This window comes from Mustela lutreola, chromosome 4 (assembly GCF_030435805.1).
Source record: "Mustela lutreola isolate mMusLut2 chromosome 4, mMusLut2.pri, whole genome shotgun sequence".
NCBI classification, from domain to species: domain Eukaryota; kingdom Metazoa; phylum Chordata; class Mammalia; order Carnivora; family Mustelidae; genus Mustela; species Mustela lutreola.
This window is the reverse complement of record NC_081293.1, coordinates 200,433,565-200,718,500: the sequence shown is the minus strand read 5'-3', so window position 1 is coordinate 200,718,500 and position 284,936 is coordinate 200,433,565. Positions and strand designations below refer to the sequence as shown.

The window sequence follows — 284,936 nt, the reverse complement described above, 5'->3', positions numbered from 1 at the left end:
AGTTCCATGTGCAGTCGAGAAGAATGAGTATTCTATTGTTTTAGGATGGAATGTTGTATATATCTACAAAGTCCATCTGGCCCAATTATCATTCAGAGCTCTTGTTTCTTTGCTGATCTTCTCCTTAGATGATCTGTCCATTGCTGTGAACGGACTGTTGAAGTCTCCTACTATTAATGTACTATTTTCACTATGTTTCTTTATTTTAGTTATTAATTGGTTTATATAATTGAACCCATGTTGGGGACATAAATGTTTACAACTGTTAGATTTTTCTTGTTGGATAAGTATGCTATTAAGTATGCTATATTGTTACTCTACATCTCTTACTACAGTCTTTGGTTTAAAATCTAATTTGTCTGATATGCGGATTGCTACTCCAGCTTTCTTTTGAGGTCCATTAGTTTGATAAATGGTTTTCCATCTCCTGACTTTCAATCTGGAGTTGTCTTTGGGTTCAAAATGAGTCTCTTATAAACAATATATGGATGGGTCCTGCTTTTTTATCCAACCTGAAACCCTGGGCCTTTTGATGGAAGCATTCAGCCCATTTAAATTCAGAGTAACTATTGAAAAACATGAATTTAGTGCCATTGTATTGCCTGCAGAGCCCCCATTTCTGTAGATTTTCTGTTTCTTTCTGGTCTGCATGACTTTCAGGTTTCTCTTTGCTTACAGAATTCCGCTTAATATTTCTTGCAGGACTGGCTTGGTGGTCACATGTTCTTTTAGTTTCTGCCTGTCTTAGAAGCTCTTTATCTCTGCATCCATTCTGAATGACAGCCGTTCCAGATAAAGTGTTCCTGGCTGCATGTTCTTCCCATTTAGTACCCTAGATATGTTTTGCCAGTCCTTTCTGGCTTGCCACGTCTCTGTGGACAGGTCTGATGTTATTCTGATGTTCCTCCCTCCATATGTAAAGAACATCCTCCCCCTGGCTACTCTCAGGATAGTTTCTTTGCTTGCAAAATTTGTAAGCTTCACTATTAACATATGAGGGTGTTGGTCTATTTTTATTGATTTTGGTAGGGGTCTTCTCTGCCTCTTGGACTTGAATGCTTGTTTCCTTCCCCAGATTAGGGAAGTTGTCAGTTATGATTTGCTCAAATATACCTCGTAGCCTTCTCTTTCTCTCCACCCACTCACGGATTCCAGGAGTTCTGACATTAGAATGTTTCATGGCATCATTAATCTTTCCAACATGTGCTACTAGCTGCCTATCTCTGTTCCTCAATTTCCTTCCTTTCCATCAGCTTATCTTCTAGAACACTGATTCTCTCTTCTGCCTCGTTTACCTTGGCTATAAGAGTATTCTCATTCATAGCATTTTTAAAATTTCACCTGGTTAGATCTCATTTCTGCCCTTAGAAATTCTATGTTGTCACTAATGCTTTTTTCAAGCCTAGCTATTGAATTTATGATTTCTATCCTGAATTCTATCTCTGACATCTTGTTTATATCTATATCCATTAGTTCTGTGGCAGGGGGCATTGTTTCTGGTTCTTTTCTTTGTTGAGAGTTCCTCCTCCTAGTCATTCTGTTGAGGGATGGTTGAGCAAGTGAGCAGAGTCCAAAATATCAATCATGACCCAAGAAAGATACACCTAGCAAAATCTGGAGTGGTCAGAAGCCACCACCAAAAAACAAGGCCAAAATGAAACACAAGCATAAAATCAAAAAATTAAAAAAAAAAAAAAAGAAAGAAAAAAATGGGGATGGGGACCTATGATCTCTGTGAGGGCAAATCAGGATGTTCCAGTTGTTCCTGGGTGTATTTTGGTCCGTGTGTTAGGGGACAGACACTACATCCCCAAATTCCAAGGAATGTAAAACTTACATATATATACATGTGACGATAAAATTGAAGAGAGTGAGGACTAAAATGAGGCATGTATCTATGAAACATATAGGTGTGAAAAAATACAAGTTAAAAAGCAACCAGGAAATAAAAGTTGATACAATAAACATCTAGTTGAAATGAGGTTAAGGTAAAAGGAGAAAAACAGAGAAAAAGAAAAGGAGAATTATATCTGAAAAAAATAAAAAATATCTGAATTATATCTGGCTTCAGTCAACACCTGGAGCTCAATGTACTATTTTCTTTTGGCCTTGAGATCTTACAGTTTTGTGAGAGCCATAGGACTGTTGTCCAGCTGTTCTTCCAGCCCGTCTTCTGAGGGAGGGGCCTGCCATGCTATTTCTCAGGTAACCCTGCCTGGACAGTGTTGCTCTGCCCCCTCTTGGGGGAATGGGCTCAGTGGGGACTGATTCTGTGTGCTTTTGTTTCCTGGAGGCTTTCCATTCCTCTTCCAAGGATCAGAGCGAAAATGGCCCACACCCCAAACCTATGGCCCAGAGCAGAAAAAAATGCAGTCTTCTCTCTTTGATAAGCCCTCAAGAACAGTCTCCACTTCTGTATGCTCCCACAGTCTCCCACAGTGCATGCCCACAGCATCTCTTTCAGAGGTAGTCCCAGGGGCCTGGGAGTGCCATTGCCCTTTTTTATTTCAAAACCTCAAGTGGCTACAGGCTCGTGTGCACACCAGCAGCTCTTGGATCATGTCTGGGTGCTGCCTTAAAGCCCCTTCTGGGCGGCTATCACTCTGCAAGTTTTTGCCCGGTTGTGGGTGTGAGTTCCAGACTTTTTCAGGCTGCTCAGGAAAAGAGGAAAAGAGCAATTATCCACAGGCCTGGCTCAGAGTTTATAGTGATCTGAGCCGAGAGTCCCCTCCTGGCTTGCTGACCATAACCTGCTACCTGGCTCCTCTGCTAGGGCACTTTACCAGATCAGGCAACCCCTTTTGCTCTGTGGTTCCTTGTATCCTGAGACCACAATGCCCTACCTAGAATTCTGCCTTTTCATTTCCTGAGGCCCTTTCAGAGAGGGATGTCTCTCACTAGAGCAGATTTCTAGGGCTCTGATTTTGCACTCCAGTGTTACACCACTTTCCAGGAGTCAGTTTAGGGAGGCTCCCTCCCCCTTTTGTTTATCTTCTGATATCTCCCCAACAGATCCATGACTCCACATGTCCTGCCTTGCAAAAACAGTCACTTTTCTGCTTGTAGATATCCAGATATACAGTCTTTTATCTCAGGATGATTTTGTGGGTGTTCAAAATGTTTTGTTAGATATCCAGCTAAATTCAGGGAACGAGTTGAAATGGGTTCCCTACTTCTCCACCATCTTGCCTCTCCTGGAATTATTTTCTTAATTTCCTTATCAGATGTTTCATTGCTAGTGTCTCTTTCACTTAAAAAAAAAAAAAAGATTTATTTATTTTAGAGAGAAAGAAAGTGTAGAATGAATGGGGGAAGGGGCAGAGGGGGAAAATATCCAAGGAGACTCCTAGTAAGTGTGGAGCCCAACGTGGGGCTTGATCCCATGAGCTATGGGGTCAGGACCTGAGCTGAAACCAAGAATCAGTTGCTTAATCAACTGAGCCACTCAGGTACCCCTATCCTTCACTTCTGAAGTGTAATTTCATTAGATACAGAATTCTAGGTTACTGGAGTTTTTTTCTTTCAACACTTAAATAATTACTCGACTTTCTTCTTGTTTGCATGATTTCTGAAGTACAGTCTGGTGTCATTCTTAATCTTCTGTAAGGAAGGTGATTTTCTTCAGCTTCCTTCAAGATATTCTCTTTTTCTTTGTTTCTGCAGTTGGTATATGACATGCCTTGGCACACAGTTTTTGATACTTATCTTGCTTGATGTTCTCTGAGACTCTTGGATCTGTGGTTTGATATCTTTCATTAATTTTAGAAAATTCTTAGCCATTACTACTCCATATATTTCTTATACACCTCTCTTTCTTCCTGTATTCTCATTATAAGTATGTTAAATCTTTTGTAATTGCCACAGATTTCTTGGATATTCTCTTCCATTTTTTTTTTTTTCATTACTTTTTCTGTTTGAGCACAAGGTTTGGAAGCTTTTATTGACACATCTTCAGGATCACTGATTTCCTTGCCCATCAAGGCACTCTTTATTTATGCCACAGTGTTGTTGATTTCTAGCATTTCCTTGTGGATCTTTCTTAGAGTTTCCATCTCTCTGTGTACATTGCCCATCTGTTTTTGAATGTCGTTCACTTTTCCTCCTGGACCATCTTAGCCATAGTTTTAAAAAATTTTTTTCATTTGATAATTCCAGAGGTCTCTGTCATATTTGAGTCTGACTTTGATGCTTGCTTTGTCTCTTCAGACAGTGTTCTTGCTTTTGTTTTTGCCCTCCCCCTCCCTTTTTGCATCTCTTTTTTGTTGTTGAAAGCCAGACATATGTATTGTAATAAGAACTGAGGTAAATAGGCCTCTAATGAGAGCTGTACTTTTATCTGGAAAGTAGTTGTGCTGTGTTTAATCTTCACTGTACTTATAGGTGTCAAAGCTTGCATTTCCTCCAGTGTTCTTACTGGGAGCACCTCCACTGTTCTTGGGTATCCCTTGAGACTCCTTTTTAAATAGATGCTGTGCCTCCATTATCAGCTCACTGAGTTGTGACCCACTTTGATGATACTGGAGCTCTGTGGATGGGGGCAAGGTGTTGGGGAGGAGAAGCATTCTATAATATTATGATTGAATCCTTATTCCTTTAATGGACTAATATCCTTGGGTTGTGACCTTTACAGAGTCCCTCAGTCCTTTTCCCCTCCCATTATGTGAGACAGGAAAACAAGCAGGGTCTCAGTCTAGGTCACACAGATTCCAACAAGAAGGCGTCGCCTGAGGGCAGGTCCCTAGAGCAGAGTGACCAGAAGAGAATGCTCTGGCTTTATTTCAGAATGCCTACTTACCTCTCTCACTGCCACAAACACTAGGGGGACTTTTGTGAAATATTCACTGAGAGAACCTGGTCAGGCCTCCTATAGGTAAAACTCATGAAAGTGTGGTGGCCCCATAAGATGGTATCTGCTGTGTGTTGTTTTTTAAAAAATTTTTATTTATTTATTTATTTATTTATAATAAACATATAATGTATTTTTATCCCCAGGGTACAGGTCTGTGAATCACTATGTTTTACACACTTCACAGCACTCACCATAGCACATACCCTCCCCAATGCCCATAACCCCACCCCCCTCTCCCAACCCCCTCCCCCCAGCAACTGTCAGTTTGTTTTGTGAGATTAAGAGTCACTTATGGTTTGTCTCCCTCCTAATCCCATCTTGTTTCATTTATTCTCCTACCCCCTTAACCCCCCCCCCCCATGTTGCATCTCCACTTCCTCATATCAGGGAGATCTTATGATAGTTGTCTTTCTCCGATTGACTTATTTCACTAAGCATGATACCCTCTAGTTCCATCCACGTCATCGCAAATGGCAAGATTTCATTTCTTTTGATGGCTGCATAGTATTCCATTGTGTATATATACCACATCTTCTTTATTCATTCATCTGTTGATGGACATCTAGGTTCTTTCCACAGTTTGGCTATTGTAGACATTGCTGCTATAAACATTCGGGTGCACATGCCCCTTCGGATCACTACGTTTGTATCTTTAGGGTAAATACCCAGTAGTGCAATTGCTGGGTCATAGGGTAGTTCTATTTTCAACTTTTTGAGGAACCTCCATGCTGTTTTCCAGAGTGGCTGAACCAGCTTGCATTCCTACCAACAGTGTAGGAGGGTTCCTCTTTCTCCACATCCTTGCCAGCATCTATCATTTCCTGACTTGTTAATTTTAGCCATTCTGACTGGTGTGAGGTGATATCTCATTGTGGTTTTGATTTGTATTTCCCTGATGCCGAGTGATGTGGAACACTTTTTCATGTGTCTGTTGGCCATCTGGATGTCTCCTTAGCAGAAATGTCTGTTCATGTCTTCTGCCCATTTCTTGATTGGATTATTTGTTCTTTGGTTGTTGAGTTTGCTAAGTTCTTTATAGATTTTGGACACTAGCCCTTTATCTGATGCGTTGTTTGCAAATATCTTCTCCCATTCTGTCAGTTGTCTTTTGGTTTTGTTAACTGTTTCCTTTGCTGTGCAAAAGCTTTTGATCTTGATGAAATCCCAATAGTTCATTTTTGCCCTTGCTTCCCTTGCCTTTGGCAGTGTTCCTAGGAAGATGTTGCTGCGGCTGAGGTCGAAGAGGTTGCTGCCTGTGTTCTCCTCAAGGATTTTGATGGATTCCTTTCGCACATTGAGGTCCTTCATCCCTTTTGAGTCTATTTTCATGTGTGGTGTAAGGAAATGTTCCTATTTCATTTTTCTGCATGTGGCTGTCCAATTTTCCCAACACCATTTATTGAAGAGGCTGTCTTTTTTCCATTGGACATTCTTTCCTGCTTTGTCGAGTTGATCATAGAGTTGAGGGTCTATTTCTGGGCTCTCTATTCTGTTCCATTGATCTATGTGTCTGTTTTTGTGCCAGTACCATGCTGTCTTGATGATGACAGCTTTGTAATAGAGTTTGAAGTCCAGAATTGTGATGCCACCAACTTTGGCTTTCTTTTTCAATATTCCTTTGGCTATTCAAGATCTTTTCTGGTTCCATATAAATTTTAGGATTATTTGTTCCATTTCTTTGAAAAAAAAAAAGGATGGTATTTTGATAGGGATTGCATTAAATGTGTAGATTGCTTTAGGTAGCATAGACATTTTCACAATATTTGTTCTTCCAATCCAGGAGCATGGAACATTTTCCCATTTCTTTGTGTTTTCCTCAATTTCTTTCATGAGTACTTTATAGTTTTCTGAGTATAGATTCTGTGCCTCTTTGGTTAGGTTTATTCCTAGGTATCTTATAGTTTTGGGTGCAATTGTAAATGGGATTGACTCCTTAATTTCTCTTTCTTCTGTCTTGTTGTTGGTGTAAAGAAATGCAACCGATTTCTGTGCATTGATTTTATATCCTCACACTTTACTGAATTCCTGTACAAGTTCTAGCAGTTTTGGAGTGGAGTCTTTTGGGTTTTCCACATATAGTATCATGTCATCTGCAAAGAGTGATAGTTTGACTTCTTCTTTGCTGATTTGGATGCCTTTAATTTCCTTTTGTTGTCTGATTGCTGAGGCTAGGACTTCTAGTACTATGTTGAATAGCAGTGGTGATAATGGACATCCCTGCCGTGTTCCTGACCTTAGCGGAAAAGCTTTCAGTTTTTCTCCATTGAGAATGATATTTGTGGTGGGTTTTTCATAGATGGCTTTATAATATTGAGGTATGTGATCTCTCTCCCTACACTTTGAAGAGTTTTGATCAGGAAAGGATGCTGTACTTTGTCAACTGCTTTTTCAGCATCTATTGAGAGTATCATATGGCTCTTGTTCTTTCTTTTATTAATGTGTTGTATCACATTGACTGATTTGCAGATGTTGAACCAACCTTGCAGCCTTGGAATAAATCCCACTTGGTCGTGGTGAATAATCCTTTTAATGTACTGTTGAATCCTATTGACTAGTATTTTGGGGAGAATTTTTGCATCTGTGTTCATCAAGGATATTGGTCTGTAGTTCTTTTATTTGATGGGATCCTTGTCTGGTTTTGGGATCAAGGTGATGCTGGCCTCATAAAATGAGTTTGGAAGTTTTCCTTCCATTTCTATTTTTTGGAACAGTTAGGAGAATAGGAATTAGTTCTTCTTTAAATGTTTGGTAGAATTCCCCTGGGAAGCCGTCTGGCTTCGATCTCCTTACTGGTTATGGGTCTGTTTAGGTTTTCTATTTCTTCCTGGTTCAGTTTTGGTAGTTTGTATGTCTCTAGGGATGCATCCATTTCTTCCAGATTGTCAAATTTGTTGGCATAGAGTTGCTCCTAGTATGTTCTTATAATTGTCTGTATTTCTTTGGTGTTAGTTGTAATCTCTCCTCTTTCATTCATGATTTTATTTATTTGGGTCCTTTCTCTTTTCTTTTTGATAAGTCTGGCCAGGGGTTTATCAATCCTATTAATTCTTTCAAAGAACCAGCTCCTAGTTTCGTTGATTTGTTCTATTTTTTTTTTTCTATTTCATTGATTTCTGCTCTGATCTTTATGATTTCTCTTCTCCTGCTGGGTTTAGGGTTTCTTTTTTGTTCTTTCTCCAGCTCCTTCAGGTGTGGGGTTAGGTTGTGTATTTGAGACCTTTCTTGTTTCTTGAGAAAGACTTGTACTGCTATATATTTTCCTCTCAGGACTGCCTTTGTTGTGCCCCACAGATTTTGAACCATTGTGTTTTCATTATCATTTGTTTCCACGAACTTTTTTCAATTCTTCTTTAATTTCCCGGTTGACCCATTCATTCTTTAGAAGGATGCTGTTTAGTCTCCATGTATTTGGGTTCTTTCCAAACTTCCTCTTGTGGTTGAGTTCTAGCTTCAGAGCATTGTGGTCTGAAAATATGCAGGGAATGATCCCAATCTTATGATACCAGTTGAGACCTGATTTAGGACCGAGGATGTGATCTATTCTGGAGAATGTTCCATGTGCACTAGAGAAGAATGTGGATTTTGTTGCTTTGGGATGAAACGTTCTGAATATAGCTGTGATGTCCATCTGGTCCAGTGTGTCATTTAAGGCCTTTATTTCCTTGTTGATCTTTTGCTTGGGTGATCTGTCCATTTCAGTGAGGGGAGTGTTAAAGTCCCCTACTATTATTGTATTATTGTTGATGTGTTTCTTTGATTTTTGTTATTAATTGGTTTATATAGTTGGCTACTCCCACGTTAGGGGCATAGATATTTAAAATCGTTAGATTTTCTTGTTGAACAGACCCTTTGAGTATGATATAGTGTCCTTCCTCATCTCTTATTATAGTCTTTGGCTTAAAATCTATTTGCTCTGATATAAGGATTGCCTCCCCTGCTTTCTTCTGATGTCCATTAGCGTGGTAAATTGTTTTCCACCCCCGCATTTTAAATCTGGAGGTGTCTTCTGGTCTAAAATGAGTTTCTTGTAGGCAGCATATAGATGGGTTTTATTTTTTTTTAATCCATTTTGATACCCTGTGTCTTTTGATTGGGGCATTTAGCCCATTAACATTCAGGGTAACTATTGAGAGATATGAATTTAGTGTCATTGTATTGCCTGTAGGGTGACTATTACTGTATATTGTCTCTGTTTCTTTCTGATCTACTACTTTTAGGCTCTCTCTTTGCTTAGAGGACCCCTTTTATTATTTCCTGTAGAGCTGGTTTGGTGTTTGCAAATTCTTTCAGTTTTTGTTTGTCCTGGAAGCTTTTTATCTCTCCTTCTATTTTCAATGATAGCCTAGCTGGATATAGTATTCTTGGCTGCACGTTTTTCTCATTTAGTGCTCTGAATATATCATGCTAGGTCTTTATGGCCTGCCAGGTCTCTGTGGATATGTCTGCTGCCAGTCTAATATTTTTACCATTGTATGTTACAGACTTCTTTTCCCAGACTGCTTTCAGGATTTTCTCTTTGTCACTAAGACTTGTAAATTTTACTATTAGGTGATGGGGTGTGGACCTATTCATGTTCATTTTGAGGGGGGTTCTCTGTACCTCCTGGATTTTGATGCTTGTTCCCTTTGTCATATTAGGGAAATTCTCTCCAATAATTCTCTCCAGTATACCTTCTGCTCTCCTCTCTCTTTCTTCTTCTTCTGGAATCCCAATTATTTTAATGTTGTTTCATCTTATGGTGTCACTTATCTCTCGAATTCTCCCCTCATGGTCCAGTAGCTGTTTGTCCCTCTTTTGCTCAACTTCTTTATTCTCTGTCATTTGGTCTTCTTTATGACTATTTCTTTCTTCTGCTTCATTTATCCTAGCAGTGAGAGCCTCCATTTTTTATTGCACCTCATTAATAGTTTTTTTTTTTTTTTATTTCAACTTGGTTAGATTTTAGTTCTTTTATTTCTCCAGAAAGGGCTTTTATATCTCCCGAGAGGGTTTCTCTAATATCTTCCGTGCCTTTTTCGAGCCCGGCTAGAACCTTGAGAATCATCATTCTGAACTCTAGATCTGACATATTACCAATGTCTGTATTGATTAGGTCCCTAGTCTTTGGTACTGCCTCTTGTTCTTTTTCTTGTAGTGAATTTTTCTGCCTTGTCATTTTGTCCAGATAAGAGTATACGAAGGAGCAAGTAAAATTCTAAAAGGGTGACAAAGACCCCAGGAAAATACGCTTTAACCAAATCAGAAGAGACCCCAAATCATGGCGGGGGGGGGAGAAAGGGGATAAAAAGAGGTTCAGAGAAAAAAAAAAAAAAAGAAACAATTAAAAAAAGAAAACAAATAAAGAAAAAATATAAAAAAGAAAAAATATATTAGATAAACTAGTTAAAAAACGTTAAAAAAGAGGGGCACCTGGGTAGCTCAGTGGGTTAAAGCCTCTGCCTTCGGCTCAGGTCATGATCTCAGGGTCCTGGGATCGAGCCCCACATCGGGCTCTCTGCTCAGCAGTGAGCCTGCTTCCCCCCTCTCTCTTTCTGTTTGTCTCTCTGCCTACTTGTGATCTCTGTCTGTCAAATAAATGAATAAAATCTTAAAAAAAAAAGTTAAAAAAGAAAAGGGTAAAAGTTAAAAAAAATTCAGCAGCAGCAGAAAAAAAAAATTGAAAAAAAAATTAAATTAACTGCAAGACTAAAGAATCATGGGGAGAAAGCCAGGAGTTCGTGCTTTGCTTTCTCCTCCTCTGGAATTCTGTTGCTCTCCTTGGTATTGAAACCGCACTCCTTGGTAGGTGAACTTGGTCTCGGCTGGATTTCTTGTTGATCTTCTGGGGGAGGGGCCTGTTGTAGTGATTCTCAAGTGTCTTTGCCCCAGGCGGAATTGCACCGCCCTTACCCGGGGCCGGGGTGAGTAATCCGCTGGGGTTTGCTTTCAGGAGCTTTTGTTCCCTGAGCGCTTTCCGTCGAGTTCCGGAGGACGGGAATATGAATGGCGGCCTCCTGGTCTCCGGCCCGGAGGAGCCGAGAGCCCGGGGCCCCACTCCTCAGTGCGCCCTCAGAGAACAGCGCCCAGTCACTCCCGTCTGCCTGACCTCCGGCCGCGCTCGGAGCTCACCGAGCCTGCGACCGGTTCAAGGTCACCCCGAGCTGCGAGCTCACTGTCGGCTCCGTCTCTGCAGCCGGCTTTCCCGTTCCAATACCCGCAAGCTCTGCGACACTCAGACACCCCCGATCCTTCTGTGACCCTGCGGGACCTGAGGCCACGCTGACCCCTAGGCTTCGCCCCGGTTTAGCCTCTGGAGCGATGTCCCTCCGCGGAACAGACTTTTAAAAGTCCCGATTTTGTGCGCCGTTGCTCCGCCGCTTGCCGGGAGCCGGCCCCTCCCCCCGGGGTCTGTCTTCCCGTCGCTTCGGATTCACTTCTCCGCCGGTCCTACCTTTCAGAGAGTGGTTGATTTTCTGTTTCTAGAATTGCTGTTCTTCTTTTCGATCTCCCTTCTCCCGTTGGATTTGCAGGTGTTTGCAATCTTTAGGTAAGCTATCTGGCTGATCTCCTGCTGCCTGATGTAGCCTCAGCTGGTACTTCTCTGCCATCTGGACTCCTCCTCCTCTGCTGTGATTTTTAACCCCAAAGCTTGTCCACACTCAGCACACAGCCGTTCCCAGTTACCGTGTAGCATGTCTGCCAGTGGCAGCCCCACCCAGTAAGCTTAGGTGTCTTGCGTTCCTGTGTATCTCTGGTGTTTTTTTTTGGGGGGGGGGGTTTGCCCTGCGACCCCAGTCCTCGGGTTGCTCTAAGAAGAGTTGTTGACTTTCAGTTTACTCAGCTTTTTTCTTGGCACAAGGGTGGGAGTGATAGGTGCAGGCTCTGTGTGTGTGGGAGTGAAAAGCAGAATGGGGAGTCTGGATAAGCTTTTGTTTATTTGACTGTTTTGTTTTTCCTTTAACTGTGTTTTTAGCTCGTTTCATTCTCTTTCCTTAGATAGTTTTTTTCCCTTTTTCCCTCATTATGTGTCCTTTTAGTCTCTCTACCCTTATTTTCTATGACCCCGGGATGTTTTTCCATGTTCACATTGTCCTCTAGTGCCTACTGTTTACTTGGTATTGCATGTTTCTAAAATTTCTCTCATTTTCTCACCTTCATAAATTGTCAGGAGATTGTTGAATAAATGAATTCAGATCTTCATTTGTATATTTTCAAGTTTTGGACTTTCTAAAAGACTACCCTTACCTTTTCATCAAATGATAGAACTTTGGGATAACATTTCTACCAATATGTAACTGTGCAAAGAAGAAAGTAAACATACGCATGCACACACGTGTACACATACTTAACATCTCACCTCCCAGAATTATCGTGAACATTTGGTGAACATCATTTAGCTGTATTTCCAGTGCACATATACAGATAGATGGTGAAAATTAGTTTGATATAAAGGGAATCACACTGTATTTACTATTTTAAAATAAAAATTATTGAGTTTTATTATTCGATAAAAGTTCTTTCGTACTGAATTTTTGTTTCTAAAATACTTTTCTAAAGTATAGGGAAAATTATAAAAACATTGAAGTACTGATATCCTACTTTCATCATCAAATTTCTTTACTGAAACATTTATAAGATTAGCGAATGTCCCTTCCCTGTCCCACTGTCATCTGTGCTATCAGGATCCTTGGGAGTGTCTTGCAGAACGGATACTGCAAACCTGTAAAAATATGAGGCAAAGAGATTGCAAAGCTCGAATTACAAATCTTGTGTAAGATTTGGGATTCAATGTACTTGATAAGAATCACATAAAGCCATTACTGATTGAAAATCTGGAAGAATTAGACCAAGTAATATTTATTTATTTATTTATTTATTTATTTATTTAAAGATTTTATTTATTTATTTCATGGAGAGAGAGAGATATCACAAGCAGGGGCAGAGGAGAGGGAGAAACAGACTCCCTGGTCAGCAGGGAGCCCAATGTGGGACTTGATCCCAGGACCCCAGGATCATGACCTGAGCCAAAGGCAGTCACTTAACCCACTGAGCCACCCAGGCGCCCCGATTTATTTGTTTTTAAGTAAACTCCACCCATAACATAGGGCTTGAACTCACAACCCTGAGGTCAAGAGTCACATGCTCTACCTACTTTCTCAGCCGTTCAGGTGCCCCAGACCAGACAACGATTTTAGAAGAGAGAATGTAAAAGGACTGTGGCAAGAGGGGGCTTCAAGAGAGAAAAGTCTGCAGGCCACAGGCTGGGAGAGGCTCTTGGGAACATGGAGAAGTCTCCGGAATCATCTGTGACAAAAGAGGACGCTTTTGTTGCAGTCTAAGTGGAAGTGAACACACGTGATGGTGCAGCGTTTTGATCTGGCATTAGTTACTCAGATTAATTACTGTCGCAGTTTGTGACGCATCCATGTGGCTCCTGGTTAGGTATCTGTTACGACTCGTCATCGTAGTCACAATTCTGTATGCCCTTTGTGTTGTGGAAATGAAGAAAGACCTGCCAGGTGGGGACACATAGGTCTTTATCCAGAGCGTGCTCTGCCAGGGGTTCAGCACACTCACTCGAGTTCAGTGACACTCGGTGGCATGGGGGGGGGTGTGTTGCAGGAGCTTCCCAGGGAGAAGCAGAAGGTTCTAGAGGGCCCTGAGGGAGGCTGTCGGCACAGGGAAGCTGGAGGAGGCTAGACAGAAGTGGGGCATCTTGCATGGCCGGTATGGGGGAGATTTGGCTTCGTCTAGCTTGTCCTGAGTGGGGATGAGGGGCTGCTTCGCTGGCCTGGTCCTGACCACGTGGGGCCAGTTGCTGTGACTGTGGTTGGCTTTGCGGGCTGGTCGCCGCAGGTTATGGCAGTGTTCTTGTCCCGTACGTTCTGGCGAGAGTCCGTTTGTAGATTCGGTGTCGCTCTTGCGTCCTTCCAGCAACGCTGGCTTCCAGCCCCTCTCCAGCCCAGGGTCAGTCACAAACAGTTGGGTTCACTTGACTTACAGGAAAGCCTGCAGGTTGGCACTTTGGGCTGGGCTTAGTTTGGAGGTGATTTTGGTCTCAACTGGGATCACTTACTGTATGAACGGGCAACTTACTGAAGAGGAAACCCCCAAAAGAGCTGTTATTCCAATGGAACTGGCAGGCCCTTGGCTCATCTCGGTTGGCTGGGGCGACCGGAGCCACTCAGCCGCACTCCAGAGGCTTCCCATCCTCTAGCCGGCGAGCCCAGGCGTGTTCTTCCTGTGATGGCGAAACGCGAGGGGCCCAGCCCCAGTGCGCAAGCCTGTTCCAAGCCTTTGCTCCGGTGTCTGCGAATGTGCTACCGGGCAAACAAGTCACACGGTGGGGCCCAGAGTCAGAATGCGCGGTCCTGCAGAGTCGCCTGGCACCACGGGCAGGTGTGGGAGAAGTGCAGGCCTGGAGCCGGCTTTGCAGTCCCTCTGTCTGGTGTCTCTGCCGTTGTGCGCGCCCAGCCCTGTGCTTGGCTGCTTTGTCCAGGCAAGTGAAATAGTTGCATGTAAGAAAACAACTTCACTGATGGCTGTGCATTAGTTTTCACATATGAAATGTGTCATTACTACTTTGAAAATGAGATCTTAATCCATGAACCTAGAATTTGTTAATACATAGATCAAATGTTTAAAATGAGGCCGTTAAGCTACTTTTCTGCTCCCAGATCTCTGTATTTTTTCACAGACAAAGGTAATTTGGAAGTAAATGTTTTTGTGAACGTCTGCGTTCTCTGTCACTCCAATTTATTTTCATCATCGCTGAAACCCTCTGGGAGTTTCCACAGCAAAGTTTCCATTCATTTCTTCTTGATTGTGCTCGGTTTCTTAGTTGTGAGCCTGTAGGTAGCAACAGTCTTGCAGACTCGTTATACTTTTTACTCACATTAAATCCTATTATAATAACTGTCACTATCCCTTTATTACCCTTTAATGGATGCGAATGAAAGTGGAGTATGTTTAAGTCCGGCAGGTGTGCGGTTTTCTAAGATATCATCACGCTTTGTGTGCAAAGCGATGCGTACAGTTGAGGCCTGAAAAGTCCAGCTGCCCCAGCTGTGAGTGCCCTATTGTGAATGCTTCGAGATGCTCTCTAACTCTTCAAATGCTCGTTCATGGAGGGGATAAACACTGCACCAGGACAAGTGTCGTGTTGAGAACTGTTACCGAGCTTAAACTTCTTTAACAGAAAAAGATGTAGTTTTATGCTAGTATAAATACAAAAAGGAACCATTAAATAAAAGAATAGTACGTAAAATATTAGTTCTCTCTTTCTCTGAAATTGTTCTATTTTATTGTAATCCTCTCAGTAGTTTGGTTTGGGTGTATTTTCATGTTTATTTTCATTAGTGTCTGCTTCTGTGTTACTCTCAACATAACCGACTTAGGAAAGCTGATGGCCATGTCTTTAAATTCATATTTGACTTGCTTGTTCATTAAACTAGTGTTGCTTAGATGGTTATTTTATGAAAGAATGGCCTGGAGAATTGCAGAGGTAACGGGGAGGCCAGGGGAGAGTCGTGCCCTCAAGGAGATGTGCGTCTGGGAGGACAAAGACGTGCGCCTGCTGAGCTCGGATCCAGGTGGACTGCGCCCGGGAGGAACGCTGGGTCAGTCTGGCATGGGTTTGGAGCAGAGATAACACTTGGCTTTGGAGGTGTGGGCGTGGGGTCAGAGTGGGCTTGGAGGGCAGAGCTGGACTGTGAGGACAGGGAGGGCGTAGGCCTGCCGAGTGTGGGAGGAAGTGCCCGGAAGCATGGGAATGTGCAGGTGCAGGAGACCTGTCCTGGGCCTGGGAAGGGCAGGTCTGGCCGGGGAAGGGCGTTAGATGGGGAGGAGGGGGCCGGGCTTATACAGAGCCACTGAGGACCTTGGGGGCGAGAACTGCTCTCCTGCAGGTCGCTCACGGAGGGCTGGGAGCAAGCCGGGGGTCAGCGAGAGCAGGGAACACCCAGCCAGGTCGGTGCTGAAACAGTAGGGTCCCTGCGAGGAGGGGAGCCAGGATCTCCGGAGAGCCGCCTGTGGCCACAGAGCAGGGCTAAGGAAGGGGCAGCAGGAGGGGTGGAGAGAGGGGAAAGTGCTCTGCTGCCTGGAAACGCATTGGACAGTAATTTGTAGTGGAGAGAAGAAAGGTTTAGATTCTGAACTGAAAGGGTTTCTTTTTCCTATAGGAAAAAACCTATAATAACCCTCGCAAAAGATGTCTATAGCCATGAAACATAGGCATCCCTAAGCAAATCTGGTCAAGAATATTTGGTTTTTGCTCAAGAGGAAAGATGAATTATTTGCTCTAACGACACGGGCTTTCGCTAGCACAGTGCGTTCTCGCGTCCTGTGTCCTGGCGGACGGAAGAAGCGCCGGGAGCTTCCATTCAGCGGTTTACAATGGCCCTGTTTTTGTTCTGTGATTATCAATTGCTGTCCCAATGGCACAAATCACGTTCCCTAATTATTCTGGGTCATTGTAGGGGACAGAAGGATTAGTGACAGTTTGGAATGTGGAATGTTTTGCTCAGATGTTCTGGACTTGCTGATTTTTTTTTTGCTGGCAGGACATCTGAATCCAAAAAATATTTTAAAAATAAATCAAAATCCTAATTCTTAGAGAACCAATAATAATTTTGTTTGTTTTCTTATTTATGATGGTCCCACCACACAGTCCAGCACCCTGTCGCAGGAGGCACCCGATGAGTATTTGTGGAATTCACCGTCTCCGCGCTGGGGTGCACATAATGGAAGTGCTCAGGAGGACAAGCTAGGATGACCTTTTTTCTCTTTGATTCAGGAAGGATTTGAAACAAAAGACCAGTGTGTCCTTTCTTTCACCATCAGGGCCACTCACACGCTTGTTAGAAGACCGTGTTCTCCCCTGTGAGTCCAGTGCAACTTGGGTTTTAGAAAAGACTGGTTTACGTCCGGGCTCTCTCACTTTCCAGAGGTGTGTGACCTCGTGCAGGTTACTTGAAGGCTTTGCGACTTAGTTTCCTCATCTGGAAGATGGGAGCAGAAATTTCTGCCTCCTAGGATTTTTGGAGGGACTAAGGTCATCTACGTAAAGCATCTCCCCAGGGCCCAGCAGACAGCAGACGCTCGGTGAGCCGCCGTCTCTGCTGATAGTGGTCCCCACGGGCACCGGAGAGCGCGGCCCTGACAAAGCGGGCATCTCTTGTCCGATGTCATTTGTCACTTGTGGGCCCTTTACACAGGTCCATGCGGGAAAGGAATGGTCGGTTGTACTGTTGTTGAATAATATCAAAGACATTTTTATATAGTCTCGTGGGCACAGACACGCTGCAAATTATTTCTCAACTCAAAAATATGCAGTCCAATGAACATGTTTTGGTTAAACTGATGCTACTTAGTTTAAACTTCACAATGGCTTCAGAGGAGGGCAAATTGAAACCACAGTCCTTTGAACAATGAGAATTTCAGTGGTTGAGCACGTGAGTTTCACTTACGGCTTTTCCTTGTTATTTAAAGCTCTTCGTTCTTTGAGAATGTGGTAAAGTTCTATCATTTCAGACCTCAGAATTAGAATTGAAAACATGGGATTCTTTACCTGGGCTGATGAAAGTAATTTATTGTTTGCCGGGTCAGACGCGGCATGCTATTTGTCACACTGTGGTTTGTGTATCTTTCTGGAAGCTTTCAACTTTGATCTGAGTCAAAGTACACTCAGTAGCACAGATGACAGAGTTAAAAAAAAAAAGCCAGTGATGTGCATTGTCACTCAGAGAAGCTCTAAATCAACAAGTAGAGAGATTCAGAGTGAAAAACCCTGTTCCTTTAAAGAGGCTTGTACGTTCTTGTGAGAGCAGACCTCTGCCTTTCTTGGGCGAGACAAAGGTGTGGGACAATTTATTAGTTAAAGATTGAGTTCACTGTGTGCAATCAAAAGGCGCCTCTTCAAGGCCAGATTCTGGCCCTTGCCTGTATTTTTAGGTAAACACTCGCATTTAAAAGACCTTGCAGAGCAGGGCTCTGCGCACATAAAAGCGGCTTTCTTAAACTGTCATCAGAGTGGATTTTAGAATGTGCTTTTAATACTTACAAGGTTGATGTTTGCCTTTTAAAAAAATGCTATTTGAGATAGCTTTTTATTTAACTTTCCCCTCGGCATGCCTTTTACCTGATCTGCAGCAGCATTAAGGGAACTCACCTTGTTGAGAGAGCAGACGAAGTTTTAGGGAAATGTTGCACATGTGACCTTCTGAAAGTCAAGGCTTTAAAAAATCCTTGTTTAAACACCATAAAAACTGGATGGAAAACAAAGGCATATACTCTTCATTTGAACATTTGGTTTCAGATTCTTTTTGTTGAGGCTGAGTTGATTATACTGTGAGATAAATTAGTTGTTTTCCAGGATCGCTGTGTGCTTCCATTTCCTCTGGTTTTAATGAACAATGGCTCAGATCCATGAAAAGGTAAAAGAAAGAGGTTTGGAATGTAGGACAGACATACATATGGTTCTCTTACAAGATGTTTAGCTCTGTTGTTCCATCCGTTTTATAGATTTAATTATTGGAGATTCGAGCTTATAAAAATGTTATTCGAAGCTACAAACGACTGCCTGGTCTGGGTGCGACACGGTCTGTTCCGCTCTCCCCTATTTTGGATGCGACACGGTCTGTTCGGCTCTCCCCAGCACACTGCACTTTGTCTCCTCTTCCGAAGCAGCTGGTTTCCCATGGGCTTCTATTTCTATACCTGATACGTGTTTAAAGTCAAGTCTGTGGAGGTAAGTGATGCACATACTGTTTAAATTGTGTAGTTTCATGTGTTTTCACAAGACCCAAAGTCGTGTGATCACCAACGTCAAGATTGGCAACATGACCACCAGCAGGAGAAGGTTCCTTGGGGCCTTCTGTCAGCAGTCCCTTCTCTTCACCCCCAGCCCCTGCAATCACTCCTCTGTTTTCTGGGCCGGTAGTGTTGTCTGGTTCCAGAATGTTCATATACACAAAATCATATAATACGTGACCTTCCGAATCTGGCTTCTCCCCTGAGCGGCACGCATTGGAGATTCGTTCATGCCGTGATGTGTGTGTCTGTCCTTCCTCTTCATGGCTGAGATATATCCCGTCCGCCTCACTTCGATGACCATTCACGGGTTGCTGGACATCTGGGTTGTTTCCAGTTTTTGGTAACGATAAATAAAGCCACTGTAAACAATCATGTGCGGGTTTTGTTTAAGGTTATGTTTCAGAGTGGGGCTGCTGGGTCCTGTGGTGGGGGGTTTCACTGCTTTCCCCAGTGTGCTGTGGCTGTGGCCCAGCTGCCCCCCATCCTCACTGGCACCAGGTGAGGGCAGACTTTCTTCCTCCGCCCTCTGCTCTCCGTCTCCCTCTGTGTAGCCGTCCCAGTGCGGTTCTGTCTCAGCATGGGTTAAGTTTCCCTAAACGGAGAATGATGTTCAGAATCTTTTCAGGTGCTTATTTTCCACCCATGTATCTTGGCGAAGCATTTGTTCAGTCTTTGCCCCCCTCTTTTTTAATTGGGTTGTTTGAATTTACTGTGTTTTCTGGCTACAAGTCCTTTGTTAGATAAGTGATTTGCAAATATTTTTCTCCAGTCTATAGCTTTTTTTTTTTTTTTTTTTTTTTTAAAACAGTATCTTTGCAGAGCAAACATTTCTAATTTTGATGAAGGCCTTTATCAATTTCTGTTTTCAAGGATTCTGCTTTTGGTGTCATATGTAAGAAATCTTTACCTAACTCCAGGTCACAAAAATCACTCCCATGATTTCTTCCAAGAGGTACATAGATCAACAGTTTGCATTTAAATCTATGGTGCATGGTGGGCTCCTTTTTATATAAGGTGTTTGTTTATCTATTTATTTATATATTTGCGCAAGAGCATGAGGAGAGGCAGTGGGGGGGATGCAGAGGCAGAGGGAGAGAGAGAATCTTAAGCAGGCTTCTTGCCCGGTGTGGAGTCCAGGACCCGGGGCTTGATCTCGCAAACCTGAGATCATGACCTGAGCCAAAATGGAGAATTGGATGCTTAACCAACTGAGCCACCAAGATGCCCCAAGGTGTGAGGTTTATACCAACATTAATCTTTTCTGAGTATGGATATCCAATTATTTCAGCAGCATTTGTTGTAAACACTATCATTTTTCTTCTAATTGTCTTTGTATTTTTGTCAAAGATCAAATGGCCATTTATGTGGGCTCATTTCTCAACTATTCTGTTGCATTAATAGGTTTTTTTTTTTTTTTTTTTTGCTTCCTTTGCCAAAACTATACTGTCTCGATTTCTGTAGCTTTATAATAATTCTTAAAATTGGATAGTGGGGGCACCTGGCTGGCTCAGTGGGTTAAAGCCTCTGCCTTTGGTTCAGATCGTGATCCTGGGGTCCTGGGATCAGGCTCCACATCAGGCTCTCTGCTCAGCGGGGAGCCTGCTTCCTCCTCTCTCTCTCTCTCTGCCTGCTTCTCTGCCTACTTGTGATCTCTGTCAAATAAATAAATAAAATCTTTTAAAAAAATTAAAAAAAAATTGGATAGTGGGAGTCTTCCAACTTTGCTCTCTTTTTCACTGTTGTTTGATGATTTTGGATTCCTTGCCTTTCCATGTCAATTTTGGAATCAGCTTGACTATATACACAAACGTCCTGGTGGGATTTTGGTTGGAATTGCACTAAGTTGGTTGGTTGGAGAGAATACTCCAATCCATGAACACAGTACGCTTCTCCATCTAATAAGCTCTTTCTTCCTTTATTTTCATCAGGGTTTTACAGTTTTCAAAAAATGTTTTGTATTTATACCTAGATATATCATTTTTGGAGCTATTATAAATGGTATAGTTTTAATTATTTTCTTTCTCATGATTCATTGCTTGTTTATAGAACTAATTTCTGTGAGTTGACCTTATATCTTACGAACTTGATAAACTCATTTATTAGTTTTAGAAGTTTGTTTTGTAGATTCTTTGAGATTTTCTAAAGTCATGACATCTGAAAAGACAGCAAATTTTCTATTGCCTTTTCTTTTCCTTTTTTTTTTTTTTTTTAAGGTCTACTTATTTGAGAGAGAGAAAGAGAGAGAGAGAGAGTGAGCACTCAGGGAGATGGGGAGAGGAAGAAGGAGAGAGAATCTCAAGCAAACTCCCCACTGAGTGTGGAGCCTGATGCAGGGCTCAATCTCATGACCCTGAGATCATGACCTGAGCTGAAACCAAGAGCTGGATGCTCAGTCGACTGAGCCACCCAGGCACCCCTCTTTTTCTTTTTTTGCCATACTGAACTGGCTAGGACTTAGAGTGTGATGTTGAATAGGTGTAGTGATTGGTTCTCTTGTTTAAAGCAGAAAATAGTGAGTTTTTCCACCATTAAATGTAATGTTAGCTCTAGATTGTTCTGTAGATGCCCCTTATCAGATTAAGAGATTTCTTTCTTATCAGTTTGCTGTATATTTATAATGAATTAATGTTCAATTTTGTTACATGCTTTTCTGTACCAGTTCATGTGATCATGTGGTTTTTCTTCTTTTGTCTATTATATAATGGATTTGATTGATTTTTGAATGTTGAACAAGCTTTGTATTCCTGGGATAAGCTCCAAATGATAATGGAATATTACTCTTTTTTTTTAATTTTAATTTTTTTTTTGGTTTTAAGGCTTCATTTATTAAAAAAAAAAAAAGACCAGTGATATGGTAAAAAAGGTTAACAATATTTGTGTTAGAGCAATTGTAAAAATGTTGTCTCTTTTTATGTATCGCTAGATTCAATCGGCTAGTATTTCCTGCTAGAATTTTATGTCTGTGTTCATGAGGGTTATTGGTATGTGGATTTCTTTCCTTATAATGAGTTTGCCTGGTTTTGGTGTCAGGGTAAGGTGGAGTAGAGTTCCTTGCTCTTACATGTTATATATTATATATAAATATATGTGTGAAAGTTTAATCCAATAATGTCTGAATCCACCACCCCGGTGTGGGGACTAGAGATCTACCACTGCATGTACCTCGTTCCTTTCTCATTCTGCGTCAGGATTCTCCTGCATTCCACCATGTTGAATTTGGTGTTTATCATCTCCTTGGTTTTGTTTCTATATTTATTCTGTGTTTCTAATTCTCAGCAACTTGTAAACATTTTCCTCTTCATTTTTCAGCTTTATACAAATGACACCACACTGATTATCATCTTCTAGGACTTTGTTCAAGTAATGTTGTTTTTGAGATTCATCCGTGCTGTTGCCTGTAGTTGTAGGTCATTTATTTTTTTACTGCTATACAGTGTTCTGCTGTGTGATGCTTACACCTTAATTTGTCTTAATTTGTCTACCCATTCTCCAGTGAATGGCCATTCAGGTTTTTCTTAGCTTATTTTATTTTTATTAGGCTCAGGGTTGCTATGGGAGTGTCTCTGTGTAGAGGTATGAGAACTTTGCTAGGTTATATACCTAATAACAAAACTGCTAGGTGAGGTAAGCAAACGCCCAACTGTGGAAAACAATGTCAAGGTGCTTTTTTGGGGGGGGGGGAAGGGGCAGAGAGAGAAGGAGAGCCAGAATTGCAAGCAGACCCCCTGCTGAACAGAGCCCAGTGTGGGATCCCAAGACCCTGAGGTCATGACCTGAGCTCAGCCAACTGACTGAGCCCCCCAGGTGCCCCTAAGATGCTTTGTGTAGTGGTTGCATCGTGGTTGTAGCAACATATATTCCCAAGAGGGTAGGTAAAGTTCTCACTAACCTGCCGTGTCTCCAACATTTGGCATTGTTCAGCTTCTTAAATCTAGTTAAATGTAACATGTAATCTCATTGCAGTCTTAATTTTAATTTTCTTGATTATTAAGGCAGAAAAACTTTTCATATGATCATTCTCTGCTTCTATTTTGTCTTCTGTGAAATCCCCATTCATATCTTTTTTCTACTTATCAATGTCATTTACCTTTTCCTAGTATCGTCATATGTAGTCATCTGTAGGTCCTTCCTCAGTTAGATCTGTTGCTAATATCCCAGGTCGTGACTGACTTTTTCATTTTATTTATATCATTTTTTGGTAAAGAGAAGCCCTTAATTGTAATGTAGCCCACTTTATCAAACTTTCTCTTTATGGTTAGTGCTTTCTGTGTTCTACGAGATCTCTCTTTGCCTTTAGGTCATGAAGACGGTACCTGAAGTATCTTTTTTTTTTTAAGTACTATATATATATTTTTAAATTTTTTCAGTTTATTTATTTAAAAAAAAACAGTATTTATTTTTTTTCACCACACCCAGTGCTCCATGCAATCGTGCCCTCTATAATACCCACCACCTGGTTCCCCCAACCTCCCAACCCCCACCCCTTCAAAACCCTCAGATTGTTTTTCAGAGTCCATAGTCTCTCGTGATTCACCTCCCCTTCCAGTTTCCTCCAACTCCCTTCTCCTCTCTAACACCCCTTGTCCTCCATGCTATTTGTTATGCTCCACAAGTAAGTGAAACCATATGATAATTGACTCTCTCTGCTTGACTTATTTCACTCAGCGTAATCTCTTCCAGTCCCGTTCATGTTGCTACAAAAGTTGGGTATTCATCCTTTCTGATGTAGGCATCATACTCCATAGTGTATATGGACCACATCTTCCTTATCCATTCGTCCGTTGAAGGGCATCTTGGTTCTTTCCACAGTTTGGCGACCGTGGCCATTGCTGCTATAAACATTGGGGTACAGATGGCCCTTCTTTTCACGACATCTGTATTTTTGGGGTAAATTCCTAGGAGTGCAATTGCAGGGTCATAGGGAAGCTCTATTTTTAATTTCTTGAGGAATCTCCACACTGTTCTCCAAAGAGGCTGCACCAACTTGCATTCCCACCAACAGTGGAAGAGGGTTCCCCTTTCTCCACATCCTCTCCAACACATGTTTCCTGTTTTGTTAATTTTGGCTATTCTGACTAGTGTAAGGTGGTATCTCAATGTGGTTTTAATTTGAATCTCCCTGAGGGCTAATGATGATGAACATTTTTTCACGTGTCTGATAGCCATTTGTATGTCTTGATTGGAGAAGTGTCTGTTCATATCTTCTGCCCATTTTTTGATATGTTTGCCTGTTTCATGTGCGTTGAGTTTGAGGAGTTCATTATAGATCCTGGATATCAACCTTTTGTCTGTACTGTCATTTGCAAATATCTTCTCCCATTCTGTGGGTTGCCTCTTTGTTTTTTTTTGACTGTTTCCTTTGCTGTGCAGAAGCTTTTGATTTTGATGAAGTCCCAAAAGTTTTATTTTCGCTTGAAGTGTCTTTGAATTACCTAGAATAGATGGTTTATGAAAGAATGTAGGGGTTCAGTCTTATTTTTTTCCAGGGAAGATACTTATTTTTTCCCAGGACCATTTAATAAATAGCTGTCCTTCCCTCAGTGGAATCAACCTGTCTCTGTTTTATATAAACTTCCCAACTTTCCTCCTGGGTCTGACTGTGGGATTCCCATTCTTCTGCAATGATTGGTTGTAAACGCTGCAGCCCTGTCTTATGTACTCTGGAGTTATGATGCTTCTTTCTGTCTGGCGGGCTCCGTGTCCCCCCGTGACCTTCCTCAAGAGTTATCTTGGCTATTCCTGGCCCTTGACTGCTTCATCTGAATTTTAAAATCAGCCCGTCACCGTCGATAGAAAGCCTCACGGGGAGTAGCACTCTGATTCTGCTGTGTCTGCATGCGCTCTGGGATAGCACATCGGGGCACTGAGTCTCTGCACAGAAACATCGTCTTTCCACGTGTTGCCTTTCAGCAACACGTCAGGAAATGTCCGCGTGCCGGCGTGGCCCGTCGGTGTCAGGTGCACCCCTCATTGCTGTTCGAATGCTATTAGTTTTCTTCTCTGTCTCTGCTTAAGAAATGGTACTGAGTGTTGTATGTGGATTGTCTGGTGAGCGGTTTTGATAAACTCTGATCGTTTCTAATAATTTGTCTAAATATGCTTTTTGGGTTTTCCGGAAGCCACATCATCTGTAAATAATGAAATTCCTTCTTTCCCAGTTGTGAGGTCCCTAGTCTCGTTCTCTGCTGTGCCTGCCGCCCTGCCTGCCTGGTGTCGTGGAAGAGGGATGGTGGCGGTCATTGCTGCGTTTCTGGTGGTAAAGCCGTGCTTCTGGTGTGTTGCCGCTGAAGCGACATTGCTTCAGGTGTTGGCGGATATTCCTTATCTGGTTAAGGATTTCCCTCCTGTTCCTTCACTTTTGTTCAGGGATTAGTGATCTTTTCCTTGAAAGTTTGATGAAGTCACTTATAAAACCGTCTGAATATTTTCTCAGTAGGAAAATCATTGATTCAATTTCATTAATTGTTATAGAACCATTTAAGTTTTATTACTTGATTCAGTTTGATGAGTTGTATTTTTCTGGGAATTTTTCAATTTGCTCTAAATGTTTGTATTTGTGTATAAAGCTTTTTATGACATTATCTTTATAATTTCTGAAGTGTTTGTAGTGATCTTCCTGTTTTCATTCCTGATAGTGGTGGTTTGTTCCCTCTTCTGTAAACCCTTGCTCAGTGTCAGAAACTTGTCAACTTCACTCATCTCTTCAAGGAGCAAGATTTTGTCTTTTGGCTCTGTTTATCGAATGTTGTTACTTCATTAATTTCAGCTCTTTATTATTTCATTTTTCTATTTTCTTTGGTTTATTTTACATTTTTTTCCTTTTCTTTCTTTTTTTGAGAAGGACTGTTAGCTCATTTATTGTCAGCTTTCTTCTTTTCTAACACACACATTTAAGACCACAAATTTTCCATTAATTCTTGCTTTAGCTAAAGTCTACAAATTTGTTAGGTGATATTTTCTTTATGCTTCTTTTCCTAGTTCCTTTACTTCTAATCTAAAACCTCTATAAATGATTATTTTATATCTCACCTGTGATCAGCATGGGATACAGGGGAAAAGTAGACCCTGTAGTCTGTGTGTGTGTGATGACTTTGAGGGGAGTAGATGGCTCTGCTGCAGAGAGACGTGGTTAGAAATACATCGTGTCGGGCCACCTGGGTGGCTCGGTCGGGTAAGCTGCTGTCTTCAGCTCAGGTTGTGAACCCAGGGTCCTGGGATCAAGTCCTGCATCGGGCTCCCTGCTAAGCAGGGAGCCTGCTTCCTCCATTCTCTCTGCCCGCCACTCCGCCTGCCTATGTGTACATGCTCTCTCTCTGACAAAAAAAAAAAAAAAAAAAAAAAAAGAAAAGAAAAGAACTACATCTGGTTAAATACCCTGCATGGGGTTGAATGAAATAAGGGGAAGTATTGAAGCAATGTGGTCACTTGGTGTTTGTACTTTTTGGGGGACTGCTGCAGAGCTGCCTGTATGTGTGTCAAAGCACAACCATTGTAACGTTTGATGGGTTAGACACAACAAGTATTTATAACCTGCTGTATACGGGCAGGGACCATGCTAGCTTCCCGGAGTAGAGATGAGTAAGGTGCATTTCCTGCCCTTGAGCATTTTAGATTTAGGACAGAGGGAGAATAACATGTAGGCAGATGGTTTTAGTCAAGTGCAGTAATGATTATGCTAGGAGAACCCAGCTCGGTCTACGTGTCGGTGCTTCGGGAAACGGGAGTCAGGAAGGATTTCCTGGGATACACACCCAAGGGGAACTTTGCACCCCATCTTGGTCACTGATTCACAGCCTACACTGGCCCTGCATGGTGTTGCCGCACACCTGGGCCCACAACTGAGTTGTGGACAGGCCGTTCTACCATTCGGCCAGTTGCTTCGGTAACGGAGAACACAGGCAGACCAGTGGGTGTCGTGGACAGGACCGGATTCCCATCCATAGTCTGCTGTGAACTCCCCGGTCCGCAGCCGTGCTGCGTGGAATGTCTGCTGAGGATAAAGCCGTTCCGTCATTTGCGGGATGGTGATTTTGGCAAAAGTAGGTGGGTAGGGAAAACAAGCCTCCGCTCAGAGTAGCTGTCTATTCCAGAAGAAGGATGCGACGGCAGGGCAGGCAGCAGGCTGTCACGGGCGCCCTCCACGGGGCGGGGCTGGGGTGCTGAGGACTCCGAGCTGGTCTCTGGGGTTGGCGATCTGGGCGGCGGCCATCGCCGCATCAGATTTAGGTAGCGGGAGTCCGAGTGGCAAAGCCCACCCAGCCCCGCTCTGGTAGCCTCTGCCCTGCTCTTCAGGAGCCCCTGGGGCGAGGCCGCGTGGCTGGGAGCAGAGGCCGGCCGGTCACCAGTCTGGTTCTGCAGTCCTTCTCAGGTGAAGTGGCCCTTGGGTGAGTGTCCCAGGTAGCTGACATAGAGGCACACGGGGTGCCTGCTGCAGAGTCTGTCCACGCGCCGCCTCCCCGCGCTCCCGATCATTTCCCAAGTTTCCTTCCAAACCTCTGTCCACCAGAGTGATCGCTACTGTCCACCATATCTCTGGCCATATTTCCTTTTGGGCAAAATGAGCAGTTGGGGGCTTTGCTTGAGCGGTGGCGAGGACGTCCCTCCACTGCCATCCTTCCGAGTCTCGCGTGGGGCTGCAGTGCCCCATCTGCCCAGTTTGGGGTGGTACCAGCGCGTGGTGCGCAGCCAGCCGTGCGCGCCAGCCTGAGCGCTCCGTTTCGAAGTCAGCTGCTCAGAGGATGCTCTTCTGAGGCCGCAGCTGTCGGTTAGGAGAGGCTGAGCGTGGGAGGAGCTGGGGGCTAAGCTCCTTGCTCGTGCGGCTTACTTGTGATTGCAGAATCTGTTCGGCTCTGGTCCAATATTTGCCACTTTGCCGTGATGGTGGAGAACTGCCCTGAAGGCCAAATTCTGATGCTGTGTGTCACTGAGCGTCGAGGTCTGACAAAGCGTAAGACAAGAGGAGAGATGGGGCCGGCGTAGAATTGAGAAGTCTGGTACTTCTTAATTACATAAGTGAGGAGTCTGTTGATAAATTAAAACCCACAGGTGCTCTCCAAAGTAAGCAATGTTTCTTGTCTTTGAGTTTTACAGATTTTGCCTGAAAAAAATGTTAAACCTTTTCTATTTCTTGCATTCCAGTATTCTCTTTACCTTTTTCAGGATTGTTGCAATACAAGAAAAGGTCTCTCTGTTTTTGTCTTTAAATCCTGTATACAGGGTTCGGTTGGAGACCCATGTGACACGCAGATTTGGCCGTGACTCTTCCCTACGTGAAAGGCTCTAACAGCCCCCGTGTATTCATTCAGCAAACACCGCTGGGTGCCCCCTGGGCCTGGCACCGGGTGCCGCAGCGGACGGGAGGGCCGAGGTCCCCGCTCGCGCTCATGACTCAGGATGAGCACAGAGATGCAGACAGACCGCAGCGCCCAGGGCTGGTGCCAGACCTGTGACACTGCTCATGTCGGTTGGGAGAAAATCTCCGGAGCCGTCCGTGGCTTCGTTGGTGACTTAAGAATCCCCAGGTCTGTGAGTGATACGAAGCCGAGGAAGTCGCTCGCGCCTGGGTAACTTGGGCGCACGTTATAGTCACTCGGGGAGCTTTAAAGCTGCCCTCACAAGGCCGGCAGCCCCTGGTCATCCCGTCTTTTCTCCGCGTTGCTTCTCGGGGTGGTCCCAGGCCAGCAGGGTCGGGCTTGCGTCGGAGCTTGTTACGCAGGTAGATCCCTATCGCCCCCGGCCCCCCGTTCTCCCCGAATCAGGACCATCTGTCCCTTAACAAGCTCTCCAGGTGACTCCAGAGGAGCTAATTTGAGGAGCGGCTGCCCCAGAGTCGTCCTCGTCGTCCTCGTCGTCGGGTCGGGGCTCGCTCCAGCCCCCCGTGTGGGCTGCTCGGATGCTGCGCCCCGGCCTGCGGTCCGGGTGGCTCCGGCCAGATGCGGACTTTGTCAGACGCATGTGAAATAAAAACCTAAATTCTCTGTCTTGCTATGTTATCGCCGAGGAGTCTTTCGGAAGCAACGTCAATAAATTGCTGTCAGTGATGTTTAGGAATAAAAGCAATGTGACAAGTGTGCGTTTAGTCCAGTTTTGTTTTATACCGAGCTGCAAGGGGTCCCCAGGTTCTTTTTTTTTTTTTTAAAGATTTTTTAAAAAATTTATTTGACACACACACAGATCACAAGTAGGCAGAGCCGCAGGCAGACGGTGGGAGGGAAGCGGGCTCCCCGCGGAGCAGAGCGCCCAATGCGGGCTCGATCCCAGGACCCTGGGATCATGACCTGAGCCGAAGGCCGAGGCTTAACCCACTGAGCCACCCAGGCGCCCCAGGTCCTTGGGTTCTAAACGAAATGTTTATGCCAAGAAAAAAATTCCTTAATGTTCTGTTCATTTCAGACTGAAATGAAAACAGAATTTGCCAGATATATTTTATTTGTTTTCTTTCAGTAGTGGAAAAAAGTTATCCACCAAAACCACATTCTCAGACTCTGACCACAACAATCGAGTCTTAGACACGGTCCTGCCCCGGTGCAGAGGTCGGTCTCGGACAGCGTGGAGCGCCCGACTAGGTACGCAAGAACACTCTCCACCTTCCGTGTTTGCCTGCTTGCGAAGATGCCTCTGGAGTCAGGCAGGTGGTCTCTGCTGGGCTGGGAGCGTGTGGCAGTGCCCCCCGTAAGGACTGGCCTTGTCCCGGCCTGGCGCGTGCCCGCAGAGTCCGCTCCTAGAAGAGAGAGGAGGCCACCGGTGTAGGTCTCACCGTCCTCACTGAGGGGAAGAATGCAGCCGAGTCGCTGAGAGCCGAGGCAGGAGACGACAGTGTTTGGCCCGTGACCCTTGTTCTGTAGAAGAGGAAACAGAGGCAAAATTGAGTAGCTCGTACAAGGTGATAAGATAATTTATCATCGGAACGCAGAAGTCTCATCTTCTGGTCTCGTTTCGTTCCACAACACCTCCAAGGGGACTTGAAGTTTTGATTGAGAAGACCCGGGTCACAAACACAAAACAGGTGAACATAGCTGTGTCCGCACATTCCGCAGGCAGCAGGAGCCCGAGGCGTGCTCCTGGGACAGCCTCGCCCAGGTGGCTGTGGGCAAGGGGGGGAGCGAGCCGGGTCAAGAAGGGGGGGCACACCGTGGCGGCGGTGGCTGGAACCCCATGTGCTCGGGGAAAGGGGTGAGGCGAGTCGGCCCGCGGCGAGCAGAAGGAGCTAGAGCTCTGGAACGCAGGGGGGTGACGGGCGCCACGTCGCCGGGAGCCTGGGCCTTCGGGGAGCAGGGGTGGACTTGCTGTCCTCACTTCCTGTGCACAGGGGACGGGGACGTTGACGGAGCATTTGATTTTCCCGCCTGCCTTCGTACTTCTGTCATAATTTCGCACGTATATGTATTTTATGACACATCTGATTTTCCGGCTTGTTGTTTTCAATGTGTTGGTCTTTCCAGGAGGCTTGGGGCTTCTCGAGGACGCGGAACAAGTCTGTGTTCCATGTGCTTGTCCGGAGTCTGGCACAGACTTCCAGCGGCCGCGCAGTCAGTGAGCGGCCGTGGCTGCTGCGGTGTGGACGGAGGGGCCGCCGGACGGAGGGCGCGTCGGTGTCTGCGGCGTGCGACGGGGCTGGCGCAGGAGCCCAGGCCAGCGACAGGAGAAGCCCGAGCCGAGAGGAGAGGCAGCTGTGCCGACCAGGCGCGCGGCCCGGAGGGCGGCGGGGAAGGGTGCAGGGTCATGGTGCGCGGTAGGGGTGCGTGTTGGTGCTGTGGCTGCGGCTGCCCGCGTGGGACGTGGCACTGCGTCTGTCGTTGCTCACGGTGCTGTGTCAGTCAGTCGCACCCTGGAGCCCTTGTGCTGGGCGCGTGCTGCCTCCCCTCCGGCCCTGAAGCTCTGTCTCTGGCCCATGTTTTTGTGCCCCGGTGTAGGCAATCTCCGTAGCTCTGCCCTGCAGGACAGTCACTTCCTTTTTCTTGTGGCTTTGAGGACACCTGGTTTTTTATTTTAGTGATTATATTTTTTAGTTTAATAATTTTCATTTTGTTCTCTACTAAATGTATTCTTTAAAAATTTTTTAATTTTCTTAAAACTTTTTTAAAAACGATTTTATTTATCATAGAGAGATGAAGAGGGGGGAGCACAAGCAGGGTAAGGGTCAGAGGGGAAGCAGACTCCCTGCTGAGTAGGGAGCCCAATGCGGGACTCGGTCCCAGGACCCCAGGATCATGACGGGAGCCGAGGTGGACGCCCGACCGCCGAGTCAGCCCGGTGCCACGTACCGGCTTCTGTTTGCAGAGTGCCCTTTGCTACCTCTCTGGAAGACTCCGCGCCGGCCTCCTGCTGTCATTCTGGGTGGCCGTGGCGGGTTCTTCCTGCCCTCTTCAGGGTCTGGTCCACCTCAGCACGGGCTGCGCTGCCCGCACCCAGGCCTTGCCGTTGCCCAGCCAGTGCGCTCTTCTCCGGCCCTGCCCGCCACCCCGACCCCAGGCTGCCCCCCAGTTTCTGCGGGCCGTGTGCACAACCACCTCCATTCACCCAGCCCTGTTCTCCCGCTGCCCGCACCCCCATTCTCACCGCTCTCCGGCCCAGCTCGGGAGCGAACGGGTTGTTATCATCCGAGACACACACGTAGCAGTGATGACTCTGCCCTGAGCTCCTTTCCCCCTTCCGTCTGCTGTGCTCACGTGGGAACAGTTCAGCCTCTGCTCCACCCACAGGAGCAACCGGTGTTACCTTGAAGATTCAAATGAGTCGGAGCCTTTCCTAGAAATAAAGTGCTTTGTAACGTCAAATTTTCTTACTGGCTTCCTTTGTGATACTTGAAAAAACTGGAGATCATACTTATAAATCCTATAATCCACAAATTAGCAATAGTAGTGTATCACACGGGAAAACATGATTTCTGGTGTGCAGTGAAACAACATCGAATTCACTTTCATCTGACGGGTATGAACTTGGCATGGGTTTTTCTTGTTGTTTTTAACATCTCCAGCTCTGGAGCTGCCGCTTCACTCTGCAGTGGTCCGCCCGGCGCCTCCCGCTCAGGTGGGTGGAAATCTGCCCCGGCGGGGTGCGGTTTGAGTCTGTTTCTGAACTTCGTCTCTAGATCACGGAGATGTTGGAGAAGCAGGAACTCAGATGGCAAAGACTGGCTCTGCGTCTTCTATTTCATGGGGCTGTTGACTCAGAGACCATGACTTCAGTGCGGACTTTTATTGTTTCAATTAAAGACTGATTTGATTTTATGCGATCATGCATTTTAATTTTATGAAAGTCTATAGTTAAATCCAGTTTAAAGATTTCTCTGTATTAAAGTAAAGTACAAGCATGCACAGTGTCAGAATTATATTGTGCTTCTCTGAAAACTCGGACATTGCAGCTTCTGTGTGGCCGAGCCCTTGGTGGAAACGGGTGTCTCCGGACGCAGCTGCGTGACAGCTGCAGGAAAGTGACTCGGTTCACTCTGCTGTGAACTTACAAGCGTCTCTCTACTTGTTGACTATACCAAGTCCAACGAAGCCTCTGGTCGGTTTTCTGCGGAACAGAAAAGTGCTTTTCTTTGAGCTGATTCTTGGAGGAAGGCATTTTTGGGGTCAAAGTGAGCTTCTTTGCTGTTGTACTGTTTGTGCAGTGCAAGAGTGTGGGGCTGTGACAATGCAGGACGGCCACTCAAACGCCAGCTCTGGCCCCCGCGTTTCACAAAGGGCGGACATGAAGGAGCCGAGTGCGGGACATTTGGGCCAGAGTGTGCACAAAGCCATGGTGTGACTGCAAAGGCCAGCTATGACTTTGGAAGTTTCCTTGCGGGTTTTGAAGCCTTTTTTGTTTTGTTTCGATGGAGGAAAAGAATGTAAAGGACTATTTGCACTAAATAGATTAAGCTGTTAGTAAACATGTCCCCTTTCAATGAACTGACGTGGGGACAAAGGACTGCTTTGCCGTGGTCAGCTGGATTTGTCTTAAGTCACAGGGACAAACAGGTGACGTGGCAGACCCTCTTTCAGGCCTCACTTGGAGAGGGTCCGTGAGATGAGTAGAAATTGAATTGGCTTCTTCTTCCCATTTATTTTGGCTAAAAGCCTGCTCTTGTCCGCCTTGTCTTTCTTGGGAGGGAAACCTGGTTTTTCCAAAATCAAATTAGCCTGGGAACAAATATGACTCAGGAATGTGAGTCCTTTTCAAGGTCCCAGCACTTGTGATGAACAGCTCCTGCTCGCTGAGTGGCTGGCGCACAGCTCTGTGGCGGTCCCTGCGGCCCGGCCGGCGACAATGAGCCTCGCTGTCACAGCCGCGAGACAGAGGGAGCTTGTTCCTGGTGGCGGCGGGGCTGGGGGTGCGCTGAGCCCCCGAGAGAGCCCTGCCGCCCATCAGACCCTCGCTTCCTGCGGGCACGCTGCGTCCGTTCGTCAGGCCCCCGCTCAGTGGCAGAAAGAACAGCGAAGAAAGGAAGGACTGGAGGTTCGCGGCGCACCGTGTTGGGAGTCCTTTGGTCCTGGGCGGGCATTGTAAAGCCTGGAGGAATTCTCCAGAAGGAGGCACGGTGTGGGGGCCCCAGGGACAAAGAGAGGCCCCAGCGTGGTGGAAGTTGGTCCAGCTGTTTCCCCAACTGTGTCGTTCTCAAACGTGGTGTTTTGGTGAAAGTGGCTGGTGTCCGTCGGCGACGGGCAGGAGAGCCAGCGAGGGGAGGCGCCATCACGACGCCGACTTTCTCTCCCACTCAGTAGCTTGGCTTTTTATAGGAAAGTTTACCTCCAGAAGTTCAGGTTGTACGAGCATCCAAAGCTAGGGGTTCAGCAAGGAAAGCTGAACGTCGCGACGCGGGGGTGTCCTGGGCCCAGTTTTCAAGCATGGCGTGAACATGGCTTGTGAGGGGCCTCCGGGAAGGTGCCAGTCTGGGTCCCTTAAATACAGTTAGAACAGGGCTGCCCCCACCTTGAGGCCGCCACTTCGCTGCGGGCACATTGTTGTGTCACAGCTCTTGCCCAGCCCTCGGGCCACGTGTCACGGGTGGGAAGACGTGGACTTTGAGGCCTTGGCGCTCTGGAGGCGACCCGAGGGGTCATCCACTCGTGTCTGCGGGAGCCATGAGAGGGAGGCCCTGGGGAGCAGGGGTGTGTACTTCTGTGCGCCTGTGGCTCCTCTGGCCCCGAGATGGGCCTGTCAGCCCTGCGTCCTCAGGAGGAGGGGAGCGGCCAGGCAGGCACCACTATGTCACGCACATGGACAGAGATCTGGCCCGAGAGCTAGGCCCTTCCTGTCTCAGGACTGTATTAATTTAAGGTGATTTCAAACTTAATCATAGAATGATCAACACTGAGAAAAACACCTAAGAAATTAACATTGGCACGATATGGCTTTAGTTCTCGGTGTGACGTTCGTTTTAGGTGTACAACGGAGCGGCTCGGCACTTCTCCGCGCCACCCCACGCTCCTCAGGACAGGCCCGTCCTCCGCCACCCTGCCGGGCCTCCCCTCCGCACCCCTGTAGGTCTGTTTCTCGGCTGCTCGTCTCTCCTCTTCCCTCTTTGCTCATTGTTCAGTTCATTGAAGTCCGCATATGAGGGAAATCACGTGGTGCTGTCTTTCTCTGACTGACCTGGTTCATTCAGCTAATGCTCCCTATTTCCAAGCACAGGTTTGCAAATGGCGAGATTGCCTGCTTTCTAACGGCTGCGCGATATTCCACGGCACACACACCACATCTTCTTTCTCCATTCATTGCTCAGTGGATGCTGGAGCTACTTCCGTACCTTGGCTATTGTTGATGATGCCGCCTTAGACATAGGGGGCATGTATTTTTTCGAATTAGTGTTTTTGTGTCCATTGGGTAAATTACCAATGGCAGCACAGTGCTACTAATTGGGCTACAGACGTTATTGGATTTCACCAGCCCAAGGACCTGGTGGGACATAGCAGGAACAAAGTGTGCGGCTGTTGCTTGCTTTGCATTATAGAAGCAAAATGTGGTCCACATGTCGCGGGAAGACCAGTCATCAGAGAACAACACACGGCAGCACAGAGCCACAAACACGTTCCCCTGTTTCTCTGATACACTGGTAGGAGTAACTAGAAATGTGAGCCTCGTTTGACCCCAGTGGGGCACCACGTGACTGGTCCAGAGGCGGTCATAGGTGGAACATCGGCAAAGTCACGAGAAGAAGCAAAGGAATAAGAATTTTTTATAAGAGTTTAAGTATTTAGGGCGCCTGGGTGGCTCAGTGGGTTAAGCCTCTGCTTTCGGCTCAGGTCATGATCCCAGGGTCCTGGGATCGAGCCCCGCATCGGGCTCTCTGCTCAGCGGGGAGCCTGCTTCCCCCTCTCTCTCTGCCTGCCTCTCTGCCTGCTTGTGATCTCTCTCTGTCAAATAAATAAATAAAATCTTTAAAAATAAAAGAATTTAAGTATTTCAAAAAATCAGAGTTGAAACAAATATATTGTTGCAAGGTTGGTGCATGCAAACTGTTTGTCCAGTGAGCGGTTTCTGACCAGTGACTGATCGAAGAACCTACCGGTAACAATTTTTCTTTTTTCTTGGTTGATCTGTTGCCCTTGCTGTGCTGAACAACCCAGGATGTGGGGACGGAGTTGGCTCCGGAACAAGCTGAGTTGGAACGAGCTGAGAACCGTTGCTCGGCTGCGGCCGCTCCTCTTCCCTTTGTTCAGGGGCGAGGTGTCCCCAGGAGACGGGGTCGCTGACGCGGACGGCCATGTTCTCCGAATGTGGGGGGGGCTGTGTTCCGCCGACGGGGCCTCCCTGGCAGCAGGGCACCTCCCCCTCCTCTCCTTTGGTTCCTCTATGTCCACGTATAAAGCACAGAGCGGATGGGAGAGTTTTGGGAATGCAGGAGACAGGGACCAAGGTAGGGCACCAGTGCAGAAGACCCTGGTGAGTGGAAGAGCCATTGTTTTGAGTTTCGTGGCTACAGAAGTGAGGGGGGTGTCATGAAGGAGGAGAGGCATGAAGCCAGCGGGATAGAGACCCGGGAGAGAGGACCTGGGTCCGAGAGTTTTGCTCAGTGCTCCTGTCTTTGTCAGCGGAGGGCAACTGTAACAGATTCCTGCAGGGCGGGGGCTAAAGAGCTCACATTTCCTGTCCCAGTTCTAGAGGCTGGCAGGCCAAGATCAGGCATCAGCAGGTGGGTTTGTCCTGAGGCCCGTCCTCGGCCTGCAGACGCCCCTCTGTGTCCTCACAGGTGGCTTTTCTCTGGGCCCGGCCCTGTGCCTCCTCCTCCCCGGCTGAGGACATCGGTCGTATAGGATCAGGGCCCTGCCCTTATGGCTTCATTTAACCTCGGCTGCCTCTTTAAAAGCCCTTCCTCCAAATGCAGTCACATGTGGGGTTAGGGCTTTAACTCACAAATTTTCCCAAGTCACCCCTCAGTGGATAACAGCCTATCTTGACAGTAGACTTGAGCCATGTAGCCTAGTTATGGTCAGTTTTAGAGAAGACCAGGAGGTTGTCTTGCTTTCTACAGTGGCTCACAGTAGGCCACAACAGCCCTTTGAGTCCTAAAGCCTCAGATGCTAAGAATAGATACACTTGTCAATAATGAACCAGAGCAATTCTTTCCCTGTGCATACCACTCAAAAATCTGACCTGGAGTCACATTCTCAGCATTTCCATTTTTGTACGCAAACAGAGGGAAAGTACGCGTGTCCCAGGCTCTGGGCCTGCCCTAGGCCAGGCTTGTAATTGTCAACAACCCCTACTTAATTATTATTTTGACCCAGAGCTTCCTGTCACCTGGTTATTCATTATATGTGCTTTTCCTACCTCCCGGGTTTTTATGCAGATTCGGTAAGACTGTGTGAGGTCATGGCGTGAAGACCTTGGCCACCACTGGGCTCGGTGACTTAGTCTGGCTCTTTGGTCCCACGGATACTTATTGAGAGCTTGTTGTCTTGCAGCAGGTGTTGGGGATATAAAATCGAAGAATAAAGTTGTTTTCAGGACAAAGGAAAGACAGGGGGACATGATCTCATATACAGATCATTTCACAAAGAGACAGTATGGTATGCTGTCCCTGTGCGCAGCCCGGGCAGAAGACGGACGGACAGAGAAGGTGCTGGTTCCTCTAATGTCCTGTAGTCTGACTGAAAGAAAACAGAGGCTTAATTCCTATTACTTTAAACAACAATAGAGTCAGGAACACAGCTGAGGAAATCACTCAGCAAATAGAAGGTTGTTCAGGTATTGGAGTCTGGGATGTGTACACAGAAAATCTGAAAGAACCTGCGGGTGAACTCTTAGAATTCATTGGTGAAGTTTTTTTTTTTTTTTTTTTTTAAAGATTTTATTTATTTATTTGACAGACAGAGATCACAAGTAGACAGAGAGGCAGGCAGAGAGAGAGGAGGAAGCAGGCTCCCTGCTGAGCAGAGAGCCCGATGCGGGACTCGATCCCAGGACCCTGAGATCATGACCTGAGCCAAAGGCAGCGGCTTAACCCACTGAGCCACCCAGGCGCCCCATTGGTGAACTTTTTAAGGTTGTAAGGTAAAAGGTAAATGATAGTTGCATTTTTATACATGGTCATTGAGCAATTAGAAATAGAATTTTAATAACTTACTCTAGTATCCCAAACATGAAACACCTAGTCATAAACTGAGTGAAAGATATGTAAGATCTCCATACTGGAAATGATAAAGACCCTCCTCCTTTATGGAGAGACCTGCTATATCCTGATCTGGAAGACATACTATGGTAAAAATGTCATTATTTCTAAGTACATCTGTAGATACAGTGCAATTCCAATAAAAATACTGCAAAACTTTATGGAAATTGATGGGCTGATTCTAAAAGTGATGAGAATAAAAAGAACCAAAAACAGCAAAGGCAGTTTTGAAGAAGAAAAATGGAAGGTGACCTAGCTTGTGAACGCCCGAAGTTACTGTAGATTAAAATGGCCCCAGAAGTCCATGAAGTCAAACATGTGCGTGGTTTCCTCCTGTTCCGCCCTTTCTGCTCTTACTTTTATTTCCTTCTGTCTTAGTCAGCTCAGGCTCCCAAAACAAAATGCCTTTGATGGGGGCTCCCCCAGCAGACGTTCCTGTCCCGGCTCTGGAGGTGGAGAGGCCGAGATCAGGGTGTCCCATGGTCGGACTCTGGAGAGAGCCTGTTCCCTGGGCTGCATCCTCCCTGGGCGGAGCTCTCTGGAGTTCCCTCTTCTCCCAGAACACGAGTCCTGCTGGGTCGGGCTCCCAGCTTTGTGACCCCATTTAACCTTGATGACTTCCCCAAGGGCCCCGTCTCCAAACACAGCCCTCTGGGACTCAGTGCCGCAGCAGACACGTTTGGGGGACCCAAACCTTTAGTCCACTCCGCCCTCCCTCTCCTTTCTTAGGGGGGACAAGCTGAAGCTGTTCTCCTCACTCATCCATTTCTAAGTTTGTTCTCATACCTGCGCGGAAGGCTAACTATTTCCCTTCAGGTACCGCGAGCTCTTAACGTTTGGAGAGTACTGGGTTCATCTCCTCTGACTCACAGTTTGTAGCCTCCATTCAGAGGGACCTCTGCTGGCAGGGACACAGATTCTCCTGTCTCATCCGGCTGCGCGAGTGCACTGGTGGCGAGGTTCAGAGTTGGAGTCAACACTGGGTTTCAGGTGCTGTGGTCTAGCCAGATGGCCTTGTTCAGGTATCAGCTGCACTCCTTAGCAGCGCCTTGACCGTGGGGAAAATGACAATTCTCGCGTGGTTCGGTTTCCACAGCTCAGCAGTGGAAAAACTAAGGTGTGTATTGTGGTGTGCGCGTGGGCGTGCACGTGCGTGTGTGTGACTTCATCTGTCCTGGTCCGCAGCTCCGCGCGTGGCGTGCTCACTGCGGCGGTCTCAGCGCACGTGGGCTGCCGCGGTTCCGGACGCAGCTGACGCCGGTCTCTGTGCTCCGTGCCCCTCCCGGCCCTCTGGGTTTGCACATCCAGACTCGGTCCCCTTCTTGGACATCTTGTGGAGAGATGGCAGGCGTCCTGCTGTGCCGCAGGTGCTGACCGACGGCCTTTGGGGGTTCCGGGCTGACCCCGGGCTGGGCCGGAGTTTGCTGCCGCAGGTGCTGGTCATGCTCAGAAGCTGTGGCCCCACAGTCCAGTCCCGGCCCCTGGAGTCTTGGGTCGCCAGAGCATCGTCTGGCGCATTTCCTCCTCTGCCTTCTCTTTTTGCCCTTGGCCTCTGGGGTTTTCTGCTCTTCCTGTTAGGCTCAGCTGTGTGTTGTTTTTTTTATCGTTCTATGTGGAACTAGTTCTGACATGACAGAGTGGGAGAAATCTCGTTTGCATGAGTCCTGGCCCCGAATTCCTAGAAGTGGGCCACGGTAGCCCTGCTCATCGGGCACTATGTCTTCGCACAACTTCCGTTTTATTCAGTGAATGGCACCGCTTCCATTGATCTGGGGCAAGTGAGTCCGGATTTAAAAGAAATTAGTTCATACAGTTGACTGAATCTGTACTTTTCTGCATGACAAGGTGAACTGTAGCATGACCATTGGTGTGAACATTTCCCCCAGGTCACTCAAGCTTAGGTTGCTGCTTAGGGACAAGCCATTTCTGCGCATGGTCCAAGGAGAAGGCTCGAGGTCTACACTGCTGGAGACCCTCCTCCTCACTGGGTGAGTCAGGTGTGCTGTTGACGGGCTTTGCCCACTGTGCCGCACGCACCGTTGCCCAATGGTTTAATAATTCCACTGCCTGTGTCCATCTGGATATTTCATGCAGCCCCTCTGCTTCCTTCCGTATGTTGGTTACGCTGAAAGCCCACCAAGGACCAGCTATTTTTTGCAGCATAATGAATTTCTAATGACATCTTGGGAATTCTTTGGAAAGAAACGGATGACTGCGTAAATCTACATCTCTGAGTCTATCGAACAATCTCAAGAACGATCTCAAGAAAAGTGTTATTTGGGCACCTAAAACTTTTCAAATTCTCCTCCTTTTCTGTTTTGTTGAATTTCATAGGAAGCTTAAGTTATAAAAATGAAACAACTATCTTGCACCTTTTTTGGCTGACGGCCTGGAACTCTTTTAAATTGGATCTTATAAATATTCCATAAAGTCCTGCTTTTCTCCTGGCAGTTAGCTTGTGTGGATGGCATCTTAAATGTTTATGCCCTTTTTGTAAAACTTGATAAAAACCTATCTGGTACTAATAATTTGGTTAATCAATTACTCAGTACCCAAACTTATTATTTAAGAAAATTCTTGAAGCCAGTCACTCTGCTGTTTTACATTTTGACACTTGGCAAGCCGTTGCTAGCCTACAAAGTATCGATTTCATGCTGATTCTCAAAAGGGAGCATTTAAAAAATACTCAAGGCAGTATTTCTATGATATCTTCCCCTTGAGGAGAGGCAGCCAAGAAAGCAAGCTTATTGGCCTCATTTAAAGAACGGTGAGGTAGGCATTATCCCCACTTAATCCATAAAGAAACCAAGTTGAGAGGTTAAGTCACTCGGCCCATGTGATAAGTCTAGTAGGTTTCAGAGCCAAAATTCACACTCAGGTCTGAGTCCACACTGTGCTCTCACTGCTCTATCAGAGTTTTCAAATATCTGTAGTACAAAACCTTTTTCTGAAAAAAAAAAATGAGCCTGGAACCTCAAGAGACAAAGTAAACACCCAAATAATGGTGGTATTTTGGATGTATATAATACATAACAAATATGTGACTGTCTCACTACGAAATAAATCAGTGAAAACAATAGTGAATTCGGATCATCGGAAATTGGTGATTGTGGGTTACATTAGCGATTTTCTAGGTGCTGCATCCCACTTACTTTTGTCTTTTGGTTACACAGCACCCTGCATAGCTGAACGTAGCTAGGTGTTTTTAACATTTTACCTGTTAGATAGATATCAGTTACGTAATGATAGGCCAACTGGTGAAGCCACCGGCCTGTGTCCTTTATTCATTTCCTGTTCTCCAGCTGGAAAGTGTACAAAGCCAGAAAAAACAGGGAGACATTCCTGAGCAGTGTTCGTGAGTGGCGAGGCAGGGAAAGATGAAAAGTTCACTGACTAAATTGAGATAATTGTTTCATGGGGATCTTAGGGTTGGGTTAAAAATCTTCCCTCCCTTTGTAGTTCTGATAAACCCAGGTCTGAGAAGACCTCCTGAAAGAAAGCTGGGCATAGATGCAGATGAAGAGAAAACTCAGCTTGCTCGGAGCTTTCATTAATTCATTTATGCATCTGTTCACCAAATTGGCATTAAGGGTTTCTCATGCCTTGAGGTCACAGTGCCTCACATATAGTAGATGCACAATCCTAGGTGGGCATTCTGATCATTGCTAGTGTCCACCCCTTTGCTGAGACATGCTGAACAAATTAGGCTCCATCCTTGAAGAGCTCTAAGCCTGGGGAGAGTGCCGTGATTGGTCAGGGTCAAGTGCACTGGTTATTTGGAAGCCGCATTAATTTGAGTCTTGGCTTTTTATCCACTCTGATAAGACAGTCCCTGTCTTTTAATGAATGTCTTTAGGCCATTCACATTTAAAGTGATTGCCACCTGTCATGTGTGTAACTGTTTTCCGCTTGTTGCACTCTTTGTTTGTTGACCTCCCCTTCTTACTCTGCCTCCTCCGGTTTTATTTGATGTCATCTGGTCCCGTTTTCTCTCTCTCTTTAGCACATCATTTATACTTATTTCTAGATTTTCCTTCAGTGGTTGCCTGACAGTCTGGAACATACATTTACAATTCACCTAAATTCCCTTTCAGATGACACTACACTGCTTCATGAGGCCGGCAGGTGCGTTATACCAAAGCGTCACAAGCCTCATGCTCCTCCCTCGCACTGTTGCTGTCAATCGCGGCGCTTCCCCATATGCTGTAGCCACCCAGTGCCTTGTTACTGTGGTTACTGATGGGGAGAAAGGCAGTTATCTTTCGGATTAGGTCAGAATATGAAAAAAAATTGTATTTTTCTTCATTTATTCCTTCTCTGATGCTCTGCCTTTCTGCAAGTACACCCAACCTCCTGACTTCTGTCACTTTAGGGGAGAAAGGAAGGCTGGAGGGGGCTGGAGTGGGTAACTGTCCGCTCAGGTGGGAGGAGTCTTTCCCTGCAAAGGACTCTGTAATGGTGAATGCTCTGGGCATCTTTCAAACTGGGTCCTTGCCCCCTGCCTGCTAGAAACAGAGGAAGATTTAAAAATTTAATTTAATTTTTTTCAGTGTTCCAAAATTGATTGTTTATGCACCACACCCAGTGCCCCGTGCAACAGATGTTCTCCTTAATACTCACCACCAGGCTCACCCAACCTCCCATCCCCCCCCCCCCCCCAAAACCCTCAGGCTGTTTCTCAGAGTCCACAGTCTCTCATGGTTCATCATCCTTAGGACAGCCTCAGTATTGGTGAACATGGTCACCTACGCTGCAGTCTGTTACTATGTAGTGCCATAAGTACCATAGTTTGTTACCATGTAGCTACTATATCCTGTAGTTCATTCCTTTGTAGCCACTAAATATTGTAGTTCATTACTATGTAGCTACTAAATATCAGCCTGTTACTATGTAGCTACTAAACATTGTAGTTTGTTATCATGTAGCTACTAAATACTATAGTTTGTTATCATGTAACTACTAAATATCATAGTTCATTACCATGTAGCTACTTACTATTAGTTTGTTACTATGTAGCTACTAAATATTGTAGTTTGCTACTAAGTAGTTACAAAACGATATACTTTGTTACTATTAACTTTTGCTATTTGTGTTTCATTGCAAATCCTCTAGATTGAAGTAATATGATCTGGATGTTTTGAAAAATCAAAGAAAAACCATGATATATTACTTGGTTATATTTCACTTGATTATATTTCTGATTTTCAAACTTGTGCATGAGAATTAATGTGACCACCATGCATTTGGCTATTAAACTTTTAGGTTTCTCATGCCAATGACCAGACTTGCTAAACAAGAGAACTTTTAAATGGAACTTCTAATTTTCCTTCTTTTATGTGTGTATTCTGATTAACCCTACAGATATAGGTGGGGGCATTCACTTTTTGTGTATTGTCTATGTGTCTATGATTCTCAGATTGTTATTTCCAACTCACATCTCCATCCAAGGTTCCAGAGGGGGATATCCAGCTGCACCTTGTCACTTATATTCCGTTGTCTCAAAAGTGTTAAATTTAATGATTCAAACCTAAAGATTGATTTCTCTCCATTTTAACCTGTGATTCTATTAGTCTTTCATTTCAGAAAACATGATCAATGTCTACTGTTTTGGGAAAAGCAGAAACTGGAAAGACCTAGGTACAATAAACAGAAATACTTGATAAGAATCAAGAGTGGAGTACATAAGAAAAGGTGTATATTATTTTGAGTGTTACATGGGGATCTTCCAGAGATCATCTCAAGAAAAGAGCACGGAGGAAGTTCCTATGCCAACGAAGGCTGAAATGTACACGCTATTGAGGTTTTCTTTTCTTAGGTTATCTCTCTTAGATTATCGAGGGAATTAATATTATTAGAGCATTCAAGGAAAGAGAGAATATAACACACTCTTAGCAGAACAAGATCAGAGCATGAGGGGACAACAGTGTTACATGGGCAGGTGTAAAAGGAACTGAAGCTGGAGGAAGTTGCTTACAGTGACTATATTTATGGATGATGAGCTGTCTAAAGTTTAATCTTTTTGCAGAGGTAACATGTACTGACAATTTTTTTTAGGAAAAAAAGAATCCTTGTGAGATGGCTCTGGTGGTTCCACATAGTACGACATGTACATTATAAAATTCTGGATTTTCCTTGTCACATATAGCGATGGTCCATGGAAGACCAGGCTGTAGAGAAAGAAGAGCGCGAATGAGCTAGGGTTAAAGGCATCTCTGTGTGGGGATTTAGGTGAGGGAAGCAGATGGGTTTCTGGTCCAGAGATAGCAATAGGGTCCATTGGCCTATAGGATATTTAAATACGTCTGCATTGCACGGTCCCCAGATCCAAGGTTTTCCTCCCTGGTCGTCCATGGCTCCTGAACTCCCCTGTCAGAGCAGACTGAGACGTCTTCACGGTGGGAATCCTGTCTGTCTTGCACACCATTGTATCTCCGTGCCCAGCACAATACCAGTGACGGGGTAGTTCTCTGTAAGTAGTTGTTGAGTAAATAAAATAGTGTTTGATAGCTATTAAATACCAATTGTATGTTCAGCAATAATGAAAAATAAACTTTAGGTTTGGGGACAAAAAATTAAAATAAAGCAGTTCGGGAATAATACAGGCTTTTTTATATCTAAATACCAAATATGTGGTGACAAGTTCGAAAAGATTCCTGAGAAGAGGTGTAGGGTGCATTAGCACAGAGACAGTTTCTTGGGAGAGGCAAGAGTGCACGAGGAAGCTTGGAGGCTGCGTCGCCTCCCAGGTAACGGTAGTAAGATTCCGTAAAGCCGTGGGGACCTTGAACTTCAGATGAAGACGACTTTTGGGGGGACATCTTTTGAGGTGGAGTTACGTAAGAAGAGTCACGCCTTTAGGAAGATAAGTGTGTTATTTGTGCCTACGTTGGAAGACTCGCTGGAGTCGCACGTTGGTGTGCTATGATGACAGTGGCGCGGCATGAGGAGTAGAATCATGGGCTGGTGGAGGCGCCATGGAATACCAGGCAGGAAGGGTTGGAAAAACCTGGTTCAGGAACAAAGCAGGAGTCCCAGACTGATTGGAGATGTTTCTAGAAGAAGCCCCTGAGGATCTGTGGAAATGGGGAATCGGGCTGGAGTGCTGGCGGAGGGCACGGGGATGGGCATTTGGACAAGGTTGAGTTGGGCCAAGGAGTGGCCACAGGAAGCAGCAAGAGCAGGAAGGGTCAGTGTCCCTAACAGAGGGGGAGGTTTGGGGGGACCGGTGGGGAGAACGGAGTGTAGATTGGGTTAAATGCCCCAGAGAACCCAGGAAGAAGGAAGACCGAGTTGTGGTGAATTCCCAAGGGAAAGGTCCAGAGCGCTTCGGGAGGACCAGAGTGTCGGGTGGAAGGCAAAGTGACAAAAACATGTTTGACTGTGGCCGAGGCCCAGAGAGGGAGGAGGTGATGCCCTTCATTGCTGGTGTTTGAGAGACAGCTGGTAACAAGCTTGATCTTGAATGTCAGGAAATGCTCATGTAAGATGATGGGCGCAGAGGGTCACGGGGCTCCTCCCAGTCATGAGGTCGGGGGGGCACCAGGCGGCGTGCGGCAGCCCAGCTCTGTCCCTCTGGTTGAGGGCGGCGAGCGTCCCCCTGAGCTCGCTCTGCGCCAGTAGAGAGATGGCGGGAGGTGTTGGACGCTGGGGGCGCCTACAGGGCTTTGGCAGGTGGCGTGAATCCGGCTGGGAGGGGGGCGGGTAAGAAGCCCCGCTGGGGGTGGCCGCGCTGGCGTCTCCCTGTCCCGCCCGTGCTGCTGCCCCTCCCGCGGCCGTCCCGTGTCCTCACTTCGGCCGCCCCGCCTTGCCTCTCTCCTCCCCTCACTTCGTACTGCTTTCCCAGTGCTGGTGAACTTAAAACCCGAATGATTTTTCTGTGCACAGCAGTGCCTGTCGAGGAACGAAAGAGACAGTAAATGGAATCCCTCCAGCGTACGGCAAATACACAAAACCTGTGGGATCCGGAGCTGATGGAAACCAGAGCGGAAGGACGACAGGGCCCAGGACAATGAGTGCAAGACGGGAAGTGACGAAGAACGGGAAGACATTAGAACAAAATGCAGCCTGGGGCGGCGATCTGTCCGAACGGGTTCGTGGACTGTGGTTTTTTTTTAAAACTTGGCTAAATGGGCATGAATATCAATTGTCATAGATCTTTTTCTTTGTCTTTTTTTTTTGGTCCTGGTTTTCAAAAGAAGAAATAAATGACGAGAGAGGATTTCTGAGCCTGCTTGTCCCTCTGTGAATAAGTTTAACAAGGGGACGCTCGTGTGACCTGTGACCATTTGCTCCTGTTGAGGGAGGAATGGAAACGTCTTTCTCCTGTCCTCAAGTTCTCCAGAAATTAGCGACAGATCTTTAATGGAGCCCTGGTATTGTGTTCTTGGTTTCAGACTTCTTTTTTAAATCTAAGGTTTTGTTTGTTTCTGTTTCTTCATGTTTCTTTGTTTTTTTCCCCTACATTGTGCCTTTGTCGTTGTTGTTCTAAATTTCCATGAATTGAACCCTAATGAAAAGACTTAAGACACCATTTAGTAAACACAAACACCAGCAATTAGTAAACACAAACACCAGCAAATAAACCCGAAAGACAAAAAGCAAAACAAAAAAAGCTCTTCTGTTTTTAGCACGGTGAGTGATTTTAGAATCATTTCCTTTCATAAGACACGAGTAACCATGTGGAACTTTTGGCAGTAACAGGGCTGATCGTTATAACCCATTGGGTGGTGATTTTATATTCGGATGGATTACTTAATAATAATTACATTGAACTTACCGTTTAATTAAATGTTTATTTGCCATGTAAATTTTATATTTCGTCAAAATTATGTGATTTTTACAGCAAGGATAATTATCCTATGATTATGAGGCGGTGACCTTGAACAGTCCCTTAATAATTAGTTATAGTTTCTGATGTAATTAAATCATTGAACCAGATCTTGCTGGGTGAGAAGGTAACTAACCACATGCACAGAGGGACTCAAGTGCAGAGGAGCTAAAAATCACGCTGCCTCACTAACGAGAGAGGGCTGTGCTGTGACCTCCCCTCCTGAGGCTGCCAGACCTTGGCTGGGGACCACACTGGTGTGTGCTTTGAGTATTATTTGTAACAGCCCGCATTTGTGCCGATCTGAGACCGTGAGCCCACGGAGCACCAGCTCCCGGGACTGACCTCAGGAGAGGACCTGGTGGATCCAGGGGTCGTCCCGTGAGCCTGTCCGCCGACCGGTTTAGGGACGGGACCCTGACCCGGTTCTGGCCTATGAGACTGAGGAGAACTTCACTGGGGGCTGTGGGAGAAGCTCTTCCCCCGCTCAGAGAGAGAGTCGCGGAAAGCCGGTGCTGCTCTCACTGGTGTGCCTGTGCAGGTCTTGTAGCCAAGGTCGCTGCTGGGTGCCAGCCTGGAGGGAGGGAAGTCGTCGTGTTCACGGAGCTGTCCTTGAACCCTGCACTGACCTTCGAGGCCGTCCAGAGTTTCGTATTTGCCGCATGTGGATCTCCTGGTCTGATGTTGCCTCTGCTTACCCCCGCCCGAGCCCGCTGGTGATCACTCACGGTTAGTTCATGTTCCCACATGAATGAGAGCGCCGGGGCCCATCTATTTGATTAGGTACGTTCTTGTCGGTATAATATTGCTTCAAAGATTAATTTACAAGACATACAATTTGATGCCTTTTCCTGTTACTCGAGGGCCAAGGCCCGCCAGCTGATGGAGGTGACTTGCGAATGTCCCCGCGTGCAGCCCTTGTCCCCGGGCAACTTCTGCGGCCATACACGCGCTTCGAGTTTAGGGCTACTTACACGTTCTACCCACTGCTGTGTGGTTTGGCCGCTCGAGAAACTGAACTGTAAACGGGCAGAGACGCGGCACCACGGAAACTGGCGGACCAAGCGACCTTCTGAAAGCGGCGCGTCAAATAAACGTTCGCCAGCGGCCAGGGTGGAGCAAGCGTGTGGGTGTGTGGGTATGTGTGTGGGCTGACCCACGGGAGCAGTGTCGTTAACATGGGATTTTAAACCTCACTGTGCACCAGCATTTTCTGATTTAAAAAAAGTCACCACATAATTGGGCCAGAAAGTATTGCGAATACCAGAATTTCCCCCAGGAAATGTTTTCCTTATCTTTAAGCATCGCTCCCATTATCTGCTGTAGAAGCATCATCTACCGGTTTGATGTGGTGGTGAACTCTATTCTTTATTAGGAGTATTTGGCGTTGGGGCGCCTGGGTGGCTCAGTGGGTTAAAACCTCTGCCTTCGGCTCAGGTCATGATCTCAGGGTCCTGGGATCGAGTCCCACATCGGGCTCTCTGCTCCGTGGGGAGCCTGCTTCCCTTCCTCTCTCTCTGCCTGCCTCTCTGCCTACTTGTGATCTCTGTCTGTCAAATAAATAAAATCTTAAAAAAAAAAAGCGTATTTGGCCTTTTCCACATTTTTAATACATCTTCCTGTTACAAATTGATTCACCTGGCGGTTTCGTATTTGCCGCATGTGGATCTCCTGGTCTGATGTTGCCTCTGCTTACCCCCGCCCGAGCCCGCTGGTGATCACTCACGGTTAGTTCATGTTCCCACATGAATGAGAGCGCCGTGGCCCATCTATTTGATTAGGTACGTTCTTGTCGGTATAATATTACTTCAAAGATTAATTTACAAAACATACAATTTGATGCCTTTAATTAATAGCCTGCCGTGGTGCGCAGTTCAGTGGTGTGACCTAAGGGTCAAGACCCACAGTTTACGAACTGTTAATCACGCATCAGCCCATCTGCTCACGGGACCTGTTGATCCATCTGCTCAGCTGCGAGCAGGAAGCTAAGTGGCCCCAAAAGATAGACTATGTCACTTCCAAAAAGTTTCCAGGAGAAGTTGACACTTGGATGAGAAAGAGCAGAAGACATGATCCTTGATTTCCAAGGCACTTTGCTGCCTCGCGTGGAAGAGCAGGGGACCGTCACAGGGATGGCGCGCGCTGTCCCCGTCACACCCCTGATGACACGGGTCAAGTGACTCGATTCTTTTTCCCTTGTGATTCTTAAAAAAGGAGGGGGACCCAAACAAATTTCTGCCAGTCTTGGGAATGTGTGATATCAAGCCTCAGCTCTAAGCTTCATTTACTAAGTGCTGCATTACCTCACCCTTCAGTTGTAACTATGGATTTTCTATAAATCTCCATGCGGCCAAACGTGATAAGCTGCTTGACATACCACAGAGCACGGCAGGGCTTATTAGCACTTGGGAAGTTATCGATCGCTTGTCTTGATTAATCTTTTATGGGTCTCCGTGGGAGTAACGGCAGAGGAAGGACCAGGGGACCTGCCGCAGAGCTCATTCACAGTTTCTCCTCCGACTGCGAGGGTCTCGATGCTGCAGCTCTTGGTCTAATGATGACTTTTCTAGCACAGGTTGTTCTGGGTCTCTATCAGCAATGAGAATTTTTTTTTTTTTAAGATTTTATTTATTTATTTGTCAGAGAGAGAGCAAGCGAGAGCGAGCATAGGCAGACAGAGTGGAAGGCAGAGTCAGAGGGAGAAGCAGGCTCTCTGCAGAGCAAGGAGCCGGATGTGGGACTCGATCCCAGGACGCTGGGATCATGACCTGAGCCGAAGGCAGCTGCTTAACCAACTGAGCCACCCAGGCGTCCCAGCAATGAGAATTTTTAAGTTATATTTATTTTCAAGACCTGCCAATAAGATGAAAAGGGTTCCCCGTGTGTTTCATACTTAAGGGTAAACAAGGAATTTTTAATTTATGTTTTAAAATAAAATCTGCTTTTCTTGGTTATATAAGTTAAAAAATATATATATATATATATATGGTGATGAGGTTGTTTTTCACCTGACAACTCAGGAGTCGTATGAAGGAGCCATTTTCCTGACTTTGCTGCTGCTTTCACTACTGAGCGCTCTCTGAACGAGGAGCAGGTTATGCCGTGGAGCCGTACCCCGGCTGAGGCGGTTTTAGTATCTTTGCAAGTGGCCTTGAATGGAGCCGTGGAGGCTACGGAAGGCTTAGCACAGAAGGGGTGTGGGGCGCGGGGTGCAGGGCAGCTCTCTGGTTTGGGGCAGGGCGACGTGGGACCTGGTTGTCCACCTCCGTCTGCTCCTCCTTAAGCCCGGAGGAGGGGCAGGGCCGGCTGGGGCCCCCACATTTCTGCTTCACCTCTGCCTTTGGGACGGCTGGCTGACCGCACAGGAGGCGGGCATGGTGCTGGCCCGAAGACGTTAGCCGCCTCCCCGAGTCATTGCTCAGAGCGAAGCGTTCCTCCCGTTTCCGAACAAAGTGCTGAGGGTCCTGTGGGTGCGGCTACGTCCAGCTCCTGACGGGGCCCACCTGACGGGCGCCCACCTGACGGACGCCCCGCCCTGGGTCTGCGCGTCCTGGTGCCCCATCCAGGCTCAGTGAATTCAGCTGGAACAGCCCAGCGCTCGCTGGTTCATTAGGTGACAGCTCTGACAGGGATACCTTCGGGTGGAGGTTAGTACAGACTGGAAGGAACGGGAGGGACCGTTTACGAGGAAGTGCCCGTGGGTACCACGAATGGAACCTGAAATGTGCCAGGGTCGCCGTAGGTGGCTCTAACTACTGTCTTGGATTTAAGACACAAGAAGTGACATGATTTCATATCAACAAACTCTGGTGTAGCAGATGCTCAGAGTAAGTGTCAAAATGCTGCCTATTACTCTTGTTTCTGGCCTCCGTTAGACCACATGTGCTCAAGAAGGGTTATTTCTTTTTTTTAAAAGCAGGCTCCATGCCCAGCATGGATCCCAAGAGGTGGCTTGAACTCATGACCCTGAGATCAAGACCTGAGCTGAGATCAAGTTGGACACTTACCCTACTAAGCCACCCTGGCTCCCCAACAAGGGTCATTTATTTATTTTTAAAAATTTAAAATTATTGGGGCACCTGGGTGGCTTAGTGGGTTAAGCGTCCGCCTTCGCCTCAGGTCATGATCCCAGCGTCCTGGGATCGAGCCCCATATCGGGCTCCCTGCTCAGCTTGATCTGATGACCTTGAGATCATGGCCTGAGCTGAAGCTAAGACTTGAATGCTTAACCAACTGAGCCATCCAGGTGCCCCAGAAACGGTCATTTTTAAGGGAGGTTTTAGGTAATCATATTTCCCAGCTTGTGTAATGTCATGTGTCTCAAACACTGTCTCTATGTTGCTGTTTCGCCCATCAGGGCAAGATGAACACGTCAAAGCTCCCTTGAGGACCAGGGAGCAGATTCAATACATCGATCTCAAATCGGAAAGGCAATCCTCTGTGCGCCGGCCTCGTTTGTCTTAAAGATACGTGTTATGACGTCAGCTCGTAAGTTTCGTGGGTCTTCTGGAAGTTGCACATTTTGGGGGCCGGAGGGGTCATATTCAAACGAATGCTCTGATTCCTCACAGAGCTGGTCAGCAAAGATCGTTGGTTTTTAACTTTGATCTGAGGTCAGAAAGGTCTGGGTTTGAAAACCAGTTCCATCATTTACCAGCTTTCAAACTTGGACACTTTACTTAATCTCCTTGATTCGTTGTCCTAGTCCGTACCTCAGATCACTTTTGCAAGGGTTAAGTTAGGTGAGATGTTTCCCAACACAAGGAGATGCTCAGAAAGTGGCAGCTTTATTTAGTGACCTGAAGTCCTAGTGGAAGCTTCGGTGTGATGCGATGGAAATATTAGAATCCTTCAGTGATGACTGATGTTGGACGAGCTCACGTCTGGTGCCGGGAGCCGGGACCACAAAGATGAAGAAGGCTCCGCTCTGAGAGCCCGCGGTCTGCAGGCCGGTCTTCTGAGTGCTGATTCCCGGGCACGTTCTCTTGCTCCGGGGCTAGAAGGGCAGAATCTGAGTTGAGGGCTGGCTCCAGGATGGCCCACGAGAAGATCATAATTTTGAAATTGCTGTTCTCGATCAAATGCCGTGTCTTTTTCCGATAAAGGTGAAGGCTGGGGAGTTGGTGGGGGCTGACGTGTGGTGTCGAGGTATGGGACCACAAGGGAAGCCGAAACAGAGAAGGCACAGGGTGTGACATCCTAGAGTGTGTTTCTAGGACGATGAGTAGCTTTGGCAATTAAGTAAATCCAAGTTGGCCAAGTATTGGCTCAAATGATTAACCGGGACCATAAGCTGAAAGAGAAGAGTGTCAGCGTCTTAAGTTATATCCACAAGGCACCGGAGCCACTCGGAAGCAGTCAAGCAATATTGCTAGAATCACGGAGGATATAGTCTGTGGTCTGTGCCGACAGGTTGTCTTGTTTGGTCTGGGGATTCGGGTAGAGGGGAGCCCGTTCCCACTGCCCCACTCGCTCCTCCTTTCCTTCCTTCTGAAGGAGAGCAACACTTGATTCCTCACCCCCCCAAGGGTCTGGGGCTGGGTCCGACGGTTACACTGACAAAGACAGACGAGCAGGAGAACAGCACACAGATGTACAGGTTGCACTTGACGTGGAGCGTAAGGAAATGAAAACCCAAAGAAACCGTTAGACCCCAGTATTTTATGCTGGATTCGAAGCGCACTGCACCGTCACGGGGAGCACGGGTGCTTCAGGAGCGCGCGGTAAGGGCAGCCCGTGGGGAGACTGCGGGACTCTGCTCCGCTTTACTCCGTCTCGGAGCTACGGGCTCTCCCTTCCCTGCGTCCAGGGGGCCTGTCTCGTGAGGGTCTTGTGACCTGCCTCAGGGAGGGTGGGGTCGGGTCGTCAGAGAGAACTTCCTGCGCTTCTCTGCCTCCTTCAGCGGGAAACACTTGTGTCCCGGCACCATATTTGGGGGGAGTGTGCCCTGAACCCCATCATTTCCTTATTTCTGTAGGCCAGGCCGACTGCCCCCTGTGATTAGCCAAATCCTCATATAGCTCACACTGTAATGGAAGACAAACAGGTATTCTCAGTTGTCCCCTCCTATCCCTTGGGAATGCGTTCCAAGAGCCCCAGCGGATGCCCGAAAGTACAGATTGTACCAAACCCTGTATACGCTACATTTTTTCGTGTCTATATTGTTCCTGTTGGGGCTGTCCAAGGAGCCTTCTCTCTGTGGACTTCCCAACGAAATCCTGCCCGTAGGAACATGGGCGTAGGATTAACCCTAACAATCTCATCCTTATTTTTAAAAAATTTTATTTAATCTTACTTTATCATTTACTTACTATCACGTTCAGTTAGCCAGCACAGAGTGCATCGTTGGCTCTGGGTGGAGCGTTCAGTGACTCCTTAGTTGAAAATCCTCTTTAAAGGCTATATCCCAGCGGCTCTCAGTGGCCATTGTGACATGAATAGTATCGTTTTATCCCAGTCATTCCTAAATCGGCTTCTGTCTCCTCCTTCTCTTATCCCCTGCAGTAATGGGTTTCGTCAACAGGTTGCCCGTCAGGCTTCTGGGACCCAGCTGAAGGGCGGTGGTGCTCCGAGCGGGCCTGGCGGCCGGCCGGTGACAGGGGCGGGGGAGGCGGGGGGACATGAGGAACTCCGAACTCGGGGGGACGTGCGGGCTGTGCGCCTCCCTTCCCTGTAGCACCGGCCGGTGCGCGCTTCGAGTTTCTGCGACAGACAAGTGAGTTCTGATCAACCTCGCGCCTTCCCCTGCCCCAGTCCTGATCAGTCGTCATGAAAGCCTCTCGGAGTTCCTGAATTCCTGAGTGTGATTCCACGAGAGTGAGTGATGGAAATAAAATCATCACTATTCAGTTATTCGCTCCTCTGAACACGCAGGGCCGTGGGAGAGCTCGAGGGGGTGGCCGGGGTCCCCGCGCGTGACCTCACTGTGTAAGGATGGTTAAGATGCGCAGGAGCTTGTGATCCCCGTGAAAGCAGAAAGATCGATCTCTCCATCTTTTAATAGATACTAGCATCAGTCACTGCCGCAAAATGTGTTTTCTTAAATGCTTTAGGGAGAAATTTAGGGAAAGCTATTGAAATAGACACATTCCGGGGGTATTTGCTTGATTTTGAGCCAATCGTCTTTCCCTGAGATGCCGACCTGCTTTGCATAAAAGACGCGTCTGTTCAATGTGTCCTGGCCGCCCATGACCCCGAGCTGGGACCCGGGTGGACGCGGACCTGTGCTCAGCTTGTCAGATCCCGGAAGAGACTGGAAGTTGGAGCCAAACGTGGGCTCTTGTCTGCTTCAGTCTGGAGGTGCGGGAGGATCTTGAGCTCTGGAATCGCGAGAGAAGGGGTCAGAGGGAGGGTGGACAGGGAAGCCGGGAGGAGGGTCGTCCTGCGCGTCTGCCAGGGCCGCCGACTGTCGTTAGGAGGCTGCAAGGGCTTGTCCACGCACACGCGCTGCAGAGAAGCGTGTCGTTTGGACGGAGGTGTTCTTTTCTAAGAGGGAGCGCGGGCTGGAATCGAGGGGTACCTGCGGTGCATTCCGCTAATTTTCACCTGAAAGGCGGCTCGTAATTCCTACCTGCTTTGCTTGGGTTTAATGTTTTCCTGTCTTCTAATGGACAGTAATTGAAATGGATTTATTATCTAAATTATTCCTTAGTTCAGGATATCACTTAGAAAAATGGGGCCGTAAAATGAGGTCTTCATGGTGAAAAGCCATCTGCGGGAGCCTGGAGGGTCACAGCAGCAGTCCGCCTGCCCGAGTCTTCCCTGTGGAATACAGAGTAGTTTTTCAAATTTGGAAAATTTATTATATTATAAATTGGATTTAATATCTTTCTTTACCCAATTTAGAAAAAATTGTCGGGAGAAAATGTGTTTGATTTCACAGGCAATTTCAGTCTTAAGTACTTTTACAAGAGAACGGAGCCCAGGAGCCCCGGTCTGGACGAGGGGTCGGGGACTCTTTCCTGTCGGGTTGCACGCGGACCCCTCGTGGTTCGGGCCGCGGAGCCCCTGCACGCCACACCCCATTCCCTCCTCTATCCCACGCCCCTGGGGGGACACCCAGGACACCCAGGACACCCAGGACACGGCTTGCACTGAGTCTTCTCTGGCACATGAGTAGATCTTAGGCTAGTTGTTCACTTACTATCGTGTGTACGCGGCAGGCCACAATCCCAGGGTCCTAAACGTGCAATGATGGAATCACTCGTTTCTAGGAGCCTTCTGTGTAGATGACGGACCGGCGTCTTCGTGGAACAGTCGCTATAGAGGAGATAGGTCCCCAGTGCAGCAGGGACAGCAGGGACGGGGGCTCCCTGCTGCCCGGAGCTGGGGTTGGCCACGACAGACGGGAAGCAGCGTCACCAAACCCTGGGAGCTGGGGAGCTTATGAGGGGAGCCCAGGGTGTGGAAGTGTGCTTGTGAATTAGGCACACGCACGCACACAAACACACACACGCACGTGCCAGCGTGCACACGCACATGCGTACACACACATCTGTGCCCGCACACACGCACGCATGTGCTGCTCACACTGTGCTGGGCGGGGACACACATCCCGGAGAGCCGCTTGGAAGAGCCGTGTGAGATGCTGGGGCTCAAGGCCGGGGAGGTGGCCTGCACCAGGCAAGCCCCAGCCTTCATGCCCGTGCGGGCTGCAGGTTTCGCCCTGCATAGCCACGGAGGCTGTGAACCTTCGTCGCCAGTGGCAGTGTTGGGGGGACACCGAGGTAAGGGCAGCCGCAGGAGATGCCGTCATGATTTCCTGGAGTTTGGGGTTGAACCTTTGAGCTTGATCCCAGGATGATCTTACCCTAAGCAAATGGATGAGATCTGTGCCCAGAGCCAGAGCGCAGCTGCGGAGTCTGGCCATGAGAGCCACTGGAGGCCAGGGGCACCGGCGTGTGCGTGCGGCGAGCGTGTCTCCCGCGGTCGAGTCCGGGGTGCTGAGCGCAGCTGCCGGCGGGGCACGTGGCTGAGGTGCGTCTTCGGGGATCTCATGTCCCACGACACCATCGGGTCACTGGGGTGGGGACACCAGAAGTGCCTTTCCTAGAACCCAGCATCCACCGTTAGGGCCCCTTCCAGGACGCGTGGAGTTCTCCGGGCTTTCTCTGCCTTGGGCGGGGTTCACCCTAAATCTCACACGGATCTCGCAGTCACCCTAACTCGCAGCTCCTGTTTTTCCTTCAGAGGCCTGGTGTGTTCCGTGAAGTCAGAGTCCGATGCCTTTAGCAGGGCTGGCACCCGCGCGCCCGATGGCCGCCGTCTCTCGCCACCGCCCGGCTGCCGCAGCCTGCACGGTAGAGGGTGACGCAGCGCCCCTTTCCCCTATTCCAGGGGCAGCCTTCGCAGGAGGTCCGGAGGGAGACGGACCCTGGCGATGCCTGCTGCGGGGCCTTCATTTCAGTCGGTCACAGTTCTGCACGGGGAGGTCCGTCCGTTCGTGGTTGGGAGGGGTGCGGGGCCCGGCCGCATCCGTGCGACACGCCCGCTCCCCACTCGGACCCGGCCGCATCCGTGCGACACGCCCGGTCCCCACTCGGACCCGCCGCCCCGTCCCGTCAGGAGCCGGCCTGCTCTCGCCTCCCTCCCCGGCCGCAGCCTCGTGGTACTGGAGGTGGGGGCTTAGCTTTCACTGGCCCTTTGCCCTCAAGAGAGAATCTAATTAATTGACAATTCATCTCATTTAAAAACTATAAAAATGTTAAAATTCAACATACTACTCTACTCAAGTCATGCTGATTCTACAGTTGCCTGTTTATATCCTAACCCCAAACTTTCCGGATGCACCTGACGCATACATGGTATCACTTTTCTGTCTCTTTTTCAAGGAGGAAAGTCAGATTTTATGGGAAATGTCTGCTCTCCAGGCTGGTACCTTCTTAACTTTATCGTGAAGTTTAGAACGTCCTACACGGAGCCTGAATGATGGACGAAACCGTGGTCGTAGCCGCACTGAGGAATTCTGGAACGTGTTGTGAAAATCAGGACCCTCCATTCTTGGGCTTTCTCGTGGGAACTTCACAGAAACCTCTTGTCCTGGCATCGACGTTAGCCTCAGCTGATTCCTCACCGCGGTGATGTCACAGCTCACTCATCAGGTGCCAGGCCGCCTGCATGAGGTCAGAACGGGTGGGTCTTTGGTGTTTCTGTCACTGTGGTCACGCAGGAGCGAGTAGGAACAGTCCATGGTGATACCAGATTTAACAGGCTCTGCGGCTTCCGGGGGCGCCCAGTGGTATGTGCTCAGAGTTACCGTCACTCACTAGGGGCAGCTCGGGGTGGGGGAGGCGGCCTGGGATACCTGTGCACGGCCCTGGTGACAGCTGCTCACAGTCCCATGTGTCAGTGTTCACGCTGCCACGGTCAGTGTTCTCTAGAGAAAGAGCTGGCAGCGTGTGAGGGTCTGTACAGTCGCATACACACACTCACGCATGCGCGCGCACACACACACACACACACGTGCACACACACGACGGGGACTGGGGTGAGAGAAGCTGACTGGTTCTGTTCCAGGACCTTCCACCATATTTCCCGTCCTCTCTAACACCAGGGACGGAACCTTTAGTTGAGAACTAGGAAGGGCTCAGCAGTGAGGTCCAACTTCTTTGTTGGACAGGTGGGGAAACTGAGTCTAGCACGCTGAACGGAGTCAGGCACGTGAGCTGGAGGAGGAACCGGGTGTGCCTGGGTTAACACACAGCGATGGAACACTGGAGCCGGTCTCCATCACGAGCTGTGAGACCACTGCCTCCCGATTCCGTCCGCACAAAATAAGGACCAAGGAAGCTTCTAGAAGCATAAGGGCTGGACAGGAAACAACGGGGTTTTAAGTCTGTCCACTCTGCATCCTGGTACTTTTGGCTCTTTGGGATAGCGATAGGCAGAAAGAGAGAGAGCTACAGACATGCATGTAAGTTTTTCTACAATATGGAACAAACCCTGTTTCCCAAATCTTCGCTATCATAACTTGCAGCTCCTTGACTTAGCATTTCGGACACTGTTTTCTCTGATCTCCTCGTACGACTGAAGAATATTTAACTATTTTATATCACCCATACTTTCCCCTTTAATATAATTATATTACTGTTTTGACTTTAATTAATAAACAGCATTTTTTGGCATGAAGATATTTTACATTTTCATTTCAACTAGTATTTATGGTTTCTGCTTTGATGTCAGTCTTAGAAAGCCTTTCTTCCCTGTAGATTACAGAAATAGTCATCTAATTATTTCATTTATGCTCTTAGTTCCTCCCCTTTCATCTGTAGTCTACCTGTAATTTATTTTAACGGAAGATGTGAGATCTAGGTTGGACATCATCTTTTTCTTTTTCTTTTCTTTTTTTTTTTTTTTAAGATTTTATTTATTCATTTGACAGACAGAGATCACAAGTATGCAGAGAGAGAGGAGGAAGCAGGCTCCCTGCCCAGCAGAGAGCCCCATGCGGGGCTCGATCCCAGGACCCTGGGATCATGACCTGAGCCGAAAGCAGAGGCCTTAACCCACTGAGCCACCCAGGTGCCCCAAGACATCATCTTTTTCTAAATAACGATACGGTTGTTCTAAGAACCATTTCTTACTCGGTCATGACTACAGTAATCTAAAATGCCTCCTTTATTATATGTTTAATTTGCACATATGCTGGGATCTATTTTTGGATTCCGTTTTGTTCTGTTTATGCATATGATTATTGTTCCACCTGTTCTAGACCATTCTGATGACTCTTTTAATGTTTTATTATTTGGTAGTACAAGTCTTCCTCATTCTACCCACAGAGAGACTGGTACGTGAGTCCCCATCACTTGTGAAATAAAATGTTCAAATTCCTAAATTAATCTCATGAAGATTCAGATGGAAATTAAGTTACTAGTTTAGGGAGAACTGAGATTTTACAATGCTGAGTTTTTCCATTCGGGAACAAACAGCGTGTATTCTCTTAAGTCTGTCTTATGTCCCCGAGTGGCATTGATTATTTATTGTGTAATGGAATGCCTCAGTTGGGATGTGGGGGTTTCCCCAGGGCTTGTGTGTGTGTGTGTGTGTGTGTGTGTGTTTGGTGTGTATGTGTGTGTGTCTGTCTGGTGCAGGTGTGTCGTGTATGTGTGTGTCTATGTGTGTGTGTGTCTGTGGTGTGTGTGTCTGTGTGTGTGTGTATACATGTCGACAAAAGACACCGCTGCTTGCTTGTCTCTATGGGAACGCAGGAAACTACCTTAGAGGAAATTGTTTGTTCTGTGAATCGGTGTCTCCTCATTAGAGCCCTGCCTTGGCAGCGCTGGCTGTTGGGGTGAAGGAAGGACACAGTGTACTAGGTCTGGTGTACTAATGCAGCTCTTCTCTTGGGATGCAGGTTTGGGGGGCACACTGTTTATGGGGGGTCCAGGGTCTTCTGGGAGGGAGCCAACACTGTGACCTTTTCTTTCCTGGATCTGGACCTCAGGACACCGGCCAGGGCTCCGCAGGCTGGCACAGAAGTAGACGAAGGGCCGGGAGTAAAGGTCCTGAAGTCCCTTCGTCCTGCCGGCCGGAGGAGGCGCGAAGGGCAGGCAGCCTGGCGGTGGTCTGGGAGAGGATGGCGGGAGCCCGGTGGTGAGTCCGTGAGACTGTGTACACCACAACCTGGTTGGCCCGGCCCCACTCCCAGGCAGACCTGCCTCCCTGGGAAGGGCCAGGGTTGGTGGGATCATAGGCCCGGCCCGTGGTGCTCTGGGTTGCCTCTGTCAGCCTCTCCCTGTTCCGTGTTTGAGAGGTCAGAGCTCGAGGCACCTTGCCCGGACACTCACGCAGGGAGGCGTGGCGCGTGGCTAAGTGTGCACAAGCAGGAGGGCCCCGGCCCCGGCCCCGGCCCCTCCTTGCCTGCCTGCCGGTGGCCAGGGCAGACCCAGAGAGTGTCACACGTTGAGCACGGCCAGGATGACTGGCCAGCCTGGGTCCTTCTCTTCCAGCCACGCGTGACGTCTGGAGTGTGACACGAGAGAGGACAAAGCGCTCTCTTCCCAATGCCTCTGCGCTCCGGGTCTCGGTCTGCTTGCTTGTCCACAGTCCGAGCCTGCATGTTTGGGGGTTGGTGAGCACTGGCTCAGCGGCCGCATGGCCGCGGGGAGAGACAGATGTCATCAGCCGACCCATGGGGACCTTGGTGGGCCGTGACCAGACGTTTGGCTCAGGAACTACTGGTGAGAGGCTGGTGTGCAAGGCGGGCCGTGGGCTCGTGGGGCCTGCACCTTGCGGGGAAGCAGTCTTGGGAGGAACTGCAGTCCTGGTGCCGCAGGGCTGTCCTGCTGCCAGGCCGGCCTGGAGAGCGGAGGCCGACGGGCAGCGGGTCCAGAAGGGACTTTGGTGCGGCGCTACGAGGCTCTCCGGCGGAGCAATGGGCACGACTTCCCGGCTAGGAACTTGGTTGTCAACTTTTAAAGAATGTAATGTGGCTTTTTAATGTTTTGTTGGTGTTACGAATCGTAAGCAGCTCTGGGGCTGTGATGGCTTTCCTGCCGTCCTCTCGGGCTTCAGGCTTGCTGCCAGCGTGTGATGTTTGCTGAGCCTCCCTCCGCAACGGAGCCTGCTTGGAACTGGCAGAAATTCCCCACTCTGTGCCTCGATGACGTCTTCCACTAGTTTTAGGAAAGCGGGTCGTCATGTGCTGACACATGCGTTCTCCGTGCTGTCCGGCCCTTGTCCCTCTGGAGCCCCGTGTCCCGGGTCGCCTGCTCTTCCCTGCTCCCCGCTCCTTGGCGCAGGCTGGGTGCTCTCTGCACACCTGCCCTCACGCCACGAGCGTCTCCTTCCGCTGCGTATCGTCTGCGTGCGCTGCTCCGAGGAGGTCGTAACTCCAGTTACTGTGTGGTTCAGCTCTGACGTTTCCATCTGGTTCTTCTCGATGGATTTTCGCTCCTGACGGGAAAAGCCCTTCTGTCATCATCCCCCATCGTTTCCTTGTACACATTCATAACTGCTTCAAGTTGCTTACCTGGTGATTTTACTATGTGCTTCAGATATGGGTCTGTTTCTATCAGCTGGTTTGTCCTTGACTTTGGTGAAACGGCCCTGTCCCTGTCCTGCAAGGCCTTCTTCCCCTTAACGCTGCACATTGTGCGCGAACAACTGGAGGCCTCTGAGCTGCTCCTCTCCCAGACAGGGTCTGCCCGTTCTTCTCTGGGCCCACGTGGCTGTGATGGCCTCGGCAGCTGCAGGCTGGGCGCCCTCAGGGCCGGGCTGTGGAGCTCCTGTCTGCCCGTCTTCCCGCAGGCTTTGGCCCTCTCCCCTGCCTGGCCTTGCCCCTGGTCCCGGATTTCTTAGCAACCACCTGCAAATTCACTCCTGCATCACCGCGTCCTGCCCCTGCACGTGTGTGGGGGGAAGAGGTAACAGCCCACAGTGACCAGCAGTCTCTTCCCTTCTAGCTGGGGCCCTAGCCCCTCACACCTCTGGCTGACCCCCTGTCCTGGCCAGACTGCCAAAGCCCTAGAAGCTTCCTCTGCCCTTCAGGGTTGCCTGCGGACGGCCCTCTGTCTAGGTGCACAGCCTTGCCCTGCCCAGGGTCAGCAAATGCCCAGAAGGGAAAAGCTGCAGGATATGGGCTCACCTTCCTTGTGATTTCCTCTTGCCCACGCTCTTGTTCCCCGGGCCCCGATGGCCCCAGTGGCTCTCCAGGGCTTTCAAACAGAATTTCTTTCTGGCATCTCACTCTGCCCCCACCAGAATATTCTGTTTATTCTCGGCAGGAGCCTGTTTGTCCCCAGCTCCTTTATCATAGCTAGAGGGGAAGCCTGCAGTGGGTTCTGATGATCTTTTTTCGGGGGGGATGGGAATCAGGTTAGTGAAGTTTCTATTGTGTGAGTCACTTGGTCGGCAGGAGTGATGGCCAAGTTTATAAAATGATTTTTCTGAATCTGTTGAGATCACACTGCTTTCGCTCTTTAATGGGTCAATTCGATAGGGTTGCCTGACCGGGTAATCTCATGCTGAGCCATTTTCATTCTTACGTGAAATCCTACTCTGCCATGCTACCTTCTCTCTCTACACTGTTGATTTGCTGATATTTTATTTGGAATTTTTGCATTCGTGATCAAAAGGATGATCAGTGTGTGACGGCTCGTGAGGCCATTCTCTGGCTTCGTTCTGCATGTTTTGGTGGCTGCGTGAAGGGAGTCAAACACCCGCTTGGGTCTTGGCCTGTGGGTTTCTTCTCCCAGCCTGAGACACTGGATCGTTGGTGATGAGTCTGTTTCCAGACCTGACTTCCAGCAAGCCTGGGGTCTAGTCCTGCTGGCGCCATTACACCGGAGGGCTGCCTCTGGGTCCTTGGGCTGTTTGTATCGTTATGAGCTTGATTGTGTCTTTTCTGTTTTTTGTTTATTTTTGTCTGGTAGATTTTATCCGTCATGTTAAGTGCATGGGGCAGAGAAGGTTCGTCAAAAACTGACTCTGTTTTGATATCTTGACTAGAAGCCTCTGGAAGATATATATTGACTGTTGCATGTTTTCCCCTCTGTCTTTGGGAGATTTTCAAACACAGGTGGACGTTTTCAAACTTCTGTAAGGGACACTGATGTAGAGGAACACCTTCCTGAAATATCGGAGAGTACATTTCAGGCTCAATGTTCCATACATACGTCTAGGAGGACCTTCTAGAGCTTTGAAATAGCCCAGGTCGGAGGGATCACAGATAATGTACTGCACCTCCCCTTCTCCATGATCGCTATTACTGGTAACTGTCTTCTAACCGCTCACAGAAGGCAATCAGCAAAGGGGACAATCCTAGAATCAGCGAGGTCACTAGGCCTGTGATTCCAGCCACTGGACAGCTTGCTGACGACACCTGAGTGCCATGTTTCTGTTTCCTCCCCCAGAGACTTTGGATTTGATTTGTTTATTTCAAATTGTTGAGACGTTTTACTAAGGTTTGCATACTCTGACCTTACAGATCTTTCATGTCCGCTCATGTAATGTGTCGGATATAGCGTCACTCCAACGCGTAACTCACAGAAACACGCCTGAGTCAGAATGCTACAGTGTTGGGAAGGAAATTACTTTAGTACCAACAAATCAGAAACAATTTCACATTCGCATTGTTGACCGATGTATGTCAAGTTTCCCACATTTGGGTTTCTAACATTTAGATTATTCTGCAGTGATTTATAAAAGGAAAACTTTACATTTTTGATTCTGGTTACATATCTATCTGCTTTATTATTCATTTGCATTTTGAATATACTTGGAAGAGTAGTCGGGTGAAACTTGTATTTAGGTAGTGTGTCTTTTCTAGTGTTCTGTGTAATGAGAAGAAAGCATCTCCGACTTTTGCCTGTGCGGTGACCATCGGCAGACCTAGGTTCAAGGTGCCAGGAGCTTGCTGAACCAGATCAGCCACCCCAGTCCAACCCCAAGTCTCGTTCAGAGGCGGTCAGAACAAGTACTTATTAACTTAAATTACACAAGTGGGTTCCAGTAGCTGGGCTAGAGTGTCCACTGTGTCAGGGGAATGGGAATGTGGATTGAGATTACTCTTTTTCCAATTAATTTTCGTCTTGTGTGTTGGCACGAAAGACTGTGTACTTGCCCTAAGTCTTCACTCCTCACTCTAACACATGGTTCATTATGTGAATCTGTGCTTCCCCCAAGAAGGGCTGATGTACCTCCCCGCCCTTGACTTGGGTTCTTGTGACTTGCTTTGGCCAGTAGACAAGGTAGATATGGATATGATGGCGCTCAGGTATAAGCCTGCATCCAGAGAACTGTGTGTTTACTCACTCTCTTGCACCTGTCTTTGCTCTGGGAGCCCATGGCCTGCTAGTCCCAGGAGGAAGAGCTGAGTTGCTCTGGCTGGACCCAACCTGTATGAGCTGACCTTCTCGCTCACCATCCGATGCATGGGCCAAATACACACTTCTGAGTTCCTAAAGTTGGAGTTATTTGTTATGCAGCATTATTGTGCCTGTAGGTAACCATTACAGGTGTCAGTGGGCAAGAATGCTGTGAGTCACCCAAAGTGTGGTCCTTCACAATGACACTTCCTCCCTCTCTCCCTCCATTCCTTCCTCTCTCTCTCTTTCTGACAGTGTTCGTGTAAGAATAATCCAAGAACTGTAAGTACGGAAGTGTTTCTGTGGTTGGCCTCAGGCGTAAAGCTCTTCTTTTACAGATGAGGAAATAGCACGATGAGTTAATAATGGCCAGAGCCGTGGCTGGAAACCTGGCTTCTGGGCTGCTCATCCCGTGCCCTTTCTGTCCCCTCCAGACATAAATAATGAAAAAAGCTGTAGACCGGCATTTGCATACTGTATATGCTAACTGAAAAGTGAAAACAGACTCCCCTGCTGGGGCTGGTCCATGTACGAAGGCACTTGCAACATTTTGTAAGTTTTCGTGCTTAAATGCTGTCAACTTGGCTCTGTGCTGATGCGTCATCTCCAGATGCTCACTGGGAAAGGGAAGCTCTACAAGAACTCGTGTGCTTGTAGGCACAAGATGTCACTCTCGTGCTTACTGTGCAGATAACATTCTTGTTGAAATTTTAATGCCTTTAATGGTTTGCCATTTTAGCCCAGAGTGAACTAATCCGACAGCCCGTGCTGGGACGTAAATCATGGCATATTCCTGGGGGACTGCAGGTGACATGAATCAAGGAATTTCTTTTTCAATCGACTCTTCAATCATCCCTTTTAGTCACGTAGAAAATATGGTCCGTGCTGTATTTACAGTTTGATGGTAAGGAGATGCTTAACATCACTGCAGGAGATTAAAAATGACAAGTTATATGGTGAAGAGTGTGAAAAGGTGTTTACACTGACATGTAATATCTAGGCTGATCTACAACCCAGTAATAGATACCATAAATCTCATAGTGGGCCCACGGGATTGAGCACTGGGGAGTTAACATGGTGGGTCAGTGCGTTCACATGGCACATACCCCACGTGTGGGAAGATGACACTGTTGACCAACCATTGGTCGGACGCGTGCATGCGTAGGCTACTAGCGTGCGTGCTCTCTATTCCTCCCTCTGCATTTAGGATTGCAGAATTTTGTGTATATCGTGCCTGACATCTATTCACCCATCTGGTCTCTACTTTCAAAGAATTAAAACATGTTTTCCTGATTTATGTAAAAGATAAACAAACCAAAGAAAATACCATTTTTGTTTTGCCTCTGCTCCTAAACACAGTCCAGTTCTTCAAGAGAATTGTAGATAGCAAATGTCTTCAGTTTTTATTTAAAAAAATGAAATTTTTATATGTTATGTAAAACATTCAATGAAAAAACTTGACAGACACCAAGATTACTAAAATTATATATAAAGTAAAAAAGAGTTTATTCCGAGAAAAAGCTGGAGCGCTCTCTTATAAGCCTTGTGCTTTGGACTTCCAGGAGCTGTACTTGCCCCATTTCTCTTCCACAGAAAACAAAAAACCAATGAAGCAAAATCACCTTCACCCATCCCTGTGCACATCCACACGCACACCCATCACATCCTCCAGTTTTCCACCGTGTTACAGGGTGAAGGCTTCAGGCTGGGGTGGAAAGGGTTTCGTACCAGCCTATGCAAACTCTTTTGAACTCTAGTGCACCTAATACCAAAAAAATATTTATGAGATAATGACCCTGGTTAGTAGTGGGATTCCTGGCTATCAACAGCTTTTTGCAATTTTGTTTATATTCAGTAAGTATTTATTGAATGTACTTTCAGCAAAATGACAGCTGCTATGTAGAATATGAAAGAAGCATAAACCATGGCTACTGTTCTAAGAAGATTTTGAACTTTTTGGAAAGGCAGATAGATACATAATATGCTAACTAAAACATGTTACCTGATCAACATGACTGGCTTAACTCATGTAAAAAACAAAAATATTTTACCATAGTAAAATAATGACTATAAAAAAAACCAGAAAGGATTTTTGCTCATAGCATGTTGTAATATTTTTAAATTCAATTTTAGAGTACTACATAATGTAAGGGTTTCCGTGGCAGGGTAATTGCCCTCACAGCATATCATGTTTATTCTTCACAAGTTCTCCTCCACCCCAAAATATTATTTAAGATGACTAGAGTTGGTGAGATGACTCTCAGACCAGGAGCTGGGTTTGTGCAGTCCTCTCTCTGGCTTACCTCCATGTCGGGGGGTAGCAGGCTCTGCCCAACACACTTTCTGGCCTGGCACCACCACTGTAGGAGGGAGCCCCTTGGTGCTTCTGACTTTCTGCTTCTTAGAGCTCCTGGACTTCCGGGAAGGCGACTCTCAAATACTCAGTGGACAAAGGGCATTTCCTAATTCATTTCAGAATCTGCTCCCGGCTTTCTTCCTCCTCTTTCTCACCATGATTTCTCTCTCAGGTCTGGGAGTTGCAAGCTGGTCCTCCATGTCTCACATTGTTCCATATGTGTTATTATTCATCTACATTTCTGAAATATTTGTGATATAATTTCCTAATTTCCTGCATGATACTCAATAGTGAAGCATTGGAGGAAATACTGTTAAAAACATGAAAAACAATGAATGCTTAGTATTCTATTGTATAATGCTATTCTGATACAAAAATGACATGATAATAGGAACACATTTTTAAAATAGAGGGAAAAAATCAATCATTATTTTAAGTGTTAGGACAGAACTCTAAAAGGGAGCAAGTTAAAAACAATCAGATTCAGTGAGTACAGTTGCTGGATATATAATAAATATACAAATGGCAAGGTTATTACTATATATGGGAATAACTTGTGGATAATATAATGAAAGGCAACTTCTGCTGAGGATAACAAATTTGTGTACAGTGTTTCAGAATACCTTTGGATATGTGCATCATTTCCTGACCAACTTACTGTACTTCTAGAGACCTTGCCTGTCTCGTCCACTGTCATACATGCGGCTAGCCACCGTACTACACACCTCTTTCGCAGCTTTGCCCCTCACACTGTGCCACCTTCACACCCACATGGGACTGACTGGTCCAGGAGGGAAGTTGCTAATCCAAACCAGCCAGTGACTTGCCAACAATTCATTAGACTTTTCTTTCTCATGAATATGAGCTAAGAGACACAGACACTAATAGGGTTCACTGGTGAAGGGGGTGCAAAAGTTAAATTCATTCAAGGATAGAAATGGGCCATGGCAAACCACAGCTATGTGTCAACTAAAATTATGGAGAAAGCGAAACCATGAGTAAGTAGAGAAGTTGGTCTGAAGACAGAAGCAGAGGAATGGAGCAGATTCATGGAAAAAGCAATCAGGAAATCACGTGGCTCCAGGGAGAGGGGTGGAAGGAAGAGTCATGGCTCCTGATGACCCTATTTCAGTCCCTGTGACATTTGTCTATATTTTGATTTTTGGGTATTTTTTTGCCTTTGAATTCTATGGGTATATTCTAAAAGAATCTCCTTTTTTGTGTTAGTTTGGTATTTTGTTTTTTGAAGTCAATGATTCCTATCTAACATAATACTATTAAGATGGTAAGTATAGAACCTATTTGGGGGAAATTATTATTAATTTAATTGAGAGGTAGAAACAAAGAGATAGAATAAAAGGAGAGATATCTTCTGTTCATACAGACACTGAATATTGTGGAGATGTCAGTCTTTGAAGAAATGAATTGCTAGGGCCAAAAGAATCAATGAAAATCAGATCACAGTCCCTCTTTATTTTGTTGGATGGAGAAAATTATTTTAAAGCTCTGAATAAACCTAATAAGCAATTACATCATTATTAACATTTATTTAGAGATTACTATGTGCCAGATTATTTTTATCTATTTTTAACTAGTTTGCATGAACTCAGAATAGAATAACTATGAATAATTATGGAAGTTTTATTTTTTACTTTTCAAAAAAGCTTTATTTATTTGTCAGAGAGAGAGAGTGAGTACAAGCAGGGGGAGCAGGAGGCAGGGGCAGAGGAGAAGCAGGCTCCCTGCTGAGCAAGGACCCTGACGGGGGGCTTGATCCTAGGATCCTAAGATCATGACCCGAGCCAAATGCAGACGATTAACCAACTGAGTCCATAATTATGAAAGTTTTTAAAAAAATTATGTTTATTTTTGTGTTTAATTATGTTTATTTTTTAACTATGGAAGTTTTGAAAAGAGTGGTAAGGAGGTACTGGCCCCACAAAAATATTGAAGCAAGCTATAAAGTACTTAATGAACCAGTGTAATAATGTGTCCAAGAAAGTAAGTAAGATGAAAATGTATCATTATGAATTTATGTTCTTATTTTTATAGACATGATATTTCATATAGTCTATATGTGACAGGTACTAGTTTTGATATTGTTTTAAAATGTCACCTGAGAACTCAGTTTATACTCTCAGATAAGTCACATTTCGATGAAGTAAAAAGATTAGAGCCATAGAAACCTGACGGTGGTTATTGCAGCTTCCCCTCAAGTTTTGTAGACACAGGTTCCATTTCAGTTTCTTCAGCTGTTTTTCACGAGTTATATTTTCTGGACTCTCCATAATTCTGGCCACACCAAAAAGCCCTTTTTCCCATGTTAATGACGTTAGACATTATCTCTTGAGCTGTTTTAAGTAGGTAAATATCTTTGAATTATTACCCTATTTGCAAAACAGAAAATGGTTTGGAGTTGGAAAGGCGGAAGGACCTGCTAGGAAGCTGTTGTAGGTTAAGACAGACAACATAGGCTCTGATTAGGGCGAGGGTCATGAGCAAGCACAGGTGTGTGAGAACGAGTGAATGATAGGGTGCGGGTCCTGGACCGCGGCGCCGTCCTCACGATGGGATTCTGGAGGAGCAGACCGCGTGGAATTCATGGGTTCGTTCTTGGCTGAGTTTGAGATGCCTTGAAATACGGCAGTGGAGGTTCAGGTGGAAGACACGAGTGAGCGGATGGGACTCCTGAGTGGAAAGGTGGGTTTGGGGGTTGTTGGTGTAGAGACAGAGACTGAGGCCAGGAGTCAGACTGGTGGCTGAGTCCGTTAGAAGAGAAGCCCACAGAGCTGGAACGTCCTTGACAGGCCCTTGGCCTTGGAAGGTGAGGACTGTCATGGGGAACATGGTGGCAGAGGTGGAGGTGACCTGTGGCCTCAATGCAGAGGCCCCGGTTACCAGAGGTGGTTTAGCTACAGCTCCTCTGAATGTTCAGCCAACCGGCCGGCAACGAGGGTCTCCACTAAGCCCTGATATGCTCAAGCCCATATGGAGACTCTCCAGCCACCTGGTGGCAAATTGACTTGCTTCTGTCCAAAAGGGCCCGCAGTTGGTCCTCATGGTAATAATCCTGCCTTCTCCCGCTCTGGGCTCTGCAGGCAGGGGGGTCTTAGGCCCCCAAGAATGAGAACCGCCAGCTCTTAATTACACCATAGGCCCAACCACTCCAGGAGCTCTGGACTGCTTGTATCCGGGCTGCAGATGAGAGTCATGGTCTTGGCGGGGGTAGCTGACCTTGACCAGTGGAAGAGGCTGGGCTGCTGGTGCACAGAGGGGGAGGGGGAGTGTGTTTGCCTGTCAGGTGCTTCCCTTGGGACTGCCATGGTGTGACCTTGTCTACTTGCGGCCTGAGAAAAGATGAGGGTCCAGGTTGTACCACCAATAAGTTACCAAGACCTGAGGAAGCGACCGTTGAGAGGTGGAGATTTGGAATAAATACTGGAGGTTACTTTCTCGGGCTGTAACTTTTACTTCTAGCTCCTGCAGGAAGCTAAGCCCAGAGGAGCCATGGGAAGCTGCTTACAAAAGCACGTAGAGAAGTGGGTCTGCGGTGCCCAGAGAGTGGTCCTGATAGCTGTGGACGACAGTACTCCCCCCTCTGCACAGGATGCAGCAGCTGGCCTGCCCTGTGCTCCGCACCTCCAGATCTGTGCACCGGGATGCAGACGTGTCCTCCGGGGCAGCTCCCGGCCCGTGTGTGTGGCTGCTGTCGGTCCTCAGGCCTGGCCACTTCTTTCCGTCGTGAGGGTCCTCTACTCTGCGTGGGATGCGTGCGGGCCGGCAGGGACTTAGCCACATGGTGGTCTAGCAGCCTTCATCTTTCTTCCCCTTTTCTTCCATGGGCGTCAGGCCTGTGGCTTTGCGTGGGGACTGTCCTTGCCTGCTCCTGCTCCCTCTCCTCTTCTCTTCCGCGGACTGCCCCCCCCAGTCTCCTGTACATCCCATTCCCCTTCGGCATCTGCTTCATCGAGGACCTGCGCTAACCCAGGGGAGATTTGTGTCGGCTGGAATCAGGGAGACTGTCTGGGATCTCTGTGATGTCCTGCATTGGAGGACTTGGTTTGAGCGACACAGAGGTATTGGACTCACAAGTTTGATGTCACATTTTGGGAAGATTATGAATATTCCATTAAAAGAGGCAAATTTTATTTAGGAAGATACAGGGAACAGAGACCCTATAAAAAATCGCAGTAGAGGAAATCTCACTGAAGCAGATGACAGGCTGAAACTGGCGAGTGTCTTGAGGGATCAGAGTGGTACAGACACATGCTCTGCCACTGGGTTGGTGCAAACCACTGGTGGGGGCTGGGTTAGGTTGTGAAGCTGGTCATAAGTCTCACATAGAGACCACACCGATTCTACAGCCAGAGGGAACTTTGGGCATCTTTTAACTGTAACTATTTCCACTACAATGTTGCCTCTTGTTATGGTCTGAGCATTTGTGTTCCTTCCCCACACAGGTCCTTCTGCCCAAGTCCTCACCCAGGATGCTGGTGTTAGAAGGCAGGGTCTTTGGGGGGTGGTTAGTTCATGGGGGTGGGGCTTCATGAATGGGGCCGCTGCTCTTACAGAAGGAACCCCAGAGCACCCCCTGGCCCTGCCACCAACTGAGGCCTTGAGAAGACACCATCTGTGAACCAGGGAGTGACCCCCACCACCTGCCCCTGGTCTTGGACTTGAGCCTCCAGAACTGGGAGAAATGTGTCCATTGTTTATAAGCCACCAACAGGCCAAGACAGCCTGATGTTTGGTTTCTATTCCTGTAAGCTGCAAGCGTTCATCCACTTTTGACTTTGTCTAATTCCTGAGTTTTAAAGCTGTGGGTGGGGCCAGAATAGTGTCTTCAGAAAGGCTCTTACCCCAGAGGCAGAACACAGGGCATCTGTGTTGGGGGTAGACTGAGGAATGTCTTGGAAGACTCAGAGGCCTGCCAGACGTCCCTCCAGAGCCCTTGGAACTCTGGAGTTAGATAGAGTTGGAATTGTCCACAGTTTCCTGCCAAAAGGCAAAAACTGGAACCAAGCAGGCAGCATTTGAGAAACAACCCTGATGGCTGTTTACACATCTAGAGGGACCACTGCGGACAGAAGGGTGTGACTGGTGGGGAAGGACGCTGGAGCCCCCACACCCTGTTTCACACCCGGTCCCTCCAGCTGGAGTCCGGACGGAGCCTCTTGCTGCCGCTGACTGGCAGGACTGTTGCTCATGAGAACTTTCAAAGCAGAGACGTGACCAACTCCACATCTAACTCTCCTTTGCCGAGGTAGAAGTTCTTCCGGATTGATTGCCTTTGTCTCGGGGTACATCGGTGAGGTAGAAGGTGGTGGCACATTCGTCTGAGTTTATAGCAGAGAAAACCAAGACACCAGGAAACCAGGAGCCCTTGGCTGTCCTGGAGTCTACGCCAGCATTCTTTCCACTAGGTGATGCTGTCTTGTCATACGTGCAACATCCGAGGCCTCAAAGGAAACCCATTCCAGAGGGAAGAGAGTGCTGGGGCAAAGGACAGCCACTTGGGGGGGCAGAGTAGGGGAACTCGCTGATAACGAGGGGAACTCTGGCCGCTTCCGGGAAACGCCTTCCTGGCCCCGGTCTTACTTCTGTCTCCTGCGAAGTCATGTTCTGCTGTGGAGCGGTTTGGAGCCAGCTTGGGGGGAGCTGGCCCGCGGCCCCCACACACTAGGGCTGACGGACCTTTCTGATGGGAACACAGAGGCGGAGGAAGTCAGAGGATCCGCAGCACAAATGATGCATCCGTAACCCGTCGTTCCCAGATGCCTTTGGTGTTTTTGCAACGGAAAAGTCGTGGTGGGTCTTCAGTGGTTCAGAAAGAGTCCACAGGGAAACCAGGAACTGGAAACCCACTGCTGGGCACAGAACCTCTTCTACTAAACAAACTTCAGGAGAGGTTTTTTTTTTTTTTCTTTCTTTCCTTCTCCAGGAGACTACTGGTTGCCTAGAAGCAGGATTCTTTACCATGTCTGTCTGATTTTAAAAAGCACATTTCTCCTGTTTTCACGAATCACACCTGACTCCTTGTGGCAGAGTGGCTGTGGAGAAAGCCTTCTGGATGCTGGTGGTGCGGTCGCTGCGGGCAGGGTGCCGAGCTCCCGGGGCGGGCGGCGGCGGTGGCTGCTGGAGGCCGGACGGCCAGCTCCAGGCCGACGCCGGGCTTTCTGTCAGCTGCTGCCCATGGGACGCAGCCTCTTCCCAGAGGCGAGGTGATGGCGGAGGCAGGCTTCTGCGGGGCTCTGCCCTTGTCCCGGGTGGTGGGCGCGGAGCAGGGGGGCCTCGTGTGACCGTCAACCTGTGCACTTCTCTGTGTGGTGCTCCTGGGGGAGCGGAGGTCACTTGAGGGCTGTGGCGTCCGAGACGCGCCGTGTGAGGAGCTGAGCTGTAGCTTGGGCCTTTCCATGGCCCGTGTTCAAGCTGATGAGGCCTCTGGTGGTTTTTGCCAGATTTTTAAATGTTGAAACTGTCTTAGTAGCAGTTAACGAGAGTAGCAAGAGGTAACGAGAACATGGCATATTGATTGTTTTGCTGAAATCTCTTCTGATTTCTCTTTATTAACTTCTTGCCAGTGAGGGTTTTGGAGGAAGCCGTGCCAACCCAGGGCTCTGGGAACCATCTGGGAAGTTGCTGCCCCCGGAGCTGGTGCCTGCAGGATTGGGGGGCAGGAGGCCTTGGAGACATGGCTCCTTGGCCATCCGCCGCCCGCCCGAGTCACCCAGTGGACTCACCCGAAACCAGAAGTCATGGGATTGGGACTGTGCTTCTTCCAGGGTGGGCCCTGGCCCAGAGCAGTGCAGAGAAGGACGGCGAGTGGTGGCGAGGACGGGAGAGAATGTGTGTGGTCACGCCGGCCCGGCAGCCGGGCAAGGCAAGGAGGTGCAGCGGACATTTCTCTGGGCCTCCGTGCGCACATCCTCTGCGTATTTGCCTGGTAACTAAAGCGTGTGTATTTTAACTGCCTGGAGGGGCACCGCCCTCAGCTTCGAAGGCTTCTGCCTGAATGGCAGGGTAGCTCTGCTCTTCCTAATCCATGGTATTCTGAAAAAATCAAATCCCGAAGCACTTTTTTAAAAAAAGATTTTATTTATTTATTTATTTGACAGACAGAGATCACAAGCAGGCAGAGAGGCAGGCAGAGAGAGAGAGGAGGAAGCAGGCTCCCTGCTGAGCAGAGAGCCCGATGCGGGACTCGATCCCAGGACCCTGAGACCATGACCTGAGCCGAAGGCAGAGGCTTTAACCCACTGAGCCACCCAGGCTCACCCCAAAGCACTTTTAAAATGAGGGCTCTGCTGTCATTCTCTTGGTCCTGCCACCAAGATGGTAACAAAGGTCCTTGCAGAGGAGATTTTTCCCATTTAGAAAACTGCACGTGTTTTTAACCTCGAAGCTGAACGTGATGAGAAATGGAAAGGCAACGCGTCGTTCACGTGGGAAGCACTGAGCGATCTGTTCTCTTCGGACCTCCGCGTTGTCAAATAGGACAGAGTCTCTGCTCCTGCTGGTCGTGAGAGGAGACGAAGAGCGACGCGTCCGTGGAGAGAGCTCGTGGATGCCTGCGGGAATGGTCAGTCCCGGGCTCTGAGGCCCTCACACACGTGGGCCTTCAGGGGATGGGGTCATGACCGAGCACCCAGACGACGTATCACAGGCGCCCGCAATGAGCCGTAGTGCACGGAGAAGAATCAGTCGCAGATCATCGCTGTCCCCAGTTCAAATTACCACTTGACAAAGTAAGAGCGTGTAGAGGCGTGTGCGTGTGTCCCGCCCGGCATGCGGCCGCATCGTGCTGAATGACCGGGACTTGGAGTGAGTGGCGTGTGTGGATCGTGTCTCTTGGCATCACAGATGTCACCCGCCTTGAAGCTAATTTCCTGGGGCGTATGTGGCAAGTTCGGCCCACGTTGTGTGGAGTTTCCTGGCCGGTCCTGTCTGTGGGGTGGGAAGCGGGGTGGGCTGCGTGTGGAGGGAGAGGTCAGGGCCCGGATGAGCGCCTCGGCCCGGGGAAGCGGCATCCCTGCAGGAGACCTGCCGCGAGGGTCCGGAAGTGGGGCGGGAGCAAGCGGAGGCCACGGGCAGGTCGAAGGTCAGAATTACAAGTATCGAGCAGGAAGAGGAGCGAGCAGCAGCGGCCGGGGGCAAGGCTGGCCAGCGGCCACTCTCGTGAGCCGCACTGTTTGCCTTGGCCCGCCTTCTGAGGCTCTCTGAAATGTCACTGTCAAGGGCACAGCTCTGTCTGGCTCGAAGTCGTTGCTTCCCCAAGGCAGCAGCTGACACGGGCTAGCGCCTGTCCAAGCAGAGATTCTGTGTTTTTCTATCGGGCTCAAGCAGAACGGATCCTAATTTCTTGTGCAATGTCCTAATAATAGAGGAGTTCAGACGGTGCGTTCTCCTTCTTCTGTTCCAACAAACACGATCAATTGCCCTGGGTCTTGAGATCTGCTTCTGTAATTTGTACGTAATGATACCTGTAGGATACGTGTTAGGTATTATCAACGGCTTACTTTATTTTTTCTTCTGTTTGTTAGGAAGAGTTTTAAGCCTAAACATAATAGGATGTTGCAGACACAGAAGCAGACCTCACCTACTCCCTGCGCATCTCACCAGAACATTTTTGCTGAATCCTATCAAGTAAATCAAAGATGGTCTAGACATCAGCGTGCTTTATCCTGCAAAGCTTCAGCACATACCCTCCCAGAACAAGGGGATTTTCCTGTGTAAATACCATGCCTCCCTCACAACAAACAAAATGAACAATTACCACGGAGATCTCGGGCTGTGTCCGTAAGCCACTGCCCATGTCCATAAGCCACTGACCATGTCCGTAAGCCACTGCCCGTGCCCTCACTTGGGGGCTGCTTTATTTCTGTCTCTAGCAGTCAGGGCCTCAGACTTCCCTTTTACTGGCCCAGTGGTAGTCATGGTGTCCACATTTCCTGTTTTATGGGACTATTCTGAGACGAGGAAAGTCAGACTCAGAGTCCCCTTGGAAGCACAGTGTTCATTTCAGGGATCCCTTTTTTGTAGAAATGAGATTTCTCAGAGACGAAGTGTGGGGGGGACTTTCTACGTCATCACTCCAGCAGGCATGAGTGTCTAAGAGAAGCCTTTGCATTGGGGGGACTCCAGACAGGAGGCCCCCGTCACCTCAAGACAACGACCCCTGGCGTAGAAAGGGCAAGAACATGGAGGCCCACGAAGGACTCCTGCCTCACGGACAGCAGCTGGTGGACGGCTGCTCGGCCGTGACCCCTGGCAGCCCTCAGGCTCTCCAGGAGCTCCAGGCTTCCCAGAGCCCCATCTGGGTGCAGGAACGCTTCTAGCTTCTCCTCCCAGTTTCTCGGACCTGCTTCCCCTGCTCCAGCCACAGGGTCTCGCCAGCTCACCCCCACGCTCAGAAATGTGACATTTGCTGTAAAACACGAAATCTGGGATGTCTTAAATGCAGTATTTTTAAAATGTTCTGGGTGTCTGATCTCCGCAAGTGAATTGTTTGCCCCCGAAGTCCCGGCCTAGTCACAGGGACGCGCCTTACGGCCCGGGACGCTCCCAGGATGCTCCGACTCGGTGTTAGTCACAGATCAGAGTCCCCGCTCGGTAACCGAGAAGAAACTTTCTTCTTCATCTTTCAATTGTAAGTCAAGAATGGGGAGGAATGCCCGTTTTATAATTTTGACTAATTTAGCACTGAAGAGAAAAACAGAAGGGTTTTCATGGCAAGATTTATGGCATAAAGCCCCTGGCTTCTCTTGTCACCATTCTTCTGGGAAATACCTTGTAGCCTTTACTTCCTTGAAGAATTTGACCTTCGAGGCATTGAGGACAGCGGACAGCAGTCTTTGTGGAATGCCTCCCATTGGCATGATTTCAGAAGAAGAGAAGCCTGGCCAGGTAGAAATGCAGGATTCAGGACAAAACCAAGGTCTTTTAATGATTAGCTCAGCCCTCTAGTTCACCAACAATGGAGAGCGCACGCCCCGAACCAGGGTAATACCTTTTCCTGATGCTGTCACCCCGGGTCACTCATCAGCCATCGTCAGCAGCATTTCCTGAGTCTTTAGCCTGGAGACACCCTCCTCTGTGCATGGTGGCAAGGAGTTTGGGTGGGTTCCAATCCGCTGACTGCTTACTGACCACGAGCCGTCTTCAGGCTCAATTTCCTTATCTGGAGAAGGGGGTCATAGTAGTACACCTCTCCCGGAAGGGTTTAGTACGGCCCCTGAGACACAGGCAGTGCCCAGCGATGTCCGCTGTTTTCATTCCTCACACGTGCACATATGTAGCACCTTGGGTTTGCCAGGAGCTGGCGCTGGACAGAGCTGAACGAGGCCACGCTCAGAGCCTCCTTAGACAAGCACAATTCTGTGCACAGGACCAGCTAAAAATACTGGCGGGTTACATGGTGGCAGCCCTTCCAAGGACGACCGGAGGGGAAGCAGGAGCGTTCTTGTCCAGGGACCCATGCTGTCCCTGGCCGCAGTGTCTTCATCTCCATGGAGAGGTTCTCCATTTGATGAACAGCTCCCAGCCTTGTCTTGGGTGCACTGAACCTATAGAGTGCTCTGTGGGAAAGGAGTCTCGTCAAGTAAATTTGGGAAAAAAGTGAACATTTTCTCTCCCTTTTGAGAATCCCAGTGTCTTTAAATACTCTGAATTAAAGAAACCTGCTTAATTTGGTTAAACTCAGTTTCCTGAAATTGTTTGTCTGTTGACCCTCTGCCCCTTTTGAGTTTGTAGGACATACTTTAACTTTCCGTAAACCCAAGGTTTCAAAAAACGTACTTAGAAGATGTTGGACTAGGGACCTCACGTCCCTTTGAAAAGTCCATTATTAGGTCTGATACAAGGCTGACATTCTCCTTAGTCTCTGTGCTGATGCCTTTTCTGATGCCCCCCCCCCCCCCGAGTGTCCTCAGAACTTCTTCTCTGTGACCTCAGATGAGCTGTGTTTCTAGAAAGTCGAGTTACACCATCCTTCAGTTTATTGTTTGGATTTTGCAAAAGTGTGTGTACTGTCAGGCCCTCTACGTTAAACTTCATAAAATAAAATAGGATTTTGAAGCTTTTATGATAAATAAATGGGATTATTATATTATAATTATATATTCATAGACTATAAAATCATATTCATGGAATCTGAAAGAGATGACCCTGGGGCCACAGAATTCATACCAGTGAATTTTGCCTGTGAGTTAAAAATCCACTTGTAAATACCATATGATTTCACTCGTATGTTGAATTTAAGAAACAAAACAGGTGAACATAGGGGGAAAAACAGGGCCAAACCAGAAAACAGGCTTAATTCTAGAGAACAAACTGAGGACTCCTGGAGGGGAGGCGGGTGGGGGCTGGGGACCCGGCGGTGGGGGTTCTGGGCGAGTGATGAATGACTACACCGTCCTCTTGGAGCTAACATTACACCGTGTATTAACTAACTGGCATTTAGATAAAAACTTGGAAAAAAAAGAAAAAAAAAAGGAAAATCTACTTGTAAAGCTTGACACATGGCCATTGAGGGTCACAGTGGGTAATAACCACAATAACACTTATTTTGTTCTCAGGAGTCAGGATATCAAGGAGGGGAGAAAGCGATGAATTCTTCCCTTAGTTGGAGGCACAGTGTTTAGTGTTAAGATTTAACTAGTAACCTTACTTAATCGTCTTTAAAATTTATGGGCCACGAGAGCCTACTGAAGACGAAATTTATACAGATTTTCACCAAATGGAAGGAGAGAGCAGCCGGTGTAGGTTGTAAGGAAGCCTAACTTCGGAGTCCAGGGACGGGTAAGTGTGTTTATAGAACTTTGTTGATCTTGACATGGGGAGTGTTCCCTTCCAGCCACCTGCTGGAAATCTTCGGGAGTCCTTGTTGAAGGCATGAACTCTGCTGTTACTTCTGTTACGGGAGCAATGCCCAGTGAACACAATTTCGTCTTTTTGTGTGGCTGAGAATCTTGCAGTTTGTCTGCGTCATGATTCTGAAAGCAAATTTTGTTTTGTCTGTGAGGTTGCCGTAGAGGCTGGACGGTCTGGCCCGTGGGAGCCGAGTTCTCCCTCAGCCACCAAGTGCTTGCTTGAGTGAGCCAAACCTTTTGCCTGAACGGGAAGGGAGAGCGTACAGCGGCCTCTAACCGTGTTGCTGAGAGGCTCCGCCAGAGGCACAGGACGCTCCCGTCTGGGTTACGGTCCTTAGTAAATGTTAGTTCTTGCATGAACTTAGATGTTAAAATGTCCGCACCGCCCAAAGCAATCTACGGACTCGTGTGATCTCCATTGATAGTCCAGTGGTCTTCTTTACAGAACTAAAACAAACAGCCCTAAAATTGTCACGAAACCACAGAAGATGCTGAACAGCTGAAGCGATCTGGAGAAAGAACAAAGTAGGAGGCACGGTGCTCCCTGATTTCATGCTGTGTTTCAGAGCCGCCGTAATCGGCATAAAATGGGACGTATCGACCAATGGAACGGAGTAGAGCCCAGAAATAAAACTGTGTGTATATGATCAGTTGATTCTGATAAAGGAACCAAGAAAGTACAGTGAGGAAAGAGCGGCCTCTTTGAAAAATGCTGGGAAACCTGGACAGCCACGGGCAGAAGGACGCTGGACCGCTGTCTTACACCATCCACAGAAATAGCTCAAAATGGATTAAATACTTGAACAAAGTCCCTGAACCATAACACCCCCAGAAGAACATCTAGGGGGTAAGCTTGTCGACATTGGTCTTGTGATGATTTTTTTAATCTGTCACAAAAAAACAAAGATGACAAAAGGAAAAATGAACAAGTAGAACTACATCAAATAAAAATCTTCCGCAAAGCGAAGGGCACCGTCAACAGAATAAAAAGGTGGCCTATGGAATGGGAGATGATATTTGCAAATCCTACATCTGATAAAACAGTTAGTGTCCAAAATATAGAACAGATCCATAGGCTCAGCAGCAGAAAACCCCAAAACAAAACAAAAACCCAAACCCAAACAACAACAACAAAACCCAAACAAACAAACAAAAAACCCAAAAACCAAAACAAAACTCAGTTCAATTTAAAAATGGGCACAGGATCTGAGTGGATATTTCTGCAAAGACGACGCACAGATCGCCAACAGGCACACGAGAAGAGGCTGAACATCGTTCACCGTCCGGGGATGCGAGTCGAAAGTGCAATGGGATGTTCCCTCATACTGTTAGGATGCCTGTTTTCAGAAAGGTCAGAAACAGCAGCTGTTGGCAAGGACATAGAGAAGACCGACCCCCGTGCACCCGCTGATGGGAAGGCCAACGGGTGCAGCCACTGTGGGGAACAGCATGGAGGGTTCTCAGACTTTTCAGACTAGAACTAGCATATGATTCAGCAACCCCTCTTCTGGGTATTTATGCAAAGAAAACAATAACACTAACTTGAAAAGATGTTCACGCTGCATGCTCACTGCAGAATTACTCATGATAAGATACAGAAACAACGGAAGTGTCTACTGATGGCCAGCGCAAGAAGATGGTAGACACGCACACGCACACGCACACGCCCCACAGCAGACTAGTACTCAGCCGTAAGAGGGAATGAAATCTTGCCATTTGTGACGACATGGATGTCTCTGGAGGGCATTATGCTTGGTGAAACAAGTCTGACAGAGAAAGACAAGCATACGTCCTGTCGTCTCTCTTGTATGTGGAATCTAAAAACACACAGAACAGGCCGATGGTTGCCAGAGCCGGGCGGCGGGAGAAATGGGTGAAGGAATCAGAATGTAAGAAGGAAATAAAACAGCAATGCATGTTCACCTGGGAAACTTCGAACATTGCAGATGCACAAAAGGAAAAGAAACGCAGTATGGACCGTAAGTTTGCTAAGCAGAGGACCGCCTCTTTCTAGCTGGAATGGAGGCACCAAATAGTATATATATGCTTCACTCTTCATTGCAATTAGATTCAGTTGACATATGCTGTGTTATTAGTTTTAGGGGTAGACTTCCGTGATTCCTCACGTGGCCTCCTTAATGCTCATGCCCTAGGGACCCCATGCCCCTGCTCACCGCCCCCTATATTGACTGAGATGTTCACTTAAAGAAATTCTGCTGCCCTCGACAGGGAGACATCAGTGACATCCCAGCCTTAACAAAGATGACAAAAAATAACTTCGTATTTTAGGCAAGAAATAGGAGCCAAGGAGCACCCGGTGAAGAGTGATGTGTAGAACTCTTAAAATACTGCAGGATTCTGTCTTTCCTTGTCTGTAGGTCTCATTCTGGGACATCGTATCTGTGAAGGTTAGAGCACAGCTTACCACCACGGGTTGAATTGTCCCCCCCCATCCCCAAATTCACATGTTGAAGTCCTAACCCCATGGCCTTGTTCAGACATGGTCACTGCGCACGTAATCAAGTTAAGGTGAGGTCATGGTGGTGCTGGCCCAATGTGCCTGCTGTCCTTACAGAAAGGGGGATTCAGAGGCAGGGGGGTGCCACGGGACAGTGACGGGGTCAACCGCAGGCCGAGGGCAGTGCCCTGGAACGGCCCCTCCCCCTCACAGATTCAGGAGGAGCCGGCCTGGTCCGCCTCTTGAGCTTGGACTTCTGGTCTCCACCCTACAGTCTAGGCTGCAACGGTTGTGGTCTTGGTGATGGCAGCCTTAGCAAACTAATACACTTACCCAAATCCTTCGGATTTCCACCTTGAACTTTGGTGTCCATGGTCAGGGGCTCCTGCTGTGACTCACGATTCCTGTTGGCCCTGGTCTCTGCAGAAATCATTGCCCCCGTGATTTCCCCGGCGTTTCTTCTACGGGATCACTCACTGTGTGCTTCTCCACCAGCCCAGGCTCTTTTCAGTCTCTGCCTCAGCTCAAGAGCCAGTGTACTGGCGCAGCTTCTCTTCCAGGCCGCGGGCCACCCCGTCTACTCGCCCTGCCTCGGCTCCTGCACGGACCCCCGGCTCGCGCACTGCACGGCCACCGCCTCAGCGTGGCGCGCGGTATCGTTTACTGTCCTTCCAAGCGGAGCGGACCGTGGTCACGCCGGCCACGCGCCACGCGCTCAGCGAGGGCTTGGTGGCACGGGGGAGCTGGTCATGAACGGAAGCGAAGCGCGTTGTTTCCAGAAGAACATTCGTGTTCCTTAAGTTCCGGGTCTTGTGAGTGAGGATGTTTTCTCTTTCAAGTGTTGGGTTACCTTAAAGCCAACAAGGTCTCTAGGGCCACGTGGCCTCCATCTTCCTCACTTCCGTTCTGTGCCCCCAGCGACCTCCGTCACCGGCCTCAGGTGTGGAGTCGCAGGTGGTGGGACGGTGTTTCTGTCGTTTCCGTGCAGATTTGCCTGGAGACTGAGTTATGGAGAATTCCTGGGGTTTACGTCCCCAGGGTTTGGGGGTCCCTCATCAGCCCAACCATCGCTGTGGCTGCTTGTAGGAGCTGAGAAAAGTGGGTGGTTCTGCTCTGTTCTTCCCCCACGCTGGGGCAATGGTCACATCCCGGGGGCCCTCCTGCCCTCCAGCCCGCTGCCCAGCGAGCGGCACCCCCTCGCTTTCCTTCTGCTTCTGTTCAATTTCAGAAAACAGGTCAGTGGCTCTTTGTGCTTGAAGAGGTTCTGCTGGTGACACTGCCAGGGGTGGGCAGCGAGGTCCTGGGGCTCATGAACTGGTTGGGGGGCTGAGAATGGAATCTGGGGGTCCTGCCCTGCACCTGGCAGAGATTGCTCATATCTGGCGCTGGGTTTCTTTGGGGCCCTTCTTTGTTTCTCCGTGTTGAGGAGGAGCATGTTCCTTGTTTTCTCTTCCATCATATTTGCGTCCTCCTGATTTTTCTCTGCTTTTCAGATTTGCTTGAGCTAATTAAGCCCGAATATGTGCAGAGCCTGGTGCCAGGTCCTGTCTGAGGGTTTTACAAGGTTCCTCTGACTGCATGATTAAACCCGAGAAGGACAAATATAAATGAACGGGCTAATGAAAAGTGCACGAACTGTATAATTAGGTCCTAAAATTGCACCGTATTCTCTCCACGAAACCAGGAAAGTACAAGTGGCCAGAGTTCTCTGGGAATAGAAGAAATAAAAGTAAAAGTGCTTCAATTCCGTTCCACTCACTTTGTCATTGGGGGTTGGATTTGGGGGAGCATGGTCGGAGCTGTCATTCGACATTTGGATTTGCGGAGAGGACAGTCCGAGCTGTCATTCGACGTTCCAGGCTCAGAGGGGGTTCGGGAGAGGTTGCGCAGTGGCCCTGAGGCCGTCTCTGTGCGGGGCAGGGGCCTCATTTGCAGGGCTCTGGACGGCTGGCCTCTGGGGGTGTGCCCTGGCGACAGCCACCGCGGGGCTGCACCTGCTCTGCTCACCCCACCCCATAGCGACGTGGCCCCACAGACGTGGCCCCACAGACGGTGCAGGTGCATGAGCCACCCGGCTCGTGTGCACCGTTGTGCAAAGCCAGTTTGCTGATTGAACCTCATGTGTGCACCGCTTGCTCACAGATGGGCGCTGTCTCTGAAAAGAGCCTCCTGGACCCCCTCTTGTCCTCGCTTGGGAAAGTTTTGCTTGGCAGCTTTGGTGTCACTCTGGTCCTGATTTGTTCCCACGTCCATCTCTCCCCCCCAGGGTGTGAACTCCTCGGAGGCAAAGGACATGAGCGTGGAGCCCCGTGCGGCCCCGACCGCAGAGGGGACTCGGGGCCCAGAGGGGCACGTTGAGGTGTTTAGGGACCTCGCAGCTGTCCTCCGAAGGTCAGACGACATAACGTGTTTGAAACTGTCAAGGAAGAAGCCAGTCACCAAGGCCGCAGCAGCACGGGCTATGCGCGAGTACCACTGTGCGAGTACCAATGTGCGAGTACTACTGTGCGAGTACCACTGTGCGAGTACCAGCGCGCGAGTACCACTGTGCGAGTACCAGTGTGCGAGTACCACTGTGTGAGTACCAGTGCGTGAGTACCGGTGCGCGAGGACCAAGCACCATGTGCTTCCTTCACCTAAATTTTGACACAGTGACCACCTGCTTCACACAAGGAAACAATCAGAGAGGAAAAAGCCAAGAGATGCACAGACCAAGTCTTACCTTTTTTGGGGAATTCTTTCTACAAATATGATTGTAGGAAGTAAGCCGTCTTTGTTATTCAGATTCTATCAGAGTTTAAGAAATTCTTGAGATTTGGTGCAGTTTTCTTTATTAGATCACATCTGCGTATTTATTAATTTCTCTCAGTTTATGGTATCTTGTCCCTTGCAGCACTTACTCCTTCTAGAAAGGAGTTTTAGATTTTTATTTGAAAGTCTTTCCTGAAATAACGGGTTTGTTGTTGGACTTCCTTCCGCTTTTATTTCTAGAGTTCAAAAGCCGTAAAATTTCTTGGTGGCTGTTGATTTCTTTGCAGGTTGGTTCTGTGTACAGGGTCAGGTGTGTTGTTGGATGTCTAGAGGGGAGGCGCGAATCGGCAGATCCAGGGACAGGGAAAGGGACACCCCACGGAGGGAGAGGACGATGAACAGAGCAGAGGACGAGATGCTGTTTCCTGGCTTCGGGACTTACTGGTGTCGCTATACTTTACAAGGACACAGAATTGGTTTTATTTATAACCCTCTCATTTGGCAGATAATAAACACTGTGATGTATTTCTGCTATTAGACTGACATTTTTATTTTTGATGAGGATGGAAAAGAATATGTATTTAAAGATAGAATTGTATCAGCTGTCATATCTTCACATTTTCCTCCGTGTATATTATAATCTGTTTGATACTTAGTAGCTTCATATCTGACAGCTGGTTTTCTTCAGTGACACTATTTGACCAATAATCAAAGAAAACTCTGCTATGATTTCTTTTTTAGAGCGAGCGTAATGAAGACTTTAGTTTTGAACATAAGGTCAAGAAATGTCAAGTACAGATCATCAAATTAAAAGTAATTAAATTAATAGCATGAGGAGGCTAAAAATACTTCTGCCCAACACTGGAAAACTAATAGGGCCACGAAGTCATCAGATGAGAAAAGTGTTAATATAATGGGACACATTTCAAATAATTCAAAGCACAAATGAGAGTGGGAAGGAGAAGAAATAGGCAAGCCGCACATTTAAGATGGAACTGTACAAGAGAAAGGCCTAGAAACGCCCAGATCTTCTTTGTGACAGTCCTAGGACATTCATCCCTGGAAATCATCCCTGTGGATAGGGAACACGGAAGACTGTCCTGTATCATTAACATCCGGGTACTGACCAGCCTCTTTCCCCAAACTGAGTGGGACTAACAGGCCAACCTCCCGCCGTCTCTGAGCCTGCTGTGCGGCCCGAGTGGGATGCAGTCACTGTGCCCATATTTTGTTGAGGGACAGTCAACCCCTCCCGGCCCAAGCCCAGCCCGTTGCAGGCAGAAGTCTGGAGATGCTCTCAGTACAGAGGTTAGGAGCGGCCCCTAGACCCAAACCTAGTTTAGCCCTGAGTTCAGTCTTTCCCTGCTCATCTGCAGAATGGGGCGATTACTGCCCCGTACTGTATTTGTTCAGTTAGGTGAAACTCATACTGCAGGAAAGCACCGGTTTTGAAGAGTTAACACATTCACATTGGTGTGCACCCACCACCTGTTTCTGGACCTAAAGCATCTTCAACACCGGCCTTCTTCTGTCTCTGGACCTATGTGCTTAGGAGATTTCACGTAAGTGGGATCATTCAGAATGTGACCTTTCACTCAGCATCGTGTTTTCAGGATTGGGCCACGTTGTAGCAGGTATCTGTCCCTTTGTTCCTTTTCGTGGCCAAGTAACGTTCCAGGGATTGGATGGACCACGTTTTGCATACACGTTCCTCGTGGGTGGGCGCCTGGGTCATTTCCACCTTTGGCTGTCGTGGGCAGTGCTGCTGCGGTTATGAGTGTGCAGGGACTTTGTCGGAGCTCCTGTTTCAGTGCTTTTAGTCCTTACCTAAGGCTGGGGCTGCTGGGTCCTGTGGTTCTGTGTGGAGCTCTTTGAGAACCTGCTCACTTTCTCCCCACAGCAGCTGAACCATCTGTTTCTCCTCCAGAAATGTCTGCAGATGCTCGCCCAGAGTTTTGAGCCCAGAGTCCCAGAGTTGAGCTAATTACCTCCGTTTTGGGGGCAGAGTCAAAGGGAGAAAGGACACAGGGCATTGGAGGGTGATTTCTAGCTGGTGTTGTGCTTGGAGTTAGTTCCTTCTGGAGGCTTCCATCCCGGCCTGGGGAACAGGATGAGAAGACAAGCGAGAAGAATCTGAGCCATCAACCAGTTACTTCCTAGCGAGTATGCGTCGTGTGGTGTCCTGTCCACAGCTCCTGGACCCCCTTCTCTCCTGAGGCTCATGCCCCACCGTTTTCTGGGCGGCCGCTGTAGCTGGTGCGCCAGTGGCCCATTGGCTGCTGTTCCATGTTTGTCCCCCTCCTCTGGACTCTGTGTTTCTGCTTCTCCATCCTGGAGCCCCTGGGACCCAGAGCCTCAGCCATAATTGACCTGCTCTGGATTCTCCTCCGCATGTGTTCTGCAGTCCAGGGTGTGCCTGTGGGGACGGACCGCGGTGGGCTCTGCGGGAACCAGGAACTAGAGGCCCGCGTGTCCTTGACTGAGGCAATGGCAGTGGGGGAGGGGAAGAGGGGTGTTAGGTGCGGAGATCACAGAAGTCTGTGTTTGCCTCTCAGTGTCTCTAGGACATTAACTGTGTAATCCTGGGGCAACAGTCCCAGCCACACAGGCTCTCGTCCTGGCCCGTCACTTCGCGGCCTCAGAGACAGAGCGACGTCCCCCAGCCGCGAGGGCCGCCCAGGGAGTGGGATGGTGTGAGGCAGATGGCGCGTGTCCTCCCTATGACCCTGTTCTGGTGCGGAGGGAGAGCGCGACCCGCTGTGGGACCGGCTGTGGGGTCCTTCCTCATAAATACTCGGCCTCCAGCCACTGTAGTGGCCGAAGTTCTTGGTTGATAATAGTAGACATGATGCCATGTCAGATCAAAAAAAGAGGGGGGTTTATTGGGAGGCCCCAAGGTTGACTGAAGGTTGAAAACCAGGCTTGGAAGGGGGGCTGAGGCCCAGAGTGCCCGGGGGTCTGAGAAGCAGCCACAGAGCAGCCCCCACGCAGGGCCCGTCGTGGCGGCTGCCTGCAGGACCCCGGGGCTGGACGTGGCCCCGTCTCCCCCATACGCAGATCCGTCAGAAAGAGCTCCCAGCCGGCCAGCACGGCTCGCATGCCCCGTCTCTGCCGGACTGGGGTGGGGAAGGGTGTCCAGCCTCCTAAATGCTCGTCCAGACGCCACAGGAGGCAGGTGTGAGCAGAGTCGGGGCGCGCAGGGCCGGGGAAGAGTGTTCAGCATAGGCTCGCCGTTTTCTCTCGACGTGCCGTGCTTCGGGGGAGACGAGGCTTTCAGAACGTCTGGCGGCTTCCCTTCGTGAGAGACCACAGGCTTGGTTTGGGGACACCGCGGGTCAGCCCCTCTGCACGAATGAGCACCTTTCTTGCCCTCAGGCTCGTGCCTCGGGAGGTTGACGAAGACAAGCGCGTCTCCTGCCATGCGTCCCGCAGGCCGCTGTAGATTTGCAAGAAAAAGCCGCTTAGGAAGGAGGGATGTTTGCAAAGAAGGATGGTGTCCTGACATTGGTGGGGGGTTGGGGTGTACCCTCAGGTCAGGCTGAGCAGAATCACGAACAAAATGTGTTGATGGTAGAATAAGTCAGACCAGAACACGCCTTCCGAGCTCGGTTGTTCTGACTCCGCGGGGCTGCTGTTAGGTGCGGCGGATCAGCGGTGAGGAACGACACTGGTTGGCACAGAGTTCTCGGGGGGCTGCGCCCGTCTAGTTCTTCCTGGTCTGGGCACTGGAACCCGCATAGGAACAGTCTGGCTGGCTCTGGCCGGCTCGGGGGCTGGCGGCGGGGCACCGCGTGAGGGTAGCCGAGGCTAGGTGAGGGCGGGCGCCCCTGCGGGGAGGGATGGGGCCGCGGGCGGGGACGTCTGCGTAAACCGTCCCGACACTAGCATCCGCGGGTGGTGTTTACCGACTATGGCGAAGTGTGTATTCGAACTCACAGGTACTAGGACTGTGTCCGCTTCTTAGAAGGAAACTGAGGCCCAGACGGAGGAAGGAGCTCCCTGGGGTGGCGAGGAGGCGCCGGAGTGGGGTGCGGACCAGGCAGCGGACTCCCCCTCCCCGGGGCTGGGACCCTAGCCACCGGACTGCCTGCTCGCCGGCCACGAGGAGTAAACTCCTCCTCCAGAACGATCCAGGGGACAGTCTCTCAGAGGCACGAGGACACTCGGGTGCCCGCTGGACTCTCCCGGCATTCCTGAGTCTCTGTCGGTCGCCTCTGTTTCTGATGTGGCTGCTGGTCCTGCTGCTTCTGTTCTGGAAGGGCTCCTCGGGGGGGATACACGAGACCCCAGACTGACCCGCTGCTCATGCCCATTCTTTGCGTCATTCTTGGTGGCCTTTGTGGGGAGTATGGGCTTTCGCGGCTACAGGCTCTGGAATAGCAGGAGGCGGTTTGAAGGGATGAACTCCCGCCTCACACTTCAGTTTTCTGAACATCCCTGTCTCAAGCCTTGGTGCTTTCTCTACCTCTAAATGACAAAATACACAAAAATAATACCCTAGGAACTTTCTTGGGAAAACCGATGTCACCGAAACAAAAATGTTAATTCTGGGAAAATGGGGTCCCACCCTAAATGGAATTCTGTGGAAGAGGCCAAGAGGAGAGACTTGTGAGGTACGCGGCCTTCTCAAGCGCCCTCGTGATCCCGTTCTCTGATGCAGTAGGTCTCAGCCATCTTCCCCCGACGCCTGCTGGGAGTCATGAGGGCTGCAGATGAAGTTCCACCGGCCACGCCAAGGACTTGATAATCTTGTTAGAAGAAGAAAGTCCTTGCTTCTGAAATACATTTTAGCATTTCAGTACAAGGCGTGAGAACAGTAGAGACAAGAAACTCTCTGGACTTGGAGAGGATGGCGCAGCTTCCTAGTGGGGGCAGGTGCTGCTCTGGACCCCGAAGGATGGGCATGATTTGGAGACTAAGGGGACAAGGGGAGCGGCGCTGGAGATAACCCGGGAAAGCCCCTGGTCCACACCAGACAAGCAGGCCGCATCCTCCATGGTAGCAGAGGCTTTTCGGGCGCGGGAGATTGATGTGAAGTACAGCTCTCCAATTAACGGCTTAAAGGAGAGGCAGGTCTGAAGGAAACCAGCGCATGCGCGGTAGCGTGGCTGTAAGTCAGGGATGAGACACTCAGAGGGACGGCAGGGACAGACAGACAGGAAGCCACAGAAGAGGCTGCTCTGAGGGGCACGGCACAGTCACGGGCTGTGGAGATGAATGGAAAGCATTTTATTTTATTTCAAAATTTCATTTATTTATTTGTCAGAGAACAAGAGAACAGATGCATGGGAAGTGGCACGCAGAGGGAGAAGCGGGGTCCATGCTCATCAGGGAGCCCGACGTGGGGCTTGATCCCAGGGCCCCAGGATCACGACCTGTGCTGAAGGCAGACACTTAACTGACTGAGCCACCCAGGCGCCCCAAAGGTAAGGGATTTTAGTTCAAAAATATTGTTTGTTGCTTATGGCGTGTAAAGCACCGTCTTCATCACGTTGAGATGTGAAAAAACAAGGAAGCTTGACCTCACCTGTGTTTGCAGTCATAACTGGGGTCAGAGAAGACACCGTAGGAACATGATCTTGAGACTCGGTGAGTAACGGGAGGGCGGCGCTGGCCTGGGGTGGGGGCATGGCGTGCAGGGCTCTGGTCGTTCCAGGCCAGCTGTGGGAGAAGCCAGCTAGGGAGGGGGGCAGATGCGTGGCTGCAGGACGGGTTGGAAAGCCATCCTCGGGCCGGTGCTTGTGAAGTGGCTGAGTTTACTGGGAGACGGCGAGCAGGCTGAGCGTTGGGAAAGTCCACAGTGCTGGGCCGGGGGGCAGAGGGCCAGAGACAGACCAACGCCCAGAGGTGTCTCAGGAACGGCCATTAGCATTCTGATGGCCCGGAGGATGCGCTGCGGAAAGGCTTAGAACCGTTGTCCGGGAGGAGGTCAAGCCCAATAGCCGGCAGATCCAGGAGGACACGGACGACACACGTAGATCTGCTCGACCACGGGTCCCCAGGCGCGAACCTGTGATCAATGGCGCTTCCCCTCCGCATGGGAAAGCCCAGACACTCTGCCCGTGACTCGGTAGGTGGCATGCGGGGGAACGACGGGCAGAGGCAGCGGGCCTGGAGCTCGGGGAGGGAAGCGTTGCTCCCCGTGCGGGAGAGTCAAGGTCGGAAGGACGGCGAGCAGAGCCGGACCGGACCGTGCAGAAGGAAGAGTGGGTTGGGCGTCCACGCGTTCCCGGGATTTGAACGTCTGCAGGTAGTGGAATAGGGTTTCAAGAAACTGGGTTAGAAGGGGCAGATGATTTGGGGTTGAAACCAGTCAGCGTGTAGGCTTACCCAGGAGTGGCGTGCTTGACAGTATTGAGCGAGCCCGCTGCGGAGGTCAGGTGGGCCTTTGTCAGCAGTGTGGGGTGCCCGACAGAGTGAGCAGCGGGGTCTGTGCTCGCCAGCTCGCTGTCTCTGTCGCCCGCGTGTGCGCATGCGCGCACACACACACACACACACACACACACACACACACTATAGTCTTATTTACTGGTGTGTAATCATGTAAACGGCAACGCACCCGCTTACGGTATACGGTTCGCTGAGCTTTGATGAGTGTAAAATCATGCAACGATGGCCACAACGATGTTCTAGAACACTCGTGTCACCCCAAACCCCTTCTTGCCCCTTTGCGGTCAGCCCCTCCCCTGACCCCAGCCTCCAGCAGCGCCGAGCCGCCAGAGCTTCGCCTTCCCCGCAGCTTCGGGGAAACAGAATCACGCGCTGCAGAGCCCTCTGTGTCCGGCTCTTCCAGGAGCGGGAAGGGTTGAGATTCATGCGCTTTGCCGCATGTGGTAGTGGTTGCTTCCCTGCTGCGGCGGAGTGCTGCCTCGCGGGACAGACACACTGCGGCTGGTTTGTTTGTTTACCAGACGATGCGTGTTTGGGCTTTTTCCTCATTTCTAGATGTTATGAATGGAGCTGTTCGGGGCCTTCACATGCAGGTTCCTGCATGGACACATTCATTTTTCTGGGGTAGGTTCTTAGAAGTGGCATCCTGTTGCTGGGCCTGTTGGTTAAGCGTGTGTTCACTTAACTAAGAAATTGTCACTCTCTCTGGTCTCCATACGTAGCCCTGATGAATGTGTAGTATTTCATCAGGTTAGATAAAGGCTTATAAATCTTACTGATCTGGTCAAAGAGCCATTTCTTGGTTTTATTGATCCGTATCTGTTGCTTCCTTGTTTCTCACTGGAATTTCATGTCACTGACTACAGACTTCCTTCTCTCCCAGTGTAAGTTTCTGGGGATGAATTTCCCTCTGAGCGCTGCTTTAGCTGCACCTCTTGGATTCTGACACGTGGTGTTTCCATTTTCATTCTGCTCCTGCTGTGTTTTTGTTATGAGTTCTCCTCTGGTCATTTATAAGTATCTAGTATACTTTCCACATGTTTTTGGGATTTACCAGAATATTTTTTCTGTTACTAATTTAAAGTCTAATTCTTACTGTGGTCAGAAACCATGCTCCTTATGATTTTTTTTTATTATGTTCAGTTAGCCACTGTACAGCACATCATTAATTTTTGACATAGTGTTCAGTGATTCATATAAGACCCAGTACTCATCACAACACGGGCCTTCCTTAACACCCATCACTCTGTTACCCCATCCCCCCACCCTCCTCCCCTCTGAAACCCTCAGTTTGTTTCCTGGGGTCCATAATCTCTCATGGTTCGGCTCTCTTTCTGATTTCTCCCCCTTCAGATTTCCCTCCCTTCCCCCAGGATCCTCCGTGCTGTTGCTTATGTTCCACATATGAGTGAAACTGTATGATAATCATCTTTCTCTGCTTGACTCACTTCACTCAGCATGATCCCCTCTAGATCCATCCATGTCGATGTAAATGCTGGGTGTTCATCCTTTCTGATGACTGAGGAATAGTCCATTGTATATATGAACCACATCTTCTTGATCCATTTGTCTATTGAAGGCATCTCATCTCCTTCTACAGTTTGGCTATTGTGGACATTGCTGATATGAATGTTGGGATGCACATGCCCCTTCTTTTCACTACATCTGTGTCTCGGTGGTAAATACCCAGTAGTGTAATTGCTGGGTCCTAGGGTAGCTCTAGTTTGAACATCTTGAGGAACCTCCACACTGTTTTCCAGAGTGGTTGTACCAGCCTGCATTCCCACCAACAGTGTAAGAGGGTTCCCCTTTCTCTATGTCCTCACCAACATTTGTCATTTCCTGCCTTGTTAATTTTTGCCATTCCAACTGGTGTAAGGTGGTATCGCATTCTGGTTTTGATTTGTATTTCCCTGATGGCTAATGATGTTGGGCATTTTTCCACATGTTCGTTAGCCACTTGTAGGTCTTCTTTGGAGAAGTGTCTGTTCATGTCTTTTGCCCATTTTTTGACTGGGTTATTTGATTTTGGAGTGTTGAGTTTGAGAAGTTCTTTATAGATCTTGGATACTAGACTTTTATCTGTAATGTCATTTGCAAATATCTTCTCCCATTCCATGGGTTGCCTCTTAGTTTTGCTGACTGTTAACTTTGCTATGCAGAAGTTTTTATCTTGAAGTCCCCAAAATTCATTTTTTCTTTTGTTTCCCTTGCCTTTGGAGACATGTCTTAGAAGAAGTTACTGTGGCCAGTGTTGAAGAGTTTACTAACAATGCAACTGTAGAAAGAGAAATTAAGGAATCAATTCCATTTACAATAGCACCAAAAAATCACAAGATCCCTGGGAATAAACCTAACGAAAGAGGTAAGGGATCTATACTCTAGAAACTATAGAACACTCATGAAAGAAATCAAAGAAGACACAAAGAGATGGAAAAATGTTCCATGCTTATGAATCGAAAGAATAAACATTGTTAAAATGTCTATGCTGCCCAGAGTCATCTTTCAATGCTCCTTATGATTTTAAACTTTCTGAGACCTGCTCTGTGGTCAGTCCTGGTAAATGTTCCATGTGTGTTTGAAAAGAATGAGCATTTTGCTATTGTTGAGAGGAGAGTTTTATGGATATCAGTTGTTTGACTGTGTGGTTTAAGGTGTCTGTCCTTACCAGTTGTCTTTCTGCTGGATCTAAAATTTTGGAGAGAAGACTGGTGAAGTCTCCAGCTATTATCTTTTTTTTTCAATCCTGTCAGATTTTGCTTCATATATTTTGCAGTTCTGTAGGTAGGGGCATATATTCCTGAATTATTATGCCTTTTTACTACACTGAGCATTTTATCATTAATACCTCTTTGTCTTGAGTAATATTCCTTAGATTAAAAACTATTTGTTGGGTATCTTATAGCTGCTCCAGGTCTCTCATGCAACTATGCATATTTATTCATTTTTGCTGTCTTTATAATTTCAGATTTACAGTGTGTCTCAAGTAGATAGCGTGTAGTTAGATTTTGCCTTTACTTACAGTCTGGCAACTCTGCCTTTTTGTGGGAGCGATTAGTACATTTGTATTTCATGTAATTCTTGATATGGTTGGATTCATGTCTGCCATTTAGCTCGCTCATTCTTCCGTCTTTCGTGTTAAATATTTATGTAGAGCACTTTTCTCTCTCCATTGACTTCTTACTTACAGTTCTTTGTCTGATTTTCTATAAACATTATTTCGTGATGGCTCCAGAGGTTATGTAGGCATTGTGAACTCATTACAGTCTGCTTCATGGTAACGATGACTTTCTTTTGGCAAAATGTCGGCGATCTGCTGTGGTGTAGTGAGTAGAATTATCTACACATGTGCACGCCTGTGCGCACGCACACACACACACACAGACACCCGCGCACCCATATATTCTGTATGTTAGAGTCTGTCAACACGTACAGTGGTTGCTTTAAACACCCTTAAAGAAGGTAACGGATGAAAGAGAAGAGCGTGCGTTATCGCACCTTCTTACTTACCGCTACTTACCGTTCCCGGCGTGCTCCATCCTCTCCTCTGGTCCGAGTTACCTGCTGGCATCAGTTTCTTTCATTCCAGGGGACTTCCTTCGTCAGCACTCATGGTGCAGTTTCAGTAACGGTACGTTCTCTCCATTCCTGTGCATCTAGAAATATCTTGGCTTCACTACCAGTTTTCAAAGATCATTTCCCTGGACATAGAGCTGTTGGTTGAGAGTTTTTTCTGTGCACACTGACTGTGTCATTCCAGCATCTTCTGGCCTCAGCGAGAAATCAGTTTTCAGTTGTATCTTTGTTCCTTGCTGTGTGTGGGTCCTTTTCTCTGGTTGCTTTCAAGAGGTTGTTTTTTTTTGTTTTTTTCATCTTTGACTTTTGGTGGTCTGACGAAGCTGTTGTCCGGGTGTGGTTTTCTTACCCCACCTGGATTTGGTGACCTTCTTGGATTTCTATCATACTTTTATTTAAACCAAATTTGGGATTCTTTGTACAATATTTTGAATACATTTTCTTCCCTCACTGTGTCTCCTTCTGGACTTCTGTTGCATGTGTGTTGGGACACACAGTGCTGCTTCGGGCTCTGGAGCTCAGCTCGTCTCTGCTCAGCCCTCCTCCCTCCTGTTCTCCGGACGGAGGCATTTCTCTTGTCTTTGTCCCCCTTCCCTGGCTACGTTCTTCTCCTGCCTCTCTGTGCAGGTGAGTCCCTCAGGTGGCATTTCCATTCCCTTCTTTGTACTTGTCGGCCTGCGGTCTGGTTTCCACGTGTTTCCTGTTCCTGCTCTGCTCACTCATGCCTGACACATCTCCCTTCGGTTCTTTGAACCTATTTTCCTTTGAAGCTTTGAACACATTTACAAAAGTGAACTTTTTAAAAAGAATTGTTGGTAAATTCAACTTTTGGTCCACTTGGAGTCACTTCTATTGATCACACCCCCCACGGCCCAGGATGGCTCATACTTTTCTCTGTGTTTGTGTATCTGGGAACTTGCATTTGGAAACTGGCCGTTTGAGGTGATACTCTTGGGTGCTTGTGACTCTGGCCTGTGCCTCTAGGGGTGTCGGCAGGTGGCCCTGCTGGGCTCAGATCACAGTGTTCTCCCCTCCTCCTCCTCCCCCCCCCCCCCCCGCAGCACGCAGCAAGACCCTCTCTGTCCAGCTGTCACCAGCCTGCTCCCCAGAGGTCCCCTGGGCCTGGGTGGTGTGACAGTGACTTGACTAGAGGTTATTCTCTGACATTGGACACGGGAAGGGACTCCACCCTCTGCCCTCTGGGCCCTGTGTGGCTTGAGTTTACGTGCGAAGGGACAGCGGTCTCATGGATGTCTCTGCCTGTACGTTCACAGCCTGCTCAGAGTCCCCGCTCAAGACACGGTGTCTTCTCTGCCAGGGACCTGTGAGCATGTCTCAGCTGCCCGCTGGCTCTTTGTTCCCACAATACCCCTTGCTTCTCTGGCTGCTTTGCCCCCCAACCCTGAACCAAGCCACCTTGAGCCCCAAGCTGCAGCCCCTCCCCACCTACCTGGGGAGGAGGGCTGGGAAGGCCCCCAGCAGGAAGGTCGCTGTCCTGGCGTGCTTGCCTGCTGTGGCTGGTTTTCCTCTGGGGACCAGTCCTCTGGCCGTGGCCTGTGTTGGGCTGTCTTCCCGTGGGCCGGGGCTGGTGATGGGCAGTGAGGGCTGGAGGGAGACTGAGCAGGGGAGAGCAGGGGCGTGGGGCACCCATGCTCTGGTCTACAAGACGGTTGTTGGAACTCACCAAACTCCAGACCAAGTTGTTAGAAACTGAGAAGTAGGCACGAGAGAGAGTAACATTGCTGGGAAGGGAAACAGGCCAGCGTTGTCGGCAGAGAGCACAGCCTGGTGAAGAGTCTGAATACCGTGCGTGGAAACGCAGTGGGGTGGCCTGTCCTCCTCACCTGGGATTTCGAGCGGGGACACAGCCGCTTTCACTCTGGTCCAGACCGTGACCGTGGAGGAGCCGCTCCCCAAGCTGCCCCAGGGCTCCCCTTGCTTCTTCGGCTCAGGACGCAGGTGTCTCAATGCCTGTGCCAACTCTCTGCTTCTGCTGGAAGCTCACTTCTCTTTTCTGAGAAGGAAGAGGGGGGATACATGTTTTTCTAAACCTGTGACTGTCACTGTGTAGGAAGACCGTGTGTGGCCCGGGGACCAGTGACCAGTCAGTCCCCTCACAGACATAGAAAGGGACACTAGCACGGGGCTGACGTTGGTGATGACAGGTGCGCTTGGGAGCTGGTGTGTGGGCTGCTGCGGTGGGTCGGAGTGGAGACCTGGGTCTCTGTCACCAGCTGTGTGACTGGGGCGGAGTCATCTCTCGGCTCAGTCTTCTAGTCTCTTCTCTGTCCCCCCAGGGCACTGGCTTGGAAGGCATCTGAAGACCTGCATGGGTCCTTCCTTCATGATGATTCTACTGGTCTGGTTGGGGAGTATTTATTCTAACACATTTGTGGATTCTTGTACCAGTGGTTCCTTTGATATAGGAACAAAGGAAATATTGCCTTATAATAAATTGGCAAGATCATTTGATAATGAGATATTTTTGTTACATTCGTGATCAAAGCTTGAGATTTAGTTAAACCCTCTTGGCAATGTTCACGATGCCTTCTGTTCTGCTAGCTTCCTGTCTGCTGAGAGGGGCAATGGAGCAGCCCTGCAGTGCGGTCCCTGCCACACTCCCCTGTGGTCCCAGGATCACCTGGGGAGGGAGGGGGAGTGCCTAGATGGCGGCGCGTGAAAGCTCATCTGCTCAGAGTCATCTTCCAGACCCGCACTCGGGTGCCTGGAGTTCTGCCCTTTGGAACTGCTCCTGGAGCGTTAAGGTGCTGTGTTTCTAGGATTCATCTTCAGGAGCTCTAGCTCCTCTGGAAATGATGGGAACGACGCCGCTAGCCATGGGATGGGCATGAGCTGATTTCACACGGTGGAGCAGTGCTGCATCAGAGGCCCGGAAGGCCACTGAAAGGTCTTAACAGCTGGACTACCCACATCCTGGGTCCCTCCCCTCTAGTCTGCCAAGAGTCCACTCGCCACCTTAATCTTCTTGTCATGGTCAGAGTTCTGTTAGTTACAAACACCAGAAACCCATTCACGTTCGGGTAAAGGAAAGTGAGGAAGGGCATCGATCTAAGGCACTGGAGAAGTCAACGACAGGAAGTGAGCAGCTGGGTCTCTTGCAAGCCAGAAGGGGAGTCACATCAGCAGGGGTTGGAACGGTGCTTGGCTGTGCTGCTCTCGCTGGCCGGCAGCCCTCCTCTGCTCCAGCGTGAGCCTCCAATGGCCAGCTCAGCCCAGATGTGAAGCCCTCCCAGCCCCGGCTCCCCTCACTCACCACCTGATTCCTTCTGGATCTCTTGGCTCACATTTCTAGGAGGAAGACTGACTGACTCAGCTCCACTTGGCTTGGGACGTCTTTGCATTAGCCTTTGCCACCGCAGGGAGAGCGGGCCACAGGGTCTGCTGCTCTTCACCTGCCTCCGGATGCAGAGGGGATTTCTACGGTCTCCAAGGCACATCGAGGACTGCTCTGATTGTGTCATTCATTTGCACAAAAAACTTCAAAAACATCCTCATTTCTTACCAGACTGCCTGTGATCAGGCTCCTTTGTCTGTCCGGCCTCATTTAGTCCTGCTCTCCTGGGCACTGTGTCCGGTCACCCTGGTCTCCCTGCTGTTCCTGATATGTCCAGCCCATTCCTGCCTCGGGACATTTGCACACGCTATTTCCAAGGCTTACCTGCATGTTACACTCCCTCATCTCCTTCAGGTCTTTGCTCGAAGTCTGTCTTTTGTCTTAGTGAGGCTGCCCCGAGCATCTTGTCCCCTGACATGATAGGAGGTGAAGGGCGTGCAGCCTCTGGGCACAGCCCCAGCCTGGGAGCAGCGTCAGACAACTCCCACTGAGGGCATTTGGTACTTCTGAAACCTTCAAGGTCATGAAAACCCAGGAGCGCTGGGGAACTGAGGTGGCCCAGCGGAGGCTAAGGGGATGCGACCACGCCAGGCAGTGGATGTGCTGGGTGGGGTCCTGGAGCCCAGGCAGGACGTCCGCGGAACAGCCGGTGAGATGCGGGCAAGTCTGGAGTTCTGCCAGGACTACAGCAACACTGGCTTCTTCGTGGTGGCAGAGGCACCAGAGGGGAACATGAGGTGGGCTCTCTGCCCATTTGGGCATCATTTCTACAAATCCAAAAACGGTTCTGAAGTAAACATTAATGTCACCTGCGCATTCTTGTTGCCTCCTCCCTCCGTGTTTCCTCTGTAGCGTTTATCACTCTGAGTCTGACCCGGTCTGCTCATTTCTTCACTGCCGCCCACCCCGTGAGAACGGGAGTTCCAGACGGGGGCGGGGGAGCGGTCTGTCCCAGCTTCGCACGACGGTAACCGCGCTTGGTGTGTAATCGGAAGTAGGAGCTGAGTTACATTTCTTCACGTGGCGTGCAGGCTCCCGGCTCCTCGCCAGCCACCCCGGCACGCTGCGGACGGCGGACCGCGGGGAGCCCGCCGATGCTGGGACTGCCGGCCTCGCCTGGGCAAGCTGCTTCTCCGGCTGCAGTCCTCTCCCTCCTCCTGTCTGCACTCTCAGCTTCCGGGTCACATGTCACCCCTTTGAAGGAGCTGCCTCGGACCCACACCCACAGAAGCAACCACTGGCTCCGCGGGAGGCCCCCCTGCACCTGCCTCCACGCCCCACGGCGCCCCGGTGCATGCTCCTGCTCCGCGCCTTCCTCCACCAGGCCCTGCGCCTCTCCGGGTCAGCCGCGCCTTTCCCTCATTTTGTTTCCTGGGGTGCAGGCCTGTGACGGTTCTCGGTGACCATTGGTGGCCCGGGTAAAGCCGAAGATTGCCTGCGCATGCTGGAGGGGCTGGGGGGGGGGGTGGCAGGTCAGTCACTGTGTGGATTTTGGGGAGGAATGGCCAAGTTAAAAGTTAATGAGTAGCGGATACATCCTGAAGACCCAAGAATCTGGAAGAGGCCTGGAAAAGGAGAGCACGTGCAGTGGGTGCCTGGATGCCGGAGAGTTAGGGGATGAAGCGGGTGCCTGTGAGGGGGACCCTGGCCTTGGAGAGAGCCTGACGGTGCAGGCTTCCTCTGAGTGGCTGGAGAACGCATGAGGAGCAGCCCCGCAGCTGGCCGGGGGGCTGGGCCGAATCTGCAGGAGCCCGGCGGAGCACATTAATGTGTCACCACGGGCACAGGTCTGCTGTGGTCTCCGCCGAGGTCTCTGGTCTGCGCCCGCGCCCAGTGTGGCGGCCGCGCTTCCCTCCAGGATTAAGGCGCCTGCCAGGAGGCCTGAGGGCGAGCATGTGAGCGGAGTCGGGGAGGGCATTTCTCCGGCCCAGCCACGGGGAAAGGGACATTGTTGCACAGCCTGATGATCGTAAAGCAGATTCAGATGGAGTGAGTGGACCTGAGGCTACAGAAGAGACAGACGGACGGACAGCTTCCTGGGTCTTGTAATGAATCTGCAAACCTGGGCATGCACACATGCAGGATGGTCACTCCTGAGAGCCCAGGGCTGGCACGCTGGCTGCCGGAGACCCTTCCTTCGCCGCCGGGGTCCCCAGGAGTGCCTGCTGAATGGAGCGTGCCCCGAGCTCGGTGCCCACCTGAGCCCATGCCAGCCCTCACCTGCAGGGCATTCAGAGAAACATGGAGCTGTCGGAACAGCTCGGAATTACGGAAGAAATGAAAACTCTGGACCAGGGGGCCAGGCTGCTGTCAGCAGAGCCCCGGGGACCGGCAGGCCTGGCTCCTGTGTCTGGAACGCAAGCCCCGCCCTACCCCACTGCCTCGCTGGTGGTTGGACACACGAGCCTATGGGGACATCTCTTTGGATGCGTGACCTCGGAAGTGGGAAGGGGAGCCAAGCTGTTGAAGGGCCTGGTGATGCAGCCTCCATGAGTATTTCTTCCTTAAGATGCACCTGCGAGGGGCGGTCCCATGGCCTGGGGCAGCATGGAGCAGCCTGCCCTGTCTGTCCCAGCGTCCGGGAGGGGTGGAGGAGAGCGGGCTTGACGAGGCCAGAGGCTGAGTTGTCACTGCCACAGCCACACTGTGTCCGAGATGCCTAGCGAAGCCTGAATTCCAGAAAACAACAGATAGCTCCTTTGCTATAAGCGTGTTTATGAAATATTTGAAATATACTAAAAGTTATTCGTTGCCAGTAAATTGTGTATTTTGCCTCCTGGTGTCTCTGCTCAGTCTCGAGCCCCAGCGCGCCGTGGTTCCTGCGAGCTTCCCTGCGGAGGGACCCCGTTGGTACTGGCCAATCTGTGCGGTGGGTCCCTCTGCGCTGGCGATGGACCCACCACCTGGTCAGCCTTCGCGCGCTGCTGGGAGCTGGCCCGGGGCCCTGAGTGCCGCACATCTGCGAGTGCAGCTGCGTGTTCCATGGGGAGGCGGCTAGGTGCGGATCGCACAGTGGTGACCGAAGACGGAGCGTGTCGGGGACAGAAGTCGCACGCCTGTGCCGTCCTCTGCTGCCCACGGTGGACCCTGCAGCCGTGCTCACAGGGCACGTGGCTCTGCACGGTGAGAGCTCTCGAGGCAGCAGCCCCGTGCGTGTGTGGTCCGCGCTGAGCATGCAGGCGGGGGCCAGCGGACTCCCTTGGGTGCCGATGGACAGCAGGGCGTGGGGTTGGCCGGCTCTCCTTCTCCGCCCGCCCACATGGCTCCTGGGGCCGGAGGCCGGGCAGCAGGAAGCGGTGGTGCCCTGTGAGCATCCCCAGAGCCCACTGTCCCTGGGCTTGGAAGCCCCTTGCGGAAAGGTGCCCACTGCGGGGATTTCCCTCTCCCGAAAGACAGAGCGGCGTGAGCGCACGGGGGATGACCACATCTGCAAACAGGCGGTGGTTCTCAGGCGGTGCGTTGGTGTGGCCGCGTGGTGTGATGTGGGCCAGGAATGAAGAAAGAAAGGAAGCCCTGACCTTGATGCTTTCCCCAAATCCTGATGAGGGGCAGCTACGTGGGGGGCCTGTCAGATCCCAGTGGTTCCTGAAATCCCGTAGGAGGCAAGGCCCAGAGGTTTGGGCCCCTGGTCCAGCTCGTTTCCTCGACTCAAGTCCACCTTTGCCGGGGTGCGTGTCCACAGCCGTGGTCCCAGCGCTGCCGGTCTGTTCCCAGAGTCTGTTCCAGGCTCAGGGCACGTTTGCTGAAGCCCGTTCACTCGGAGCCGCCTGCTTCCTGGCGAGTCAGGGGAGGTGAGAGTGCTGTCCCCCGTACCTTCCTTGTCCACACTTCGTTCGAACTGACGGAGTCTATGGGTCACTTTCTGCTGAGGTAGAACGTTACTTCGTGCCTGCACAAAGCGCACCAGCATAGCGGGGACACAGTCCTTTGGCGTTGCCAGAAGACCCCTGGGCTGCCTTGCCTTCCAGGAGAGTTGTTCCGTATTTTCATGCTGTCCTGGAGGGCGCAGGAGAGGCGTGCCCTGTGCTGGGACGGTAAGACCTGGGCCTGGTCAGGTGGCAGCTGGTTGAAGAGCTCAAGCAGACGGGGAAGGGGGGCCAGGCTGTTCTGGGGACCTGGGATTTAGGTGTGCTGCTGTTCCGAGTTCCCTCCTCGACAGGGAAGCAGCGATTTCTTTGGACTCGCTGGTCATCAGCTTAGCAAGGTTGGAAATCCACAGGACCTGACCACGGATGCAGACCCAGCCCCAAGGTCTGATTCCGCTCCCCTCAGCAGGTTGATTTGAGCTGGGAAGGTCACCGTTCTGGGACACTCAGGAGGGTGAGTGGGAGCCATGACCTTGCGTCGGGCACCAGGTGGGCAGTACAGAGTGCATGCGAGACGCGGGAAGGAGCGGGGGTGTGGATGTCTGGCCGGCTTTGGGAGCAGGGCTGTGGGGCCAGCACAAGGTGAGGGTGACCCAGTGGATGTGGGGACCTGCTGTCTTCATTGATTGAGATAAAAAAAGTTACCTTGGAGAAGATACTTTCCAGAAGCTGAAAACAGCTCTTCTCTCTGCCCAACACATTATGTTCACCATTAGCTTCCGCAGGCCAGAAAGCTCGCATCGATCCTTGTTATCGATTTACAGAAACGCAAGTGGCCAGGGTGCACCTGGCATTTTAGAAGCCCGTGAAGAGCCGTGAGGAGGAGGCAGTGCGTTCCTGTCTGCCTCCCAGACAGTCGGTAGAAGGGAATCGTGATGTTGGGAGCTTCATGTCGTATGAGCAGTCAGCCTTATTAACGTCTCCCCTACTCATTTTGATGCAATGGGGTTTCTTTTTGAAATCCTGGTTTTAGTTTCCAGGGACGCCTGATTGGCCGCGCACAAACGCAAAGCGCGCAGTGTCAATGGTCTGTTTCCTTTTACAGTAAACACCTCGAAAGCCAGTGCGTCTGTCGGTGAAAACGGCTGCAGTCCTTTCGGCGGGTGTGTGGCCGGACTGAGCGTGCCGCCCGCGGAGTGCGCCCCGCTTCCGGGAAGGTGGCAGGGAGCGGGCGAAGGGGCAGGTGCCTGTGGTTCACGGCGGAAGATGGCTGGTCTGCGAAGTGAGCAGCAGGCACGTTCAAACTGGGCGACTTTTCTAAAATCCGTTAAAAATGCCAAGGGAGTGTTATACCGCAGCGCGGAGCCGTCCTCTGTTCCAAACTCACCGCGCTCTTTCAGGAGGAGGAGGGCTTGACGGCAACGGTCCTGTTACTGGGGAGCGGGTCAGGTCTGCCAACTCTCGGCAGACACTCCTCCACCTCTTGGAAAGACCCCAAGAATCACACTCGTGGGGAGACGAAGTGAAGCCTGGTCCTTCGGTTTGTTTGTTTACTCCGTGGATTGTTCCGGGATTTGATGTACGCGTGCCCGGTCTGTCTGGCAATCGTCACCTCACACAGTTACGCGGTTTTTCTCTCGTAATAGGACGTCTGAGATTTCCTTTCCTAGCACCTTCCAAGCACACGTGCCGGCATTGTGGGCCGGAGGCTCGGGGGACCTTGCGTCTGGAGCACAGGTAAGTTTCCCGTGTCGCTGTCCCGGTTGGGACAAGCCGGTAGAACCTGCATCCGAGAACAGCCGGGGAGACCTCGTGTGTTCGCGCCCGGCGTGGAGCTCGCCGCACGTTCCCGCGAGCAGTCTGGTCCGCGCAGGAGAGCCGGTGGCCGGGGTCGGGCGCGGGTTGGAGCCCCCAGCAGCGCGGTGAGCCCGCACCTGCTCCGCGTGTGTCGTCTGAAAGCTTCCTGCTTCCCTTCCTGGTTTCCCTTGGCTGCGTGGCAGGTGAGGATTCAAGCAGAGCTGGCCCTGCGCTCGGCTGCTTTCATCTCCGCAGACCAGCAGCGGGGCTTCGGCCTTGATCTGCCGCACTCCAGGTCCGCCTCTTAGAGGCCCTGGGTCACCCCCAGGCTTTTAAGGGTTTTGGGGGTTAAATTGATAATAAATTGAAGCTTTGTTGTTTGGCAGATTTTCCCCTTGTATTTGCTCTTCTTTCCTCAGTGGAGAGCCTGGGAGGCCCCATCCAGCTCCGTCCGCGTCTCAGATCTGCCGTGACAGCCCGTTGCCGGCTGGGACGGGCTTGGAGTCAGCGCTTTGGTGTGTTTCTCCTTCTCAGATAATGACCCCGAGTGCCAGCGTCTGCGTGTGGAGATGACCAGTGTGTAAAGTCTCGGGCACGTCCGTGCGGGGCCGGGCCTCCTCTGTGTCCCTCTGTGGGGACACCGGCCCGGCCCGGCCCGTCTGCTCGGCTCCCGTCTGGTGTGGACACACCCAGGAGGCTGTTGTTTTCTTCCGTGTGTTTGTGTCCCTGGAATTTCACTTTGTTCGAGGCAGAGCCGAGTGCATTCAGGGAGTGTCTGAGCGGCGGAGGCTGCCTGGTTCGGAAAGCACCGGCTCGGAGGGCGGAGCGGGCCCGATTGCAAAACCACTCAACCTGCGGACGGTCGGTTCCAGACACGCGCGTCTGGGCTGCAGGCCTACGAGGTCGGGTTTTGAGCTGCCTGTGGGAAGGGGCGGTTTACAGCCGCCGGCGATACAGCTCCCACACCGAGGACGAAATGACGTGGTGGGGACGGGCTGGCGGGGGCGGGGCCTCACCGGGCAGAGCCTCTCTTCTTCCTTTGATTCCAATCGGGCGCCAAGCTCGGGCGTGTGGAAGAGCCACGGAGGACGCGGGAAGGTTGTGTTGACTTTGTGCTCAGCCTTCACTCTGTTCCTTGGGCCAAGGTGACTGAGCTCTGCCTGTATGTGCCGAGACACCCCGCTCCCTCCGCTGGATTCTTTGTAAATAAGCCGCAGCTCCCGGTTCCCTGCCCCACTGCCTTGTCCTGGTTTCCTCCAGCACCGCAGTTCAGCCTGGTCGCAGCTCCTGGAAATAATATGAGAAAGTTATGCCGTTTCACTCCATCAGATTTAATAAGTTTGGATGCTTTCCAAATACGAGGCATTAATCACACTTAAGCCCAGGGCTTGAGAGTTCACCCACCCGGAGCACTCATGTCAGAGACATAAAACCATCTGCTTTAATGCCCGCAGATCTCTTTAAATTGAGCACTTGCCTTGTGTTAATAAAACTTGCTTTGCATTGAGGGGCTGGGGTGGCGACTGGGGGGGCGGATTTTTATATCATGTAAAGCATTTCGTGGCCAAATGTTCCCTTCCTGTTTTAAAGCCTTGCAGAATTACATGGGAAAAGAAAAGGAATTAGGTAAGCTCAGAATAAGGAAGCATTAGTCACACCTTGGCAGTGTGCAGAGCTTGGTTCCTGTCAGAGAGATGAAGAGGACCGTGGCCCTTCCAGTTGGACGGCTCTCCCGTTGTCATTCTTGTGCTCTGTTCCGGGCAGCGGTGCCGTCGGACGGTGGGGTCCGCCCGCGTGCCGGTCGCGGGTGCAGGGCTCCCCGCCCGCGCCGCCTGCCGCAGTGGGAGGGGCCGCAGGGAAGCTGGCGGACCAAACGCAGACGCGGGAACCCTGCTTTCCTCGCCGGTGTGGGTTTGCTGTGCTCCTTACCTTGGTTTTCCTCCGTCCTTGTAAACAGATCGCGTGCTGCCCCTTCTCCGCCCCTGGGAAGAGAATGCTTTCTGCTATGTCTGCCTTCGTTTAGGCATAGACGTCCTCCTGTGGTAGCAGAGTTACTCTGGTATGTAAGTGGGGGATGGAAGTCTCCGCTTGTTGGCATTTTACTAAGGAATCTGCCCCATCGCGGGAGAGATTTTCCCTGGGGGACCGAGGAAGCACAGGGCTCACCCTTTGCCCGGGCTGGCATGGGCGGTACTGGGGCTGAGTCTCAGGATGCTCTCCCTCTTCCATCCACAAAGCATGGTCGTGGCAGGTGGCCCGCCCGGCTTTTGGCCAAAGTACCTGTTGGCCCACACACATCCTGAAACCGCGTGCTTTGCACATAACCAGCCTAGGAAACCCCGAAATCAGGCACGCACAGACTCCGCTACAAGACAGTTGAAGCGCCAGGCGACGCAGGTGGGGTAAGTAATCGCAGAGCGCTGTGGCACCCGGGGACGTTGGAGCGGTTCTGAGAAGGGGCAGGCGAGGTTGCATGCGAGGTCGGCCCGCAGCGAGGAGCTGACGGTCCAGGGTGCTGCCCCTTCCTCTGGCCTCAGGCACCCTGCTCGGCCAGCTCCTGCCTGATTCTGCCACTAGAGGTTTTCTGGAAGCTTCATTTATTTCATTGGATGAAGACCACACGTCCGAGAAATTTTGATTTCTGTCGGCGAGCACAGTACACCACCCAGACTGAAACCCATCGAGAAGGAAGCAAGCCTCCAGGTTAAAGAGTTGTCGTGTGGGAGGGCCCATCCCTGACCCCCGGGAGGGCCCAGCCGCCGCAGAGCAGACAGCGTACCATCCATCTCCTGTCTCTCACCGACCGGGCTGAACAGCGTCTATCTTTATAAGATACGGCTAAGAAATGTAGGGGATTAATTTGCTTCCAACTATGCGGACATCTAAAATTCACACCAGCCTCGGTGTTCCCGTTCAGAGTTTAGAATATGTTTAACTGGGCTCATCTTTAGCTACGGGTCACGAATAGTCTACGTATGTTTGTTTGTACACAAATTCAGTATTTCTTCGGGGTACATATGCGATCAGCCTGCCGGCCTGGTTTCCGGGCTGATGGCGGTCAGTAGGGCTTATCTCTCACGAAGCTCGTAATCGGATGTGGCGGTCCTAACCCTTCCTGGAAACTATCCGAACCCTCATGATGTCCTACTGTGGAATATGCCACCCTGTACGACTCTCTGCTTTAGCGTTTACCAGGGAGCTCCCTGTCACGTGCCCGTTGTGGTCCAGGGGCTCCTGCAGGCGTCAGGGACGGAGCGGTGAGCAGACGCAGACCGGGTTCTTGCCCTCACAGGCCGTGCACTTGCCGGGAGGGAAGACGGACGCTGGGGATACAGGAGTCTGTGGATTTGCATTAATGGTGCGTGCAGAAGTGAAGGGCTGGGGGCAGGTGTGCAAGGATGTGGTCCGAGAAGCCCCCATGTGCAGCCCCTTGAGCAGAGACCTGAGTGAGTGAGCCGACATTGGCGGTGTCTAAGGGAAAGGTCGTTCTAGGACCAACCCCGGGGCAAAGACCTTGCAGTGAAAGTGTGCTGGAGTCTTCAGGGACTTGTTGCTCTCCCACAGCATACGTTGTCTGTTTAAGGATATTTTTAACTTCATCACAGTTTTCAAGTATAGCTAGATTGCTTTCCCAGCCAGATTTGTCATTGTTTGAGGACTGGAACCATATCTTAATGTGTCGTGTACTTCCATAATGGTCGGCCCATAACACATGCTCAACAAACACATTAAAGTTAATGGACTCGGGGAGGAAAATACTCACATTAACCGTTACGTGACAGACGTGTCGTCGGTACGGAATGTTTCTCAAGGAAAAGGAAAAGCTCCGTTGTCTCAACCGTTCTCGGTCAGTTTCCTGCTAAGATTTTAGAGGCTCGTTGGACCCCATGGAATAACTGAGCGCCGTCCCAGGAACTGGCCCAGTCCCGGGTGTTTGAGGAGACTTTTCCTTACTCTAGAATGTCTACCAGCACCAGCTTGTGTCCTCAGGTTGTGCAGGTTAGTGGAGTCGAGTGGGTGAGGACGGCTTCCCAGGGCAGCCTCGGGGCTCAGAGGAAGTGTTTGGGGGTTCGCTCTGAGTTCAGTCATCTGTAGAGGAGGCATAGTTCAGTTTGTACTGAGCTGGGCTCCGAAATTCATTCGCGTCATGGGTGAAGCAGAGTGAAGGCACTTCGTGGATATTTGGGGAGTTTGGCTTTAGAGGAGCCTGTGTGAAATCATTGGAAAGGCAAGAAATCCTCACATGACTATCCTAGCCCTGGTCTGTGTAGGAACAGACTGAGCATACCTGTGTGTTTCTCCATGTTACACACTTTTGATGGGTAGAGGGTGATTCTAGGAGGCAGTAAGTGCAAAGGTCCTGAGGCGCAAGGCTTCTCGGAATGATCCGTGAGCGAGGGTCAGAAGGTCATTGTACTGTGTGCGCGCCGCACATTGTCTGTACAAATCACAGCAGCTAGACCTCGATTGATGGGGGACCAGAACGGGCTTCATGTACCGGCTTCATGTTTCACGCTGGGTTGTGATGTCCCGAGACTGAAGGAGATAAGGAGGAGACAGATCGGAGGAGGAGTACGCAGAAAGGCAAGGAGCTCTGCTGACTCTGCAAGTTTCTCGAAGTGCAGCTCCCGAGATGAGGGCTTGGATGCAAGTGGGTTTTTTTTTTTTTTTTTTTTTTAAGATTTTATTTGACAGAGGAAGAGAGATCACAAGTAGACAGAGAGGTAGGCAGAGAGAGGAGGGGAAGCAGGCTCCCCCCGATGCGGGGCTTGATCTCAGGACCCTGGGATCATGACCTGAGCTGAAGGCAGAGGCCTAACCCACTGAGCCACCCAGGTGCCCCTGGATGCAAGTGGTTTATAGAGCCTCGCGAAGGAGGAGACCAGCAAGTTAGACAAACTCCATAATTTGCGGGCCCAGTGCTAAAGACAAACGCAGAATCCCTTGTTCAAAAGTGATGGAAAAATTCAAGACAACCACAGCGGAGCTTTAAGTCAAGCTTGATGGGGACCCACCGAGGGAAGGGCTCTGTGCGACCATGGGTGCCCTAGGAAGACCTGGGGCTTGCGTTTACCAGGAGGTGTTGGCTTGGGCTTCGTCCCCCCGGGGACCCCGGATGGGACCCAGCCCCGCCTGGTCCTCCCGAGGCCGGGGTGTTTATCCACGACTCCCCCATGGGGTGAGGCCCTTGCTGTGGCTTTGCCCCTCACCCTTCCGGCCTGTGCTGCACACAGGCGAGGTGCGCTCCGCAGAGGCGTGTCTCGAGACAGATGTGGGAGTGTGTCTGGTTTGTGGCTCATCTGCGATGATCTCCAGGGCAGGAGATCCCTGTGATCAGGCACCCAAAGCCTGCCTGCCGGGTTTTGCCCAGGACGCGCGATGGTGCAGAGACCATTCCTGCCTGTCTCCGGAGCGGTGCTCGTGCCCGGGTGTCGAGGGCACAGAAATGTGCTGCTGGAGGTGGAGCCTGACATGGGGGAGGGCGTGGTGCTGCTGAACGAAGCAAGGAAACCTCGGTCCGGTGCGGTGTGGCGAGAGCAAGCCCGCAAGCCTGAGAAGGACCCAGAGGGCTGCAGTGCGGGTCCCTCTGCGCAGCGCTCCGGGGAGAGCTAAAAATGCCCCCCACCTCACCCAGCACAGAGCCAGCGTGTGCCAGCGCTCCGCCAGCCTCTGCGAGATCCGGGCTCGGCTCTTCCTCGCGGGAGCGCCTCCCGCCTGCGCCTCTGTGCTTCCTCCCGTGGGGCTGTTCTCTCCAGCTGCCCCTGGGGCTGGGGACAGGCTCCACGCTTGCCTGCGCTCCGTCTCTGGGGCTCCCAGGCTCCCGTGTGCCGGGGCTGAGCTCTAGCCGTGGACCCGACCTACAGCTGCGAGCCCTTGTCCTTGAGGCGCGTCCGAGCGGCTGCGCCCCGGCCCTTGCGTTCTCCCTTCCACGCTTCCGGGCGCTCTTACAGAACCTCGTCTCCGGCCATCGGGTCCTTAAGGTCCCAACCCTATCGTGTGTTTTTCTCAGTATCACAATCCTTACACACACTTGCTACTCGCACACCCACTCGGTAGAGGCTTTCTGCGCACCTCTCGCGTGCAGGTGCGCTCTTGGCGCGGACGGACCCCCGCTCTCCTGGAGCTCACGCTCCGGCGGGGCCACAGAGCCAATGAACAGCAAACAGACAGTTGAAGGTGGGGAGCAGAGCTTGGAAGGAAGCGAGAGAGATGTTGCCGAGACAGAGTCAGGACTGGCTGAGGAGAGCCTCGGGGGGAGACAATATTTGGCAGCTGGGCAGAGTGATCGAGCTGCGGGGATGGAGCAGCATCTGCGGATCTGAAGGGATAAGACCAGCGTGTCTTGTGGTGTCAGGGAAGGAAAGGAAGCAGAATGACCCTGGTGTCTTGAGTCTGAGCCCCTGGGAGGGTTGTGGTTGTGGCTGGAGGTGGGGATATTGGGCGGCCATAAAGGGGTTGTGAGGGGCTCTCCTGGGGAGAAGGTGGGAACAGTTGATGGTGCCCTTGGTGGAATCCCTGGTAGGACTGAATAGTTCTGTAGGTTTAGTAAGTATTTTTAGGTCTGTCATCAATGACGCTCCAAATACAATTTTGGAAAAATGGAACATTTGCTTTGGGGAGAAATCATTCTCTGCCATCTCAGGCCAAATTCTATAGTAGGCAACAGTCAAGCTTTTCTGATGGCTAAAGGGTTAGGAAGAAGTCCCTGTTTTTCTTGGAGGCAACTGTGTGATTGGCATAGTGTGTGTTTGTGCGATTGATGGGAAAGTTACATATTGAAAGTTGCTCTGTTTTAAAATCTCATTTTATTATTTTTTATTTCATTTTTTCAAAGACTTTATTTATTTATTTGACAGAGATAGCACAAGTAGGCAGAGCAGCCGGTTGAGGGAGAGAGAGAAGCAGGTGGCCCGTGGAACAGGGAGCCCTACGTGGGACTTGAACCCAGGACCCTGGGGTCATGACCTGAGCTGAAGAGAGATGCTTAACTGATTGAGCCCCCCAGGCGCCCCTGAAAGTTGCTCTTTTAAAATGCAGCCCCAGCCATTGTGCAGAAGGGCCCACTGCTTTGCTTCCAGGGTAAAGTTAAACTGTTTTCACGAACCCAGTGAAATGGAGTGTTTCTTTGAAATAATTTACATACAAAGATACACTACAGCCTTAAAAAAGATACTCTTCTTTTTTTTCTTTAAGAGACAGTCTTCTTAGTCTTGGCCAGAATTTCCTAGTTAGCTGCTTAAATTCGGCAAGGATATGAAAACAGGACTGAGGAAAACAGGTGATAGCCCCCCCGCCCCCCCCCCCCCCCCCCCCCGCCAATAACCTAGAGCAAGGTCACCCTGACGGGACATGTGAGGAAATTGTGGAAGCCGTCTGAGACTTGCTCTTTGTCACATACAAAGACAGTTCTGGAAATTGTGCTGCCTCTGAAGAGTGGTTGGGCTTGGGAAGGCCAGGCGCACACTCAGGAGATGAGGCCTGCTCGGGCAGCTTGAAACGTGTCCCTTGAAGGTGGCACCATTGTGGCCCAGCGTCCCAAATACTGTTGGCCGCCTAGGCTCGTCTGTCCTTTAAAACCTGTCTTGGGTCATCTCTCTCTCTCTCTCAGACTGCTGTTCTGTTCTGATTCCTAGTGCTAATTATAAAACACCCATCCCTCCAACTAATAGGAAAAAAAAAAATAACCCGTCAAGAATCTTTTAAGACATTTCATAGAATTTATGTATCTACCATCAACCTTTGACTCCATAGACAGAAATTGTTAACTGGGCAATTTGAATGATCTTAATATTGATTTAAGCTTTGAAATGGTTTTTGAGACATTTTATCCTAATGCCATCCTGAGAACTGAGAGGGCAAAAATGATGTTCTAATTTATCAAATCTCCATTTTAAATGGTGTAAACTAATGTTGAGACCTAGCTCCTTAAATATTTGATGTGTACTCTAATATTTGTACACTTTTTTAGAGAGAAATTGAGTGTTTTTCCTGTATGCTAGTAATTAGCCTCTATATTCATGTTTCTCGAGTGGGATCAAGAAGCCTTTGATTTAGCAAATCAGGGTCAAGAATATCATCTAAATTGCAATTTTACCCAAACTCAAATAATCATTTTTGGTGGTTTTCCTTTGGCACTTAGATGGATATCTCAAATACCTCTATTAAAATCAGTAAAGGTGCTTATTCAGTGCGTTGATTCTGTGTGCAGTCTGTTGGCACATACAACACAAGAGGGACACTAAATGTTCGCACTTGAGTAGGTGGGGGTTTGGTAACAGCAGGAGAAAGAAATTAGATGTGGCTCATTGGACAGAACTCTATGGCCTCAGGAACCTCCTTATGCAGTCTCATAAGTCACGTAAGTCCAAGCAGCTCCTACTTGTCAGCTTCCTCCATTATGACCAAAGGAACAAGTTGGGTTCTTCTGCTTTTTCAGTAAGACAGTCTCTGCTCCCTGCATGGCCAAATAGTCCTCAGTCTCAGTAGCTTTCCCTGTGGAAGGCTTGGCTGGAATGATGATATGTAAAGCATGGTCATTCCTTTCCACTATTCCCCATTGCCAGCTCCATTTGTAAAGAGAGATAAGGCTATGAGACCTGTGCCATATCATCTGGACTTCTAGAGAAATAAAGATACATAGCCATGCTTCTATATTATGTCCATAAGGCCGATTAAGAAACAGTCATATGTAGCTCAAATGTGCTTTTAAAGAAAACTTCCGTTGATGGCGTAGTTCAGAATCACATTGCTCAGGACCAGGGAAAACTCTACGTTCACAAGAGCTGGTATATTTACTTCAGATAAGGGTGCTGTAAGCATTGCCTTGACTGCCAGGAAGTCTGTCTCTCTATCTGTCCATTGGTCCATCCATCCATCTAACCATCCAACCTTCGATCCATCCGTCCATCCATCCATCTGTCCGTCCATCCACCCAAGCCATCCATGCAGGTACATGGGTAGATGGTGACCACCCTTATACCTACTGCCAATCTTTACTTCCTGGCTTTCATCTTTTTCTCAGTGTTGATTGCTTTGGGTCTGTACCGTTGTCAGCCATGTGCAATCCCATTCGGACATGGCCTACGTGTGGAAGAGCCCACTAGTGCTAAGACTTTGTTTCCTGAAAACAAACTCTTAGACATGTGATTGCAGTGTTCGGGAATATGTTTATTAAATTAAACCGAAAAATTTCAAGTTTCCTTTACCAAATTTTCCACCAGAATTCTTTGCCTACTTATGCTCCTGTGTTCTACGAGCACTCCAATACTCTAAGCATTGTTTTCTTTTAAGTGTATGACTTCTTTCTGATTATAAGAACAATATATATTTATAAAAGAACCCATTTGCTCTCCCATCTTAATATCTCGAGGGGTCCGAGGCACAAAGCTGTTCAGCTCGTAGGACGGGGCAGATGGAAGCAGGTGGAGAAGGAGTGTCCTGCTCTGGGGGACTTGGGTCCATACACAGCTCTGAGGGCCGGTGGGCTTGCGGCTGTGCGTGAGCGCCCTGGATATGGAGGCTCCCGGATAAAGGGGCATTTTCATTTTCTGAATCTTTTTCTTCCCTCAGGCACAGCAGAGACCCTGAGTGTAAATAGCAGCCCAGATGGGTCCCACAACCACGGAACCGCTCTATCCAAGCCCCCGCGTGCATTCCTGCGCTCCCCTTGGCTTTCTCCAGATGCTGCCCAAGGGCGGTCCAGGTTCAAATGCAGCCCTGGGGACTGTGACTGTGGGCCCAGCGGCTGACCTGTGTGGACCCAGCAGCATCTTCATCGGGTCGGTGTGAAAAACACGCAGTCAGTAACGTGTTGCAGCGTCACGTCACTAAATGCCGAGGCCGAGGTTTTCGTCCGGCACGTAGCTGAGCTAGCCGCTGACGCTTGTGGGCTGAGGAGCGGGCGTGGTCCTGCCACGTCGATGGGGGTCTAGCATGACTCGCGGCACAAGTGCGTGGTTTTCAAGCACCTCGGTCACGTGCAAGCAAGTCGGAGGACCTATCGCACAGCGAGCCCCACACACTGGGGAGATTGGTGATGTGGGAGCTTCGTGTGGTTCGCGCAGTGGGGAAATCTGCTGGGAGGAAGTTCATGGAGATATAATTATGTGCATAAAAGAAGGGAGCCCCGTGTCCGTGCGATGGGGGCCTCTTCTGGCTTCGGTGGCGATTCTGCACGGCAAGACGAAGGTGATTCTGAATCCCCTCAGCCCGCGTGCCGTCCTTCACGTGGTGTTGTGCGTCTGTGTGTTTGTATGACAGAAGGTCACAGTATCCTGCTTGATCGGCCCGTGTCGTTTTACTCCTAAGGATGATTTACCGTGGCCTGGACATTTGCAGGTCTGGATCTGAGGCTCCGAGAAACACCTCGGTGCCTCAGCTCCGAGCCCACTGGCGGCTAAGGGTGAAGGCGCCCTCGCGGGCCGTCTGGCCTGTGGGATGGGGGCAAGGGGAGGTCCTGGGAGCACCGGGCGGGGGAGGGCCAGTGAGACTGTCTGGGCAGCCTCTCTGACTTGGTAATGGAGGACATAGAGGTCTTAGGCCATGAAACTTGTCCAACTTCATAAATCAACCAATTTTGTGACTTGAGCGTAGATATAATAACATATTGATGGCAGAAAGTTTTGAGATTGAACTGAAATGAGGTTTCTGGATTACCTGTGGACTTCAATTACCTGCTCCATCTCGCGCTCACCGTGGGACGGGCTCTCTGTGATTCTGGGTAATAACGATTCTTTTTGAGATAGGCTTGACCCAGAGAAAAATGACAGAATCGAGTGGCACAATAATGAATTTTATGTTTTTTATAGATCAAAATCTAATTTTAGATTTTGGTGTTACTATATAGCAACATGCTATTTCTAGCTCATTAGTATTGCATTTTTGCTCTAGTTTTAAACCTTAGTTTGGGGAAGAAATTTGATAAACTGGAAATTTTAGGCTTGAAAGGAAGAACGTGAGTGAGGCAGAGGAGTGGTTCATAGCTAGGAACTTCAGTTGCCTGAGGGGAGATCAGTGATGGAGAAGTAAATTCGCAAGTCCTTATTCATGTTACAACAGTAACTCTTGACTTTACTGAAGGGCGGTCTGTCTGTGCTTCCTAGACTGGGATCCCTTGTGTGTGGGTGCGCTTTAAGAAGACACAGGAGGTTGGAACCTACTAAGCCCCTCGAGTGCTTACTGTCGCCAGGCTGCCTCCCTCATCGCCCGTCGCCCAGCCTCCCAGGAGCTCTCAGTCTCCCTGATGGTCTTGAATGCACCGAATATATGCCTGCCTCGGGGCCTTTGCACTTGTCTCCTTATAGGCCTGGTCTTTTCTCATGTCCCTCGGGCATCTTCTTGTCCTAGAGCAGCTTAGCCCGCCACCCCCTCTCCATTCCACTGTGCGAGGTTCCTCCAGGCCCTCCTGTGTCCGTCGCTCAGAGAAGGGTGTTGCTCGAGCAGCTGTGTGAGCCCGAGACCCAGGACAGATCCTTGACTGTTTGGGTCGCTGATTTGCCTCTGAGTCCTCTTCACCTCATCCCCAAACACCCTGCGAGTCTGCCCTCGGCCGTGACCTGAGCTCTGAACACCCATGCTGGTTGGGTCCTAGTGGCTCTGCCCACTTCTGCTCTGAAAGGCCTTTGAATTGAGGCAACTTTGTTGTCCCACATGGCTGCCGCCTATCATTTCTGTCGTCACAGACTGTTCCTCGGTGCGAATGTGCCACCATTTGGGTCTCCACTCACCGCAGAGGACATCGGAGCTCTTTCTAGCCAACACTTTCCTAGACCTTTCTTCAGGCTCGTGTGTCTGCCTTCCTCGGGAACATACCCCACAAGTGGGGCTGTTGGATCGGGGGCCATCCGGACTGTCGGTGCCACTGAATAACAGCAAATTGCTTTCGAAGGGGTCGTGTCAGCTTGCGCTCTGTGACACCCTGGTTCACATAAACTCTGGGCTTTGGTGTGGTCAGGATTCTTGGTTTCTCTAACATCGTGGGTGTGGTGTGGTGGCTCGTGTGCTCCTGGTTTACATGGAGGTAATCGGTGGTGAGACTGAACGTCTTTCCGTATGTCACTGATTTCCTGTACGTACCTTCTACAGTTGGTAATGACCTTCCTTCTTCCTTTCCTGCTGACTTGAATGTATTTCACTTCCTTACATGCCGACTCCGCTCTCTGCCGCGGCATTGAGTCAGAGGGCGTCCGTGGTGGCCTGACCAGTCCCTGATCTCTAGGGAACGCTGCTTCCGGAGTCTTCCCATGAAGAAGGACGTTCACGGCAGGTGTTTTAGCCACAAGCTTGACGAGGTTAGAGACCTTTCTTTCTGTTCCTAGCTTGAATGAGGTTTGACCACGTGTCTGTCGAGACAGCTGTAGGATGTTCTGATAATGTGAGGAATGAAGTCGTGGATTTTTCGCTCTTGCATTTCTGGAACAACTGAGGCTTGGCCAGGACATGCCGCGTTTTCTTACTCACTGTCGGGCCTGGCTTACTAATATTTTATTTAGGATTTGGGTTCTGTGTTCATGAATGCGATCGGCCTGGTGTAAATTTGACATCTAGTTTATTGCGGCCTCCTATGGTGGGAGCAGCCTCTCTCTTCATCCCCTAGAAGGAGAGAATTGTGTGAGAATGGAACGGTCTGGGTCTTGAGAAGTTTCTAGAACTCACTTATGAAAACCTCTTGTTTTGTGCTTTTTCTCTGGGAAAATTCTTAACCACTGCTTTGGTTTCTTGAGAAATTCTATTTATTTTTGAGTTCTTGTAAGTTACAAAGAATTTATCTATTTGTCCAAGTTTTCGAGTTTTGGCATTAAGCTGTGTCATTAATTATATCTGGCATTACGTCTCTTTTTCGGGAGAAAAAAATTGCCAAATCGTGTCTTTGTCTTCTCTACCAGTTCACCCAGAAGTTTGCCTGTTAGTTTTTCTAGAGAAACACGTTTTAGCTGTGCTGGTGGTCATCAGACTGCTGGGGGCTCAAGACGGAGCACTGAGTTTGGGGCCGGAGCCCCTGAACAGTTGGGGAATTTATGGGGCCTGCTGGGTTTTCGTCTGGAGCAGAGAGAGGTTACCTGTGATGCTGTCCCTCCTTAAAGGGACGCTAGGAGGCCAAAATGAACGCGCTTCTGGTCACTTGTGCGTGCATCCGGCCCGTTCAGTGTGTGGTTTGTTGGGACCAACACCTGAGGTTTCCCAGAAGGAAGCGAGTGCTGCGTGGGCAGTAAGCGACGGTCCGTCCTCTGGGTGTGACTCCGTCTGGAAACAGGAGCGGGGTGGGCGGAGTTTATAGCGGCTCCCCCGCAGGAAATGTTCGATGACGTCAGGGAGGGGTCCTGGGGAGTCTAGTGCTGGTCTCCCGAGGCCGACCCTGGAGTTGACCACAGTCGTCCTCACACATACTCCTTTGAGGCAAGGCTTCAGCGGGTCCCACGTGCTCACACGGTGTTTTGTCCTGTCTGTCCCATCAGTTAAGTTACCTTCACTGTTTGCTCTGCCCTTCCTGTGTCCTGTCTGGTGCTTCCACGACGGCTGCGTCGGCGACCCCTCCTCAGGCCGGCACCGACAGCGTTTCAGGAGTCCGCAGTGATGGGCTACGGGGCACACGGGTGCGCAGTGGCAACGTCGGGCACCTGTTAGCGACACAGAGCCCAATTTTCTTTAAAAAGTTTCCTGTCATTGTTTCGCTCTGCGAGTTAGAGAGATTTGTAACCCCCCAACAAATCAGAGATCCCGAGTGCGGGGACAGCAGAGAACAGAGGAGCCTGGGGGTCCTGTCGCCTCCGGGGACGCCCTGGGGCCTCGTGCGGATTCTGCTGACATTGTACTGTCCTCTCCCCTCAAGGCTCTCCTGTAGCTTGTTACACGATCACTTAGAAGAATTGTTTGCCAGGAAGCCAGTTAGGGGACGGGCAGCTGGATTCTTTCCCGCCTTGTTGGAGACTCGGGAGTCCTGGCGCAGGGCGCGTCGGCTGTTAGTTTGGGTTTGGGATATCATTTTGAGCAATTTTCTATGCCTGGCAACTTTCAGAACAACAGCCCTAGACACACATACGTGCTCACACACGCGGACACACGTGCACACACGCACGCGCACACGCACGCGCACATTCTCATCACGGCGACGTGGCGAGCGTGCGGAACTTGGCGCCGTCCCGCACTGACCTCGTCCGTCCTTCAGGCGACCGTCCGTCTCCGTGTCTGCCCTCCTCTTCCGCTGCAGGCCGCAGCGGTCAGACCGCTGTCAACAGTGGCCACGCGGGGTGCCTGAGCCGGGGGTGCTGTTGCTGAGTCTTTGCTTCAAAGAAAATGTTAACTGATGACATGAAGCTAATGGTAGAGGCTACCCTCTCTTAAAAATAATTATAGATCAATAAATTATGTGGCGAATCATAAAATAATCATAAAACAATTTACGACAGCGTTCCTTTAAATATTGGTGATAACTGATTTAGTATCGAAGACGGCTCTCCCTCGTTTCGTAACTCTCGAGTGAAGGCGCGGAGGTTGTCCTGAGGGCAGGCACGGAGTTCCGTGGGTCGCTGTTTGCTAAACGTCCGCCAGGTGCCGGGCTGCCCATGTCCTGCTCCGCACGGCGGACCTGAAAGGGGGTCGTCCGACTTCCTGACGCCCGGTGAGCGCCTTTACACGTGGGTGTGTGGGCGGCAGCCTGGGAAATGCGCAGCCCACGGGTGGTCCACGTCAGAGTCACGGACGCGGGCGAGACGCGCACAGCATGTGGGTCCGAGCCCAGCCCGGCGCACGGAGGCTGACACGGGCGTTAGTAGTGCGCGCGGAGGTTCTTCAAAGGACACACAGCTTCTCCGCGCGAAGAAACCCAGTGACTTGTGTGGCAGCCTCGAGCAGCGAGGCTTTCTGGCCGGAGTCCGGTGTCCCCTGCCATCCGGCGATGCAGGCCTCCCCCTCCCCGGCCCTGGGGCCACCCGTCAGCTTTCGTGCTCTGCAGACTTGCTGTTCTGGACGTTTCGTAGAGACGGACTCACTCCACACGTGACCTCTCGTGACCGACCTCTGTCCTCAGGTTCCCTCCGTGTTTTGGCGTATGAGCTACACGATACTCTAGCGCGTGGACAGGGCCCATCTGTGTCGTGCCATCTGTTGAGGGACGTTGGGGCTGTGACTGCCTTCTAGTCACCACGAGCGACCGGCGCTGCCCCCGGCCAGTGCGGACGTGTGCCGGCGTTTGCCGCTTCTGGGTCACACCGGGTCACACTGGGAGGCGGACTTGGCGGGTCGTGTGGCAGTTCCGTGTCACTGCTTTGGGAGCCACCGGACGTCTCCTCAGCGGTTGCAGCATTTCACGTCCTCAGAGCTCGCGTCCCAGCTTCTCCGTGTCCCCTCAGAGGTCACCTGCCTCTCAGGCTGGGCCGTGGAGTCAGTCAGGAGACGAGGTGCTCGGACCTGAGAGCTGGCCTGGGGGGCCCTGGTGTCGCTGAGCGTGGAGCTCTGGATCCCTTTCCACTGGGACGTTCTGCGTCGGCGGCGTCATCCTCTCGGGGCGGCCGCCCAGTGCCAGCGCTGTCCCCTTGCTTCTGTCCACCCCGGGCTCAGAGGGGGTTCCTGCGGCCGTCCTCGCTCATCCTCTACGCACCGTGACTTCGGCAAGAATTCGGGGCTGGGGGCCCGCGGTCAGCAGGGGTCCCAGGCTCGTTGGTAATTAAGATCAAGGAGCAATGACTGGCGTCCGCTCTGTGTGTGGATGCGGTGACGTCGCGGGAAGGGGTGCGCCGTGCACCCCGTGGAGAAGCTGGCCCAGTTCCGGCCCGACTCGCACTGCCCCTGCCGGAGCCGCACCTCTGAGCCTGGGAGGCCTGCCTGGCGGAGGCTGCCGCTGGGCGCGGCTCTGGAGATCAGAGATGCCTCGAGCTTGCTGGCCAAGAAGGGAGGAGGGACTCTTGCCGCCGGTAGAAGGAGCCATAGCCCTCCAGCCTGCGGTTCCAGAGCTTTGCATGGCCCCTGTCCTCAGCACTGGCGCTACCTGGGTGCACCCTGCTGCTGGGGACTCTGAGGCAGAGGTCGCATTTATGGAGGTGGGACACCTTGTTGGGCTCCCGTGTGAGGGCTGTGCGTGAAGTGTTTGGATGAGACAGAGGGGCGCTCGCGGCGGACAGCTTGGCGTGGACTTGTGGTTCTCCCAGAAGCACTTGGAGCCTCGTCCCTCCGTGCTCCACCTCACCCGGGCGGGCAGGGCCTGCCCTGATGAGCAGCACAGACAGGTGCTGGGGGAGGGCAGGAGGCTGGGACTCTGCCGCAGAGCGGCCGTGCGAGCGGTGGTTCCCCTTCCACTGCTGAGGCCTGCATGTGGCCCCCAGCCTGTACCAAAGACAAGGGGTGGGCTCGCTGCCCCGGGGCCCGGCCCAGTGCCGCTCCCTCCCACTCCTGGCTGTTCTCATCACCCTCCCTCAGACCTGGGTCGTTTCACGCACTCTGCCCCGTCCCCAGGCTTGCAGCCCAGCCACTGGGACAGGGACATCCGTCGGCTAAGGCAGATGAGGCTACGTGTGGCCCCGAGGGACCCGGAAGGCCCCGCCTACTGAGCTGAGGGGGACTCTGGTCGGGGGGCGGAGGGGACAGGCGTTCCAGCAGGACAGGTGATGTAGGGAGCCATGGAAATAGGCGAGGCGGCACGGCCTCCTGAGAAAGTCAAGTTCATCCTCCCCCAGGAGTGCGGCTGGCGACGGCTCAGCTGGGAGGGCAGGGGCCCCGCTGGCCGCCCGAGTCCAAAAGCACAAGCAGTTGCTAGCTGAGCGCCAGAGAAGATACCAGACCTGCAGGCCGGACTCTGCAAGGCGGACACCGTTGTAGGAACGAGAGAGCCGAGGTCTGGATGCACCCGAAGCCACGTCTTGGGCCCGTGTGACCGCGGGGCTAGGCTCGCGTGGACGGTCGTCGGTGAGCGCGGCCCCGCCAGCGACCCGGATTGTTGAGGACTCTTCGGGGGGGGGGGGGCTGTTGGTGCGAGGGCTGCCGTCAGGAGGGAATCAGAAATGAGATCAAACAAGCCAGGCCTTCCGTGCTCGACGGTGGTTTTGTAGATGCCGTGACTCATCGCCACTCGTGGGGCCGGCAGGAGGGGCCGGACGGGTGTCCCTGAGGAGGGTGCGTCTGGGTGGCCGCCAGTGGGGCTCGCACGGTGGGGAGGGCTTTGCCGTCCGGCCCGTTTCCATGCAGATGCGGTCAGGAGAGGCTGCTTGTATTCCGGGAAGGGAAAGTCAGCGCAGCGCGGGGATCTTCGCACTTTCATTTCCTTTAGTACTTTGAGTTTCCAAGTCAGCTTTAGGTGTGGGAGGAGGGTCCCCCGTGCCCTTACAGACAGAACTTGGCGAAGAAAGCTTCCGTTTGCTCCGTGAATTTCCAGGACGAAGAACTCTCACGTGGAAAATGCTTTCATTATCTAGAAATAGGTTTCTGCGGGAAGAGGGACGTTGTGCCAGGACGAGTGTTGGTGTCAGTCGAACGTCACGTGCTCTGTCTCGAGATCAGGTCATTTTGGCTAAACTTGGAATGATTTTCAAGTTGGTTTCCAGACTGTGTCTGTTTTTCGTAGCACTTTGGGACCGGACGCGACGACAGAGGGTTGTGTTCAACGTCTTCCTCTCTGGGCTAACAAAGGGGACCGGTGGGCGCCTCGGCCGGACGCCCTTGCTCTGTGCGGGCACCAGAGGGCGCCATGCTGCATGTTCTTAACGCATTCATTTATTATTTTAAAAATGGAATTTGGGAATTAGGGCTTCTGGTATTCTAGGTTCACCGGATTTTCGTGCAGTGTCAAACGGTGGGGATTCCAAGACTGTGTTTAGGATACTTTTTCCAGTCTCCGTTCTCATCAGTTACAGTAGAAAGACTCCTCCCCAGCCTTGATTTTCGAAGGAGGAGAGAGAACTTACGCAGAGGCTGTGGGCGGCGAAACTTTGATGCTTTTGCCCCCCTCCCCCGCCGCCTCTGCATTTCGGTGTTCTGACCCTCCCTTCCACTTGTGAAAAGCGATTCACTAGAGTAACTTATACTATAACGTTCGTGACTATTTTTACCAGAGGACTAGAGGCACAGGGTAACGTCCGCCGCCCCAGATTGGGTTGCCCGTGGAGTTGCAGCTCTCCGTGGCCAAGCAGCTTAGAACAGACGCTTAGGATGTACTTTGACCTCCAACCTTACCAGTATTCTTTCTATCTGGACGGTAACAAAACCACGGGTCACGTGGTGTGATAAAATCACTCTGCTCAAGGCAAATTTGGCTTTCCTGGTTTTCACACGAATAGTCAGGCTAAGAATGGCCACCGCAAGTTTACAATTAGCGAGGGAATATTCCCGAAGCGCCGACTGGACGTCCGGAGGAGCTGCGTGCGACGCGGAACAGGAACGGACGTGCGAGGGCCCAGGAACGCTGTAATTGCCGTGTTTGACTCTGAAAACACTGTTTATCACGGTCGCTAATGCGGAGGGATGTGTACCGCGGAGGCTTCAAACGAGCAGAGCGAATTCCGTTGTGGAAATTACAGTTCTATTGTGTGCTCTCGCAGGTTATCCTTTATTTTTACAAAAATACTCCTCTCGCCGAACATCTATTTTGAGATTAAGAAGTGCCTTTTCTGTCTCAGAGAAGACTGCTTCTCAGCCTTCCGATCGTAGGACGGCGGACGAGAGCTTGCGACAGCCAGCGCGCGCAGTGTGCAGGGAGGGGCGGCAGAGGCAGGCGAGAGCCGGGGGTGACCCCGTTCCCTCGGCCACCAGCGCGGGGAGAAGTGGACAGGCACCTGCTGCGTGTCGGGCTCCGTACCAGGCAGCGGCGGCGCCGGCGTCAGGTCTGAGTGAGGAGAGATGAATTCGTCCAGACGGTGTTGAACACTGCCTCGGGGGGCAGCACGGACAGAGGGTGGGTCGGACTCGACAGAGCTCCTGGACGTGGAATCCGGAAAGTGGGGAGCAGGGGTGGGGGAGCATGGAACAGTCCACGGGCTTCTCCCTCCCCAAAGAGAAAAGGTCCAGTCAGGCACGCGTGGACAGAGCCTGTCTCGGGGTCATTGTGATTCTCCTGGTACCACTGGCCACGGGGAGAGGTTTCGGGGCTGCCCTGCACCTCCCCGTTCCTCACTTAGTTAAGGGTAAGGTCACTAGTCATAATCTTAAAAATTGTAGACAACCAGCCACTGGACTTGATAGTCAAGACAGATTCGGATACAATGGTGCTGGGTTTCCACGAGGGGGATATTATGGATATTTTGTGTTTATTATGTTCCTGTGAAGGCCGCGTCTTCGGCACGACGGATCCTTGGCACATCCGTGTCTGGGGCGCCTCCTCCCCCAGCTGCAGCCGAGAAGGGGGGCAAGTTCCGTGCTGGATCGTCTGGCGTGTACCGACCCCATCCTTCGAGTGCTGCTTGCGTGTGTGTTTGTGCCGGGCCATGGCGGGCCCTCCGTGCAGTAGCCCTGCCCCAGGGAGTCTGGCCGGGCCGGGCTGCCTGCTGGCTCTGCGACCCCCGGCACCCCTCTCCCTTCGTGACGCCCGTGCAGATACGATCCCCGAGGACCTCGGAGTCCCTCCTAATTCACATCAGTTCCCTTTGTCCGTGCGTGCGCAGGTGACAGACTAGGGCCTGGAGCAAAGGCCGGGTTCGGACGGCGGAGGCCTGGGCTCGTCCCCACCTGTCAGAGTGGAGCGGCTTCGGCGCCGGAGGCCCGGGCTTCAGCTGCTCGTCCGGGTCAGCCTCCCCTGCAGGCCTGCAAGGGCGCGGGCTTCGGTTTCTACAGCCTCGGACAGGGAGAGGCGAGTGGCTCGTCCCGGGCCCTGGGAGGCGGGAGTGATGGCTGACGGGGGGGTCGAGGCTGGCGTCTTCTCCGCGAAGCGCGGAGGGAAGCGGGGAAGCAGGGAACGGCTCCGTGTCGCAGGAGGGGCGCGCTCGTCGTCCGTTCCCGGCGTTCTCACGGTCTCGCTCTGGTTCCGTTTCCGGCGTTCTCACGGCCTCCGCTCCGGTTCTGGCCGCTCGCCCCCGTCGCCCTCCGCCCTCGCCTGTCCGCCGCTCGCTCGCTCGCTCTTCACCGAATTCAGGGCTTGGACGTGGCGCCCGAGAAGCGCGTTCTGGAGACGCGGGCTCCTGTTCCCGCAGGAGACCCCGGTTGTGGACTCTGACTCCGGGGCCGAGGGGTCTCGTCCCCTGTCCACAGCCACAGGACACTGTAGAGAACAGAAGGGACGGGGCGTCACCGGCCGTCCGGGAGGTGAGGGCAGGACGAGCTCGCAGGCTGCGCGGCCGGAGAGGCCGGAGTGGCCGGAGCAGTGGGGAGGCGGTGGCGGTGGGAGAGCTCGGCTCCCTCTTGACCCTTTGGCTGCTCCGTGCGCTGTGACACGGCCACATGGGGGACGCCGTGCGGGACGGTCCCTCCACGGCCCTCGGAACCCCAGGCCCCATTCCCTCCGGAGGCTTCCCACCCTCACACTCACAGGCATCCACGCTGCGCCCGTTGGGTGAGAAGGTGGCCAGGCCGTGGCGACCAAGGACATTGTCCCCGCCATCCTGGAGGGTTTCATCTGTTCTGCAGAGCAGAGCCTTTTGGTCCCTTGGGTTTTCTGACGGTGACGGTGGCTGACCCGACTCCCTGGCAGGTGTGACTGTGTCACACACGCAGCAGTGCTGGGGGCGGGTCATGCCGTGGAGCCCCTCCACCCCCGGGGAACGGCCTGTGCCTCGGTCCCTGCCCGGCCGGCCGGACTGCTCCATCCTCCTCAGAGCGCGACCACCTTCTGGGGCAGGGCGTCGTCTTTCATCTTTGTCTGCTTTGTGGGCTGGAAGGGGCGGTGGGTCCCCCGGACTGTCCCCGAGCCCGCAGCCCTTGTGTCCCTCCTGCCACTTGAAGAATTCCAACCATTCCAGGCAGGAAAACCCACTTCAACTCCTGAGCTACAAACAACAAAGACACACAAAAGCCGGCCTTGGAACGTAGAGCAGGGAAGGCATTCGCTCGATGCCCCAGACCCTTCTTTTCCCTCCCCCGAGGGCACGAAGTCGTCCTTTTCGTGTTGCATTTACGGTAGGAACTTGGAGACTGGTCTGCTGCCGGTCGTCAGGCAGGACGGCGGCCGTATCGCCCTCGCAGACCGCCGGCGCAAGAGAAGCCGCACTCGGGCTCCACCTTGTAGATGGGGACTCAGTCCAACAGTGGGTCCCTTTGCACCCGGGCCGAGATGACGACCACAGTAGCAGCGTTTGTCTCGGAGACGGTGGGATGATAAAATGCAGTCACTACGAAATTACGTCGTGGGCTGAAGTTGATTTCACCATTAATTGGATCTAGGCCCTCTGACCTTTCCACAGGAAGCAAACTAAAGGTATAATAATTTTTATAAAGATGAGCTTTCCGTGCTTCCAGTCATTTTTTTTTTTAAAGCATGGAAATAATTTCTGGACCATGAAAGAACTCTGACTCTCTTGTTCTCGAGATAAATAAAGCTTTGATTTTCAAGGCTGCCCCGTTGGCTCTTTGTCTCTGTCCGGGCCCACAGCCCACCCCGCAGCCCGCTGGGGACAGCACAGGGAAATGACTCACAGAGGGCTCCCATTCAGGAAGAAAAACCGAATGCCATCAAATGTGTGTTTCTACCAATACTGTTTTTTAAATGAACCGATTCAGACTCTTCCTCCAAAATAACAAGCCAAGTAAGAGCCAAACTAACATTTGACAAACTTAAGTGTGTATAACCAGTGGTGGTTTTTTCTTTCCCCTTTGGGACTAAACACTTTAAAATTGGTAAAACCCTCAAACTACGATACGGAAAGCAGGCTGAGGCACTGAGAGCTCCGTAGTGGACCTGTGAGGCCACGCGGCCGGGATCGAGCCGGGGCAGGGCCACATGGGTCCAAACTCACTTGTTGCGGATTCCAGCCCGTTTCTTTATCTGTCTCTCTGTTTCTGAGTTCTGTCTGTTTGCACGGTGTTTGCTCCACACACTGGCCAGGCTGCGATGCTCACTAGCTCTGCTCAGCACCATTTCTGTCATTTCCCAAGTGACATTTGTACGTCGCTCGACAGAACCGGGTAAATCCCAGGGTTGACCCCCACCTGCTATCACGTGATAGGAAGACTGCCAAGACTTTTCTAAGCTGAAGCACATGACGGTCAGACACCAGGGGCGTAAGAAGTGCTTGGGGGAAGAGGGGCTGATGGTTTAGCCCGAGGGTGTGAGGGAATATGAGTGTATATATTTGCGGTTGAGATTCGTGGCCCCGCGATCCTGCCGTCTGTGGTGTCTGATGTTCCCCAGGCCCCGGCCTCTCAAAGGACCCCAACTGTCCCAGGTTGGGATGTACAAAGAGCAGATGCTTTCGAGGCACCGTAGACGCCATCCCCCAGGATACGAAGTGGGAACAACTTCACAAAGCTGAGGGGGTAACTTGTGCACTTATAAGTTTAAATGAAATAACCAAGCCATTTGACCTGTAGATGTAGACTCACTGCCTTGAGATAATGGTGTGGAATTTCTCACTTAGGACTCTTGCATGAAAGTTTAGAGCGAATCATTTTGTTCTGCAACTAAAGGATATACAAAAGCCCGTGTCTATGTGCGTACACGTACACACACGTATTTTTCTGAAATAATTTCGAAGACACAAGTGCACCTTTTTATATCCCTTACTTGTGCAGCCGTGGAAAGATAATTAACAACATACATGCAGTATTTTTAAGTAAAGACACAAGAGAGGCAGTTAGTCCTACTTCTACGGAACTGTCACAGGTTGTTTGTAAGGGAGGTCAGCAAGATACTAACTCCATGGTTGGATGCTTAATTTGAAGTAAGGATGTGTGATCTTCGAGTGACGTTATTAATGAGGTGACAAAAATCTTGAAAAACACTCATTTCAACGGGTAACTCTAGTCAAAGCTTTGTGCTAACAAGTCAGCTGCCAGGGCACAGCTTTGGGGAACATAGCTTGTGGGCGTTCGTCCCAAGAATGCAAAATAGGAAAAGCAGTCACTCTGTGGATCTCCTCCTTGGGGCCAGACCTCGCTCATGACGGTGTCCCCCGGCTCGTGGATTTCCTTTCTGGGCTGGGACTTTCTTCTCCTGCTTCTGCATCTCCTCGGCACAGACACGGATCATGCTGATGAATTCATCCAAAGGTACCATCCGGGAGCACAGGTGACGAGCCGGAGAGATGCGGGGTCAGATGCGTGAGCCCTGCTGAAAACCCGGGCCGAGTCTGGGAAACTGACCTGAGGCCACAGATGCGGGGCCTGGGGGAGGCATGCAGGGCAAACCAGAATTTATTCCGGAAACCCTAGTATTCTTCCATAGGGTCCCTCCCCCACCTTCCCAAATAAATACACTCTGGGTAGACTACTTAACCAGCAACCCCCGGCCAAGACAGACAGACAGCCTCCCCCCGGGGCTGAGGTTGAGCTCCATCTGGAGTCACGAGGACTCTGCCGGGGGCCCGGCCGACATGGGGACTGGGAGCCGCGGTCCACCTCGGGCCTCAGGGTTGACCTCGGGGAGGAGCGCCCTGGTTCTTCCCTCCGTCCCTGCAGTATCTCTGGGCTGCTGGACCAAGGCGTCAGGCCAGAGTGGCCGTCTTCGTGTTCTCACCTAACCAGGTTGTGCCGGCAACAGGACCTTTGCTCCCTTTGAAAGCAATTTGAGAAAAACGTCTTTTCTGGAGGACTTGGCAGGAAGCGCACTCCCGCAGCTTTCAGCTGCCTGCGGAGCGGGTCTGCCCTGCGCGGGAGCCGTCCGAAGGACCACCCGCCTCACGTGCTCTGCCCCAGGATTGACTTGGGATGCCCGGACACGTACCTGTGCTCTTAAGAGCTAGTCCACCGACGCTGGCTTCCCCACCAGCCTAGAGTGAGGCCCAAGGAAGCGAAATATCCAGAAACACTGCCTTGGGGCAAAAAGGCAGTGCTCTTCTGTAGTTTTGGCCAGGCGGGGTACTCCCTGAGCCTGCAGAGTGTTCCCCCGCCGTCTGTGTGCCGCTGTGTCTGTCCCGTCCGCGGGGGGCCGACGGCCTCCCGGACCGCAGCTGGCAGCGCCCGCACCAGCGGCTGGGCTGCGGCCTGAGACGGTCCACGCCAGGAAAACAGCAGCCTCGCTTGGCAGGGAGTTAACGCAGCGTAATCCGATGCAAAGGAAACGAAGTATTTTAAGGGGCTGGTGGGCGGGGGGACTCTGGTCCGGCGGTGACACGTGACAGCCGGGTCGTCGCCCGCGCGGACAGCCGAGGTTTAGGAGAAGATGCTGCTGGAGGAAGAAGGCCCTTCTCTGCCGGACCACCCGGCCGTTGGTTTGAACGTTGTCGGCGTTCTCAAGAGCAGTTTTCTGTCGTGTGCAGAGCGGCCGAAACGCGGCTCTTCCGTTCAGCTCCCGGGAGCCGGCGAAGCCAAGCCGGGCCGCGAGTTCCGCCGGGGACAGCGCCGCGCGAAGGGGCGGTCCTCGTGCAACTCCTGCTGCTGAGTTGTGACCGTGGCCTCAACACACCCCTGCACGCGCGCTCGCTGCATTCGCGAGGTAGCCGCGCGCGATGGGGATTTAGAGGGAACGCGGCCGACAGGGTCGTGCCGTTGTGAAGCCACTTTCTGGGCCGGTACTTACGGTTTCTGTGCTTCGGCTGCGCACAGCGGTGGGCGCTTCTTTTCAGCAGCGCCACCTTCACACGAAGGAAAAGATCAATATACACAGATTCAGAGTTTCAGAAAATGCTAATATTTTAGAGAAAATACGCCCTTTCTCCTTGATCACTTGAACTTGACGAATCCATTCATTCCTTCGCTCACGCGACCGAGGCAGGAGGCGGTGCTGGCGCGTGCTGGGTGTTTGGGGTCAGGAGGAGAAATCGTCCCTAGCAGAACTTACAGGCTCGTTTTCGGAGACGGATGATAGATAAGCAAGTAACAGCCCTGCTGCGTCCGAGGTGGAAAGTGCTGCGACAGAAGCTAGAGGGGGTTGTGCCGCCGTGGCGGGGGCGGGGGGCGGTGCAGGGCCATCCCGGGTGTGCAGGTGCCGTGGGGACAAGCAGGTGTTGGGGGTGGAAGACCCAGGACAAGCCAGGAGCCACAGGAGGGCTGCGCGGGGGAGCGGCAGGTCAGAGCCACATCTGAGAGCTGCTCCTCTGGCTTCTGTCTCGTCTTACTGGGGTCGGGCACACTTAAGATAGAGCAGACGCGTCCCGCCATCTCTGAGCAAACCCCGGCATGGAGCTCTGCCACCCCGACGGGCATCCCAGCGTCCCAGTGCCTCACCTTGTTCATCTTGTGCAGCTGGGACTCTGTCCCCAGGAAACAGAGTCCCCTGCCCTGCCCCAGTCCTTCCCTCCACTCTCCCCTGCGTGTCTCTACCCTCCAGGGACCACGTTTGAGGAATCCCCCAGCACGGGCCCCTTTGGGAGCGGCTTCCCACACTGAGCGTTATGATCTTGGGGTTCACCGTGTGGGAGTGGGGGTCGGGATTTCCCTTCTCTTGAAGCCTGAATACGATTCCGTTGTCCGGAGAAACAGACGGTGCTCAGCCCGTTGGTCTGTGCTGTTGCCACTTTCTGCTGCCGTGAGCGTGGCTGTGAGCCCAGCTTCCTCCCATGTCTGCACCCAGAAGTGCGCTGCTGCGGCACGGGCAGCTCTACGTTCCGCTCCGGAGGGCCCGGCCTGCCGTCTGCCGCCGCCGCGCCACCGGCCTCCCCACCAGCAGCCCCTGACTTCTTGTGTCCCCAAGAACACCGATCATCTTCTGTGGTCTGGGAACACAGCTTCCCTTTGAAACAAGATTGGTCAGGCCCACGGCAGAAGCACACGGGCCTCTGCAGAACGTGGCCATGAGCGTGGCCATGGAGGGGCCACTCTGCCCCGGGCCCGGCTGTGCTCCGAGGGTAAAGCCCTATTTGTTGCCGATGGGTCAGGCGCTGGCCATGGAGAGGGACGCCAAGGAGCAGCAGAGTGTCCTTGTCCTACACAAGCAAAAGGAAGGCGTCCCTTGGCCGAGACGGGCGTGGGAGGGCTGCCAGTTTGCAGATGTGACTACGTAAGTCACTCTGTACTCCGGACTAGGACGGGCTGTGCTATAAGGTCGGCATTTCTGGCAAAACCCTGAGCAATCTCATGGACCAGTAGGACACAGCACAGGAATGTCCACTCATTCCTCAGCGGTGGCGAGAAAAAGGCCCAGACCTGGAAGAACAGTTGCATTTGTTCCTGCCCCTGCTCTGTCTTCGCACCTGTGCCTTTCCTGTCCGTGCTCCTGCAAGCAGCTCCCTCCTCCCGTCCACCTCTCCCGTGTCCCCTGGGAAAGCCCCTGCTCCCTAGGGCCAGAGTCTGCCTGTGTGGGTCTCCTGCATGCACCCCACACTCTCGCAGTTGTGATTTCTGGGTGACGGCTGTGCGCCCTGCTGGCACTCACTGAGGGTTGGTCACTGAGCTCCGAGGGCAAGGACGCGTCTGAAGTTGACCTGTGTCACCGGAGAGGGAAAGATCGAGACGGGGTGCAGGGCCGCAGTGGGACCAAGGCCGGTCCCCCACGCAGCCCGACGTCACCGCACCCCAGATGAGCCCCCCACACCCCCACCCTCCCACCCTGCTTTAGCTGTTTTAGATTTTAGGTTGTGTCACAAGAGCCACACGTCCCCTCCACCTGCCGTGACCCTCGAGTCATCCAGGAGTACCCAGACCAGCTTCTGGAAGGTCTTTGCTCATCGCGACCTGTGTGCATCCCCCACTCCCCCGCCCCGGAAACCGCGGAGCACCGGGTCTTACTGGTTGGGAGCCGTTGCCGCACGTAATCGGTGGCAAATCTTCTTCTCAACTCCATGCTCGGAGCGCGTGGGGCAAGAGCCGTGTCTGTGATTTTTCTGTTCGTGTCATTTTCTGATTTAGTGGTGGCTGGATTGGGACACGGTCAGCAACCACTTGTGGAGAGAGGATGTGTTGCACGCATCGCACACTAGAGTTCTCGAATTTTCTTGCACAGAAATACATGGTTTATTGTGAGGTAACATAGGGAGCAAGATCGCTAGTGTGGTGTAGCCCCGTTAAGTAGTACAAGGTTTGGGTCTGAAGAGGAACGACTCGTGCCGGGAGCTCTAACTTGGTGGCTCGCTCGTGCGGCCCTAGCCGGGGGAGTGAGCCTGAACACGCGTTGTCCAGGGGCTGGAACGCATGCCATGTGGCCAGTGCCTGTATTCAGCAGGCGCTGACGCGTGCACGCAGGACTCCCTCTCTTGCTGCCGACTTTGACCTACACCTCTCGGGAAGGGTGTGCCCCACACCTCTGCAGTGTTGGGCGCACTCTCCATGGGGCTGGCCCCTGCCCACCGCATTTATTCTCAAAGTTCTAGTTTGAGGCCTTTGGCTTTTCTTAACTAAGCTGATGGCATTCCGTCAGCTGGGGAAAAGTCTGAAAACGCAGCAGGGCAGAATTCTCCATAGACTTTCATGACGTTCCAAGGCCCCGAGGGTGGAGAACAGTGATGCACCTTCCTCTGTCCCTGCCTCCTCCACGGCGGGCACCGTCTGGTGTTTCCCGGCAGAGCAACGGGGCCCCCACCTCTCAGCTCGGAGCCGGCAGGGGAAGGGCCTCTGTGGTTCCCGGGACAGGCTGCGTTCAGTAAGGATGTCCTCGAAGGTCCTCCAGCCTGCCGGGAACGCTACACTCCAGCTGTCAGCTGCCGGAGCCCAGACCGCAGGCCGGAAGTCAGCCTGCGAGGGCCAGCAGAGTTCTCCAAGTTTTACTGAGTGACTTCGCTGTACAAAGCTATTTTTTCCCCTAGGTGAGAAACAAAACCAGAATTCTAACTCCGTGATAACCCTGAGCAAACAGTGGTGAGCACCGTGGATTATGCGGCTGTAACTGGAGATCGGCCCAACCCCGAGCCAACGCCGGCCGCATGTCTGCTTTGATGCCGGCCCCACCCGCCCTGTCCTCGCCTTCGCAGTCATCTGCCGGGACTTCAAAGCTGCCCGGATGGCGGCACAGCCCCGCCTGGACCCCCAGATGCGGGCGGAGCTTTGCAAGGAGCCCTCCCGCCCAGCTTCAGGCCAAGCGGCAATTTGTTCTCGCTGCTGTCGACTTTGAACTCTGTATCTCAGATTTCTCTCTGTGTCACTGGCTTTGAACTCCCACTGAAGGTGCCCGAATTATCTCTCACTTTACGACTGCGCCCTGATTCCTGCCAGAGGGCCTCGTGAATTCCGACCCCTCACCTGCCGGGACCTAGCCCATACCTGCTGCTGGAAGCCTCACCTGTCCCAGCCGCACTACAGAAAGACCTTGGGCCTGGGATGTGTTCGGGACACTTGCTGGCAATCTTCCCGCGTCAGAACCAAAGATGAAGCAGCAAGGGCCAGTGTCGGTCACCAAGGACAGATCTTGGCCACCCCTCCTGCCCCCAAGCCCTCTGTCCCCCTCTGCCCCGCACCACTTCTCTGTTTCTGTCTTGCCCAGACCCTGTCCTGTCATTGTGTCCGACAGCTCGGTGCTGGCTAGTTAGGGCCTGGCCCCCACCTCCCCAGCACGAACCCTTCCTGAGCAGCCAACGCACCTTCAGGAGCTCATCCGGCCCCACCGGCCTCCCCCACAGCCACTTGAGGACAGGGATCACGTGCGGGCTTTCTGTCTTTTCCTGACCTCAGGCCCACAGATTGTGCCTGTGGCTCCTAGATGACGTGTGAAACCAGGTTTGAATACAAGGAGAGTCTGCGAACGTAGACTGAGCTTTTGTCACCAAAATGAGAAAAATAAACACAGTTGCCACCTGTCAATGGAACCAAAGCATCTAGATTTGTTTTTCCTGCTCACCCCAGAAATTTTATTTGAAAGTCAAGATGTAAGCACCATCATGGAATTCTTGAGTGAGATCTGGTCCTACCTCTGATTTTATTTTATTTCACTGTTTCGCTTTTTTACTTTTACTATTTTTCTACCCCTGATTTTAAAGGCGAGAAGATAGAGGCCCTAATGCTTGGAGCCCAGGCCACAGTCTGCCGCGAGGACTGAAGGGCAGGGCTGGGCCCCTTGCACTTCTGATCCGAATTCTAGTCCCTGAGCGAAGCTCGGCCTTCCTCAGCTGGGCCTTCCACTCGGCCTGCAGCCTGCCCTCCCCAGAGCCCTGCTCCTCTATGATCTGCTTCTCCAGGCACCAGTCCCTGGTCAGAGTCCATACCCACGTGAGGATCCTTGTTTGTCAGGGGAGGTTTGCGGGTCCTGGAACCACGCCTGCCCATCGGCAGCTCTGGGTGTGTGCTGGGGGACCCGCTGGCTTCTCGCAACACATCCTGAGCTTTCTGGACCCGCGGCTGTAAAGAGGGTGTTTTCTTGCTAAAAGCTCTTATTCCCTGTCCCATTCTTCACTTCAAGCTCAGAGTTTCTTGGGACATCTTTCTGAAATGCTCCCTCCCTTCCTCCGAAGACCTATGGTGTCTGTGTGTGTTATTATCTGAAACGTGGTTTTCTTACATTTTCCAGCTTTAAGCACCCAGAAAAACATCTTATGTGTTTCTAAGCTGGTGCCTGTCCGTGCGTGTTCAGGGACGGGTTTTATAGATGAAGACTTACACGTTGGTCTTTCTGTTGGGGGCTGCAGGCCGAGCTTCAGCGCGGGGCGTGGGGGGTAGTCACAGGGCCCCCAGAACAGACGCTGTCCAAGCGGGGCAGGGGCTTGTGGGCGGACCCCAGAGCAGCCATGGCTGGACTCTGGGCAGGCAGTGGGGAGGATTCAGGTCCCGAGAGGAAGGGACCTTTCAGGGCCGTGATCGTGAGGGGGGCTGGCAGGTGGTCTCGGCATCTGTGGGCTCAGGTGCAGAGAAAGGGCCCAGGATGAGGACCTCGTGGAACATGGAGCACAGAACCACCATCCTCCCGGCGAGCGGCCAGGCTGGAGATGTGAGTCGGGCAGGGGCAGCCGGCGTGCGTGGGACGCGGGGGGTCTGGCACGATGAGCTAGCGGGCATGTATTAATAATCTCCTGGTTCTTCTGTTTCTTGATACTGTAATTTCAAGATCTTAGCAAACATCTCTTTCTAGTCATTAAGAGTTTCTGAAAGTCGTTGCACCCCGGAGTCACGTGTTTCCGCGCCACGTCGCAGACATTGTCCCCGTGTGCCCGCCGCCCACCTCCTCATTTCCAGGTCACCACACAAACCCGCGCCGATGGCCCGTGACTCTGCAGGGGGAGCGGCCGGGCCGCACTGGGTCGCTCCAGGGGCTGTCAGCGGGGCCCCTCCGGCCAGCTGCCCGCCTCTGCGGAGCACATCCCGGTCTGGGAAGAGTCCGTCTGCAGGAACCCAGCCAACGCTTTCTGGTGTGGGGGACCCATCTCCCTGCCCAGCTGCCCGTCCTGCGGCTGCTTCTCGGCCTCTCCTTCCTCGACCTCCTGGCTGGAGCCCGCACCCCTCCTCGCCCCCCACCCCAGTCCGCTCCCTCCTCTTTCCTCATCAGCCCTGTCCTTCCCCTCCCCCGCCAGTCCTCCGCCAGCTCCTCCCTCCTTGCCCGGCCCCTTGCGAGCCCCTCCCCTGCCCCGCCCCCTCCCCCCTCCCCCCTCCCTCCCACCAGCCGCTGGGCTCGCATCCTCCTCACCAGACCGGGTTCTTCTTTGGTCCCGCTCCGTCGTTTCTTCTGGATTCCTGTCCAACTCCTGTCTCAAGCGTCACCCTTTCCTAAACCTCTGGTGGATGCCGTTTCATCCCATAATGAACTTTTAATTTGACTGCACACAGCCCTAGCACTTCAGAACCCCACACCCCCCCGGAGACGGTAGCCCGCACCCAGTGCTTAGCCTCCCCCGCTGAAAGGTCTGCTTCATGCAGGCAGAGCCAGTGCTGCAGGGGCCGGCCGGACATCGGAGCTGGGTTTGCTGTGTGGGGTCCCAGCCGGTGACTCCCAGCTTGACATATGCCGCAGCGGGTGACTCCATGGTGGACACCACCGCCTGCTTCTCAGGTTTCTTCATGTCGGCTGCCTCTTTCCTGCGGCCCTTGTGGACGCCCTGCTCCCCCCCCCACCCGGCTGTCTGCCCACGCCTGGTGCGCTCCAGCGGCCGGAGAGCCGCTCCCGGTCGTTTCTGCTCGCTCCTTGGCCTCCTGCCTCACTCTCTCCTCCTGTGCGGCTCCCGTCTTAGCCTTCCTTGCCCGCTGCAGGGTGGTTTTGCGGCCTGGAGACACTTATCCATTAAAAACAGAGTGGAGAGCACGAAGTCATCTGAGCTAATAATACTTCGCACTAAGTGCCGTGCATTTCACCTACACACCGGCGAGGTCTCGGCGTTCGGAACCAGAAATCTCAAGCAGGAGGGTGTCATCCTCTAGAAGCCAAAAGTTGGCCACCTCCAGGTCTGCCCAGGATTCGGTCAGAAGGGAGAAACCTCGGTGGGAGCCCATCTTTGCCGGCACCATCTTACCTGTCGTGTTCCTTCTCTGTCCAGATGGGGTCCTCGGGACAACCAGCGGCAGGGGGGGGCCACCGATCTGACTCCAGCTCTGGTGGTGTGGGAGAGCCAGGCACAGGGCACGTGCCCTTCCCAGGGGAGCCAGACTTTCTGGGCTGGTTCTTCCCCCACAGTCTGGGCGAGGTGACACAGGGGTGCCAGGTGCACGTCAAGTCTCTGCTGAACCCCCCACTCCTTCACCAGCAGTACGAAGCCCTCAGCACACGGCCCATTCGGGAGTGGGGGAGCAGAAACCGAGCACCGTCACTGCCACCTGCCCGTCAGCAGTGCTCAGCGCGGCCCCTCCTTCTGGGCGGACGGCCCTCCCCGAGGGCTCCGTGGGCTTCCACTCATAACTACTGGCTCGCGGTCCTGCTGTTATTACGCTCCCGGCATTTAAAACACCTAATATGCACATGAATTTCAACACACACACACACACACACACACACAGACACACACACCCCAGACGTACCACAGAAATCACAGTATCACCAAGAAAATTCTGCGATGGTTTCATAACCGTGGATCAGCTACTTTGATGCTGGTGTGAAGAGATGACGTGATGTCACTAGGTGTCACGGCCGCTAGTAATCTCACTGTCCTTGATTGAGACTAGCAGTGTCCACGCGAAGCCCCAGGGGATTCAGTCCCCCAGATGGATTTTAAGACTATCTGGGTAAATCTTCAGGTCAACAGGGGGCTCCCCCCACCGTGTGCCGTCTGCCCAGTGACCTGGTACTGAATGTGACCCCCCAAAAGTGAGATCAAAACCATGAGCCTCTCTCCCCTCCTGCTGATTTGACAATCATGGGCCATTAAAAATGACGGATTTGAGCCCGTAAACAGCACGTAGGGCTCTCCTTCTCTGCCCCGTTGGTCACAGAACCCAGCACACCAAACGTCAGTGCGAAGGCAGTACTGTTGCGGGTCTAAAGTCGCACGGCTGTGTGTTTGCTTTCCTGCTGGAATTTCATTTCGATAAAGAACATGGGAGGAGCCCGGGCCCACTTGGAGGAGAGGTGATTTGGAATGTGCTTCTAAGCTCAAGGTCAGCTGGGTCTTGGCCCCCGGAAAGTCACTGAGCCTCAGTGTCCACAGTGGGGGCCCGGCTGGCGCCCACCGCAGGGTTGTGAGAGCCATAGCACATGTGGCTGTGTCTGGGGACGCTGCTCCCTGCAGCGGCTGGCCAGTGCCGGACGTGCAGACGTCCCCTCCCTGGGCCGCTCGCGTCCCCAGATGCACATGGACCACTGTGCAGCCACGTCCACGTCAGCGATTCTCAGGACTGGCAGCTGCGGCGGCAGGTGCCAACCCCTCCACCTTCCCGGAGTTTGACCTCAGCCCCTCTGTGGTGTGTTTCCTGAGCCCCAGGATCTGGATTACTGTGGATTCACTTCGGGGTTTCTGAAGTGATTCCCATAGGTGCAGGGACTTCTGGATCACAGTCGGGGGGAGTCTGGTGCCCCAGAGAGCACCTGGCTCGGCTGGAGGAAAGCCGTTGGTGGCCGCTGGGACTCCTTACGAAGGGATGAGATCCTCTCTCTGGTCCTGGGTCATCTCACAGCAGTTGGGTATGAGCAGAACAGAAGCTCCAAAATCAGGACAGCAAATATGGTCTTGGAAAGAATTAATTTATTTATTTTGAAGGCATTGAAGACATTGTCAAGAAGAATCAAAACTTGTTGAATTTATTTATAACCAGTTTTGGGGAATAATAGTGTTTTTGCTGAATTAAATGAGGGGGTAGCAATCTTTTAGGGGACTTAAGGCCTCTAAAGATCTTTGTTTGGTCTTGATTTAATGCCATGTGAGGAAATAAGCTTAAACAGTGCCCCCAGAGGTGCACACACAGGAGGGTGAACGTGGTCTTTCCTCAACGGGGGCGCCCGGTGTTGGAGCACAAAGGAGCCATGACGCGTCCGCCCCGGACAGGAAAGCAGAGAGCGACACAGAGGAGCACACGGGCCGCCTCGCACTGGCCCTCGCTGCCACTGGGCTGCTCGGAGCGGACCTCGCACGAGTAACGAAGGACGCGGAAGGCACATGTGGACGTGGCCGAGCTTTCACCCTTTCACGTTAGGACATACTTCCTAGAGCCACAAGTAGGAGTAGAGGACGCAATCTGAGCCCAAGGAGGGGCAGAGTGTACTGGACCGTGGGAGGAGCGATGTTCATGGGGTTTAAAGGCCGTTGGCCTGTTAACAAAGCCTTGGTGTCTGTGGGAAGCACCCAAGCTTTGGAAAGGTGAGATGCTTTCCTAGTGGCCCAGGGCTGTTCAGTCCTCAGTGAGGTCGGGAACGGACCGCTGGTGACCACTTGAAGTCCATCGCTTTGCGCGGGCAACGGCAGACTGAGGACCACGTCCCAGCGGGGAGCAGGGCAAGCGGGAGCTCTTCCTCCTTCTCCAGATTGGGGCGCTGCCCTCGCCACAGCTGGCCGCCCCAGCAACGGGTCCTGTTTGCGTCTCTGGAGGAAGGTCCAGGGTAGGAATGACCAAATGCAGCCCCTTTGGAGAGAAATCTCTATACGGTGGCTGTGTTTGCACGAGGGCTTCGCCTTCTTACAATGCTCCCCTTCTGGGGCATTCCTCCCAACAGGAGGACCCCCTTCCCCCACCTGTGCAGGCTTCGGGGTTTGCCGGCACGAGGTATGGCTGGGCGCTGGGGCAGACATGCTGTGCTCACCCTGCGCGGTGATAAAACCCGAGCAGCTCAGAAGCTGCCTGGAGCTGGAGGGGCTCCCGCGCGTGCCTCCGCCCTCCCCGGCAGGAGGCTCGCGCAGCAGAGGATGCTGTTAGGCCAGTGTGTGCGTGAGGCTGGGGAGACTGTCTCAGGTTCTCGGGCTCCCCTCTGACCTGGGAATGCCCCCCCTTCTCACTCCGGGTTTGTTCTCTTCGCCACGTCCTCTGATACCTGCCCTTTAGGAACTGCTTTGGGTGGCTTCTTGGTCATCCCCAAATCCCACGTTTCCTCTCCCATTAGTGACCGGGACAGTCTGTACACTCTCCTGTCCTGTCGTTTGACTGGACACTTTTCTCCAGAGAAATTCCAGCTCTGAAGACTGGGGAGTTTGGTTTATCTGGCCCATTCCCCAGGCTGCTGTGTGCAGATGGAAGACTCAAAACTGGGCACGATGGCCACTTTCTGCAAGGATTCTCCAAGATTAGCTTAGTGACATTTGCTAGAAGAAGGCCTCTAGTGCCTGCATGCCTGCCTGTGACTTTCGGACCTTAAACAAGCTCTTTCTCTCGCCGGTCACTCACATCCCCGGATATCAGTGTCCTTTAGCCTTTGTAGGATCTGTAGCCTTTTACAGCATTCTTCAGGTGGTCCTGCACGCACCGGAATGATCACGCGGCTTCCCATGTGGACCCATCATGAGGCCATGGTGCGTCGACTTGTGACCTTGTGGACTTAAATACTGATGGATTGTCTGTTGTGTTCTAGAACGTGTTCTGGGCAGTGGGAACACAGAGTATGGAAGACAGGAATGTTCGTGCTCTCCATACGCTTCTCGTCTGTTGGGAGACAGCAACGGTCAGTAAGCAAGGACTGGCCGTTTCACGGAGTGATCGGGGACAGGGAGTGACTAGCAGAGCTTTGGGAAGGCTTCCATGGGGCCGTGACATGTGAGACCAGACCCTGTGTTCAGAAGGAGCTACAGTGTGAAGAGCCAGGCAGATCCCTCCAGGCAGATGGGGACACGTCCAAGGACTCTGTGTGAGCTCAGAAGAACTGAGAGCTCTGTAGCCTCGTCCGCTACTGTCCGTGTGTGTGCGGAGTGACACTGCTGGCTCGACTCGGAGGGTCTTACAGGTGCACTGTACCTAGCATGGCTCGTTCCGGGAGAGCAAGTGTCTCCTCACTGGAAACTTCTCTGTCGGTCGCCACATTGACGCACCGAGGGAGGAAGGGTCGTCCGCTAGCTCAGTAGGTGCAGAAGACACATTTGATGACGTCCAACATTTACAAATGAAGAGACTTCTCAGAAATTAAGGCTGTAAAGAAATGTCCTTGATTTCAAAAGGTCATGTAAACAAAAGTGACCAGCAGGCGATGTGTTTTATGGCGAAACCTTAGAGAATTTCTTTATGATTGCGGTCCAGACACAGTCTCTAATTTCCAACATAGATCCTGGTCCCGGGATCAGGACCAGAACGGCAAAGCGAAGGCAGACACGTGGCACGAACGGAACAAGACGACACTGGGCGGCGTCTGTCACGGGACGTACGAGTCTGTAGAGAACTGGGCGGCGTCTGTCACGCGACGTACGAGTCCGTAGAGAAGATGGAGCGGCAGCAGCGGAGGAGATGTTGAAGCCGCAAGAGAGGCCAGCGGAGCAGCTGGACGCGGCCGAAGCCGGACTCCTCGGCGGCGCTTCCCCCGGCCACGGTGGGCGGCGGGGGCGTGTGGTGGAAACAAAGCGGCACCGAGAACAGTCACGCGGCCGCTCAGTGCGGACACGTGACCCGACAGAGTCTGGGAGACTTTGTACAGAATCTTAAACACCCCGTTGTGGAACAGGGAAGGAGATTTTCATCAATGGGATGACAGATCGTGCTCACGGATGCAGGAGTTGACACCGTCAAGATGTCAGTTTGTCCCAGATGAGTCAATGACTTCACTAAAAATCCCAGCAAGATTTCTTTCAGAAACTCAAGAAATGGATTAATTTGGAAAAATAAAGGTGCACAAGAAACCGAGAAATGTCTGATTTTTCCTCAAACAGGAAAAATCCGTACCACGTGGGACGGGCATTAGAGTCCACAGTGAGCACAGAGCACCCGACGGAACGAGTCCCTGCAGAACAGGACGCAGGGCCCAGAACCAGACACTGGGGTGTGGGGACTGTGCCCCGCGGCCCCGCCCAGCAGGGAGGACGGGCTCTGCAGGAGGGTTTGGAGAAACTGACCCACTAAATGGGAAGGTCTAGTATATCCCCACCTCTCAATGGGAAGGTCTAGTATATCCCCACCTCTCACAACGTATACAGTCCAACTTTGCGCAAATTTTTAAAAAACAACGATAAAGTTAATGAAGGAAAATGCAGCGGAATATCTTTGCGGAGTGGAGGTGGGAGACAGCTCCGAAGACCCCAGGCCCTCAGGCGAAGCAGGGTTGGCGTGCGCGCCTCCGGCTCAAGGCGGCTCTCCGGGGAAGGGCATCACTGATGACGCCTTCAGGTGTAGGAGCGTAGAAGGTCCTGGTCATGTCCAAACTAGGCTACATGAAGAACTCTTAGAAATTAATAAGAAAAGGACTTGAACCCGAATAGAAAAATGGGCACAGGATGTATATTGTTTCAGTGTTTCTTAGAAGAAGATACGGTGGCTCACGGGCAGCGCCTTGACCGTGGCCGGAGCCCCAAGGTGGGGATGGCAGGGCCTCCCTGGAGTGAAGAGGGGGCAGGGGGTCACCCCTCCGTCCTTGCAAGGTTTTGCCCGGCGCCTGTCCTCACAGTGATCAGCAGTAGCTTTGGCTCCCGGGATGCCTCACTGAGAATCACCGCGGACACATCTCTTCCTTCCAGAAGGGGGTTCATGCAGAGGCCCAGCCCTGCCGCCTCCACTTGCGATGCGGTTTGCTTATCCTTCTTCCCAAGCCCCCCCCCCCCCCGCCTTGTGCCTTCATGGCGTATCCGCCACGTGCGTCCCAGCAGAACTTCCGCTGCCCGCCTCGCCTCAGAGTCTGTTTCCAGGGAGCCTGGTCCACGGGTTTAGGGTGACAGGACATCCTTCCTCGTGTACAGGGCTCCTCCACACCCTCGCCTTTGTCTGCCGTGTCCCGGGAAATGTGTGGGAGGTGCTGAGCAGACCGTGCAGAACCTTGGTGAAGTCTCCCGTGGGCTGTGGAAGGAGACGCTGCCTTTGAAGTGGGTCCTGCTGCCGGGGGCTCCCGGTCCCAGGTTTAAGTGCTGGGTGACGGGGTCTCCCCTCGGAGGTGAGCTGGGGACAGCTGGCCGTCCTACGGCGGCGGGTGTGTAGCGCTCACATGGCAGGAACCTTGGCGTGGCTGTCGGTCACACTGTCCCTGGGAATGAAACTGGCGGAGGCCGGCCAGCTATCGGCACTTGCCAGTAACCCTTCGGTGGGGCGCGGAGACGGTCATGTGGGCTCCTGCCATGTGCCAGAGCCGGTCGGGTCATTGCCGTGGGAATGGGAAGACGGGGTCCCCTGGAGGCGGGACTCCCCATCCCTGTGTAGGAGCCAGGCACACCCTCACCTGCGCTTTCCCAAGGGGACCTGGGGACACATGTCGGTGGAAATGTGTGCTGGAGAGGCAGGGCACGCAGACCCCGGGGGTTATTTGAAGCAGCTGGAAGTGGACGTTAACGGATCCAGTGCAGCTGGGGTGCCCGGGCCGAGGGGAGACTGTGGAGGTTGGAAGACCCCACCTGATCTCATCCCGCTGGACAAAGCGGGTGTGCCGGCCCGCGCCTTGGTCGTCGGAGTGCGTCACCACGGCTGGCCCCCCTGGGCTCCGCTGGACCCTGATCGTTCCCGCAGCAGCTGCGGTGAGGAGCTTGGAGCTCTGGCACCAGGAGCTGGCTCTCAGGGCTGTGCCCTCCGAGGGCTCTGGCGGCCGAGGCTCCAGGGCAGAGCTGGTGCCTGCTGCTGGGGTTTCAGGAGCACCAGGCCCGGCCACCGTGGTTCCGGGTTCCCAAGGCCTCCTGCAGTTCCCACCGCGGAGTCCTACGCGCTTCCCTCCCTGTGGCTCCAGGCCCCGGAGGGCGCGGCTTCCCGCGGGAGCTCACCTCTGGGCCTCGTCCTGTTCCGATTTACTCCTTCTGTCATTCCGACCCTTTTGTAACCAGCTCCTTAACTTAAATCCCCTTCCTGTGAAATACCTAGTGTGATTTCTATGTTCCGGTCGATCTCTGACTTGGAAAGTTCACCATTAATCAGATAGTCTTGAGTTCCAGTTAGCCGAGCAATAGAAATCAGAACAATCATGAAATACCGTGATACATACATAAAATCACCAAAACGTGGACAATCTTTTAACATCAAGTGTCAGCAAGGATATGGGGGAATGGGTGTTACCCTAATTTAGAGGAAAGGCGGCGGGGCAGCCACGCGGAAGGGCGGTCTGGGATTCTGCAGCGAGAGCGCGTCCGTACTCCGCGGCTCACGGTACAACCGTCCCACTTCCAGGCGCGCTCCAGAGAAACTCCGGCCGGTCCGGCCGTCCAGCGGTGATGCCTGCATCAGCTTTGAACGTGGTGTTGGGAAGCAGGAGGCAACCTGGTAGGTCCATCCCTTGGGGAACGGCTAAGTCACACGGTGGCAGCTGGGTGCTGCGGAACGTGGCCCGGCAGGAAGCTGTGAGGGACACCTCCCTGAAGCGGTGGGGATGGTGCCCGAGTGCACGGTGTCAGCCCATGGGGCAGCAGTGGTGACAAAACAAGCGGAATGTGGTCTGTAGCTCAGTGCCGTGCGTACAGATTTGTAGCCTGCAAGTAAGACACCCTGCCAGGCAGGGACGACGCCTCCCTCGTCAGCACCATCACCGCCACCACCGTTGCCACGGCAATGACCACCACCACCGCAGCCATCACCAACGCCACCACCACCACCCTCACTGGACCTAGCACTGCCACTGCCGCCGCCACAACCGCCATGACCACCACCACCACCATCACTGCCACCACTGTTACCACCACAGTCACTACCACCATGACTTCTCCTAGCACTGCCATCATCCCCACTGACACCATCACCATCACCATCACCATCACCATCACCATCACCACCACCGCCAGTCACCACCAGTCACTACCACCATCAGCACCTTCACCACCATCAGCCGGCCCCACCACCACAGCAGCCAAATCCAATCAGCGCAAAAGATGGCCAGAGGCAATGGCAAGGGAAGAATCCGTAGACCATGCTGATTATAAATAGTAATATTGGCGTGAGTGGGCGAGGTCTCGCTAGAATGAAGAGACCAGTGCACCTGCAGGAGTGGGGGCGAAGGAGTTAGACGTGGGTCTTCAGCTGAGAGACAGGAGCAGAACGGCAGCTCCGCTCCCCTGCGTGGCGGCTCCCTCGAGCAGACTGCGGAGACCAGGATGAGGGATTGGCATGGTGCCTGAATCCGTTTATTCCAGTTTATTCCCTGCCAAAATGCCAGCTTATGTTAGTGTAAGCACAGCCCATCATTCCACAAATGAAGATCAACTTCATCTTTTCAGCCATTTTAATGTCTGGGGTAGAGGCTTCTGGAAGCCAGCGGGCCTCGTAAACCAGTTTGGGCTAAGTGCGTTTCCAGTTCTTCTCGGTGAGCCAAGTCCTCATCCTCTAGCTCTGTACAGCAGCGTACGATGTGTCACAGACATTGGGAATCTCGCCTAAGTAATCCTCTTCTATCCTCACCACTTCTGCCCGTTAAATATCTGATGATGTTTATCTTGTCTTCACTGAGTCCGTGATTAGGGAAGCCGTGCACACTCAGCGTCCTTAATCTTTCTTCCTAAATCAATCCTTGAAACCAGCCCCTTAATAGTGTCATTACTCTGTTCCTCTCTGAACCTCTTCCAAATCGTCGATCTTTCTTGTATTGAGCTGCCGACCTGAGGAGCTGAAGGGAGTGTTGTTATGGGTACAGACTCACCGACGTGCCCTCGCAGCGTGCTAAGGCTTTGGCCCAAGCCTCCTCAAATTAAGCCCGGCTCCCCCTCCTACATTTCTGACTGTAGATACCTCAGATCCTTCGCTCTCTCTTGACTCTGGTTTTTTTTTTTTTTTTTTTTTTTTTTTTTAATGCAAGATTATTGCTGATTATCTTCCCAACATATTAGCTGCTGAAATCTGAGTCAGGAGGAGGGGAAAGTTCACAGCGGGTAACTTTCTCCATTTCCTTTCCAATGCCTAAGAAATTAGCGTGATTCTGACAAAACCATGATTTACCTGAATTTATGCCCTTCTGTTTTCCCAGTTTTCATATGAGAGCCTCATAGTGACTCTGCAGAATGGTCAGCGTCTGATTGTCTCATGGGTGTTGTGACCTCAGGAAGAGGGTCAGGCAGTGGCTTCAGGTCACCTGGGTTGGCGGCCGGCTTCCAGCTCTCCCCGTCACATGGCGCTGCCTTGCTCTTGAGTTTGTACCAGTGATCAGCTTGGACATCCTTCCATTTCATAAATCTGTTCTTATGCTCTCTTCTTAAATGAAACCTTAAAATAATTCCTGTAATACCCTGATAGACACACTCCAGTTTGGCAACCTTTCATCATTTTATTATTTACTCTCTCATTGCAGGCTTTCTGCACAGCTACGCTCTACATGACTTATTTATATGTTATAAATGCTAGCATGAATTACCAAGCAAGCTTTTATGACAGTCTGTCATGCTTTATTCTGATTAGTTCTGATGTATTACCAGGACTAGCTTCCAGTCCTAAAATATCTAACTGCAAAAATCTGCCTTTCACACAGAAGGCTGTTGGGTGGGAGGAGAGAATGAAGAGCAGGATGGCCCTGTACGGTTGCAGTGTCCAACACTGCACAACTGGGGGGGGGTCTTTCTCCCAGACCATCATGTGAATGGTAGCCTTGGAGTCCTTCAGTGCACAATTTGCACTTTCATGTGCAGAAGTGCTGGCAGGGGCAGGGGTCTCCCCAAAATGTAGGAGGTGGGGAGCTTAAGAACACCTGTTGTCTAGAGGGCAGAAGTTCAAAGTGCATTTAAGGCAACTTCCGAACCGGCTTCAATCTGGATTTTAAGCTTTGCTCCCTCCACCTTCTGCCCTGACACACACCTGCATGATCTCCAAATCTTTATTTCTCTCTACGTTTTTATCCACTTGTCCTTTGTTCTAAATGCCCTTCTCTTTGCACCCAGCAGAGGCCCATTTCCTCTGAGACGTTATCTCTCCATTCTGTCCATGGAGCGAGCTGCCTCCTGCCCTTGTATTCTGTCCGGAGTTGCAGGATTGCACGTGTCACATTGTACTGAGTGAATTGTTACATATTCGTGTTCCCAGTTAGTCCTAAACTTGGCTCTTATCTTCCTCTGAGCCAGGCTTCCTGCAGGGAATGTGGACGGCAGGTTCTCCTAATGTCTACGAAGATAATACCTCTCCACTCTCAGCTCCTCTGTCTTATCCCTGATCCAAATCCACAAAATCGAATCTCGGGGAAGTAATGCAACTGACCACAGGCAATTACAAGAGAAGTTTAAAGCTTTAAGGTCCTGATGGGGACCTATTCTATGGAAATTTTTAAAAAACCCTTTGTTCTTGTTCTCCAGGAGTTGGGAAAGGCAAGACCAGCGTGCTCTGCTGGAAAAGCTGGTTCGCGGTCATGTGATCTGTCCGTGTTGTTGACCGCGCACGTCTCGGGGAGACTGCGGTTTTGTTTGACGCACTGAGCGGGGCAGGAAAAATGAGGCAGGGGTGTGTAAGGTTTCAGAGGAGTGTGTGGCGGGCGGGCTGGGGCTCCCATCCCCAAAAGGTACGTCCCTCCATAGGGGACCTGATTTAGAAAAGAGGGTTTTGCAGATATAATTACGGCTCTCAAGTGGGGTATCCCGGATTAACTAGACGGGCTCTGGACTCAAGGCCACAGAGATGCGGGAGGAAGACCACGTGGCGACAGAGGACCAGCAAGGCCCATGCCTGCTGGTGGCAGCGGGAAGCAGGAGAGAGGCAAGGAGTAGGTGCCCCCCCCCCCCCCCGATGGGACCAACCCTGCTGGCACCTTGACATTGGCTACGTGTCCTCCAGAACTGGGCGAGAGAATTTCTCTTGTCTTCCTGTTCCCTTGTTACAACAGCCCTAGGACACGAATGCACAAACACATGACGCCTTGCCAGGCAGGGGGCAGGGACGCGGGGGCACTGAGCCCCCCATGCCTCACTTTGAGCTCAGTCTCAGGGTGTTTCTGGGGGGCACAGGTGGGGTGCCTCCTGGTTTGTGGCATGGTTTCTCTTGTTGCTGACTTCAGCGTGAGCCATGTCCTCTAGGCAGGGAGGAGAGATGGAGTGTGCGCTGGACACATTGCTGGGAAGCCGGCTGTGCCTGGAGCTCACCCTGTGGGAGACCCTGGGCCAGGGTGTGCTCGCGCTGCCGCTCCAAGAAGGAACGCCAACAGCGGCGCCTTCGCACGTATTGGTCAGCTGGAGCCTGGCTGCGTCTGCGTGCCTGCCGCCTGGGTCACTGTTCCCCGCCCCGTCCCCCATGGGTGACGTCCTACAGAGCCTCTGAGCCAGAGGGTGTGTGCGCCCCTGCCTTCCCGTGGCCACAGTTCTTACGTGACTGTTGGGCGCTCTGGGAGGTCTGTGGAGGACGGAAGCTCTCCCGGGACCGTGACAAGTCGGCCTGCAGGGCTCTGCCTCCAGCCCGTCAGTGACGGAGGAAGACGAGGGGGCCGAGCTGGGCTCTGCCGGAAGAGGGAACCTGAGCCCCGTGTTCTAGGACACCCGGTGAGCACGGCATTTTGTCGGCTCTGTTGTCCCCATGGGTTGCAATTCCCGATTGGGGAGGGGCGGCTCTGCCCATGTCGCACTCCACAGAGGGAAACAGACAGTGGCTCTAGATCCATTATTCGTTGTGTTTTTTGAGATCGTTCATGTTGCGTTATTAAGGGTAGGATTCATTTAACTGTGACTAGTAGAATACCTTGTTGTCCCTCTCTCGAATGTACCATTTTTTCTAACCCAACACCTCAAGGCTTGGCATAGGACTGGCTGGAGTGAGAGGGGAAATTTGTGAAGGTTTGGTGGCGTTCCCCCTGTTTGAGCATGAAGCCACACTGCAGACATGCGCCCCTCTGGAAGACGGTGTGCTGCTCTTCTGGAGAGGAGTGCAGAAAAGACCGGGAAGATGCAAAGCCTGGGAGAGGTGAGAGCGCTGGCTGGCTCCTGGCAGCCCCTGTGAGTCCTGAGTGCTTTCTGTGGGCGGGGGCGGGGCGGGGCGGGGGCGGGACTCAGGAGTCTGCGATAGGATCTGGCCTTAAAGGGACTTGCAGCGTAATGAACGAGCTAGGACATAATTACAATCAGAGCACAAGTTAAAACGTGGCTGGTTTCATGGAAGAGATAAAAATAGAGCATGGGCAGGAGAAGGGGGGGTCAGAGAGCGGGTGCCCAGAGGCATGGAACCAGAGCTCTGCTACTTACTCCCAGAGGCCAATACGTTTCATAATCTTAATTTTCTAGATGTTTTCCAAGCATGGGGCATGTTCAACTCCCTCAGAGTTTAAGTTAAACAGCGAGCAAATTAAGATTTAAAAACTCCTCGCGTGAGAGGCTGCCCACTTACAGGGCCGCGGTTTCTTTGCCTCTCTCTGGTGCTGGTGGGGCTCAGAAAGGGTTATGCTTTCCATCTCTTCACGGGAAAGCGGGAAAAAACCCAGAAAAAACATTTCACGTTGTATTGCTCTAAACTCCGGATCTTCTTCATTGCTTGCGGTTCCTCTGCACTGCGCATAGGCTACAGCGGTGACACTTACGCAGACGACTGCTCGGAATGGCGTGGGGGAGGCGGGAACACGGGAAGAAGCAACAGAGAGCGAGGAAGCAACGCCAACAAAGCCGCCTTCGAAATGAGATCATCTTTTCATGTGTGCTGTTGAATGATTTCTTTCGTTTGAAGCTATGTAAAAGCAAGTAATTATTGTTATTCCTAATATCCTAATGCCAAATTGTAAACCGAGGGCACCGGAGAGAGGAATGGGTGCGAGTCCTTGCTGATCCCGTGTGTGATAGATCGCTGCGGATCCGATAGTGCCATTACATAATTTGATCGGGTAGCCAAGAAATATGTCAGCAGCTCCGCGGCGTTGGTGCGTCTGTTTGCTCAGCGTGGAGCTCCTCTCCCTAGAAAAGAAAAGCAATTTGCAAGACTGCATGGGGCTCACTAGCTGGGGGCTGTGGGATCGCTTCCCCCACTGAACACCTCGGGCGTTCTGGAAGGCTCTATCCGGGGAGGGGCGTATCAGAGGTTTCCCCCGCCGCCCGCGAGGCTGCGTCTCTGCCTCACAGCCTGGAAATGCTAAGCAGGTAATTAACAAATCATAGGCACAGGTGAGCCAGCTGAAGTTTGGTAAATTGCTTTTGATCTAAATTGAGATGCTTTGGGGATTTAACTTCTTAGACAAAAAGGGCATAAATAAATAATCAGGACTTTAACGTTGGAACTTGCAAGCCAGCTCTAAAATGTCTTAATGCGCTGGAGGAGGGATGTGGGAGAGCGTCTGGGGCCAGCCCTTCGCTCGCCCTTCGTGCTGTGAGGTTGGCTCACCTGAGGAGCTCAGAACCGCCGCTTGGTGACGTCCAGAGGCTTTAGAGGCCGAGCATTTTGTCAGGAACGTGAGTTGCTCACGGACGGCTCCGGCTTCGTCTCTTATCTCGTGAGAGAGGAGAGGAGAAGGGAAGTGAGCTCTTCCACGGTGGGTGGGCCGTGCTGCACAGGGTCCGGGCAGCGCCGGGTGGGCCTGGCCGCAGCAGGGTACGTGCCCGCATGGAGAGGCCCCGGGAGCGTCCCTCGACACCGCCTGCTGCTGCCTACAGGGCGCGCACTGGGCAGGACCCCGTCGGGCCGACACGTGACGAGGCCTCAGCTCCCATCATCCTGCAGTGCTCATCTGACAGCACGGATGACGCAGGTGCTGCTAATACTCTCCTCGGCACTCCAGACCATTCGCTGACCTCCTCAGCCCTGTGGTGGGCCCCGGGGGGCTGACCTCTCTGGGCTTCATCATCTGGGCCCCTCGCCCTCTGACCTCTGCTGGGTTTGAACAGCGGTGGCCCCGGGGAGGAAGAAAGGGGGCTCCTTCCCTGACAGGTCATGGTGGCCGGGGCCAGCGGGCTCTGGGGACCATGCTGTCCCTCACCCTTTACTTGGGGGAGTAATGGGTACGTCTGCGGTGCCCTCTTCATCCCTGCCACAGCCCCCGACAGCCCCCCAGATTTCGGCAGACACCCCGTGTGTGCTCTCCGCTGCTTCTGTGCTGACGTCACAGTCTGACCAAGGCGGCCACTTTCCTAGGAAAGTCCGAGATCCTGGTTCTGTAATGGTCTCCCTAGCACCTGCTGGAGGACACACAGCCTCTGGGAGGAACTACCCTCTTGTGGTTTAGCCCAGCTGGGTGTGATTCAAGGTGGAAGGATTTACCAGCTGTTTTGATTGGTTTGTTTGTCCGTCTCTCCAGGAGTCACTCCGTAGAAAGCTGGGACACAGCGGGCCCGGGAGATTCAGAGGCGTGAAGAGCCCTCCTTCCTGCCAGGAGATGCACAGTGATCCAGCAGTCCCTTCGGAACGTGATCATGGTCTACGGTACGTGCTGCACGGAAGCGGGTGTCGTGAGGCTTGAGAGAAGCGGAGAGAAGTTGGTAGAAACCAGGGGGAAGGGGTGTTTCAGAAGAACAGGAAGTAAGAGGAGAGCAGTCTGGGGGGAGGGACCAGTGTGTGCAAAGGCCCCGAGGTGTGTGCAGGCAGCTGTTAGGAGGTAGGAGGTCAGCGTGTCCAGGTCACAGTGTGTCAGCAGAAATGGGGTGTGGGGCCAGTGGAGACTCATACAGGAGCAGGAGGCAGCTTGTGGAACTGATTCGTGGGGTCCTGGGAGGCCATTGAGGGTTTTGGGCACAAGCATGACGAGCTCAGATCTGTGGTCCTAAAATCCCCTGGCTGTTGGGTAGAGACTGGATCTCAGGGCACCCGGGGCCATCCTGTACCAGAGAGTGGGCAGGTGAGGTGTGCAGGGTCTCAGGCATGATGGGGGATGTTGTCCAAAAAGAAATGTAAGGCACACGGAAACCTTTCCTGGGAAGCTCCGGCAGGACTTTGGTAACAGCTAGAATTTGAATCTGGGGTTGGTTTGGGAGGTGCCAGTGGAAGGACCTCTTGGTCCTTGGCTTGTGGGGCTGGCTGAGACACGGATCCCCACGAAGGGGGGAGGTTTCTGTCCTCAATGGAGCTAGCAGCTGAGGCCGTGGGCTGGTGTGCTGGTTTGGGAGGTGCGGTACAGACTCTGACATGGAAGTTGTGGACATTTCCGTGAGCTGAGGCTGCAGGAGGACCCGGACGCTCACAGGATCTCACCATACCTTGCATTATGAGAATTCTCAAGTGTGAGATAATTAGGTAAAAATACGGTCAAAGATTTCTCACATGGAAGTGTAGAAAATGTCCATCGTGGAAGTCAGGGAAAAAAGAAGGCATCAGGAGCCGTGGTGGCCAAGCGGCTGCCCTCCTTTGGGTAAAAGGTCTCCCTCCCAAGGACCCCGTGCCCCCAGGACCTTTGAGCCCCACTGTTCCAGCTCCAGATCCTCTCTCGGCGTGGGGGTCACAGGGCAGGGTGTCTGGGACCCCTGTTACTTACCTGACAGCCGACATCACTGGTGACTACCACCTAATAATGTTTACAGAGCTGGATACGTCCATTCGCAGACATCTCTTCTTTTTCTCCACAAATGTGTAGTGCTTATCAGGGACGGTACAGGCTTTGTCCTCCCTGATTTGCGGGTGAGACGGTGCTCATCCCCAGGGGCCTCCCCTGTGCTGCGAACACCATTCCTCTCACCTGACCCTCTCTGGTTCTTCACGCAGTGTGAAGACCAGCAGGTGGCTGACCGTGTCGCACAGCTGTCTGCGATCTCTGTGGCTCACGGTGGCCGGTTACCCGGGACCACCCTTGGAGTCCCTCCTTTATCTTCTGCCCATGACCAAGCCTGACCACACCCAGGCCCGGCTGTGGGACAGGGAAGTGGCTCTGAGGACTGTGCCTCGTGGCTGATACCTGTGGTCCATGCCCAGGCATCCGGTCCCCCGCTGCAGAGAGCCCAGAGCCAAGGACGGGAGTAAGTGATGTCCTAATACGCGGTTCCCAGCAGTCTGGCGTGCAGCCCTGCTGTTCGGGGGCCAGGCCCACGTAGGCGGACATTTGTGGCCTCCTGAGGGCTCTCACGTGGAGCTGGGGGCCCAGGGTCACGGTCAGGAAGCCAGAGCCAAGCTGACGGGGTAAGGGGAGGCAAGCAGGAGCACGAGCGCCTCACAAGGCCCTCCTCTCTCTGGTCTTCCAAACCTTACGTCTCCAACTGTTCGCAAGTCACCTGCATGAGGTTAGAGAATGTGCCTGCGCGCAGGCACCTGTGCCTCGGGAGTGCGCCTGCGCACAGACACCTGCGCCAGGATGCGGACTGAGCCCTGGGAAGGCGCGTGGCAGGACGTCTCATGGTGGGACTCATTCTGGTCCTGGACGTCCTCTCCCCGGAGGCCATGTGAGTCTCACTCCTGCCTGGTCCTCACTCAGCAGCAGCTCCTCCAGAGCCCACCTTTCTCTGCCTCACTAGCTCTCTCCAAGTTTCATCCAAAAGTCGCTGCCCTGTAGACTGCGCTTCAGTGTCCTCGGGAGCTCAATGCTCAAAAGAACTTCCCAGCAATTCCCATAAAGTAAAGAATATTTTAGGGGTACCTGGGGGGCTCAGTGGGTTAAAAGCCTCTGCCTTCGGCTCCGGTCATGATTCCAGGGTCCTGGGATCGAGCCCTGTGTCGGGCTCTCTGCTCTGCAGGGAGCCTGCTCCCCCACACCGTCTCTGCCTGCTTGTGATCTCTGTCTGTCCAATAAATAAATAAAATCTTTTATTGGACAGACAGAGATCACAAGTAGGCAGAGGGAAGCAGAGAGAGAGAGGAGGAAGCAGGCTCCCCAACAGAGAGCCCGATGCGGGGCTCCACCCCAGGACCCTGAGATCATGACCCGAGCTGAAGGCAGAGGCTTTAACCCACTGAGACACCCAGGTGCCCCTATAAATAAAATTTTTTTAAAAAAGAATATTTTTGAAAATAAACATTCCCTCCTGTTTAGTGTAACTCTTCTTCATAAGCCTGTTATATATAAACTTTATATTCTATGTAATATATGTTACTCATATATTCATGTGTTATTTTAAATCAAAGTGGACATCAGTTATATTTTTATGATTTTCAGACAAATAATGGGGCCTAGTATAATGAGTTTCAGGTGAACTGTGAGCTTTCAGAGAAGCAGGCTTCAGCAGGCTAAGTTGGTCTCTGGTCATCTGCATTTGGACACTTAGTGGCCTTATGAAGGCCCAGGTGACTCATCACACTTCTTTTAGGGTTGGTGGAGCTTGTCCTTGTTCTGTTTTTAATTTCAGAGCACTCTGAGGCATGCACGGGTACCTGTGAAGGTAGTTTGTTTTAGGAACTTCAGTACATTCCTTGAATTTGTGCATCCCAAGCATACAGGGATTTACTGAATTAAACAGTATGAGTTTTCCTCCAAGAGTGGTTAAAAATCATGAGATCAGTCAGGAGCGTGGTGGCGGGGTCATCCATGGTCACGATCCGTGGCTGTGGTCAGTGAGACCGGTCAGGGGTGTGCTGGCGGATCATCCACTGTCACAATGCATGGCTTGGTTTCTTTTTTCTTACCTTTTACTCCTCTCCTGGAACAGAGCTCTTTTGTTTGATTATTACCTGGCAAATTTGCTGTGCGATAAAAAAAAATTATGCACGCGGCTGAGTCCCGTCCAGATACCCTTAGGAGAAGACGTTCATTTTCATCTTGTTTCCCAAATGAAGCTTTAAATCTAATTAGATCTTGAAAGAAAATACCTGTGATATGGTTTCTGTAAGTAAGGGGCCTCTCATTTAAATAATGTTCTTATTTGTTTATGCCGTGTGATTTACCGTCAGTGACGGGATCTTTGTGGCTCGCTGGCTGCACGCTCCGGGTCCTTTGCACAGGCACTTTGAGTAAGTTATAAACCATTCGAGACACAGAAAAATTTAATTGTTGGGACATTTAATAGTGTAATAGCATAGCCCAGCTCCTGGTAGGGCCTTTGACATAGTGGAGGCTCAATAAATATTTGCTGAATAAACGAACTCCTGCTCATCCATCCCTGGGTCAGGAGAGAGCCGCTGTTTTACGAGGGTTTAGCTGTTTCCCGTGAGTTTGCCGTGGGGGCACTTGAAGGAAGTCTTCAATGTGGTTAACGGTTTCAGTCTCTGCAAAGAGGACCGTCCCCACGAAGGAAGCCCCGAGCCGGATGGCGGCTGCCGGGAGATGCGGGAGCGGTCGCCAGCGAGCCGTGCGCCCCACAGCCGCGTGGTTGGCCGGACGCCCCCACTTCCCAGGTAAGGGGCTTCCTCCCGGGGGCTCCGAGTGCGCCTCGGTGGGCTGCGGGCTCCGGCCAGCATCTCCACAAAAAATGACTGCCTAAGCATTTTGTAAATGAGCGTATAAATATTTATACATTTAAAAATAGACTTCCACGAGACTTGGCGGTGAGAAATTGAAACATTGGCGTGGCTCACGTGGAGCAGAACCGCTCGGGAAGCAGCCGGCTCCAGACGAGGCTTGGACGTGACCTCCGCGGACGTCTCTCCGATGACCCCAGCTCCCCGCTCCACGTTTGCAGAACAGGGATGGGGGTCCAGGAAGCTGGCAGGACAGTGAAGAAAATGAGCTGTCTCTCGAGACTTGGAGTGAAGACTTCTTATTCCTTAGGATTGTCCCTCATTACCTCCCTGCTTTCTTCTCCACGTGGCGAAGCCGAGGACTCTGGCCGGGGGAGCCTCTGCCTGGATGGCATCTGTCAGTGTCTGCGAGTCAGACAGAAGGTCGGAAAGCCCCCAGCCCAGCTCTCAGGCTCCTGCCCAGCGCCCCGCCCTCAGGGGCTGGCTCCGTAATTAGGACAAAAGCTTATTTGAGATGGTGCTTTCAATAAATGGGAGCAGAGCTTCTAGAAGGCTCACCAGCTATTTTTATCTCCGAGGAGAAAGCACGGATGTCAGTGGGGAGCCTGCGTGGCCTTTACAGAGCATTGCACAAGAAAGATGGGCCGAGGGTCGGGGCCACACTCCGCTCTGCTGAGGACTCGGGGCCATCTGATGGCGGGGCTTCTCGTCGGCGAAGGGACGTCCACTCGGGACACCTAGGAGTTCCCTCCCCCATTGGTCTCTTCCTCCCTTTGAGGGGAGTGAGCCTGGGGACACTGCCTTGTTGGGGGAGGAGACGGCCTGGGCCACAGCAGGGCCCGGTTGCTCCCCTGGGCATGCTCCCCTCCCTGTGTGGCCTCGAGGGGGGCCTCCCCAGCCTCAGCGGGCCTCAGAATCCTTCCCATCCAAGAGACGGCGTGGGGCCAGGCTGGAAAGGCTGTGGGGCTCCCCGGAGGAGGGTGCTGTCCCGTGCTCTGCGGGCCGGAGGGTCTCCCCGGTACACCCTCTCAGAGCCCAGGGGAAGGCCCCGGGCAAGGGTGCCGCTCTCCGGGGTGCTGAGTCAGAGCGCTGGCCGGGCCCGTAAGCAGGAAAGGGGTTTCTGTAGCTCAAGAGAAAAGCCAACAACAAGGGAGGTTAGAGCTAGATCACTGAATTCGAGTGTTTCTCCTTGTTTCAAAAATGGAAGTTTAACAGGTGTTGGCCATAATAACGTGATCCCAGCTCTGTGACCTTGCGTGAGCTGGGTGTCCTCCCTGAGTCTGTATGAAGCGGACGGTAGTTAGTGCCAGATCCCGGGGCCGCAAGGGCTCAGCGGGCCTGGCCACGGTGTGTGCGGCCCGCACGGTGGGGCCGCCGTGGTGGCCACTGGGGTCTGGGTGCTGCCGGACTGGGCCGCCGTCGTGACCGTTCTCACTCCCGTCTCTGTCATCAGTTCTGCCGGACGGTGACTGAGTTCTGAAGGCAAGGCTTCTAAAAGCATCTTCTTGGCAAACACTTGTTCATTTTTCTCTGGTTTGGGATGAAGAGCTAAGTGCCTCGTGTCCTCCAGCTCGACTTTCCTCCTTCCTACCGAAATGCCTGGTTCACCTTCCGCTGGGCTTTCCTCTGAGCGGCTCTCGCTCTGCGTTCCCTGAACGTTTCGCGTTCGGGCTGAGCCACGGCAGGCCACACCTGTGGTTAATTAATTGCATAATATTAAATCTGAAAAGAATGCTGGTGTTTTCGGATTACGCGTGGGTGTGTGCGTGCGCGTGTGTGTGCACATGTACGTGCGTGCCTTTGGCTCCGTGTGAATGCTTGTAAAAGCTGAAGGCGCTCTGTTTTCCGTCTGCCCTGGCTCAGTCCTCACCCTCCCGTGCATCCGTCTTGCCTGCAGCCCTCTGCGTGGGTGACCCCGCCACTTGCTGCGGGACCTCCCTCGAGGGGGCTTGTATTGGAGCCTCACTCACACATCACTCCTCCAGGATCCTTCCAGACCCGCCAGCTGTAATCTCACTGGGTAACGTAGTCTGTCGGCCAACCCCACCTTCCTCCGAACTCCCCGCCGCCGCCCTTGGACCTGGACCTCATCGTCAACGTCTGGGTGCGCCACAGGCACGCTCCACCCCGGAGCCGTTTCTGCCGCGTGTCCTGGCTCTGAGCCCAGTGCGGTGTCCCGCCCCGCAGTCCCCGCACGCTGCCGCTGCCGTGCGGCCTCACGCTCTTGGCGTGTCCCTTCTCCACGGGCACTGGGCCAGCGCCCTGAACTGACCGAGGGTGTTGCTTCTGCCAGGCCTGGCCTGTCCTCCTGCCCCACCCGCTACTGACCATGTCTGCTCAACCCATAAGGCCCATCTGGGGTGGCTGCCTCCTGCACAAGGCCACCCTGTGTCCCCACATAGCCTCTGTCCCTGTCGAGCCCACCCCGACCTCTCTCCATTCTTAGTGGCGCAGGCCCTCTGTGCTGGGTCTAAAGCCTTTGCATCCAAACCCGCCTTCCCACAGCCGTGAGCGGGAGGCTCTGGGTCCAATTGCCAGCCTCCAGCGTTCTCCTGTGAACGGACAGGTACCCCGCAGGAAGGCACCCCCGCAGGAAGGCCTGTGAGGCCCCCGCCCCATGCAGGCCGTCAGCCTGGTCGTTCACCTGCTCGGGAATAACCAACGCAGCGATCGCTACTTTCTTAGTGACGAGGAGGAGGAAGGGCTGGTCTGGAGTAGGGGTGAGCTGCGCGCCACCCCGAGGGGCAGGGGGGCGGGTCTCTGGGGGAGAGGGCCGTGAGGAGACTGGACGGCGAGCTGCCGCTCTGGCCCTGGCCTGGCTCGGAGCCCGCGACGGTGGGGAGCGCCGTGCGTTTATCACCTGTGAGTGTAGTTAATACGTGAGCTGCTTTCACTTCCAATTCCTGTGAAGGATGCGTTTCGTCCAAGAACGCCTTTAACCGCATTGCTCGGCCGTGCATGGAGCGCTCCACGCCGGCGCGGCTGGCCTGGCCTTCCCAGCCTCTGGGGGAGCTGCAGACGAACCGATTCCTTGTCGTTAGCCGGGAGGATCGCTGCAGGGCTTGCTGTCTGTGGAGTCCGGCTGCCGACAGGGGCCTGTGCTGACCGAGGCTCTCCGAGTGGGGCTGGTGTCCGGCTGTACGGGCTCCCTTGGTGTATGCGACTTGTTGAGCTCCCGTGGAAGGACCCGGTCACGGTCTCGGGACGTAGGGAGCCAAACAAAACCCCGGCAGAAAGGTGGGCTTGAAGCCATGAAGTCAAGAGTCACAAGGCGGCTGCAGTGTTGGGTCCCCTCGGCAGCCCCTGGTGACCCGCGCCCACTCTCGTGCCCCCCTTGGAGAGGGATCACGCCTCCCACACCGGCCTCCGCCTCTGTCCCTCTCCCTCCTCCCCGAATCCTCCTCAGAGGGCCTACCTGTCCTCTAGGGCGACCGTGCCCCCGGGGCTGGCCCCCCCAGCTCCTGCCATGCCCGCCTGCCCTGGGGGGCTGCTCTGCCGGCCGCCGCTGCGGGGACAGCCCTCATGGAGCGTTCTGTCCCTCTGCAAATGTCCCTGCTTTCCGGACGCTTCTGACTGTATTCCGGACGTCTCCCTGAGGACAACCCCAGAGGGGCTCCTCCGATGTGGGGTCTCCATCCCCTCAACTCCTCTTCTCCTGCCTGTTCAAGCTGAGTCCCCCACTGCTGAGATGCTGCCCAGTGCACGGGATCCAGCCCCCGTCCCGGGCCAGCCGCTGAGCCCAGGGTGGTTCGGTCCTGACCCCGTGTGGCTGCCGTTGGCCACTGTGTCTTTCCTAGGCTCTGTGCTGCCCTTGCTTCCAGTCGTGCCTCGGAATACCTCCAGGGTAGCACCCTCCGGCTCTTCCCCAAATGTTGGTGGGCACCAGGCTTCTGTCCCGGGTATTGGCCGACCCGCGGTGGGGCCACACCTACCGTCCTGACAACTCAGCGGCTGCTGACTCCTGTCCCGCTGGGCCCGGACCCGCCTGCCACGTGGGTAGACATGGCTCTTCGCGTGTCCCACAAGGGCTGCGACATCCCCAGATGAACTTCTTGTCTCCCGTGTTCCTCCAGTTCCCTGCCCCGAGGAACGGGGGCCCAGCCGGCCAGCGCCCGGGGGATACGTAACTATACACACAGCGTCCTGTTGGTTGCCGTGCACCTGTCCACACGGTATCGTGAGACACGTGTTCTGAGGGGTCGGCCCTCATGATCTTGGAGGTTGGGCAGCACCAGGATGTCTGGGTGGCAGGTGGGAGACCCAGGAGGAGCAGCAGTTTCTGTTGGAGTCCAGAGCCCAGAGGCAGGGAGAAGCTGATGTCCCAGCTCAAAGCCAGGCAGGAGAATTCCCTCTTTCCAGAGGAGGCCGGCCTTTTTGTCCTAACCCGGGCTCCAGCCGCTTGCAGGAGGGCCACCCACGCTGGGGAGTGTAGTCCGCCCTGCTCCGTCTCCGGACTCCAGCGCTCGTCTCCCTGAGGACACCCTCTCAGGCGCAGCCAGAATAATGGGAGACCGGCTGTCTGGTGCCTGTGGCCCAGTCGCGTGGACCCCACGTTAGCCATCACGAGGCGCGTGTGCTGGGGCCGGGAACGCAGTTCCACAGGACGTGCAGCGTGGCGGGAGCAGGGAGCTGGAGGGCGGCTGGGACGGGGGGAGCTGCCAGGGCCCCGGAAGCGTGGGGCCGGAGAGGAGGGGGCGATCTGGTCAGCTGCGAGGAGCGTCCCTCTGGCTGAGCGGAGGGTCGAGGTGGGCGGGGCAGAGGGGAGGCAGCTGCGTGGCGGAGTGTTCGAGTTACCGATTTACTGCCGCTCTGCTTCCTGTTCACCCTTCTCTGCCCGCTCTGCCGAAGCGGACGTGGGCCCACGGAACACTTCTCGTTTGCCCGCTGGCTGGACGTGAAGCTCTGTTCGCAGAGGTCAGTGGAGAGCCCTCCGAGAGGACGGGCTTTGACCTCCTGGCTCTGCCGTAGCCGGGCGGCGTCTGTGGCTTTAGCAGTGCGGACAGCCTTTCTGGCACTGGTCTCCCGTGCGGGGTGGGCTCTCCCAATGCCGACCTGTGCAGACACGTGACCTCCCTGCACCCAGCAGGGTGGGTGACCCCTAGGGACGGTTCCTATGGTGGACGGTGGCCTGCCGCTTTCCTTGGCCATCCTCTCGGTCACTGTCGTGGCACAGCTCCTCTGGGCAGACGCTTCCCTGTGAACAGCTTCCCAGGCTCCGTAGAGGGAGGGCTTCGGATAAGCTCTGCTGCTGCGGCGCCCCAGGAACTGGCGTGGGTGGTCGAGCCATGGGCGTGCATCTCCGAGAAGGCCTAGATCTCGGCCGGGGGGGGGGGGGGCGTGTGGGGGGCGGGGCCGTCCCGGGCTCTGTGGTCCTTTCCTTCTTAGGAGTTCTCCCTCCTTGTCGCTCGCCAGTCCACGATGGTGCGCATTCCTGCTTACGGTCCGGGCTTCATTATGCTAAACTTTCCCCGTTCGGGGGACGGTGTGGGTTTTCTCTCCTGTCTAGACCCTGACCGATGTGATGTCGCTTCGAGTTACGCAGTTATGCGGTGTTGGCGGAAGTCCCAAGCCCGCCCAGCCTTGGAGGAGGTGGACACGGACCCTGCTTCCTGCAGCCAGCTGCTGTCCCCCGACCCCCAGGAGCGAGGCAGGTGCTGCGGGGCTCAGTCTGACTGATACGTGGGCGTGTGGCTGTGACAAGCTAGGCTAGCCCTCGACAGCCCTGTGCCAATCACTGGGCTCTTCTGGGCGTTTCTTATATACAAGAACCCAGTAGCGACACGATGTTTGGAAATCTCAGGTCGTATCCCAGAAGAGGCTGACAGCAGCCGACAGTGTTATTTGTCAAGAAGACCTTTCTGCAGACCTCAGGCTTCACCGTGGTCAACAAATAGAGTTTGCATGGGTTTCGGTCCGTAAGTGTCTTTGCAGGTAATGATGTGAAACTCGTGCTGTGTGTGGCCGATTAGTCTCCGTGTTGATAAGACATGACGGAGGGGTCTCTGCTGAGCGTGTCTCACATGCAGGAGGGGGAGCGCTGCTTGCATGATCCGTGACCTCCCCCACGTGCTGAGGCTGTCCCTGGGGTCAGACGAGAGGCCTGAGGTCAGGGGCCAGGCTTTGTGGGGAGCCAGGCAGCTGAGTCGTCAGCCCCCCTCCTTTCCTGTGAGGGACCGAGACGTGTTTCTCCCGGCCAGGGGAGCCCTGCGGGCGTCTCGGGACAGAGACGGCGCGGATCTTCCCTGGATCTGCTCTCCTGGCTCTTCTCAGAAGGTCCTGCGTGCTGGAACTTTTGCGCTCAGTACCGCACCGTTCTGGTGATTTCTGGTGGATTCTAGCTTGTCAGTGCTTTGAGCGCAGGTCTGTCTGTGCTGGGGACAAGACCTCTGAACAGTGTGGGTGCCGTGAGGGGACGGAAGCCACCATTGGGGTGTGTGGGTGTGGAGAGCACATCTGTGACGTAGGGAGACATGGGCAGAGCGCGTCGTTTATGGGGAAGGAGCGGCCCTCACCCCCCCTGCCGCGGGTGCCATCGTGGTTTAGGCCGCGCAAGCAGAATGTCCCCAATCTGGGTGGCTTCGCTGATGTTCCCTCTCACAGATCTGGAGGGCGCAGCAGCTTTGGTGTCTGCTGGGGCTGGGGTCCCACGTCCGGACACCGACAGAGAGCAGAGAGAGGACGCAAGCACTCGGGTGCCTCGTCTCAGCAGGGCACTGATCCTAGCCCGAGGCCCTGCCCTCATGACCCAACCAGCCGGTCGGGTTTCAGCAGATGAGTCTGGGGGACGCGCACGTGGTAGTAGTCGTGATCTCTGGGAGACAATGAAGAGGGCGCTGATGGAAAGCAAACACACTCAGTGTTGCAAGGACACACAGGGGACAGTCACTTCCTGGGGCTGTCCTCAGTCTGCGCAGCTGTGATGAAGAGGGTTGGAGGGTGTTCTTTGTCGCCGCTGCCCTGAAATCCTGCTTGGAGCGGCTGCAGGGTCTCTGTGTGCTGGTTGACCGCAGGCCCCAAGACGCAGGCCCGGACTCATGCGGTCTCGGTGTGCGACGCGTGGCTCACTGTGGGACCCGCCTGCTCTCTCTCTGCTCCCCCTGCCGGGCTCCGGCCCACACCTGTGCGGGCGTGTGGGCTGCACCCTGCGTGCTGTGAGGACGCTGTCCTGCAGGACCGCAGAGCCGCCAGCTGCGTCAGGTGGCAGGGGACCCACAGCCGGCCTTCGGCTGAGCAGGTGTCCCCCACCCTGGGAACATGGCGCTCACTAGTATCTTGCCCACAGGACACGGGTTCTGGTTATCCAGCTTTCTGCAAGGCCGAAGGTCTTCCACAAAGAAGCATCAGAACGTTTGGGGTCCACCCTTGCTTCCAGAAGCGTCTCTAAAATTCAGATGCGTCCCTGTTCCAGTACCCGCCTCACCCAGAGTCTTGGTCATGTGAGCGCCTCTGTCTGGGTCCTTCTAGCTTAGGTCCTGAAACAGCGACCCAGGCCGTGGCTGCTGAGTTGGGGGGGCCTGATAGAGGGGGAGGAAGTCGGGGGAGCCCACAGCTCATCGTCTCGATCACGGGATGATTTTGTCATACAATATAGACAATATAATTGGTTTAGAACCACCCGAGCCTCGCCGCAGGTTGAGGATGCCGGTTTCATGCCGACGTGCCTGTGTGCGGGAGTGAGCACATGCCACTGCCTGTGGCCCCGCGGGATGCAGGGGTTCCGGCAGGGGCGTAGCAGCCGCAGCCGCTGTGGAGACAGGAGGCGGCTGGGCCAGGGAAGAGCCGTGCTCGACGGCGACCTTGCTGGGATTCAGTCGCTGTGGGGCACACGCGGGCCGCCTCTAGAAGGCTGATGTTGGCGCCTGGCGGCTTGTGTGTGAGCGCCGCAGCGTGCAGGCGCGTGGCAGCCGGGCCGCGGGCGTGGGTGTGAGGGGCAGCCCCCCGGGGTGCGGGGGGGCGTCAGGTCACAGGCTGCTGTTGGGCCCAGGGGGGCGGGGGGCGCACACATCCGGCTGACCCAGCCTAGCAGGTGAGTCACTAGCGGTCTGGACAGCAGCGCAGAGGTCAGAAGCGAGACCAGGAGACCCAGGACAGGCCACCACATTGTAAGTGTCCCCTGAGGTCACTACTTATGGGACTCTCAGGATGTGGGGGGACAGTAGAACCTTATTTTGAAACTAAATCTTACTCAGAGCCTCAGTGATGGAACAGATGAGTTGAGGGGTGAGACGTGGAGCCCCTGGGCCCTGAGTCCCGTGCCCAGAGCCGCTGCCTCTCAGGACCGTGTGGAAATGCTTGCGCCCTGGGATGGGGGGCAGGCCGGGGTCTGCGTGGTGCCGCATGGGAACCCACCTTCGTCAGTGGGGACGCTGCTCGCAGGCTAATCTGAGCCATCAGTGTCTCGTCTGGGTTCGTGGCGAGGGCTGAAGCCATCAGCGGGTAGGAGGGTCCAGTGGTTTCCTTCCAGGCCAGTTTCTAGTTGGCACATCTGCCTACGGTTGGGAGGAGAAGACCTCTGACTCGGGGCTGTGCAGGTGACGGGTGCCGGACGTCGTCAGCCTTCCGACATCACCTCCCCTCCCCCGCCTCCCGGCCGCTCACGAGTGTCTCTCGTTGGCCGCACGTCTTGCAAGGCTGTGGGGGCTGACGAGGAGGGGGTGGAGGCCAGCGTGCCTGGCACTGGCGCCGAGCCTCGTCTCTGGTCGTCCGGCCCTCGCTCCTCCTCTTCTGGCCTACGCGGAATGCACCGTGATCGCATGTAGAGCCCGACCCCGAACTCATTCCTCTTCTTACGGGACTTTGAAGGGGCCTTTCCACGGCTTTTGCCGGAGAGCCCAAGCTCCCAACCACAGTCCCCGGGGCTCTGAGCTGCCTTCCGCCGCCTCACCGACTCAGTACCTGTTCCCTCTCCCATGGCCTTTCTTTATTTTTCTTTTCTGAAGTTCTGTTTTACTGTGGCAAGAACGCTTCGTGTGGAATCTACTCTCTTAAAGGTTTTTCAAGTGATGATACACGTGGGTGAACACAGGTCTGCGGTTGTGCCGGGAGCTCTGGGGCTTGTTTGCCTGGCTCCGTGGGACACCCCAGGCCCCTCAGGTGAGCAGCGGCCCCCCACCCCACCCGCGGCCCTCCAGGCCTCTAGGCAACTGCCACGCGGCTCTGTGGTTTTATGAGTGTGGCTGCTTCAGGTGCCTCATGGAGTGGACACGCACCGGGTCGGACTTTCTGCGGCTGCCTTGTCTCACTGAGCACAGTGTCCTCAGGTGCCCCGGTGTTGTGGCATGTCGTAGAGTCCCTTCTTTCTAAGGGCCGTGGAGAGTGTATGCAGCCCATAGTCTTTCTCTGGTCGCGTGTCGGTGGACACCATCTCTGCCGCCGGGCTCCGCGAGTAGCTGCCGTGACTCAGAGAGCAGGTGGCTTTTTAAGATTCTCGTCTTAGTTCTTCTGAGCAAACGTCCAGAGCTGGATTGCTGGACCACACAGTAGTTGTCGTTCTAGTTTTTCAAGGACCCTCTGTCCTGTGTTCCACAGCGTCCGCACGCGCTCGTGTTCCCAGTGACGTGGGTTCCTGGGTCTCCGCATCCTTGCCAGCGCTGCTGTGTCCCGTTTTCTGTGCTCACTCTCCTGCACCTCCTGCCCCCGGCTCGGCACTTGTCCGGTCCCTTTGTCCGGTTCTCTCCTCTCATGTCTGGAGCTGCTCGCGGACGCTCTGTCTCTCAGGGTCTCCAGCCGTCACCCCACCCTGCTCTCCCCTCTCTCCCCACTCCCCAGACCCCAGGGGAAGGTGCTCACCAGGAGACGGCCTCGTCTTTCATGCCTACGACAGCCTCTCCAGCCGTGCGTTCCCAGTGCGATTCTTAGAAGGGCCTTGACAAATAGTTGTTGGTTGAAATAGTTTATCAAACAATTTGCATTTCTAAGTTGGAAAAGGTTGTGTTTCCCGTTTCCTGTGGGCCTTGTTGTAGGTGCCAAGATCGCGGACTGGTCGACTCTTCACATAGGTGTCTAACAGCTTGTAATTCTTCATTTGAAGCTTCTGTAATTATTATTAGTAAATCACAAAGGTTTGCCAGAGGGGGCAGGCAAGGGGATGATCGTCGTGATGAAGTAGACGCCTGAAGTAGTCGCAGATTGAGCAGAAATCTGTCTTTGTAGTGGATAGGCCTGAAAGTGCAGGCAACCACTTGTATTGGTGGAATCGCAGGATCAGGGTGTTCAGTAAAGGGTGCTCAGCCCCCCGGGAGACACACCACTGGTGCCCCTAGAGCAACGGCGAGGCAGACAAGTAACGCCTACTCGGGAACCGGTCACCTCTCCAGGGCTCGAACGTTGGTAGAGGACGGTAGAGTTTCTCTTGCAGCTGTAGCGCGTTAACGGACAGGACGGCCTTTGTTCTCAGTCTGCGGCGGGAACGGATCATCCTGGTGAAATCCAGGTGTCTGGGCATAAACCCAAGTAAGTCCAAGGGGGTTCTGCTGGGTAGGAGGAAATGTTTAAGAAAAGATTATCTTTAGCTGCTAGGAGGTCGTAGAGATCTGTGTCAGCATCAGTGGAATTTATAGCCAACTGACTTTTTAAAAAAATTTAGTTATGGCCTATGTTTCTTAAAGTTTAATTCTTGATGGAATGAAATCCTCTAGTTAACTCATCCATTCTGAGCCGAACCTACTTAGATGAATCGAAGGGCGTTTTCATTGTATCAGTGTTTGTGATTCAGATCAGTGTAGATGAAGCGTTGCCAGCGGTCGAGTCACACCAGGTCAGCTTGGGAGCAGGAGTCGCAGAGACGGAGGTGTGTGGTCTGTTAAGTTCAGACACTTTTCCTCTGCAAAGTGTCTTGGGTATTTACCTTGAAGTTAACCAGGGGAATGGAGGGAGCATGGTAAAAAGCACAGACTGATTTGCAGAGACCTGGGTTCCAATTCTGGGTCCATCCAGGTTCTGTCACTCCGGCTCCATCACTTAGAAAGTGTACCGATAATTTCCCTGTCGGTCAGTTGAAGGTTTATGTGAACGTATGCATACCATCGTAGGGTCCTACTCATTCCAGAAAAGGTTTAGAGGCCGCTGAACACCAGCAACAGAAAAACACTGTTAATAAGAATTCAAAGAATGGGAATAGAAGCAGTTTGGTAGTGGAGGGAAAGAGCCCAAGTAGACCGAGAGCTCCCAGAGACGTGAGGATTCTGCTCACATTCGGTTTTGAGCTTCCTGGAATGTAAGATGAAAATGAAGCCATGGTGAGAACCAGAATTTTCATCATCAGAAAGGAAGGAACATCTTAGTTCCCCGGGAGAAGCAAACCTTTTCCGAGAACTAGATGCAAAAAGTATTTATGTTGGGCTTTTCTGTTAGGCCCAGACGGTTAGCATGCCGTGTCCTCAACAGCCACAAACATGGCAAGAAATTTGTTAATATTTGTACCGTTACTAGTTCCATGGAGGATTTGGGGTGAGCGCTTACGTAAAGTGATCTCTCTTAGTGACCCCAATAGAACATTGTTCCAGGAGGGGAATCGGTGGCTCACCCCATGACAAGGTCCAAATATCCCATTGTCAGCGTCCCCCTTGGTCAAAGGTCTGTGTGTGCCTGTTGGTGGGGGATTTCCTACCCCACCTGACCCATATGGCTGTATGTGACTCGCAAACAAGGTGGTTCTGGAAAGTACTTGAGAAATTATACAGCGTTGAAATCATGCCCCTGGTTACTGTTGTTTACCTACTAAGTCATAACAAAGAAAAAGATGAAAACTGCCTTAAAACTTTTCTTAGAAGTACCTGAGAGAAATAAATATATGTCATGTTCTTGCTATGGTAGCTGACGGCCCCGAGGGGACCCACACCTGTGACACGTGTTTCCCAGCACTGCCCGTCGGTCGTGGGAATTCCTTGCAGCATGTATTTTGGAATCTGGAGTTCTGGGGAATATCTTTGCTGGAATGAGGTTGACCGTGTAGTTCCCGGATACGCCACTTCTTGTCTTCGTCTGCTTTTGAAGACCATGGAAGAAAAGATTTTGTTGACAAAGCACGATTTGTGACCTTGTTAATAAGCCCTCCGCGGTGTCCAGCTTCGTGAGGACAGGGGAGTTCGTCTGTCTGCTCGGTTGTCTGCCGGGGTGCAGAGCAGTGACGGGCAGAGAGTGGGAATCAGGAGCCACGAAGCAGGGGCCAGGTCTGTCGCAGGGAATGAGATCCAGCAGATGCTGGAGAGAAGCGTCAGGGACGTGTGCTCATCATGGTACGAAACCAGAAACATCAAAGATGCAAGCGAGTGGCGAGGGGATTCTCACACACGACCTGGGGATCCCCAGGGAGCCGCTGACATGCTGCTGCAAGGCACCTGTGATTCACATTGTTATTTCCTACTTTTTCATGAATAATACCATAAAATTTTAATGTCTCTGTAAATATCTGAGGAAGACTACCTTAGGAGCACAGAAAATTTAAATTCATGCTTGTAAAAACTATTTAAATCCTTTAAGTGAATCTTCGGGTGACAGGTAATTGGCTGTTGGCCTAATTTTTTGGATCGATTTAACTCGAGGCCAATGGACACAGGTGCGCCTGCTGTCTCTTCTTAACTTCCAAGCACCAGTGTTTGGCAAGGACAACAAATTGTTGCATAATATGGCCGTCCCTCCCCCCTTTCAGATTTGGCCTCAAGTCTTTTTAGTGGTTGCCTCTGAAGCCTTTGTAGGGAGCCGGAATGCTTTTCTGAGTTACATTTCTATTAAACCGTGCTTACGGAAATACCTGTGGCTCGGGAACTCATCTGCGTGTGTGCGCTGGTTATGTGTTGGGTGATTTTCATTCGCAGAGCGGCAGCATGGATACGGAAGAACGTGGCCTGTAGTCAGGGGCCACACTCCCGGGCCACCTGTCGCCATCACGTGTCTCTTCGGCACCTGGCCGGGCCTCTCTCTGGACCTCAGTCTCCATGATGGGAGAATGGCGTTCTCTGAGGTGGTTGCTCCAACCGTCTGTGCCCAAGTCCGTGTTCCTCAAACAGAGCCTTCCCAGTGGAGTAAAAAACGATCCAACATCTTGTGCGTTTGGCCGGCACTTGGTTAAACAGAGGTGAATCGCAGGCTCTCCCAGAAAGCCAAGGGGATGAGCTGTTTTCCAGCTGATCTGCTCGTGAGAGCTCTTGGTTCCCGTCACCCCAGTGTTCACATCGGACCAGACGGCAACTCTCTGCAGAGCCCACCGGTCTGCCAACTCGGTTCCTCTGAGGTTCTCGCGTGGAACACGAGGCCCTTGTGGCCTCAGTGGTGAACAGCTTTCCCGTGAGCAAGCCACAGTGTGTGGTTTTCCTCTCCCCAGACGCACCTGGAAGGGACTTACCTGTAGAGCACGGGGGTGGGGGTCACTGCGTCATCACTGGGCGGCGTCACCGTGGACGTGGGCATGTTTGGCATCAAGCTTCTGCTTCGAGGTCTTTGGGTGGGAACCACGCGACCAAATGACATTGAATGTTCTGTTTCCTGAAGGAAGGTGGATTTCCCTTTCCCATTTCTTCAGGGAGTGGAAAGACACCTGGATTTGCGTGTATTAAGGTGGCAGCAAGGGCCCAGGGCCTCACCCTCTGCACTCCAGGACCACTGGCCTGGGTGGAGGTGCTCTTCTCAGTTTCACCCCATGATTTCAAGTGAGCAGACGTGATGAGCTCCGTGAGTTAACCTGCCTTTGTGCGTGAGCCCACCCCAGATGCGTGGCTTCCAGGTGTGACTGTAGGGGTGTGTGAGCAGGAAGCCCTTCACGGCTCTGTTCCTGGGTCGTCTGGAAGCTCTGCTGTGTGGAGGGCAGGTGTTGCAGGAGGACGCTGTCAGGCCTTGGTCTCATCTTACATCCGTCCTGTTGGAAGATTCTGACACATTCAGTGACTCAGTACCAGCGTGCCTGCAACGGTCTCTGCCAGCCCGCAGGGAGGAAGTTCCGGGGATGAGGTCCTCCACGGTGCACAACCCTGTCGCCTCCCACTTTATGCCGTGACCCGGGCGAGCTCCCTGAGTGAGCCACCGAGGGCTGCTCCGTGAGGTCCCCTTTCTCTGCACGGCCCATCGTCCCCACAGAGCAGGCACACAGCAGGCACTTACTGTGTGCTTTGCTGCAGGAACAGACGACCTCCGCTCTGACCAGTCCTGACGGGAGGCTGCTGGACTGCTCCTCGATGAGTCCAGCAACAGAAATGGTTGCTGTCCCGGTCAGACGTGTCATGGTCAGGCAGTTCCGCGTTTGGACAAAGTTCCTTCTTCCTGTCCCTGAAATACGCCTCCCTTGGGTCAACCCCTTGGCCCCGCAGGGGCAGCGCCGGTGCCGCACGGCCCTCCGAGTCGGCGAGGTCCGTCAACGCGCCGGTTCTGGTTTTTGCCTGTGTTTACTTTTCCCAATATTTACGTCAATAGCTTCTTTGCTGATTTCATCTTTTTATTTTTATTTATTTATTTATTTTTTTATTTTATTTTTTTTAAATATTTTTTTTTTTTAAGATTTTATTTATTTATTTGACAGACAGAGATCACAAGTAGGCAGAGAGGCAGGCAGAGAGAGAGAGAGGAGGAAGCAGGCTCCCTGCTGAGCAGAGAGCCTGATGTGGGGCTCGATCCCAGGACCCTGGGATCATGACCTGAGCCGAAGGCAGAGGCTTTAACCCACTGAGCCACCCAGGCGCCCCTGATTTCATCTTTTTAAAAGACTTTATTTCTATTAGAGCAGTTTTGGGTTCACAGCAACGTGGAGAAGAATGCAGGGACAGCTCCTGCGTGCCCCCCCACCCCCGCACAGCAGACGTCAGGCACAGAGTGGCGTGGTGGCGGGGTTGACAGAGCCACACGGACATGTCATCACGCAGAGTCCGTAGTGCAGCCGAGGGGGTGCGTGCTGCGGGTCTGTACTCACACGTGGCGACGGGTCCCCCGTTGGGTGGCACCCGCAGAGCGCTCTCCCTGCCGCCCGGCAGGCGCCAGCGTCCTGGAGCTTGCCGCACCGTGTCGGCTTGCTTCCGGCCTGGCCGGGGTCAGTCTCGGGCGGCCATTCCCTGGCTCGTCTGCGCAGACTCGTCGCGTCCCGAGCACACCAGACCTTCTTCAGCGGCCACTGTGGGCTGCCCTGTCCCTGACTCGCTCAGCACAGACTCGCCGCGTGCCCAGCGTGTGCTGCCGGGACGGGGCCCTGAGCGGACCAGGCTGAGCTCTGAGGGTCAGGAGTACACTGGTCCGTCGTCTCACGGACACATTTAAATGATGTCATTCGAAACAGCTTAGAATTGTTACTTCTCTAACACAAACTGCTGCCTCGGTTTTCCCGAGATTCTGCAGCTGAGCTTCTGGAGGAGAGGACTTTTCGTCTAGTTTCGTCCAGTTTTTGTTTTTTGTTTAGCCTGCGAACTTTTTGTGATTCGGGGTACTGTTTCTCCTCCGTTCTGTCCCGTGTGCACTCGATGGACACACTGTCTAATATTTTATTCAAATCATTAAAGATATTCATCAGAGCAGGGCCACGCACAGAGCCTGTGGCAGACCACTGGAGAGTTCCTTCCAGGAGGACACGCATCCGCGTAATTCAGTCGGTTACTGGTGTAACACGGGATTTCTTCCCAGGAGCTGTGTTGGAAAGAGAGGTTGACTGGGATGATGGTTTACTGGAATCAAAACCCAGTTGTTTGTGTGAGTTACTTTTCTGGTTGGTTCACAATGGTTGAATTTTGGCCTGACCCATAGTCCTCTTAAGCATCTTCCAATAAAGAGCCTGTGTTTGCTCAAGAAGAAGGAGGCACGTTGTGATGGTCACAGATGGCCACAAGAGCAATGGTATCAGTGTCCCCCCGAATCATGCCTCCCCCATTCTTTCATATAGTCTGAGATTTATGGGAAAACAGAGATTCTTCATGTGGTACGTTGAGAAACCAGAATCAGGTGTCTGACGGAAGGCTTCCTTATGAGAGGTTAATTCTGAAGATCCAGTTATTAATGGGGAGACCAAATCACTGAGGTAATGTTTAGATACTTGCTAAATATAATTGAGCTGGGGAAATTTACATTTTGTGCATTGTGAGGAGACATAGTTTACCAGCCTCAGAGCTAGATTTGGGAATACACGCAGCTGAGTTTGTAGGAACTCAGGGTACCCCCCAAGTCGTTCTGGGGGTGTGTCTGGGCCCTGTGAGAAACTAGGTGCTGTCCCTTTGGTTAAGTCTCTGTTCCTGGGCTTTGAATGAGTAGTGAATGTCTCAGACAAGGAGACTGGCTGTTTGAGGGCTCATGCATTTCTTTCTTTTTTAAGATTTATTTATTTATTAGAGAGAGACAGACAGTCAATGGGGGAAGAGCAGAGGGAGAGAGAGAATCCTGAAGCAGACTCCCTGCCGAGTGCAGAGCCTGACGCGGGGCTCAAACCCAGGACCCTGAGTTCATGGCCTGGGCGGAGACCCAGAGCTAGCCGCTGGCTGACTGACCCCCAGACGCCCCGAGGCTCCTATGTTTCTTAATGAAGAGCGGGCCGCTAACCCTAAGGGCAGACTCGGAGCCTTCTCACCTTGCCCAACCTGAGTGTTTGCATAACCTTGACCAATAACCTTAACCGTGTGGCCTCATTTTCTCAGCCGGGTCTCAAGACTGTGTGTGTGTGGGGAGCAGAGGTGGGAGTAGAGAAATACTCACAAGCCCGGAGAGGCCCTTGCTGGGAAGGAGTCTTGCGTTTTAGAGGCACACGGGCTCTGGCTCTAGTTGGAACTGGGGCTGCGCAGCCTGTCTGCCTGGTACTGTGCTGTCGTTCCCCACCAGGGTGAAGTCACGGTTCCGGGGATGACCTTGGAGCTTGGCGATGCCCTCTGCCGGGAAGTCACTTCCTCCACACCGGCTGGTCTTCCCCGGCTCACCTCCTTCTCGAACATTGATGGTACTTCTCATCACATTCTCACTTATGTTTACTTTGTGTTTTCTTTCTTCCCCACTGGACTGTCGATTCTTGGTACCAGAGACCAAGCCTTGTGTTGTACATCAGCGTGTACGTTGGGCCCCAGCAGAATGCCTGATGCGTGGGGGCACTCAGCTTCAAACCAGAGTTGAAATCAAATGTGTCGTGAAGATCTGAAATTTGAACCTCTCATGTTGCCTCCAGGATTATGCCAAGAACTCATCCTCAGGCATCACGTAGGTGGTGGGGTTGGAAATCCCATGTCCCTACACTGGGTGCCCTCAAACCAACATGGGTTTAGGATGAAGGACTCCCCTGTGGCTGAACCCTGTTCTGGAGTTCTGCTCCTTGGGGCTCTGGAGATCACAAAGGAGGAGTCTCATCATTAAGCCATTTGTGGTCTAATTGAAGGGTCTAGACCAACTCGTGCAAAATGATCAGTGGCCATTACTAGGTAACCTACAACCACGGGCTCAGACCACCGGGACAATAGGACTCCGGGAGGAAGACATGACTGTGGGCTCAGACCACTGGGACAGTAGGACTCCAGGAGGAAGACATGACTGCTTACCAACCCGTCTCAAACAGGCCGTGGTCCTGGGCCTGCTCCCCAGAACACGCTCTTGTGTTGCTTCTCTGCATTCGCGTGGGTTGTGCGGAAGGAAGGTGGTGAGGGGTGTGTGGACTGAGCTGTCGTTGGACTCTGCCAGGGAGCTGTGGGCATGCAGCTGGGGTCCAGCCTGGACAGAGGCAGGAGCTTGGTGTGCAGATCCCCTGGTGCCCTCTCAGCAGTCCTGGGTTTCACGCCTCAATCTTGGTCTCGTCTTTCAGAGAGAAATAAACAAGATCACAGGAGCAGATTTCTGCCCTTTATTGAGGTCCTTTCCTGGAAAGGCCTACACGGTGTGGCTTTAGGGACACATGGTGGCTGCTCAGTGCCTGTAGGGCCCCCAGAGACGTCTGACTCTGTGCACATGCCTGGGCCATGTTGGTGAGGAGCCATCTGGATATCTGTCCGGGTGGTGGGCTGTCCGGGGAGCATCACGCCACCGGCTCTGAGCCTCAGGGACGCCTTGGCTGGTGCCTCCCACACATGCACGCGCACACCCCTATATGGAATCCCGAGACCCTCTCTTGGTCTCTACCAGACTCTTGTTCCTCCTGAGATGTTTGTACCACGTTCTGTGGCAGTGGCTGTGTCATCTGATGAGCTGTGCCTAGACCACATATCCTGGGATTGACTGAAATCTGGAAAGACCACAGTTGGGGTAGCTGGAGAGGCTGGTAGGAAACCAGTGCTGGAGAGGCCAGTCATGGATAGAAGGACAGTCCCTGGCTGGGCTGGCGTGGGAGACAGGGACCTGCAAGGACATGAGAAGAGTGGGGGCCTCAAGGAGCAGAGCAGTGGGCAGGTGCGCACCAGAGAACAACGCCAGAACCCGGTTCTAGAACTAGTGCTTCTGATAGGGTCTCGGCTTCCAGAACAAGCCCCAGGAGAAGCCGCCCCTCAGAGCTCGGGTACCAATAGGACGGGACCAGGTAGTGAGTCCTGGGGCAGGACACGCTCTGCTGTCTGAGGCCAAATGCTTCCAGCTTCCCGGAGCTGCAGGAGGGGCTGGGTGGCTCAGCATGGGCAGGTTGTGCATTAAGGATGTGGCGACCAGTTACCTTAACATTAGCAATAAGAATCAGTTTAAAGTTACTTCTTTTAGGCTATTTGTAATTCAAAAGGAGGAATGACTTTTGCATTCAAGGAGGCCGTTTTAAATTAAAGGATAAATCTGGGGGCACAGGAGGTCATTTTGGATGACCCGTCCCTCAGGAGGGGTGTCTATCACATGGTCTCATTCTTCCTGGTCACAATGCTGCCTGGATATCTGGGGAGTAAATTCTTTTATAACATTGATCCGAAGTTATAATCTCATCCAAGGGAAAATACGTGTCCTCTATTTTTGGTGAAGTTGGTGAAATTGCTGTGTCATGGTGCGTGTCTCCCTGTTTATGGAAGAGATCATTACTGAACAGTCTGACACATGCTCTCCCTGCTCTGGGGGGATACAAGCAACACAGAACATTCGAAAGCTTGTCCTGTTCTAACTGAGTTGAGACCTGAAAAGTGAAAAGAAGACCACCACTCCAAGATTAGTTGATTAAATATTCAGCATCTAGCTCTGTGTGTCAGGTGCTGTGGGCACAGAAGTAAAGAAAAAAATCCAATCCCTGCTCTCTGCTCTCAAGAGACAATAACAGATGAACACTTCCAACGTCACGCACGTGTGCACGGTGTCGTTCATTTACTCATCAGCTTAACAAGTATTTATTGAGCATCTGCTGTGCGCTGGGCCCTGGGCACACAGCAGTAAACAAGCCAGAAAAAATCTTCTATTCATGGAGCGTATCTTCCAGTATAATGAGGACGATCAAGGAAACAAGTAAGTAAAGTGTGTAATACGTTAGAGTCAGGGCCCGTAGGAGAAGGGGCTGCAGTTTTAAATGGAACCAGAAGATCCGAGTGAAGGGGGTGGTGAGGAAGAGTGCTGCCCAGACGTCCGCCTGAAGACTGGGTCCCGGACCCTCCAGCAGGCCAGTGGGCAGGAGTGAGGAGCTGGGACGGTGGGGGCCCTGCTCGTGGGTGGCCCGTGGGCAGCACAGAGAAGAAGGGATCTGTCTCTTTGTTTCCAAGTCGAGTGCCCTCAGGGAGCAGTCATCTAATAACGGGAGTCACCTCGTACCAAAGAGAGACCCAGCACCATGGGAGAAGGAAGCGTGGTTGTAGGGGTGTGAGCCGGCGGGTGCACGTTAAGGGTTGGTCTTAGATCCTCTGTTTGTGCAATAGCAGAGACAGAGGACACGGGGACAGATCCAGGTAACTGGAGGGGTTGGCTGGTGAGAGGGACAAGGATCGTTACGGACCATTCATTTTGGAGGATGGGGTACCTGGAAGTTTAGAAGGGAGGAGGAAGCAGGGACTTGCCTTTGGAAGGCATGACTGCTGGGGCCAGGAGCAAGAACAGCGTGGGGGTCCCGGAGTCCTGTGGGGACTGCTCATCAGAAACGAGCATTTGGGTGCGTGTGAAGCATAAGATGGATCCTTGAGGCTGAAGGGGTTTGAGATTTGGGCCAGCCACTTTCTGCCCTGAGTACATCGTGACCAAAGACCCCAGGAAGGTGGTCCCACCCTGAGGGAGGTACTGTTTCATCCAACCTGTAGTAGAGGGTCCAATGGTTGTCATGAGGAAAAATGGGAATGTTTCCCCTCTGAACCTGCTCTGAAAACACAATGGACTTTATTCAACATAATCGATGGGTGTGCCAGGTGGTGGGTATCAAGGAGGGCACAGATTGCATGGAGCCCTGCGTGTGGTGCACAAACAATGAAACTTGGGACACTGAAAAAATAAAATAAAATTTAAAAAAAGATAATTTATGTTAATGCCAAGCTAATAAAGGCGAGGAAGAGGAGAAATGCTTAGTATTTTAAGGATTTTCCATAACTGTCTTCACTGGTTCTCATCAACCATCTATGATATGCATTTGGATAAAACATTCTGACATGTAAATGTATGTAACAGGGACCCGTTTGGAATACTTGAACAATCAGGAAAGCAGTGTGGTGCTAGTAGGGGTAGTGATGGTGGCAAGAAGGTGTATTTCAAGCCCTTCTTAAAACCCTGAAAGCACTGACGTACTCAATATTTCGTGGCTTTCAGGGCTGTTGACATTCCTTAATTTTATTATAGTTTAAAGATGTTACTGTGAAGTAGATATATGAGAAAGTGTATTAACTGTAAAGGAAGACTGATAAATAATTTTAAGCAAAAGTATGTGGATCTACCATCCTTACCATATTGCTTCCTTCTCTCCCTATTTTCTTTGACATGAGTGGTAATTATTTCCTTGGTTTTCTTTATCATTTTGCCACCCATTTGTGCATCCTGAAACCACCAGTATGGAAAGGTCTCCTGGGGACTTTATACTAATTATATCATGTAGTCTCTATTCTTCTGTGTCTTGCTTCTCTTACCCAATATTGTGTTAATGAAGTACATCCATATTGTTGCCTGTCATCATAGCTCGCTTTTCATTCCATATGGTTTCTTTATTATTTATGTTTGGTTTTCCATTGTATGAACATACCAGAATGTATTTATCCCCTCTCCCATTGATCACTAGGGTTGCTTTCAAGTTGTGGTTATTGCACAAAAACACTGTGGAGAATGTTCCTTTACGTGGGTCTTGCTGTACATACGCGTGAGAATAAATGAAGAATGACATTGCTGGGTTGAGGAGTATATTGTGTTCAACATTACAGGTTGACAAGAGTGACAGTGCTAAGTGTGGGGGAGATGTGGGATGTTTATAAATTTCATCACTGCCTGTGGATGTCCACATATTCTCCTAAATGGTGTGGCAATTTTCACATCCACCGGCTTCTCAGCACACCTCCTGCCCTCGTGTTTCTTGCACCTCTGGGTTAGAATGAGCACTGGGACAGCCTGACTCACAAGTCCCATTTCTGTAGCCTTGTGTCACAGAAATGATGACAATCACAAACACTCCACATCTCACCAACACTTGGTATTGTCAAGCTAATGGGGTACTGTGGTATTTCATTATGAGTATTTCTTTTTCTCCTTTATTTTAAAAAATCATTATCATATTATTTTCATCAAAACACATAGCAATGGTAGCTAGTTTCCTTTTAAATATCAGAATTAAATATTAGGGATTTCACTATCATTTTGTATTTGTGTTGCCCTACAGAGAAAAAAAGGAAAAACAAACATTGATAAAGCTTGGACATGCTGTCCTGATTAGCTGGGCTAGTAAATATGGTTGACTGTTTGCTGGGTTTTGGCTCTAGTAACAAGAAGCCCAGGTTACAATATTTTTAATGGAATAGTACAATAAAAGGGGTTAATTAAGTCTAAACCAGGTAATGAAAGGGAGCAAGAAGGACATTTCATTTCAGAAATAGATTTTTTGAAGATTCTCAATTCATCAGGGTGTTTTTCCCTAATCCAAATGAATTATAGGGGATACAATTAATATGACCTTCAAAGTACTGTCTATGGGAGATGGTTGTGGTTTCCATTCTGGGGAGGGGGATGGCAAGTTGAGATGAATTCTCCGATATTTTCAATGTACTGCTCTACTTGGCTTGGCTTCAGAGTCTGAGAAATTCTCCACCAGTGGTCCTGCCATGGTCTGGTCCACTGGACTTGCTCACAGTACTGTAAGAACTCCTGCTAGGAAAAGTAAAGGAAGAGAAACATCTCATGCTGGCTCGGGTTAGAGTTTTGTTGTAGGAATTATTGATCTTATCATGACTGGACTCAGAATCCACTATGTGGTAGTTGAAATTTGTGATAATGGTGGAAGAGCTTAGTCAGATTAACTGTTCCATAGATAATCACAGAATCTGAACAACTATATGTGTATATGTGGGGGAGGGGTTAAAGGAGTGTAACTGGTAAATAGGTAGAACTAGAGGGGAGGCTACCTTTTCAATTCAAGCACTTGATTTGGTTAAAGTTTTGAGTTCACACCATTTTGCCTCTGGTACTCCACTGTCTGTGGCTTTGCACAGGAGAAACTTTGCATGTTTCTGGACTGGGCTGTTAGAAGAGAGAATTTGGAGCTGACAGATCATCTAGAAAGAGGGAAAATCCTGAAAGAGAGAGTGCCCCAATCTGCACCTAAAATCCACCCAGATAATAGGCCAACCACTTAACTATGCTTGTGTGGGGGAGATCTCAGAAAATCTGGAGTAAAGCAGCATCTGAAAGCCAACATACTTAAACAGAGATGTTAGCTGTTGTCTGTTGCAGATAATGGAGTTTGAGCCTGCCTAATTAACTGCTTTCTAAAATAAAAATCATTGTCCAGAGCAGCATAAAAGAATCCAGAGACTACAATGTTTTACTCATAATTACTTATATTTAATAATAAATAAAAAACTAGGTACATGAGGAAACAAGAAAATGTGACCCATAATCAAGAAAAAAGCAGCATCAAATAACCAATTCTGAATGAAACAGCTATTGTAATGAGCAGACAAATACTTTAAAGCCTTAATAAGGTGTGTACTAGAACCCAAAGGAAAACAAATGTGTAATAACTGAATAGGTGGCAACTATGGCCAAGAACTGAAAATAGAAATTATAGACCTTAAATGTTCAATAAGAGAAATGAAAGATTCACAGAATTGACTTAACAAAAGAACATAGGTGGCGGAAGAATCAGTGAACTTGAAAATAAGTCAATAGAAATGATCAGTTCTGAAGTACAAAAAGCTTGACGGAAATGAACAGAACCTCCAAAACCTGTAGAGAAATACTGAGTCATCTAATATATGGTAATTAGAATCCCAGAAAGAGATGAGAAAGATAATGGGACAGAAAAATATGTTTGAAGAAATCATGGTTAATAATGTCTTGAATTGGATTAAAGACATCAAGTTACAAATTCAACAAGCTAAAAAACCCTGCATATGAAATCAATCAAACAAACAAACAAACCCACACACGTAGGCATATGGTAAATTTACTAAAATACAGATGTCAAGTATTAAACAGCAGTCAGAGAAAAATGGCATGTTACATAAGGCAAAGGGTCCTACAGTTAACAGCAGATTTCTTGCCAGAAACAATAGAAACTGGAAGACAATGGAATGACATTTTTAAAACGATGCAGTAAAAAAACTGTCAGGGCACAGGGGTGGCTCCGTTGGTTGAGTCTGACTCTTGATTTCTGCTCATCATGATCTCATGGTCAGGAGATTGAGCCCCATGTCAGGCTCTGCGCTCAGCGCTGAGTCTGCTTGAGATTCTCTCTCTCCCTCTCCTTCTGCCCCTCCCTCTGTTCATGCTTTCTCTCTTTCTCTCTAAAATAAATTCATAAATCTTCAAAAAATATCAACTTAGAATTCTATATCGATGAAGCTAGTCTTCAACATTGAAGCAAAGAGATGTTCCAGGACTGCGCCATCCAGTTCACTGGCCACTAGTGAAAGCTACTGAGCATTTAAATATGAGTCGTCTGAATGGAGATGTAGGTGTCCAATAAGCCAAATTTTACAGACTAGGCATGAATGAAAATAAGGTAAACTATATCAGTATTAATTTTATTACATTGAGTGCACGTTGAAATGATATTCTAGATATGTTGAGTTAAATAAAACATTAATACAATTTTTAAAATGAATGTGAAAGACATTTTGGATCAACAAGCTCTAGGAAAATCCATGTGCAGCACACTCACACTCATAAATGCTAAAGGAAGTTCTTCACATTCAAGAGAAATAACGGGGGGGGGGTGCTTCTACATCTAGAAGATGTAGTGACGTCCCTGGAGATGGTGAACATGTGGGTGAAGACTATATTGATATTTTTATTTTAATAGAAAGACAAAAGAATCTTTAAAAATACAAATTATAAGACCAGTCTGCCATGAAGAAGCACTAGTGCATTGGGGGGAGGAGACTATAGGACTGTAAGATCCCTCTATGTCACAGGAGGTGATACAATATTGAATATAAGTAATTCTCTGTAATAAATTATACATGTACTGTGTAATCTCCAGAGCAACCACTAAAAAAATTTAAAGAATATAGCTAAAAAGCCTAGACAGAGACTAAAATAGAATGTCAAAAAATCTGTGATTAACCTAAAAGAAGGCAAGAAAGGAGAAACTGAGAAACCAAAATGAGACAAGATACATAGAAAACGAAGAGGAAAATGGTAGACCTAAATGAAACCATGTTAATACTTGGTAGATGTATAAATGACTAAGACACTAATGAAAAGGCATAAATTGTCAGACTTGGTTAAAAAAGCCAGGTCGGGGCGCCTGGGTGGCTCAGTGGTTTGGGCTGCTGCCTTTGGCTCGGGTCATGATCTCAGGGTCCTGGGATCAAGCCCCGCATCGGGCTCTCCGCTCAGTGGAGAGCCTGCTTCTCTCTCTCTCTCTCTGTCTGCCTCTCTGCCTACTTGTGATCTCTGTCTGTCAAGTAAATAAATAAAATCTTAAAAAAAAAAAAAAAGCCAGGTCAACTGTATGTTGTCTTAAAAGATACACTTTAGATTTATATATATTTAAATTTAGTGTGTGTGTTTATATAAACATACTGCAAACTGTAATCATTAAAAATTGGAGTAGAAAAAAAAAATTGGAGTAGCTACAGTAGTGCTAGGCAAAGTAGACTTTGAGGCAAAGCACATTACCCAAAGTAAAGAAAGACACTTTACAGTAATGAGAGGCTGCACCAGCAAGACGAAATTAAAATTTACACAATTTTAGTAACAGAGATTCAAAATACATGCACCAAGAAATTAAAAAAGAGAGATAAATGCAGTATCATAGTAAAATTCTGTTCTCAATAATCTATAAAAACGAAACATTAAAAGTCAGTAAAGATATAAGATCCAAATAATAAATGATGATTATAAATCAGTTCATTTATAAATCTATACATTTAAACTATAAATCTAAGTTATAGGATCTAAATGACTTAATCGACATTTACGGAAACTCCACTCAACATTGCAGAATCCGCGTTATTTTCAAGCATATATGGAATGCTTATCACAGTAATTCACACGCTGAGCCATAAAACAACACTTAATCAATTTCAGGAGATTGAAATATTACAGAATCTGTCTTATGACCACAATGGAATTGCATTTGAAATCAATAAGAATAAGAGCTCTAGAAAAACAACAAATATTTATGTTAAATGATGAACTTCAAGAAAACTGAAATGTCAATGAAGAAATCACAGAGGAAAAGAGAAATAATTCACACTGAATGAAAATGGAAAATACTACATATAAAATTTTATGGAACATAGTTGAAGCTGTGCTCAGGGGGAAATTTATAACTCCAGAATGTTTATTGTAGAAAGGAATTGATTTAAATCAATGATCTAATTTCCCACTTTAAGAAACTACAGGAAAAATGAGCATATGAAACCCAAAGTCAGTGTGAGGACAATGGTAGGAGCAGAAATAAACGGAACAGAAAGGGACAGAAACAACAGAGTACATGACAACACTCAATGAGGCCTTTGGAAATATTAATAGAATTAATAAATCCCTGGCTGTAACTACTCAGAAAAAGAAGAAAACATAAATTAATAATTTCAGTAATGAAAGTTGGAGGATCATTATAGGTCCTATGGGCATTAAAAGTATAATAAGGAGATATTATAAACAACTTTGTACCAATAAGTTTAATAAATTTATTGATAATTGGTCAATAAACATCAAGTTGAAATGGAAAAGTTCCTTATAAAGAATCACATCGAAAATGACATAAGAGAAAAGAAAAAGTCTGAATAGGTTTATAGCTATCAAAGACCTTAAACTTTCTCAGAATAATTTCCCACAAAGAGAACTCTAGGCACAGATGGTTTTATTAGCAAATTCTTTCAAACACCTAAGGAAAAAATATTACCAGTCCTACACAATTTTTTTAGAAAACAGAGAAAGAACACTGAGTGTTATATGCAACTAACCGATTGTTGAACACGACATCCAAAACTGATGAGGTGCTGTATGTTGGCTACTGAACATACAGAGTAGATTTAGAAAAGACCACGTGGCATAGAAACAATGCGGTATGACTCGGCCATAAAGACGGAGCCTCGCCGTTCGTGGTGACGTGGTTGGAGCTAAGCAAAATGCGTCAGGCAGAGAAAGATGAGCCTCATGGGATCTCACTCATATATAGAATTTACGAAGCAAAATAGATGAACATAGGGGAAACGAAAAAAAGGAGGCAAACCCAAGAGACTCCTAACTCTGGAGGACACACTGTGGGCTGCTGGAGGGGAGGTGGGTGGGGGACGGGCTCCGTCGCTGACAGGCACCCAGGAGGGCACTCGTCAGAGCACTGGGTGTCGTATGGATGTGATGAATCACTAAAATCCACTCCTGAAACCAACACTGCCTGTTAACCAACCGGCATTTAAGTAAAAACTTAAAAAAGTAAAAAAAATAAATTAAAAAAAGTTAAAAAAGAAAATAGAGAAAGAGAATTGTCAGCTCATTTTATGAGGGAGCATAGTTGTGGCCCCAAAGCCCGACACAGGAATCACGGAAAAAGAAAATCACAGACCACTAGCTCTGAGGCACACGCAGGATTAAATCTTTCACAAGGTGGTGGTCCGCTGAACCCAGCAGTGCGATGAAAGGGTACCTCGTGGCCAGACGGGCTTCATCCCAGGAACGCGAAGTTGGTTTAATGTTTGAAAATCAATATATTCCACCAGAGTCATTGAATAAAGAGAAAAGGGTGTGTTTATCTCAATAGATGCAGAAAACACTGAGAAAAGCTAAAACCCCTTCAGGATAGAAACTCTCAGGCACGAGTGATAGAGGGAACATCCCCAATCTGGTAAAATGCAGCTACAAAGCCCTTCGTGTAACGTGATACCCCATGTTGAAAGACCGGGTGCCTTCCGCCAAGACGGGGGACAAGGCAGAGAGGTCTGCTGTCATCACTTCCACTCGGCATTGTCCTGGGGGTCCTCGCCGGTGGGCGGGGGGAGCACGTCGAGGAATCCGCGGTGGGGCCGTAAGGCTGTGCTCCTTCTGGGAGGCCTGATTGTTCATGTAGGAAATGCTGCTTTGTCGACGGCAGTAGTAGCTTATAGGATCCATGCGAGTGTTTAACGAAGTCTTGGGATAAAAGGTCAACATTCAAAAATACAACTGAATTTCTACATACTAGCAGCAAGCAAGTGGACAATAAAATAAAAACTTCAGGTGTGATTGTGCCGAAAACATAAAATCTCTCCCGTCCCCCAGAGCTACTCCTCAGGGGGTGCCGGCGTCCGTACGGGGGACGGAGGAAAGGGAGCTGATTTTCAACTTTTGTCCCTAATAGGATTTTTTAAAAAGATTCTATTTATTTATCTCACAGAGATCACAAGTAGGCGGGGGGCGGGGTGTGGGAGGGAGCAGGCTCCCCGCCGAGCAGAGACCCCGATGCGGGGCTCCATCCCAGGACCCTGGGACCATGACCTGAGCCGAGGGCCCTGAGCCACCCAGGTGCCCCCCTAATAGGATTTTTATGATGACAAAATAACCATGAAGTCCAGGTCTTGTCACGAGGGCATCTTGTCTAAGGTCCTTTCCTCCCTCAGGCTGTGGAGAGCCGGCCGTGGAGCAGAGCACGCGCAGGACAGGGCAGGCCCAGACCCGAAGGCACAGGTTCGAGAGCCGCGGGCTCCTGACCCTCAGGCTGTGGCAGGGAGGAGGAGCGTGGCGATGACAGAGGACGCCATCCCTCTCTTGGCCCCACAGGGCTGAGGCTCCAGGGAGCGCCGCATGCTGGGGGAGTCCAGAGCAAGGGTGGTCCCCTCCCCAGCCCCAGCCCCAGCGCTGGTGCCAGAGCCAAGATGGCACCATAGCATGGTGTGGTCTGGCCGGTGGGTATGGGTGCGTGGGCCTGAGGCCAGGCTCCAGGCTCTCCCATGGTCTGCAGGGAGTGACAGGGTCTCCAGTCATCACCCTGGGTCCTGCTGAAGGGATGCAGAGGGGCTGGGGTTCGGTGTAGGGGCCGCACCTTGGGACAAAAGAGAGACATTTGAATGGGGTTTTCATAGCTGGTTGCTGCTCTGCTGTTACCAGCCCCGGGCCCCGGCCGGTCAGCCTGCGATGCTGTCCAGAGGACCCCCGGGGTACCAGGAACCCTTCATTCCTGCTGATGTTGGGTCGCAGAAACTGTGGATGTCTTAGAAATGCCGTGCGTTTGCCCCATAGACAGGACCGAAACAGGAGCCCGGATGCCCCGTCTGGCCGTCGCCCCGCGGCCCTCAGCCCACCCCGCTCCAGCCACAGCACCCAGGCTCCCCTGCTGGCTCTTGCCCTCCAGGAGGGGCAGGCTCAGAAGGACTAGGGCAGCTGGAGCCTCAGGTCTAGGTGTGACGTTGCTGCGTCTAGTCTGGCTTCTTAGGGGTTCAGTCAACACTGGGCGTGTTCTGGCCACACCACACCCAGCCTGGCGCCCCGGAACGCGGTCGGATCCCCGGCTCTCACTTTTCCCAGGAGGACATCTAGGCTTCTGAGGGCACGGGCACAGATCTTTTTTATGTTTATTTTAGCGAACAGCATAATACGCCCCCCCCCCATAAATGCCCAATAAAGATTAGTTTCCGCAGCGACGTGCAAGGAAATGGGTCAGTTCTGCACACTCAGGGGTTGCGTTTGGCTGGGATCCGCTCCAGCCGGCACCGGCTGCGTTCGCCAGGGTGACGTGTGGCGCTCGAAACAGTGCGCTTTTTGGTTTTGTATTTCTTTTGTACGTTTAATGAAAGAACATACCTTTAAGGATGCTGATGTGGAATGTGTCTTCCCATGATGGCATTAAGTAGCTGATTTACTTAGATATTTCCAAGTTCCTTGTGTTCCAAACATTATCTCTGAAAGGGGGAGAAGCTGCCGTGTTAGATGACATCGTTCTAAGTGGAGAGGCGTGTGAGTGCAGTACTCTGTGTCTAGGCCTGCTGTGTGGAAAGTGGATCACACTGTCCAGCGCGACTGTGTTCTCCTTTGGAGGCCGTCTCAGAGAGGTGTTTCTCTGATTCAGACACCCAGCACGTGTGAGTGGGGTTCTGGGAACAGGGAGAGCCCCCGGTTGGCTCCTGCCTCATGCTTGAGGTCTTGCCTCCCACCAGAGGAGGAGGGTGGCCTGCCGCCTGGACAGAGCAACCTGTCCGCTACTGAGGGCAAGAGTGGCAGTTTCCACTCATCGCGCGCCACCGGGCCTGCATCTGCTCCTGTGTCACCGACCCGGGGAGGTGGTCTGGGCGGTGCAGGTCGTCAGCAGCCAAGAGCAGGTGAGACGTACCCAGTTGCCCCTTTTAAGATGCAAAACTTCAGTAAAGGGTGTAAGAATTTTGGAATTTGTTCCCCAGCATACAAATCATCCCCATGAAAATTTATTTGCAGCTGCGCCCCGATGCCGATAGACTTATCCCATAAACCAGGGATCCATAAACACCACGAACCCCATAAAGAGCCGGACAAGTCCTTGCTCATCACCCACTTAATTGCAGGGGCTCGATCCAAGCCCCTCCCACTGAGTCACCAGCCGCAGGGCAGGCTTGTGTCGGACACGGGGGTTTCGGTCCTTGTTTTTCCAGCTGTTAAAATGAAAGATTCTTGGAATATCTCATATGTGAGGCTTGTTTATGATGCAAATACACAGATGCCCTTTCATCTCCCAGTGGCTTTGATGTCGTGATAGCCAGCCACCTCCTCGCAGACGCACCGAGATGTTATCAGGCTCACGAGCTCGCGGCCCGGTGTACAATGTGGGAACCGATTACGGATGAACCGGCCACTTCCCAATTAATAGAAAGATGAGAAGGGCTTGTGGATTCGTGTTTCGTTGAGGTTTTGGGGTTGCGTCTGGAGAACCAAGATGAGGGGGGGTCTGCTGAGACCAGAAAAGGAGGCAGTCCTGGACGTTGGGCGGCGCACCTGGGGACCGTTCCTCCAGGGACGTGGCCGTCCGCGCCTCCAGGGACAGGGTGTCCTCTCCCGTCCAGATGGGACAGAGCGTTCTTGTTTTAATACACATTCAGCGAAGAAGCTCGTTTTTTTCTCCGCCACAGTCCGGGTTTCAACTCGGGTTAGTGTCTCCCTGAACAGTGGAGGTGCCCCTGCCTGGGCCCCACCCCAGAACGTTTAAATTACCAAAAAAAAGAAAAAAAAAAATCTCAGGCACGGGCCTGGGTGTGGCCTTTTTAAAAGACTCCTGGGTCATGGGTGTCGTAGGGTGCACGGCCAAGGTTAACAGCCGCAGGTTTACTGGACTGCGTTACCTTTTCATCTCATTTTATTCATTTAAAAATTATTCTTACTAATCAAATGCTTCTGGGGGCAGATGCGTAAAGAAACCTACACGTCCAAGCCAAAACCCAGAAACAATAGTTAAAACATTCTTTTTCTGTTCATTAGATAATCTTTGAGTGAATGGATATGAAGTTGAAGAAAAGCTGGGTAAATATGCCAGATTTAATTTGAACTGCTTCAGTTTCTGCTGAAATGGCTGTTAACATGTGGGACCAAAATAGATTTTATCGGGAGAATACTAATTAACTAATTCCTGTACGGAGAGACAGACAAAACTGTGGGAGTGAGGAAACGCCTAACGTTCCGGCTCCCTGGAAATTTCCCCCCAACTTTCTGCTCGTTCCTCCTGACGTCTGGAAACTGTGTTCGTTAACCACCCTTTGTCCAGAACTGGAGCTGCCGGGAGGTCGGCGTGACGCGCTGAAGTGCCGGCGAGTGAAAGCGGCGGACCCCGGAACACCTGAAATGCGGTTTCATGGACGTGTCGGGCGTCGGGGAAGGTGTGAGCTTCTCCGTCAGGCGCGCTGCGTTTCTGGGACTCCAGCTTTCCTCCACGCTGCCGCCCGGCCGTGCAGCACGAGGCCCAGGACGAGGCTGTCCGGTCGTTCTGGAATCGTGCGGCTGCGTCGTGTCTGGTGGGACTGTAGGCCCACGTCTATCTGATTATATTCTGATTTTGTAGAAGCCGGTCTTCTGCATATATATGTTCTCCTTTTACTGACCCGAATGTTTAATTAATTAGAACACCCCATCTTACCATCATCCTCCGTAATGAGAGTTTACTGTACAGCTATTTTCGGCAGGCTGAACGAGTGGAAAGCTATTCACGGTGATGAGACCTGAATCCGCTGATTGTAGACGCGGGCAATTCACAATATCCCATCAGCGGTGATGGGGAGCAGACAAGCTAATTGGCCCACTTAAGGGATGGAGCTCCCCAAAGAGGGCTGTCTTTCATGGTTCAAGTTCCATTAATCAACAAATACTCATCGAGCTCCTGCTGGGTGCCTAGCATGATGCTGGAGACACCAGGGCGCGGGCGTGAGCGCGGGCCGTGTCCCGCGGCCCTGATTCAGATGGAGCACAAGACATGCACACACGCCGCTTCCAGTGAAAAATACGGTCTTGATCAGACATGGCCGTATGTACCCAGGAGAAGAAGGGCTCCCTTGCCCCAGAGTGGCACCAGGAATAAAGGGGTATATGGGGTAATACAGCAGTGACGGGCCCCACGCAGGTACCACAAAACACAGAGCCCGATGAGAGATCCCCCCCGGCGCAGAAGATGTCCCGCGTCCTCACACACAGCCGCCTGCCGCCGCCTTTCCTGCCTCAGAGAGGGAGCAGCCGCCGAGACGGCTTCTGGCTCCTCTAACCCGAGTCTGTCCAGTTCTGGGGGTTGGGGCTTTTGTCTGTTGGGTTTGCACTTCTCGTTTACCCCAAGATTTTGCTCCCAGGAACACAGAGTGGGTGCCTCTTAGATCTGGGACCCGGAGTCAGTGCAGCCATGCCGGGGCCAAAGCACAAAGTGGAGGGACCGGCCGCTTCCGCTCGGTGACACAGCTGTGCCCCAGGAGTCGGCCTGCGAGCCTAGACCCACTCACGCTTCCACTGTGTGAGTTTTAAAAAATATTTTCATTCATTTACAGGCCCCAGGCTAACGTCAAAATAATCGTCGCCGTCTGAAGACAGCCTGTGTTTCCCTGAGGTTGTGGGCGGGCCGTGGGCCTGCGTGCACAGGAGAAGGTGGGGCGGGGGCCGGGACAGGACCCCGTGCTTCGGGTCCGTCGCATCCCGTACTTCTCTGAGTGCTTTCATGGGGCGAAGCTTCAAGAAGCCTGGGGCCCATCCAGCCTCCCAGGAAGGGAGACTGGAGGAGGAGGGGTGGCCACCACCCCTTGGGACATCACCCGAAGAACTTTCTACCCATGGAGGTTTGTGAAAACGGTTCTCTGGTGTGCGCAGCTCTGCCACGAGCGGCCAGTCGCCTGTGTAGCCCCAAGAATCCGCAGTCCAGGGTGGAGCCTGTGGGCTTTGCTCTCTCCCCTTCCAGGTTTGGGAAGAGGCAGGGCCGGGGGCGAGCCGGGGGAGGGAGCTGGCTGCACCCCAGCCCACGCCGCGGCTAACTGCCCTGTACCTGACGATGCACTCCCACTGCCGGAGCCCTGTTTGCACCAACCTTGGGCTAAAGGCGTGACAGTGAAGCCAAACGTCGTGGCGAGTTTTAGAAAGATCAGGATAATGGTGACGTGAGGCAGAAACTATTTCAAGTAACACTCGATAGTCTGCGTCGGAACTTGCACTGGAGGGAAACTATTCTGCCAAAAAGTGATTAGTTCCCTCCAAGATGGTCTCTCATTTTTAAACTCAGCCTCACAATGCAATATGCCGCCCTCCTTTGATTTCATCCCCACTTATCTCTCCCACTTAGGCTCATTTCACAGACTTTTGATTTGATTTACAAATTTGCGATTGGGTTTTACAGGCATTATGGAGCCCACGCCTGTGCCAAAATACCCATCACCGGCTTCTATGTTCAGCTTTTCTGGGATCACTTGTCATCCTATATTCCTGTCGGGACACTGCCTGAGCACTGCCGGCGAGCCCCCATGGGGCTGAAGCCGCAGAGGCAAGCTCTGAGCCTGACCCCGGCAGCCGGGCTGTCCTTCCTGCTCAGTGCCCGGTGTCCCCAGGGCGCGTGGCCCTGTGGGGTGGCCCCAAGGGGCCCCAAGTGGCCCTCGCAGACCTTCTGCCTTCCGTGGGTGACTTTGTCTGTCTTGTCTTCTCCATTCAGGCCTCGGATCCTCGTGAGAAAAGACCGACGAGGCAGCATGAGGTCCGGAGGAGGACATGTGGCGGAGAGGGAGCGCGGTGGCCCTTGGGCCCAGGAGTGCGCGCCCTGTCACCTGTGGCCTGGGGCTGAGCTGGCTTCCCTGAGGTCCAGCATCTGCTGTCTGTGCCCTTACCCATCCCGCGAATGTTGCGTGACCCCCTCGGCTGTTCCGGGATCTGAGGTGCCAACAACGTTACCCGCCCGCCCCTCCCAGGTGAGGCTTGCGTCTACACAGCCTGCTCTGTTGCCAGACCCTGCGGGCGGGGGCAGGACACCCTGGCTCCTTCCCCCGAAGGCCCGGTCCCCCGCCCCAGATACCAGGTCATGAGTCTGCTGCGGGTTACTAGGGTGACCTGGTTCTTGTCCGCTTATGGTCAGGTACTCTGCTTAAGTGTGTCCTAAATAGGGTTTTCTTTTTCTGTTTTTTAATATGGTTGCAATAATCTTCTTCTTCCTCTTCTTGGTGATTTTCCCCAGAAGTCGCCGGTGCTCTGCCTGGCCCCCGAGCATCCTTCCTCCGGCCGGCGACGTCACCCGCCGGCACCTGCGGCCTCAGCCTGCGCCCCCCACGCCGAGCCCCACGCGGAGCCCCCCGCGGAGGTCAGACGCGCTGGCTCGCTGGTGCCCCCGGCAGTCCTCGGCAGCCGACTGGGTGGATGAACGCCCCAGGCATCTCCTGTCTCAGGAAGGGCACCTCGGCGTGCAGTCCTGCTCCATCTCCCCGGGCCCTCCGGGCGTTTCTGCCTCTCTTCTGCCCACGGCGTTTCCAGCTGCTCGTCTGCAAACCCTCACCCCCGGCCCGGCTCTGCAGGAGTCAGGTATGTTCGCGGCGCTTCCTCTGGAATCAGTGCTGCGCAGGAGACCCAGTCACGGCTGACAGTGTGTGGGCAAGTGCTCGGTCCGTCTGCCGCAACGTGTTCCGCCTCCCCTCGGCCCCCGCACCACGTGGACAGTTTCCCTCGGGATCCCCTCCCCCCCCTTCCTTCTTACGTTCCCTCCTTCCAATAATGTGTCTGTCTTTTTCCCAACGACTGAAATGTCCTTCTATACTGTGACGTGACTCCCTTGTAAGGGTGCCATCCGTCCGCCTCTCGGTGAACACCATTTCTCCAGCTTCCGGGACAGCAATCTGCTTGGCTGACGGTCTGTGTGGCCGTCCATGACGTCTTAGCTTCAGACCCCTGGGCCCGAAGCCCCCAGACCAGCCTGCCTCATATTGTTAAAGCTTTTGCTGCAGTTTCCAAATGGACCTCCCCAAAGCTTAGGCCTGTGCCGCCTGCACGGGATGCTTTCTGCTTCCCCAAACGCCTGACGAGGGCAGGCTTTAACCTTCGCCAATGTGATGGGGAAGTGCAGTCTTCCTAATTTTTTTCTCTGAATTACCTTGTTTTAAATACCACTTTGGAAATTACATCTCCTCTTGTCCAGTGACCTCCCGTTTGGGCCATACTTCCCTAGTGGACTTACTGATTGTAGCTGCAAATGTCTCAAAAGGTTGATAGTTTTCCTTTTCATTGTATTTATGACATGTTTTAATTTGCAGAACTTACAAGTGATCATGTTATAAATCTGTCAAGGTTTTCCTTATGGTTTTTCCCTTGAGGCTGTGCTGCTATGGGCAACCTCAACCTTCAGGTTAAAACAGGGTTTTCTGAAAAACAAACTACACTTTCCGTGGTGTCTTGTAGTTTATTTTCAATCAATCAATCATTATCACTTATTCTAGTCTGTATCTGTCTTACGGGTTGTTCTTACAGGTTGTTTCTATACGGTTTGGAATGAGGTCCTCATTTTATTTCTTTCCAAGTGCTTGAGTTTTCTCCGTTTCATTTAAAAAACTGTTCCCTGTTTCCCCACTAACCTCGGGTGTCATCCTAGATTCTCGTTCCTGTGAGGGCTCAGGGCCAAGGGTACGTGGTATTCGAAGAGATGTCAGGTTTAAAAAGGCCTGCTCCATTCAAATCGTCCTTCGGAAGCTGGGGAGGAGCGAGGTTAGCCTTCTGTCCTGCAGGAACTCTCGGTCTGGGTGTGCCCGTGCGCACCGGGGGTGATGGCGGCCGTGGGCAGCCCATCTGAGCAATGGCGCGGTGGCCGGTCCTGTTCTGAGCTCGCTCCGCGCGTTCCTGCTGTAACTAAGTGTCCTCTGGTGCCGATGCAGCCCCCACGTGACAGGCCAGAAACTGAGGCTTCCACACTGGGATGGCGTGTGGCATTTCTAAAATGCGTTGCCCACCGTACCCACACGGGCGTGCCGCGGCCCCACAAGGCCCCTCTTCTCCATCGTGGTCCCTCCGGAGCCCGTGCCGGTGTTTTCCGGGCTTCCACTGGGCTCCTTGGTGGAAGGAGCCTTCTCCACATGAGACTGTGCCGCTTTTCTCGTGACATTTTCAGTGACGTGTCATTTTTGTCAGATTGTTTTTCATATAAATTTTAGATTCACTCATCAAATTATAAAAACAGCAATCATGCTATTTGAAACTGAAATTGCAAGACGCACACGCGTTAACCCGAGGGAAGTCGGTCGTGGCATAATCCTTCATTTAACAGACGTGGCGGTGACGCTGGACTCCTCCGTTTCCGTAGAGGGCCTTGCTCATGACTCCCAGCTTAGCTTCCTGGGCTCAGCACATTTCCCAAGATCTTCGACGTTTTCTGTTTTTATCATAACTTCTTATTAAGTGAGACCTTTGAAGTTATAGATCTTAAAGTATATAGAACAGAGAAGCAACACGAAGCTGCTTCTGGAAATGTAATGGAAATTGTAACTATTGACAAGAGAAATAAAGTATCACCTATAACAATAAATACAAATGGGTTAAGATTTGGAATGAAAACCAAAGCCATTCATCATGGTCCAGAAAGAAAAACAAGCCACTTGTAAAATACATACCTAAACAAAACGTCAGAGCCGGGTTAGGCAAAAGTACGTCAAGAAAACACGAACAGAGAGACTAAGCCATGGTATTAGCATGAAAATGTCCTTAAAAGCAAAAGTCATGACGTGAGACTGAAGTGTCATATAAAAAGGTATAGTAAGCAACACTGTGGAATAATTAGTAATCTTTAATGCCCCTTAATTGGGGAAGGGTAGACAATAAATATGATTATAAGTAGAAAGATAATATTTTTTTCCTATGTTATCTTTAACCTACTTCCTTGTTTTTCTTTTTGAGGTTCTTTCTACAGTCCACATGTAATGGACTTCTTTGCACAGTGAAGTAATAACCAGGGCCTTTAAAAATATATACTGTATCTAATTGCCCTAGAATCTTCTATTACAAATAACTTCTCCGCACTTTTGCATCTGATTGTGCTAGAATCTAGTATTACAAAGAACAACTTCTTCCTGTCTTAGCGCCACATTTGTGTTATAGTGACTGTACATTTAGGGGCCTGTCTGGCTGCCCGTTCTGTTCTGATTGTCCATTTGTTTCTTGTTTCATCAATACTAGAGCATATTAATTACTGTGACTTTAAAAGATCTTCATGTTGAATAGAGCGTGTTTCCTGCTTTGTTCTTATTTGAGCACATTTTGGCTATTCTTTGCTCTTTGAATTTTCATGTTGTTAGAATCAGCTTGTCAAGCTTCTAAAAAAGGTCTTCTGGGGTTTGATTAGCATTGTATCCGATACATAGATGAGTTTTGGTGAATGGATATCGTCACCATGCGCGTCCTTCCAAGCTACAAATGCTCTAGGAGGCTCTTTTACGGTTTTATGCAGAGAAGTCTCACACGTCTTCCGTAAGAGTCATTCATAGTCACACACGTTATCTGAAGCTCTTGTACATGGTTTCCGCTCATGTTCTCCTGAAGGAGAGCCCGAGACAAGGATATGGGCACAGGCAGTTTACATAGAACCTGGCCCCAGGATGCAGAGCAGCGCGTGCAGGACAGGAAAGAGGAAAGCCAGGACGGCAGGGACTCGTGAGCGACTGTCACTGTGGACAGCCAGGACTCCGTCTCATGGGAAGCAGAGAAAGGGTCCTGGGATTTTCCCACCAGAGGACAGACTGGGACATTGGCCGACGATCCCATTCCCGCCGCGCTTGAGGGCTGCCTCCAGAGCTGTTCTGTCTCTGTGCTTCTGCCCGTCTCTGTGCACGGACCGAGAGGTCGCCGGGGCTTGGACGGATGCCTGCAGCAGACGGCAGACCCCACACGCGTGCTGGCTGCGGGCCGGCCACGCGCGTGGAGCTGTCCGCCGCCACTGTGCTGAAGTCGGGCTGGCCGGCGGGACGCCGCCCGGGGCCCTGCCAGCAGCGGCTCCGTCATCTTTCTCCTTTCCCCAAAATTATGTGTGTTTGCCCTCAGGACAAAGGTAGCGGGCTGACGTGTGTGTCGACCACACCCAGCAGCCCCCTGAATTCACTTACAGATTCTAGTACTTTATCCACTGGTTCTCCTGGATTTTACACTTACAAAGTGCCACCAGCTGTAGGTACTGACCGTCCTGTTTTCTCCTCTCAGTCCCTCCATACTCAGTTCCTCTCTCGTCTTCCTGAAGCTTCCAGTGCCGTGCTGGACGGAAGTGGAGGGATGGGCGCTGCTCCCTGCCTCGGAGACAACGCTTCCGGCTCCCAAAGGATGACGTTCGGTGCCGATTTCGTGAAGATGTCTTTTATCTGGTTGAGAGCATCTTCTAGTCATAGTTTCCTGGAGGCAGTAGACCTTAAGTGGGTACTGAACGTCGCCATCTTTGATTCATCACAGGTAGTTTTTCTTCTTATTCCTGATTTTTGTGTCAACTTACTTCAGACCCCACGGCTCTTCGGTTATTATCAAAAGTCACTTGCACAAAATCGCGTTGATGGAGATACCTCTGAAAGAGATTCAGTTCATGTAGCATTTTCTTAAATACGTTGTTATTTCTTAAATCATTTGCCTACGGACCTGGGGTGGGCCCCTTCTCAAGATAAGATTTTGCGATGCAGGAAACACGTAGCACTGCCTGTTTCAGGGGGAATGTGTGTTGTAGGAACGTGAATGGAATTGGTGGTGTAGGGACGCTTCTGCTTTTAGAGCAGTGCTGCTCAGGCGTCAGACGGGTGGCTTCGTGTCCCCTGGCCTGGGGCAGTGCTGAGCTTGAGCACTGTTTTGTGAGCTCTTCAGCAAGGTCATCGGATGTGCAATTTTCTGTGATCTCAGGGATGCCCGTCTTGGTTGACGGGCATGAACAGAAGGTGTTCATCACTGGAGGAACACCAGAGTTCAGTCAAAGTTTAGTAAAAATAAAGATGTGCTTTTTCCATACACTCGTTTGAAGACCCCCGGATTCTCTGCTGGAGTCGGGGGTCCACAGAGTCCACTCACTCCCCCATCTGTCCTGGAAGGCTTCACCCCCGTCCTGCACGAGTGGCTCCTTCTCGGCCTTCAGGACGTGCTCACGTCGCTGCCCACACCCCAGGATCCCCGCCGCCCTCTCTGCATACGCGCTCACATTCCTGCACACGCTGCTTGCACTCTGCGTGTCTGTCCAGACTGTGTGCTTGTGTCGGTCTCCCCTGCTGGACCATCAGCATCTTGGGGCTTTCCTGTCCTCCGCTGCACATCCATGGCTAGCCTGGCACTGGGTCATCCCCGGTTGTTGGAGGACTAAAAAGTGCTCCTTTCTGAATTATGTTTTAGCAACTGAGGCCACAGCGGGAGGGGACCCGGGACACGGCCGTGAACACAGCGAGGCTGCCGCTGTGTTGTTTGCGCCCGTGTCTTGAGAGGCTGCCTTGGAGCCTGGGAGAGCTGAGGGTTCCCATTTGTTTGACACTAGACGCTCAGACCCAGACCCGGGCCCGGCTCGGACACTGCAGGACCCAGAGTGTGTCCGATGTGCTCTGGCCCTCCTGCTTCATCTCTCTGTCCCGGTCCTTCTTTGTTCTTATTGTGCTTATTTAGGAATCTTATTTTTTGTGCTGTACTTATTTCTAAAAGCACTGATTCATCATTTTCTTTTTTTTTTTTTTTTAAGATTTATTTATTTATTTGACAGAGAACACAAGTAGACAGAAGCAGGCAGAGAGAGAGGAAGGGAAGCAGAGCCCCTGCTGAGCAGAGAGCCCGACACGGGACTCGAACCCAGGACCCTGAGATCATGACCTGAGCCGAAGGCAGCGGCTTAACCCACTGAGCCACCCAGGCGCCCTCATTTTCTTTTTTAAGTATGTTTTTCTGTGGCTATTGGGGAGGGGTGGTGAGTAGGGGGCAGGTGAACAGACACCTGAGTCCCTCTCCCCCTGCCTGGCAGGACCGCGTGCTGCCGAACACACCGCTGACCCCCCAGTAACAGGACAGTAACAGGCAGAGGTGAACACGTGCTGCCCAGGCTGGACGGAGTTGAGGCGGCCTGAGGACAGAGCGGGGTGGAGCAGGGGGCGGGGCAGGGCCATGCGCTTCACCTTCTGGGGACGCCTTTGGAGAGGAAGGAAGTTGCTGCTTGCACGGCCCACAGGTCGAGCGCTCCTGCTCGTACAGGGACGTGCAGGTGACAGTCGGGACGCGGCTTGCCGGCCGCAGGGCGGGCTCCCCTCTGTGTCTGACTGTGGCACACCCCATTCATAACCTCCCCCGTGGCACACCGGGCCCCGCGTGAGTGCTGCTGGAGGGCGGCTTCTCTGGACGCAGCATTCTTGGCAGAACTCAGCTCTCAGCGCTTCCGAGCCTTCCACCCTTTGTCCGCCAGGTCGCACGCTGAGCTCTCTTCATTGGTGCAGACCGCCTAGCCCAGACCACACGGAGTCAGGGAAGCCTGTCCGTGGCGAGCAGCACGGACAGAAACCTGGTCTGTGGTCCGGAGAGAATGGGGCTCTCTGTTGCAGAGACGACAGCATGGAACACGGCTGTGTCGTCTCTACGGTGACCAGGCATGGTGTCCGGGCGGGGTGCTAAGTGTCCAGCTGACTGCAGATCATCTCTCCAGAGAGCCCTGCTGCAAACATTCTGCCCACACGAAAGGAAAAGACCAGTTCCTGCCCCATGTCAGCCCTTCATGCCGCCGCAAAGGGCTTGGGGCTGGGAAGGGGACACGTACCGCCGAGGCCACAGTCCTTCTGAATTCCAAACATACCTGCAACTCCCCACCTCTCCCGAAAGTCGCGGCTCTTATCTGGGAAGCACACGGCTGTTGGGTTAGACGAGAATTCTAGAGAAATACAGCCTGCCTCGGAGTTACCTCTCCGCATGGCCCAAATAAACCAAGAATTATGTAAGACCGCATGCCCTTTCCACCGCGGATGGACACTTGATTGTGAGCTACAAAACCGTTTTGATTTTGCAGAAGCCATTAGATTCTGGCACCTGATAAATATTGCTGCCTGTGATTATAATCAGCACCTGCTGTCTGTGGGCGCCGTCTGCGGAGGAGGAGACACATTTGCCCAAATTAATTGGAGGGAAATGATGAAAGGCAGCTGTTCTCAGCTCTGGGCCCCGTAAGTGAGCTGTACTCGGCTGGATGCAGCCCTCCCCACTCCCCAGGAGGGCGTAGGCCTCAGGATGCCGGTGCTCAGAGCCCCCGAGAGCACCTTGCTCGCACAGGTAGAGCGGCTCGGGGAGCGTGCGACGCCGACGCCTGCAGCCATGACGCAGACACTTTACACGCTTTTATGTCAGTGAAATCTGCCTCCATGGAGACGCCACTGTTCACTCGAGCTGAGACACTGGTTTCCTACTAGATCCTTTCCCTTTCCAGTGCATCTGATGGAAAAACAGTCTCGTCCCCTGCAGGGGAGCTTGGGTCCGGCTGGTGTCAGGGGTTGGATCTAGGTTGGGGGGAGGCGGGAGTCCTGGAGTCAGCCAGGGAGGGATGGCTCTCTGCCTGGCTCCCTTTCAGGAGGCTTGGCACTTGCAGAGATGATGGGAACTAGGCACGCATCCTAACTTCCAGAAAAAATCATTCCCAGCAGGTGACCCTGGTCAGGCAGAGGTAGAAATCGCTTTGATTTAAAAACAGACGACATACTAGGGCCAGGAAAGGAGGAGCCATCTGGCCCCACTTTCCCCAGACCTGATGGGGTCACAGCTGGACAAGAGCGCATGTAGCTTCGAGCACGGCAGGAAGAAGCACTTGCCCCTCCGAGCGGGAGTGGGTGAAGGGACCAGCGCACCGTGGGGCCAGCTCCCTGGTGGGCTGTCAGTGCTGGTGGCCGGGGAAGCCCTGGAAGGCCCTGTCAGACCCTGTGGATGGGAGCCCCAGGCCGAGGCACCAGAGCCGCAGGGCCCATCCTCCTAGGAGGCGAAGGGCAGCACGGAGCCGGAGCCTTGGAAGGAGCCATGCACACACAGTGACTCGTTCCTGAGTCGGCAGCTGGAGCTGAGGTCCGTGTGCGGCCACACAGAGCAGAGTGTCGCTGTGCCAGCCTGGCCTGTGGCTTGATGAAGGGGCTCCAGCTGACGGGCCCCAGGGGCTGCCGCTGCCCCTACGACAGGGACACACGCCAGCAGCCCCCTGGCTGGTCGGGGACCTGCTCTGAGTTCAGAGACCGGTGTGTGGGCCGCGCCCCCTCTCACTTGCGCTCCCATGTGCTGTTGGCTCTCCATGCACATGCGTTTGTCCTTAGCTCAGAAGTGGGGCTCGTGACCTCCTCTTTCATAAGGGAGAGTGAGGGAGTCTGTGTCTGATGTGGCAACTTAGGCACCACGGGAAGACGGCACATGGCACAGTGAGGTCAGCCACGAGGACGGGAAGGGGACACTCGGTGGGTGGAGGCGCTCGCCCCACTCTCGAGTACCCGCTGTCACGGTCCCCTTGGCTAGTGATCCCAATCTCAGGCAGTAGTTCCTGCTTCTGCTGCGGGAGCGCCAGGCATTTCCACACAATCCAAAGCTGGATGCCAGGCAAAATATAAACAGACGGACAGCAGGGCGGTGCGCTGGGGGTGGCGCTGGCTCTGGCCGCTGCTCGGGTCCCTCTCTATGACTCTCTTCAGGAGCCGGGCTTGGGGCTGCTGGAGGAGCAGGGACCGTGGCGGGGGGTCTGCAGCCCTTCTGACCTCCACTGCTGGGTCTTTCCTACCAGGTGGGTGTTGGCGGGTGAGCAAAGCAAGGTGTGCCCACAGAGTCATGCCCCCAGCCACGACGTCCCCGGCGGCGGTCCGAATGCAGGCTGCCGTTGGCAGAGTGTGTTTCTGCAGCAAGTGTAGGCAGCCCTCGCCGGGCCTGATGAGTCCATTCTACAGTCTCACCTGACGTGGGGGATGAAAACGAACTCACTGGGGACATCGTGCCACCTGTGGTGGCTGGAATCTGCTGACAGCCGGCAAAGTCATTTTCAACTCAGAGTGTCTGTTTCAGCTGCACCTGCCCGCTGAGCCCGCAGGGCTCCGAGCTCGCACGGCGGTCTGCTAGGAGTGCAGGGGTGGCGCGGGGCTTCTCCGTGCTGTTCTGGACAGGGGAACACCTGCAGATCGCTCCTGTGGGACCCAGTGGGACCCAGGGGCATTTCTGCCCTGGGTTCCTCCAACCTATCACTGTGGAGGGGCAGTGGTCTGTCAGAGATTCCCCCTGACAGCGAGGAAGGGGACCACAAACACTTTGGATGCAGGACTTTGGACAGGTGGTCTCTGACTCACAGGCAGTCATCTCTCCAGGAATATCTGCACGCTAGCCTTGTTACCCCACAGGCATCACGTTGTTCGAGGACAGGTGGAGAGCAGCGCGGTGATTCCACAGGCTTCTGTTGCGTGGGTCAGATGGCCAACCGATGCCTCCTTCCAAAGAAGAAGAAGGGCCTCGGTTTTCCCTGCCGGACTGGTTGGGCTCTTCTCCTCTGAGCACACCTGACAGCCCAGGCGTGCCACTGTCCGTTACGGGAGCTCCGTCATGAGACAGTCCTTGCTTGTGAAAATACCCAACTTTCTTTGTTGTGTTGTGAGCCCAAGGTTGGAAGTTCTGAGCTCCAGGATGCAAGCTGTAAAATGCTGGCCCAGAAAGTGACAAATGTCACTGGGGAGTCTGAGAACCCCTCGTCGGCCGCCCTCACACAGAGGCCATCTGTGCCCATCCCAGCACCTCTGGCCACCAGGCAGGAAGTCCTTACATGGTTCAGATCATCAAATAGTTTCCAGGGAATTGTATAGGTTTTCACCGTTTTCCTTCTAAAGGAAGCTGATGAGTTCAGGGATCACTCTGGGTTTAGACGCATCTTTCAAAAGCACAAGCCAATCACAAGGTTATTGCCATGGTTTTTCTTCCAGAGCTCATGCTCCCTCCTGGAACGCAGGATAGAGGATCAGGGGCACGCGGGAAGAAGGGCTCGGGCTCTGCATCGTCATCCGTCCCACCGAGAGGCCCTGGGCAGCACTTCCCACCCTCGCTCCTTAGGAACTAATGCTCTTTTCTCCTTTGAAGAACCACGGTATTACCTTAGCTTGTTCAAACGTCTGAGAGTTAAAAGCTGCCTCTTGAACCTGCGGTCCTTTAAACTTTATGGAGGAACATGCCGCGTCAGGCTCAACGAGGCTGGCCCCATGGAAAGTCAATACTTGTCTGAAAGCAAACACAGTCTTCGAATACAAGGTCAGAGCAAAAGAATGCCCTCCCCTCGCTCCCCCAACCCCTCGTCTCCTTTCAAAGACAGAGGTGGTGACCCAGCCCCTTGCGCAGGTCAACTGCGTGTCACGGCAGACGCTGGAGTTAATCGTCAACTAAAAATTAATAGATTAGGTAACTATTACATGCTTTTAGTGCCAATTAATTTAATAGCTCTTCCCCACCCCAACCCCCCTTTTACAAGGCAGGAAAGCACAGAGCACAGTTTCCGGTGGGGGGGTCCCGGGTACACCTTTGTGTTGCCGTTGCCACCAAGTGACGGGGCTGACGCGGGTAATCCCCTCGGATCCCGCCGCGGCCCCGTGTCAGGCAGGAGCCCCCCAAGCAAGGCCATTAAAGAGCTCGTTGGACGTGCTCCTTGCCGTAAGATTTATGCGAGCTTATGCTAGAATAACAGTGATGCCATGGTATTTGTTTGAAAACGAAAGGATTATATGGTCTTTGTAAAATGAGGAATTCAGTTTTGGGGAGGGGCCGCAAAATGGTGATTTATTTTTTGTTGGTGTTCCTGGGAATCCTTTGATATGTCAACTTCTGTCACTGCGTATTAGGACACTTGTAATTTCTTGAATCGGCGCAGATGAAATGCACACGGCCTCCCAGAGTTCATGTCGAAAACTCACCCGTGCGACAGGAGTGCCGACGCCACCGTGAGGGCAGCGTGGGGTCGGGCTCGCTGGTCCCGTGGGGTCCGCAGCGATTCCTCCCCATACTGATTATTGATGAGAAGAGTGTGTCTTTGAGTTTTGTTCCAGGGAGAAATGGTGAAAGCCACGTCTCCTCAGAGTCCTGGTCGCTTTCTCAGGAGGGCTGGTCCTGCCCCAGAGACAACACACGTCCCGTCCAGCTGGTGCTTGGGGACCTACGCTTCCCGTGCAGAATGTTCCCACAGGAGGGACCGGTGAATTTGGGGGATGACACAAAATGGCCCTATAGACGGAAGATGCCAGTTTCCCGTCATGCACCATGCTGTGCCGCTCCCTGGGCTCTGCCTGGCCCCTCAGACACCCTTGACTTGCGTCCGCGGAGTGTGTGGTGAGTGAGCGCAGCCCCGTCCTTTAGGTGAGGAGCTGGAGCCCCGACGGGTGAGGAGTCACCTTGCTGCCCTGCGGCACGCCTGGGCCTCCCGCTTGGGCTTCAGCTATGGACCCAGAATCTTAGAAGAATATGGGATATTCGTACTCACGAGTGGCTTGCCAATGCCACCGTCCCACGGTAAGCGAGCAAACAACAAACAGACAAAACTCCACAAAACCCAAACCACCATGGCCGTGACGCCCCCCAAAGGTGCTTCACGCGTGGGTTTCTGGAAGCGGTGGGGTGGGCTGGCGTGTTTCTCTGTCACTGGAGAAGACGCTGCGTAGTTAAAGCGCGCGCTTACCGTCCTCCCCCGTCTGGCTTGTAGTGCTGCCACGTGACACATTTCAGAGAACGTTTTCCATGGGAAACTAGGAAGGGAGCTGGAGCATCATCAGCTCAACAAACCCTAACTTGTTTGGAAACTGGGGAGGGTCCCGGTGCACCCTGGCAGGAAGCCCGAGGGATCCGGAGCACCACGGCTCGTGAGGGGCGGTGGGTGGCCGGGGCAGTGCGGACCTGCGCGCTCTCCCCGTGGACAGTCATGCTTCTTGCTGTGCCCACCAGAGTGGTGCTTGGCTGGGGACGTGGGGCTCTGAGAAGGCGCTGGCTTGCATCGCTGCGTCCTCGGGGTCTGCCCTGCAGCGTGGAAGCTCCGGCCGTGGCTGTGCCTGAAGGTAAAGCCGGAGGGCGTGGTTATTGCTTTGGCGAGTGTCTGTCTCCGAGCCGGGTATTTTCTTACAAAGGGAAGTTTGTTATAGAGTCAGCTGGACAGCAGGACATGGGGTCATGCGTGTCCCGCTAGTAACGGTGCGTGAGGATCGGGGGTGTGGGGGAGCACGGGGCACACGAGGGCACGGGGCTCCTTTCTTGGCCCCGGGAGGCACGGCTGTGTGACCGCACGGGTTCTCAGCCTGTTTGCTTCTCTCCAAGTGGAGAACACCGGAGCCCTGGGGAGAATGAGGTGGGAACGATGGGGTGAACCGCGAAGGTCTCAGACGACCATTTTCAGTGTCCTCTCTCTAACTCGGCGCTCCGGACTCGCCGCTTTCTCCTGCCGGAACGCGCCACTCCACTGTCTCACCGGCCCGTCCCCCCAGACTCGTTTCTTCCAATTCGCGTCTCCTTCGCCGATGGGCATCTGACCGTGCTCGTCCCGCGGAGCGAAGCGGGGCCGGGAACCGAAGAGTCTGCTCCCGGGAGACGGCCGTGCGAACAGAGTCCGGCTCGGCCCCGTCCCCTCTGTCTCACACACGCATGAGCACACACAGGCACACGGACACACAAACACGCTCCGACACAAGCACACACCCACACAACTTGGAAATATGTTTATTCCTGAATCCAGTCATTCTGGGCGCTCTGTGGCCTGACCATGGACGAGAGGAAGCAGAAAATATTTTTAATTTAACTCTGAGAAAGCTGAGAAAGGCTGAAATTTATAAAAGGGGCTTTACTAAAAGGTTAAAAAAAATGAATCATGAGAGACGTTTGACTCTGAAAAACAATCTGAGGGGTATGAAGGGGCGGGGGTTGGGAGGTCGGGATACGAGGTGGTGGGTATTAGAGAGGTCACGGATTGCATGGAGCACTGGGTGTGGTGCAAAAATAATGAATACTGTTTTTCTGAAAATAAATTAAAAAAATGATAGAAAAAAAATTAAATAAAAGGCAAAGCAGGGTTTAAGATGCCGCTCCTGCTGTTGTCATGACCCTGGCACGTGGGCTGTGGGAAGGCACAGGTCGCATTGCTGCCAGCTGGAAGACGCCTTCGAACTGTTTCTGAATCTGGCCTCTTGGCTTAGGAGGACACCGTTTTTCGTTTCTTTGGGTGAGACTTGACCTCTGCATAGTGCTGGGGCCCCACATTTGCCCCGGGGGGGCGGAGAAGCCCCTTCCTCAGCCCACCGCCAGGCATCTGGTCTCCTGCCCTGGCCCAGCCCCTGCCTGGAGGTTCCGGCAGGCATTCATGGCTTCAGGGCCTCGGGGAGTCTTACCGTTACCCATTTCCCTCTCCGTGTTTAAAATTCCACTCAGAATTTATTGAGAGATTCTTATTTAGAATTAGCTATGTAAAGATGGCATTTTCCATCCTATCATCCTGAAAGTCACCCGAAAGCAACAAAAAAATTGAAAAATAAAAATGCAAATGCCATCTTTACAACAAAAGCAGGAGACATCTGTAAGCCTGAAATACAATATGTGAGGGAAGGCTGCCAAGGAGAGAGCAGGTCAAGGAGAGGCCCAGAGAGACCTCCGAGGAGCACCCTCCCCCCGCCACCCCCGCTGCAGATCTCAGGACACAGTGTCAGAGCCTTCCTCTCCAAAACAGGTGACCTAGAGATTGGGGAAGACCAGTAACTATTTATTTGGAGTGAGGGAAGGAGACTGTGCTGGCAGCAGGCATTTCCTGGGTGCTGTGTGGCGTCCAGTGTCAAGAATCAGTGCAGGCAGGAGCCCACTGAACAAGGATGCAGTTAGCTCTATTTGTGATGTATAAATATATTTATCTGGGTGTGTTGGTGAGCAGGGCAGAGGGAAGTACTACGTTAGGGACAGCCTTGCAGGGGTATTTTGACTGGATGGAACAAAGTGAGTCTACATGAATTTATTCATACAGACAACTCTGGACATAAGGAGAATTCCCACTGGCTTAGAATATGTCCTTGGAATTTCCATTATGTGTAACTTCATCAAATGGTTCATGGGAAGAAATCTCCTTATTCAGTAATAAGTTATAATTTAAAACGTCTATTTTGAAATATGAAAGAGATATATATTAAATTAACAGGATGAACAGATGGCAAGTGAAACTATTTGAAAAACATTGCCTAGAGGTAAGCAAGCACATTACCATGAACTTTCAAAACCAGCCCTACAGTTTACCTCAATAAAACAAGAGCACAAATATAGCATATAAGAGCTCATGAAAAAGAAAAGGTCTAATCACAGGTAATAATCAATGCTAGGTCGCCAGACTTCAGGAAAGAGGTGAGTAAAACTACCACATGATCCAGCAATCCCTGGGTATATGTCCATGGGAGACGTAATGGAGGTGTGGAAGAGGTGTGCCCCATGTTCATGGCAGCATTATTCACAGCAAACAGCTGAGACAGAGAAGCAACCTAAGTGTCCATGGGCAGAGTAGGTAGAGATCTGGCAAATGTTACAACCATACTCGTCTTGATTCATGACACCTGGGGGTGTGTCTTAGGTTATTTTTATCCTTTCTAGCAGGGCATATGCAGGGTCTTGCAAGTATTTTACATTGTCACTAAACGAAGTGTACTCTTACCCCGTGTCATGAACTCTGCTTCGAACTAGGGAGATCCCTTGCAGCCTCCTCTCTTACATGCCACTGGTTCCTACCTATGCCTTTGCTTGTGCTGCTTCTGCTGATGACTCATCCCCACTCTTGTGCAACCCACAACCCAAGCCTGGCTTGCCTCATTTGCTCTTCCTCCAAATCTTCTCAACTACCTCTGCAAATCCTAATCTCTTCTCCCCCAGGATGCTTATGGAGGGCAATGCTCTTCTGCTTTGTCAGTCATGGCTCTTTATCAAAACGATACACTCCTTGCATACTTTTCTAATATATTCTAAACACCTGCAATAAGCCTGAGGAAAGAATAAGGGCTTGATAGTTGTCTTTTTATTAACTGATGGACTCGTGTGGGGGGGATGGTCATGGGGCAAGCATAAGCAAGGCTGCCTAGCTAACCAGCAACACTGTGGTACTGCAAAGCTCTGTAACTATGTTTAACTACTTTGCCGCTGTTTAACAGTGGGTATTGTGTATGCATTTCTGACATTGCCCTGGTGTATCCATAACTGATTTAGGGGACGTGCAGGCTAACGTATTGGTGGTTTAAGGAGGACGGAAATGTGAGTGGTATAGATTAATAATTGCTGTTGAAGTGAAAGCAGAGATGAGTTTTTAAGCCTTTGGCAAGGGGAATGGTAATGATTCTCTGTGAAGTATAATCCTGAGAAAAGAGGAGTCACCTTCCCTACAATACTCTCTCCAACCTTGATGCTTTATGACCGCTCTCTCGAAAATACTCACCTCTTGGCAGTGTCTCTTGCATGGAGATGGGGTGGTTTTTTCAAGAGCTGAGCCAATCTTGGCTTAACTGATAAATTACAATGGAAAATGAAGCTGGAGAGCAAAGAACTGAGTCTGGAAATTGAACTTATTACCCAACACACATCGTCCTTCAGATGCCCATCACCTCTGCCTCCTGGCTCTGCCTGGGCATCCCAATTGTCTGACCAACACTCCTAATGAAAGATTAAAGATTGAGAGAAATATATTTTTTTCCCAGCAGAATTAATGAAGAGGTTGAGAGGTTTTCTCATACTGTTCAGAGGGAAAGATACGCCCAGCTTCGGCGAAAATGGATTCAAAGCCTGGGGTTTCACCATGGTGGTTACGTCCCTTTCTCCATCTAACCCCTAAGCCCCAACTCACCTACAGAGTCCTCCCCTGAGAATCCACGATCCAGGAGTGGCATTATTAGGAATTAAGTTCTTTAATTCTGTAGAGGGAGGAACTGAGTCCTGGAAAAGGCGATGGGATCTGCCAAAGGCCTCCAGACGGTACCCGTTCCTCCTCCTCCTCACTGGCCTCATTTCTCTACTTACTCAGCTTATCTGAGCATAAATTACAGCATACTTGCTTTTGATTTCTGCCTTGTCATCTCTATTAGACGCATGGGCTGTTTGATGCAGAGAAATGCATTATGTATTTTTATTTCGGCCATTTTATTCCCATTGAACAGGTAGCTAGAAGCAAATGGTGCACAATGCTGGCGAATCTCCATGAAGCAAGTACACTATTATTAGAGTATAAATTGAGTCACATCAAACATTTTAAGCTCATTGGAGCAAAAATTGGGTCCAGTCTGGCAGCGCCACGGTGGACTTGGCCAGGAGGGAGCTCTGCAGAAGCGGGGGCCAGGGGAGACTTCGTGGAGAAAGTGTGGCCATATTTGAACACCAGTAGCTTGGAGCCCAGTTGGCTGGCTGACTGCTGGTCCTTTGGCTTCCCCCTCACACCCTTGATGCATGCACAGGCTGGGTTTACAGTTTGCCTCCTGGGGCGCAGGGGTCTCCGTGTTTAGCTGATCCCTTGTTCCTGGGTGGCTGAGTGTCGTGGGGGTGTGTCCCGTTGGGGCTGTGCCTGTGGGTGGCTGTGCTCGCGGCACGACTTGTACTTTTTCAATTTGTATCGCAGACACGTACTTTATTTTGGAGCCACTGGTAACGTCAGGCTTCGGAAGCGCGCTCTGCATTGATTCTTACTGTGTTTGCAGACTCGCTTCTCCGTCTGTAAGGGGAGGACAGTGTCCCTCCCAGAGCTGTAGCAGCAGACAGCGCTGTAGGCTGTGAGGACACAGGAATAGCAATTAGGAGGCTTGGAGTTTTGTTCAAATGTTCACATTAACTGATGCGACCTTGGGCAAATAACCAAACCTCCCTGGGTCTCTTCTTTCTCTAAAATGAAGAAATGGGGCCAGATGTCTGCAGCGGCCTTTCCAGCTCCGATGCGCGATACTTGGACCAAGAACAAAGAGGACATTGCCTGCAGTGAGTGCGCCCTGCTCTCGTGGCGAAAAACTTCCTGACCTTGTCCGTGCAGAGGTGTCCCTGGAAGTGCGGCCTGTCACTTCTGGCAGCAAGCTCGGAAACCTGTTACAGCCTCAGGCTGGGGAGTGTCTGCAGTGACCTGAAGACAAATGTGCAGAACGCCCTCTGTCATCTTCACAAACTGCTGTGGGGACAGCGCGTCACTCGGAATAGAAGGCTCCAGAGAGCGCTGAACTGCATTGTTTCCGTCCTCTGAGTCTCTCCTTGACTCCTTCCGGCAAGGTGTGCCCCAGAAGGTGATCCCCTGTGTGTACCCAAAAGGGGGTGTCCTCGGAGGTGGGGCGATCCCAGGTGAGCAGTGTATCGGGGTGGCCAGCAGCCTGCTTGCATGGTGAGGAGGATTGTCTCTGTGCTCAGAGGATGAAGCAGAAAGACCGAGCCTCTAGGGTGGACTGGGCCTCCCGATGCTCTGCTTCCCAGTGGTCAGTGGGCGCCAGAACGAAGTCCACGTGTCGCTCAACGGTCAGCTCTCAGCTCAGCACAAGCACAGTTCAGTCCTTGGCAGTGAGAGGGGAGGGGAGCCCAGCCGTCCACACCTGTAGTTTCACGAGATCCGAGAGCCCATCTGGCTCTTGGCGGTTCCTTTGGTCCACACTGGCGGACAAGGACTCAGCTATCCGCCCCTGCGCTAGTGGATATTAGGATCTGAGGCCCCTGCCTTGTGGGCTCAGCGCCACTGGCTGCTGAGGGACCGTGTGCCCAGCCCTGGGCCACCGGCTGCAAGCTCAGCATCGGCAGACACTGGGCTCCTGGCGCCTGTGCTGTTGGTTTGATGACATCTGACAAGAGAGGTGCTCGGGACCAGCCGCCGGCCGCAGGGTGGCCTCGCCACGTCTCAGCTCCCTCATTGCGATTCCAGAGCGGAACACCCAGGGCACAAGGTGGGTGGTCAGGCTGTTCCGGTCTCACGCAAAACCGCCAGCCTAGCTCCTGGGTACACTAGGCGAAGTGGGCCGTGTCCCAGGGCTGCTCGCCACGCACTCGGGATGGCCCTCACTGAAATCGCTGGAAAATCCTGCTCAAGACAAGGAGGTCAGTGCAGTCGAGCATTTGCACCCAGACTCCCGGGAGAGCTGGGGGGAGCTGAGATACCAACGCAGTCATCAAGATGCCGGGGCTCACTGCCCCGGGTGCGGGACCCCCAGCCGCGAACGGGGGAGTGCCCGGAGGGAGGGGCTGGTGACGGTGGGGGAGAGCGGGGTGGAGCCCCAGGACCAGCTGGGCGTGGCTTTTGGCTCAGCTGTTCCTGCACTGCCCCGTGGACCCCCCTCCCCCCGAGCCCGTGACTGTGTGAACCCGTTCACGAGTGACCCCATGAGGCCGTGGCGGGGACTGTGCGGTAGCTGGTGACACGTCTGGGGCTAGTGGCCTGAGAGGGTTTTATTTCGTCTGCACCGCGTCTGGCTGCGTGAGAAGGGCCCGTTCACATGTGTCCTTGTCGCTCTGCAGGAAGTACCCGGCCGGCGGTGTAGCAGACCCTGGGTTTCTCTGGGATCTGTGATTTGCGTGTGAATGTGGCCCTTGGCAAGGGTGTGAAGGGGGGAGGGTCTGCACGTACCCAGCACCCTGTGAGTGTGAGCTGTGCCCAGGTGTGTTGATAACCCTCCGTCACGCAGTCAGCGGGCTTCCAACCAGAGGTGAAGAAACGGACGTTCCTCTCTTGCCAGCCGTGACCCGTCACCTCCGGTCCCACAGCTGGGTCCTCCCCCGCCTCTGCACCAGGCACCCTCGGGATCGCTTGGGTCAGGCCGGGCTCCTTCCCTGTCTCGAACCCTACCGTCCACAACCTTTCCCAAATGTGCTACCTTTCCGGGGTCATTTCCAGAATTCCTGGTCATCTCTCTTGTCCCATTCCCTGGTCCCTTTGGGAAACGGAGATCCGTGGCTCCCCGGCCTGCTCCAGTCCCCAGACTTGCTGTAGTGGTGACACTGGGGGGACTCTGGTCACAAGAGCACACTCCTCGCTGTTATCCAGTTTGAGACCCACAACAAGCCCAAGATGGGCCTTTGGACCCTCATCTTCAGCAGGGGAAGGTGGCAGCGGGGCTGGTAGACACTGCGCAGTAGCACAAAGAACCGTGTCCCTGTGGTCTTCGGGAACGCCCTGGGGAGAAGTCCTGGCATGGGCCACCCCCGATGTGAAAATTGGGACTGACATTCCTTGGACCACCCCCTACTCCTGCCCCGAGGCTGATTCCAGGGAAACCTGGGGTCCCATGGAGCCAGCAAGGCCCCAGCGGGTGCGGGCCGGCGGGTGCGGGCCGGCCACGGGGAGGGCTGTCAGAGGGACCCTGTTACCAGTTCTTCGCCGCCGCTGGCTGCTTCCCGCCTTCCACTCTACCGAGGACCCCAGTGCTTCCTGCTGGGATTCCTTAAATAGTCGTGCAACGGAAGACATTACGGTGCTTCCCCGAGGAGCACGCACGTTCCCAGGAACGACTTGCCGTTAGAAACATTTACCCTGTGGGGGGATTGTCCTGTCCCTTCTTGGCTTCTGGGATAAAACGCACAGAATCATGCCTGGCAACAGAGCAGGCACTGAATTAAAGTATCTGTGGCTGCTGAATTAACTAATTAATAAGGGAGTCGCCGATTTGCGAAGAAATGGCACCGCTTGTTTGCCGTCTGACAGAGAGACTCGGGGGCTGCTTTCCCTGTACGAGCTCTCTTTGGGGTGGCAAAGTGGGGCAGGAGAGGTAGGTCAGTGGAACGGTATTTTGGGACTGCCACTGGGAGCGCTTTCCGTGCCGGCCCTTCCTTGGTGCCGTGGCTCAGGTAGACCAGCGCGTTATTTAAAAACCTGCTCGTGCCTGAGCGGAGGCAAAGACGTGCGGAACCTGTGGAAGCAAACAGTGTGTGAGAAGAGCGGGTCATGGCCCGGAGGTCGGGACGGGCGGTGCGGGCCACGCGCTCCCACCGAGGGGGGCTACGTGGGAGGCGGAGCCGAGGGAAGGTCGTCCCGTGGTGCAGGACGTGCGTCTGCTGTCACCTCGGCTGACCGAGCGGGTGGAGTTGCGGGCCTCGGTGGGGAGGGCCCGAAGCAGGGTCTGAGGACCCACACGAGAGCGCCGGCTCTGGGGAGGGAGGATTCCCCGTCCGAGGGCGTCTCTGCCGGCCTCCCCGCGCGGTCGGGGCTCACCCAACGGGAACCGGACTGAGAGGGAGGGAGGACTTCCAGGAGGCGCTGGGTGTGCGGGCTTTAGGCGTTCGGGCCCCGAGACCTGGGCCTCGGATCTGTCCCTCGGTCACCCTTAAATTCCGAGCACCTTGAAATGTCCCCTCGTAGTGTGACCTCGCCTCCACAATCACCAAGAACGCTGGGGAGAGCCTCACTGTCCTCAGACAACAGCCCGAAGTCCTGTCAGTGATCGGGAACGAGACTTGGCGAGATTTGGAAACGTCGGTTCTGTGGCTCCACGTGTTTGAAGTAATAAGAATTGAATTTCTTATTAAAATATTTTAATTAGAATAATGACCCCAGCCTCCCACCTGGAGTCAAACGACTTTTCTACCCAAACGGAGCTTTGCCTTTGAGCCAGGAGGAAGCGAAGCAAAGTGGCCTTCACAGAGGAGGCGACAATTGTGGGCGATTCTGGGTGCGCTTCTCCGAGTCTGCCTGGAAAAACCCGCGCGAGGGGCTTAGGGCTCGTGGAGCAAAATGACGCAAGGAACCCCGAGCTGGTCCCGAAGGCTGGCCTTCTCTGCTCGCGGTCAGGGGGCAGGGCGGCCGTGGCTGAGGCCATGAGCATGACCGGACGCTCCCAGCCGCGCTCTGTGTCCCTGGCACGTGGCGCTGCTCATGAGGCAGAAAGATGGCGACCCCGTAGTGGTTCCCATGATGGACCCTTTTCCTGATGCGTTTTGACATCTCCACAGCTGGCGTGTCACTCGCCTTGCTGAAGTCTCCCTAAGCGACGCAACCAAGCCAATCAAGCAATGAAGTGGCCGCGTGTTACCTGACCCCAGCAGCTACCGATTCTCCCGTTCCTCGGGGCCCAAAATGCGCTCAACTTGTTTGCAGTGGTCGCGGCCTGCACGGGTGTGTGCGGACAGGACCTCTGCCCTCCACTGGGAGGGCCCCATGCCTGCCCCCTGCACCATCAGAGACTGTTCTTGCTCTGGACGCCACCTCGTCTGGGGGCATTTCTGCGTCTGGGGGATGTGGCAGCGGACGAACAGGGGCTGGGACTCCCGGAAGCAGGTCAGCCACTGGAGACGAGCGGCGCTCCCATCTCTGAAACATGCATAGGATGGAATTAGAGACGGACACAAGCACAGCACCCACGAAGGACCTTACGCTGGCCGTGCGGTCGCTCTTCACGTGTCTGCTCTAGCTCCTTCCCGGCTTCCTGTGCCCACGTCGGGGGCTTCGCTCCGGCCGGGACCCTGCACGGCCTCCCTGATGTCCCCCGCCTTCCCCTCCGCTTTCCGGACACCAAGCGCTCCTGATCTGCACCTTTCCCCAGAAAAAGGCCGATGTGTACTGGGAGTTCTCTTTCTGGACATGGTCATCAGGGAATGCAGATCAAACCATGACGAGGTGGCACCTCGCACCCGTTAGGATGGCTGTGACCGAAGAAGAAAGTCCAGGTGCTGGCGAGGAGTTGGAGGGAAAGGTCGCAGGCACGGCGTGCGGGACGCAATGTGGTGCTGACCTTGTGCCAACAGGACAGGTGCCCCCCCCAAACCAGAAACGACCGTGAGATCCAGCAGCCCCACTTCTGGGTGTTCCCAAAGGAAAGGACATCAGCGCCTCAAAGAGACGTCTGCAGCCCCGTGTTTGTTGTAGCCTTGTTCTCGGTAGCCAAGACACGCGGGCAGCCTGAGTGTCCACCGATGGCTGCGCGGACAAGAAGCTGGGGTGGACACACGCGCATGTGCACATGGAATTTCACTCAGCCTTTCGAAGAGGAGAGTCTGGCGTTTGTGGCGACATTGGACACCTGCCGAGCTTGAGGCTGCGCCAAGGCGGCTGGACGCAGGGCGGAGACCTGCAGGATCACACTTCGCAGGGGTTCCTGAAGCAGAGGATCGGGGTCGTTGCTGGGGTCCTGGGGGGCGGGAGATGCTCACAGGGTATGGAGCGGTGGTGCTCTAGGAGGCCTGATGGACAGCACGAGGCCCGTGGTTGGCAGTGCTGTGCCGGGTACTGGGGGTTTGCTCGAGGGGGCTGTTCAGGTGCTCCCACCGCGTGTGTGAGCACACACACACACACAGACGCACACACACACGCACATGCATGCACACACACACACACGGTAACCGTGCAAAGAGGAGACATCTTAATGAGCTTGACAGGAGTGACCCTGTCCCTGTGCCTGTGTGTGTCAGATCACGGCATAGACCGTTAACTACACATAGCTCTTATTTGGGAGTTAAATCTAAAATAAGCCGCGTGGAATCTTTGATCTTGTTGGAGGGAGCGGAATGCCCACCACCTCCCGGGAACGGCTGCGGATTGCTGGCCCGGCTGGTGGGCTCACCAGGAGCTGCCCCGCGTCCAGTGCAGGAGGTGAGGCTAGAGGCGAGGTCCGTTCAGGCAGGAGAGGCACATGCAGGGGCCCCTCCTCCTCTCGTGTTTGCCACAAGGATGCCCGAGGGGCGGCCGCGGCTGTGCGGGAGAGGAGAGCCGCCTCCCGGGGCCGGCTGGTGTCTGAAGCTTCGTGGGGACTCACTCCCCCACCGCAGTCTCTGCTGTTGTGGCCCTGGGGCCGGGCGGGGGCGGGGCACGGCAGAACCAGGGAGCCGGGCTTCCTGTCCACTGAACACAGTTCCCTGGCTTTACTGGTGGTCGTTTTGTTCGCTCTTGAAATGACCTTGAACACGGCTCCTGGCTGCGAAGACGGGGAAGGTCCCCAGGGACCAGCCGAGCTCAGTGGGGAGCCGGCTATTTTTAGGTGTGGGCTGTGAGTCAGGTGTTGACTTCACGGAAATGACGTCATCGTCATGGCTGCCTGAGAATGGACTGTTCCGAATCCAAACCCATTTCTTATCGACTGTGTAATAACCTCAGAGAAGGAAATCCTACCCTAATTTCTGATTGATTTTCAATCAGCCTCAGCTCCTGACGCATTAAACGTCTCTGCCTGATTCCTTCGACAAGTAATTAACAAGCCAGAGCCACTGCTCACGGTCGCCCCGAAGTTATTTCAAGGGGAGACGGAGAGACGCCGCTGGTCCAGCAGAATTCTTAGCCTGTTTCCTGGGGCTGCTGGAGGGAGGGCCGCGTGGGTGCAACTTTGCAAGTTAAATCAAATTAACGGGTAACATCAGGTTTCTGCTCTGTTCCTCTTTTAAGCCCTGGACTTGTGGTCTTGGGTTTCATGGTGTGGTGGCCGCCTCAGGAAGCCCATGGCCGCTGACCCCCAGCGTGGGTCTCTGATGTCCCCTAGTGTGGGTCTCTAATGCTTGCCCGGCAGGCTGGGCCCCACCCGGGGCAGCAGGCCCGCACGGGCAGCTGCAATCGCCCCACCTGCTGAGCCGGGTCTGCTCCCTGGACCTCGCCCAGGCACTGGGGGGCCCTGGGACTCTCTGTGGCGGTCGTCGTGGCCGGCTCACAGGAGAACGGCCAGTCTCTGCGTGGCACGCGGTTATAAGCAGCGCTGTTTCCGCTTTCAGCATTCCCTCCTGCGCGGCCCGCTCGTGCCTGATCCCTCCTCCCCGCACGTCCGCGGACTCTCCTCTGCGGTGCCCAGTGCCTCCGCTGCGGGGTCCCCCGTTCGACGAGAGCTCTCGGAGCATCTGCCGCCTCCCAGGACTGGAGGACGAGGCCTCCCTCTCCCGCCAGTGAGAACGTGGAAACAGGGAAAGTGGCACGTAGTAGCTTCTCGATAAATACTTAAAAACCAGGAGAACTTTGATTGAGGCAGATGCCCCACATGTGTGCCCCGTTACCCTTGCTTTCAGAGCACCCCTCCTCACTCATCCTGAATCGCAGACGCTAGGTCGTCCTCGGACCCTCCGTCCCACCCGTATTCTCTTTATCTTAGCAGTCGTAAGGGTAACCTCTGTTCATTTTAAGTAATAGGCACATCTGTCATTAAAGTCTAGCCACGGATAACGAGCGGCCATTTATGGCACGAAGCCCTCCATTTTCAGATCTTAGGGTTCCCTGCATTGGAGGGTTATTAAATATGCCTCATAACGATGTTTTAATATGATTAAAAGTGCCATGCTGCCTCCTCCAGGATCTGGAGGAAAAGCCTAGGCAGATGTTAACGTCGAGTGAGAGGAGTCACTTCCTCCCCGCTCAGGCCCCCTGACCCCCACACCAACCTCCCACTCTCCCAGCAAGAGCCCCGTCTTCCCTGCAGGGAGCCAGACATGCACAGGCAGCCCCCGGAGCAGGTGAGCGAGGGAGCTGCTGTGCAGGTCTCTGGTAGAGAGAAGGGGTGGGGGTTGTGGGGTCCACAGCTCGCCCGGGCCCGTCAGGCACTGCCGCGGACCCCACTGCAAGCACCTGAGGTAACGGGCTCTCGTCCTGCTCCTCCCAATCCCGGGTCTTCTTCCCTTTGGCGGGAGCACCCACCAGACCTATCTGAAGGTGGACGGCCCTGAGAACGCCCAAAGACGGGTTTGTCCTGTCCAACTGGTCACAAAAGAAACAGTAAAGCAATATCAGCATAGATTTCAATTAAAAAAATAACAATGGTTTCTTTTTAGAAAAGGTTTTATTTATGTAAAAAAAATTAATAAATAACAATAGTTAACTCGCCGCGGTGGTCCCGGAGAGAACCTGAGACATAAAAATAGGGCAAAAGGAGAAACATGACTTTTTAAACAGGAAATGCTGGTATTGCTACTGCTTTAAAGACAAGCTGTATGTACAAGAACATTGTACAAAATTTGCTTTCCTAATGAGCGTGGGAATAGTCTTCAGGGACAAAGAGGTCACATTTCTGAGCCTCCGACTCACTTGTTAGCTGCAGCGAGGCCCGGTCGCACGCCTGTGAAGCTGAAGGCCATGTGCCGGCGTGTAAAGGCAGAAGGACACTGCCCCGTGTTGTCTGGGGGACAGACAGACCAGAAGAGCGGGAAGGGGCACAGCCAGCATCACAGGTAGCGCAGGGTCCCTGGGACAATAGCCCCGGCGAGTGGGCACGCCGGCGTCCACCCTCCAGTGATGGGCACGGCGGCTCCGTGACAGCGGGTGCGCTTCCCTCGGCCTTGCTTCTGCGGCTGCGGAACGTGGGCGCTTCTCCTCCTGCTCACTCATCCTTCGGGCTCTTTCTCTTGGAGCTGCATGGAAGGCACCGCAGAATTCTGGAGAAAGTCAGTGTGACTCCCGTCCGCCCCAACCTGTCCCCTCCGCGTTTCCATGAGCCCTCCTTGTTGGCTGTGACTATTTTGCGTAACGGAGGTGACTGGGGTCTCGGAGTCAGGCGTGGGGCTGGCCCCTGACTAGCAGGAGGCTGGGCACTGTCACTGACATTTTGAAGTAGTTTATGAGCCTGTACTGGGGGCTCTCATGTCGAGCAGGGATCGCTCTGAGAACGGTCAAGCCAGTCTTTGTGCCCGTGCAGTGCATGGGCCCCCGTGGCGGCAGGAATGTCAGCTCCTGCCCTGTCCTCTGTTGTCCCACGCTAGGCCCATCCCGCGCGCTCCCGGGCCTCTTTCCAATCAGATATGCAAATGCGAACGAGCTATTTGGTGAATGTCCGTCAGGGCAAAGGTGTGCAGGTCTCGTTCAGGGTTTTATCTGAGCTCGGGCCGTGGATCCTGACGCTGTTCCTTCCCCGCAGCCCTCCGTTACGCGGTCTGTACCGCCACGGAAGCTCCGTGAATTTGTCGTTCCACCTGAAACCTCAGGTTTTTGTTTGTTTGTCGTGAAACTAGGTTTCCTGGCCCCAGTGGCTGGCAACTGATTTTAAAGCTCAGGAGCGGGATCTCTCTGCTGCTTCTAGCCGACGGTTTGCTCGCGTGGCCCTGAGATGCAGTTGGGTCTCGACTCCCTGACTTTCCTGCGGCCTCTCCTCCCGGTGTCGGCTGCGGTTTGCTGAGCATATTTTATTTTAAAATTTGAGGCTGATCTGGCTGCAATTTCTTTTCTTCATCGATCACCAGGGTTGGATCTGCATTAAGGATTGCAAAGCAAGCATCCCACACCTCTCCTTAAATGTGCTTTCAGCTGAAGAACGCGACCTTCCAGCTTGGAGGAGGCATTTTTTTCAGTCAAGGACAAGCCGTCTATTTCTTCGTCCCATCAGTCCGCAACTGCACAAGAGGGAACGTGGCCTGGCACAGAGTCCTGCCGTCCGGACTTCCCGGCAGGAGGGCGCGGGCCCGTGCACCCTTTGGACTGTGCTCAGCTCCCCGGGAATGCATGCGACAGACTCGGCCATTGCGCCCCGTGTCAGTGTGCGGAACTTCACAAACGCTCCCTGTCTCTGTGCAAGGCCTTACCAGTAACGACGGTGGCGGAAATTTGCCGAGAGCATCGTGCTAAGAGATGTCCCTAAATTATCACGAGGGAATTACGTGTCGAGTACGATTCTTGCTCTTACCTTACAGCGGGGAGAGTGAGGCTTCTGGAAGTTCAGGAACTTGCCCCAAATCATAGCCTAGAAAGTAGAGGAGCTGGGTGTGGACGCAGACAAGCTGGCGTGGTCTTGACCATGACTTGCTTTTGGATTGGCTGCAGGTATCAGCCCTTATGACCGGACAGTGCTCAGATGTTCTCTGAATTTGAAGCGAAGCACAGAGAGTATCTTCAGGGAAGACTGCGGTGATTCCCTCGCTACAGACAAAGGCAGAGAGTAATGTTGCCGCTGCTTTCTGTGCAGCTGGAGGTGCCACTGTTGGCACAGTAGTGCCGGCTCTGGGACACGTTCCCTTTGAAAATGAAAGCACAAATAAGTAAAACACACGATCCTGTTACCTGCTGTCCCAGAGCCGTGGTGCCGGCAGACCTGCCTCCTGACATCCACCCCCACAATATAGGCAGGGGCCGGCGGCCCTGAGTTGCCCAACAATGACCTTGAGTCACATTGCGGCGTCTCCAACAAGAGAAGTCACTTAAAATCCACGTACCGAGTCTTGCTCACGGAGCAGTGACGTGGGGAGGGACCAAGGATGTCCTGCTCATTCTCTTTGCTAATCACAATGTTCTCTTCTCCAGTACCCCTGTTCAGAAGCTCTTTTTTAAAAATGAAAAAAGTATACATTTAAATTCAATTTAGTAAACGTGTAGCCTATGATTCCTTTCAGGGGTAGAGTTGAGGACTCAGCGGTGTGTACAGTCCCCGGGGCTCCGCATCACGTGTTCTCATGCCCCCAGCCGCCCACCCCGCCTCTCCCCTGCAGCAGCCCTCACTTCGCTCCCTGGAGTTAACAGTCTCTTACGGTTTGTCTCCCTCTTTGTTCTGCTCTCGTGCGGTCCAGCAGTGCTTACCCTCCTCCCTTATAGGTCATGAATCACTATCTCAACATCCTCAAAAACATGTCCTATATGGTCATGTTACATGAAAATCTGTTCAACAGGAAATCTTGATTTCTATGGTCATGTCTCACTTATTCAGATCTTAGTGACCCAAATGTCAGCTCCTTCCCGTTGGATCCTTTTTTGAGCCACACGTGGCATGACTTTAAAGCCCTCAACCTACTGGTGTTCTCAGAGAGCATGGCGAGCACTCGAAGTCGCTGAGAGCTGGCATTCTCTTGAAATCCCTTAACTAGTTGTTGTCACCCAAGACCCAGCGAGACACCTGGCACCAGGGAAGCTGTCCTCCTGGTGAGACACTGAGGAGTTGGGCGTATGGGCCCCGGGGAGCTGGAACTATGCTGGGGGCCCTGGGGACAGGGGCTCGGGTGCCAGCCTCCAGCCCCGCGCGTATCATTGTCGTTCGTTCCCGACGATGCTGCCGCAGTGCTGACACGGCCATTTCCTGGGCCAAGATGTCCATTTAGCGTGGACTGAGAGTGCCTCTTTGCCGCGCCCGCTCGCACGGCAGGATGAGGGCTCATGTTGCAGGCCTGGCTCTGCGCTCTCGGACGATTCTGGGGAGGCTTTCTGAAAAGTGCCCACGTGGTCACTCGGCCGATGTCAGCCGGAGGCAGTGGCAATAAGACCCGGGGGGAAAGTTCATTTTTCTTTTAGAGACCTCAGAATACTTGACCTTGCTCCTGAGTTTATCAAAGTAAGCAAGCTCGGCCCCATGCCGGTAAACCAGCGGCCCCGCCTCTGGCTAGTGTGGAGGGCAGCAGCTGAGGAAGGGCTCTCTCCTCTGGCGCACACACCCTCCAACACTCGTTTGCAGCCCCAGGTTTGGCTGCGCCTGCTTACGAAGGAAGGTGTGCGGTCTTTCCCCACAAGCAGCAAAGGGGCCTGGCCCGGCAGAGACCAGGGCTCCGGGGATGGTCTGGGGATGGTCCTGTCTCCAGTGAAAATTCTCCAGAAAGCACAGGAAATGCGTGGTGGGGAAAATGCATGTGTGGACACCGGAGTGCACTTTCAGAGCCACGAAACTGACACGAGAAGCTGTGGAGGAAAACTCACGGCTTTACCACAGAACGGCCGCTGGACGATGAGGCACAGCAGAAGGGACATCTCCAGGGTGACAGCACCTCGCTGAGGGCCCAGCGAGGCCGAGAGGACACAGAGCAGTCGGATTTGAACAGGATGATGCATGGACAGTGTCCGACCACCGAGAAATCAGAAGCCACAGCAGGCCCGGGGGGGAAGGCCCTGGGCTCAGAGCGCTGGCGTGGACTTGGGAAGAAGACGGTCTCCGCCGTACAGCATCGGGCCTCGGCATTGTTCGCACCACCAGGGGCACGGACACCGCCTGCGTCTGGCGGTGGGCGGGCCGGTAACACAGCGTGGACAGATCATCTGTGGCCGCAAAGAGGAGGGAATTCGGCCGTTCTCAACACGATGGATGAACCCGGGGCTGCTGTGCTACATGAAACAAGCCAAGCACTGAAAGACACGCGCCGTGTGATCTCGTTCACATGTGGCGTCGGAAACGAACAGTCCCAAGTCCCAGGCGCAGAGGGTAGAGCTGCAGTCACCGGGGGCCGGCGAGGATGCCAGGCATGTAGACGAGTGTAGTCAGCCGTGCCGTGCAGGGCGCTGGGAGTTCGCTGGGGCAGGACACCCGGGCCCTCCTGGCATGTGCACACGGACACGGTGCGGCAGTTAGCTGGCCCGAAGCGGTCCTTCCACGTGTGCCCAATCATCGTGTCGTACAACTTAAATGTGTAACTTCCATGAAAAATAAACAATGTTCTCAACTTAGAAAGAAAAGGATTTTAAGCTCACCAAAGGTTCCTATTCCAAGACCCACACCGTTACATATACACGTAACGATCTCCCATAACAGTATTTTACCTTAATAGGTTAACAGGTTATTTCAATTTCTGTGCATCTATTATCAACATCATTGACTTATAAGGGGAAGAAAATAAGCCAGTGGGACTAAAGCCTGTTTCGCTGTAAATGTTCTCCAATACCTCTGGGGTGTAGACAGACCTTACACACGGCAGCAGGCAGATTCGTGGATGGAGTGTGTTCACGTGGGGAAAAACCTTTGAACAAGGGAGAAGCCACCTCTGAGCAGTTAACAGCTAGCTCACTCAAAACCACGCGCACGCCCGTCAGCTCACTCAAAACCACGCGCACGCCGGCCAGGCACCTCCAGAATTAAAGTGACTTCAAAAGACTTAAATCATTTCTTTGGCACGTTTGGCAAATACACCCAAAAAAGTCACACTATGCCCTATAAATAGCAATGATATTTTAAAAGGAGCACATAGGTTTCTAGAATAACAGAAGGACATGTTGTTGGTATTTCAAACCCACAGTCCCTGACAGTAGGAGGGTGAGACCCCTTGAAGGGGACTCAGGGTCCAGGCCATGTGTCCGGAAGCCGGTGCCCCGGTAGAGGCAGGGTGAAAAGCGAGAACATCGGGGCGAGCCGCTGCTGCAGCGGGAGGGGCGAGATGTGCGTCGACGTCACGCATGGCCCTGGGCTTTGTCCTTCTCGTGTGGCAGTGCAGAGGTCCACACGGGCAGACACCCGCCGTCACACTACGCACCCCTGACCCTTAAAGGAGAGCAAGGAACCAAAATATGAGTCTGTAAAACCAGAAGACACGGTGGGAGATTCAACCTGGTTAAAACCTATGCACATTTCTCCGTGTGGCTCCTCAGTGAGACCTTCTGTCTCTTATGTCCTATTGAACTTTTGTGACATCTGGGAGGTCATGAAGAAACTGAGTAGAAAGAGAACCGTGGCCATCGGGTGAGCAGAGATGTCACTGGTGGAGGCCGAGTGTGACGGGAGCCCCTCTCCCCCGTGCCTCCACAGCGCCCCTGTAAAAATGCCCTTGGCTCCCAGATTCCTTGCGATGGCTTTTAGGAAAGCACCGCATGGCGCATTCTTTACTTTAGTTCCGTGGAGCAGTCGGCCCGTGGCTGGGGCGGGCTGTGCAGACATAAGGGTACTGACTGTTGGAGGAAGACACGGACAGAGGGCCGGGGGCGCCGGTGGTGGGTGTGTCGAGGCAGGCGAGACCAGGGTGGGGGAGAGGTGTTCGTCGAGGCTGTGGTGGTGGGATGACCAGAAGGGCTCAGTTGACAAAGCCTACCGGACAGCGGAACGAGCCACACGTGATCGTTCATTTCCTCTGATCCGTGTGGTTTTAGTGCAGAGCCTTATCCTGATGTGCCGGGCTGGCAACGCGCCCTCCGAATGTTACCCAGTTATTACTTCTGTTCTGGACACTTTGAAAAGGATCTAAAGCAAAGCGCTCAGCGGTCTCCACGTCTCGCCCAACGTGCCGGCGGAGCGGTGCAGCCCCGGCGGGTCGAGCGGAGGTGGGGCCTGCCGGCCACATTGCCCACAGCTCCAGGGAGCCTGCGAGGCTCTTTTTTTGATAAAGTGGATGTCAGTGTTTTCAGCTCAGAAACATTTCAGACACATGGAGGTGTAAAGAGCGTGGGTACGGCACCGCATTTGGTAAAATGACCTCCGGCCTGACCTTACTGGAATGCTTCCATCTTCTCTTCGGCTGTCATTCTGCAGCAACATTTTAGCGTATATTGAGGCGTCATGATGATTTACTCCTGCAACACATGCTTCTAAAGCATGGGGACGGTTCTCCTCGGGCTCGCCGGGACAAGGAGCCGTCGCGCTCGTCCGTGACATGGGACGGTCATGCAGATCCGCCTAGAGGCCCCATGACAGCCCAAGACGGCAGATGCGAAGGTCACCGCGTCTGCTTTCGGCGGCCAAGTGACGAGTGCGACGGCACCGTGAGCATCAGGTCGTTTCTCCCCGCCGAGGGGAGGCAGATGGGCAGCAGCGAGGCGCCGCGGGCGGTGTGGTCTCCAGGGCCTGGACGCAGCGTGGCTTCCACAGCCGCTGGGATTTCCCGGACCGTGGGTTATCCTGCATCCAAGAGCCGCACTCTGTGTTGTTCTGAGATCAATTCGGGCTTAGAGAACAGAAAACATGGGAAAAAATGAACACACCCAAAGTAGCATCGGTAACTTAGGATGGAAATAATATTTTAGTATGTTTCTGAGAAATCATCATAAATTTAAGAACTTATGAAACAGATCAATAATGAACAGTTCAATATTTTAAATTAATTTCAGTTATTCATGACTTATTAGTAATTAAGAATATTAAATGATTATTAAACATGAAATTATTTTGGTCTGATAGGATAAAATCAATTTAATGTTAACTTTACTATTTAATGCTTAAAATTCATAATAATTTAGAAATGAATGAGCAGAAATGTGAAAACTTAGCATGAATTTTAGAAACTATGAAGGTTTTGTACTAGGTGAATTAAGTTTTTTGATTAAAATGTTTACCTATAGCTAGAGTTTCTTTGTTCCTGGCAGAAATTGTGGACTTTTGGTTGTTTTTTTTCCTTTTCTGTTTCACACGATCCCATTCATCACATAGAGAGTCGCTCAGACCTGATTGAGTCATGCTCATTCTCTGAGGGCCAAGAAAGGAGAAATCAACAAGACTCACTGTTTTTAAGATGTCAGTTCTCAGCTCGAGCCACAGATTCAACTCCGTCCCCATCCAAAGCCCAGCGTGGTGTTTTGTGCTCTCAACAAGCCGGTCCTGAAGTTTGCCAGGAGGCGAAGACCGGAGTAACCAACGCAATGTTGAAGAACCACAAAGCTGGGGCCGGCACTACCAGACGCACTAGATGTTCGTAGACGGAACTGAGGTGTCCTTTTAGTGGTGAGTTCAAAGGATCGTCCATGTGTGATCGGATCATTCCCGCTGTCCACTCCGTGACCGTTTGGAGGGGAATGCCTGTGTGTGTATGTGTGTGGCCACATGCGACGACCGTGTCTCTGATTCTATAAGCAAATTCCACTGGAGAAGCATGACTTTTTTAAAAAAAGATTTTATTTATTTATTTGACAGACAGAGATCACAAGCAGGCAGAGGCAGGCAGAGAAGGGGAAGCAGGCTCCCCGCTGAGCAGAGAGCCCGATGCGGGGCTCGATCCCAGGACCCTGAGATCATGACCTGAGCCGAAGGCAGAGGCTTTTAACCACTTGAGCCAACCAGGTGCTGAGAAGTGTGAGTTTTAATACAAAAACTCTACTCCTGGCAAACCTGAGAGCACATGTCCCTTCTGAGAAATGAAGCGTTCTCTACAGCAGTCACAGGACATAATTGGCCTTGGTCTTAAGACTTGGCCATTGCATCTACAAGTTCTGCTCTCCAAAATCTGGGAGAATGGGTGGCAGAACGAGGTCCCCAGCTGGATCTCAGGGGACCCTGGATCTGTCCCCGCTGCCGGTGGTTCTCATGAGGCTGCAAGAATGCAAGAATGCAGGACCCAGCACTGGGAGCAGGAGGCACTCGGGGACACGGGTCAGTCCCTTGTTGCCTTCTGGGGATGGTGGGCTCAGTATTCAGACACCTGTGTCCTGGTCCTGCGTCCACTGGGCACAGACACAGCCCTGTGGCAGCCACCATCCCTCCGGGTTCAGACACCACTGGATGAGTGAGGGCTGGCGGGGGAGGGGGAACCCGAGGACCCCTTTCTGACCTCCGCTTCATTTGTGAATATTTACGGATGGCTTCCTTTCACTTACATCTGTGTTTTTCCCCTAAAATGCCCCTTTTGTGCTTCATTCGGAGGGTCGCCCCCTCCCTCGTGTTGACATATCTGTGAGGGCAGACGGAGGAGCAGTCCCCAGACACGTCTTAGTTTTACTCACCCCTGCAGAGAACCTCAGGGGGTGCGTATCGCGGCCTGGCTGTCTCACCCGCTGCCTCGCGGGAGGCAGGAAGTGATTTGCTCACCCATGCAGCCCTGGTCACGGGGGACCGAGAAAGGCCAGAAGCCACGGGCAGCGACGAGCCAGTGCCGCCACCAGCCAGCACTGCACCGGGGCCAAGAGTGGGGGGTCGTGGGTCCTCCTTGAACCTGCCCCATCGAGGCTTCATCCTGGTGGGAAGATGATGAGAACCTTCTCTCCAGGGTCAGTCAAGTCACACAAAGGGCGCGTGGAGGCATCGGACAGTCCGGGCCGGTGGTCGCTGCTCATAGAGCTCGGACGGATGGACGGGGACCTGGGCCTCCACGGGGCAGCCTCCGTTTGGAAATTAAGAGAGCAAAGGGGTCTTTCTTTCGACTTTTACTTGGGGCCCTCAGGACTCCCAGGCTGAGCTGTAGTCCTTCCAGGGACCAGACAGCCGTGGCGGTGGAGACTCGTGGTCTCTGGGCCCGTGCCTTCATTTGAAACCTCACCAGGGTGACCGACCAGCCAGAGTCCATGGGAGCAAAGCGGCAGGAGACGTCCCCCCGGCTGCCCCCGCGCTGCGAGGCCGGAGCAGCCGCTCTGCGCCCCGAGCCCGCGCTGGAACCACGTCGGCCGCCCTCCCCTTGTTCTCTTCCTGGAACACAGACAGATGCACGTTACTCAGGGCAACTGTGTGCCAGGACTTCAAGCAGTTGCTTTCTCTCAGCTGTGGCACGTTTAAACGCCCCAACCATTTCAGGAGACAGTTAACCTGTGTGCTTTCATGAAGGCGTGCCTGTTCCGACGTGCTCGCCGGCACTCCCCGGTGGGGCGGGCGCTGGGGACGGACTCGGCGGTGGGGAGTTTCCTCTGCTCGGCTCCCGGTACCGTTTCAGCTCTCTGCTCGTTCCTACGTTCTCCCGCCACCTGCGCACGCCGGCGTGGAGCTCACGTGGGGGCCCAGATCAGCCATCAGGCGGGAGTCGATCCTGCCGGGTCCCCGGGTGCAGGGCTCCCCCGGCTCGCGGCAGAGGGGCGCACCTGAGACAGGGCCAGCTCTGCTCCCGCAGGGCGGGGCGGGGCGGGGCGGGGCATTCCTTGTTTTGTACCGTCTCTGGGTCCTCAAAACGACCGCCACGGAAATACCCTTCGGTTCTGCAAGCAGTTGAGATCCTATCTCTGCTCGAAATCATCATTACAGGAGAGAGAAGTAATTTCGGTGAGACTATTAGCAGCACGCCCGAAACGTCCTATTAACTTCTCCTTCTTTTGTGGTCCATCTTTTATCCGAGTCTATCTGCGCTCCGCGCGGCCCCGCGCCAGGACATTTTAATAATAATACGTTGTACTTTTCGGGGACCCTTTCATCCAGGGAGCCCAGAGCACTTTCCAAACACTAATTAATTAAGCTCCACACAACGCCCCTTTGAGGTAGGTACGCCCCAGCCACGGTACAAGATGGCTCAAGTGGTTCTCCCTCGGGCTCGCCCGCTCTGGAGCTCAAGCAAAAGCCCCGACAAAGGCTCCCGGGCTCCAGGGCTCAGCTGGTCCTGGATGAAAGGACAGCCCCCAGCTGAGGGGCTCCTGGCGGGGACCGCCTGGCCCTTCTCCTTCGGCGTCAGCCGAGGCCGGCGGGGCAGAGTCCGGCTGCGTCCCCTTCCTCCTCGCTGCTGGCTCTCCCAGCGTGAACCTCGGCCCCTCCCCCTCCCCGGAGACCAGTGCGGATTCTGGAACCATCCCCCCTCGTGGGAACATGAAAGGAGGTGGCCACCGGGTTTGCAGGTCCTGTTCCCGCGGAGGTCAGAGGAGAGACACGGCCTTCCGCGTCCCCGGTCCCGCGGCATCACGGTGGAGGCCTCACGGGAGTCAGAAGCACAGGCCGGCGGCAGCGCGTGCGCCGGGGCTTCCAGCAAACACTCGAGTCCGCGCCGCGCCGGGCCGCGGTCAGGAGGAGCAGGAGCGACGCGCTCCCTGCCCCGCTCCCTCATCCGCGCCGCGCGTGAGGCCGTGTGCACCGCAGGGTGTGCAGTGCGCCTTCGGGATTGTTGGCCGCGGTGACAGAGCGGGGGAGGTGCCGGGCTGGAGGTCGTCACCACGGAGGGTGTGGCTGGGGAAGCCCTCGACGCCCCGGCCAGCACGAGCGGTCTTCTCCGGAGTTCTCGAAGGCGAGCCGCTGCAGGGCCAGGGCGGTGAGCTCGGCATTCTTGCCGGGCCCTACACTGCCTTTCTCTGTGGCCCCGTGGAACAGTCCCTGCAGAAGTTAAACAGAGTGACCCACGGCTTCTCACGCCTCAGGGTTTTCGACTCAGTTTGTCTGAGAGGGCAAGCCAGATCTGGGCACAGTGGGTAAAAAAATCTACCAATCTCTGATGGAAAAATTCATACAAGGGCTGATTCTCTTAGTCAGCGGTTGGCTCACGGCGTCTGTGTGACCTGCTCAGAGCCCTGGGGACACAAGCACCAGCCCCAAGGGGAAACACGGCGTGCCCCGAGTCTGTCTACGTGTGTGTCTGCGAGTGTGTCTACATGTGTGTCTGCAGGTGTCCTTGTGTGCGGGGGGCCAGGTGTGTCTGCAAGTGTGTCTGTGTGTGTGTCTGCATGTGTGCATGTGTGTGAGGGCTGGGGTGTGTCTGCGAGTATGTCTACATGTGCATCTGTAGGTGTGCATGTCTGCAAGGGTCGGGTGTGTCTGCAACTGTGCCTGCGAGTGTGTCTGTGGGTGTGTGTGCGTGAGTGTGTGTGTGTGAGGGCAGGGTGGCTGCCTGGGTGCAGTCCTGGCTGGGTGGGACACTGGCTTCCAGGTCCCTGTGCGTGGGGCCCTTGGGAACGTGGCACATGGCTCAGTGTCACAGGCTTTCGTCCAGTGCCGGGAGGGGCCGCGTTTGGCCCCGTGACCGAACGCGTGTCTAGGTTCTGAGTCTGACAGCCCAACTCAAACACAGCCTCAACCTGCCGCAGCTCCTTGTCGCCTGGTGGCTCCCGTTCCCAGACTCGCTCTGACTCCAGCTCCTTGAGGAACCGTCCACGAGGTTCTCAGCTGGTGCCACTGAGCGGCTCCCAAGGCTTCTGTGTCCTAATACCAGCTGGGGAGCTCTCAGAAGTCCCCTGCCCAAGCTTGGCCCCCAACAATGACTTCAGGGTCTGGGGGACCGGACCCTGGTTTCCCTCAGGCGACTCCAACATGCGGCCAAGTCAAGAGTCCGCGCTCTGGGCGACGCTCTCTCCCTGACGCTGACTCTAGATCGTCTCCGCTTCCAGACTTTTCCTTATAGCTCAGAGGTGAAAGGTGTGCCGGCCTCTCGGAACTACCCGGACTTGCCGGCTTGCGGCAGCCGCGCGGGACCCCTATGCATGGAACGGGAGGCTCCTTCCTGACACCGAGCTCCTCGACCCCTGGAAAACGGGCACAGAAGCTACATTTGTGCTCTGCACCGGATCTTTTCATAGCCTTCCCTGTGGCCAAATCTCGGCTCACACTGTTGGCTTGAGCTCTGGGGGTCTTCTGACAAGGGCCGCCTCAACACAGCATAATCTTCCCCGCGCTCAGTTTGTTGGATTATCTATTGAGAAGTCACTGGAAGAGAACGGAAGGAAAAGAGATCCACTTCCTGTCTTGCACCTGACATAGTGTCCCCCGTTGTCTGAGGCTGACTGGTGGCTCTGTGCTCATGCGCCGGCACAGACCCTCTCCCCACTGTTCCAGTGAATCTGCTCCTCTGTGGGGTTCCCACGCTCGCTGCACCGTGGCTGAGACGGGTCTCGGCACACACAGCTGCCTCCCTGTGCAGTGCTCCTGGCTGCTGAGCCAACGCCTTTTGCAGGAAAGGCCTCCCTCTCAACTGCTGGGAAGAGTGGTGTGTGTCCTGGGCTTGCTGGACGTCCAGATGCGACCCAGGAGAAGGGGTTGCCTGTCCAGGTTGCCTCGCAAACCCCCTGAGAGCTCGCAGGTTGATTGCAAACTTGGACTTCTCTCCAGCTGCCGGGTCGGAGACACCAGCTGGAATGTGCCCCACACGTACCACGTCGCCCGCTGGAAATTCCCTTGTTAGAGGTTCCTTCCCTTGCCCGCGTGGCGCAGGAAAGTCAGAAAGCCCCTCCCAGTGATAGGAGCTTCCTCCGGCCAGGACGCAGGGACTGATGACGGGCGGTGGGAGGCGGGCCTGGAGGCCCCGCGGCCAGCCTGCCCCTTGCTCTGGATCCAGGCTCAGGTCACAGGACGCTGTGTGACCTCAAGAAGGGCACGGACGTCCAGGAACCTGACTTAGGTGTTGGCTTTGCCCGTAACGTTGTCGTATTGAATAAATCCCTTTATTTTTTCCCCAAATTCGGTTTCCTCATTAATGAGATGAGAACTAAAAGTTATCTCACTGGCTTGTGGTAAAGTCCAAATACATTGATGGCTGTGAAACAATTCTGGAGACCGTCTGCGGAGACCCCTACCTGTTCCTAGGACCTTGGAAGCACTGGTCAAACAGAACAGTGAATCGTTCGGATAAAATTAGCTTGTTAGATGCTTTTACAATAATAAGTGGCAGGTTTGAGGGATAGAAAAGGCAGGTTTGAGATTTATTATTAATATATTTATGGATTTTTAAATGGATTTTTATGTGGGTCTCAGTATGCGCTGTTCCACCTTCACTCGGACTCTAAGATCCCTTTGAGTTTGGCTCACACCAGTGGCGCAGCCCCTCGCTCCCTCCCCCACAAAGCACTTGGCTAACTGGCTCTTCGGAGGCCGTTTTCGGAAGGGCCTGTACCCTCCCCAGATACAGGACATTTGGAACCCTTTTAGAAAGAGGTTTTGAAGTGCTCTGACAGTATTTGGTCCGAAGGAATAACACCATGCTGTTGCGGAGCACGAGGGCTTCTCTTGCCTTCCGGCCAGGGCAGCCTTCACGGGATCCGCCAAGCAGGGGCAAGCGGCCTGGACCGGGAGGCAGCCTCTGTGACCATCCTCTGCACGGCAGGAAACCGTCCGTAGCTTCTGCTTCCAAGGTCTCTGAGATGCAGAACAGCAACAGAATGTTTTGGCTTCGCTCTAATCCTTGCTGCTAAAGGACACTGGGAGGAGCCCAGCTTTCCTGACCCGAGGGGTGGGGGTAGCAAGCACAGGGAGTCTCCATCAAGGGTACCAGGGCCCTCCCGTTTCACACCCCAATGTCCGCAGAAACTGTGCTTCTGGCGAAAAAGGTCAGAGAGAAGAAAAGACCAAATTTCCTCCATTCTGTTAAGAAAAACGGGTTTATCCCAGAAAGGAGACGGCTCCCGTAGACGGTGCCCTCCCCGTCTGGACAGGAGGAGGAGTAAGGCCCGGAGAGGGGGACCATGCCTCGCAGACGTGGACGTTTGTCATTTGCGTGTGCTGCCCTGGAAGTGATCCCATTAGGACAGTCTCACAGTCAGTGCTATTACAAAATAAACTATAAAACAAAATCCGTCATTTATGAAATAATAACATAATTGCACTCTCTTCTAACCAAATTGTCAAATCTAAGAAAAAACCACGGTAACGTCCAACAAGTGAAAACTTGGCCTCTCCGGTATAAACGGCTGGAAATTAAATTTCATAATATTTATCAAAAGTCTTGAGATAATTTCCACGTGGAGGAAGCCAGGATTATGCACAATCGTTATTAGCAGATATCACTGGGCTTTATTTATAAAAGTGAAAATTGCGAAGAGCACAAGTGGGAAGCGGTGAGGTAAGTTGCAGGCTCTGCACTTTGCGGGATGCTGAGGTGAGACCCGCACCCTGTCGTGATCACACGAGGACACTCGGGGCGGCCAGGTACGCAGCTGTTGGAACCTGAAGGGGCAGAGTTTCAATTCTGGCTTCAAAGATCACTCGGCGTGAGATTTTAGCGAAGCGCGGAGAGAAGGGACGCACAGGCTCAGCAGCTTGCCCAAGCCTCCGCTTCCCGACCCAGGACGTGGGAGGGATTACATGTGCGTGTTGCAAGGATCACCTTTTATAGAGGGCAAATCGCCTGCTACGTGTGCTCAGTCGCCGTGCGCTGGCCTTCACCGTGTCACTTCAGTAGGACGAAAATTCTGTGAGAAATAAACAGAACTCTCCACCTGCTGTCTTGGAAAGGCGAGGGGGGCGAGGAACAGTATTAATTTCCATTTTTGTACTTTCTCCTGTGCTTCAAGTGTTCCCATAGTGATCGTTTATTATTTTTGTAATAAAAATTAGTTGTATTTAATGATTATTTTTAAAGAATATTTTTCACGGAGACAAGCTGAGATCAAGTGAAATATGCAAGAGCAAGTCTACACCCAGCATACCTCTCTTCCTTTAATTTCTAGGCAAGAGTGCAAATCAAGGACTGAATTGAAGTAAAATGCGACGGTTCGGTTTTTATTTTCTTTTCCGTACTCTCCGTTATTTAAGGAATTTTCTCGATGCAGTGTTTTATAATGAGAAAAGAACCCCAAGGGCAGCCAGACCAGTACGTTCCTCGTTGTTCGTGGCGTCCCTCGTGGATTACTTACTCGCCCACATTCATCTGTCACCCCAGGCTCCGTACCGGGAGGGCACCGGGGGCTCACAGGCGCGCCCGGCCTCACACCGTCAAGCCGCCGGGCCGCCCCTGGCCAGCTCTGCTTTCTGGCGTCGGCACATTCTGGGAACGGGTGACCCGTTCACGGGCTCGCGTCCGTGTGTTCCATGTTGTGTTTACGTTGGCGTCTCCCTGTCCAGCAGCGGCCGAGCCCGACGCCGCAGAGTCGTCAGGGGCTCCTGAACCCGAGAGGCTGCTCGTGCCCACGGGGGGCACGCACGTGTGAGGGAAGCTTCCCGGGGCTGAGCCACAGGGCGGGTGGCATGAGTGCGGCCCAGGGAGCCGACCGGATGTGTCCCGGAAAGTCTCCGAAACAGAAACACACATAAACGAGATTCTGGACTCACCAGCGGGTGAAAATGCGGAGACAGAGCCTTGCGGGAGAGGCCTGTGTCTCTCCTGGAGCCACAGCCTGGCTGTCCCAACTCAGCGACCTCCTAGGACGTGATGAGGCGCGGGGACTGGTAAGACCCGATTGTCGGCGTAACGTCAGCGGCACTGGCAGGCCAGAGTGGGGGTGGGGGTCTGGCCCCGAAGGCGCTCCCAACCTGAGCCCCCGGCCCGGCCCGATCTGCCCTGCCCTGCCCTGCCCAGGCCTGCCCTGCCCCGGCCTGCCCTGCCTCTGCGATTTCATCGATTTCATCGCCAGGTCACTGTGTCCTTCCGATCTTCTGCCCACCGCTCCCCACGCGTGTTTGTCTCCCTACTGGACGCTCAGCTTCCTTCCCCAACCTTCTGGGCGTCACAGAGCGGAGCCACGGGGGCCTGAGCCGAGCAGGCCTCTTCAGTGCCCGGGGGGCTGGTGGGGCCCGGGCTCACCAGCCGACAGCTGCCTCGGCTGTGCTCCCCCACGGAGCCGGGCTGGTGATGCCGGTGGGGCCCCGGTCTCCCGTCTCGCTCCCTCGGGCTGCTGGGCAGCGAGCGGTAAGTCACTGCCCCTGGGCTGCCAACGAGGCAGATGGGAGTGTCAGCCGCTCGGGGGACCGTGGACGGGGAAAATGAAACCCTTGCCCTGCTTTGCTTACAAAACCATGTACGGATTTATTCTTTTCTCTCCCCGTCTACACGGTGAGAGCGGCTAAGCGGACCCCGCGCCTCCCCTGAGCTTTCCCTGCAGCCCCGAGACTCAGCCCTCGGCCTCCCGCCAGCCGGTTCTCGCCCGGAGGACAGAGACGGGCCCTGCCCCACGGGCTCGGGGTGGGAGCCTCGCGCGTGCTTGTACGTTCAGTGGTAACCAGCGTAGACGAAGTGTTTAACAACAGCAAAAGGCTGGTAATGACTCGGTCTCTCTCACCATGGAGCGTATGAAACATGACCTGCCTGCGCGCGGCTCTTACCGAACTGGGACGTCGTCCCCTGGACTATCCCGGTCTTCGGAAGCCACGCCTGCGGCTCGGGTGGGCCCTGGGTGGGGCTCCCGCCGCTCCTCTGGCCTCGGCCGTGTCAGGCCGACCCCGGACAGTCAGGCTGTGCTCTGCTGCCTGCTCATGTCCGAAGAACTGGTGTGTGTCCCTGGACATATAGTCCGAGGAAGATGCGACAGACAAGCCTCCCTGAGACCTGAGTCCGGGAGACCAGGAAACCCGTGAGGCGAAAAGGAGGAGGCAAAGGAAGGAGGGTTTGAGACACAGGAAGGGCTGGTCCTGGTCCTGGTCCTGCTCCTGGTCCTGCTCCTGGTCCTGCTCCTGGTCCTGGTCCTGCTCCTGCTCCTGGTCCTGGTCCTGGTCCTGCTCCTGCTCCTGGTCCTGGTCCTGCTCCTGCTCCTGGTCCTGCTCCTGGTCCTGCTCCTGGTCCTGCTCCTGCTCCTGGTCCTGCTCCTGGTCCTGGTCCTGGTCCTGGTCCTGCTCCTGGTCCTGGTCTGTTTAAAGAAGGCGTCTTAGCCTTTAAAACTGTGCCGGTCATTCCCGTTCTAGCGAAGACAGGGAACCTCGGAGCAGACTCCGATGGAGAAGACAGGCGGGCGGGCAGAGGCCGGAGGGCAGGGTGGAGACGGCGATGCCCACTTCCCAGCTGAGTGTCTCACCTGCTGCCCGGGAGATAAAAGGGTTTACCGACGACGGAATCATTCATTCAGGAAAGCTTTGCGTAGACGTCGTCGTATGTGACGGAGCACCGTCAAGTCCTCTAGCACAGAGAGAAAGCTGCGCGACAACACGCTGAGCTCCGGCCAGGGTCGTGGAAATCGCTGGATGATGATACCCACCGCATGGCATTTTGTAAGGATTGCGTTCGTTAGCTTGTGCAAGGTGTTCAGACCAGTGCCCGGCACTCTTGAGTGTGTGTGTGCAGTTCTCATCACCCTGCCGTGGGCCAAGCCGCGACCGCTGAGCTGCGCTCACTGTGAGCTCGTGGATGTCCCCTCCGCAGCGGCGAGTGGGAGCTTGTTCACGGCTCTGCTTGTGCCACCGTCCCCTGTGTCCGCCCGTGCCCGCCCGTGCCCGCGCACGCCGGCCGCAGGCCTAGCACGGCTTTGTCTTCTGGATGCTTTGCAGCGTTCTTGCCTGCTTGCCTTGACGCCCTCGCGGAGGTGCGTCTCTGCGTCTGCTACCGACGAGCGGGAACACACTTCTGGAGCCATGTTTACTGCTTGAGTGGTCACCTTAATTCTCTCACAATTCTCTTCAACTTAAGAACATGGACAATGGAACAGGCGAGTTACGCGGGGAAATCCCTTTCAGAACTCCAGTTTTACCAACAAGATCCTTATTTCTTCTTGCCTTCTCCAGTCAGGAGGAAGCAGGGAAGGATTCCTGCTCTTGCTACTTACCGCCGACATTTAATGATGGGCTGACCCAGGAAGCCCGCAGCAGCTTTCCCACACGGCTTCTGTGTCCTCTGAAACTGCGTGGTGGCTGCAAGCGTTCGGTTGAGGGCAACCACCCGACTACAAAAGGCTTGTCTTCCAGGGTCCGGGCCACTCCTTTCTGGCCCCAAGCAGCTCCCACGCCCATCAAAGTGTCCCCAACTATTTCTTCAATTTGCTTTTTGCTTTCCTGACAGTAAAGAACACTTTCAAGTCCAACTGATAGCAGGAGCACGTGAAAAGGAGTCTCTAAGACCGTCCTCGCTGAGTTGACCCAAGGGATTGTGCGGCAAAGCTTCATGTTTTCCTTGTGGTCTGAAAGCAGTTGGGCAGTGTCGCGGGGAGGGAGGTGCGGCCCCTCCTCACACGAGCACCGCAGCTGCCCCTCCCGCCCCGCCCCGGTCCGGAGAGGCCCGAGTCCGCCGTTAGCAGTTGTTTGCCGCGGGCAGCCGCAGGGCTCACGTTGAAGCACAGCGCCTACATCTAAAACGGCGTCTCCAGCCTGCACGCGCGCGGGCTCTGAAGGCAGCCAGGTCAGCGTTCAGGCCCAGCTGTGACTGTTGCTCTTGTCATCCGCGGGGTTGAAGGTGTTTTTCACTGCAGACACGGGCCTGGAGACAGACCTTCTTACAAACGAAGTGCCCCGCTAAGCTTCCAAACGTTCGCACAAGACACCTCCGGGAATGCGGACCTACGGTGGCTTTAGCCACTCTGGATTGTGTGGAAACCCATCTTTCTGGCCGTGGGAGCTTGTCGCTGGCTGTCGAGGGTTACCCTGACAGTGGGATGGAGTGATCCCCGAGGGTGGTGTCCTTGCTGAAAACCGTGGCCCAGCAGTCAGGAGAGGGTGACTGGTTCCAACAGGAACATTCCAGTGGACACGAACACCATGTCTAGACTTGCTTTCCTCTTGGGATTATAGCCCAGCTAGTCATCTCCGCAGTTAAGGCCCAGGTAGATGGTGACCTGCCCTGAAAAATCAATGGCTGCCACCAGATTCTACAGGGGAGCCAGGAGTCTGTGCTCCATAGAGGGAATTTGGAGGGCCAGCTCTTGGAGGAGGTTTTTTGGTTAGGCAGCAGCATGACCTTTAGCACAAATATGGCACTGCTATGCGCTGGTATCCGATGATATCTGATAGTATATGGCAGCACGTGATGGAATCTATTGGAATGTGTTGGTATCTGATGATATTTTTTGGTATCTAATGATATATGGTATCTAACGGTATATGTTGGTATCTAGTGGTATCTGTTGGTATGTGATGGTATGTGATTGGTATCTGACAGTCAGTGTGCCCGTATCTGGCAGTGGTTGATGGTCTGTGCTGGTATCTGGTGATACTGCTGGTATTCGATGGTGTATGTTGGTATCTGGTAGAACGTGCTGGCACCTGGTGGAACGTGTTGGTATCCGGCAGTATCGGATAGAATGTGTTGGTGTCTGACAGTACGTGTTGGTCAGGAGCTGAGATTGGGAGGTGCAGTTTATGGATGGTTCCTGGAGTCACTGTCCTGGACCTTGCCACACTGTACTTCCGTGTAGAGGCTGGAGATGTCCGATTTGATTGACAGTTACAGGTGGGTTTTTAGCTGTGCACACGGAGCTGATCTTGTGGAAGGAGGGATGTTTTGTGCAGGAAACATCAGTGAACTACAAACGGAATCAAATGCTGCTTTGCCACTTTCTGGTTACGTGAGCTTAAAAAAGAAATTACTTGGTATAATTTAATAAATGCTTATTGAACAGCTACCTTGAGTAACCGCCTGTGTTGTCCAGGTGGAGACACGAGGATGAAGAAGACAGTGGGTCCCTCAGAAGACGCGGAGTTGAACGGGGGGTGCAGCTTGCGGGCAGGACTCAGATGACGGCATCTCTGGGGGAGGAGTGCGCGGCCTCACGGGCTGGAGGAAGCCCCAGTGCAGGAAGGTCTGGGAAGCTCAGAAAAAGGTGTGGTTGATTCTGAACAGAGGCTTTACAGAAGGCTTCCTAGGGGAGAGTCCATTGAATTGGGTCTTTTTTTAAAGAAAAATGTTTATTTTCTTTATTTGGAAGAGAGGTAGAGATGGGGGGGGGGTAGTACAAGTGCTCGGGGGTAAGTGAGCAGAGCGGGGCCAAGGGAAAGACTCTTCTAGGCAGGCTCCCTGCTGAGTGCCCGGCCAGACACGGGCTCGATCCCATGACCCGAAGATCAGGACCTGAGCCGGAAACCAAGAGTCAGCCACTTACCCAACTGAGCCCCCCCAGTGCCTCTGAACTGGGTCTTGGAGGGAGCCCGGTGAATGGTCTAAAGCAGCAGTCTAGCCGGGGCACGGCGGCCCCAGGCTCTTAGTTCCATTTCTCTAGAATGAGGTCCTGGTCGCACAGGTCCCAAGCTTTCTTCCAGCTCACATGCCCACACATCAGACAAGCGTTTTCTGATGTTGGGGCATCTCGAGCGTTCTTCTCACGGCACGGCTTCAGGGAAGCTTTGAGGCTAAGATAAACACTGCTTTGTATTAGAAAACCGAAGTTGTTAAGACTCTGCCGGCACGAGGACTGCCGTTCTGTTTCAGCAGCGTGTGTCTTGGCCAGCCTTCTGGACTCCGAGGTTTCCAGCACTGTTGGAATGTGGCACCCACTTCAGACCATGGGGTCCCCCCTTGAGTAATCTGTTGGCAAGATTCCCGACACAGAATCGACTCCAAAGTTAAAGCTAACACGCAAGCGTGCACACACACACACACACACACACACACCTTTGAAATTTAACTTGAAGATACGGTAACTTGACTTACACTGCAGGCCTCTTAGATTCTAATTTCAAATAGATCAGTCAAGAACGACACAGAAAACCCATAGGCCAGGAGGGACCCCTTCTAGCCGAGGGAAGCACACGAGCAGTGGGGCTTGTGCTGTCCCAGCAGCCTTGGTCCTGGACTCTGTCCTCCCATAAAAGAACGAGCAACGAGCTGGTGCTTGGACTCGCTGTCGGGAAATCCGACTGTTCCCAAGATGGACAAAGTCAGCCTGTCACGGCGGGGAAAGCGGTGGGTCGTGTTTGTCGCCCGTGGTAAAATTCAGACTTCGAGGAGAAAGCTAGAATTTTGGAAAAATTTAATTTGCCACCACGAGCCCGACAACTTCCCAATGCTAAAGGCATTCCTGAGGAGATTGGGGGACATGAACCAATGTGATTTTTGACATCCGACTGAGCTGAGGCCACATCTGGAAATCTGCCGAACCCCGTAGGTGATCCCCGTGTGAGGCTACAGGATCACGAGTGGGTCCGAGACCACTCAAGTCGGATGCTGAATGAGGCGATGTTACGGGAAACACACCGCTGGTCCGATGTGGGGGCCGTTCGAAAGAAAGTGCCCTCTTTTCTCTACCACGCATCTGTGGGAAGGTGGTCGTCTTCGGGAATCAGCCAATCGATCGAAGCGCTGTATCACCACACATCGTAGGCAGGGGCGTGAGAATCCCACGTCCCCCCGGAAGCTGGGCGTGACAGAGGCCACGGGGAGCCCCGCACAGCGCCGCCCTTCCCTGCGCTCGGCTCACTGACGTGCCCCCCCCCCCCCCGTTCTGCAGAGACGTAGCTGACATGTGACCCTGTGTGGGTGCAGGGGTACGTGGTAACGCTCTGGGTACTCACTAGGAGCAGGATATCCGGTGAACGTGGTACGTGGTAATGCAAGTTCACGTCCGTCATCCCGCAGTTACACATGCGTTCTCTTGTGGTGAGGACGTGGAAGGTCTGCCCGTCTTAGCAGCTTTCGAGGATGCAACGCAGCACGTTGGCTGTGGTCACTGCGTGGACGTGACCTCCCTGGGCTCGTTGATCTAACAGCTCCGGCCCCCTTCACCCGTCCCCTGCCTCTGGCAACCGCTCATCTGTTCTGTTTCTGTAAATTCGTTTTTTGTTTTTGTTTTTGTTTTTAGATTCCACGTGTAGGTGAGATCACACCATAATTGTCTTTCTCTGTCTCACATATTTCACTGAGTATAATGCCCTCGGGTCCCTCCACATTGCTGCCAGTGGCAGGATTTCCTTCTTCTATGGGTGAGTGATCGTATGTGTACATCCCGTACCTCTCACATCTCTGTCCATTCCTCCATCGAATCTCGAGCTGTGTCCGTGTCCTGGCTATCGTAAATAACGCTACAATAATTAGGGGCATGCGGATGTGTTTTTGTCTCATTTAGAGATGAACCAGAAGTGTGATTACTGGACCATAGGGTAGCTCTATTTTTTATTTTTTTAAAAAAGATTTTATTTATTTATTTGACAGAGATCACAAGCAGGCAGAGAGGCAGGCAGAGAGAGAGAGGAGGAAGCAGGCTCCCTGCTGAGCAGAGAGCCCAATGCGGGGCTCGATCCCAGGACCTGGGATCGTGACCGAGCTGAAGGCAGACATTGAACCTCCCGAGCCACCAGGTTCTCCTATTTTTAACATCCTGAGGAACCTCCACTCTGTTTTCCATGATGGCTGCTATGGTTTTCACTCCCAACAGTACACAAGGGTCCCCTTGCTCTGTGTCCTTACCAATACCTGTTTCTTATCTTTTTGATGTTGGCCGTTCTGACAGGTGTGTGGGGGGGTCTCATTTTAACTTGCATTTCCCAATAATGAGTGACGTGGAGCACCTTTTCACGTGTCTGTTCGCCGCCTGGATGTCTTCTCTGGAGAAATGCCCGTTCATGTCTTCTACCCATTTTTAATCACATTGGTCGCCGTTGTCGTTACTGAGTTGTGTGAGTTCTTTATGTATGTTGGGTACTAACCTGGATCAGATATATGATTTGCAAATATGTCCTCTCCTTCCGTGGATGGCCTTTTCATTCTGCTGGTGGTTCCTTGGCTGTGCAGATGCTTTTCAGTTTGATGAAGTCCCACTTGGTATTTTTATTTTGTTTTGGAAAATATAACTATTTTCCAGAAGTATATGCCATTTTTAAAAATTCACTAAACATTTTTATTACTGTAAATGCACACAATGGAAATAAATATTATTTAGCAAGTCGTGACAACCCTAGTCTACACAGGGGACCAAGGACATAGACTGGGTTATTTAAAAACATGAATACATGAAATACTTGTATGACTATTTTAAAACAAATTCTTATACATTTCCTACTGTGCTTTAATTTAATTATTAGATAGATAGATAAATAAATAAATGTTTATTTAACATAGTAAATACTGACCTATGTAACACGCGTGAACACCTGCACTCCAGGGTCCTTTGTCATTTGTGAGGATGGGAAGGAGTGCCGTGGCCGAATGCTGGCGGCCCGGCGCTTCTGTGATCTGTTCCCGGTGACACCCTGAGCCCACGTAGGCGCGGAGGTAGGTCCTGCTGTTCCCCATTCTGCGCGCCTGGCCCACACCTGTGCGTTCCAGTAGCAACATTCTCCCAAAGGGGAGAATGCCTGACCTTGCACGTTCCTTCCACTCTCAGGGAAAGGGGTTTGTGCCGCGGGGCACGGGCAGCCGGAGCTAAGCATGTGGGTACCGACCGCTAAACCCCTGAGCTGCGTAGAATAAAAATCTCAAAGAACCTTCCTCCATTCTTCTCCCGTGCACCCTCCCCACAGCCCAGGGACCTCTGGCCGGCTTTCTCACTGCCTGGAGCTTTGCCTACGGAATGAGCTCACGAAGCTGCGACGGTCAGCAAGGAGACAGCGCCCTGCGTGCGTTCTAGCTTCATTTCCAGAGCAGACCCAGGACTCTGTCCTGCAGTTTTCCCACAACAGCAGTGGTTGCAGGAAAAGATAGCGCCCCCACGTGCCACGTGCTTAATTCCCTTGGATTTTGTCTTTTCAAGTGTATCCCATGAAGCATCAGGCAAGAGTGAAGTTTACATTAAACCTTCCTTTAGAAAACAATACTTTAGGGTTTTCTCTTTGACTTAACCATGTACTTTGTTTCTGACACTTTTAAAAGGGTCTTGAAGATCAAAGATTTTCTTACGACACCTGTTCCAACATTACTTTCAATGGCTATTGACCCATTCTTCGAGATTTTTATTCTATGCAGGTGCTTTTTTATTTCTCAGCTCGATTGTGGCATTAACCTGAACAAAACCGGATTGTATGCATTCATGTGGGTGTGCACACGAGTGTTTAATGGTGGATTGCCCCCTCCCAGAGACTGGAGAGTTAAATCGGGGGCAGCTCCTCCACCGAGCTATAAGCGTGCTTTTGATACTCTTTCATTAGCAGTAAACTGAGCAACTCTGAGGGATTAACACAAAAAAGGAAACAAATGTATTAAGAAATGTCTGTTTCAAATGGAAAATGCATCTGGCCATGGGTCGTGTCCCTGAGTTTGCTTTGTGTCATCAAGGGAAAAAGCCAACTTTGAGAATCTTGACGCCCTTCAGGAGACTTTGATAAAGAAAAACCAAACAGGTCACCACTGTGCCGGCTGGAAGATGGCCACATGCCGGTCTCTGCGGATGCGGCATAATGACAGTTAGCTGTGAGCAACAGTGAATTTGCAGCTTATATTTCTGGGATGGACAGTTACGTTTATGTACACATTTGTGTCTACACAGGCCCTCTCTTCTGGGTGGACGCCCAGAGCTGGGGCTGCAGACTGGATGGCCGCTCCAGGGCCTCTCGGAATCTATGGGTCTGAGGGACGCGCCGTGTCCACCTGCGGAACCCAGAGCCGCGTTCACAAGCCCCTTCTCTGTGTGTCTGGGCCGTGGGGCCCGCCGAGGCACCGTGGAGCAGCGGCCTCCTGTGAGGCGGGACCGATAAGGTCAGAGCAGCCAGGGTGGCTCGTGGGGCCCTCGGTCAGCCTTGCCCATGTGTCCTCCAAGACGGAGGGTACCAGTGCCCCTGCAGACCCCAGTATGAGCTTCCAGGTGTCGGTGCTTTTACTGACTCACTTTAAATGTCTTCCTTCCCCAGGCTGAGCATTTCTCAGTCGCAGAGTGGCCTGCTCCAGCCCCTCCTCCCTACCACGCTCTCCTTTTTCTGAGCCTCTCCCACTCGAGTGATTCTGATGTTTTCTGCGGGCTACTTCCCGCCTCTGTTCCGTCCTCGAGGTCCAGGGGCCGCGATCTGTGCGCAGACCCTTGAGTCCCTCTCAGACCTGGAAGTGCATCTCCAGCGGCGGCGTCGAAGCTCTCCTCCTGCATGAGGTCACACTAGGGCTGGGGGATGTCGTGTGGGCACCCTGTCCCCCTCCTGGCTGGACGCAGCAGGCAGGGCAGTTAGCCCCGTTTTACAGATGTCCATCTCCTGTTCATGAGGATGGCGATTTCCTGCAGCCCCCAGCATTAGAGATGGGACCCAGCCCAGGCCCGGTTCCCTAGACCGGACTCCCTCGCCACCCGGACCCCTGAGCTCACGTAGCCGCAGCAGGAACTGCGACACTGCCGTGGGACTTTATTCTTTCCATGTTTGGGGATGCATCCGATGTCACAGCGTCCGCATCGTGGGGTCAGGGCCGTCTCTCCGCCGTGACTTGGACCCACGTGCTGCTGGCACAGAGAGGTTGAAGTGTGGCTGGTGGTCACGCGGCCCGTGGTGCCGCTGCCGGTAGAGCGAGCGTGGGCTCCACACCCTTCCCTGCACTGTTCCCGTGAGGTCGCCTGTCCTTCGCCCAAGGACTCCCTGTCAGCCCCCTTTCTGGAAACTGGCTCACTAAGAATGAAAATAAGGTGTTTTCACGACCTCGGGAGCCCAGCCCGCGGTGCACGCCAGACCTCCAGCTACGACGACATCCCGACACGCGTGGGCCTCCCACCTGCGTTTGGGCCAAGACATCATCTCCGTGGTGTCACAGAGGCGGCCGTGCAGCGGACAGGTGGGCCTCCGCCCCACGAGGAGGTGCTGAGCGAAAGGGACCAAGGGAAGGAGCGAGGGGCAGGCTTTCCCGGCAGCTTGACAGGTTCCCGCCCGCCCAGCAGCACGCCCCAGACTGTGGCGGCCGGCGCGTCACAGCTGCAGCCTTTCACCGGTGGCTTCTGCCCGCACCGTGGCTGGCTGCCCGGGCACGCCGCCTGTGCTGCCGCTGGCCTGGCAGGGTGGCCCGGCCGGCGATGGAGTGGATTGTTGCGTAGATTCCTGGAACAGAGCGAGAGATCGGCCCGGGGCTGGCCGGGGCTCGCCTCCCGAGGAGGGGACCGCTGGTGTCAGTGCGTGTGCGGGAGAGCACGAGGGGCGCCTTCTGGGGCTGCTGCCTCGGCCCGAGCCCCCTGCCCACGGGGTGTCCCAGCACCACTGCTCTTCCTCCTGATGCCGGGGTGGCCTTGTGACCCCGCAGACGGTGTGGGAGCGGGTGCCCATCTCAGGCATTGCCACTGGTGAGGGGACGTCAGGATTTTAAATTCCTGCTCCTCAGATAAATCTATTTTCTTCCCTGCTGCCAGAAAACATTTACGTTTTCCTGCCAAAGTCAGTACAGCTTAATCAATTAGCAAACACTGAACACAGTCTGCGCGCAAAACATCACGGCTGACATTTGGGACATGAGAAGTGTGACAACAACATGTACATTTGCCGCGTTTCCCGCCGCGAAGCCCCGTCCGATTCCACTCCGTCTCTCTGTCTGCAGGCCTGGCTTCTCGGGGGCACAGACTGTTCCCGGTTCATCTGCGTCCCACAGCGCGCTGTGGGGACCGGGCGCGGGAGGCACTAACCGGCCGGATGGTCCCAGCCTGCAGGCCGCCCCATGAGGCTGGACAGACACCCCGGGGAGCCTGGCCTGCTTGCTTCAAAGGACCAGCCTCTCCGCAAGGCTCCTGACTCTTGCCCTGCCGCCCTCGGGTCACTCTCTAGATGAGCAGGGCCGTAGCAGGAAGCGGTGGCACCGATGGCCAGGACTCCAGGCCGCGAAACAGAGGGCAGGGCCCTGGCCGGCTCCCCGCCACCTGCAGGTCACGTCCTGCAGACCGAGCGCTCCAGCCCTCTCCCTTTCAGCAGAGACGTGTTCCCCCGGGGAGGAAGCACGGGTTTTGCTCTTCTCCCCTGAGCAGGCGGCTAACACGAGCCGGAGGAGGGAGAGCTTCGGCGATGCCTTCCCCAGAGTCCAACAGGAGCCTCTCGCGGTCCCCGGGGCCCCCTGCCATGGTCGGTGGCGCGCGATCGCCCCGAGACCCGTGTGTCTGTGGGGCGACTCCCTGCCCAGCACCGCGAGCAGGTCGGGAAGGACAGGCTGCTTCTCGGGGGCGGCGACCCGGGGCTCCGCGATCAGGGGAGGTTCTCAGGAAGGAGCTCGAGGAGTGGGTCTGTGGGAACCCTCAGGAGACGCAGAGGACCCTGCTGGCTGTCGTCTCTGGTCCTCGGGAGGACACCCAATGTCACAGGCCTGACACACAACAAGGTGTCATTATGCTGGGCGTCAGAAAGATGGTCATGTTTCCAGAGAACCCACTTTCTGTCCCACGGCCTGGTGCGTACCTGGCGTCAGGCCCTCCACGTCTCACCGCCAGTTTGAAAATGAGTTCTGACTGTGGGCGACACCAGGGGAACCTGTCTTGGCTCCCCGCTGAGTTCAGCTCCCCCGGCCTGCCTCCCCAGGGCCATCCCCTCCCCCGGGGTGCTCAGGGTTCCCCCGGCCCTGCTCCCCCCAACCCTGTTCCCCCACAGGCCCTGTTACCCCCTCCCCCAGCCGTGCTCCCCCTGGGCTCTGCGCTGGGCCTGGGTGGGGGCCGCAGACCCACCGGTCTGCTGGCTGGCCCGCCCCGGCGGCCCTGCGGTCACTCACCTGTGACTCGGCACCGCTCACAGCCCGCGCTTCCCTGTGGTGTGTCTCTCCGACTTCCACTCTGCCGCCTGGGTGACGCCGCTTCCCTCTCGGGTACAAACCCGCCCGAGCTGAGCGCGAGGCACGTGTCTTCACCCGGCTGAATGTCACCTTGGTTCTGGGGGCTGAGGCCATTGCTTGACTCTGCCCTTATATTCAATAGTATCTCATCGGCGGAGCGGTTTCTTGTAAACATTGTCTACAAACCCTGTAGTGTCGGCCTGGAATTGGAGGCCAGCGGAGAAGCTCACGGTGTTTCACGTTCCCGGGTGGAGAACTAGCAGCCAGGCCGGGGAGCAGATGGGCACGTGGGAGTCTGTCTGTGGCTTCATTTTTTAAAAATGTATTCGTATTGACTGCTCTCTGGAGCAGTTGAAGGTTCACGGAGAAATGGAAGGGGGGTGCAGAGAGTCTGTATGCCTCCCGCCCCCGCACGCGCAGCCCTCTCCCTCACCAGCGCCCCCCACCGTGGCACGCCGGCTACAACTGACGAGGCCGCAGTGACAGGTATTATCACCGGGGGTCCGTCGTCCACGCTGGGGTCACTATTGCTGTCCTACACTCTCTGGGTTTGGACAAAAGTATAATGACGTGCTTCTGCCATTACCCTGCAGAGTAGCTGCACGGCCTTAAGCCTCTCTGGTCCCCCGTTCATCCCTCCCTCCCCCGCCGAGCGCCGGAACCACTGGTCCGCCTGCTGTCGGTGCCATCTTGCCCAGAATGCCCTACAGCCGGGGTCACGCAGTCCATGCCCTTACCAGACTGGCTGCTTTCACTCAGTGATCAGCATCCAGGGTTCCTCTGTGTCTCTGCAAGGCTTGATGGCACTTTTCTGTTTAGGGCTGATTAATATTCCATTGTCTGGACAGACCACAGTTCATCTGCCCCTTCAAGGGCATCTCAGTTGCTTCCAGTTTAGACAATTAGAGTAAAGCTGTTATAAACACCCATGGGTAGGTTTTTGAGTGATCATAAGTTTTTTCAACTCTTCTGGCCAAGTACCAGGCAGTTCGACTGTGGGACCCTGTGCTACAGGCGTGTTTGGTTTTGCAGGCAGTGGCCAACCAAGTGGCCTCCCATGCCATCTGCGTCCTGGCACTCCCCAACCAGCGGGGCGTGGGCGCGCGGGCTCCACATCCTTGCCGGCACGTGGTCTCGGTGATTCGGGTTTTGGCCGTTCTAATGCTCTGGGGTGGTTCTTCCCTGACCGCGGGCCAGCGGTGGTGATCGGTGTTAGCTGCCACCGCGGATGGGGCCCCGTGCAGACGTCTGGAATTCTCCTGTGCCGCGCGCCCCTGCCCAGGACCCTGCCCCGTGAACTGCATCTCCCTGAGCGTCCCCACACTCCCAGCTCTGGTTCCTGCATTCGGGGAGACCGCCAGCTTCCTCCCGGTTCCTCCCTCCTGCACTGTAGCCTGGAACTTTCTGCTCGTGGTCCGCTGGGGCAGGAGTGCGTATGACCTCATTTGTTTCTCAAGGGATCGTTGCCTTTGCTGTCTGACATCCAGGTTTTAAGGACTGTCGTCTCCTCTGTTTTGTCCAGTTTCCTCATTGTTTCCTGCAGAAAACTAAATCCAGTCCTGTGACTCCATCCTTACCAGAAGCACAAGTCTTAAAATTAATTTTGATGGAATTGTTGTTTTAAAAAATGAAGTAAAATGGTGGGTTTGGTTACTTTTTCTGAACCTCAGAGGACCCTTCCCCACCCGTGTGTAGGGTCTGTGTGTAGGAGTAGAGCAGATGTCGGGCAGGAGACCACGGCTGGCAGGGAAGAGCCGTGCGCGCCCAGGAGCAGCCTCGGGCCCGTCACGCACTATCGTGTCCAGACTCCGGAGGGCAAGCAGCCGGAGGAGAGAAACACAGCCTCTCCTCAGCTCCAAGCCTCTGCGACGGTACTGAGCATTTTGCCTAGACTGTCCGAAAGCAGATGTTCACAGGCACTTATGTAGAGGCTGCGAGGTGCCCGTAAGCACTGCGTGTGAGCGAGTGTGCATGCAACGCGGCCTCTGCCCGGGGGGTGTCAGGCAATGGTTGGAGATGTAAAGCTAGTTCATGAGAAATAATTAGAAAATCACTCATTTGTTGGACTGAAAGACCAGAAGGGTTTAAAAGATGAGTCATTTTGAATGGAAAAGTTGTAGTAACGTTACAGAGGACGTGGCATGTACTCCTCATGGTCGTCCGGAATTCACGAGTGGTGGACAGTGCCTGGATATGGAGAATGGCCCAGGGGCCATCCCAGGCTGCAGGGGAAGAGAAGGGGTGCTGACAGGAGGGGACAGGAGGCAGACACACTGGACATTACTGTCCACCGAAGCCATGTCATGCTTGGTGTGCACTTGTGTCATTTTTTAAAAATAAGAATTTAAGTTCATCAAGCAATACCTTCTTATTTGTCTTTGTTAAAAGACTATTTTTTAGAAGACCCCAGCAGCACACTGTGTGGACATCTAGCTCAGACTGAGAAGGAGCCCAGGAGCGCTTCCTGGAAGAAGTGACATAGAATAAAACCTGAAGGGCGGATGGGAATAAGGTAGAAGGGAAGAAAGATGCAGATGGAGAAGCGGGACAGCGTCAGCAAATGTCTGAGGCCTGAACATTTATGCTTCAGCTCACTGGGCTCAGTGGGTTCCTGTCACAGTGCGCGAGGGGACGTGTGCTAACAGTCGAGGACAGACCTCCTGGGGCCTCGTAGTCACTGAGGTTTTGTTATGAAGGGATGGAGGGCATTGGAAAGTCAGATTTGTGCGTAAGGAGGAGAACTCTGGCTTCAGTAAAGTGCCTGAGCGGGTTGGGAGGCTGAGGCCTTGGTCCAGGAGAAGGACGGGGGTGCCGGGCTGGGCTGGCGGCTGGGGATGCACAGGAGGGAGGGGCTGGGAGGCGTGTTGAGACGGGAAAGGGGACAGAGTCTCCTGGTTGGTGAGATGCAGGGAGGCAGTGGGAGACCAGGAGAGAGGCCATGTTTCTGGCTGGAAACAGGACCTGCCACCCACCCAGAGGAAGAACGCCGGAGACAGAAAGGATCGAGCCACAGGCTGCTGAGGACCTGGGACTGGTGGAGTTTGAGGGCGTGAGCCATGGCCGGGGACAGGGGACTAACTCACTGGTCCGTGGCTCAGCAGGGAGGGGTGGGCGCAGTGGCATCTCCCCAGGGTGCCCCACGTCAGGACTGCAGAGGTGACCTATTGGTCACACACGTGCGTACAGGCGGCAGCTCTGTCCTTACACAGGTCCCCTTCCTTGCTGCAGGACACCGCGCCTGGGCTCAGCCAGCAGGGCATGGGTCCCTGACTCTGTCAGAGCAGATGGGCACCTGGGAGGGCTTCCTCCACCCCAGTCTATAGCGGCAGATGGAGTGGATTGGGGTTAGGAACTGTCGGGATGGTGAGTGGCTGCAGCCTTGGCTCCCACTCTTTCTTCAGGACATTGGGGTGAGGGGGTAGAGACCGGAGCTCTGGCTTCCAGGCTTAGCTGGGCCACCCAATCTGCGTGACCTTAGGCAGTAACCCTACCTCCCAGGACCTTAACTTTTTCAAATCTGGAAAAAGGAGATGGCAAGAATAATGCTCCGCATTTGGGCATGAGGATCATATTATGAGTTTACGTAGAGAGCTCGGCACGGTGTCTGTAAGGGGTGAGCGTGCAGTGGGTAAGGCTGTCCTATAGCCTGAGCACGGGGCATTTCTCTAAAATCACGCCTGCACTCAGCAGGCCTGCAGAGTGGTCTCTGTGACCCAGCGTGAGCTCGGAGCTCCCTGTGCGAGTGTGTGTGGGGGGGGGGGGGGGAGGCGGGGCGCACATCGCAGGGCAGGTGGGTTAAGGAGAACCAAGGGGGCCAGGCCAGATGTGAGGCTCAGGTGTCTAAGGGACAGGCGGGGTGAGAGACTTCGGAGGACTTTGACAGAGCCTGGAAGGTTCAGAGGAAAACCGACTATGCTGAGCTGTAGGTCAGAGTCGTCCGGCATAGGAGGGGTGGAGGGAGGGGGACTTCCTACAGCGGCTGTAGAAAGTGACCGCAAACTTAGGGGCTTAGGACAGCATGAATTTAGTGTCTCACAGTTCTATATTAACAGCCCAACATGGACTCACAGGACTAAAATCAAGATATTGAGACAGACTTGGTGGGAAAGGCTGTGGGGGAGGAGGCCATTTCCCTGCCTTTTTTGGCTCCTGGAGGTTGTCACACTCCTTGGTGCGTGGCCCTCCCTCCCCACCTCGCCACCTCGCCACTCCACGCCGCCGAGAGGATTGTTGTGATTTCGCTGGTCTGCCAGATATTCTGGGATAATCTCTCCAATCTAAGGTCATCTGGCTAACAACTATCTGCCCTTTGATCCCCCTTTGCTGTAAACTCATCATATTCACAGATTTCAGAAGCTGAAACTCACAGAATCTTTGGGGAGTGGGGCTGTTTTCCTGCCTACCAGGAGGGAAAATGCTGTCAGGTCAAGGGAAGTAAATAGAGAGAGCTTCCCCTAAATCAAGAAGGAAGGAAGCAACTGGAAAACCATGGTAGGGGGAGGCGAGTTGGAAGTGGGTGGAGACCTGCTTGGCTCACCTGCTTGGCCGCAGCTATGTGGGAAGCTGTCCTCGACGCAGAGCTGCCCCAGGCAGGCCAGTGAGCGGGGAATGAAAGCACCCCATGGGGTGTAGGGTCCTAGAGGAGGAAGCTCTCACAAGAGCTTCCTGCCAGCTCTTCTGTCCTCGACACTTCTGTCAAGGTGCTTTCCTACGGGAGGATCGGGGTTACAAGAATGTGAATGTCCTTTCTCTGGCTAACAGTTGGGAGTCTTATCCTGTGTTTATTTCTCAGTCCCTCGCCTCCCGGAAACCACTATGGTTTCTACCACCACCAAGATCCAGTCCTTAGTGTCTTCCAGAGCCAACCCTGAGACCATTCTAAGACTCACTGGCAAGGGCACAACAGCACCCGGATTTCCTTACAAAGTCACTGCAAAGCCCCAGAGTTATTTCACATCCTTTTTCTGGTTCTAATGGAGCAACCAGTTAAAACTGTTTTCTTCTTCTCAGAGTGAGGCTGTCATGGTTGGAAATCCTGTTTTCTTATTGTGCTCCCAATGCGTCGAGGCCTTTGCTTGCACTGTGTCCCCCTCCCCAGCCCTGGGAGAATGGCAGTGCTGAGTGCCCGGCTTCCCGTGTCCCTAGAGATCGCTGTCGCCCGGGAGACTGGGTTGCCATGTTGTCCCAACCACGGCTCGGAGGATTCTTTCCAGATGGAATAATGAATGATCCAGGATTTATCTTGTTTTAAAAACACAGCGCAGTATCTTAGTTTCACATGGTAAATCATTAGATGGTTAGATGAGAATGCATCGCTGGCAGCGAGGCCTAAAATAAGTTCACGAAACATTCGCCAAAATGGCGACGGTCGTGCGGCGCTGGTCTGGGGCCGAGTGCCGGCCGCTGCGGACCTGAGGACTCAGGGAGAGGAGGCTGACGAGATAATTAGCATTAGGAAACCACCGCTGAGAAGTCTTTAAAAGGACATTTATCCTCACTGATGGTCCCGGGAGGAAGGCCAGAGCCCGGCCCCTCCCCAGTGGTTTCCATCCTGAACGTGGCTGTGAAGTTGAAGAAAATGACCTTTGAGGTTTAGGACATCTTGACTGGACTAATTATAACTGTGCTCAGATCCACAGTAGCTCAGCTGTGAGAAGAATCACAACATTTGCTGGACACATTCTGAGATAATGAGTCCCCGGTCAGGGCGGCAGCACTGGGATGAGACCCAGGAGGGCAGGAGGTAGAGGGGGTGAGGCCGTCCAGAGCAGGCTGTCCTCTCTTCATCCTGCTGCCGGCCACGGCCAGACACAAGACTGGTCGGAGCGGAGGCGTCACCTCTACCCGCAGAGGGTCCAATGCTGATTTCCCAACTCACGGACTTCCGACTCTCTTCTAGAAAGCCGTGCCAGAATCAGGTTTACTGCAGAAGTCCGGGGGGCAGGGGTATAATATGAGGAATGATTTCCTCCCCTAGTAATTTCTTGGGCTTCAGGGAGCAGAGAACACAGGAGGGCAACGAGGGAGAGCGAAGATGGGTAAATGAGGGAGAGATAATCATCTCTTTCATTTTAAGAATTCTACCTAATTTCTACTTCCCAGGAGTACAGAATAAGTAGTTTTTCCTCTTTATTTAAAAAAAGAATTAATTTGATTTTCCTAATTGGAACACTTTCTACCTGCTGATTACCAACTGGAATCATGAATAAAAGTTTAGAATTACAATTCAAGAGAATCCTATAGCTAAATAATTAAGTTATCTACAGAAGGAAAAAGTCTGGATAAGATGAAGAACAAATCGGGGCCATTGGCCTTTCTCACACCTGGGGGCGCCGCAGGAGCTGTGGGGATGGGCCGTGGGTCCTAGCGGCTGACAGGGCCTCCTCTCCAGGGGGCCTGCGGCAGGAGGGTCCAGGGATGTGGGACCAGGCTGCGAGCATCAAGAGCTAAGGGAGAAACGGGACCGGAAGTCTTTCTGGTTTTCCTTCCCTCTCCCCACTTAGCCTTGTCTGGGCCTCGTCTAGCCTGTGCCACGCTGGGAAAGCCACAGCGCCAGCCGGAGGGATCTACACACCATCGGGGCCAAGTGGAAGCTGGCTGTGGGTCACGTAGCCGTCAAACAAGCTGGTGGCTGGCCCACTCTGAGTGGTCTCTCCTGCCCCTGGTCTGATGCAGGACTCACATGCACCTTCTGCCAGACGTATGAGGGGACAGACAACGAGGGAAGGGCGGCGGCCTCCACCAGAGGACAGCAGGAGTAATGGAGTAATGGAAGAGCCAGGACAGCAGCCCCCCACGATCGCTGGAACAGACCGTGAGGACGGACGAGCACACTGGGCGAGAGCGAGCAGCTACTCGTAAAAAATCATGCATTTCTGCTGGGACCATGTAATTAATTCCCTGTCGGAAACTGCCAAAAAAGAAGAGAATCCACACAATATAATAAAACAATGGTTTTTAAGAAGCTGGGCATCAGGGATGAAGGGTTGGTCCTTAAAGCAGCCTGGAGAAAGCTCCCTGCATGGAGGACTGAGGTGGTCTGCGTGCGACAGAGCCAGGAGGCCAGGGACACATGTGGCCGAAGCTCTCAGAAGAGCTTGGAGGGAAGGGCTGCCTGGGAAGCCCAGAGCAGGGGCCGGGCCTGTGTGAGGATGCTGCTGGATCCCGGAGCGTCTGGGTACTCGTACAGGTCCCAGAAATGACTGGTGCCCAGTGGCCGAACTGGGAAAGGGCACAGTTCACGGGAAGTCAGGTAGAGTATTCAGGAAGGCGCTGCCTTGGTGGACAGAAATAATTCCTCTACCTTGGGCTCTACTCAAAGCAATGCATCTGTGAAGAAGCAGGAAAGTCCACAGTAGCACAGTAGCCCAAGTATGGAAAGAGCCCAGATGTCCATCGACAGATGACTGGATGAAGAAGATGTGGTGTATCTACACAATGGAATACTACGCAGCCATCGAAAGAATGAAAGCTTGTCATCGCAATAACATGGATGGAACTAGGGGCTATTCTGCTAAGCGAAATAAGTCCGTCAGAGAAAGACAAATATGTGATCTCACTCATATGTGGGATTTAAGAAACAAAACAGATGAACATAGGGGAAAGGAAGGAAAAATAAAGTAGGATGAAAATTGAGAGGGAGATAAGCCGTAAGAGCCTCTAAATTCTAGGACACAAACAGGGTTGCTGGAGGGGAGGTAGGTGTGGAGATGGGGTGACTGGGTGATGGGCGTGGAAGAGGGCGCGTGATGTAATGAGCCCTGGATGTTATGTGCAGCTGATGAATCACTGAATTCTACCTCCAAAATTTAAAAAAAAAAAAAAAAAGAAGAAGAAGCAAGAAAAGAAGCAGACCTATAGTGAAGAGAAAAACCAATACAATCTAATCCAGAACTCACAAGTCTTAGCACAACAGAGGACATGGAATTGATTATTGTAACTGTATGCTGTATGTCCTAAAGTTAAGTAGAGACTTTGAAGAGTTAAACATTCTGGAAAAACAGAATTTCTAGAGGTGAAAACTACAATGTCTAAGATGAAAAATGTTCTGGAGGGGACACATAGTAGATCAGATGTCGTAGAACGGAAGACCAACGAAGGTTAAGGTGTTAACGGTGAAACTATCCAAAAGAAAAAGGAGGAAAATGAGAATTTTTAAAAATTAAAAGAGCAGTAGTGAGCCGTGGGACAAGTTTGAGCAACTTAAATGAAATTCCCAAAGGATGCAGATACAGAAAAAAAGCATTTGGAGAAATAATGACCACATTTTCTAAACATGAGGACAACTGTAACCCACAGGTCCAAGAAACACAAAGAACACCAGCAGCGTTTTAAAAATCTTACTGACGTTAGTTTTATGCAAATTGTCCAAAATCACGGATAAGGAGAAAATATTAAGAGCAACCAAGAGACCGGTGGAGAGAGGGAGAGAGAGATTATATACAGAGGAACAAGGTCTTAAATACGTGAAGGGCTTTTCCTTGTCTATGGCCCGAGGTAATGAGTGCATGAGGTGCCACACCGCACCTGGGGAATCCTACACACTGTTCCACAGCGACGGGGAGCCCAGAGCAGCACCCCCGCCTCCTGCTGTTCACACTCGTGTCTTCTCTTCATGCTGGATGTGAGCTGGACCTAGTGACCGCTTCTAATTAATAAAATCTGACATATTTAGTGACCTTTTGCTTAAAAGATAAGGGTTCACAGAGATGATACCTGTGTCCCCAGCTCCCCACCTCTCTCAGCCACTCTCTCTGCGGGACTCGGCTCACCTTGTCGTGAATGGTCCTGTGGGCAAGGAACGGACTCCCCGCTCAGCAGCCAGCGAGGACCTCAGCCTGCCTGCGGCGACCTGCTGGGTCTCGGAGCCCGGTCCTCTGGCAGTGAAGCCACAAGAGGATGACCACAGCTGACACCACAGGGACACCTTCTGAGCCAGCAGCCCTCAGCGGAGCGACTTGGCACTCCTGGTCCTCAGACACCCGAGAGAGACAAAATATGGGTTGTTTTAATCTGCTAAAGTTTGGAATAACGATAGGTAGCCGACACCATGCAAAGTGTATGTGGGCGTTGGAAAAGGTGACTGTTTCTCAGCTCACGCTGGAAAGACCATGAAAGACAAAGTTGTTGATAAGCTGCAAACATCTTATAGGGAAAATAAGCAGATATCAGGGCCTAACAATTTGTGGGTAGCAATAACAAAAATAAAAGTAGAATAAATGACACCAGTAGGATAAATGTTTATATTCCAGGTAAGACAGAAAAAGAGAAAGGAAATTTAAGAAGTTTTCTAAATGGAAAATGTGCAATTGAGATGAAATAAATTGCTTAATGTCATAGTCTTTACATAAATATAAATGGTATAAACTCATTGATCAAAAGAAAAAAGATTCTCAAATTCTGAAACAAAGTGCAAAAACAGATCATTAGCATGCTTTACATTTGAAAGGATCCAGAAGGTGGCCGGCGGCATGTCTTTTTTGGAGAAGTGTATGCTCGTGTCTTTTGCCCATTTCTTAACTGGAATTTCTTTTGGGGGGGGGGTATTGAGTTAGATAAATTCTTTATAGATTTTGGATATAAGCATTTTATGTGATGAGGCATTTGCACATATTTTTTTCCCATTCTGTAGGTTGCCTTTTAGTTCTGTTCACGATTTCCTTTGCTGTGCAAAAGCTTTTTATTTCAGTGTCGCCCCATCTGCAGTGATGCGTGTGGAACTAGAGGGGATCGTGGCCGTGAAGTAAGTCAGAGAAGGACAAACACCGTATGGTTTTTTAAAAGATTTTAAAATTTACTCATGGGAGAGAGAGAGAGCATACAAAAGGGAGCACAGGCAGAGGGAGGGGCAGAGGGAGAGAGAGAGAAGCAGGCTCCCCAGTGAGCAGGGAGCCCGATGCGGGGCTTGATCCCAGGACCCCGAGACCATGACCTGAGCCGAAGGCAGAGGCTTCACCCACTGAGCCACCCAGGCGCCCCCGAATACCATACGATTTCACTGGTGTGTGGGATTTAAGAAACAAAACAGATGAACATAGGGAAAGGGAAGGAAAAATGAAATCAGATGAAAATTGAGAGGGAGACAAAGCACAAGAGACGCTGACCTCTAGGACGCGAACTGAGCGCTGCTGGAGGGGAGGTGTGTGGGGGATGGGGTGACCGGGTGATGTCCGTGGAGGGGGCACGTGACGGAACGAGCACTGGGTGTTACACGCAACTGATGAATCACTGAACTTTACCTCTGAAGCAAGCAAACAAAAATCAACTAAACCCCCAAATATTAAAAGAAAAGTGGACTTAGAAGGGCTGGAAATAAGCAAAAAGAGACAATATACACCAAAGAAGTGTGAAGCTGAGAGAAGCTAGAGGAGGAATTTTAAGTTTTCATGAAGTATAACTTAATGGAAATTGTAAAAAAAAAAAAAAAAAAAAAAAGAACGAAGATGGATGTACTCATAAAAGTCACCTTGTCACCTTGCTTCTCCGGGATGCAGTGAGGTGGGGGTGGGGTGGGGGACGAAGTGTGCTTGGAGAGCCCGTCGTCATGGACACAGGCGGGGTGGCGAAAAGATGGTTTCCTCACCCTACACGGAGGGAGGGGCGGAGGGTGGAGGCAGAGGCGCTAGCTTTCAGTGCGCACCTCCCGGGTGCCGATGGACGGCCGACAAGGAAGGAGCGAACAGCCCCTCCCAGGAGTGCGTGCCGGGTGATTCAGACCAAACTGACGCTGGGAGCAAGAACAAGTCCGCACAGACTGTAGCTTGCAGACGCACGCCCATCTGCCCACCGTGTGCGCCCATGTGGACACGCGCGCATCTCGGAGCATCAGGAGAGTTAGCCAATGCAGAAGCCCAGGTAAGCGGGCGCCCGACAGGGAATCCCGGAGCTCCGGGGGCCGGGCTCCCTGGGGAATGTGCTGATTCTAGGGGGCGGGTAGAGAAGAGGCCGAGTGGCTACAGTGCCCAGTGGTGCCCACGTGTGCAGAGCTGACAGCTCTTTGGGCTGGGGGACAGGACCCTCAAGGGGACCCACTGAGCCACCTCCTGTCTGGGGTCCTAAAAGCCTGCACCTTGGAAGTCATTTAGCAATGACTAATTTATTTCAACTTAATTTTGTGTTTTGTATGAGACAAGACTGGAAGTTTATTACTATTTTTTTGCGCGTGATATCTGGCCCTGTTTGCTGAAAAGACGAGTCTTGCCCCATGAGTTGTCTTAGAAGTGGGTGGAACTAGCTGACCACGTCTGTGTGGGTTCATTTCTGACTCTCGGCAGTTCCCTGCTGTCTTCCACCTTAACTGCGCTGTGTTGTTCACTGTGATGGTTAGTCTTGGGATCAGCTAGTTAAGTTCCCCCCGCCCATTCGTTTTTCAAAATTATCTTGACTGTGCGAAGTCCTTTGCAGTTCTATGTAAAATTGAAAACCAGCATGTCGGCATGCCGCATAAATGCTTTCAGGGATTTTTACTGGGATTCCATTAAATCTGTAGATCAATTTGAGAAGAATCGACACCTCAACAATTTTGAGCCTTCCGGCACAGAAACATGGTCTGTCTCTCCATTTATATAGGCTTTAAAAAAGATTCAGCAATATTTTCTATTTCTCAGGATCCACATCTTGTAAGTACACACGTATGCACACGTGTATGCCTCAGGATTTCATATTTCTATGCTATTAGAATGGTTTTAAATTTTAATTCCCAATTGTTCACTAAGTGGGTGATTGTATCTTTGTATCATACAAACTTGCTTATCTCACTCACTCATTTCAGAACCTTCTTTGGGGAGGATGTAAATCCTTAGCATGTTCTATATGGACAATGATGTCATCCTCAAATAAAATCGGTTTTTCCTATTCTTTTCCAAATCGTGTTCTTCTTACTTCTTGGCCCTACAGTAATGCTATGGTGAGGTCCTCAAACACAGTGTTGAGTAAGAACAACAAGAAAATAATTTTACAGGTTTATAGTCACAGGGGGAAATTTTCATCTTTTACTAGTAAGGTTGATATTAGCTCTGGGAGTGTTCAATGCCATGCGTTTTCCTCAAATTGTTGCTTTAATTTCAACCCACAAGTTTTGTTATGTTGTGTCTTCATTTTCAGTTCAAGCTATTTTCTAATTCTCCCTGCTAATTCTTCCTTGGCATAAAAAAAGCACAAGGACGGAAAAGATAGATCCCAAATAGCAACGCTGTAATTCCCAAGCTGCGCACTGAGCTATCCTGTAAGGCCAGGACAAGCCTAGAGAGCTGACATGGGACATTTTAAATTTTTAAAGGAACACAGTAGATCTGCTGGGTCCTGCACAGATTACCAGCTCAAGGTAGTCGTGGGCTGTGCATAAGATTTCTGTGTTCCTTGTGTTGACGCCGACGGTCTCCGCCTTACTTGTGATGATGCTGATGGTCTCTGTGTTCCCGACATGCTGCTGATGTGATCAGTGGTACCTGATCAGAGGTTCTGAGAAGTTCTGTTCGGACTCGTGCAAAATTCATAGAACATAAATCCTCACCAGATGGTTTGGGCCGAACCATTCAACCCGTGGAACAGTCGGGTCTTATGTCCGTCTGAGAGCCATCCTGGCACAGTCCCTGAGACTCTACGGGGACCGTGAGCAGAGGAGTTTGGGAACCCAAACAAAATGAAGTACAGCTGTATTCATATCAAAGTCAGTAGTACTAGAGAGACCCAGGTTGCTTCGTAATAATAAAAAGTTCACATCACCTGGAAGATACAAGAACTCTGATACAGCCTTGATTACAGAAAGGAGGAACTGATGAGTGACATGCAAGGCCAAATCATAAGCATGTTGGGATTAAAAAAAAAAAAATCATTACCATTATCTGATAAAGCAACTTACAAATTATGGAAAATACTTACTTAAATTATAAGATCAGTGAGGATTAAAACATCTCAGTAACCAGCAAACCTGATCCCATGAGTATGAATTAAACACTCACCCAATGTCTGCAAAACCCATATTCTTTTTTGGACACATTAAAAAAAGAAAAGGTCACCATATTCTGGTCATAAAGCCAGCACATCTCAACGTATTTCAGTGAAATAAAATCGTAGAGTGTGTATTTTGACCATAATTTATTTAAACAAAAAAACCCCAATAATAACATAAAGAGAAACATCTCACACATTCATTTGAAACTTAAATAAACGTTAAATAATCTGCAGGTCAAAAGAAAAGTCATGGTGCAAATGAGAAAATATTTTTGAGCTGAATGATAAGAGATGTGATATGTGAACACCCACGGGGCTCAGACAAAGCCTCGCTGACCGGGAAAAACATGGCTCTGCATGTGTTTTTAACAGAGAAAAGGCTTGAAATCTATCATTTAAATTTCTCTCTTGGGCACTTGGAAGACGACAGCAAACTAAACCCAAAGGAAGGGGAGGTTGGACGAAATTAGAAGCACAAGTTGTTGCACTTAGAGACGCGCATTGGAGAGGGTCGGAAAGACCAAAAGCTGGGTCTTTGTAAAGAGAAAAAAATCAGTAAAACCTCTAGTGAGTTCAGTCAGAGAAGAGGGAGGAGGAGTAGTTAATGGTGTCTGGAACGAAGAATTCTAGAACGGGTTCCCAAACCTGTCCAGCATCGGGTACGAGACGCCCTTTCCTGCAGCGCACCCTCGGTGTGAGACGCCGGTGGTCAGGGACGGAGCCTCCCTCCTTCTCGGCGGAGAAGCTCCTGGCGTCCAAGTCCACGGTCTGTTTCCTTACAAACTGTATATCCCGGAGATCTAGACGACAGGCTTGAATGAAAATAGGTCAACAGTACTTAAGCTAAGTAACACTTTAATCAATTTTGAGATACTTTCCGATGGCTAGTGCGTGATGGAGAGACACTGCCCCTCGATGTTCCCTTCGGAGCAGTGTAGACATTTACAGTCCTTAATGGGTAAGTTGCTTCTGGAAGTCACGATCACCCATTCTGTCTCCCCTCAGGAGATGCGTCTGTTACAGCAGGTCCGAGCAGAGTTCCTGTATTTCCGTAATTACTGGTGCCCAGCAGGCGTCTGTGAACCCATTCGCCCTGGGAGAGCGACAGGTGACCCAGACTGTCGTCGTGGGTCTCGGGCTGTAGAGGTGGACTGACGGCACGACTGAGGTTTTGAAACCGCCAGTCCGCCTCCTGCCGAACGAACGTCCTGCTCAGTTCACACCGGCTTTCCTCACGTCCACACTGTCCTCTCCCAGAGGGAGGAAGGGGGGACTGAGAAGACGAACGTGAAGGGAGTCACGGGACCCCTGAGTGGATCCCTGAACTTTGCTGCGCAGTTGGGCAGGGCGGGGGGCCCAGGCAAGGGGGCCTGCAGGGAGCCAAATGCTCTGAAGGGGCTTCTGCCAGATTATGGGAGACGGGGCAGGGGACCCTGGGGACGTGTGGCCTGGCGCACAGCTTCACCGCCATGTCGCTTGGTGACTGACCGGAGGCAGGCGCAAGGACTCGGCTCCTCTCCCCGGCCCCGGGCAATCCGGCGTGCCTCAGGGCGGACGCCTCGGAGTCCCGCGCGCTCTGTCCACAGAAGGGGGAACGGACTCCAGGCCATCCTGGCTCTTGGCGCAGGTGTGTCCTCACGCACATGGGTGAGGGGCAGCTCCCGGGACACACGTCCGTCGTCTCCGCCCACCGGAGCAGGCTGTCCGCAGACGGGCTCCCTCCTCATTCAGCCCGTCCTCCTGGCTCTGCCTTCCCAGGCTCCGCGGAGAGCCCCGTGTTCCCACGACTCAGCCACTCTCACCCTTAAACGTCAAAGACAATAGCTGGTCCTTGTCATAAACCGCAGAGTATTGCTTTTAAACCCGCATGTCTGTTCTCTCTGTTGAATCGTGGGTTTCCAAACGCTGTGCGTTTCTGCTTTTTATGTTTTCGCTTCCTGCATAGTCACTTGCTGTACATATTGTAGGTACTGAAAAATAGACGGATAAGTGAAAACAAAATTTAATGAATGTGAAAAAACTTTTCGTTTCAATAACTATAAATGATCATATCAAAGTCCCGTCAGTGTCTCCCCCAGGATGTGTTTCCTTTCATTGCATTAATGCTCGGTAATATTGGGTTGGGGAGGAAATGGAGCCCGCAGTCTGGTCGTGCTTGAGACGTAGGCTTAGAAACGAGCTGCTTATTTAAGCTATCAAAAGCAGATGTGACTGTGACTAGAGCACTGCTGAAACCAAAATGCTCATCAAGTCGGTTCCTCCTCACGCCGGCTGCCAGCATGGCGGAAGCTGGCGAGTCCATCCGGGGGCTCCGTGGACCCGTGTGGGCTTGGGTGGCATGTGGAAGTGTGTGCATGTGCGGTGCATGTGCGTGCACGCCCGTGTGTCCGTGTGTGCGCCTTGTACACCATCTTAATTGCCAAGTGACCTCAGCACAATGACTTCGTATGTGATAATCCGAAAGCGCCTGTGACCGACATTGCTGCAGAGTAAGAAACCGAACACGTCCAGGGAGCCGCGCCGGTTAGAATTTGGTCTGCGCGGTGTCTGCGGTTTCCTATGAACCACGACAGTTAAAAGACTTAAATTTAGTATCAAGACGGAATAACCTAAGAGATCCTTATCTTGGTGTTTCCTTGTACACGGATTAATTACAGTTTTCATTCAGGTTCGGACAATGCGGGTGCAGAGAGGTTCCCAGCGGACGGGGGAGGGCGATGGGATGCGGCCGATCCGGTCCGTGTTTGCGACGAGCCTCCCACCGGATCAAACGGCCTTAGGGACAGTCACGTGACCCGCTGTTTGTGTGCGTCTCTGCGTATTTTTCAGTTGGTGTGAATGTGGCTTGAAGGACAACGGAGGGTCTTAGCGAATCTTTAATTTCATATTCTAACTAGTTAGCCCCATCTGTTTGCTTTGAATCCCCCGTTTCAATGAGGGGAAAACCGGTGCTAATCCCCCTTTCAGCAGTTGCCTGGGTGCGTGTGAAATGGATCGTGTGGACAGAATAGGCCCTCGGCAGACGCCATCGGCCATTGTCCCCTAAGCTTCCTCGAGGGGACTCTTCACAGGTACCGAGAAGCCACTCCAGCCACTCCACATAGCTGGGAAGACCCTCTCCTTTCTCTGCGCACAGCACACTGCTCCGCACAGAAGAAAGGCCACCACCGGGCATCAGAAGGAGGGCGCGCTGGAGGGGCTGGAGCTCGCTGTCCGCACACACGGAGATAATTGGCCCGGCAGTAATTTCGGAGGCTGAATGAAATGAATAAATTGTGGCATGGGAAAACTGAAAAGGACAACAGTTTCCTGGCTCACACGGGATCATTACCTTGGGCTGGCATTTTTCTTGAAGACCAATTGATAAAACGGGACAAAAATGTTTTTCCCCATTAATTGCTTTCAAACACTGTCCCGTTAAACACCCAATTAAAAGGCAGACGTGTGGTCCTCTGTTTGCTTCTAACGACCAAGCGAGAGAAGCGGGGAGCGGATGGAGAGAAGCGGCGGGGGAGGGACCGCAGGGAGAACGGGGGGGCCCGGCATTTCTCTCCTGGCTCGCAGAATAAAGACATCAATGGGGAAGGGTCGGCCCGTCTTTGGCCAGCAGCGGCTTCCTGAGGGACCAGGGCCGCAGGAGCACAGCACAGGCCCACGTGAGCCTTCGGAAAGGCCGTCCTTCTCCGGCCTCCATCGGAGCTGGCCCCGGGCAGCCAAGTATCCAGGTTGATTTCTGCACGAGAAAGCATACGGCCCGCTCAAAACATTGCCAGTCAGCCACCTTTGCCAATCGTAATACAGTAAGCATAACTGGTCATGTTTTGAGCACAGAGGGGCTGCTGATCGGGGGGAGACGCACGGCTTTCCTGCTCTAGCCGTGGCTGGTTTGGAAGGACCCGGCGTCCTGGGCGGGGGGGATCGGGGAGGATGGTCCGGGAGCCGCAGCGCCAACTGGTCTCTCGCGTCCATCCTGCACTTTCTCACTGTCTTCTCCTCTTCTCTCTGAAACTTACTGTCGAAAACAGAACAGGCCTCGAAGGACAAATAAAAATGAACTGTCGTAGGGGCGCCTGGGGGCTCAGCGGGTTAAAGCCTCTGCCTTCGGCTCAGGTCATGATGTCAGGGTCCTGGGATCGAGCCCCACATCGGGCTCTCTGCTCGGCCGGGAGCCTGCTTCCTCCTCTCTCTCTGCCCGCCTCTCTGCCTGCTTGTGATCTCTGTCTGTCAGATAAATAAATAAAATCTTTAAAAAAAAAAAAAAAGAAGTGTAGATTCCATATTCAAGAGCTTCCCCTCGTTTCTTCTAAATTAAGATAGCTTTTTGTTTTGGTTTAGGTGAAGAAAACACAACACCATACCCAGGTTGGTTCGATCCTGTGGAAACACCTGTCTGGGGGCAGGGCCATTCGCATGTGGGTGGATTGTGCACGGGGTGCACGAGGCTGAGGCCCTTTCCCGGGACGCAGTGTGGCGGGGTGGGGGGCGAGCACACGGAGAGGGTCTGTGTGGTAGGGACACAGCCCCACCACAGGGTGAAGCTCCCCGAGTCCCTAACGGATCTTCGGCTCATTTCTGCCCGCGTTGAGCTCCCAGGACAACGTGCGTTTAAAACACACGAGGCATTTGGATCGTGGCGGAGGGACCAGACGAGGGACAAGAAAGGAATTCAGATCAGATGAGCTCCAGTAGCGGGAAGCCCGTATTTAAAGGAAACTGCCGAGGCACGGATCGCTCCTAAATCACGAACGTCCACTCCATTTCTTTCTCAATTATTTTCCAAGAAATGCAGGGCTTTCCTTTAAATCACGCTTAAATTACCTGAAATCTGTGTCACGTTCAAACCGAGTCTTAACAGCAAGCTTATCAACAACACACGCATTTTTAAAGACCTCATTAAAATAACTATCTATTAAAGTTCATAGTTCAGAAATAAATTTAGGAACTAAATTAACAGGAAAAGCAGACAGAGGGGAGAGGCGATAATTATCATGACGTGTCACAGAGAGTGTTATTTAATTAACCATAATAATAAGAACTATGTGCCGGTCCACATTTGCAATTTCTTAGCTATTTAGTTTGCTGCGCAACATTAAGGAGGAAATAAAGGGAACAAAAGGGAATAATTGAGTTTGGGCATCCTGGCGGACGCACCGAAGCCTCACCCCCGATCCAACCGGCTGCTTGGAGCTGCTTGTCTGGTGGGTGTTTTGTGGGCTCTGACGGTGTCTACTGCTGGAGATCACGGAGGACTTCCTGCGCGGGCCCCCACCCCTCCTGAGCCCCCCAACCCCCGACAACCAGACAAGGGGCAGGTGTGTGAGTCTGAGTTCCGGTCCTCGCTGCCTCTCAGACGTGCCCGCGGGGCTGGGCTGGGCTGCGCGGGCCTCTCCCCAAACCCTCCCGCTCTGGGAGACGAGCACGGACCCTCTGATGGAAGATTTGCATTTTATTTAGAAGCCATTTGCCCCAAAATATGCAAATGCTCTGTTGAGTAAAAAGATGCTCAAAAAATCCAATCCCTTATTAAAATGGTTTTCATCTTCACACTTTGTGGGATTTGATTACTTTACACGCACCTTCTCATAAAACGATGTCCCAGATGGCGTAAGGCTCCTAGGAGAGCCCACAAGGCGTACTTATGCCGAAAATGCAGCTATAACACCATGCGTGTGGGGACCAGTTGTGAAACTGGGGTGAGAGTCCCCCTCATTTTTTTCAAAGTCCCCCGAACATCGAGGCTGATGCACTCACTGTTTCTTCTATTATTGGCTAAAAATAGGCTGCTTTAGTGGGAGAAGGAGGTCGCCGAGCGCTTTGGGAAGGCAGTTTCTGAAAATTGAAGTTCCTTTAGAGGTCCGAAGCGCTCCTGGTCTCCTGTGCACAATCCGGTTTTTGAAACACGGCGCTCGCCTTCATCTGCACGTGTCACTGTTGGCGCGGCTCTGCTTGTCGTGCGTTTCCCGCCGGTCCCCAGCCCTGCTTTCTCCGCCCTGCGCACAGGGTCCTCTCTGAGCCAGACACCTGCTCCCGCCGCTTGCTGTGGGGTCTGCCTCCCATGGCCCGGCGTCTGCCCCCTTCCCAGGACACCTCCTGTCCCCAGATCTGCCATTACCCGAGCGCCTCACTGGCCTCTGGCTCCAGGCTCCCTGGACCCCCCCCAGGACCCCAAATCCTACTCTTCCTGCTCCCAGAACCTTCCGCTGACAATTTTGTTCATTTGTGGAATCATACTTTTAATTTGTAACATATTTGCTCAGTAGTTTTCCAATCCGCTGCCCTATTTGTATGCGCGGCGCGTCCTTGTCGATCTCTCCGAGTGTACTAACCGTCAGTGCTGTTTCACTTTCTTCCATCACTCAGAAAAGCATTTTTTCCTTAAAGAGATATTTCTGTTTTTGTGCGGAGCTTGGTACCTTCCTTCAGGTCATTGGTTTAACCAGACGCGGGTCGTTCTGTCCTGGGTGTGGTGAGGCTCTCTGGACGGGGCAGGAAGGAGCGGATTGCATGTGGGGTGCGTGTCCCCAGCCAGGCGGGCATCGGGGCAGCTGTGCTTCCTGCAGAGCGAGGGGCTCTAGCCTTGGAGGGAGCGGGGGTGGGGCCAGAGCCTCGTCGGGGAGTGCGGATTCCTCTCCAGCGCCCGTCCCCACGACGACGGGGTTCCCCCTGGGCACAGCTCCCCTGGCTGGCCCCAGAACCTGCTGGGGGTCTTGGGTCTTGGCTGTTGGAGCCCAGGCTCTGAGCGGCGTGCGGGTGGCCGGAGGTGCTGGGACCACTGGTCTGAGAGCCGGGGCTTGCTGCGCTCCCTGCTCCTCACGGCTCAGCCTCTCCGCGTCCTCAGACCCGCCCGCCTCCGGCCTGCGGTCATCCTGGGCCCCGCTGCGAAAACTCACCCTTCGAACTGCCCTCCCTTTCCCTTCGCGGAATCACCGACTCCTTGCCCATGTCCGTCCTCGGCCCGGTTCCGTTTGCTAGAGACCTTCCAGCTCCTCCGGCTCAGGCCCGTGGGTGGAAGCCGACCGGAGCGCCGCCTGGCACTTCTGCCGCCGTGGGGCATCCGAGGAAGCGCGCCCGCGGCGCACGTGCCCGTTCGCCCGTCTTTAAAGGAGCTTCTTCTCTTTTATCTTCCTTCTTATCGACTTGTCTCAGGGCCACATCGGCTTCAAGACCAACTCCTGGAAAAACGTGTCGAGCTTGGGGTCCTTCCCTCCGGTCTCCCGCGGGCGGCCCTGTGTGCGCGGGAGGCAAGGAAGGACCCCTGCGGTTTTCAGAGGGAGCCCGGCCCTGTGACGCCTCCACCTCAGGCGTCCGGCCCCCAGAGAGCGAGACCGGGCACCTCCGCTCGGAGGCCCCCACACGTGGTTTGCGTTCTGGTGGCCTGGACACACGCACTCCTCAACTTCTCAGTGTCTGCTGAGATGGCCGCACTGTCTGCAGGAAAGGCTGTGTGTCCAGAAATCATCCCGAGACGTCACTGGGGGCTTGGGCTCCCTCCATCCGTGGCTCCGCCATGTTGAGGGCCCCTCCCTTCGTTGCTCGGCTAGCAGATAGCCAAGGGGAGAGGGCAGAGGGAGCCTTAGAAGACTTTCACGAGCCAGGCCTGGAAGTGGAAGCCACCAAATTTCTCTCTCTCTCTCAAGGAAAAGCACGCAGACATGACATCTGTGGGTGGTCTGGCAGTGCTGGTAGGTCCCCGGTCCTATTTCTGCCCTTTCTGCTCGGTATGTGTAAGGACAGTCTTCCATCCTCGCGGTGAAAGGTGGCTGCTGCGTTCCAGCCCTCACATTTCCGCCGCAAGCCACAGAGAGGAGCAAAAGCAGAACACGGAACAGGCCGTGCTACCCGCTGGGTCACTCCCCGCTCTCCCCTTTCTAGAAGTTTCACTCCCCACTTTGACTCACCGCTCACTGGACTTCCTCAGAGAACTCCAGCTGGCTCCAAGGGGCGTTGGGAAACGTGCTCCCTGCGGCTGGCTGCCTGTCTTGCTGGAGTTGGCGGCTGTTGGACGAAGGGGAGAGCAGGGGTTGGGAGGCAACCGGCGACCTGAGCTTCCGCAACAAACCGTCCTCGCTTTCGTGGGAGGCGAGGTGAGTTACCTGCTGCGCACCAGCTTCTCTCCACTGACCGAGCCGTTACGAGTCCGTACGTACAGAAGCCAGCAAAACAAATGCAGGCCACCGTGTCGCCACAAGTTGGAACAGCCAGAATGTTCTTGTCATGAGTCACTGTCACTGCCGTCAGTCGGCCTTGAGCTGCGTGAATTCTCTTCTCGGGGAGCAAACAGTGCGACGTCCTAGAACCCCCGACCACTCCCTGAGCTCCCGCCAAAGCCTCAGTCATCAAGATGGGATTTTAAAGATTCTTTGAAACTTTCCTAAATAAAATCAATTAATTATAAGCATTTGAGAACACCTTTGGGGGGTTCAGTGTTTGGTTTGGTTTTACTCCTTTTCACTTGCTCTTCAGTACAGCTTCCTCGAAACTTCATTAAAGCTTTAGAATCTGTGGATTTTTTATGTTCTTTTTTTTTTTTTTATATAGAAATCGAAACATTTTGTCTAGATAAAACCAGAAGAATAAAGAAGGAAATTAAAGTCCAAAGGGCAAGTCTTGTCTCTTGCCTGGCCCTCCGGGTCCTGGGTCCCCCTCACCGACCACGTCCTGGACGCCTTGTCAAGTGATCGTGCGCGTGCTTACGTGGTCTTTTTCCCAATGTGGAAATGCGAAGGTGCCCCTGACGGTTGCCTCCTTTGGTTCGTGGAGCACCGGGGACGTCCCTTCATGGCGTTTCACACACGTGGCCTCCCCCGTCGGGCAGGCACAAGGTGCTGCACCGCTTGGCTCTCGTGGAACGGTTACACGGTGTTGGTGTCGAGGGGACACAGTGGCTTCCCATAGTCCTCTTGGTGCCGTAGGTGTGACCACCAGCCTCACACACACCTGCGCCTGCTGAGCACGTCCATAGGCCGAATTCTTAGTGATGAGAATGTTGGGTCCAGGGCTGTGCACATTTCAGATGGTTAAAATGATGTTAAAGTTCCCGCCAAAGGCTGCTTGGACGGAAGCCGTTCTATTTCACCACAGCGCGTGAAAGTCCACCGCACATTCTTACCGATGTCGTGTACGACGGGTTTTTAACCCTTGCCAATCAGATAGACAGACATAGTGGGTTTTGTTGAAAGGACGTAGTTAACCGTCTGTAGAAAAACGGAGAGGCTACACAAAGAGGCCCTTTTCAGGAAAAAAAAAGATGCCAAGAGCTAGGCGCCAAAACTCTTGGGTCAAAATGGACTTTAACAGGGTCGGGTGCAATTTCTTATTGCCCTGAGCCACTCCGGGAACGCCCCCGACGGGTGGGCTCCTGTGTCTCCAGAGACACAGAAATCGCCCTCACTGACGAACTTCGACTGTTAATTGACTTGTTGCTTATTTTTGACACCAGAGCAAAAACATAGCATACATATGACATTACATCAACCTATTTCCTAAGTCTCTTTTAATTTTAAAAGCAACTTGGCTGACATAATTACAGTTTTCAAATTTCTGCATAGCTCGATCTGTGTATGTCAAGGCGACAAAGAAAATCGCCAGGAATCCCACCACAGCTCGGGACTACAACCGAGCTCCTGCAGGCGACAGCAGCCGCTGGTTGGAGGCCTGGAAGGGAAACCAGGTCCGGGCGTGTCACTTAAGTTTGCTGACGATCGCGCCCACGTTAATTGTTCAGGGGAACTCGAGGATGATCCAAAACAATTCTTCATTTTCAGGCGCTTGCCATGGGAGAGGAGTACGTGGCTCTGAGTCAAGCCAGGGGTCAGTGCTCATGGCTGTGCCGGGCACGGAGGTTGGGGGGTTAGGAGTGGAGGACAGGACGCACTCCGCGGGCGCATGGGACATGGCAGGACTCGCGGTGCTCTCCCGGCCAGCGGGGTGAGGGGCCAGAGGCCGGGGGCCGTCCCGTCTGCTGCCCACAGCCATGGAGCCAATCACACAGCAAGACCTTAGCTGGGACCGGGCTGGGCCTGTGGACCTGGCGCCTCCGGGAAGGGCCCATCTTCTCCGACCCCAAGACATAGATCCCGGCCGTTGTGTCAGGACCCTCAATCCCAGCACCACTGTCCTTGCGGTGGGCAGTTCCCTACCTGGGGGCCGTCCTGTGTGCCGTGGAGTGGTTCGCGCTCGCCCTGCTCTGCCCACCGGATGCGCGCAGCACAGACCCCTGCCCCGCGGAACGACCAAACACGAGAGCAGACTCGCTGGCCCGGCCGGACGCCAAATTCACACTCTCCCATTCTCTGGGCGCTGAAGGGGCCCCGGGAAGTCATCTCCTGGGAGGCCCCTGGGGTCTGTGTTCTTTCTGGCAAAACAAACCAACGCTCCGGGAAAGAAAGCTTTGCTCCTGCTCCCCTTCCCGGCTGAGCGCGCAGTGCTCTCGGTGAAGCCATTCGGTACCTGCAGCGGTCTGTGGGTCGCTGGCAGGGGAGGTGGTGTGCCGGGGGGGCGGTGGGGCCACAGGGGCCAGGGGCCATCCCTGACGGGTTTCCCCTTGCTCCATCGGGAGGCAGCCCACTGCCATGCTCAGGGATGCGCCATCTGGGCGTGTGGTCCCAGCAGCCAGGGCGCCTCCCAGAAGACTCACAGGGCTTCCTTCGGTTTGCTCTCGAGGTGTGGGGGCTGTGAGGTTGCTGGAGCTGGAAAACAGGGGCCACGACCTTGCAGATTATTTCGTCCTGGGGTAGACTCTCTCTTCCTTGGCTGAAAAGCTCTGCATTTTAGGTCTCCTATGAAGACAGGGAGACTTAACTCTCGCGGTCGCCGTCTTCCACGCCTGGTTGTGGGTCCGTCTGGATTCTCCGGGATGCGCGTGGGTGCGTGTGGGCATGTGTGGGTTACCGACACCGCTGTGTGATGGGAGGCGCCGGTCCCCGGTCTTGTGGGGTCTTCTGGAATCGCCTGCCCGTGAGCTCCCTTCACCACGTGGCTCCTGCCGGCCGGTCTGGTTTATAGGACTGTCACCAGCACCTGCAGCTGGAAGGCGCCCGGGAACCAATGGGCTGTGCAGATGGGGAAACTGAGGACCAGGGAGCTTCAACCGCCAAAGCCGCACAGCTGCCAGGTGGTGGCAGAGCAGGGGTGCCCGTCCCTCTCTGACCTTCCTGTCTTCCTCCACGGACCTGTCCCAGCCCCAGCCCAGCTCTCTCTCTCGGGACATTGGGCGGCATTTCTAGGTCACTCTGAGGAAGGCCCGGCGGCCCCAGCTCTCAGGCGACCTGCTCGAATGGGCTTGCCGGAGAGGACCCTCCGCTCTGTGGTCACCACCGACTGGACGCCAGCACACAGCCCGGGGGCTCCCCCTTCCCTGAGGGGCCCTGACTCCCCTGGGGGGAGGCACAGCCTCAGGGACGGGCCTCCTGTGGGGCCAGGAAAGGGCAAGGCTGTTGGGGAGCGGACTCTCCCGTCAGCCATGAGGGTGCGGTGCTTTAGCAAGTGGAAGGCTACGGCCGAGGGTCCTGGCCGGGGACCGGACGCTGGCCCGGGGCAGGACCGGCGCGTACTCGCAGCAAGCGTTCCCGCTCTGTCCCTCCCTCCCCAAATCCGTGGCAACCCAGACCGCCTGCCTGGCAGCTTCACGCTCTGAGCTCCTTGTTTCGGAAGGTCCCCGGTCTCCGGTTTCCAGCGCGCACACCTGTCGCGGAGAGGGACCCGGAGTCCCTCGTCCTGCGTCCTGGGTCCCGATACAGACGTGCTCATAATTTCTGTCTGAATAGCAGCCCAAGTGCTGGTTCGCTTTCCCCGAGCGGAGCGCGAGTGAGACAGAAATGCCCACGGCCGCCCGTGAGTATCCGTCACTGCTGTTGTGGGCCTCACGCTCGGAAGAGCATCTGGACACATCAACAAAGGCCGCTCCGGCGCTCGTGCGCGGCAGAGACGGAGAAGCCGGGCGAGCCGCAGACGCATCTCTCCGCGCAGTGAGCACAGAACAGCTTTGTCGCGGGGGCTCTGGCTGCTGCGTTTCCGGGCGGTTGTGGTGCGTGTCTTCTGCCGATGGGAAATCACGGTGTTGCGGGAGGCGCCGGGCCCCTGGAGGTCTGGACGCGCGGTGGCTCGAGGAGAGGCCCCCCGCACCTCCCGAGGTCTCGGCCCCCGGCCCCAGGCACTGCCATTTCTGCCAGGCTCAGGTTCCCTTCTCCCGTCTCAGTGGCCGGCCCCGTCCCCTCCCCCGCACCTCGCCTCCAGCCCCAGCGGCCCGTCCTGCAGGCCCAGCGTCCGCTAGCGATGTTTGCCACCAAACCTAGACCTCCCTGGACGCGAGGGGACGTCTGACGCGTCTGAGTCCCTTGTTGGCACTTTTCTAGAAGCCGTGTGGGTGAGGAGCATAAAGGGCAGATGGAGAAGGGCTTCCCCTGTGGGTCTCTGGCGGGGACGGAGTGTCCAGTGTCCAGCAACGAGCCGGGGGACCCGGGGGGCAGAATTCGGGGCCGGAAGGGCCGCAGGAGCCGAAGCCCCGAGACGGTGCTTCTCACGCGCGCTTGGCCTTTTGCCTAGTGGATGTGATTAATGAGGGGACAGCGAGGCCCTCAGCGTGGGTCCTTGCCCAGGGGCAGTGTTGAGCGGGCATGACCACGGGGCCGGGGGAGACCTAAGGATCGGGAGAAATACAGCAAAGTGCCAGAAGTCAGGGCACAGGCAGGAAGGTAGGGGCCGACCTCGAGACGCCCGATCTCTGGGCCGGGAGAAAACTGGCAGCTGTGGTGTGAAGCCACGTGGGGCGTGGGGCATGGTCACCGCGCCCTGGGAGACCGCCGTGGCCGTGTACCCAGCCACGTGTTGGCTGATGCCGGGTCTTCTGTGTGAGCTCGGCTTTACCCAGACGCCTGCTGCCCGCCGGGCTGTGCTCCAGGGATGACGGCCTCTCGCGTGAGGCCCTGCACGGCTAGCCACGTCCCCAGCACCGGGCCGTTGCCAGCCTATCCCCTCCACCATGCTCCCGCCCCTGCTCTGAGCTATACCATCACGTCTGCCTATTAAAATGCAAGCTGAAATGCCCATTTTTAGGGCGCTCTTCTGGAAGCCCTGCATCTTCCCATCATGAGAGCTCTTGCCTCCTCTCCTTACCCACGCACGAGTCCCCCGCTGGAGCCGCACCGGCGCTCCTTCCCCTCTGAGCCTCTTCCCCGCACTTGTCTCCTCACTGGCGCATGTCCTCTCGGAGGCGGGGTTGTCGTGGGCCTGTCACCGCACCGCCATGGCCTGACGGCTTGCACTCCGCGTGCGTTGGTGTCTTGTCTGAGTCAGATTTCTGGCTTCTCTGGACCCACCCTTTGTGGCCTGCATTTCTGGGATCTACATGACCCGCCTGGTCATGGCCAGCCCTCCCTTCATAGAAACGGTCGACTCCCGCGTTCTCTGCATGCGGGAGGAAGCCCACCTTTGGGGCTGGTGGGAAAGCCTGGTTGGCTCAATCCCCCGTGTGTCCAGTGGTGCAGCATCAAACCAATTACATTCTGCTTCCTCTCGTGCTGTGCTGTGGGTCAGAACCAGCACAGCCCCCCAAAGCCCCATGGACCAAGAAGCCAGCTATGACGGCGAGGGCACTGGCAGTAATACAGAAGTGGCACTGAGGGCCTTCCATTCTGGGTGTGCCGAGGGCAGGCAGGTCGTTGCTGTGGCGCAATGGTGGACGGCCCTGGTGGGCTCACTCGTGGGGGTCCCTGCGGGCTTCGGATCACGTGTCCCCCGACAGCACTAACTCAGCCCCCTGATGGACCTCCCACTGACCTTCAGCCTTTTCTCCAAGGTGGCTCCGGCTGTGTCTCTACTTCTCCGTTCAGATATCTGTGTGCTCGTGCCTGGCCCGATGCTACCTCTCCCAGGTTCCAAACTTGAGCGTTCTTGCTATTGCAAACCTCCGCGTGAATGACCCACAGCCTCCAGAATGAGGATTCATAAACCTGAACATCTTGTCCTTCTCCCAAACCTTACGGGAACTTTGGGGTCTCTGTCACGGTCCAAGGCACCACTCTGTCCCGTAAGAGATCGCGGGTCAGATTCTCCTGCCCCCATGTTTCTAGCCCCCACAGGCCTGTTGGTTCTGTGCCGGCCTGCCCCCCGCTCTGGGTCCGAGCCACTGCACTGGCTTCCAGCCTGGCGCTCTCCATCCGAACCGCCCTGCCCCTGCTTGCCCGGAGCTGTCATTACACAGCTGTCCTGGAGCCGTGTGAGTTTGGTTACGCCACCCTTGAGACCCCACACACCCCGACTGCAGGGGCAAACCAGCACCTCCAACTCCGACGAGAGGCCCTCCACGGTGGCCCTCTACCTGCCTCAGCCGACTCAGCTCTAGCAAGCAGCACCCGCTGCCCAGTGTCTTATAAGCCTAGTCCTTACTCCCCAAATGCCCCAATTCTTCAACCCTGTACGACCAGGCCTTCTCCAGACCCCAGTCGGGCCTTACAGCCTCCGGGCCAGCTGCTTCTGCTTGTCGCCTGGTTGTCTTCTGTCCTGAAATCCTCTGGGCAGACCCGCGTTGGCTCACCTCCTGCAGAAAGCGAGGCAACACCTGTCCCACAGAGCTCACGGCCGACCGTCCGCGCCGAGGCTTGACCTTGAAGTGCAGAGGTTGTGTCCTTCACGTGTGTCCTCAGAGACGGCACGGGCCACACGCTCAGGGGGCTGGGGGCGTGAGCCTCAGGGCCGGCCCGTGGGAGGGTGGTTTTGCTGTGTATGGGATCCTCCCCACCACTCTGCTTTCTGAACACTTCCGTCTACTTCGGGAGCGTTTTCTCTCCTCCTGTTAATCTGTGGGTGGACGATGCGCTTCGTGCTCTGCCCCGCGAGTCTGCCTTCTCTTCTCACTCACTGCGACTCTGCCGTACTGCGGGAAACTAAGTAACACAGCTCGCAGTGTCTCTCAGTAAAACAGAGTCGCGGGGAGCTGAACCGAGGCTCCTCTCACAGCCAGGGCATGAAGCTCCTGACCTCGGCCTTGCCGTCCAGAAGCCGCCCTCGCTCACCCTGACCTCCTTAGCGATGTTAGATAGTCGGGGTTGCTGGACAATGGTCTTCTTGAGAGACGGGGTACTGAGTGTGTCCTCGAAACGTTCGAGTTAGCGTCGTGACCATGTTCGAGTTCCAGGGAGCCCCTACAAGGTCTCAAGTCGTGGGGATTTTGGAAAGATAAATAAAAGCGGAAGTAGGCGCCTGATGGTCTTAATTAGCCTCAGAGTCAGTCTGTCCGTGGAAATGACCGTGAATGGATGTCACAGAATGCTTGGCTGAGAATGTGTGGAACCAAAGTGAAAGCGATGCAGGGAAGTCTGGTCTTGGAACTAAGGACACGTGCAAGTTCGTGGACACACTTACTTCTCAGCCGTGTGGTCCCGAAGCAGCTGCTTTCTACCCCATGTCAGAGGGCTCTGTGCCCATGAGACATGCAGAACCCTTCTGTAGGCAGGTAAACTCGTCTGCCCTGCTGGGCCCAAGGCATGAGGGTCGCAACGTGCAGGGTTGGGCCATCCTGATCTTGTCCCCGGAGAACCATGTGTCTCCAGAGGGGCTCTGCTTTGGGCTGGATCCCAGAAGGAGAAGTCTTCAATGAGACACAGCAGCCCAGCACGTAACCCCGGTGAGGGACATGTGTCGTGACACACCGCTGAGAGCTGGGGACTGTTTGTTACAGCAGCAGACCTGACCAGTACAGGCAGTAGGGAATATTTAGCGACTGATCTCACATGCTTTGGTTTAGCTTGGATTCTCAGCTTTGGGATAACTTCTGGTGCATGAATATTACAGGAAGAGTTGGAGCCATAAATTTATTTTGAGCTTCTCAAGTGAATAAATTATCATTATAACAAACGCTCAGAAGTATCACAAAACCCGCAGTGGTCTAACCCTCCTCCTGTCAGGGGCTCCTGCAGATACCCCAGGGATCGTCCCTCAGCCTCTCCTGACTCTCTTCACACGACACTGAAGATGGTTTCACCCCCATCTGTGGGCAGCTCCACCGTGAGCAAAGCAGGCTGTTCCTGGTCAGGGTGTGGACTCAGACATCGGACAGGTCCCCCCGACTCCCCATGGCAACATAATCGTTACCACAAAGACAGCACACATTCACATCTCTCCATCTCTGTGGGTTGGGGTCTGCTCTCAGCTCTGCTGGGTTAGGGTTAAGGTTAGGGTTAGGGTTAGGGTCCCTGACTTCTTCAAGTATTTCTTTCAGGGAAAGTCTGGGTTTACCTGCTTAGGCCAGGCCCACCTGGGGCAATCTGTCTTTGCATGAACTCAGGACAGCTGAATGAGGGCCTTAATTACACCTGCCAGGTCCCAGCACCTTTGCTACAGAATATAACCTACTCTTGGGAGGGATACCCCATCAGCTCGCAGGCCTCCCCACATCAGAGGAGAGGGGATCACGTACGGCTTACACACCAGGGGCGAGGATCTTGAACCTCAGCCTTCTCTCTGCACACCTGGGGTCAGGACTGATCTTGGGATGCTCTCTGGTTGCATCAGGTTTGTGTGGTCAGTGTCACTGCCTACTTTGCTGAAGCAGGGATGAAGACTGCGGAACCATCATTGTGGGGCTGCGGCGAGGATGGCGGGGCTGCGAAGCAGGCCACAGCTTGGACAGTTACAAACGTGGGGTGCTGCTCCCAAGAGGCCAGGCGGCTTGTGCCCAGGAACTGCATCGCTGTGGCCGTGGCTCATGCCGGAGGCCTCTCTTCCATTCACATGCCCCAGAGCCACAGGTACTCTGGGGACTTCACCGTGAACCCGTCGGGTGATCTCTAAGATGAATTCGGGCTGTGACGCACTATCCTCAGAAAGAGTGGGCCCTGGCCTTGCTGGGTGGGGTTCACAGGTGTGGGCGGACGCGCGTGGCTGGACCATGCCCTTGGGTTGTGGTCGGCAGGGTGCTAAGCCTCTGGGGACACATGACCCAGGAAGGGCGCTGCTTCTGCTGGACTCCAGAGCATCACGTGATAGGACGACCAGAGAGCTTCCCAGACGGCGGGTGTGAGCTGCCCTGCAAGGCTGGGCGCTCCCGCACCAGCTGCTGAAGACGCATCCCACACACTTCCCGGCTGCGGCCTGAGGCCGAGGGGCTGCCCTGACGGGGTGGGCATTCCCTCCCTGGGGCTCCCCGGGCCGCCTGCGGGAACCACGGGAAGAGACATGTGTTCTCGCCTTGATGATCTTACATGAATCTGGCTTTCCCCAGGCCTCACGGAACACGGATTCTATTCAGTTGCAGAAGCCCCCCAGGAGAGCGGCGGCTGTCAGCATTTCAGTCTTGAGGGAAACCATGTGGGTCCACAGCCCTACGCAATGGGGTTGACGGCCCCTCTTTGGGGGCTGCAGGGTGCGGGCATGCTGGGGCTCTGTCCTAGGGTTCTGGATTTTCCTCTACCTGGAGGAGTCGTGTGGCTTGTCCCTGGGCAAAGGCAGAAGCTCCGGTTGCTATGGCAATAGCCGATCTGAGGAAGCTGTGACCTAAATCATGACTGAGAGAGAGCGTCCCTTGTCAGTATCGTCACGGCTACCGCTTCCTGGGATTAGGCTGTGAAGCCCGGATTACCTAAAATGAACTCTCTTACCTCAGGAAAAGGGAAACCGCGCTTTTCTGATGGCCAGAACTGTTCGGGAGCATGTGAGGCAGAGGCTGTGTGGCCATGGGGGGAGCTGACTCCGAGCACCCTGGGGACCTGCAGACGTGCCTTTCTCCAACGGCCGTCCCCACACGCGGCCAGGCTCCAGACAGCGGCCACCACACGCTCACCGGGACAGCGGCCGGACAGCAGGGTCTCCGCACGAGCGTGTACACACCCTAGACACACACACGCCACGCATCCACACATCTACACCCCACAGCACACGCACACACGTGCACACACGGTGAGGACCCTCCTGAGGACTGGGGGTGGCCAGTGTTGGGAGCTGTTTGCTGGGGCTCCTGCGGGGTCCGTGGACGGAGCGGAGACGATGTCTGGGAAGTGCAGCCCGTCCCAGCAGCTCCCGGAGGAGCCTGGTTGCCGGGGTCCGTGGACGGCACTCATCTCCCCCTGCACCCGGCCGAGCACCACCGCCCGTCTTACAGGGTCCCCGTCGGTGTGAACTAATTCATACTCCCAGCGGCAAAGTGAAGCATCGGGAAGCTGGGCTGAGGCAACGCCACAGCCCCATGAGGAGCCCCAGAGCCCCACCCCCTCTCCTCGCCCTGCACATGCAGGAGACCTGGGGACGGTCAAGGTCAAGGCTGCACTCCCGCTCCTTGGGAGACGGAGGCCGACAGCCCCACCACTGCTGGTGTGGATGGAGCTCGGGGCTTGTGGCTGGCACTGGAGCCTCTGCCCTGGTGGGCTGCCCGGTCTCCCCGACTCCAGCGGGACCCCCGAGGTAGACACTGCCGGCCTCGTGCCCATCACCAGGCTCGGAGGATAGTGGTCCCATACCCAGGAGTCACCTTCTCAGGAAGGAAAGCAGCCGTCCCTCCCCGAATGGCAGGCTGAGGGGCGTGGGATTTGTTACCAGGACAGGAGGGCCGTTGCCGCTTGGATTTTCTCCTCATGCCAAAGCCACATGGGTTTCCATTTCGCTGTTTTCAACCCGGCCTGCATTTCAGCGGCTCCCCGCACTGAGCCGTCTGCACAGGAGCCTGGAGAGAAGTCCCGGGGCACGCACTCATTAGCAGATGGGGAATCGGGCCCACAGAATGGAAGGCCCTTGCCGTGTGCTCCGTGAACTTCACCCCCTGCAGTCCACACACGCCTGCACCACGCCCTGCCCCTGAGCTCAGCTGTGGGCAACAGTGGCCTCATCCGTCACTCCCGGCCAGGAGAGAAGCACTTGATCGTGGCCCAAAGCCCTCACAGCGGGAATCAGTCTCTAACGGTAAGGGGTCAGGTGCCACTCTGCAGAACGTAACGGGGGACTCAGTTTGGGGACGGGGCAGTGGGCTTCTGGATGGGTGTGAATGTGAGCGCGTCCACGTGGTGGTCACTCCACGTGGGGGGCCTTGTCCCCACTGCTTCTGCTCTCGGCCGGCCGGGAGGACACCCGACTCACGGAGGCTGGGGCGCTCAGGCCGGGGCGAGCACCTCATTGCCCGGGAGCAGCGTGTCTGCCCTGTCCTGCGTGAAGTAGTTTGGGGAAAGTAAGAGTATGTTAAAGTCGATGAGGCCAATCAGCCGTTCGAGTCACGTCCCCGAGCTACGGTGACTTTACTTCCCCATTTTCGTACGTCAGCTCGGCGATGTTGTAAGTAGAAGTTCGTACAAATGCGGTGACTCTGTGTAGTCAGATACCCGGAGTGGCCGTTCCGGGTGGATCCTGAGGCGAGCATCTTGCTGGCTGGAGAGTCTCTGCTCAGAGGCCCCCGCAGAAGGCGTAGGGGTCAGGACAGGAGCTGAAATGTCGCCATGAGGGGCTCTGGGGTTTACATCTCCTCCCCCATGTGCTGGTCTTCTGCTGTGAGGAAGTCCTAGGAAAGACTCGGGCCTGCCCGTCAGGGAGAGGCGGGGGACAGACCCAGCTCCGAGGATGGTGCGCTGCTGTGTCGCCGCTCACCACACTGCTAGAGCCCTTCCGTGGCCCTCTGCCACACTGCCTCTGGGACCCAACAGCGGTCCCCCAGGTGAGGACAGGCTGAGTGTCAGGGGCACTGGTCCTGCAAAGGCACTGCAGCCTCTACCCCCCACCCCCACACCAGGGATGGGGTCTAGGGCCACTAGTCCTGGCTCATTTGGCCACAGAAGGGACAGACTCCGGGACCCAGCAAACTACCTCCTCCACAGGGGACTGTGGACGTATTTGTGAGACGGGAGGTGGACGAAATACTCAATTTCTTGCAGCCAAACTGCCTCGGCCTCAAGCCACTGAGGTCAGGGATGGGCCAGAGTCCGTCTGGCGAGTGTCCGGCTGGAGAAGGCACAAATCCTCATGCGCCTGCCCTCGCTGGTGGATAACACAGCAACGGCGGGGCAGTCTGTAGGGCTGTCTGGGGGGTAACGCGCTCTCGTGCCCCTGAAGCACATAGGTCAGTGCTCTGCACAGGACGCAGACTCTTGTTAACGTCGGTCCGTGTTGGTATTAGCTCTGGCTTTACTTAGCATTAGTGTAGTGTTAGCAGTAACGGCAGCGTACGCTCTGGGCTTAGTGTTGGTGGAGCATTGACCCTAGCGTTAGCGTCAGTTACTGATGTCAACACTAGCCATTTCCATCACTACTCTTGGCCCTCGCTCTGGGCATTAATATTAGTATTAGCATTTGTCTTGGCGCTCACGGCGGCTCTCGCACACATGGGAGCTGTTAGGACCAGCTCTTGGCACCAACGGCCGCCTCCGTGTCACCGTGGTCCGCGTTAGCATTCGTTGCAGGGTCCGCATCCGTGTCCGTGTCAGCCGCGGGACTCGGTGTCAACGTCAGCGCCAGACGCACGAGCAGCAGCAGTAGCAGCAGAGCCCCGGGGCCGGTCCCGGCGCCGCTGTCGGCCCGAGTGTTCACGGTCGTGTCAGTGCGAGCACCGGCCTTAGTGTTAGGATTCCCCGGGGTGTCGGGGAGAGGCCGGCCCGCAGGCGGGGGCCGGCGGAGGCCCATCTGTGCCGACTGTGCGTGCCGAGTGCTCAGGCTGTGGCAGCCGTGGACGGACACCAGCACGGGGGCCCTTTCCCGCTTCTCCACTCACCGGCTGGGCTCACCTGCTGCGACGCCGGCCTCCGTCCAAGGCTCTCCTGTTCTGCCTCCCACGCAGAACCTTCTCCCATGGGCCTGCGAGCTTCCCCAGCACCTGCGAGGAGGAGACCCCGATGTTCTCGTTCCTGTGCCCCCGCAGACCCGCCTGCCCTGCTCACACCTCCTGAGCCCCCCGCCCGGCTGGCGGGCAGCAACACGACTGGTCTTCAGCCTCCCTCCCTCCCGGCCTGCGCACACAAGTGGGGATACATCCCGTGTGGCCGTTGCCTGGAGGCCCGGCCCCTCGGCCAGCCTCTCCTCACCCCTCCTGCCTGCCGCTGCCTCTGCCAGCCAGGGACATGTCCATCCCGAGAGGTCCAGGGGGCTCGGGCGCACAGCCCCTGCCCGGTCCCGGTCTTTTCTTCTCCCGTTCGCGTGGGGGCCGCGCTTGCTGCCTGCGAGCGCGGCCCCTTTGTCCTTGACACGGGTGCAGTCTGCAAGCAGCGCGGGCTCGGCGGCTGATGAGCGGCTCTGGAAGGGATTCTTCAGACTCAGCAAGAACAGCTGCCTCGTCACCGTCCGGCATCTGCTGCTCCTGGCTCGGGGGACGCGTGCTCGCCTCCGCGAACTCGGCCCTGCTGGGCGGCGTGGATTCGCCCCTCGCCCGACCCACGATGGCCCCTGTGGGGCTGGCCAACCCAGGATATCGGGGACCCGTCGGGAGGCCAGGACACCATCCCCCAGTCCCTGCCCAATCTCCCTTTGAGGCAGGGGCTGCAGGCCCAGAACGCGGCTGGGGACCAGAGTGTGTCCCCCAGGAGCTGAAACCCCACATTTCCCCAAAACTGTGTTAAGAAATGTGTGTGTGAGTGTGTACGTGTGCACATGTGTGTACGTGTCCCCAGACAAGGGGAGATGTTCAGAACTATAACGTGAGCCCAGAAGCCCAGGCGGGACCCCAAAATAGGTGCTTAAAACAGAAGGTTGAAGTCAGGCCCGTCGAGTCGGTTCCGAATGCAGCAACGGATCGGAAGATGCGCCGCTTTCCTGGCTTCGTCTTCTCTGGATCTCGTGTCACACCAGCGGCTCGGTAAGAAAGCTTATTGAGGAGCGTCCCCAGGAGCTCGGAGAAGAGACCCCACGGGTGGGGCCCGGGTGGGGCCCAGGTGGGGCTTGTGGCCCCCGGATGTCCCCTGTGACCGTCTGTTTGGGCTGCACATCGCTGCTTTGTGCCGGGGCCTGCGCGATCCTGGGCGCGAGGGGCAGGCAGTTCTACAAGGGGAGGAAGAACGAGACGGAGGCAGCGTTGGTGTTTCGGCTCCGTCGAGGGATTACAGCAGAGCGGCGGAGAACTAGGGGCTCGAGCACCTGGTCCGGGTCAGCGGGCCGCAGTCAGAGCCTGGCCCGGCCGCCGGCCTCCTGACGGGTGCCACGGGGCCTGCAGCCCCACACCCCTTACAGCCTCTGTTCCGGGCGCTTTTCTCCAACCCACATTCACGCCTGTCCCATTTCTGGGTCTCCAGGCTCAGCTTATTATATTTTATTTTTGGAGAGAGAGTGAGCGAGCGTGAGTGGGCGAGGGGCAGAGGGGAGGGGGAGGGTCCCGAGCGGGCTCACCGCTGGGATGGAGCCGGATGCGGAGCTCAATCCCACGACCCTGAGTTCACGAACCAAGACTCGCACGCTCCATCAGCAGAGACACCCAGGCGCCCCCCAGGCTCACTCAGGATGACGGGTTCAATACCTGAATTACGTGGCGCGGATTTCGGATTTCAACCTTTCCCACTGCGAACACTGAAGGGAGCTGTTGGAGCTTCCTCGGACCCGCACTTTTCTGGTTTTCTCAGCCATCGTGAGGCGGCCAAGTGGCACCTGCAGCTGCTGTGCCTCGGGCGTGACTGTCTCGTTCATCTGAGGCTCCCACGGCGCCTATGTAAGACCCGAGAAGCCAGAGCCACGTGGCGCGTTCCGGCCACAGACCTGGGGATGAGCTCAGTTGAGCAGCAGAGGCCGGGGAGGGAAGGAGAAGGGAGCAGCGCCGGGAAGGGGCGTCCAGCCGCAGCGCCAGCGAGCGTGGCCTCCGCAGAAGGGAGCACCGGCCACTGGAGAGGCCCAGCCGGACACACGGACGGACACACGGATGGACACAGACAGCGGCCTCCCCACCCCGGGCAGCTCCGCCTCCAGGTGAGCTCCTGCCGCGGGCGTAGCTTCATACAGAAGTCTGTCCTCAGTCTGCAGAAGGTGCGGGACCCCACAGGGTTGACGTGCCCCCCGGCCCTGTGTCACCCGGGGAGCAGCCAGGGGCATGGCCGCCACCTCTGTGTTTTCTGGGACATCATGATCCGAGGGGCCAGTCGGACTCTAGAACCTCTGGGCTGGTCCTTCAGCCAGATCGCAAACCTTCCTGCTCCCAGAAATCCTAAAGGATTCATTTCTCTCTACAACCAAAACAAAACTAATAGCTTAATTTATATTTTGAGGGTTTTTTTTTAAAGTAACAATTAGACACATACAGAATTCAAAAATTATGAAAAATGTAGAACAAAAAGAATCTCTCCCACTCCGGACCTCTGCCACTGGGTCCCCTCCGTGGGGCGTGCTGGCCTCTTCCAGAAACACGTGTCGCACACACACTCTCAAACTCACCCTTTTTTCCCTTCCATACGCAACACGTCTCACAGGTTTCCTAAGACGGTTAGCGATTCGTCAGCGATCGTAAAGGACATTTGTTTTGGGTGAGACGCTTGGCGCTGGCTCGTTCTCAGCGTCTGCGACGTAAGGTCACAACTTGCCTCACCTCTCTCCTGTGATGCAGTCAGGCCTTGCAATGAAACTCAGTTCAGCTGACCGCATCTGTGCACCGGCCGTTCCCGCGTGTGGGGTACGTCCCGGGACGCCACCGGCCGGGCTCTGTGTGCAGCGATTTCATGTCCGTAGTTGTCCCCGAGTGGGCCCCCGGAAGCCCATCTGTTTGCACCCTCATGATGTCGTGATGACAGAGACTCCCGCCCACCTACCGTGTGACCAAGCGCTTCGATCTCTGCCGAACCCACAGGCTTTAAGAATTACGGCTTCATATTGTTGGTTCACATTCCCTTGTTCCGAGTGACACCGAATTTCTCTTTACACGCACAGGCGATCTGGGTTTCCTTTTCTGTGTACTTGTAAAAACCGGCCGTTTTTTCTATTGTCTCATTGGGGTTTTTCTTATTGATCTGAAAAACCTGTATAGGTAAGAAGTTTCTCTTTTTCTCTGGTATGTTGGGAAATATTTCCTGTTTGCCAATTTTGTATTGCGTTTGGCCGTACTCCCAACAGTTTTCCCCGGGCAGATCATTTTTTGTGTTTGTTGAGTATAATTCCCCGGTTCAATGGCCGAATGTCATACTCAGAAAGTCCTTCCATATTCTAAGATTTTTAAAAAATCGCTCAGGGTTTTCTTGCAGTATTTTTGCAGTTTGGGTTTAAAATGTAGAAGTTGCGCGTGTGTGGGGGGAGCAGGCCATGCTGTGATGTTCTTTGTGGACGGCAGCCCCGCCGGGGTCTGGAGGCGGGGCTGCCCGTGTTTCCTCGTCCGGGCGTGGAGTCCTGCCTTGCCGCACCGGCGTCTGGGGGGCTCGTGCTCCTGGTGGACGTTCCGGTGCGTCACACCGTGCGCGCATTAACACGTCAGTACCAAAGTTCTGATGACTGCAGTGACCGTGAATGAGAGCGTCCGAGAGGGTCTGTGCGCCTTCCGGAGCCTCTTCTGCAAGGGTCCCGGTGAGTCTCCTTTCCTGTGTCTTTTTTTTTTTGGCAGTCTGAACCGTGTGTGCTTTGGCAGTCTGAACCGTGTGTGCTGGCGTCTTCCGCCGTCCCGCTCCTCTCGGGATCTCAGAGACCCTGTGTCAGGCAGCGGCTGCGGGCGCCGACCTCCGGACCCCTCTACGTGTGGGGTTTTGTCCTGCGCGTTCCGCTGTGCACCTTTGACTACAGTGGCTGCCCCCGTTAGGTCGTGCATGTGTCGATTCTGTCATTTTGGCCTTTATCCCTTTTTTCTTTGCTTATCTTTTATTGAAGATTTTCTTCCAAAGAGAGAGAGCACGTGTGCATGGGTGGGGGCAGCGGGAGAGGGAGAAGCAGGCTCCCCAGGGAGCAGGGAGCCCGGTGCGGGGCTTGGTCCCGGGACACTGGGATCAGGACGTGGACACGTAATGGACTGAGCCCCCCAGGCGCCCCTCTGCTCATCCTTGGTAAGATACTCCTGCTCTGCTTTGCTAAGCCCTCCAAGACCGTCGGTGTAAGAATTGTTTTGTTTCTTGGCAAGTTTAGAAAATTGTGCCCTGAACGTCGTCCTGCTCTATCACTTTACTTCTCTCTGGGGAGACGTGTGTGCGTCCAGGGGCCTCGCTGGTCCGCACTCCGAGAGCTGACGTTTTTGTCTCGCCCCCTTTTGGGGCCTCAGAGCAGACCCGTTGCACTTTCGTCTCCCCCACCGTGGCTGTGTCTCGGGAGTGAGTCCCTGCTTTGTGCTCCTCCCAGGACGGCTCCCGTCCACGAGGACCCCATGTTCTGCCTGCTGTTCAGGCCCCTCCAGCCGCTGACTCATGCAGAACGGCCCTTATTCTGCATTTATGCCCGCTGGACTCACGCGCCGTCTGGCAACTTTGTTGTCTCCCTACTCATTCCGCTCTCGCGCTCTCCCAGACTGCTTCACGGCCTTGGCTTTTTCTCTCCATCTCCCGTACCTGTTCCCTCCTGGCTCCCACTCCCAATACCAGACCTACCTGCCAAAGGGCTTACACCCATGGCCACTCTCTCCCTGAGACGGGGTGAAGTGTGTGGGGTCCCGGCTGAGGCCGGCCCTCTGTAGCCTCGGGCCTTTCCCAGCTCAGAGACAGCACCCCACCCCATCTCCCTCGTCCGGCGCCGTCCATTACCTCTCTTAGGATCATTTCCGTTGGCATCCAAACGCACCCACTATCCTAACGGGAAAGTTGCGCTCGACGCCACCGTTCTCGTCAGCCGTGCACGTGAGACAAGCAGAACCCAAGCACCTGCGACGCTCGCCCTCCCGCAGGCCTGCCCACCACCCTCTCGTACAAAGCGGAACAGTTGTGTCTGGCGCCCCCAGGACCCGAAGTCCATGCAGATATGATTATCTGGAGCCTCCACTGTCGTCTCCTGTTCGTGGTGACCGTTTCACGTGCCCTTTCGTGGTTGAGTGTGAGCTCCCATTTTATTTGGGATTTTATTTGTGGGGATTTTTCTGAGTCCTGCTCGGAGGTTAGGTCTTTCCAGAGAGGATTTTCCTTTGCTGCTTCAAATGCCTGAGTGTCCTTCCAAGCCCCGATCACCATAAAACTAGTATGAAACTAGTATAGCACTGTATGTTAACTATGCTAGAATTAAAATAAAATTTAAAAAAAAAGAGAGAGAAAGAGACAAAATCTTGGCTTGAGATTTCCTGGATCACCAGGTGGTCTATGCGAGTCTGAAGTACAAGAATGTATGCGGACAGCGTGTGGTTTGAAAACTCGGAGGAGCTATTTTTGCCCCCTTCGCTCAAGATAGAAAACTTGGGTTCTCTTAGGAGACACTTTTCCTAATTCAGCTGAAGTCATTTGGTGAGGACGACAAAAGTTTATGAAGGGAGCTTCTCTAACATCCTCTGCCTAAGGCTAGCCGTCAGCTTCGCCGGATCCTCCATGCCCCCGTGGACCATAAGGAGCCAAAGGTCAAGGTCACCTGGGTTATCAAACTCTCCCAAAGCAGAATTGGCTTCTGTCTTGTTCTTACTTCTTTGTCAGTCCTGAGAAACCGAGATTTCAGTGTTGCTGTCCCTGTCACTGAACCCCTCTGGCCTGCCTTGGATGGGACCGTGGACCCTGGCTCTGCTGCTGGCTCAGTGGTCATTTTCTTTCTTTTTAAAAAAGATTTAATTTATTTGACAGAGAGAGATCATAAGTAGAGAGAGAGAGGAAGGAGCAGACTTTCTGCCAAGCAGAGAGCCCGATGTGGGACTCGATCCCAGGACCCTGAGATCATGACCTGAGCTGAAGGCACAGGCTTAACCCACTGAGCCACCCAGGCGCCCGCAGTGGTCATTTTCATGGTGGCATCGGACTCTCCTGAACACTGAGCCTGCCGCATCTCCTCACCCCGCCTGCTCCCCTCTGTCTTCTGCCTCAGGCCAATCTCTGGAGGTAGAGCTTGCCTCCCGATCTTCTCCAGTTTCTGTTGTCGCTCGTGGGCAGGACATCGTGCCTTGCAGGTGAACCCTGAGTTACAGCGTAGAAAGATTTGAACTTCAGCTCTCGGCCATGGAAGCCGGCGTGAGCCAGGCTCTGGGAGAATGAGTTCGGCCAGTGAATGGGTGAGGCGGGATTTCGATCTCAAACACAGCCCCAGCAAGGGCCTGCGGGTTTATTTACATGCACTGAGTTTCCGAAGACAGACCGAGTCCTGAAGGACTCTGCCCCATAAACCCGCAGAAGCAGCAGGCCTCCGCCTGGCGGTCCTCGCAAATGCAAACCAGCCTGAAAGGGAATAGAAGCAGTCCCGTCCGCGCTTCCAGCTCCCACCTCCCAGGGGCCTGGCCTTCCGCATAGCTCTGGAGGCTAGGTGGAGAAAAAAAAGTTATCGGTCATCATTGTAGAGAAGAGATCAAGCAAAACATGGAGGAGAAAGAGACCTGTATTTAACAAACTGGCCATTTTGCGAACTGCATGCTTGTTTCCCATGGGGGTTTGCCTTGCAGCCTGTAGACTAGGCACCGCATGTTTCTGCTATGGGTGGGCCTCTAGGATCGCTCTGTTCTGACACCGGGTGTACTAGAGGCCCTTTGATGCCAATATCTCCACATAAGGGAGCAGAGATCTTGTTGCTATTGTCACGTTCGTACTGGTTTCAAGCTAACTTCTCAGACGTAACTCATAGGGAGCCTCAAGTTTCACAGTCTATAGATGAGGAAATAAGTGTCCATGTTGAGCTGTTGGCACCTGCTGTCCCCAGCCCCTCTCCCCCGCCATGCCACTGGAGGAGACTGGACAGCGGAGCCCCGGCTTAGAAAGTGCAGGCAGGCCCACGAGGCGGGCTGAGCTCCCTCCCTCACCTGCTCTTCCTCCAGCCTGTCGCCCCTCTCGATCCATCTCGTCCCTTCTGAAGGAGGAGCCTTCATTCCGTATCTTACCGACCAAAGTGTTCCTAAACCTGCACGAGCATCCGAGCCCTTGTCGGGATCCCTGATGGACGTGAGGTTTCAGCAGCGCTACTTCTCTTGTCCTCGCTCTGCTGGTGTGAATAAAATACAGAGAAGTCTATCTTCAAGGGAAACAGAGGATTCTGAGAAATCAGAGAGCTCACAGACTCTCCCCGGCCCTGTTTTCACAGCATACAAGCTTGCGTGACCTATTCACAGGTATGAATGGAAGAGAAGTGTCATGGACCCGGTACGGACAGCCTCCTCTTCGTCAACATGTGGAACTGGAGTTCAGCATGTGTTAATGAACACGTGACTCTTGGACCCAGAAGCGTGTCCTTCTGAGAAACCGTGGTGTTGAAAATGAAAAGATTCATGATGGTCCTAAGCTTTTGTTAGTTTGAGGGGTTCAACGGTCTATTACTGTGTAACAAATTACCGGGAAGTTAGGGGCCAGAAAGCACAACCTTTGTTATCTCACGGTTTCTGTGGGTCACGAATCTGGACATGGCTTGGCTGGACCTTCTGTTTCAGGGTCTCTCAGTGAGGGTGTCATCTGGGGCTGTGTCTCATCTGAAGACTTGACTGGGGAAGGATACACTTCTGGGCCTACTTGTGGGGTTGTTGGTGGGATCCAGTTCCTCAATGGTCTGCTGGAGGCCACCTTTAGTTCTGCTTCAAGATGGCAGCTTCTTTCATCAAGCACACCAGCCCAGATGTCCGTAGAGAGACCCATACAAGAGACGTCCCATCTGTTTTGTTTGTTAAAAGCTAGTCCCCGGGTAGAGCCCACACTCCTAGAGCATGAGTAAGAAGCTATGGCCATTGAAGAGCACGTTTGAGAGTTGTTCCCCCAGCAAGGCCTGCCTGAACTCCAGCCCTCAGGGAAGGCAGACACCGCCATGTTTCATCGATGTTCAGTTGTCGGTGGTCTTGGCGAGGGAGGTGCTGTCCACTGCCCATACTCACATTGGAACCGTTGCCTGGGAGCAGAGATGCTCAAGGGCTTTCCAAGGGAGCCTCTCTCAGGCCAGGAGTGGGCCGGAAGGCTGCGGGTACTAAGGGATCCTGAGCCCAGCCTCAAGAGAGGCCTGGGAATGCTTTGTCACGATCCGAGACAGATTCTAAAGGTCTTGAGACGTACGCTATCGGCACTGGTCCATGGCTGGGGATTTTATGTACTGCAGTAATCCCCATAAAATCCTCTATCTTTAATTATCCAACCCGCAGAAACTCTTAAAATGGATGATTAAGTGGGAGATAATGAATGACTTTCCGTGCAAACCTGCACATTTGCCAGTGGAAATCATCAGCTAGGAAGTTGCCCGAGTGCTCCTGCTGGCTGCAGATTCTGTCTCCATGCTTCCAGAGGCTTGGGAACCTCCCATTTCTGACATACCCAGGTGCCCTGCATCTGCTGCACACCAGTCCTGAGCGCTAGCGTTTGGCTGCATCATTCGGCTTCCCTGGGACAAGGCAGGGGCAGGGCATCTGCTGTGGCCTGAAGCCAACAGCAAATGATGACCCGGCGTTCGGGTGGGGGAGCTCTTCCTGCGCACACCAGAAAGCAGAGGCGGGGGCAGGGTCTTGTTCCCCACAACCCAGAAAACTGAAAGCAGTTTGCTTCAGACTTTGAGTGTGGTGTTCTCCTGTGAGAAGCTTAGCCTGATTCTCTACTTTTCTTCCAATGGAAACAAGTGTGTGTGTGTGTGTGTGTGTGTGTGTGTGTGAGAGAGAGAGAGAGAGAGAGAGAGAGAGCAGAAAACATGAGACTCCAAACGATGTGTGTTGTGAAGCTGTGCTGTCTGTCCCAGAGTTAGCGCCCCAGCAGTGAGCGGCACTAACATCAGTGTCCCCACAGCACAGCATTGTTCACGGAACTAGAAGAATCCTAACGTGTGCACAGAACCACAGAAGACCCAAGTAGCCAAAGCAACCTTGAAAAAGAAAACCAAAGCTCGTGGCATCCCAATTCTGAACTTCAAGCTCTGTTACAAAGCTGTGATCATCAAGACAGTATGGTAGCGGCAGAAACATGGACACATAGATCAGCAGAACAGAGTAGAGAGCCCAGAAATGGGTCCTCAACTATACGGTCAACTAATATTTGACAAAGCAGGAAGGAATGTCCAGTGGAAAAAACACTGTCTCTTCAGCAGACTGTGCTGGGACTATTGGACAGCCACAGGCAGAAGATTGAAACTGGACCATTTCCTTACAGCACACACGAAAATAGACTCAAAATGCAGGAAAGATCTCAACGTGAGACCTGGGCAAACTCCCCAGTGCTCCTGACAAGCAGGACGAGAGCCCCTTCAGTGATTAGCCATCTCCAAAGACGGCAGCCACGACTGAACGGACCACCAGTAACGACCGGCACTGCTGGCGGAACCGCGTCGGTGCATCCGTCTTCCGGAGAACGATCTGTGCGTCTCTTTATTGGTGCGTCTTATCCGAAGTGGGGCCTCTTCCTCCGCAGAAGGCAAGGGAAGGGGAAGATGTCACGTAAGTGGACAATCAAATTGCACTTGGACAACTATTCACACTGGAGACGTGAGGGGTGGTGACCCCCGGCTCAATCACGTAAGCTTCTAGCGAGTTCCTCTTTATGACTCGGGGATTAGTCCACGGACAGTCGGTAACTCCCAGATATCAGTTGTGATGACATTCGTGTAGCCTTGGTTTGGTTCTGCTCAGACCCCGCGGGGATGGAAAGTCCCTCTGCAGCGGGCTGAACGCCCCTCCCACTGCCCCCAACGCTGGGGACAGGCTCCAGCCGCGGTGAGCCCGGCCTCGTCATGCGGCGGCCCAGCTTGGCTGCTGCTCTTTATAGGACGAGGTCGGACGGCCTCGTAGCGCTACCTCTGCCTCCGCCTGCCAGCGAGCCGAAGGCCTCTGCCCCTCCTCTCTCCCAAAGCCCTCTCCCCAGCACTTAAGCCTCTTTTCAGGCAGAAGAAAACTGTCTGTGCAGCCAGGCCCTGGCCTCCGCGAGGAGCACCGTAGGCCCTGACCCCACACACCCGCACACACCTCACAGCTCTCCCACAGCCGACGCAGCCTGAGCCAAAGTGGTCACCGTAGGGTCAGCCGAGAGCTGCCGGGTGGTGGGCATTGTGTGCGGTGGGGCAGTGGGGGTGATGCGGGTCTCAAAAGGAGGGAGGGGCTGAGCCTCCGCACCCGTCGGCGGTGAGCACAGAACATTTTTACATGCAGGCACTGGGCTCTGTGGCCAGAGAGGAGCAAAAGAGAAGCCTGTCCTCAGGGGTCCAGAAGGCCAGAAGCAGGACACACACTTGCTGTCACCGCTGGTATTTGGGGATCTCTGTGCGCTCTGGCCGGCCCGGCTTTGGGACGGCGTCCCGTGAAAGTGTCCTGTGGCCAGGTAGTTCATTCTCAAGAGGGCCATAACCAAGCACACAGACTGGGGGACAGAAATTTACCTTCTCTCTGTCCCGGGGGCCGGGTGTCTGAGATCAAGCTGCTGGCCGGGTTGGCTCCTCCCGGCCCTTATGTGGTCGTCCCTTTATGTGTGTGTGTCTTCGTCTCCTCTTCTTATGGGGACATGAGTTGTGCTGGTTCAGGATGTACCCTAACAGCCTTACCCCGGTCCCCGCTTTAAGGTTCCATCTCCAAATACAGCCATGTCCTGAGGACATGAGGTCAGGGGCCAACAGACCAGCTTGGGCGGGGGTATGTCACAGTTCAGCCCGTAATACCAGGGCCTATAAAGAATGAGAGACTTTAAGGCAGGGAGGAGAAAGTAATGTTTCTGGGGGACTGGGGGGATCCGGCAATCAGGGCTGCCCCCTCGCAGTCCCCAAACCCAAAGCCCTGTTTCCCAGCCCTGTCCGCCACAGGAGGAACCTCTGATAAGGAGGAAAGGTTTTCTTTTGCAACGCCAGCATCTTCCAGAGGAAAGCTTTAATAAATAGGTTCAACATGGTTTGATACCCATTTATAAGAAGATACTAAAACAAAAATTAGAGGTAAAACATCTATTATATCAACATATAATCTGTTTGCAACTTAGGCTAATGATAGTCTTCGAACCTGTCATTTTTAGGCCAAAGGCAATACCAACATTAGAAAGGGGAAAATGATCAATCCAGGTGTTTCCTTTCACAGGACGGTCCCAGCGGATTTCAAAGCCCTTGAGAGACGCGCAGGCTATGGGATCTCACGGCTCTGTGCCCGCGGAACAGACCCCGTCCACATGGACCACACAAGCTTGCCTTTCTGCCTCGTGGCCCATCCCTTCCAGGTCACCCGCCTGAGCGCTGAGACCGTATGTCCAGCTGCTCGCCCAGACGGGAGGACATGCGTGCGTCAGAGCCTGCCGGTGGCTGGAAGGTCTGGTGCCCCAGGCCTGTTCTCCACGATGTCTGGTCCCCGACCCTCCCCCCGAGTATGACAGTGGTGGTTTCACACACATCATGTGTGTGCTTGAGCTCAAGGTCATCGGGGCCTCCTGTCCCCAACCCTTGAGCTGCCTGAGGTGACTGATGAGCTCTCGTCTGTGCGGACGGCCTTCAGCCGCTGGTCGTGAGGAACAGCCCCGCAGAGACACAGGTGCCCCCTTGTCAGCCTCTTGTCTGCACGGAGAGCCCCAGCACGTACGACACATGGCACTCAGGATGTGTCACCCATCCTGGTGTGGCTCATGTCACAGTGAGGTCCAGACATCGGTCTCAGGGTGCCGAGCGTGACCCTCCCCGCACCCTGCAGACCGGCGTTCGGGAGCGGAGGGGGAGCGGGGGAGGGGAGACAGTCTGTGAGGAGAGGAGCAGGACCCAAGGAGGCAGGGACGGACACCCCTGAACCCAGAACGTGACACCGGGACATCCGTTCCGAGCGGGGACGAAGTCCGGAACTTCAGTCCGAGAGATCGTGATTCTGGAGCAGCCCATCGGGTCCCGGAGACGCCACAGGCCACCACTTCACGTCTTCCCGGGAGAGAGGGGGCTCCATGGGGCGCCCAGTTCTCCAGGGCTGGGACTGTCTTCATGGCACCCGCGAGAGCAGCCTCCCTTCTCGAGCGTCTGGTGCAGTGAGTTCCCGGCCCGGGAAGACCACGCAGCACCGGGGGTAACTCTGTGAGCTCCTCCTCCCGTGGGTTCCCCAGCTCTGTCGCCCGTGCGTCTGCCACACCAAACAGAGCAGGAAAGAACGCAAAAGACACATGGAGACCACTCCTTGGTGTCCCCTAGTCTCTGGACCAGTAGTGTTAGATGCTGTGGGCCAGCCCGTTACCACCCGGCAGGAGGGAGGTCAGAGACCTCACAGGCCCAGGGCGGACACCCACCCCGCCCCCGCCACATCACCGCCTCGGGCGCTGTGTGTGCAGACATCATCAGCGCACTCCAGTCTGGCTTCCCTGGAGGAGGAATGGGCCCTGGCAACGTGTCCTGCCAGGGCCCCGTGGGGGACAGGAGGGACTCCGCAGGCGGTGCCGAAGGAGCGGGACCTCCAGGAGTCAGAGGAGAAGTAATGCCAGTGTCAGCGGGATATTCAGACGTGTGGAACCAATGCGAGGGGGGGGGGCCTGCCGTCCAGGGCCCCTCGGCTGTGGGGGGCGGGGGCAGTGCTTCTGCGACGCTCACCTGGGATGGGGCCAAGCAACGCCCGCACCCCCCACAACGCAGGACGACAAGCGCTGGAAGGAGCCTGAGATCCCCCCGGAGTCCTGGGCTGACTGTCAGAATGGGGTCTTGCCCCGGGCACCCGAGCATCCATGCTTGTGGGGACAGGCAGCAGCTCTGAGAGCCCTCCCTGTCCCCGACCATCCCCAGCTACGGTCCGGAGCAGTTAGCTCTGGGATTCCCGTTTCCATTCTGGGGATCAGGGTGGGAACTCCAGCCACCCACGGTGCCCGAAGGCTCCGTTTGGACGGCTCAGGGCAGGCATTCTCGGGGGCCGATGTGCTGCATCTCTCAACAGTTCCTGAACTTAGAGGGCGAATGAGTGAAATTCCCAGATAAAGTGGTAAAATCGGAGATACTCATTTGCCACAAGATTCCGCGTTTTGAACACTTAGCTTAAATTGGAGAATATTTATCAAATATGCAAATCCTACAAAATTAACATGTTGCATAGTTAATCTTGTCTCCAAGAGATTGCAAGAGCTTTAAAGATTGCGTGTCTTTGTGCACTAATTTCACTTTCAGCAATTTATACTAAGAAAATAATCAGATGCACAAAATGATTCATGCACGGGTCCATCTTTGCAGATTAATTAGGACTCTGTAACAATTAGGGACTACCTCAATGTCCAGCAATAAGCCTCATTAAATAAGCTGCGATAGGTCTCTGGGACAAAATAGAATCGATTTATGTAAACAAGCACATTTAATGATACTCACAGTGTGCTAGCAAGTAAGCAGTAGACGCTATAACATATCGATTACGTATTTTATGTGCTTGTGTGTTAAAGAGGGAGGGAAGGAGGAGAACAAGCAAGAGCAGTCTAGAAACACGTGCTGCGAGGCGTCGTGGGTCCCGTTTATGCCCCTCGGGTTTCCTGGTAGAACTAGAGGGGAGCGTCGCACGTCTCCGCGGCCTCGGACAGTGACAGAGACGTCACGAGACGTGGGGGCTGGGGCCGTGAGATAGTCTGCGATCCGGGCTAAAAAAGTTGAACTCTGTAAAAAAGTAAAAAGGATAAGAGAAAAAAGTAAGTAAGAAATTATTTTACAAGTGATTTTACTTCCGTGTTCTGTGATCTGAATACAAGTTATCGATGAGACTTAAATTCTCCAAAAATACTCTTAGAAGCTCTTCGCCATTATGCATTTTGTGCAACGAAGGCAGTTCAGAGCACATCTGAGGGTCGCACCAGGTCTGGTCACCGTGTCCTTGGAGGAGTGCTGCTGAGCCGGGGGGAGACTCGGTGACGAGGCCGTGGTGAAGATTCTGGAACCGGCCGCAGATGCGGTGGAAATGTGTGTTGAGAAGGCCCGGGGGGTGGGGTTCGAAAGGTGTCTTCAGGTGCTGGAAGGCTGTCGTGGCTCAGAGGGGAGACCCAGAGCCAGAGCACTTTGCCCAGCAGAAGACTGACCCTTGCCCGTGGACTGTTGGGACGCTGGGCGCCCAGCCGCTAGGAGAAGGG

General features: G+C 52.9%; 1 long non-coding RNA gene across 3 annotated transcripts; it reads left to right on the top strand.

The window, feature by feature from the left end:
• Nucleotides 1–45,792: 45,792 nt before the first annotated feature.
• LOC131829992 (uncharacterized) lies at nt 45,793–184,610 on the top strand. 3 transcript variants are annotated; one of them, XR_009353056.1, is made up of 9 exons: nt 45,793–46,848; nt 50,423–50,553; nt 87,569–87,728; nt 87,842–87,891; nt 101,076–103,005; nt 103,184–103,285; nt 103,555–103,628; nt 146,777–146,901; nt 184,364–184,610. It is a non-coding gene; the product is annotated as an uncharacterized LOC131829992 (long non-coding RNA). The 3 variants fall into 3 exon arrangements; XR_009353055.1 differs by lacking the exon at nt 45,793–46,848 and adding an exon at nt 47,710–47,792 and having other exon boundaries at nt 101,076–103,285; XR_009353057.1 differs by lacking the exon at nt 45,793–46,848 and adding an exon at nt 47,713–47,846 and having other exon boundaries at nt 101,076–103,285.
• Nucleotides 184,611–284,936: the final 100,326 nt, after the last annotated feature.